Source organism: Oratosquilla oratoria, chromosome 8 (assembly GCF_046742065.1).
Source record: "Oratosquilla oratoria isolate Oo_2021 chromosome 8, ASM4674206v1, whole genome shotgun sequence".
NCBI classification, from domain to species: domain Eukaryota; kingdom Metazoa; phylum Arthropoda; class Malacostraca; order Stomatopoda; family Squillidae; genus Oratosquilla; species Oratosquilla oratoria.
In genome coordinates this window covers 52,542,599-52,791,901 of record NC_134784.1, presented here as the reverse complement: position 1 = coordinate 52,791,901, position 249,303 = coordinate 52,542,599, and the positions used below count along the sequence as shown (strand labels likewise).

The window sequence follows — 249,303 nt, the reverse complement described above, 5'->3', positions numbered from 1 at the left end:
AAAGTTAATGTCATATCTCCTCGCAAATTTCGTTCTTCAAGTGTGGTGAGTCTCACTCTAGCTAATCTCTCCTCATATGATTTTTTTTTCAGTTCCGGGACTAGTTTAGTAGCCATTCTTTGTACCTGATCCAGGTTCTTTATGTCACCTCTCATATATGGAGATGCTTGTACATAATACTCAAAACACGACCTTATGTAGAGACATCATCATATACACATCAAGACTTGTCAGTTTTTTTTATTATTATTATTTATGAACCCCAGCATTGAATTAGCCTTTTCTGCAGCCGCTTCCTGCCCCGAAGGCTAGAGATCACTAGTAATGATGTCTCCAAGTTTTTTTCCTCTTGTAGTACCTCCAATAATTTTTGTCCTAAATGGTATCCGCATCCTGTGTTATTTAACCTAATATGGATAACTTTACATTTTTCTTCATTAATTAAACTGGAGCAACCACTTTTGGCTCAATTTCTTTATGCATTCAAATCTTGTAGGGTCATGTCATTTTCTGTCCTTGTCCGTTAAATTTTTGCATCATCAGGAAAGAGTTTTGCTGATGATACTTCGGTAATGTCTACAGGATCCTTCGTATTGATCAACGGAATAAAATTATGAGGTTTACGATGAGGCTTACGATGACGTTCGTATTAAATTAAAAAGCTGACATTTTACATTGTTACTCTCGACTTTACATTAGTTTATATATATCAGATATTGCAAGCCCAATTAATTTAATATTGTTCTGATAAATCTGATATTTAAATTATATGTTACTGTTTTCATATCCTATTTTCAATCTTATTGTAAGTACATTACATTTTATATATCAAATGTCGTTATTTTATGACACCCAAGCGTATCTCTGCTCATGCGTTGTAGGCCTGTGGTGAAGGAGAAGAAATAGGATTGAAAAGTAAGTATAAAGTGTAATTGAACCAGAAGGATCCTTATAGATAATTCAGCCTTATCACATTAAATATTTGTAATGTATGAATGTATTTGATGATATAGAATTGCTCCTGACTACTGTAGATAACAAGTTAGTGGCATGGTAAATAAGCTCAGCTGTACCGGTAGCCTCTAAAATGTAGTGATCATATGTCTTGCCGATAATTTGCAAGTTATCTGAAATTCATTGCTGCAATAGTGTTGTTAGTAGTACATATTACGTGATGTTAAGTAGCTTTTCGTATATACAACTTATTTCATAATATTGGTGTGTGCCGGTAAGATGAATGGCGGGTGTGCATCATCCAAAGACTAAACCTTACATAACGCAAATTCGGCTTTTTACAATTATTTATTGGCTTGGCCTGCATAGATTATCGTGCACAGGAAGTAAATATTATAGGCAATGGGAAAATAATTTTATAATGAAACTTGGTTATTTCATAGCTTTAGACGTATTGTAATGTTGCTGATACCATCTTTTACAAACCAATTGTGTTTTTAAACTATAATAAACCCAATAGACTAGTCTTGGGGACATGTTGGAAAAGTGGTGTGTTTTGGGTATACTTTCTTACTTTTTTTATTTGCATAGTGTGGCTGTGGCTAACGTAGCCAATAATGGCAAACCTAATAATTCTTATAATTTGATGTTATAATAATTATAATTGACACATTAATACCCTTATAGCACAGTAGTAGATTTGGCCAGTTTCTTTTGGTTAATCAGTTAGCCAAAGCAGACTAACTTTTCCAGCCTTTTTCTTTTTTAAGGTGATCAGTGGGTACAATTCCAGAACCATGCAAAATCTGATAAAATTTACAGTCCTATAGCTCCTAACCTAATATAAGCAAACTTACAATTCCATGGAAAGGTAAATTTTTAGAAGTGCACACTTATGCTATATAGTAATAGAAAATTAAATAACTTTGTAAATATTATAATACATCAACGTACTATATGTTATTCTTGGCGGAAATTGAGGAACTTTCCTGTTATTGCCCCACCCCTAATTTTTTTTTTTCTGTTGCCTTTGATTTTGTTTATCTTAGGTTAACGTAACCTAACCTAAACAAAATCAAAGACAACAGAAAAAAAAATAGTGGTGGGGCAATAACAGGAAAGATCTGAAATTGATAATGGGAACCTGGAGTTGGAGAACAACTGGTGCATAACATGATATTGTCTGACAGTAATAGGACTGGACAGACAACAATGTGGCACCTCAATCCTATGCTAGCGGCTTCGTTCGTTTGTGTATTAGCTTGTAGCAAGTTATTTTAATTTTGCAAAGGTTACGTAAATCTTTAGTTTCGACCATGGGAGGAATATAGTAATAGAAAATTGAATATTAATTTTGTCAATTAAAATGTATCAACGTAATATGCAATTTTGTGTGCGTAAGTGAAAATAAAAATACCTTGCTACAAGCTAAATATGCTAATGAACGAAGTCGGTAGCATAGGATCGGGACGCCATGTTTGTTATGGTAGATGCCGACGTCGAAGAAATGAAAGGATGATAAATTCGTCTAAGGTAAACTAAACTAACCTAACCTAACCGGTAAATCTTTAGTTTCGACCATGGGAGGAATATAGCAATAGAAAATTAAATATTAATTTTTATACTCCGCAAGCTGAGAGAGTGGTTGTAAAGCCCGCCAACGTCTCTCACGACGACGACAACAAGGTCGAGCCGGATGACATTTAATTTGCAGGTAATGATTTATTAAACACAGGTTAGGTTAGGTTAGTTTCTACTTAGACGAATTTATCATCCTTTCATTTCTTCGACGTCGGCATATACCATAACAAACATGGCGTACCATTCGTCGTACACGACTTCGTTACTTAAGAAATCTGTTTTAGCACCTTTTTGTTTTTCATTTCCGCACACAAAATTACATATTACGCTGATACATTTTAATTTACAAAATTAATATTTAATTTTCTATTGCTATATTCCTCCCATGGTCGAAACTAAAGATTTACCTTGCAAAGAAAATTGCATATTACGTTGATGTATTAGAATTTACAAAATTTATATTTAATTTTCTAATGCAACATTGCATAGGTGTACATTTATATAAAAAAAAAAATTATGAAAAGTTTTTGCGTGATACTGGAATAGAACTGAATATTTTTTGTAAGAGTGCCATAGGACTGGGTTTTCAGGAATGTTAGTACTGTTATGAGAGTAGAGCTTGTGTTAGAATCAGAAATGGAGATGCTGGTTTGAGGTAAAGGTGGAACTTCGCCAGAGATATGTTATGTCACCTTGGCTGTTCAATTTATTACTGGATTGGGTGGTGCAAGAGGTAAATGCGGACAATTTATAGTTGCACCCAACCATAGAATTTGATATGTGGCTTATGTGTTTCTGGTGAGAAATGTTGTGTATGAACAATGGTGTACATAATTTCCGTCGCAAATGCGTACTTTTGAAGTTAAGTATTGAAGTTATGCACTTATGCCTACATCTCCCGAACGATCTGGGGGGACGTGTGGGAAATCGGTTTTTTTTTTGGGTGGGGAAGACTAATAAATGGAGTAATGTGCATTCCAAAACAGGTATAACATGAGCAAAAACACTTCACAAATATTAAAAAAAAAAAAAATTAAAAATCACATTTTAGTGCCGGAGTCCAACGGTAGCCATCTTTGTTTTTACCAACGATTTGAAAAATGTCTCACTAGATCTGTCACACTTAGCGAAATCCACTCCAGCCACGCAAGACTTCCTAACCGGAAACTAACGTTGCCTCCGTTAGGTTAGGTTAGTTTAGTTTACTTTACGGTTACCAAGTCTTGCGCGAGCGGCTAATCTAGTGCTTCTGCTCACAAATATTTACAATCGTTAGTAAACAAACATGGCGCCGTGCGCGGTACCCGTCAATATGGGAAATTTTTTGTTTTTTTATGGGTTTCTTTAGTCTTCTTCATTTTACACCTGTTTGGCAACGTGCATTACTCCATTTATTAGTATTCCCCACCCAAAAACCCCAATTTCCCACACGTCCCCCCCAGATCGTTCGGGAGATGTAGGCATAATTGCATAACTTTGATACTTACTGTATATTTCCACATATAAGACGACCCTAAAATAAAAAAAATTCAACCCTTAAAATTGGGGGTCGTCTTATACTACCATTATAAAAATCAGACCTTGAATTGTACGTGAGATGACTTGGTAGGCTAGCCTGCCGATAACCACCGATACACAGGAAATGATTCACATTATGATAAGAACTGGTAATAAAGGTAATTAAACCATATTTACCTTATATATTATTGGCATATCTTTATAGTAAATGGCAATTGTTAATAAATTCGAGGAATAATTCTATATTAATGAAATTACGGTACTTTTAACTACTCTATATAAACATATTTAACACAGCTGAAAAAAAATGTAAACATCAAGCACTGGTTGCGTTCATAGCAACCTTTTTCTTTCGCTAACTTTTCAGTAATTTTTAAGACTGAAAATAACCATTTTGGATTACAGTACATAAAACGTTTATTTATCAATAAAAAAATATATATTACAGTAGTTGCATTTAAAACATAGAAAATTTAAAAATTATAAAATTATAAAACTTAATTTCTAATCATCATCAATATTACACATCAAACCTATTTCTAAAACCTTTATTTTCAATAAAATTACATTACATTTACAACTTAAAGCATTGTAAAACTTTATTTCTTTATTTATTTATATAAAACCATTGTGTGCGGTGGAGTGAGCTACGTCGAACCAGGAACGTAAATAAATAATTTTTGTTAGTTGACATGTGTTCTCAGAAAAGGATACAGTTAAGTAATGAGAAAGAAAAGAGAAAAAGCGGAAAAAACATCTGATAAACGTAATCAAAACAATTCTTTTTGTATGGTAGGTTTGATACACTGGTGCATTTGTAATTTAGCCGTCGTCTTATACTACCGATATGAGATAAATTCATAAGAATTTGCTCTAATTTTGTACCTCATCTTATACATGGAAATATACGGTAATTACTTCAAAAGTACGTATTTGCGACGGAAATGATGTACACCATCATTCATATCACAACATTTCTCACCTAAAACACATAGCCACATTTCTCACCAAAAACACATAAGCCACATATCAAATTCTATGGTTGGGTGAAACTAAATTGACAGTAAATGCTAAGGTAGTGGGTCGGGGGATTGGATGGTTAAAGAAAATGGAGAAAAGTGGGAGATAAGCCAGTTTGCTGATGACACTGTGCTTGTAGGAGGATCAGAGGAGGGATTGACTACAGTTGACGTTTTACTGGAAGAGGCCTTATGTGGCCTGTGACTCCAGTGTGGCAGCCTGATTTCTAGTATGATGTTGGTGCTGGCCGCGTGCAGTGTTAATTTGTGCTCTATAATTATATATTTGCTCTTGTCCCTCCCAGAATTTGTCTAGCCTTGCCTCAAAACTTTTGACTGTGTCTGCATTTACCACCCATTCTGGCAGCTCGTTCCAATTATTAATGACTGTTGTTAAAGGAGTACTTTCTCAGGTCCAATCTTGCTCTTGGCTTAAATATTTTCCGACTATTTCCCCTTGTACTGGACCCCTCTCTAAATTCAAAGAGACCCTCAATGCAGTTTCTGTCATTTACACCAGTGACGATTTTGTGTGTCAATTTGGTCCCCCCGGGATCTCCTGTACGCCAAGGTGGGCAAATTCAACTTCCTCAGTCTCACTTCGTACGATAACTCGTTGAGGGATGGCAATAATTTAGTTGCTCTCCACTGTACATTCTCCACAACCTCCAAATCCTTCAACAGATGGGGACACCACACCAGGTTGGCATACTCCAAGTGTGGCCTTACAAGAGCCGTGTACAGAGGCTTAAGAATGTTTGGTTCTTAATGTTGAAAGGTCCTTCTGATCAGCCCTACTAACATATTGGCTTTATTGATTTTTTCTCCCAAGTGGCTGGAGAAATTTAGTTTGTCATCTATGATCACCCCTATGTCTTTTTCATTTCCTGTCTTACTGATGTTGCCGTACAAACTTTAACCCTTCTCTTCCATTGTGGTCCTCCCTATCCTCATATACTTGCTCTTCTCTGGATGAAAACTTAGGAGCCACCTCTCTGTCCATTCTTTGAGTTCGTCCAGGTCCCATTGTAACCTATCACAGTCTTCATTGCTTTGTATTGTCCTGTATATCTTAGTGTCATCTGCATATAGATACACTTTACTTCCATTCACTGCTGCTTCTGGCAGGTCATTTATGAATATTACAAAAAGCATGGGGCCAAGAACAGAGCCCTGCAGGACTCCGCTTGTTATTTCCTTCCATCTAGAAGCCTCTCCATTTATCAACACCCTCAGTTTTCTCCCTGTTAGAAAGTTCTGAATCCATCTTAATGTTTTACCTTCTATCCTGTAGCTTGATATTTTTTCCATCAGACGTTTATGTGGTACTCGGTCGAAGGCTTTCATAAAGTCCAAATACACCACATCCACAGCCAACCCTTCATCCATTGCCTCAGTCCAGTCATCTAGTGCCTTTATTAATTGTAGTGTAGTTGATCTCCCAGAAATGAAGCCAAACTGTTTCTCACTAAATAACTTATTCTCCTTCATATGCCTAATTACCTCCTCCCGCAACAGTGACTCCATAACCTTGCATAGGACACTTGTTAGGCTGACAGGTCTGTAGTTTCCTGGATCACATTTGTTGCCTTTCTTGTAGATGGCCGTGACATGGGCAATACGCCAGTCCTCGGGTACCACTCCGTCCTGCAATGAGGTGTTATATATAATTCTCAGTGGTTCCAGTAAGTCCTCCATCAGTTCCTTAATTACCCTTGGATGTATCCCATCAGGTCTGGGTGATTTGTTCCTCTTGAGCTTTTGCAGGGCATTCCTTATTTTGTCTACAGTGATTACCATACTATCCAGTGAGAAAGTTAGTGACAGAGTTTGGGAAGGTGTGCGAAAGAAGGAAGTCGAAGATAAATGTGGGTAAAAGTAAGGTGATGAGATGTACAAGGGGAGAAAGTGGCGGCCGACTGGAAGTTACAGGCATGATATTCTTCAGATTTAAATCTGAATTCTGATTTTTTTCTTTTCCTGACAATGATCTTGATTTTTTGTCATTAAATCCCAGTTGTAATAAATGATCCTATTAAAAAAAATATGTGCTCGAATAGTATTAGTTTGATGTGAAGTTTTGGGCAATTCATATGTCGGCTTCACCTGTGTGTTAGCAGTTTATTTTGTGCTGGCCAACAAGCGATTCATTTTGTGTAGCATTGCGTGGTGTGGTGCGCACGTGTACGTATAGTAAGGTGATGACTGGGGTAGGTTTTATTTTGGCCAAATTGTATTGATAGCAGCATCAACGGAACAGCTTGCATGTGTTTGTTTACTACCAATTCAGCCTAGGGCTGCAGCCCCTGATCCCCTACCAGGGGGCGCTGCCCCTAGACTCCCGGCCAATGTATTATTATTATTTTATTTATTTATTTATTTATTTATTTTATATTTTATTTATTTATTATTATTTTTTTGTTTTCCACTATCATGCCTGAAGTTAGTATTAAGGGAGAGAGACTGGAGGAAGTGGATAGTTTTAGATACTTGGGTGTAAATGTGGTGGAAAAGGGAGGAGTGGAGGTAGAATGTAGATTGAGAGAAGCAAGTAAATGCCTTGGGGGGGATTAAATAGTGTAATGAGAAATAGACATTTTGAGAATGGAACATAAGAGAGAAGTTTGAAAAGAGGTGCCTGAGAAGTATGATAGGGGTTACCAGGCTGGATAGAGTGAGAAACAAGGAGGTGAGGAGGAGAATGGGGGTGGAAAGGGAGTTGGGAGATAGGGTTGATGAATGAGTATTCAGATGGAAAGTGAGTGAAGAAAGATTAAAATAGGTGTGGAAAGCAGAGGTAGAAGAAGAGAATGTTAGGGGGCAACCAAGGATGGGATGGATGGATGGAGTAAAAGGGGCATTGGGAAGAGGAAGGATGGGAGAGGACATAAGATAAGGGTGAATGGAGAATGGCTGTGTATGGATGATGCTGTGATGCATAAAGGGGAGTGGATGGGGGTGAGGGAGTATGTGTGAAAAATAAATTGACACAGCCTGAGGGGGATTTCACCCCCCATCTTCCTTTCTGCATGAGGGTACGGAGAGAGTGGGGGTCGCCGATATGATGAAGCGGCCTTGCAGTGGATGGACTGTGTCTTTCGACACTGCTTCTGACCCTGGGCAGTGGGTGAGATGCAGGGCTGTCATCCAGGAGGAGCCAAGATAAGAGGGAGGGAGGGAGGGGGGTGGATGGGAATGGAATGAGTGGGAGTGGATTTAGTGCCTTTATTTTTTGGCCACCTCCCGTGTAAGGATGTATGTATGTGTGTGTGTGTATATATATATATATATATATATATATATATATATATATAGAGAGAGAGAGAGAGAGAGAGATAGAGAGACCTGTCCAGTGTTTGGATCTTTAATGTGAGAAATAGTCAACTGGGAATGGATGCAAAGAGGAAATTGTATGAAGGGGTGATTATGCCCACAGCTTTGTATGGGGCAGAGACTTGGAATTCAAGAGAAGCCAAGATGAAAAATCAGAATGTGATTGAGAGGAAAAGTTTGAGCAGTATGATGGGGGTTACTAGGTTGGATAGAGTGGGAGTAGAAAAAGAGGTGACAGGGCTGATGAAAGAGTATTGTGATGGTTTGGATACATGGAAAGAGTGAGTGAAAAAAAGATTAGTAAAGAGGTGTGGAAGGCAGAGGTTTTGAGGGATGACCGAGGATGAGATGGATAGATGGGATGAAAGGGGATGTTCAGCAAAAAGGTAATGTCTGTTGAGCAAGGAAGGGAGAAGGCAGGAGATATGAATGAGTGGAGAGTGGCCATTTATAGATGATTCTGTTATGCAAGGAAGGGATAGGGGGACAGGGGGTGCTTGTGTAATGATAGTTTGACACAGCCTAAATGGATTTCTCCCATTCTTTCCTTTTTCTGCTTGAGGGGTTGAAGAGTTGGGGGTCACTGATTGAATGAAGCAGCATTGATGTGAATGTACTGTGTCTGGCTGCATTGCTTTTGATCCAAGGCAGTGGGTGGGATAAAGGGATGACCAATCATCTGTGAGGATCTAAGAATAGAGGGAGGAAAGGGTGGAGGGGTGACATGGGTGGGAGTTTATACATACCTTTGACATGACTACCTCCATTACAAAGGGAAAAGGCTTTTGGTATATAGATAGATTTTGATTTATTGATTAAAATTGTCTATTTGTTCCTTTTTGCAGTCTCACCAAAAGATTTTATATATGTTAGACTAAGTAAAAAATTATGGCTCCTTGTGCCTTGTTTGATGGTGCTTTTATCATTTCTGTATTTTCCATTTTCAGATTTTATAATGTCGGAGAACATCAAATCTTTTCTCTATTCATGGCTTGGGAAACGTAAACTTGTACCACAATATGAATCACGAAACTCAGGTAAGTCTACCATTAAAGGTGCCATACTCATGGCATGATAAGTGTCAAAGCATAAAAAGGAAATGGAAGCTGTGTGTTCGCAACCTTGTCCTGTAGTCAGGATCTAGTGTACTTAAATTTTCCTTTTTCAATATATGAATACAAGAAACGTCCAATAATAAAATTCAATAGACAAATTCTATTGTTCTGCCACCAAGATCCACCTGATGGATTCCCCTCTCCATATATGAATGCAAGAAACATGCAACAATAAAATTCATCTGACAACTTCCATTGCTCTTCCATAGTTATTTCCTCTGTTCTGTTCATAATCATTTATGTCAATATCTTCTACACACCAATTGTCTCCACCATATAATGACAAGGGAAGGGTAAACCAGTTGTGGATGTCTGGCTCAGCTACGGGAGGGTAGTGTCATGCTATGTTACCCTGAATAATTTATGTCAATATCTTCTACACACCAATTATCTTCACCATATAATGACAAGGGAAGGGTAAACCAGTTTTGGATGTCTGGCTCAGCTATGGGAGGGTAGTGTCTTGCTATGTTACCCTGAACAGGAGCTTGTGGCAGAGGCCAGTGAGGACCCTTTGTCCTGAAAATGCTGAGATTGGATATATAGGATTTATTGTGTATGAAGTGGGTGTTTACTTTCATTTCCCTTGTAAGGGAGTAAGGGCATTTGGTAAATAAAGTATGTATTCATACATTATTATTATTGGATGGGGGATGTGATAGTGGATTGATTGATTAGAAGAGAAGTAAAGCACAAGGTAAAGGAGGCAAAGAGGAGAGCAGATGTGAAATGGGGTTAGAGTATGACAGAAATTTTTGAAAGTAATAAAAAGATGTTTTGGAAAGAAATTAAGAGGAAGAGGAGGCAAATCAAGTAGAGAAGAAAAGGTAAAAGGTGCAGATGGAGAGATGATAATGGAAGAGAAGGCAGTAAGGGGAAGATGGGCAGAGTATTTTAGGGAGTTGCTAAATGTGAAGGAGGATAGGGAGGGAAAGATAGTTGCAGTGGGAAGTGCTAAGAAAATAACTGTGATGAGTGAGGAAAATGGAGAAATAAGGAAGGATGAAGTGAAGGCAGTTGTTATGATGAGAGCAGGTAAGGCACCTGGTCTGGATGGATGCCATGCAGAATGTCTAACAAAAAGAGGTACAGTGATGGTGGACTGGCTGGTGAGGTTATTTACTGTTTGCTGGAGAGAGTACTGGAGGAGTGCCTGTATAGTTCCACTTTAAAAGGGAAAAGGGGACAACTGAGTGTAGTAGTTTTAGAGGGATTAGCTTGTTAAGTGTAGTTGGGAAGGCTTATGAGAGGGTCTTGATTGAGAGGATTAGGAGAGGAACAGAGGGAGTAATTGGTGAGGAACAGTGTGGATTTAGGACAGGTAGAGGTTGTGTAGATCAGATTTTTGTGGTAAGACAGATATGTGAGAAAGCTATAGGAAAAGGCAAGTATGTTTTTTGGGCTTTTATGGATTTGGAAAAGGCTTATGACAGGGTAGACAGGCAGGCACTGTGGGAGGTTTTGCAGATATATGGGATATGAGGAAAGCTTCTAGGAGCTGTTAAGAGTTTTTATGAGAGTAGTAGAGGGTGTGTTAGGATTAGAAATGGAGAGAGTGAGTGGTTTGAGGTAAAGGTAGGACTTTGTCAGGGATGTGTTATGTCGCCCTGGCTGTTCAACTTATACATGGATGGGGTGGTGCGAGTGGTAAATGCAAGGGTGGTGGGTCAGGGGTTGGAGATGGTTAAAGAAAATGGAGAAAAGTGGGAGGTGAGCTAGCTGTTGTTTGCGAACGACACTGCGCTTGTGGCAGGATCGGAGGAGTGATTGAGGAAGTTAGTGACAGTTTGGGAGAGTGTATGAAAGAAGAAAGTTGAAGATAAATATGGTTAAAAGTAAGGTGATGAGATGTACAAGGGGTGAAAGTGGCAGTAGACTGGAAGTGAGCATTAAGGGAGAGCGACTGGAGGAAGTGGATAGTTTTAGGTACTTAGGTGCAAATGTGGCAGGAGAGGGAATAAACATTTGGGAATGGAGGCTAAGAGGAGATTGTATAAAGGAGTGATTGTGCCAACAGCACTGTATGGGGCAGAAACATGGAACATAAGAGAGGAAGAGAGAAGGAGTTTGAATGTGTTTGAGATGAAATGTCTGAGAAGTATGATGGGGGCTACTAGGCTGGACAGAGTGAGAAATGAGGTGAGGAGGAGAACAGGGGTGGTAAGGGAGTTGGGAGATAAGGTGGATGAAAGAGTGTTGAGTTGGTTTGAACACATGGAAAGAGTGAGTGAAGAATAGTAATAGAGGTATGGAAGGCAGATGTGAAGGGAGTGAACATGAGGGGGCAACCTAGGATGAAATGGATGTATGGGGTGAAAGGGGCTTTGGAGAAGAGGGGAATGTCTGTTGAGGAAGGACGGGAGAGGACAGAAGACAGGGGTGAATGGAGAATGGTTGTATATGGATGATGATGTGATGCATGAGGTGGAATGGATGGGGTGATAGGGAGTGAGGTAGTATGCGTGAGAAAAATTTGACACAGCCCTAAGGAATTTCTCCCCGTCCTCTCCTTTTCTGCATGAGGAGACGGAGAGGGGGGTCGCCGATTTAATGAAGCGGCCTTGCTGTGGATGTGCTGTGTCTTGCAACACTGCCTCTGACCTAGGGCAGTGGACAAGATGCAGGGAAGATCCGTCATCCAGGAGGTGCCAAGATAAGAGGGAGGGGAATGGAGTGTATTTAGGGATGGAATGGGTGAGAATGGATTTTGTGCCTTTTTCTTTCTGGCTACCTTTCTTGTAAGGGGGAAAAAGCCTTTGGTATATGTATGTATGTAAGTTTTCTTTCTTGTGTAATATATTCAGGTCCGAGGCATCGGCAGCGGTTCTTGTGTGAAGTTCGAGTTGATGGATACAATTATGTTGGTGTCGGGAACTCGACCAGTAAGAAGGACGCTCAAGCCAATGCAGCCAAAGATTTTGTGCTCTTTCTTGTAAGGCAGGGAGAAGTTGGTTCGGATGAAGTGCCAGACTTAGGGGTAAGGAGCATTCCTCTTCTAAGCTCAAATTATTTTTATTTCATTTATTTATTTTTTCCCATGATTGTAGATGTTCAAATTATAAGCTTTATTGTATAATTAAATCTTGTTATATTGCATGTTTTTGAATCAGAAGGGTGACTAAACTATCCACCCTTGCACCGCTACAAGAGGTCTCTCCCCATCATTTCATAAATCAATATTTTGAAAATGTTATTGAAAATTACTTTTTCCTCCTCAGTTTACAACTACACTGGCCCCTGGCATATACCAAAAAAAAAATATATATATATATATATATATATATAAGTAAATCAGGTGTTACGAGGGGTGGTTCAATTGATTTTGTACATGTTGGTGAATTCAATATCTCATCCCCACCCACTTCTATGGGGGGAAGGGGTTGATATGTGTATTTACCTAGTTCTAATATATAAGACAAAAGCTATGCACCATGTTTATATGGTCTGTTACCAAATTTATTTCTCCTGGTCTTCTCTTTTTCTGCATGAGGGGACTGAGGAGGGTTCACCAATTAGATTAAGTGGCCTTGCTATGGAAGTGTTGTGTCGTGCTGCATTGCTTCTGACCCAGGGCTGGGCAGGATGCAGGGATGACCTGTCATCCAGGAGGAGCCATGAAAAGAGGGAGGGAGGAGTGGTGAAAGGGAAATGTGTGGGGATGTAATGGGTGGGAGTGGATGACATTTTGACTTTGTTTACCTCCATTGTAAAGGAGAAAAAGTCCTTGGTAAATGTATGTTTATATATATATATATATATATATATATATTTGTGTATTAATTTAATTTAATTTTTTTTTTTTTTTTTTTTTTAACTGGATGACAACAGTATTTTATTTGTTCATTAGCCTGTAGAAACTCACCAAAGACCACCCTTGTCATGGTGTGAATGAGAGCTTCTTGGGCCAGATTAAGATTGAGTTAGTATAGCTCATCTTTCCAGCTCAGGTGTGTCATGGCATAAGCGTGTCATGGCATGTATGGCATGGTAAACAAAATTGACTTGTATGGCAATATGTGATAACTTAGTGTATGTAGTTACTAAAAGACCAGTCAATGAAACATCTGACTGCAATTATATATATTGAATACTTTATAAGAGTTGCATTTTTCAAGAAACATGGAACATGATTTTTCTGAAACATTGAATATAAGAAAGGAGGAGTTTGAATATGTTTGAGATGAGGTGCCTGAGAAGTATGATAGGGGATACTAGGTTGGATAGAGTGAGAAATAAGGAGGTGAAGAGTTGGGAGAAAGAGTTAATGAAATATTATTGGGATGGTTTGGACACAAGGAAAGAATGAGTGAAGAAAGATTAGTGAAAGAGGTGTGGAAGGCAGAGGTGGAAGAAGTGAACATGATTGGGCAACCAAGGATGAGATGGATAGATGGGGGTAAAAGGGACATTGGGAAAGAGGGGAATGTCTGTTGAGGAAGGATGGGAGAGGACAGAAGATAGGGGTGAATGGAGGATGATTGTGTGTAGATGATACCATGATGCATAAAGGGGAACGGGTGGAGCTGGGGGAGTGTGTGTGAAAAATATATTGATGCAGCCTGAAGGGATTTCTCCCCATCTCCACTTCTACAGAAAGGGACAGAGAGGGGGATCGCTGATTTAATGAAGCAACCTTGCTGTGGATGTGCTGTATCTTGTTGCTCCTGACCCTGGGCAGTGGGTGAGATGCAGGGATGACCTGTCATCCAGGAGGAGCCAAGATAGACAGGGAGGGGGGTGGATGAGAGTGGAATATGTGGGGATGGAATGAGTGTGAGTGGTTTTTATGCCTTTGTTTTTTGGCTACCTTTCTTGTAAGGGGGGAAAAGCCTTTGGTATATGTGTTGTGCTCCTTGATTAAGTATAAATAGGTGGTAGCTGTGGCCAAAATGGTTAGATCAAGGAAACACGAACAAGTGTGTCTCATATCACAAAAATGGTTGTGTTGAATGAGACTAATTTTCCTATAATGACTTTTATTTATGTTATTATTGGCATTTTAATGAACAAGTGTAAATTGAGTTTGTGGGTGAGGGAGGTTGGACTAATAAAGTGATACTGACCTTCTCTGATTTGTGAGGATGCTTCAAGGTTCACGATGCACGAACTCTAGACAAGACTAGACTTTATCTTCTCGAGAACTTTGACACCAAAATCCTTCTACTTAACTTTAAACTACTCCAAGACAAGACTGATTTTTTACTCTGTTGCTGGCCAGGAGGAAACCTCTGGACGAGATAGGCTCCTACAACTAATTATGATTCCCTCTGTATACTACTATTGGCCAATGGGACACATGCCTTTTCGTAAACATCCTTGCCTTTCTCAGACAGGGCTCAATTCATTAAGGGTCAGTGGAGGTCATGTGTCCATTACAGAAAGGCAACCTCAGCAAAACAGAAATGGAGTTTATAGCTTGAGAAGGGGCCCCGTGCATGATGCGATGATAAAAACTAGTATCAACCAGTGGTGATGGTGTCATCGTCAAACCAATTGCCACATATGTATATATTTTTCAAGCATTTGTTTTCATATCCAGGTAAAGTATTGTGATGGGTATTGTCTTCTTCCTTGAAGGTTGTTGCAGAAAGTGATGGACCTCCTGGTGGATCAAATTCTGTGCCCTATAGTGGGCCTGCTGCCTCACCCATGGCTCCTGTACCAGGGTTGCGTGATGAGGGTAATGTGTATAGACCATTACAAGGAGAAGGACGTGGGATGACTTACATGGAAAGAGTTGAACAGAGGAAGGCCATGGAAGATGCAAGTTTTTGTGCCTTTTTATAATGCAGTGCAATATGGCATCACATGTGAAGACAATTGTAATCATTTGTTGTTAATAAGTAGAAGGATAATTAATCTTGTTTGGTTGCATGTACAGGCAGAAGATGTTGATTTAACAGCAAATATCCATGGTAATTGGACCATTGAGAATTCCAAATCACGGTTGCATATGTTCCTTCAAATCAAGAAAATAAATGCTGATTACAAATACAGCACAGTTGGACCTGATCACAACAGGTATAGTACTGCTATATTATAAGTAAATGCATCTTTTAGTCATAATCCCTAGATTTGTAAGTAGCTCATTCATATATTTGAGGATTTGCCCATGAATTATTGTTGCCTCAAGTATCACTGATTGGAAAATCAAACCTTCACATTGGCTGGCAATGGTTTTTGGGTCTCACAGATCTTTGGAAAAAAGTGAACTTGTTTGTGTGGAACTATAAATGATACTATCAGAAAATATTGGAAGGAGAGGAGCAGTTATCCACTTTTCTTGTGTGGAAAGGTGAAGTAAATGTAGAGGTTAATTGGGAGAGATCTGAGACCCAGTCCAGAAACCAAATTTAAGCCCCTTGAGGTGTAGGGATTGTTGGGTTTTGACAAATAAACTGTTGAGAAATAATTTTCTCAGCTATCCAACTTGTAAGACCACCAGTAGCGGGCACTAGATGTTTCTTAAACTTGTAATATACCTACATCATTTAAATTATAGATAATGGAGTTCACCAGTATCATCATGTGTGTTCTATTGCCAAACATAGTAGTAAACAAATGTTGTCTATTGTAAGATTATCACAAATTGCAGAATGGATTGTTAGAATAAAATGTGTTGATTGGATTGCAGTGCAGGTATTAGGTTATGCATGACTTCATTTTCCTTCTGCCCCCCCCCTCCTCCTCCTCCTCCTCTTCCTCCTCATTGTCCTCTAGGTAGACCATCCCTTTTCTTTCTTAATGTATAGCATGTACTTATTTGAAAAAACATACCTATCTTGTGTTTGGCATAGTCCTGATTCTTGACCCTAACTCAGTCATGCTAGTGTAGTTTTGTGATCTTGGGACATATTTTTCAATAGGGATTGATGTCTGGAAGGGGTTGATATGTAGTGGTCACCAAACTTTGTAAGCTATGGGCCACATCCCTTGTAAAAACAATGACACCCCCTCCCCCCAAATGCAGATGGGTATTTCCAGAAACACAAGTTGATGTTATAAAAAATCTTTGGCGCCATGATAGAGTTTTGAGGGTGCCTATGAGCAGTTTGGGGACCACTGGTGTAGGGTGTTTCATAGTTGGTCTGGAGTGTTTGTTTTGTGATCTTAGTGGGAGAGTGGTTTTGAATGGAAGTGTTTTGTTAATCAGGTGAGCAGTTTGCTGGTGATATATTATAATTTTCTCTGGCCCTGTCTGAGGACCAGGTACTGTGTTAAGGCCATCCTAGAGAAGATGGGATTGTTTTGTCCATTTGGTGTCTGTGGCAGAGCATGGACAACTGCCATTTGTCTTCTTGGGGCAGTGCCCTCATCTCTTCACTGGACACTTGGAGCTGCTTGAAAGCTGGACAATGCAGTACCTTACATAGTTTAGTGGTTTTTATGAATGATCTGGTAGAAAAGTGAAGAGGAAAGGGAATTTTTTTTTATTGGTTTAAATGAGCGTAAAATGTTGGGAAAAAAAAATGTAAATGTAATGGTGTTGGAGGATCTCTATGTTAGAGTAAATCAGCCAATGGATAAAGTATCAGGGAGGTATGGGATGGTAGGAACGAACTTTAGTAGATTGTTATTGGAAAAGGAGGCTTGTATTAGAGTCCTTGTCACATTAGTTGTCTAGCACAGCATGTAATTGAATTAATTTTGGATTGGAAGTTAGTTTTCAAGAGGAGGACTGAGAATGAGGTGGATGGACAGTGTTAAAGAGGCAGGGAGAAAGACTGAATTGATAGTAAATGGATACCACCTGGAGGCAATTTGTTCTTGTCTGCTCTGTAACTTCTCAACCTTGATGGTGGGGGGTTGCCATTTAGTGATTTAAGAAGCAGTGAGGTTAAACCAGTTTCTGATGTGAGGGTGTTGTGACTTGCTGCATTGCCTCTGAACAAAACAATGGGCTGGGGACAAGTATGATCCTTCATCCAGAAGTTGCGAAGATAGATGACATATCAAATGGGTGTGGGAAGGGTGAAGGGTTGGTATATAACTTGGAGCTCGTCAGTCTCGGACCCAACACCTCTGTATCATCATGAGTCATAGTCGGTAAAGGAAGATTACTTGGTAAAAAAAAAGAGGAATATCCTTGCCCTTTTCATGTGTTGCTGCATAAACTTTGAAAATCTCCCTTGAATTGTCACATGTGTATTTACATGCTTAAGTGGTATATCTGACTGCTAGTATGATATTAAGACATGGTTTGATTAACTATTTGCAAATATTGCCCAACTTTGCACCTTGTTCTCAGGTTGCAGTATGTAATGGTCTATTCTTTTCTACTTCATTCTCTATTTTCATTGCAATTTGAGTGTTTATGGCACAGGTCATTCATGGTGCAGCAAGGGAATTTATTATTATTGAATTTATAGATATAATCTGACAAGAAACACAAGGGAGGTACAGACTTTATTCAGTCATGACATTCTCATGCATTAAGATTTATATGCTCATGTCCATCTGACCCCAGTCAACATGCATTGTTGATCTTTGTGTAATAGTTAAAAGAATTGTTAAATGCATTATAAGTCATATGTTATGGATTCAGAAATTGTAAGAATACTCTGTATAAGTGTGCTCTTACAAATCACATGAAACTATTATGTAAAGTAAGCTTTGCTCATATTGAAGTAGAAGTCTGCCATGGACTGCATAATTTATGATGGGACCTTGAAGAAAAGATCCCATTATAAAGCTGCTATACAAATGACTAAGTAAAGGTAGAAAGAAAATGATGATATTTTCAATCTACCTTTTTTGTTGTAAGTAATGCCAGGTGGAAATAACAAATTATACAATACTGTACTCCAATGTTACATTGCCTGCCTTTAGAATGATGCTAAAGGAATGTAATGTATTTTTATAGAAAATATTCTAGCCAGTTTAACTTATGTTTCATTGTGTTGTACATTCTGATATATACACCTGTTTGAAGGGTGTGTTCTATGTAATTTTTGTCAAATTTTGCCTGTGTGTGTGTGTGTGTTTGTATGTTTGACCAATGATGTGTGTATGTTGTGGTGAATCTGTAAAATGAAGATTAGAGAAAATTATTTGTAAAGTCTGTCAGTAGTGCCTTCCTATCTACGGTCTTAAGCCTTTTCCAAATCCATAAAGGCCCAGAGGACATCCTTACCTTTTCTTAAAGCTTTCTGACATAGCCTTGCCACAAAAATCTGATCTATGCAACTCCTACCTGTCCTAAACACACACTGTTCCTCTCCAAATCCTCTCAACCAAAAACCCCCTCATAAGCCCTCCTACACTCAACAAACTGATCCCTCTGAAACTATTACTCACATCCTCATTCCCTTTGTAGAGCAAAACTATACCGCCACTCCTCCAATCCTCCAGCACTCTATCCTCTTGTAGACAAACATTAAACAACCTCATCAGCCAGTGCACCATCGCTGTACCCCCCCTTTTTGGACACTCCATATGACACCCATCTAAGCTAGGTGCCTCACCTGTTCTCATTTTAATAACTGCTTTCACCTCATCTTTTCTTATTCCTCCATTTTCCTCATCACTGTCATTTTCTTAGCATTTCCCACTACAACTATCAATCCCTTCCAATCTTCCTTCACATGTAGCAACTCTCTAAAAGTCTGCCCATCCTTCTCTTACTACCATCTCTTCCATTATCATCTCTCCATCTGCACCTCTTACCTTTCTTAATTTCCTTCCAAAACATCTTTTCATTCCTTTCAAATTTTTCTGTCATACTCGTATCTCATTTCACATCTGCTCTCTTTTTCTTTACATCTCTTCTTTGTTTGTATCTCGATGATTTTATCATCCTGTTTGATAACCAGTCTGTGAATGCTAGTTTCTTCTCTTCTGCAACCTTCTTTGCTTCATCATCTCACCACCCACTACCCTTCCTTCTATTTCCCCCATCTTCCTTGTTCCACACCATCTTTGCACACTTGTGACTCCTTCCTTGAACCGTCCCCATTCTTCCTTCACTCGCTCCCACTCTTCCTACAGCTTTGTACTTCACATTTTCTTTCTCATTTAAGCAGTTTACTTTAAGCACCTCCCTACCTTCTGTCCTTTTCCCCTTTCTCCATCTATTCTCCACTCTCAACTTACCTTCCACCAAAAGATGGTCTGATATTCCCCCATTCTCTTCCATTAGAATATGTATATCCAAAACTCATCCTCTTTTTCTGCTTACCACTATATAGTTCATTAAAGCCCAGTCTACCACCCTTCCATCCACCACCCTTTTTCATGTGTACTTATGCTTGACTTTCTCCCTAAACACTTTATTTGCTGTCATCAATTCTTTAGACACATCACCATCATCTCACCACTACAATTTTTTCCTGGAACTCCACATTTACAAACCACTCCATCTATTGGTTTGTCTCATACCCTAGCATTGAGATCTCCCAATACCACTACATTGACATTTCTCCCTAAACCCTCTATGCAATCGCTTAAATCCAAAAAAAAAAAAAAAAAAACTTTCCTACTTTCATAGAATGTACCTGGGATATTTATAGAACAGGAAAGAGAGAGTGCAAACAACGGGAACAAACTGATGAAAGACAGAAAGAATGGCCTAGCCTAAAGGAATGTTTTCATATGCTAATTATTGTTAGTGAATGAGAAGGTTGTCATATGCATACATACATATACCAAAGGCTTTTTCCCCCTTATAAGGGAGGTAGCCAAAAAACAAAGGCATAAAGACCACTCCCACCCATTCTATCCCTATTACACTCCACTCCCCCCACCCTCCTCCCTCCCTCTTATCTGGGCACCTCCTGGATGACGGGTCATCCCTGCATCTTGTCCACTGCCCTAGGTCAGAAGCAGTGTTACAAGACACAGCACATCCACAGCAAGGCCACTTCATTAAATCTTTGACCCCCCCCCCTCTCCGTCTTGGGTATTGGCTGCATGTTATTGTGGCAAAGTAGCATCCAGTTGATACTTTAAAGTCTATATGGGGTCCTGGAAGATTTCTCTGAATATTCATTTCCTTTTTTCTTTCTACCCTGTGGTGGAGGATAGAATGCTGCCACCAAGTATTCCAACTTAAATCGTAAGAGGTTAGAAAAATGGGATGGGGATTAGGACTAGGCATCCTTCTCCCTGTAGCCTCACAGGGGACATTCTAAAAAGTAAAGGCATAAGATGTCATATGATGCAGTGGGGGTAAATCAGGTAGGATGTTGGGCTTTGCTGTGTAGGTGTTGTCTCACTGTATTGCCCTTGACCCAAACAGTCGGGCAGAACACAGATGACCTGTCATCCACAAGGTGTTGAAAGGGTAATTACTGCACTTTGTGTGTGAAGTGAACAAGTGTGTGTGTGTGTGTATGCAATTTTAGTCTAGCAATAGGGTGAAGTCTGTGTCAGCTATGGGGACATGGTATATAGATTTTACTTTGTTAAGACCATTTTATTCAGCTATGGGAACATTCCAAACAAAGGAGTGCATCAAAAGATCACTGTGCAACAGGAATTCAACGAAGAGGATATGAAGATATATGCTATATAATTTATTTTGTTGATGCTAGATGATTTAAGTGCACGGGACATAAACATGGTTGCTCAATATTTACTGTACAGATTTTATTCTGCCTGACACTGTTTAGTTTTAACCATTTAACAGCATTTTACAAAAATGCAGATGGGCAAGGAGATGGCAGATAGGGGTGATGAAAAAGTACTGGGATGGTTTGGACACATGAAAAGAATGAGTGAAGAAAGATAAAGATTAGTAAAAGAAGTGTGGAAGACAGGGGTGGGGGAGTGACCTTGAGGGGACAACTAAGGAGATGGAATGATGGGGTGTAAAGGGTTTTGAGCAAAAGAGGAATGTCTGTTGAGCAAGGAGAGGAAAAGGCTGGAGATTGGGGTGAATGGAGAATGGCTGTGTATAGATGATGCTATGATGCAAGGAAAGGAAGAGTAGGGGGTGGGAGTAAGAGTGATTGTGTGAATGATATTTGGCGCAGCCCGAGGGGAATTCTCCTTGTCTTTTTTTTTTTTTTTTTTTTTTTTTTTTTATGTGGTGATGGAGAGTGGGTGGGAGGGGTCACCAATTAAGTGAAGTGACCTTACTGTGGATGTGCTGTGTCCTGCTACACTGCTTCAGACCCAGGGCATTGAGCAGGGTATGGGGATCGCCTATCATAAGGGGCTAAGATGAAAGGGTGGATGAGAGAGTGGGTGTGCATAGGTTTATGTCTTGACTTGGCTACCTCTCTGGTAAGGGGAAGAAGCCCTTGTTTTATATATATATATATATATACTGCATTTTATGGAATTGTATATTCTACTAGCTACTTGGCCATTTTACTTAACTGAGGGAAAATTGGAACATAATGATTTAAGAAAGCAAATGTGCTGGTTTTTTATGGGTCTGGAGAAGACATGTCAAGAAGTAGATGGGGAAGAGGTACAGGAGATGAGAATGTGTGCGAATTGGTGAAATAGTGTAGGTGGTGAAGAAGTTTTAACTTTTTTGTATCAGCTGATTATAATTGTATGTATGTATTTGTTTAATGTATATATGTTTGCATATGTGTGTGTGTGTGTGTGTATATATATATATATATGTATATTATACACAAAAAGTCAATCAGTGTATTTGAATTCATGTCATCATCATGAATTGTTTTTGTATATATATTTACGGGATCCGGGCCGGATAGCGACTGTCAAAACAGCGACAGTCATAATAGCGGCTTCATAAGGGCGATGTAATCAGGTGAGCGACTTTCAAAACGGCAACTGTCATAATGGCGACCGCATTATAACAGCGACTGTAACAATAGCGACTTTGTTTTAAATAACCCACTGTCGGAGAAACAGCAAAAGAAACAGACGATCTGTATATTTCGACCACTACTCTGGGCCGAAATCGCCGATGATTTCGGCCCAGAGAAAATAACCTTTTAAGCTTGAAGGCTTGGTGCACTGTATAATTTCAATTTAGATAATTTGTTTCATAAGTTTAATTTAATTTTCACACAGTATGTGCAAAAACGGTGCACGACACAATGTCGAAAGACAGAATGTCGACTGTGACAAAATGTCGAAACTTCAGATATCGATGTGATTATGTACATAAAATGACCAAAAAGGCAAACCTGTGTTCACGCTCAACAACTATACTGAAATCCTAATCAACTTTCTTGACTATACATAAAGTGAATATTCTAATTTCAAAATAAATTCTTGAACTACATTCATTCGAATACAATACATAGAAAACATGGCAAAAGTCTTTGTTGCTCAAAAAGGAGGAAATTTTTTTTTCACTGTACATTAAGTAAATATTCTAATTTCAAAATAAATTCTTGAACTACATTTATTCGAATACAATACAAAGAAAAATTGTATAAGTGACTGTTGTTTAAGTTGTTTTATCTTATTGTTATGTTAAAGAAGAAAATCATGCCTGGCGGTCATAACGGGTCGAGTGATTTGAGAAATTCGATCTTTAATGCTGAGTTAGATTTTCTTTATAACAATATCCATCTTCAAACAACCTCTTTTAGTCATGATTGGTCAAGTGCCACTAATATAAAAGGCACACATGACTGAATAGTCAGTGAAATGCATATTCCGACATGTCGCATTCGACCCTCTGTCGTGTCGACATTTTGACCATTTGACATTGTCTTTCGACGTTCTGTTGTAGACCCGTGCAAAAAATATTGTCACTTGAAATGATATAAGTATTTTTTTCATTCTTTTGATAATATATTTTCTTTCAATAAAGTAAATAATAATAGCAACATTTGGAGGACTGGCCGAAACGTCCTACCCTGCAGAGTTCTGGCTGAAACGTCTGTGGCCGAAACATCCTACATTCGATGCGCTCCCCTCCTTCATGCTCATAATGATGTTGAACTTCTGGACTGGGTTGTTCAAAATAAATTTTTGCACTATCTTGGCGTTAAATCTATCTTGACATTAAACATCATGGTAACACAGAGAGTTACCATGACTTTTAACATCAAGATAAACTAACGCCAGAATTAGTTTTTGAACAACCCAACCCTAGACTCCTTGTTATAATATGTTTTCAATGTTAGGCAACTTTTTGTGCAACAATAACACCATTTACCTTAGTCCACACATGAAAGTTATATAATTTCAATTTAGATAATTTGGTGCACTGTATAATTTCAATTTAGATAATTTGTTTCATAAATTTAATTTCGTTTTCACACAGTATGTGCAAAAATATTGTCACTTGAAATGATGTATTTTTTTCATTCTTTTAATAATATATTTTCTTTCAATAATAAGTAAATAATAATAGCAACATTTGGAGGACTGGCCAAAACGTCCTACCCTGCAGAGTTTTGGCCGAAACATCCTACATTCAATGCTCATAATGATGTTGAACTTCTGGACTGGGTTGTTCAAAACAAACTTTTGCAATATCTTGGCGTTAAATCTATCTTGACATTAAACATCATGGACATCAAGATAAACTAATGCCAAAATTAGTTTTTGAACAACCCAACCCTAGACTCCTTGTTATAATATGTTATCAATGTTAGGCAACTTTTTGTGCAACAATAACACCATTTACCTTAGTCCACACATGAAAGTTGTATAATTTCAATTTAGATAATTTGTTTCATAAATTTAATTTCGTTTTCACACAGTATGTGCAAAAGATATTGTTACTTGAAATGATATATAAGTAATTTTTTAAAATTCTTTTAATGATATATTTTCTTTCAATGATAAATAATGATAGCAACATTTGGAGGATGGCTATTATTACTTATTTATTATTGAAAGAAAATATATTATTAACCCCTTCCATACGGTGCCGCCTACGTAGGCGTCATGAGGAGCAAGTGGATTCGCGACACTGCCATATCGGCGTCTTGATTATATTTATTGTAGTCGCCCCTGTGTTTTTACATTCTCTCAAATGTGCCCTGAATCCCATTCTCTGTGGTTTTCAAAATTCGCGGGTGAAAGAGAGAACGATCAATATAAGCTGTGACTATATTTTATGATGCGAGTATTATTACAACACGTCGTACGGCTGGCATTGGCTGCTGCCCGCGAGATTTAAGTCCCGTACTGAAGTGGTTAAAAGAATAATATATCACTGGCGATTTTGGCTCAGAAAAACCCTGGGCCGAAATCACCGGGCAGAAATCACCTTGGGCCGAAATCACCTTGGGGCGAAATCACCCGAAGCCCCCTTTACCCACCCTACCCCTCCCTTGCTTGAGACCTTCCCCCGTGGTCCCTCAGGCTGACTATATGTACTCCGAATGTTCGCCCTAATGTCCGTGTGCTTGATAAAGCTCTAATGAGCAAAACGTTTTTGTTCTTCACATTGTTAAGACTTGGACAACTTGCCCACAACGGAGTGTATAAAGTCAAGAAAAGGAAGTGACATGATAAGGACAAAACAAAGTTAAAAACCATCAACTGGAGGTGCGCAAAGGCAGGTTGTAAAGGTCGCCTAACAACAAGCCTTCAGTATCGAGAGCAACAACAGCCCCCAGTGAGCAGTGGTGTTCACACACATCCACCAAACCCTTCGGAAGTGGCAGTCCGGAGAGTGGAAAACACTGTAAAAACAACTGCAGTAACAACATGGGATCCACCACGAAGAATCGTGCAGGATGCAATGGCCGAAGTTCATGTAGAAAGTTGCAGCAACTGTTGGCTCTTCCACAAATCTGCGTCAAACCACCAGGCGGAAAAGGAAAGCAACAGGCAACAACCCCCAGCTCCTGCTAATGTCGGAGAACTGTTCATACCTGATAAGTTGAGGCAAACAACAGACCAGCGTAGCTTCCTGCTCTGTGCCAGTGGGGGTGGAGATGTTCATCGGATGCTTATTTTCAGCACAGATCAGTTTCTTCAGACCTCACAGACTCTGAACACTGGATGTGTGATGGTACATTCAATGTGTCACCATCCCTTTTCTATCAAGTGTACACTGTGCATGCTTTGATACGAAACAATGTGCTTCCCTGCATTTTTGTTCTACTCCCAAATAAGCAACAAGTCACATTCTCTCAAATGTGGACTGAGATCAAATCACTGAAACCTGGACTCGCTCCAAGAAGTGTACAGATCGACTTTGAACTAGCTTCCAAAGCTGCACTCATTGAAGCATTTCCTCAAACGCACATTTATGGCTGTTACTTTCACCTGGGACAGTCGCTCTGGAGAAAGATTCAGGAAAACGGACTGCAACGGTTATATTTGAAAGACGAAAATGTTCGGGTGGCACTGAAAATGCTCCTTGCTCTTGCCTTTCTACCTATGGATGAAGTGAGCGATGCCTTTGATGAATTGGTGGCAGACTACCCAGCAGAAGTAATGCCTCGTGAATTATGTACTTCGAAGACAACTACGTGGGGCAGAGGAACAGATGGGGAGACAGACGACAGCCATTGTTTCCTGTACATACGTGGAGTGTGAAAGCCAGACAAGATGCAGGGCTGCCACGAACCAACAACCAGCTGGAGAGTTGACATAATGCTTTTCAGGGATCATTGGAAACCCATCATCCTACCATCTTTCAATTCATCGAAGCCTTAACCCCTTCCATACGGTGCTGCACACGTAGGCGTCATGAGGAGCAAGTGGATTCGCGACGCTGCCATATCGGTGTCTTGATTATATTTATTGTAGTCGCCCCTGTGTTTTTACATTCTCCCAAATGCGCCCTGAATCCCATTCTCTGTGGTTTTCAAAATTCGCGGGTGAAAGAGAGAACGATCGATATAAGCCGTGACTATATTTTATGATGCGATTATTATTACGACACGTCATACGGCTGGCATTGGCAGCTGCCCGCGAGATTTAAGTCCCGTACCGAAGTGGTTAAGATGGGAGGAAGCCCTTCAACGGACGAACCGAACCCAGCTCCTGCAAGACAGATACCAGATTCAGTGAATGAAAAGATACGTGACAATGAACACACGAATCACTGCTGTACAGCAAAATCGAGATCAGTATGATCTTCTGCAATTCTTTCGAGCCCTCACTCACAATTTAGAAATAAACGTGGCTTGCTCACTTGATGACTGATTTTTATTGCAAGGCTTGATGACTTTCTGTTGTTTGGTTTGACTAGCATTTTTCTTTTTAAATCGTGTGACTTCTAATAGTTAGTCCAAATAAAATGTTGTTTTAGATTCCCTTTAGGTTTAAGTTTATTACTGAACAGTTTCATGCAGTTGATGCGATGATGTCGCTGTTATGACAATCGCTATCATGTGGTCGCTGTTTTAAAAGAATCGCGATTGTGAAGTCGCTCTATTGACAGTCGCTATTCGGAACCTGAGCCATATTTACACCAAATTTTATTAATTCAATTATGGCTAGAATCATTTTCTATGTTCAGGAGCTATTTCCACCTAGCATTACAAGCAAGATGACCCCAGCTTGCTGTTATGTACACCAAATAAGAAAGGTAGGCTCAATAACTTTTAGTTATGATAACTAAAAAGATAAATTCATGTTTATTCAGTTGTTTATGTTAAAAAGAATAAAAACTAACAACTCGTTGAAATATGATTTTCCAAAACCAATAGTAATTTGTATGTGGTCATTTACAGTATTGTAAGAATACTGTATGTGTTCAGTATTGCAGACTTTTCTTCTTGAACTGGGTTTACCAAAACTATATTTTGTTATGCAAATTTTATTGTATTTTCTGATGGTTTCCCTTTTCATTCTGTAGGAGTTTTGTTGCGGAGATGAAGTTTTATGTGAATCAACTTCAGAGAAGTAAGTCAGATTTATGAATAAACATTGTAATTTTGTTAGAGATATATTAAAGTTTGTCTTGTGTAGTAGAGGAAGGAGTTTTATAAAAGTGTTTTATTTTCAGCAATCTATGGGAGAGAGACTGGTTCCAACAAACAAGCAGCATCCAAAAGTTGTGCTTTGTCCCTGGTGCGGCAGCTGTATCATTTGGGTGTTATTGAAGCATTTGCTGGTACTCTTAAGAAGAAGGTAAATTATTATTATTGAAAACTATATACTTGTATTTATTTTGCACTTATTTGTAGTAGCAATGTTTCTTTTTTAGTAGAAATGAATCATATTTTTGGGTATAAAAAATGTTTAATTTTATGTGTTTCCAAAGGAAAGTGAAAAGATCCCATCCTATGAAGTCAGTCTTACTCCAGAGGTAGACGCTAAAGTGAATGATGCTTTGGAGGCTACTGGAATCCGTCCAGTAGGGATGGTAAGTACCATCATTATTGCTTTAAGTTTTTTGTCATCATTTTCTCCTTCACATTTCCTTCTCTATACTTCAGCTTAATATTCTCAAATCTGAAGAATACCTTAGGCTGATGCATATGTTTGTCAACTGTATTCTTCTCAAAGTTGTTGTTATCTTCATTTATTCCCCACCTCTCCCATGTCTTGCCTATTGTTTTGAAGTGCACATCTTTTATTGATTGAGGGAGGGAATGGAGTGGGTGGGGATGAAATGGTCGAGAGTGGAATTATGAATTATGTTTTTTGACTAGCTGCCTCCCTTATAAGGAGGAAAAAGCCCTTGGTATATGTATGTATGCTGTACTCCCTGCTCATTTTTGGGAGTGCTTGCTTGTATTTACCTAGTTGTATCTTACAGGAAGGAGGGCTACACTTGTGGTGTCCTGTCTCTGTATCTTGCCATATTTAATTTGCTCTTAAATTCGTGTATTTTTTTGCACACACTTGTTTCGTCTAGTATATTCCATACATCTACCACTCTGTGCAGAAAGTGGTTCTTTTTCACATCTCTTCTATAACTGTCCTTTCTGAGCTTTCTTCCATGTCCTCTTGTGTTTCTCTTATCCCAATTTAGTAAGTCTTCTCTATCAAGGACTTCCATACCTCTCATATTTCTGTAGATGGTCAGCAAGTTACCTCTTTCTCTTTGTTCCAGAGTCAGTAATTCTAGTTTTGACAGTCTTCATATGACAGTTTTTATAGTGTTTGGGGCCATCTTTGGGGTTGCTCTCTGGATTCTCTCAATTTTCCTTGTATTCTTTTTAGTACTGGGTGATCATAGTGTCACTTTGTACTCCAATTTTGGCCTTATCACTGTGAGTATCCTTACCAATTCTTCCAAGTAAAAGCCACTTTTATTGATCTTAGCAAGTGATAGGTTTCGCCGACAGTTTTGTTAATCTGTTTGTCAGGGAACATACCCTTTGTGATGATTACTCTTTCCCCCCCCCCCTCTAGATCCCACATTTGTTACTTCCTTTGCACCAATTTTATATTGTCCTGATATATATATATATATATATATATATATATATTTTTTTTTTTTTTCTCTCTCTCCAAAATCCATTATGTTACATTTCTTCATATTGAAGTTGACTTCCCACCTCTGACTCTATTCCCAAACTCTGTTCAGATCTCCTTGCAATGAGTCACAGTCCATTTCAGTACGTACTTTCTTTTACAGTTTTGCATCATCTGCAAAAAAGCTCATGTAACATTCCACACCCTCATCCATGTCATTCACAATATCAAACATTATTGGTGCCAATACTAATCCTTGTGGAACTTCACTAGTCACCCCTTCCCAAGTAGAACTGTTATCTCTTGAGTACTACCCTCATTTTTTTTCCATGCAAAAAGTCCTCTATCCATTTCAGTAGTTTACCTTGTATTTCTCCTATGGTTTCCAGTTTTCATAATAGTGTTTTGTGTGGGACTTAAACAAAAGCTTTTTGTAGGTCTAGGAAAGCACAATCAGCCCATCCATCCCTTTCCTGTATTATATCTAGTAGTCTTGAGTAAAAACGGATCAATTTTGTGGTACATGATCTTCCCTGTCTAAATCTGAATTGTCTCTGATTTAGTATATTGTTCTCCTCCAGATGTTTTATCCATCTGCTTTTTATAACTTTCACAAATTTTGGGTACCGCGCTTGTGAGGGAAACTGGTCTTCAATTTGTTGGGTCTTCCTTATTTTCTCTATAAATTGTGTGTGCATATATGTGTTTTAAGCATATATTTTAAAAACATGCTTATTTTATTTAATTTATTTATTTTTTATTTTCATTTTATCTTTATTTATTTATTTATTTATTTATTTATTTTTTTTTTTTTTTCAGGGTGCTTCAGGGGAGCAAGGCGAGTCCCTGATTATAGAAACCAAACTCGCTGAACCTCAGACTGATGGGCCAAAGTTCAAATGTGGCATTGTGTCATGGTCTCCACCACAGCAAAATTGGAATCCATGGACAAACTGTAACATTGATGAAGGACCTCTTGCTCATGTAAGTGACTTAGTGTTCCACTTATAGTTCAAGCAATACTCTCATGCTGCTGTTTAGCAATAGAGAGATAGTTGCCAGAATATTTGAGAATGTACTTCATAGTGGAAGTATTTGATTAGAATTGGTTGTAATCCTTCCCTACCAAAGGGGAGAGAGTTGAATTATGAAGCCATGTGATAGCTTGAATGAAGGTGAAAATACTCATCAGTAGATAGTGTTCAGGACTCGCTTCAAACTTTAATGAAAATAATATTCTTTGCAGATTTCCTTAGATCAGTTCAGTACAAACATTCAGGAAGAGCATCAGCGCAAGCTTCAAACTGATGCTACCCTACAGAAAATGTTGCAGTCGCGCTCAGAGTTGCCAGTCTTCACCAAGAGGAATGACATTCTGGCTGCTATATGTGACAATCCAGTAGTTCTGATTAGAGGCAATACTGGGTGTGGAAAGACTACCCAGGTGAGTCTGTGTAGTAAGGATGAAGAGAACTGACAAATAGGATTGATCAAAGAATACTGAAATGGTTTGGGCATATGGGAAGAATGGTTGAGGTGAGGGGAGGGTGAAGGGGCTTTGAAAACAAGTGGCTCTAGTGTTCATCATAGGTAACCACCACAAACTAGTACCTGTTATTGGTTCCTCCTCTACAACTGTGAGTTGAAACACCCATTGGTCAAAATGAATGGCCAGGCCTGTTCACAATGCAAAAAGTCCCGACGTACTCATCTTTGCTCTCAATACACAACCATATCTAATACAGAGGACCTTACAGGAAAAGCAAGTAAGAAAGTGAGTGTGCTCAGAACAGTTGTAGACACAGGTTTTGAATTACAGTAAGAACCATTATACATTTGTCCATAATATCAATATTAACCTCTTCAATATGAATCGAATTCTCATGGGCAGCATCAACTGTCTGATGTACAATTATGCATCACAGTACTTGCATTATAAAGTATAAAGTTACAGCTGTATTACTCATGCTCTTTCACTCTGAATGTTAATAAACACAGAAAATATGAAAAGGCCAATTCACAGAATATGGGGTCACACCTACAACTACAAATAAATATAATAAAGACGGTGATGCTGGCATCCTCACGTACCCACTCATTCCTTGTGATGCTTATGTAGGCATCATTGTATGGAAGGGGTTTTAACTGTTATAATAGCATGGTACCCCCAGCAATTAGGAAAACATGGAAAACCTATTAGATAACACAGGACCTAGAAATACTGCTTCTCTTCATCCTCTCTCCACATCTGACACACTACCCACCATGCACCCAAACACAAACTTGCCCTTCCCTTTCAGTTATTGTTTACTCTGTGCTAATACATGCATCTTTCATCTGAAATATACTGCCAGTCTTTTACGTTTTACTTTTTTCTGTACCATATCCATGCACATTTAATTACCCAATGGATAGAGATCTGGTTGGAGTCCTAGACTTAGATATACGTACGTACTTTATTATTTTTCACAGATTTGTCAATATATCCTGGATGACCACATTCAGTCTAGCTCAGGAGCTTACTGTAATATTGTTGTGACTCAACCAAGGCGGATATCTGCTGTGTCTGTTGCAGATCGTGTCGCAAGTGAACGGGGTGAGGAACTAGGAAAAAGTATAGGGTATGTATATTTCTTCAGAGTTTTTGACATGTAATCTTTTCAAGTGTTGGTATAGTGAAATGTTCCTCTGATCTATCTATATACTAAGGGCACTTTCCCCATTTCAAGGGAAATAGCCAAGTCAGAAGATAACTACCCACTCCTGATAATTGAGAGTAATTTTGTTCCAAATGTTCAGAAAGATTTCTAATGTTCTTACCTGCAGTTGGTGATTGAATCGTGTTTCAAGTTAAGTATTCATAAAGTTTTAAAATAATTTTGTTTCAGATATTCTGTGAGATTTGAATCTGTGCTTCCAAGACCTTATGGAGGTGTTTTGTTCTGCACTGTGGGTGTACTGCTGAGGAAATTAGAAGGCGGACTCCGCGGTGTTTCTCATGTTATTGTTGATGAAATCCATGAGAGAGACATTAATAGTGACTTCATCCTTATTGTTCTAAGGGATATGGTAAGTATTTTTCATGATGTTTAGTATCAAGTGGAACTTTCATATTTGAAATTTCCATGAAGTTGTTTGAATATTGGGTAATTTTTTTTTTCCATTAGAATTAATGTACATGCATGCATATACTAAAAGGCCTTTTCCCCATAATAAAGTAGGTGGGCTAATCAAGTCATACACCCATCTTTCATCCCACACTTATCCAACACCCATTTATGTTTTTTTTTTTTTTTTTTTTTTTTTTTTCCTTTTACAACTCAAGTGGGAAGACTTGGTGGTAGCATTCTTTTCCCCCACCACAGGGTAGACAAAAAAAGGAAATGAAATTCAGAGAAATGGTACAGGACAGTAACAAGGGGTTGGGGGACAGCATAACAGAGGGACAGTCATAATTTCTCAATGAACAGAGTTTTCCTCTATCACAGACAAAATTATGTGTGGCTCTGGTCCATAGGGGCACCCCATATAGACCCTAAAGTATCAACTGCATGCTACTTTGCCACAATAACATGCAGCCAATACCCCTTGTAAAGGGGGAAAATCCTTTGGTATATGTATGTTTATTTGTGAGTGGTTTTGATGGGAAAATGTGTTTCAGGTTCGAGCATATCCCGATCTGCGTGTCATCCTCATGTCAGCAACAATTGATGTGTCCCTCTTTGTGGATTACTTTGGTAATCCAGCTGTTATTGAAGTTCCTGGAAGGGCACATCCAGTTCAGGAGTATTTCCTTGAAGATTGTATTCAGTTGACTAACTTCGTTCCTCCACCCGACACAAGGAAGAGGAACAAAAAGGTAAGTTGAAAATATCTCACTTTCTCTGCCTGTCTCATATGGTGACAGTATTTCCAGTTTTATTTAAAATAAAAATTGTGTATATATAAATCTTGTGTTTAGGATAAAGATGAAGAACTCCCTGGTGACGAGCCTGAAGAAAATCTGAATACATGTTCACCGGAGAATTATTCAGCATCAACACAAAGAGCCTTAGCTCAGTTAAATGAAAGAGACCTGAGCTTTGAACTTATAGAATCACTTCTGAAATACATTAGAGGATTAAATACCCCTGGAGCCATCTTAGTTTTTCTTCCTGGGTGGAATATTATCTTTGCACTAATGAGGCATCTTACTCAGCATCCACAATTTGGTGAGTAGATGTATTTTCATTTAGTGTCGCCAAAGAAACCACTTTGTGGAAATTTACTAATATTGATAGATTCTGACATTTTTTCTAGTTTCTGGATGGCCCTCTCCCCAATAGATTTGTTTAAAATGACTTTACAAGTGATAGGAAACACAACTTACTAAATTATCCTCAATTCAGGCCAGGGTGATTACGTTGTCATGCCTCTTCATTCCCAATTGCCGAGAGAAGACCAGCGACGGGTGTTTGAACCTGTTGCAAATAACAAAACCAAGGTATTTCAAGGTTGTGTATATTATGAAGATTATTCTACTTGAATTATTTTATTCTGGCACTTGAAAATATCTTGCTAACTCCTTTGTTTTACAGATCATTTTGGCAACAAACATTGCAGAAACATCCATTACAATCAATGATGTAGTATTTGTGATTGATAGCTGCAAGGCCAAGATGAAGCTGTTCACTTCGCACAACAACATGACAAACTATGCCACAGTTTGGGCTTCGAAGACCAACCTTGAGCAGCGCAAGGGTCGAGCAGGACGAGTGAGACCAGGAATATGCTTCCATTTTTGCACTAGGGTAAGGAGAGAGAGGCATTTAGATTTCTTGTAAGTGGTCAACATTGAAAGATAAGATAATGGAACTACTTGTTCTCATTTTTATGGTGAAGGTGCCAGGGTTGCCTTGGGGTTGATCTTCAACTTCACTGTAGAACAATTTTATTATTATTATTATTATTTTTTTTTTTTTTTTTTTTTTTTTTTTTTTCTTTTCTTTTCTCAGGCTCGATATGACAGACTCGACGAACACATGACACCAGAGATGTTCCGTACACCACTGCACGAGATTGCACTTTCAATCAAGCTGTTGCGTCTAGGACCCATTGGAGAGTTCCTATCCAAAGCTATACAGCCTCCTCCAATTGATGCTGTTATTGAGGCAGAAGTAACCCTAAAAAGTGAGTTAACATTGACTTTGGTATTTTGAAGTTAACTGCAAAAAAGGATACTGATCACTTGAAACCTCTTTAGTGCAATATGGCCTTTGATTATTGAGGCAGAAGCAAGGAATTTAGATACGACTGGAAAGAATAATACCAGCCACTTTTAACTTCACACCAATGTGACTTCATCCCCTCTATGAGATATTGTTCTACATACATATACCAAAGGCTTTTTCCCCCTTACAAGGAGGTAGCCAAAAAACAAAGCCATAAAAATCATTCCCACCCATTCCATCCCCAATACACTCCACTCCCCTCCACCTTCTACCCTCCACCTCATGCATCACAAAATCATCCCTATACAACCATTTTCCATTCACCCTCGTCTTCTGTCCTTCCTCAATAGACATTCCCCTCTTCCCCAAAGCCCCCTTCACCCCATCCATCATCTCATCCTGGGTTGCCCCCTCATGTTCACTCCCTCCACATCTGCCTTCCATACCTCTTCACTCATTCTTTCCATGTGTCCAAACCATCCCAATACTCTTCATCCACCCTGTCTCCCAACTCCCTTACCACCCCTGTTCTCCTCACCTCCTCATTTCTCACTCTATCCAGCCTAGTAACCCCCATCATACTTTTCAGACACCTCATCTCAAACACATTCAAACTCCTCTCTTCCTCTCTTATGTTCCATGTTTCTGCCCCCATACAGTGCTGTTAGCACAATCACTTCTTCATACAATCTCTTCTTAGCATCCATTCCCAAATGTCTATTTCTCATAACACTTTAATCCACCAAGGCATTTATTCACTTCTGTCAATCTACATTCTACCTCCACCTCCACTCCTCCACATTTGTACCCAAGTATCTGAAACTATCCACTTCTTCCAGTTGCTCTCCCTTAATGCTCACTTCCAGTCTGCTGCCACTTTCACCCCTTGTACATCTCATCACCTTACTTTTACCCACATTTATCTTCAACTTTCTTATTTCACACACTCTCCCAAACTCTGTCACCAACTTCCTCAGTCCCTCCTCTGATCCTACTACAAGCACAGTGTCGTCCACAAACAATAGCTGGCTCACCTCTCACTTTTCTCCATTTTCTTCAAACATCTCCAATCCCTGACCCACCACCCTTGCATTTACCTCTTGCACCACCCCATCCATGTACAAGTTCAACAGCCAGGGTGATATAACATCCCTGACGAAGTCCCACTTTTACCTCAAACCACTCACTCTATCCATTTCTAATCCTGACACATGCACTACTACTCTTGTAAAAACTTCTGACAGCTCCTAGAAGCTTTCCTCCTATCCCATATATCTGCAAATCCTCCCAAAGTGCTTTCCAGTGTACCCTGTCATAAGCCTTTACCAGATCCATAAAAGCCCAAAAAACATCTTGCCTTTTCCTATAGCTTTCTCACATATCTGTCTTACCACAAAAATCTGATCTACGCAACCTCTACCTGTCCTAAATCCACACTGTTCCTCTCCAATTACTCCCTCTGTTCCTCTCCTAATTCTCTCAATCAAGATCCTCCCATAAGCCTTCCCAACTACACTCAACAAGCTAATCCCTCTAAAACTATTACACTCACACTTGTCCCCTTTTCCCTTGTAAAATGAAACTATACAGGCACTCCTCCAGTCCTCCAGCACTCTATCCTCTCTTAAACAAACATTAAATAACCTCACCAGACGGTCCACCATCACTGTACCATCACTTTTTTTTTTTTTTTTTAGACATTCTGCATGGCATACATCCAGACCAGGTGCCTTACCTGCTCTCATCATCTTAACAACTGCCTTCACTTCATTCTTCCTTATTTCTCCATTTTCATCACGCATTACTCTCATTTTCTTAGCACTTCCCACTGCAACTATCCCTCCCTATCCTCCTTCACATTCAGTAACTCCCTAAAATACTCTGCCCACCCTCTTACTGCCTTTTCTTCCATTATTATCTCACCATCTGCACCTTTTACCTTTTCTTCTCTACTTGATTCACCTCCTCTTCCTCTTTTAATTTCTCTCCAAAACATCTTTTTATTACTTGCAAAATTATCTGTCATACTCTAACTGTCTAACCCCATTTCACATCTGCTCTTCTCTTTGCCTCCTTTACATTTTGCATTACTTCTCTTCTCATTTCTTTGTACCTCCCATATGACTCCCTCGTCCTATTTTGTAACCAGTCTGTGAAAGCTTGCTTCTCTTCTACAACCTTCTTCGTTTCCTCATCCCACCACTCACTACCCTTCCTTCTATTTACTCCCATCCTTCTTGTTCCACACACCATCTTTGCACACTTTGTGACTCCCTCCTTGAACCATCCCCATTCCTCCTCCACTCCTAGCTGTACTCTATCCTTCACTCCCTCCCACTCCTCTCGCAGTTTCTTCTTGTACTCCCTCTCCTTTTCCTTTTCCTTCTCATTTAAAGAGTTCACTCTAAGCACCTCCCTACCTTTTGTCCTTTTCCTCTTTCTCCATCTATCCTCCACTCTCAATTTATCTTCCAAAGAATTATCTGAAAATCCCCCACTCTCTCCCCTTAGAACATGTACATCCTTAGCTCTTCCTATTATACTCCTATCTACCACTACCTAGTCTATTAATGCTCTATCTACCACCCATCCACCACCCTCTCCCATGTGTACTCTTGCTGTACGTTCTTCCAAAACACTGTATTTGCTATCATCAATTCTCCAGATGCATCTCCCATCAACTCTCCACTACAATTCTTTCCTGGAACTCCACGTTTACCCCCCGTGTAAGGGGGAAAAAGCCTTTGGTATATGTACGTATGTATGTAATACTACTACATTGATATTCCTCCCTAATCCCTCTATACACTTGTTTAAATCTATCCAAAAAGCCTCCCTTTCCTCTACACTCTTCTGACTACCAGGCCCATATGCACTCGCAAAAACCCACATCTCCTTTCCCAGTTTCACCTTCATCCACATTAACCTTGAAGAAACCTCCTTCCACTCCACTACACGCTTACTAGTATAGCCACCCCTTCTCTCCCTCGCCCTCTCCTCACTCCTGAGAACCTCCCAGCTCCACTCCCAAACTCACACTTGCCCTTCCCTCTCAACTTAATTTCACTCAAAGCCAACACATCCATCTGTCTTCTTGCAAACATACTACCTATCTCTTCCCTTTTACTCTCATCTGTAACACATCCACACTCATTAAAAGACCCAGACCTTAGGGTGATGGTTGGAAAACTTGTAGATCCTCTTATGCCTTTACTTTTTTTAGGAATGTCCCCTGTGGGGCTACAGGGAGAAGGATGCCTGGTCCCAATCCCCATCCCATTTTTCTCGCCTCTTACTATCCAAGTGGGAACATTTGGTGGCAGCATTCTTTTCCCCCCACCAGTGTATGCTAAACAAGGAAATGAAATTCAGAGAAATGGTACAGGACAGCAACAAGGGGTTTGAGGGGGCAGCATAACGGAGGGACAGTAGCAGTATAATAAAAGTTTCATCATTTCTCTGTGAGCAGAGTCCTCCTCTATCACAGATAAAATGATGTGTGACTCTGGTCAGTAGGGGCACCCCATATAGACCCTAAAGTATCAACTGCATGCTACTTTGCCATAACAACATGAAGCCAATACCCTAGACAGGAAGATATTGTTCTAAAGGATGGAAATGCAGGTGATTGGCAACAAAATTACAATACTTAAGGTTAATTGAAAAGCAAAAGTAAAAATGTTAGGGAAAGAAAGGTGTATGTGTAAATTAAAGTAGAGGAGAGTAGGAGAAATGTCCCTCTCAGTGCTTGAATTGACCTTCCTGCATTGCAGTAATTTTATTTAGAAAAATAAATTGGTATAGGTGGATGGTTATAGTCATGACTTTTTTTTTCAGCAATGAGATGCTTGGACAGAGATGATGAGTTGACTCCTCTGGGTCGTATACTTGCCCGCTTACCCCTGGAACCTCATTTAGGCAAGATGGTAGTCTTGGGTTGCATCTTTTCTTGTGGAGATGCTATGTGCACAGTTGCGGCCCACACAGCTACTTCCCCGGAAATATTCGTCATTCGTAAGTGTCACAAGTGCAATGGTTATTGGAATTGTGCTCTATAGCAGTGTTGTCCAAATGTTTTCGCCTATTGCACCCTTTATTACCTTCTACTGTTTTGTAACCCCTGCCCACCATGGCTGAACAAACTCAATTTTAAGATAATGCAAATGATATGTGTGTGTGTGGTCCTTGTTTGTTCACGTACCCATCCCCCCACTTCTGTTGCGTGTTCCTTGTTTGTTCATGTATCCATATTATCTATGTTGTGTACCCCCAGGGGTATGCAAACCCCAGTTTGGACAACACTGTTCTATAGTACCAGTATTATATGGGTTCATAGGTTTTTGGATGGGTGTACTTTGACCTGGCCTCCCTGATGATTTTGTGCCTTTTCCTTTTTGTCTACCTCCCTTGTAAGGGGGAAAAAGCCTTGGTATATGTATGTATGTACTAGTATTAAAGATATTCTGCTTTTTTCAGCCCCAGAGTATAGACGATTGGGCCCACATCAGAAAAAGTTTGCTGGAAGTAGATTCAGTGATCACATTGCAATGTTGAATGCCTTCAATGCATGGGAAGAAGCACGAACTGGAGGAGAATATGCAGAAGTGAATTTTTGTGATTACAAAGGCTTATCAATGCCCACCCTCAGGGTTACATGGGAAGCTAAGGTTTGTGAATTTTATACATTATTCCATTTGTTCTTGGTCTGTACAATTTTCTCCATTTCTCCCTCGCTCACATTTGTCTTGGTACCTGACTACACTTTTAGGGCTTCATTTACTCCATGCTCCCATTTTCATTGGTGTTCCTCTGTTTCACTCCAAAATCCAGTGGTTTATGTGTTTTGCAAGTACTTATTGGTCCCTGACATGATAATTCTGAATACAGACCATATTTAATTTGTCTATTCCTGTTGTTGTGTAGCAGTTGTATATGACATTAGTTACATACATTTTTATCTTTGCAGAACCAGTTGAAGGATCTCTTGATATCATCTGGTTTTCCAGAGGATTGTCTTGTTCCTCAAGTATACAACTTCTATGGTCAAGATACAAAATTAGATGTAGTTATTGCCCTTCTTGTAATGGGACATTACCCAAATGTATGTTACCACAAGGAAAAGAGGAAGGTAAGTACTAGGTACTGTTAGCACATGGTTTTAAATCTGGGTGTTTGCATAATATGTAGTGGTAGATAGGAGTACAGGAGTATAATAGGACGAGTTAAGGATGTACATGTGCTAAGGGGAGAGAATGGGGTGGAATAGCAGATAATTTTTTGGTGGATGGTAAGTTGAGAGTGGAGAATAGATGGAGAAAGAGGAAAAAGACAAAAGGTAGGGAGGTGCTTAGAGTGAACTCTTTAAATGAAAAGGAGGAGTACAAGAATCAGAGAGAGGAGTGGGAGGGAGTGAAGGATAGAGTAGAGCTAGGAGTGAAGGAGGAATGGGGATGGTTCAAGGAGGGAGTCACAAAGTGTGCAAAGATGGTGTGTGGAACAAGAAGGACGGGAGGAAATAGAAGAAAGGGTAGTGAATGGTGGGATGAGGAAACAAAGAAGGTTGTAGAAGAGAAGAAGCGAGCTTTCACGGATTGGTTACAAAATAGGACGAGGGATATGAGAGGTACAAAGAAAAGAGAAGAGAAGTAAAGCACAAGGTAAAGGAAGCAAAGAGGAGAGCAGATGTGAAATGGGATAAGAGTATGACAAAATTTTGAAAGTAATAAAAAAATGTTTTGGAAAGGAATTGAGAGGAAGAGGAGGTGAATCAAGCAGAGAAGAAAAGGTAAAAAGTGCAGATGAAGAGATGATAATGTAAGAGAAGTCCGTTGGGGGAAGATGGGCAGAGTATTTTAGGGAGTTGGTAAATGTGAAGGAGGATAGGGAGGGAAAGATAGTTGCATTGGGAAGTGCTAAGAAAATGAGTGATGAGTGAGGAAAATGGAGGAGAAATAAGGAAGGATGAAGTGAAGGCAGTTATTAAGATGATGAGAGCAGGTAAGGCACCTAGTCTGGATGGATGCAAATGCAGAATGTCTAAAAAAAAAGGACATACAGTAATGGTGGACTGGCTGGTGAGGTTATTTAATGTTTGCTGGAGAGAGGGTAGAGTGCTGGAGGACTGGAGGAGTGCTTGTATAGTTCCACTTTACAAGAGAAAAGGGGACAAGTGTGAGTGTAGTAGTTTCAGAGGGATTTGTTTGTTAAGTGTGGTTGGGAAGGCTTATGGGAGGATCTTGATTGAGAGGATTAGGAGAGGAAGAGAGGGAGTAATTGGCGAGGAACAGTGTGGATTTAGGACAGGTAGAGATTGCGTAGATCAGATTTTTGTGGTAAGACATATGTGAGAACGGGTGGTAAGGGAGTTGGGAGATAGGATTGATGAATGAGTATTAGGATGGTTTGGACACATGGAAAGAATGAGTGAAGAAAGACTAGTAAAAGAGGTATGGAAGACAGATGTGGAGTGAACATGAGGGGGTGTCCTAGGATGGGATGAAGAGGGGTTTGGGAAAGAGGGGAATGTCTGTTGAGGAAGGACGGGAGAGGACAGAAGACGGGTGAATGGAGAATGGTTGTATATGGATGATGTGATGCATGAGGTGGAATGGGTGGGGGGATGTGTGAGAAAAATTTGATGCAGCCCGAAGGGATTTCTCCCCATCTTCTCCTTTTCTGCATGGGGGTGCTGGAGAAGGGGGTTGCCGATTTAATGAAGCGGCCTTGCTGTGGATGTGCTGTGTCTTGCAACACTGTCTCTGACCCAGGGCAGTGGAGAAGGTGCAGGGATAACCCGTCATCCAAGAGGTGCCAAGATGGGAGGGAGGGTGGTGGGTGGAAAGGAGTGGAGTGTATTTAGGGATGGAATGGGTGGGAATGGCTTTTATGCCTTTTTCTTTTTGGCTACCTCCCTTGTAAGGGGGAAAAAGCCTTGGTATATGTATGTATTTATGAATTTGGTGTGGAAGAGGGAGGAGGATTACCATTAACCACTTCAGTACGGGACTTAAATCTCGCGGGCAGCAGCCAATGCCAGCTGTATGACGTAACGTAATAATATTCGCATCATAAAATATAGTCACCGCTTATATCGATCGTTCTCTCTTTCACCCGCGAATTTTGAAAACCACAGAGAATGGGATTCAGGGCGCATTTGGGAGAATGTAAAAACACAGGGGCGACTACAATAAATATAATCAAGACGCCAATATGGCAGCGTCGCGAATCCACTTGCTCCTCATGACGCCTACGTGTGCGGCACCGTATGGAAAGGGTTAAAGAAGTGGTGGTGGTAATTGAGAGTCAGTTGTCAGGCCATGGTGTGGAGGTGCCATGACTGTAGCTTGCTGCATTACTGCAGACCTAAGCAGTGGGTAGTGGATAAACAACCCTTCATCCAGAAGGAGCTAAAAAAAAAAAGGGACAACAGATGTGTGTGGGATGGGTGAAGGGTAGTTTGCCATGGCTAGGCCACCCTATTTATTAGGGGGAAAGGGCCTATTTTATACGAGTTGTTAGTATTATTTGGCCACCCCTTTGCAAAGGGAAAGGGCCATTTGGTATATATATATTATAATAATACATAAATTATCTCCCCCTACAGGTGCTTACAGCTGAATCCAAAGCTGCTCTTATCCATAAGTCGTCAGTTAACTGCAACAACAAAGAACAAACATTCCCAACACCTTTCTTTGTGTTTGGAGAAAAGGTAAATATACTATGACATGCATATGTTTAGTAAGAGTAATAGTGCCTGCTGGATATTTTGTGGATGTATGCTTAAACTTAGCCACTTCTGTTATAAGGGGAAGGCATTTTGGGAAGTACAGCCATCCCCTGTTGGAGTGAGGAAAAGACCTTTACTACTAGTTCGTGAAGGAAGTGCCATAAACATGTTTTTCATATTGCCTTTGAATGACTAAGAAATCATTGTAAATACTTTTATCAACGAACTCTTTTTATCCCTACAATAGATCCGAACCAGAGCTGTGTCTTGTAAGCAGATGACAATGGTAACCCCACTTCATCTTCTGCTGTTTGGTGCAAGTCGTGTTGATGCAGTTGACGGTGTTGTGAGTATTTCTTAGTAAAATTCTACTAACGTATAAGGGATAGGAGTAGTGAATGCTAATCTTGCCTCTGATGGTACAGGTGTGAGCTGGCCAATATCACCCTTCCCCCTCCTCTATCTAAGAGGGTTGACCAGGATATGTCGAAGGGGGAAAGGCCTTTTGGTGTGTGCACATGCTTACATATATTTTACATGTCAGTATATGAGTATGTATGGTTTATTGCTTTAGGAATTCTGTATATGTAATATTAATTATCCAAAATTGTGTGAAGGTCCGTTTAGATGGATGGATCAACCTAACCATGAGTGTAGACCAAGCGGCCAGAGTGGTAGCACTCCGCCCTGCACTGGAAGCTATTGTGACTGAGTCTGCTGCCAATCCTGAAGGAATACAAGAACGGTCCCCAGCAAATGAAAAGGTAAGAAGTCATCAGAAATGTTGAATAAGAGAAGCTTGTATATTCCTACACCCAAAGTTATACCCACTTGCCCACAAAGAGAGATTGTTAGGCCAAGTTGGGGATAGGGGATCTTACTTCCTTTCTTCCTTCCCTCCTCATATCCATGCATTCACTCCCATCTTCTGTAATCTCCTTTAGTCAACAGACATTCAACATGTATCCCAGCCATCCTTTTCATTCTTGGTCTTCCCCATGTACTTTTCCTTTCACGTTCTGTTATTTGTACCTTATTTATTCATAACATATACTCAAATCATATCATTAATATAACTTAAACTTCCCCCAAGGTGATTGATTGTGTCCGGCACCTTTGCCGTTTGAACTCTGGGCGAAATGGTATGGAACCTCTTGGAATGGGAGGATATAACACTCCAAGACCACCCAGAGAATTTGGGGGCAGATCTGGGGATGAACCTCCTTTCAAGAGAATGAGGGATGATAATGGAACAGGTAAGTTTGAAAAGATATATTTCTGAAGTTAAATTGTCTTCTCCAACTAAATTGTATTTCTTCTCATAGAAGGTAGCAGGCAAGTGATAATGTAACTGTTATTTTTTCTGCAAAGCTGAAGAGGATCACAGATAGTGATTGTAAATTATGATGCATATATTAGCACAGCATTCTTTATTTTCTCCAGTGTGGGATGTACAGTACATCTTACTAATGTATTAAAACATTTGACTCTCCTGTGGATATATTTACTTAAAATTGTAGCTGAGTAATCCTAACCCTATAAGGGTTAAGGGATGCCTAGGGAGCTGGTGTAATGATAAATCCCACTCAATATGAAAAGATTTAGGATGGATTTAATCCCATGGCTATAGAAGGGGTGTCACACAGCTGAATGGAATGACCTGGTAGTATACTCCCTTACAATGGAGGTAGCTAAAATCAAAAGGCATAATTCCATTCCCACCCTGGCCTGGCAGTAGTTGAATTAAAAGGATAATTGTCTCCTCATTAAGAAAATGTACACTTTAAAAAACATACAAAATAAACCCATGAGAATAATAACATGATCCACCAAAACCAACCCAATAGAACACCTGCTTACCATTATATATATATATATATATTTGGAAAGAAATTAAAAGAGGAGGCAAATCAAGTAGAGAAGAAAAGGTAAAAGGTGCAGATGGAGAGATGATAAAGGAAGAGAAGGCAGTGAGAGGAAGGTGGGCAGAGAGGGAGTTGCTAAATGTGAAGGAGGATAGGGAGGGAAAGGTAGTTGCAGTGGGAAGTGCTAAGAAAATGAGAGTGAGGAGTGAGGAAAATGGAGGAGAAATAGGGAAAGATAAAGTGAAAACAGCTTTTTAGATGATGGGAGCAGGTAAGGCACCTGGGTTGGATGGATGCCATGCAGAATGTCTGAAGAAAGGAGGTACAGTTATGGTGGACTGGCCGGTGAGGTTATTTAATGTTTGTTTAAGAGAGGGTAGAGGACTGGAGGAGTGCCAGAGGACTGAAGGAGTGCCTGTGTAGTTCCACTTTACAAGGGAAAGGGGACAAGTGTGAGTGTAGTAGTTTCAGAGGGATCAACTTGTTGAGTATAGTTGGGAAGGCTTATGGGAGGATCTTGATTGAGAGGATTAGGAGAGGAACAGAGGGAGTAATTGGTGAGGAACATTGTGGTTTTAGGATAGGTAGGGGCTTGTAGATCAGATTTTTGTGGTAAGACAGATATGTGAGAAAGCTTTAGGAAAAGGTAAGAATGTTTTTGGGGCTTTTATGGATTTAGAAAAGGCTTACGACAGGGTAGACAGGAAGGCACTGGGAGGTACTACAGATATATGGGATAGGAGGAAAGCTGTTAAGAGGAGTCAAGAGTCATTACGAGAGTAGTAGAGTTTGTGTTAGGATTAGAAATGGAGAGAGTGAATGGTTTGAGGTGAAGGTGGGATTTCATCAGGGATGTGTTATGTCACCCTGGCTGTTCAGTCTATACATGGATGGGGTGGTGTGAAAGGTGAATGCAAGGGTAGTGGGCCAGGGGTTGGAGATGGTTAAAGAAAATGGAGAAAAGTGGGAAATAAGCCAGTTGTTGTATGCTGACAACACTGCACTTGTAGCAGTATCAGAGGAGGGATTGAGGAAGTTGGTGACAGAGTTTGAGAAGGTGTGTGAAAGAAGGAAGCTGAAGATAAATGTGGGTAAAAGTAAGGAGGAGGTGAGGAGGAGAACAGGGGTGGAAAGGGATTTGGGAGATAGGGTTGATGAAAGAATATTAGGATGGTTTGGACACATGGAAAGAATGAGTGAAGAAAGACTAGTAAAAGAGGTATGGAAGGCAGATGTGGAGGGAGTGAACATGAGGGGATGTCCTAGGATGAGGTGGATGGATGGGGTGAAGGGGGCTTTGGGGAAGAGGGGAATGTCTGTTGAGGAAGGAAGGGAGAGGACGGAAGACAGAGGTGAGTGGAGAATGGTTGTATATGGATGATGTTGTGATTGCATGAGGAGGAATGGGCGGGGGGGTGGTAGTATGTGTGAGTAAATTTTGACGCAGCCTGAAGGGATTTCTCCCCGTCCTCTCCTTATATGCAAGCGGGGACGGAGAGGGGGGGTCGCCGATTAAATGAAGCGGCCTTGCTGTGGATGTGCTGTGTCTTGCGACACTGCTTCTGACCCAGGGCGGTGGGCAGGGTGCAGGGATGACCCGTCATCCAGGAGGTGCTCAGATGAGTGGGAGGGGTGTGGAGTGTATTTAGTGATGAAATGGGTGGGAGTGTTTTTATGCCTTTCCCTTTTTGGCTACCTCCCTTGGAAGGGGGAAAAAGCCTTGGTATATGTATGTATGTAAAAGTAAGGTGATGAGATGTACAAGAGGAGAGTGTGGCAGCAGGCTGGAAGTGAGCATTAAGGGTGAGATACTGGAGGAAGTGGATAGTTTTAGATACTTGGGTGTGAATGTGGCAGGAAAGGGAGTGGAGGTGGAGATAGAATGTAGATTGAGAGAAGCGAGTAAATGCCATGGTGGATTAAAAAGTGTTGGAATAGACATCTGGGAATGGATGCTAAGAGGAGGTTATATGATGGAGTGATTGTGCCGGCAGCACTGTACGGGGCAGAAACATGGAAGAGGAAGAGAGAAGGATTTTGAATGTATTTGAGATGAAATGTATGAGAAGTATGATAGGGGTTACTAGGCTAGATAGAGTGAGAAATGAGGTGAGGAGGAGAACGGGTGGAAAGGGAGCTGGGAGATAGGGTTGATGAAAGAGTATTAAGATGGTTTGGACACATGGAAAGAATGAGTGAAGAAAGATTGGTAAAAGAGGTGTGGAAGGAAGGAATATGAGGAGGCTTCCTAGGATGAGATGGATGGATGGATGGGGTGAAAGGGGCATTACAAAAGAGAGGAGTGTCTGTTGAGGAAGGATGGGAGAGGACAGAAGATAGGGGTGATTGGAGAAGGGTTGTTTTTTAGATGATGTGATGCATGAGGGGGAGTGGGTGGGGGATGGGGCGTGAGGAAGTGTGTACGAGAAAAAAATTGATGCAGCCCAAAGGGATTCCTCCCCATCTTCTTCTTTTCTGGATGAGGAGATGGAGAGGGAGGGTCGCAGAATTTATGAAGCGGCCTTGCTGTGGATGTGCTGTGTCCTGCGACACTGCTTCTGGCCGATGGCAGTGGACAGGATGCAGGGATGACCTGTCATCCAGGAGGTGCCCAGATAAGAGGGAGGGTGGAGGGGAGTGGGATATGTAGGGAATGGAATGGGTGGGAGTGGTTTCTATGCCTTTTTGGCTACCCCCCCATGTGAGGGGGAAAAAGCCTTTATATCTAGAAAGATTACAAAGAGCAATGACAAAGATGGCACCAACACTCCAAATTGGAACTACCGACCCTGGAACAAGAAGAGAAAGAAGAGATCTACTGACCATTTACAGAATTATGAAAGGGATGGAAGTTCTAGACATAGATGATTTATTAAAGTGGGATAAGAGAAAAATGAGGCCATTAAAAAAAACTCAATAAGGATAGTTATAGAATAGATCTAAAAAAGAATAGCTTCCCACAGTGTTGGATATCAGGAATAAATGGGATGAGGCAACAGTACTTGCAAATACTATACAAGAATTTAAGAAACTTGAGGACAGGTCATCCCTGCTTCTTGCCTACTGCTCTGTGTCAGAAGCAGTTTTGCAAGACACAGCAAAGCCGCTTCATTAAATCAGCGACACCCCCCACCCCTCTTCATCCCCTCAGGAAGAAATGGAGAAGATGGGGGAAAAATCCCTTCAGGCTACATCAATTTATTTTTCACATGTACTCCCTCACCACCCACTTCCCCTCATACAACACAGCATCATCCATACATAACCATTCTCCATTCACCCCTATCTTCTGTCCTCCCCCAACAGACATTCCCCTCTTTCCCAATGCCCCTTTTATCCCATCCATCCATCTCATCCCTTATGTTCACTCCTTCCACACCTCTTTTACTAATCTTACCTCTTACCCTGTGTCCAAACCATCCCAATACTCTTTCATCAATCCATCTCCCAACTCCTTTTCTACTCCCATTCTCCACCTCACCTCATTTCTCACTATCCAGCCTAGTAACCCCAGTCATTCTTCTCAGGCTCCTCATCTCAAACCTATTCAAACTCCTCTCTTCCACTCTTATGTTCATGTTTCTGCCCCCATACAATGCTGTTGGCACAATCACTCCTTCATACAATTTCCTCTTAGCATCCATTCCCAAATGTCTATTTCTCATTACACTTTTTAATCACCCAAGGCATTTACTCACTTGACACCCATCCCAGGTATTTTACCTGCTCTCATCATCTTAACAACCGTGTTCACCCCATCTTTCTTTATTTCTCCATTTCCTCACTCATTATGGTCATTTTCTTAGTGCTTCCCACTGCAACTACCTTTCCCTCTAAGATACTCTGCCCATCTTCCTCTTACTGCCTTTTCTTCCATTATCATCTTCCCATCTGCACCTTTTACCTTTTCTTTTCTACTTGATTCACCTCCCCTTCCTATCGTAATTTCTTTCCAATCACAAATAACTAACCATGTACCAGTTGTTTTGTCTCCATATATATTACAGATGCATTTTATGGGCTAGTATATTAAACAGTTTAGCAAGTTTACATAAACTGTCAAAATAAAAAATAAGAATTTCAGAAAGAATATGTTTGTGAAGATCTTGACATGTTTGTGAATAACTATTTGCTAAGGAAATTAATTGTTTCTCTCATTAGGTGGATATGGAGGTGGCGGATACGGGGGAGGCTATGGTGGTCGAGGAGGTCGTGGCTACAGAGGTGGTGGACGAGGTTACTTCGGAGGCAGTGGTGGTGGTGGACGAGGTTACTTCGGAGGTAGTGGGGGAAGCAGAGGACCAAGAGGCCATTTTGGTTCAGGAATTTATTGAAAATGTATACTACATGATTCTAGTATCAAGCTGAGCAGACAGTCTGGAAAACTAACAGACGGATATGTGTACCGTCGGTCATGAAGACTCATGACCGATGGAGGCTGATGATAATGATTTTTATGAAAAGTTATTTTCGTGGCCATGGTATAGTTGCTGAGAGATATTGTAAAAGAAAAGTCCTGGTGTTTTGATTATCTATGTAGGAAAAGTCTTCATTCCTTATTGTAAGTTGGGCATTGTATTTATAGAACTACTTTGCCAAAGAATATGTTTAAAAAATGTGTACTTTAAGATAGTATAACATTAATGTATAATTTATTAGCAGTACTAGGCATATGTATTTGAGTATATCAAAAAAAATTAAGAGTGGATATGCTGTGTCTTGCTACATTGCTTCTGGCCCAGGGTGGTGGGCGGGATGCAGAAGTGATCCATCATCTCAGAGCCAATAAAAGAAAGGGGGAGGGAGGGGTGGTGAATGGGAGTGGAATTATGCCTTTTGAATTTGGTTACCTCCCTTGAAAGCGGGAAGAAGTCCTTGATATATGTATGTATGCAAGATTAGAATAGGCAGTTTATGTATTGTATTCATGTGCTTGAAATAAACTTCTTTTTGTCATGTATGGCTGTTTATATTGTGCCCAAAGAGAAGAAGAAATTTTGGGATCGGGTGGTGTGAAATCACCTGCGAGAGTTGTGCTCCCTATGAAAGTCTGTTGCACAGTCTTTTATGCAAACCCAAAAGTGCTGAAAGATTTCCCTTTCCCTTTTAGTTTCTATAGTATTCATAAATCCTGAGTTTGGTTAAAAAATTGTCTCAAACTTAAAAAATTTGTCTACCCAAGAGTAAGTCTGCCTTGCCTGCATGAATTGTTCCACAGCTGCATTTCCTCGCTTTCCAACTATGAACATTGATTAGCATAATGACAGTACTAACAATAGAGAATGTCATGACTTGTGTTGTACATCTGAATCTTCATAAATGAGCCACCTCATGCTCAAATTATAAAGGTGAAATGATTCATGGGTGAGGTGAAGGGGGTTTTGAGCAAGGAAGGGAGAAGGCAGGAGACAGGGATGAGTGTAGAATGAGTGTATGGATGATACTGTGTGTAAATGGTATTTTAACGCAGCTAGAAGGGATTTCTCCCCATCTTTTTTTTTGTACAAGGGGTGGTCGCTAATTAAGTGAAGTAGTCTTGCTATGATTGCACTGTCTTGCTATATTGCTTCTGACCCAGGGATGTGGGTGGGATACAGCAATGACCCATCATCCATGAGTAGCCAAGATGAGAAGGAGGAATGGGTGGTGGATGTGAGTGGAATATGGGAGTAGGTACATGCCTTTGACTTGACTTCCTCCTTTATAAGGCAGAAAAAGCTCTTGGTATATAGATGTATAGAAATCTATACATAGATACATATACCAAGGGCTTTTTCCCCCATTTAAGGAAGGTAGCCAAAGTCAAAAGGCATAAATCCACTCCCACCCATTTCACCCCCACCCACTCCACTCCCATTCACCACCCCTCCCTCCCTTTTTTCTTGGCTCCTGGATGACTGGTCATCCTTGCATCTTGCCCATGGCCCTGGGTCAGAAGCAGTGCAGCAAGACATAGCACATCCACAGCAGGGCTGCTTCATTTAATTGGCGACCCTGCCTCTGTCCCCTTGTACAGAAAAAGAAAAGACAGAAATCCTTTCAGCCTGTGTCAAAATATACACACATACTCCCTAACCCCCCATTCCCTTCCATTCATCATAGCATCATCCATATACAACCATTCTCCATTCACCTTTATGTCTTCTCCCTTTCTTCCTCAACAGACATCCTCTTTCCCAAGGCCCCTGTTACTCCATCCATCCATGGTTGCCCCCACATGTTCACTCCTACCACCTCGGCCTTCCACACTTCTTTTACTAATCTTTCCTCACTCTATCCATGTGTTCAAAACATCCCAATACTCTTTCGTCAACCCTATCTCACAACAACTTTTCTACACCAGTTCTCCTCCTCACCTTATTTCTCAATCCAGCCTAGTAACCCCTACCATACTTCAGACATTTTATATCAGACACATTTAAACTTTTTCTCTTCCTTATGTTCTATGCTTGTGCCCCATTGAGAGCTATTGGCACAATCACCCCTTCATACAACCTCCTCTTTGTATCCATTCCCAAATGTCAATTTCTCATTACACTTCTTAATCCCCCAAACCATTTACTTGCTTTTCTCAATCTACATTCTACCTCCACTCCTTTTCTCACCACATTTGGCCCCAAGTACCTGAAGCTATCCTTTTCCCCCAGCCATGGTGACATGACACATCCCTGGCAAAGTCCCACATTTACCTCGAACCACCCACTCTCCATTTCAAATTCTGACACAGGCTCCTACTCCTGTAAAAATTCTTGACTGCTCTTAACAGTTTTCCTCCAATCCCACATATCTGCAGAGGTGGGTGCGCGAAGCTTTTTTTGGGTTCCGAATCCGAACCCGAATCTTTGCCGGTTTTGGGTTCCGAACCTCCAAATAGCAAACCCGATTTTCAAAATTTCAGTGCGAACCTCCGAATCTTTAGAAATTAGCAAAGCGAACCTTAATTCCGATACCTTCCGAACATTTCCAAACCTAAATTTTACTCATTCCGAATCTCCGAATCTAAATTTAAAGCTTTCCGATTAAAAGTGTTTTTTAAGATATCTACATTATTAAACAAATTATTACTAGAAAAACAAATTATTAATACAAGACAGTAAAAAGTAAAAACAAAAGTTCACAAAACAAAACCGTAAAAACATTTAAAACAAAAATTCACAACACTTCAGTCTTCACTCTTCACTCTTCACAGATTCACTCTAACTTATAGGCCCTCTCTCTCTCTCCCTCTTAACCAACTCCAAGTTTCCCTTCATGAAGGTCAGGTTCTCAAAGTTCAGATTGGTCAGAGAGGCTCGCTTTGGCCTCAAAATGTCCAAGCCGAAGCTGAAGAGTCGTTCAGCTGAGGCAGACAAGGGCAGGGAGTGTTATACTTGATGAAACAGTTCACCCAGTACTGCCTGTGCTCCTTGGGGAAGTTTGCCGGGGAAATCTTCATGATGCTTGTGCCGAGAATGGCACCCCAAGTGTCTACTTCCTTGCCGACCTCCTCCTCCAGGTTGGCCACCATCACAGGCTCCTCCTCGTCCTCAAGAAGGAAGGCAAACTCGTCGTGCTCGCTGATGTGGCTGGCCACAGACTGTGGGCTGGCTGGAGGCGGAGGCCACATCCCCCTCCTTGGACCTGATTTGGGCCACAAGGTCTGACACCATCTTGTCCCTCACCAGGTTGTACAAGTCAGGATTTGTCCTGCATATGTACTTGACCATCTTTAGACGGAACCTGGGGTGGAAGGCAGTCGCAAGGAGCTTCTCCTGGTCCTCAAACATGTGTTGAAACCTGAAAAGATTAAGATATGAGTTAATTTAATTATTGATTGATTATTATTATTATTTTTTTTTTTTCATTTCAATTACTATAAAATATTATATTATTTTATTATTTATATAATTATATCATATTATTATTATTATATTATATTAAAATATTAAAAATATCTACCTTTCAGTGAAGCCCTTTTTGTCTCTGCCATGGTGCTCCTGTGTCCCCAGGAGGTAGGTGACGAGGGGCTTGGCATGCTTGATGCTGTTGTCGTCCCTAAGCAGGTTCAAGTCCCTCTGGAGCACCATCAAGTTGGGAAGGAAGTTCCCCATGTAGGCATGCTGGTCTGACTGCATTTTGTCCAAAGCATTGGCAACTGGGGCCATAACTTTGACGTACTCGGCGCTGACCTCATTGTACTCGTCAACAAAGGCGGGGATCGGGTTGGGGCGCATGCTGATACAGAGATCATTGATCTTTTTACGGGTGTCCAGGTCCTGTAGCAGGCCAGAAAGCTTCTTATAGCTGTCATAGCTGGAGTTCCACCTCGTTGCACCAGGGACTTTAAGTTTTTTGCCGATAGCATCCTTTATCTCATTGGCTGCGACAGTTCGGTGGCCCTGAGCATTCCACAAAGACTGTGCCTTGGCAGCCGACCTGAAGATATTCCTGCCACCATGGTTCCATTGTGGGACCTGAAAAAAGAATATTTATTATTTAATATTCTATTACAATTCACAAATTAAAAAATAATAAATAATGATTTACATCTTTTTAGTTTTTACCAAAAGAACAATAAATTATTTAATATTTTTAAATTATTAATTTATTAAATTCAAAAAAATAAAATTATTATACTCACTTTGGAAACATCCTCAGACACCAGGAGGTTCAGAGTGTGTGCACCACACCTCTGGTGTTTAGGCAGGCTAACCTCGGCTTCGTCAGCCTGGTCCAGGGCCTCCTCCATAGATATGACCTGAGGCTCGTCAGCCAGCTCTTCGTCAGGCTTGTCCTCGCCAGGTTGTATGACAACGTCCTCTTGTGCAAAGTTGACAAATGCACTTACATAGTTTGGGCCATTGTCTGTGGTCGTGCAGAGAATCTTGCTGCTGATGCTGAAGTCTTCATGCAGCTTGCTCAAGCACCTCGCCAAGTACTCGGCTGTCTGGCTCTCCTTCACCTCCTTCATGCCCAAGACTGCAGTCGTCCTCTCCAGGGTGGCCTTGTCCAACCACGAGACTGTGGAGCCAATGAAGGCCCGGTTGTGGCTTGACCAGCTGTCGGCAGTGGTGGCCAGGTAGTCCTGCTTGGACATAATCTGGGTGAGCTCATTTTTGGCCCTGGTGCTCATATGCTTGATGTCGTCACCAAGCTTTTTCCTGGACGGCAGCTTGAACTGAGGGTTCAGGTAGTTAAGGAAGGCCCTGAGTGCCTCTGACTCTGTTGTTATGGTGGGCAGCATGTCACGGATAATCCACTGAAACATAAACAAGATGTGTGAGTATTTGAAGTTAAATTTTTGTTATAATGTAAAGACAGGAATTTTGAAGGGATATTATTTTTGGAATTTCGTTTTATTTATCTATTTATTTATTTGAGAGACTGGGTATTATGGACGTCGTGACGGTTTTACTCAACCAAGAAGCAAAGTAGAAAATAGAGCCTTAATAGACCATGAATTTATTCTATTCTATGTCTGCCTATCAAGATGTGTTGGCAAAGAGCCTTACTATAATCACTGAAGAAAAACATACAATAGGAGATAGCTACAAATATATTTCAGCTGATTTTGGTTCAACTAAAGCTTCGAGACGACATTAGAATGTTCTCGAACATAGCGGGCGCACCGTAGCTCCGCCCACCCGTGACGTCACAAAACACGTTCGGACAGAGGCGTAAACTAAGGCCATTAATTTTAAGAGTAATAGGAAAAATTCCCAACTTTCAGTTCAGGATTCCACTAGAGAAATAGTTTAGGGAGAGATTGTAGCAGCTAGGGGCTGTGTTGAGAAGCGAAATGAAGTTTTACGAAATAATACAACAGGGAGGTTAGTAGTTTACCCATAGATACGAACACATAGCCGTCTCGTTCTTTTTGTGCGCAGCTAAAATTTTAATCTGATGCCAAAAATGATTCCGATAACAGATATGGAAAAAGGGGTTTAAGGGAGTGTACTTCACAAACACTTTGCGTATATACATTAGCTATGAGGGTGTAATCCTTAGAGTACAATTCTGTCTGTGATCGTTCTCTAATAAGAGTACGGGGTTGAAGGTAGACACAGTGCTGGAAGTAGACACAATATTGTAAGTAGACTTATACAGTGACCGGAAGGTTGGAGCGTAAATAACTACGTTTTTCCACGTGCCTGTGACCTTACTTATGATGCCCATAATATATTTTTCATATTGTAAGGATCAATAGATTGTCTAGTTGGAGAAAACCACAATATACTTTTGTATTTCCTTACTATATTTTTGCTTCAGTGTAATAATTAACATATAGCAGACCTTCACTTATATTCTTTTACTACCCCACATTATTGGTGGCCCCACATTATTGGTGGCAGCGGTGGGATTTACGCTATTAACCAACCTGAAGCTCACTTATCTGTGTGTCGACTTAGACAAAGCTTGTGTACCCTGTGGATTGGCAGTACAGTCATCAGAGACAGAATAGATCCTCGGCAGTCACTAAGAGTATAGAAATAGCGGATGAGATTGTGTGGGGAAGTGACGTGTTAAGGTGGAACTACACATAATTAAAGGCAGTCAGGTAAAAATGAACAATAAAACGGAATGGGAATCCAATTCGGGAGAGGAAGAAGAGACGAGAGCGAGGATGGAAGATAGACATGAATGGGAATCTAACCCAGGAGGAGCTGTTCTATTGGCCAAATTTAAAGGTAGATGTATGTAATTTTGTAAAGAAATGCATTACTTGTCAGAGGTTCAAGGGTACACAAGGGTTGTCACAGCAATACAAAGAGGTTCCCCCTGCTACAAAGGCAATGGAGAGAATAGGCATAGACCTAACAGATATGGTGTCCGGGACGCAGAGGTATAGGTATATTATGACAATAATCGATCACTACAGTAGGTTCGTTAGGTTCTTCCCATTGAAAACAAAACACCACCAACACATACTACACTCCCTAACCCAGTTCTTCGCAGACTACGGCACCCCAGAGAGCATCATAACAGATAATGGAGCAGAATTCACCAACACGGCTTACAAGAAGTTGTGTGGAGAAAAGCAAATCACCCTGCTCTACACTACCCCAGACCATCCCCAAGCGAATGGAATGGTGGAGCGGATGCATCGAACATTGAAGAACATTGAAGACGGCTCATCGAAGAATACTGAAGAGAATCAATTGGAACAATCCGCCCAGTTGGCGCCATATCTAGTGATTTAAGGTGCTAAGATGACAGTAGTTAACTGCAATAGGAAATGTAGGGATCATATCGTGCCAGTATATGTCCAAAGAAAAACAAATGCTCGTGCAAATTAATGCAAAGGTGCCCTCAATGTTCCTGTATATTGGACCATAAGGCTTAAATGTAACCCACCTATACTTTTATACATGTGTAAGGTTGAGATGTCCTAGGATTAAGGATGCATATATTTCATATGTTGTAAAAGGAAATTTCAGCAACAGCCAGGTGAAGGAACTAAATGTCAACTTAGGGGGGGGGATAAAGAAGTCAATATTAGCCTAGGAGAGGGACTACAAACGATGGTTAGCGAGCACTTTCATTCGGAGTAGTATTGGAAAATGGGGAAATTCTTTAGCTCGAGTTGGGGTCATGAACCCAACTCAAATTCACAATTGCCCGCTTGACAGGGGTGTAGGACTTCAGGACCTGGTGGTCAATCGCCGATTGCCCAGAAGTGAGCCCACAGTAGGGGGAGAAGTGTGCCACCCATGGGGCGAATCCACAAGAGAGAGTCGTGACTTAGCTCGGTCGTAGCGGCTATGCATGTCCAGTCAAGTATTAGGTAAGAGGTTAATTGGGGAATCCAGCCAATACGAAGGCTGATGGAAAAGTCCACGGAGACATCCACAGTAAATTGGTGTACCCCCGGGTCACCTGAGATTCGTACACCTACGAGTGTGCTGAGGGGAGAGTGCCTCGTCAAGCTATCAAAAGGATAATCGCTCTCTTTTGCAGGATGGATTTTTTTTTTCTTTTGCAGGGGGATTTGGACCACACCAAATAGAATCCTTCACGTGATGTTGCGGAATTTTTCTTACGGGGGGGCGTAGGGCCATGTAAAGACAGGAATTTTGAAGGGATATTATTTTTGGAATTTCGTTTTATTTATCTATTTATTTATTTGAGAGACTGGGTATTATGGACGTCGTGACGGTTTTACTCAACCAAGAAGCAAAGTAGAAAATAGAGCCTTAATAGACCATGAATTTATTCTATTCTATGTCTGCCTATCAAGATGTGTTGGCAAAGAGCCTTACTATAATCACTGAAGAAAAACATACAATAGGAGATAGCTACAAATATATTTCAGCTGATTTTGGTTCAACTAAAGCTTCGAGACGACATTAGAATGTTCTCGAACATAGCGGGCGCACCGTAGCTCCGCCCACCCGTGACGTCACAAAACACGTTCGGACAGAGGCGTAAACTAAGGCCATTAATTTTAAGAGTAATAGGAAAAATTCCCAACTTTCAGTTCAGGATTCCACTAGAGAAATAGTTTAGGGAGAGATTGTAGCAGCTAGGGGCTGTGTTGAGAAGCGAAATGAAGTTTTACGAAATAATACAACAGGGAGGTTAGTAGTTTACCCATAGATACGAACACATAGCCGTCTCGTTCTTTTTGTGCGCAGCTAAAATTTTAATCTGATGCCAAAAATGATTCCGATAACAGATATGGAAAAAGGGGTTTAAGGGAGTGTACTTCACAAACACTTTGCGTATATACATTAGCTATGAGGGTGTAATCCTTAGAGTACAATTCTGTCTGTGATCGTTCTCTAATAAGAGTACGGGGTTGAAGGTAGACACAGTGCTGGAAGTAGACACAATATTGTAAGTAGACTTATACAGTGACCGGAAGGTTGGAGCGTAAATAACTACGTTTTTCCACGTGCCTGTGACCTTACTTATGATGCCCATAATATATTTTTCATATTGTAAGGATCAATAGATTGTCTAGTTGGAGAAAACCACAATATACTTTTGTATTTCCTTACTATATTTTTGCTTCAGTGTAATAATTAACATATAGCAGACCTTCACTTATATTCTTTTACTACCCCCACTTGGGCATAGGCCTTTTCGCTACCCAGAACCAACCCCGAACGACCTGAGGAAAGGGGACGGAGTCAGACGTGAATAACAAGGAGCAGTTTCCATTTATGGTCAGATATATCCATATAGACGATTGGGTGGTGGCAGCGTATACCTTGATTTTTTTATTTCCCAAATCGTTCTTATGTGGGTATCTCTGATCACTCCTATTGGAGGTGCTCTTGGTTAAACACTAAATCAATCGACGGCACCACAATAAATTATTTTTATTTATTAAAGTTAATTAATTTATTAAATTATTTTCATACTAAAACAGTAGAACTTTTAAAAGTAAAACTTATCTCATAAAACAGGTCAAGGGCCTTCTGCTGGTCAAACCTCTCAGCCATAACCTCCTCAATACAGCCCTGCCTGAGGCTTTTGGCATCCCGACCACCACCAGAAGCAGAGCGGCCACGTTTGCTGCTGCCATCTAAGGCTGCTTTTAAGGCAGGACTATCTAAAGGGTGCTTGGTGGCATAATGCTTCTTTAAGTTGCTGTTGGTGTCATTCTGAAGCTTCAGCCTTGCAGTGCAATTTTTCTTGGCGCAGAGGGCAAACCCGGCATCCCTGCCGACACCACACTTGAAGAAGGGCTTGAGAATGTCCCAGTTTCTGTAGAGGTCCCTTTCCCTCCTGGAACCGTGACCTCCCTCGGCTTGCTCGGCCTCTGTGTCGGCAATGTCCATGTCCTCGGCTCGACTTGTGCCAGGCATCAGCTCCGGACTCGAAAACTCTGGCAGTTGGATATCGCTGGCGTCAGATTCACTCAGCGAGGCCGCTTGGGTTCGTGGACCTTGGTGTGTCAGACTGAGCACTTGGGTTTCTCGACCTCAGTGTGGATGTCACGTACTTATCCATTGTCAGCAGTGAGTGTGATGTGAGTAGAGTAGTCTAGCCTCCTTGGGTGTCCTCTCCAGAGTGTTGTCAATGCAATGGTTGAAGAATGTCTGACTATTGTAGCACTGTTTAACTAAATCGTAACTTACGGGATGCGGTGACAAGAAAGTCTGCAGACTGTGCAGATTTGTAAACACTAAACAAGCTCTCTGATTGGCTGCTGCAGTCACCGGCGCATGCGCGGTGGCTGCGCGTCACTAACAAGCGTTCTGATTGGCTGGCAGCCAGCTGCGGTCACAACATGACGAGTCTGTGTGGTACAGATAAAGCAACGAGTTAAACACCACGAGTATATTTCCAAGTTCAAAGAAGGGCAGTCCAGGCAGTACTACTAGTCTTTGTTTCGCATTACTACACACTGTCACACAGGCTTGCATATCGAGCACATTTCGAGCAGTGGTCATTTGAGACACACACACACACACACACACACACACAAACACACACACACACACACACCCATACTGAAATAGAAGTAGAGAGAAGCGATAAAGTAAAACACAATGCTAATGGTCAAAGGCGTCTCTAGTTGTTACAGAAACATAGGCGTCACCACATCTGAATGCCACGGAAAAGTTGAAAACCAATGTTTGGTTGTTTTCGTTTTTTCGATTTTTTCCCAGGATACGGAGGTTCGGATTTGTGAAAAAAAGACGTTCCGAACCCGTAAGTCCAAATCTTTTTTGACGTCGGTCCGAATCCGAACCTCCAAACCCAAATCCAGGATTTTGCCGCTCCGAACAAATCTGCTGATAAAGGTTCGTGAACATTTGTTCGGAACGCCCACCTCTGCATATCTGTAATACCTCCCACAGTACCTTCCTGTCTACCATGTCATAAACCTTTTCCAAATCCATTAAGGTCCAAAAAACATCCTTACCTTTTCCTAAAGCTTTCTCACATAGCCTTAAATAGCCTTAACATAAAAAATGTAATTTTCGCAGGAAAATTAATTTTTCCCTGATACAAACCTGAGGTACTTCTTACCCAAGGATTACTTCGCGTAAGCCAAAGTTTCTACCGCTAACACTGTGTGTTGTTTGAAAAACACCTCACTCCGTGGGTCTGGGCAACCATTATCCTCGGTAAGGGGCCCTCCTGGGGCAAGGGGACCCCCCCCTTCCCCCACAAGCATAGGCCGCTAAACACCATTGTCTGAGCCAGGTATGAAATTAATCACGAGGTTTGACAGGCCAGGTAGAAGGAACTATTAGAGGGGTGGCTGAGGAGGGCCATTAGAGGTAAGGAGTACCTCAGGTTTGTATCAGGGAAAAATTAATTTTCCTGCGAAAATTACATTTGTTCCGAAGAATACAAACTCTTCGGTACTCCTTACCCAAGGAGACTCGGACTTAGGAGGGAAGGAAGTAGTTATCTAGCCTGGGAAACCTCCGTAAGGAAAAAATTTGTGTGCTAAGACCTACGTTGACCAGACCCTTATACATTTCCCTAAACTGTGAAGGGCACCTAGTTCTGTTCCCAGGAATGGAGACAGACAGGGTATACTCACTTTGTACCACTTGCAGGGCTTGAATTGATTCCCTTGGAATGCTTGAGAGCCCTCGGTGCGGTAAGGGAATGTAGGAGTATGAGAAGGACTTTGGATAGGTATCACGGTGGTTGCCGAACCAGAACCTAGATGAGGTTTCAGGGTTGGCTGTGTGCCATTGGTAAGGGGTATGTCATCTCAGGACTTCCTGGGCGGCCACTATGGGACCCAGAGAGAAGGTCCCTAAGGATTCCCACATGACTTCTTTGAGGTAAAAGGAAGTGAACGTAGTCTGGGACTTCCATATACCTGCTTGAAGGACCTGGTTGACCGACAGGTTCTTTCGGAAGGCTAGGGAGGTCCCTATTGCCCTGAGGTCATGAGCTTTTGCTCTAGGGCAATCCGTGGGGCTCATGGTGTAGGCCCTGCGGATGACTTCCTTGATCCAGTAAGAAATGGAAGTCTTAGTGACGGGCTTGGGCTTACCCCTGGAAGAGACGAACAATCTTGGCAAGTCTGGTCTAAGATGCTTAGTCCTCCTGAGGTAGGTACGGATAGCACGTACCGGGCATAGTACCATTTCTGCATGTTCGCCCCCTACAAAGTCGTATAAGGAAGGGATACTAAAGGACCAGAATCTGGGGTCGGCTTTGGCCGGATCCTGGTTTTTGGCAATGAATTGGGGCAGAAAAGTGAAGGAGACCTCTTGCCATCCTTTCGAGTGGGCGACTCGATAAGAGATGGCATGTAACTCCCCGACCCTCTTGGAAGACGCAAGGGCCAAGAGAAAAACTGTCTTCAAGGTGAGGTCCTTCAAATGAGCATCTCGGAGGGGCTCGTAAGGGGGACCCCGCAGAGAGTTCAGGACTAATGCCACATCCCACGGAGGAGAAGTGATCTCCCTGGGGGGGGGGGGGGGGGGGGGGGGCATGGTTTTCTGAAATGTCTGAAGATCGTGGAAATCTCTGGGGACAGGGCCAGATCCATGTCCTTCAGAGAAAACACCTGATTAAGAGCTGCCCTATAGCCCTGCACTGCCGAGAGGGAGATCTTCTTGGACTTCCGGAGGAAGTGGAAGAAGGAGGCAATCTGAGGAATGGTGGCTTGATCTGGGATTATTGCCCGGGAGTGGCACCATTCTGCAAAGGCATTCCATTTCCCTTGATAAAGGGTAGCTGAGGAAGAGTGAATAGGGGAGGACATGTCTTCCGCCACTTCTTTGGGGAAACCCTTCTCTAGGAGGATCCGGACCATAGTCTGAACGCGTGAAGCGCCAGAGCTGACGGGTTCTTGTGCCAGGCCCCGTTGACTGGTTGATGTAGAAGGTCGGATCTTCCCTGAAGGGCCAGGGGCTCCTCCACCGCTAGCTCGAGGGCGTCTGGAAACCATGGGGCTTCCGGCCACCAGGGAGCGATCAAAGTCATCCGAAGGTTGGATGCATTTCGTACTCTCTGGAGCACCTTCTGGAGCAAGGGAAACGGTGGGAAAGCGTAGGTGTCGAGGTTGTCCCAACTTTGCAGAAGAGCATCCTCTCCTGCTGCCAGCGGATCTAGGAGAGGGCTGAAATATACTGGGAGCTGCTGATTCCATCTGGTGGCGAAAAGGTCTACCAGAGGGGAGCCCCATTTGTTGATGAGGAAGGTCGCCACTTCCGGATAGAGGGACCACTCCGTGCTGAGTACCTGATTCCTTCTGCTGTGGTGGTCCGCCCAGACATTCTTCTTCCCTGGGATGTAGCGAGCTCTGAGTGCCACTTGGAGATTCTCGGCTAAATGGAGGATGTCCATAGTGAGATGGCAGAGGTCCTGGGAGACTGTGCCACCCTGCTTGTTCAGGTAGGCTACTACCGAGGAATTGTCCGACATGATGCCCACAACTTTCCCCGAGATCTGATCCGAAAAGTGACGGAGAGCCAGCAGTACCGCTTTCAACTCTAGCCAGTTGATATGGGCCGTCCGCTCGACTGTGGACCAGGAACCGCTGACGTGATCGTCGTTGAGGTGGGCCCCCCAGCCCTCCTTGGAGGCGTCGGAGAAGAGGAGGACTTCGGGGGGAGATGGGCCGAGGGGCATCCCCCCGAGCAGGTTGCACGGGTCCTTCCACCAGAGAAGAGAGTCCTTGACTGCTCTGGTAAGGGTGATGTGTTGGCGGGTTTGACCCCTTAGCGGGGACCACTGGGACTTGAGGAGCCACTGTAGAGGTCGCATTCGTAGTCTGCTCCTGGGAATTAACCTCTCGACGGAGGCCATATGGCCCAGGAGGACTTGGCACTGTTTCGCCGTCAGGAACCCGGTCGATAGTGCTTGTACGACAAGAGAAGTGAGATTCCGGATTCTCTTCTCTGCTGGGAAGGCCTTCATGAGGGAGGAGTCCAGAACCATACCCAGGTACGTGACTCTCTGTCGTGGGATGAAATCCGACTTCGTCTGGTTGACTATAGAGCCCAATTTGCGGATGAAGGCTAGGACCGTTCCCAGGTGGTCGCGGCATAGCTGGGCGGACTGTTCCAGGATCAGCCCATCGTCCAGGTAACGGAGTAGGCGAATTCCTCTGGAGTGGGACCACGCTGAGACGAGTTTGAACACTCTGGTGAAGACTTGGGGTGCTGTGGAGAGGCCGAAGCATAGGCAGGTGAATTGAAAGGTGGTGCCCTTGTGGACGAAGCGGAGGAATTTTCTGGATGAGGGATGCACAGGTATTTGGAAATAGGCGTCCTGGAGGTCCAGCGACACCATGAAGTCCCCTTCCCTGATAGACGCCCTTACAGCCTCTGGGGTGTCCATCCGGAATTTCGTCAGGGAAAGGAACTTGTTGAGAGGAGACAGATCGATGACTGGTCTCCACCCCCCTGTTGCCTTTGCTACGAGGAATAGCCTTGAGTAGAAGCCCGGGTCCGGAGTCGAGACTTCCTCGAGAGCTCCTTTCTGGAGCAGAGCGGAGATTTCCTCCGCTAGGGCCCGCCCGCGATCCGAGTCCGGATGGTAGTTGCTGACTTGGATGGGATAGGGGGAGAGGCTGGGGAAGGTGTGAAAAGGAAGGCGATAACCTGCCTTGATGACCTGGATGGTCCAGTCCTCCGCCCCGGCAACCTCCCATTCTCTCCAGTAGAGAGAGAGGCAACCTCCTATCCTGTGCGGGAGGGCAGGCGAGTTCCTAGAATTTCCTGCGTTGGGGTCCGGAGCCTCTATGGTGTTTGCGCCCCTGTTCTCTATTGGGAAAGGGGCGGGGCTTTCCTGTCTGGGCTTTCGACTTCGAATGGGGGTGGGGCCTGTCTTCCCGCTTAGGAAAATGAAAAGGCTGCCTCTGCGTCTGAGAGGACCGAGGTGTCGATGGGGGGGGTGGTTCTTGGCCTCGAGCTAGGGACGGCTGTTCTCTCGATGGCTCTGTTGTGCAGCAACTGGTTTGCGCTAGTGATTGCCGAGTCCACCATATCCGGGGGAATCAGCGTGTGGGTGAGAAGGGGGGCCTTCCTCAAAGGAGCAAAAATCTCCCTGAGGAGGGGATCACTGGGGTCCCCGAGGATGGTGTCTCTCCTGCGGGACTCGAAGTTGGCCCAGGACGTTGAGAGACAAGAGGCCTGATGCTTCAGGGCTCTGCTCGCGCTTGCCAATAGAGCCTGGAGGTCGCATTCTTCCTGGGGTTGGAGTTCGGGTAAGAACTCCCTTGCCGAGGCAAGGAGGCGTTCTAGCCAGGAGTTCACCGCCAGGGACAGCGCCAGTGATTGAATGTGGTCGCTGACTTCCCTGCCGGAGAGGAGGACGCTTCTTCTGCGCAGCGATTCCACGTCCGCTTTAACCAGCTCTGGTAACCTCGCCGGGATCGAGGCTTCTTTGAGGGTTGACCCCGATGGGGTGTAGAAGCGCTTCTGGTGTTCCACTGGAACCGAAAGCCAGCGCGCCTTCTCGGTTGTCCTTTTTGCGAGAGCGTCGGAGGCCTGGGCCATGGCTCTCGCTGTCTGCGTACTCCATGGAAGGTGGAGTGGAGGAGGCTGTGCTTTCTGAGAGTTGGCCGTCATAAAGATCTCAGACTCGAATGTGGCTTCCTCTTCTTTCGGGGGGCCCAGTCGATTCGCCCTCCGAACTCTCGCGAGGATGTCCGAGAAGGAAGGTTGGACCACCATCGGGGATTCCGACTGGGAAACGGGAGGGGAAAGGGAGCGTGTCCCCCCCCCCCTACGGCGCTGTGGACATCGTCGTCGTCGTAGGAGGGGTCTGCACGGTCAGAGAGGAACCTCGCGCTTCCATCATCGTCACTGATGGGTTCAGATCAAGTGGAAGATGGTCGAGGGGGGCCCTTGGGGGCGGTGACTCCTGACGAGCTTCCGAGCGGTGTACGCACCGCGCTTGAGAAGCGCGGAAAAATTCCCGTTGTTCCTCCATCTGTTCCTTCAGCGTAGTGAAGAGTGAACAGAGAGTGGGGAGGAGGTCCGGGGAATGCCCGTTTGGCGAGTCCCGCCTGGGGGCGGATGGTCCGGGAGACACAAAGGGGAGACTGCCTTCTCTGGACGAGGAGGGGTCACCCGCGACTAACGCGCGCGTGGGTACACCTCGGGCCTCCTGCCCCCCGGGCATAGAAAGGGTTCCGTGGATGACCCGGCTCGTCTTACGATGGGAGGAAGGTGGACTGCGGGACTCCCGAGGAGGAGGAGAGGCCGAAGCGCTCGTCGGCTCCAAAATCGGGTCCTTTGTCCGTGGGGGGGGTGAGCTGCCGGGCCGCGTCGCGGGGGGGCCGCCTGCGGACGCATCCGGGAAAAACTTCGTACTCGGGGGATAGTTCGCGGGGGCCAGAGGCGCATGCCCGTCGAAGCTAACCGCCTTGGGTGATGGAATAGGAGGTAATTTGGCTTGAGGCTGACTCGAGTTAGCCGTTGTACAACCTTTCCGTCTACTACGTTTTGGAGGAGGGGGAGAACCGCCCTTGTCCTCCGCCAGCGCAGCATGCCTTCTCTTTGTTTCGGGTGAGCGGGGAAGGGATCTTCCCTGCGCGCGTACTTCGTTCTTTGCCTGCACTTTCTTGTGAGCATGAAAATACGCGGACCACTGCTTATCGTCCCAATGAGCGCACGTAGTACATGGGGATGAAGGGGAACACTCCATCTTCCTACAGTGGATACACCAAATGTGTGGATCTACAGGTGCTGGCGGGAGAGCAGCCCGGCAGAGAAAGTCGCCGTGGGCGAAGGCACACATCCTATTGCGAACAACACTATGACCAGATTCCATACTTACAGAGAAGCGTAGAATACTCGGTGGAGGTTAAGGAGAGGAACGGGTATAGGAAGAGGGTGCTCAAGTACTTCCAGGCGGCGGGATGGCGTCGATGCAGGACGCTCAAACACAAAGGAAGCCGTTGGAAGGTTGGAGATGGCCGAAGCAGGGTGCCCTAATGTCGTCACAATCTCAAGAGGCCGGGAATTGGGCCGATTGGGAAACGTGGAATACGCAAGGGCAAGCACCGCACTATAACTGGAGGGAATACCGTTCCCCGACCGCACTTCGAAATTGTTAGCTGGTAATGTGAGAGATGTTGACTCTATCCGTACCGCGAAGACAATGGTGCTTAGCGACCTATGCTTGTGGGGGAAGGGGGGGCCCCCTTGCCCCAGGAGGGCCCCTTACCGAGGATAATGGTTGCCCAGACCCATGGAGTGAGGTGTTTTTTCAAACAACACACAGTGTTAGCGGTAGAAACTTTGGCTTCGCGAAGTAATCCTTGGGTAAGGAGTACTGAAGAGTTTGTATTCTTCAGAACAAACTCTAATTGGGATGAAGTGATAAGTGGAGTTCCACAAGGAACAGTTCTGGCCCCAATAATGTTTGCTATATATATTAATGATATGGATAAAGGAATTGAAAGTTATATGAGCTTCTTTGCAGATGATGCAAAATTGTTGAAAATGAACACTGAAGAAAATTGTGATTCACTACAGAATGATCTCAGTAAAGTATGGGAATGGAGTAGGAAGTGGGAGATGGAATTCAATATTAAGAAGTGTAGTATAATGGAATTTGGAAGAAGCAAAAAAAGTATAGTGGGATCATATAAATTGGGAAAGAAATTAAAAAAGTAGAAAATGAGAAGGACCTGGGAGTCATTATTATGAATAATATGTCCCCTGAGAAACATATAAACTAAATTTTTGGAGAAACTTATAATTTAATAAGAACAGTCAAAGTGGCATTTACATACCTGGATGAAGAAATGGTGAAGAAAATACTAGTCACTTTGATAAGACCAAGATTGGAGTATGCAGCAACGACGTGGTCACCAAGTACAAAATAATGTATAACAAAACTTGAAAGAATACAAAGAGCAATTACAAAATTAGCACCAACACTCTCAGAACTATCATATGAAGAGAGACTAGCAAAACTTGAGCTACAGACATTAGAGCAAAGAAGAGAGAGAGGAGACTTGATAACTATTTATGGAATCATGAAAGGCATAGACACTATTGATAAAGAGGATCTAATAAAATGGGATAGTAGAAATACAAGAGGGCACGGAAAGAAAATCAAGAAAGACAGTTATAGAGGAGACCTGAAAAAGAACAACTTTCCCCACAGGGTAATAGAAGTTTGGAACAAGTTAGATGAGAAAGTGGTGTGTGCAAAAACAATACACGAATTAAAAACAGTCTAGTTAAAACGAGATATGAAGACAGGACACCACGAGCATAGCTCCCCTTCCAGTAAAATACAGCTAGGTAAATACACACCAAGAGGCTTCCTTTCCTTTATAACAGAGGTAGCCAGCTAAGCATACATGCACACACTCATCCTACTCCTCTCACTATAATTAGTGTAAATAATCAGGTTTCTTCATGCAGTTAAAACTTGTCTTGCTCTCAGAAGTATTAGAATAAATACCATGAGTGGTAAATTACTGATCCATGAAATAGGGCATTGTTGTGATAACTGGTTTTCATTTGGTAGCATTATTGTTTGTTTCAAAACCTGGTCTGTACTAAGTAGTGAAAATTTCATTAAAGACAGAAAGAAAACATCTCCACAAAACTTTATATAATTGTTTAATTATATATCAGTTTACAACAATAAATCAGTTTATGAACTATTTTATCAATAACATTTCTGGTAGACTGTTGATTCAATACAAAAAATGTCGAGATAAATGCATCATTCTTATTACCAAATACTCTGGACATATAACAAAGGCCCCATTCCCTTTATGAAGGATGTGACTGGTACAAACACATTAAAACCTATTTAACACCCCTTCCATCTCAGCATTTCATGGATGAAGGATCATCCATCCCCCACCACACCACTCTGCTAAAAATATATTAAAAATGCTCATAAATGAAATTATATCTACCAAATCTTTATGTCCTTCAGAGTAGCTTATTACCACATGTTCCTGCCTACATAATAAAGTATATTTTTTCTTAAAAAAATTAAATTAAACCTGATTAGTTCAAATGCTCACTGGCTGAGGATGTTAAAGCAATACTATTTGTGACGGAGGTCAAGGTGACAGCAGTTTTAACCCTTCTGTGAGCAAGTTGGACCAAGGGCATGGTTCATTAAATTCCACAGTACACAGTCCTCTGTAAAGGGCACTGTCCAAGCCTCCTGATAGGTGGAGTTTGTAATATTAAACAGAATCATCACAAATGTACTCTTCTCATGGAATCTTTCTTTAAAAATACCATGGCTCATTTTCCAATATCCATCTGACTAGGGGAAAGCAAATTATGGATGTATAAAAAAATAAAATATAAATCACATAAATAAAAGGTTGGACATGTCATTATCATACATACATATACCAAAGGCTTTTCTCCCCCTTACAAGGGAGGTAGCCAAAAAACAAAGGCATAAATTCCACTCCCACGTATTCCATCCTCACATACTCCACTCCCATCCACCCACCTCTCTCCCTCTTATCTTGGCTCCTCCTGGACGACGGGTCATCCCTGCATTTTACCCAATGTCCTGGGTCAGAAACAGTGTAGCAAGACACTCCCTTCCATGCATCACAGCATCATCCATTCACAACCATTCTCCATTCACCCCTATCTTTTATCTTCTCCTGTCCTTCCTCAACAGACATTCCCCTCTTTCCCATTGCCCCTTTTACCTCATCCTTGGTCGCCCCCTCATGTTCACTTCTTCCACCTCTGGCTTCCACACCTCTTCTACTAATCTTTCTTCATTCATTCTTTCCATATGTCCAAACCATCCCAATACTCTTATCAACCCTATCTCCCAACTCTCTCTCTATCCCCATTCTCCTTCTCATTTCTCACTATCCAGCCTAGTAACCCCTATCATAGTTCTCAGGCACCTCATCTCAAACACATTCAAACTCCTCCTCTCTTCGTCTCTTATGTTCCATGTTTCTGCCCTGTACAGTGCTGTCGGCACAATCACTCCTTCATACAATCTCCTCTTAGCATCCATTACCAAATGTCGATTTCTCATTACACTTTTTAATCCCCCAAGGTATTTATTTGCTTCTCTCAATCTACATTCTATCTCCACTTCCACTCCTCCCTTTCCCCCCCCCAAAAAAAAGATTAGTTGTATTAAGAGATACCATTAGTTATGTTAATAGATACCTTGTAAGGGTGAAAAAGCTTTCAGTATATGTATGTATAAAAAAGATTAGTTGCAGTATATAGAATATCACTCTGTTTAAAAAATTAGGCACTATCTGTGGTATATCTGGAATCATATTTCAACAGTAACAAGAATTTTCACTGGAGTTGAGAGAAACACCATTCCGTTCCCTCCCGACTGATAAAACTTCTGCACGGTGCATGTCTTCTGGTAGAAACTCCACAGGGTTGACAGGCATCATGGGTTTGGCAGCTTTCAGTTTGTGTGCCAGTGTCATAAATATGGCTTCGACATGGTCACATTCTGTATCATCCTTGGCAGACGTTTCAAAGAGCTTGTGGAGAAGGCAAAGATAAAGAAAAACAAGAATTAACATTTGTATAAATTCATGATACAATTTAATATTAATAACATCATTATCAAATTTCACATGCTTCTAGAACAGTGGTTCTTAACCTGTGGGGAATGGCGGAGTTGGCAAGTGGGGAATGACCGGTCGGACAGAAGAACCACTGTCTTTCTTTTTTTTTTTAATTGATGTGTTTTTGTTTCTTTTTGTTTGTTTCTGGTGTCTTCTTCTTGTCACATTTCATGAATTTGTAAATATACAAATTCGATTTTAACCCATGCAGTGTTTAGTAACTAAACACTGCATGGGTTAAAATCGAATTTGCCAAAGACCGATGCTGTGGTGGGAAATGGAGAGTTGGCTCACTAAAAAGTGGGGCATTGGAGAAAAAAGGTTAAGAACCCCTGTTCTAGAATGTTCATATTTCATTATGTACACAAATACATTGAACCACAATTTCCATGTACTACTATCTAAATCCCTTTGCATAAGCTTCCTTGATTAACTGTGCTTTATGGGATACCTGTTCTATGTAACATTTATGGTAACTCATAAAATGTACAAGAGAGATGAACCTTTTGTGTGCATAACACAAGACCAATCACTATGTCCTCACCATAATAATATAAACTATTCCCTGGAATTGCAATCACTGAAAACCCATAACTCTACGGTAAGTACCTTTGGGTGCTCTTGCAGTGTTATTCATGGACAATTTATCATTCAAGAAACACAAGATGCAGTAAGAAATACACTCCTAACAAATGTAAGAGTGGTTTTTCCCTAATCAGATGGAGAGATGATAAAAAATCAGAGAACCCAATTTGCCATAGATTTGAATATGCAGTGATAGTGTGGTCTCCACATGAAATGATATAGATCAAGAGACCAGAAATAGCAACAACCAAATTTATCCCCAACCTAGCAGTTGAATCAAATAAGGAGATTAATTAGAAGTATTAGACCTGCTATCATCGAAAGGGAGAAGTGACATGACTGCAGTGTTTTACTCAAAGACAGGAAAGGGTAAAACTGACAGAAAAGATCTCTAGGTTTGGGATGGAAAGATGTTATAAAAATCTGGGAATGAACTGAGAAAAGCATATTTGAAGGATAACAAGAAATGCAGTTTTCTGTACAGATGCATCAACTCTTGGAATGGCCTAAAAAAAAGACAGACCAATCTAAAAGTACAAACAAATTTAAAGGTAAGCTTATCAGTGGAGAGATAGAAAAAAGAATGGAACCCTACAACAACAGCTCTATTCCTGTGTATTGCATTAGAGTAAATCAATCAATTACCCCAGCTTTCTCTTGTAGACCCATGACTCCCAATTAACCAACAACTGCCACTAGACTGGCACACAAGTCCTGAAGGAAGAAATGTTATTGTCTGCATAGGGCAAGAGTGGGACAATGTAAGATAATGTGTTCTGTTTTCAATGTGTGGAGTGCATTTAAAGCAATTAAATCTGTGTCCAGGTAGGTTCTGTTTTACCACTGGTTTAATGCTGGGTGGTAGCCTGAACACAGTTATGTCAATCTGGTTCTTGTTTATTGTGGTAAGGATTTCTTGGGCTAATCTCTGGGGGAGTCAGGTGAACTATGGAGTTTGGGGAACAGTCTTGGAGTGCTTGTTTTGTAATCTAAGCATGTGCACACTTTTTGTAAGAACAAGTGTAGCACAGGTGGAAGGATGTTTTAGATGTTTGAGTAGTATGATGGTGGTTTTTTTTTTTTTGTTGCCTTCAGGGGGCTTTGGGGAAGAGGGGAATGTCGGTTGAGGAAGGACGGGAGAGGACAGAAGATAGGGGTGAATGGAGAATGGTTGTATATGGAAAATGTTGTGATGCATGAGGTGGATTGGACGGGGGAATGGGGGTGAGGTAGTGTGTGTGAGCAAAAATTTTTGACGCAGCCCGAAGGGATTTCTCCCCGTCCTCTCCTTTATATGGGGGGACGGAGAGGGGGGGTCGCCGATTTAATGAAGCGGCCTTGCTGTGGATGTGCTGTGTCCTGCGACACTGCTTCTGACCCAGGGCGGTGGACAGGGTGCAGGGATGACCCATCATCTAGGAGGTGCTAAGATGGGAGGGAGGGTGGAGGGGTGTGGAGTGTTTTCGGGGATGAAATGGGTGGGAATGTTTTTGTGCCTTGTCCTTTTTGGCTACCCCCCTGGTAAGGGGGAAAAAAGCCTTGGTATATGTATGTATGTATGTATGCCTTCAGATGGCTATCCTTGAGTAATGTAGTAAGAAGGAGTTCTGGATTTACAAAGGCGGAGCATGCCGACAGGAGACCTTTTGGTCCATATCTATATTGGAAGCGAAAAAAATGATAAAAATGATAAATAAATGAATAAATAAAAACTACAATAAATTGACATATAACTAATAATAAATGAGAATCAAGCAAATAATAAACAGAGAAATGATAACAAAACAATATAAAATAAATGATAGTTATTACAATATCTTGCTTAGGTGCTTATCTAAATGATTCTTAAAGCTTCAAACTGAACTACATTGCACTGCCTCTGCAGGAAGTCTACCGTATTTTCCGGCTTAAAATGCACATCGGGTTATAATGCACACCCATGCACTTCGTTATCTCAGTACACAGATAGCACGCACCGACGTATAACACGCATACCCGATCGCATTTGTCTATAACGCAGTTTTACCTCGGTATTTATATCATGTGAACGAAGTTACATGGAGAAGTATTTTTCATTGGCTAGAGCCACCGCTGGGAAATCTGTTGATTTGTCACTAAATTAAGTGTCAGTTTAGGCATCAATCAGGACACAACTAAGAAAAAGTCGGAACTACATGTACTGGTATATGACTCATGTTGTGCGTTGGTCCCTTATTACTTTGTAGCTTAAATAGTTTGTAGGAAATATGATCTAAAAAAAGTTTATTGAAAGTAAAATATACAGAAAAATTTTGGGATTTTTACAGAAAATTTTCATTTTATATCTTGAGGAAATAATTCGTCTTTACCATTTTTTATTTAATATTGAAACAAACTACAGACTATTTCGTTTTAGCTTTGAACCTGCAATGACAGTGGTGAAATAGGACAGTCTCTCATCGAGGTGATGTTTAGTTAATATAACTCCCGAAAGAGGGTGTTGTAGTCAGGTGTTTGACACGAGTTTATAAACGGCCGCAACGGAATTTGTACCATACCTAAAGTGAAACAACAAAGCCAACATAAAAATTCAAACTAGGATGCTGTGAACATGGGCAAATATCATGAATATTGATCATGTTTCATGGTGTTTAGGCCTATTTAAACATGAAATATAAGATTCGATAGATACCTACCTATACCAAATATTTATATACGGTAGCCCATGCTGGCGTATTCTTTCATGTCACCATGGCTGTTCTTCTTGTTCTCACGGAACGTCACGGAGAAGTGTGCCTCCCGACTTTGTGACGGCCAACACCGTCACGTTGTGAAAAAAATTACACACACAGCCGCAGAATTTTTTTATCGTAGGCCGTAGATAATGCGCACCACTGGATAACGCGCACCCCCCATTTTTAGGCCCTTCGAACGGAAAAAAGTCACGCACTATATGCCGGAAAATACGGTATTTCATTCATTAACCACATGGTTGGTGAAGTTGTTTCTACCCACTTCCAAATTAAATATATTTCCAGACAGTTTGAGATCATTGTTTCTTCTCTGATTCTCATTCAGTGTGAAAATTTTGTCACTTTTGATGTCAATTCCCTTTAGAATCTTAAAGACTATCAAGTCACCTCTGAGTCTACGCTTTTTTAAGGAAAACAGATTTATATCTTTTAGTTGATTTTTGTATGATTTTTTTTTATATTTGGAATCAGTTTTGTGGCTTGTCGTTGTACTTTTTCCAATCTGTCAATGTCTTTAATGAGATTCGGTGACCATACGGAAACAGCATATTCCAAATGTGGATGAACTAACAATTTATACAGCTTGTTAATGAGTGATGGACTTTTGAAGTCAATAGATCATGCACTCAGTCCTAGAATCTTATTTGCTTTCTCAGAGGCTGAAATACACTGCTTAGATGATTTGAGATTGTTACTGATAATTATGCCAAGATCCTTTTCACTATCCACTTTTGTTAACGAATTTCTAAATAACTTGTAATCATACTTACTGTTATTTTAACCTATGTGCATTACCTTGCATTTACTTGTGTTTCATTTCATTTGCCACTTTTCAGACCACTGCTGTAATTTATCTAAATCTTCTTGAATATCTAATTGGTTTAAGTGATCATTTGCCATTCCATACAGTTTTGTATCATCAGCAAATTTGGAAACAATAGATTTTAGTCCGTGGTCTATATCATTTATATATATTATGAATAGAAGTGGCCCAAGAACGGAACCCTGAGGAACTCCACTAGTAACATTTTTCCATCCAGAAGTTTTTCCATCTAATACAACTCTGTTTTTGACCATTCAACCAATTACTAGTCCAACTTAATAGGCTACCACTTATTCTGTGTGAAGCTAATTTAGTAAGTAGTCTTTCATGGGGGATGGTATCAAAAGCTTTTGCAAAGTGAGATCTGAGGTAATGGATTGATTCATATAAATGAAAATACATGTATCACTGTATAAGGGTACTCTCATGAACTGCACTCTAAGAAGATATAAATGCAGTAATGACAGAGAGACATCTAATATCAAACTTTAGATTTTCTTAGCTGATGTTCATTTCCATCTATACAAGTCCTACACACCATTCACTCATCCACTCACACTCTTACTGGCATGTTATTGACATCTGCAAAACGTTGAGCTCTGTTTGTGGGGACTTCAAGTTTATTTTTGCAGTCACACTTGTTCCCAACCATGATCCTCGGCAAATTGTAGGTCAAATTATGTCTGTTGCATTCATCAAGCCACTGGGGTAAAGACTGAAAATGGAAAAGGACTTATCAGCAGCAGCTAAACTTTGATATCAGATATTTAGCATCACAGATATAACATTAATTCATAATTGAACAAAATAAATCAATTACAAAAATACCTCAAAGGAGGAAAGACGTGTTACGTCATATACAAAAACAACAGCATGAACATTTCTATAGTAGTGCTGGACCATTGAACGGCGAAACCTTTCTTGCCCTGCAGTGTCCCACAGCTGTAACTATAGATAAGTGCAACAGATGTGATAAAATTATAATATGCTCCATTATTTCTTTTTTAAGGAAATGCAGTCATTGGTTATAAAAGACTGAATTAGGAACATAAAAGTACGAGGTATTGTGAATGTATTTGAATGAAGTTATTTCTTCAATAACTACACAATTGCACTTGGTGTGAATGGCTGACATGAATTCTTTGATCAATCAGTCATACCTCTGAATACAGGGCAATGGCAGTAAGAACAGCACTCCCAGATTTTTTTTTTCTTTCTTTTAGCCATGCATAAACCTACTGTACATATAGGAAAGAGGAGAGAAGTGGTTCGGTGAGGGTTAGTCAAAATCACCTGTCATTTATAGTACAAGGTCTAACAGAAAAAACCTAGGTAGGATGATACTCTACTAAAAAAAAATGTGTGCACCAACAAGCACTTTTATTTACATTGTTGGTAGACAAAATGAAGAATTTTTAGAGCTCTTCTTGTGAAGAAGGGACATAAATATGGTGCACTGTAAATGTATGTGTGTTTAGTTATTTTCTTCCATAACCACATTTCTGCACCTGGTGTGCATGGTTTACTGAATTCTTTAATCAACCAGACATACCTCTGACAAGAGGGCAGTAGCAGCAGCAGCCATCATGGGATGCACAAACCTACTGTGCATACAGGAAAGGAGTAGTTAGGAGGGGGCTAGTTAAAATCACCTATTATGACTTAATATTTATGGTAGGCAAAATCTAGGGAGGGTGGTACTTAAAAATCCCCCCAATATATATATATATATATATATATATATGTACTAACAAGCACTTTTGTTTACACTGAACATAAGAATAAGGGAGACTGTAAGAGACCATAAGGTCTACAATAGGCAGTTCCATGTCCATTTCCACCTGTCATCCCCATCCATAAGGTTGTCTAACCATTTCTTAAAACAACTGATAGTTCCACTGCTCACTACATGGTTACTAAGTCTATTCTATTCGTTGACCACCCTATTAGTAAATCAATTCTTGCCTATTTCCTTCTTAAATCTAAATTTGTCCCATTTAAATCCATTACTGCAAGTCCTGCCCTGTTGCCTTAATATGATGACCTTGTTTGCATCACCCTTGTTAAAGCCTTTGATCCACTTAAGCACCTCTATTAGATCACCCTGCACTCTGTGTCTTTCAAGAGATGGAGAACAAAGAATTTTGAGAGCTCTCCTTGTGAAGAAGAAAAGGGAAAGAAATGTCATTCTGAAGGAATCAGAATTGAGAAAAATAATGGGAAACCCTCCCAGAGTACAAGGATTTACTGAAAGATATGTTCTGAAATCTATATGTACTGAAATCCAAACCTACTCGTACTTCATGTTCATTTAATCCCCCTGCCATATCTACACCTCATGGATGAATCATCATTCCTCTCCCCTGCCACAATGCTCAGGTTGAGGGTAATGCAGTGAGACACACCACTTCCACACCAGGATGCCAACAGTTGGTGCTGGTTTCTCCCCATTTTTCATATAGTGACCAACCCCTTCCTCGTCCACTTAAATTTTTTTATTCATGAAGCAGATGAGAACATTTTGTCAGGCAATGTTATGCATTCATCTGTTCACAATCTCCCTCCATTCACTCCTATCTTTTCTACTCTCCCCTTCTCAACTGTAATTCCACATGCACCCAAGGTCTCCTTTCACCTCATCCATCCACCTCATACTTGGCTTTCCTCTTAAGTTGACTTTTTCCATTTCTACTTTCCATATTCTTTTTGTTAGTCAGAGGCCAATTCAGTTGAAAAATGATCAGAAAATAATAATAAAGCAATGATAGAGATACAGGGACTATAACTCAGGAAATGTTAAAAGAAACCACAAAACAGCATAAAAAGGAAGAACAATATAAATGGAAGAAAATGTGATTAAAAAAAAAAGAGAAAATCATTTGTCAGGGGCTTGGTAAATAAAAATAAATGTACCATTGTTATAGGGTGGAAGGACTAAAGCACAAATTTAAAAAAGCTGGAGAAATTAAACCCACAATCATGAGAATTGACATATCGGCCAGATCAAACTAAAGTGTTTAGATAAGATCAATAGAAATAATAATAACATAAATAAACAAATGGTGCACATCCATTTCATGTGGCTCTGCTATCCCTCATGTATGGGAGAAAAAAAAGTGCTATGTACATGTATTTAACTGTTCATCTCATATAATGTTTCTGTTCAATAATTTTATCATATATATATATATATATATATATATATATATATATATATATATATATATATGTGTGTGTGTGTGTGTGTGTGTTCATACACACACACACACACACACACACTTCAGCGAATGGACGGCTTGGATGACGTTCTGAAGAAAACTGAAGTCTGTGGATCCCAACGCAAAGAGAAGTGCCTAGTGTTTTTGCAGGGTGGGGGGGGAAATTGCTCGTGGAGTAGTGGGAAAGTAGGGAAAGAGGAAAAGGGGAGGGATTACTGAGGGAAATGGAAGGAAATGAGGAGGGAGTAGACTTGGCCCAGCCAGACAAGCGGAAGGTAAACAAAAGACTGAGTGAGGATGACATGTCTAATAAAAATGTAAAGATTAGAAGTATAGAGAGGAGCAATACAGAAGAAAGTGACGAGAATATGTTCCAGGGATTTAAAGAGGGTGGGGGGGACACAACCCCCCCCCCCCGACTGATAAGACTAGAGGAGAGAGTTGATAAGGTGATCGAGGACTTGGAGCGTAAGTTAGGTAACGTAGACTCCATTTTCCAGAGAATTGAAAGGTTGGAACAACTAGAGAAGGCTAACAGAAACTTAACTGAAGAAATAGAGGACCTAAAAAGACAGTTAGGAAATGTAAAGGAGGAGAATGAGAAATTGAAGAAGAATAGTAATGAAAACAGAGAGAAAATAGCTACAGAAGCTAAAAATTGGAGAATAACTCAAGAAGGAAATAAGGTTTCATTCACTGACATAGTCAAACAGCAATTGAAAGAACATAATGAAGACTCAGTTATTAAAGTGATGAGACAGAAGGAGAATATAGTAAGAGAATTAGCTGACAAAAAGAAATGTATAATTATATTAGGAATGGAAGAGAAACATAACCCAGATAGAACCGCAAGAATCAAGGAGGAAAATGAAAGAGTAAGCAGTTTATTAAAATTAGTCCAGGAAGATGAACCAGAAATTATAAAGGAAATTGAGGAAAAATTCAGACTCGGAAAATATAGTACAGATAAGAACAGACCAATTAAGATTAAATTCAGGTCACAAACAACGGCAGAGAAAATTCTATCCAAGACAGGGAAACTAGCAACAAATGATCAATATAAAAAGGTATGGATAAAAAGAGAAATGAATAAGGAGGAAAGAGAGGCAGAAAAGCAGAAAAGACTTGAAGCTAAGGCAAAAAACGAGGAAAGAACGGAGTCAGAGAAAGAGAGATTCTATTGGAGAGTAGTGAACATGAAAATAAAGCAGTTCGACATACTAAAGAAAAACATAAGGGAAACAGAGAATACAATGGAAGTGGCAGAAAACTAAGAGTGTCTTACACAAATATAGATGGATTGATAACAGGATTGAATGAACTGAATGATTATTTGAAAGAAAAAGAACCGGACATAATGGGAATTGTAGAAACAAAATTAAAAGGCCCACTACCACCCAACAGTGTAGGACATGATACATACAATTATTGGATTAGAAACAGAGAGAAAAAACAAGGGGGTGGAGTTATGTTCCTGACTAAGAAGGATATAAACGTGAAAGGTGTCATATATGGAAAGAATACAGTAGAGATGATTATGATAGAAGTGGAAGACCGAGATAAGAAGAGCAGAAAATTTGTGATCAATTATGTGCCTCCGAAAACAGCCTCATGGGAGGAGAGTGAACATAAAAGTATGTTAGAGGACACAAAGATAGCATTAACTAAATTAATGGAAGACGGAGGAAGAATAGTTATGATGGGCGACTTTAATTGCAAAGAAATCTGCTGGGAAGAAATGACAGTCAAGAGTGGTGATGACTCATGGGGAAATGCTCTACTTGAGATGATTACTGACCATTCAATGACACAATGGATACAGGAGAACACTAGGTATAGAAATGAAGAAGAACCATCGAGGCTAGACTTAATAATTACATCTGAACCTAGAATAGTGGACAAGATTGAATATAAAACACCAATAGGTAAAAGTGACCACATATTGATTGAACTGGAACTTAATGAAGAAAAATATATGAAAAGAAATGAACAATATAGAAAAGGAAGAATGATGTATGAAAAAACAAACTTTGATAAAATAAGAGAATTCTTCCAACAAGAAAACTGGGAAGAAATATACAAAGAAGAAACAACAGTGGAAGAGAAATGGAATATTTTGACAAAAATTTACAAAAAAGGAGTGGAAAAGTATGTCCCAAGACAAAAACAAGAAAAAGAATATGTAAAATGCTGGTACAACAAAAGTTGTAGGGAGTTAAAGGACAAAAGAGACAAAGCCTGGACCAGATGGAAAAAAGACAGAAGACCTGAAAAATGGAAAATATATACTGGTTATAGAAATGAATATGTACAAAAGTGCAGAGAGGAAAAAAGAAAATATGAAAAAGATGTTATAGAAAAGTGTAAAGATCAACCAAAACTATTCTACAGATTTGTAAACAATAAACTGAAAAACAAACAAGACTTAGAGAAATTAAGACAAGGAGGAGTTGAATACACTGAGGAAATGGAAATGGCAGAAATTATGAACAAACATTTTAAATCAGTGTTTACAAGGGAAAATATACAACCTGAAGAGATTGAGTGGAAGAAAAAGTCCCCCCTATGGAAGAAATAGAAGTAACAAAGAATGAAATATTGACACACTTGGGTAATTTTGATGTCAGAAAATCGCATGGGCCAGATGAAATAGCAAACTGGATTCTGAAAGAATGCAGGAATGAACTGGCAGACAAAATACATAGCATAATAAGCAGTTCCTTAAAAGAAGGAAAAGTTCCAGAAGATTGGAAAAAAGCAAATATAGTACCTATATATAAAGGAGGAAATAAAGAAGAACCTACCAACTATAGACCAGTCTCTCTAACAAGTACAATAGCAAAAATATGTGAAAGAATTATCAAAAGTAGATGGGTAAAATACTTGGAAAAAAACAACGTACTAAATCCAAGGCAATTTGGATTCAGACAAGGACGATCATGCGTCACCAATTTAATATGTTTCTATTCAAGGCTAATAGATATAATACAAGAAAGAGATGGATGGGCTGATTGTGCATTTCTAGACCTAAAAAAAGCTTTTGACAAAGTACCACATAAGAAGTTGCTTAAGAAATTAGAATATGAAGGAGGAATACAAGGTAAATTGCTAAATTGGATGGAAGACTTTTTGCAAGAAAGAAAAATGAGAGTAGTGATAAGAGATCAGCACTCAAAATGGAATGAAGTAATAAGCGGTGTCCCGCAGGGAACAGTTCTGGCCCCAATAATGTTTGCTATATATATTAATGATATGGATGAAGGAATTGAAAGCTATATGAGCTTCTTTGCAGATGATGCAAAATTACTGAAAAGAGTGAAAACTGAAGAAGATTGTGAATCACTACAGAGAGATCTAAATAAAGTACAAGAATGGAGTAGGAAGTGGGAGATGGAGTTCAATACAAAAAAGTGTAGTATAATGGAATTTGGAAAAAGCAAAAACAGAATAACAGGATCATATAATTTGGGAGAAGAAGGAATAAAAAAAGTAGAAAATGAGAAGGACCTGGGAGTCATTGTTATGAATAATATGTCACCTGAGAAACATATAAATAAGATTTTTGGAGAAACTTATAATTTAATAAGAACAATCAAAGTGGCATTTACATACCTGGATGAAGAAATGGTGAGGAAAATCCTAATCACCCTGATAAGACCAAGATTGGAATATGCAGCAACGATATGGTCACCAAGTACAAAAAAATGTATAAAAAAACTTGAAAGAATACAAAGAGCAATCACAAAACTGGCACCAACACTCTCAAAACTATCATATGAAGAGAGACTACAAAAACTTAAACTACAGACACTAGAGCAAAGAAGAGAGAGAGGAGATTTGATAGCTATTTACAGAATCATGAAAGGCATAGAAATTACTGATAGAGAGAATCTGATAAAATGGGATGACAGAAATACAAGAGGACACGGAAAGAAAATAAAAAAAGACAGCTATAGAAGAGATTTGAAAAAGAACAGCTTTCCTCACAGAGCAATAGACAGTTGGAACAAGTTAGATGAGAAAGTGGTGTGTGCAAAAACAATACATGAATTTAAAAATAGTTTAGATAAAATGAGATATGAAGACGGGACCCCACGAGCATAGCTCCCCTTCCCGTAAAATACAACTAGGTAAATACAACTAGGTAAATACACACACTTCAGCGAATGGACGGCTTGGATGACGTTCTGAAGAAAACTGAAGTCTGTGGATCCCAACGCAAAGAGAAGTGCCTAGTGTTTTTGCAGGGTGGGGGGGAAATTGCTCGTGGAGTAGTGGGAAAGTAGGGAAAGAGGAAAAGGGGAGGGATTACTGAGGGAAATGGAAGGAAATGAGGAGGGAGTAGACTTGGCCCAGCCAGACAAGCGGAAGGTAAACAAAAGACTGAGTGAGGATGACATGTCTAATAAAAATGTAAAGATTAGAAGTATAGAGAGGAGCAATACAGAAGAAAGTGACGAGAATATGTTCCAGGGATTTAAAGAGGGTGGGGGGGACACAAACCCCCCCCCCCCCCCCCCCCGACTGATAAGACTAGAGGAGAGAGTTGATAAGGTGATCGAGGACTTGGAGCGTAAGTTAGGTAACGTAGACTCCATTTTCCAGAGAATTGAAAGGTTGGAACAACTAGAGAAGGCTAACAGAAACTTAACTGAAGAAATAGAGGACCTAAAAAGACAGTTAGGAAATGTAAAGGAGGAGAATGAGAAATTGAAGAAGAATAGTAATGAAAACAGAGAGAAAATAGCTACAGAAGCTAAAAATTGGAGAATAACTCAAGAAGGGAATAAGGTTTCATTCACTGACATAGTCAAACAGCAATTGAAAGAACATAATGAAGACTCAGTTATTAAAGTGATGAGACAGAAGGAGAATATAGTAAGAGAATTAGCTGACAAAAAGAAATGTATAATTATATTAGGAATGGAAGAGAAACATAACCCAGATAGAACCGCAAGAATCAAGGAGGAAAATGAAAGAGTAAGCAGTTTATTAAAATTAGTCCAGGAAGATGAACCAGAAATTATAAAGGAAATTGAGGAAAAATTCAGACTCGGAAAATATAGTACAGATAAGAACAGACCAATTAAGATTAAATTCAGGTCACAAACAACGGCAGAGAAAATTCTATCCAAGACAGGGAAACTAGCAACAAATGATCAATAAAAAGGTATGGATAAAAAGAGAAATGAATAAGGAGGAAAGAGAGGCAGAAAAGCAGAAAAGACTTGAAGCTAAGGCAAAAAACGAGGAAAGAACGGAGTCAGAGAAAGAGAGATTCTATTGGAGAGTAGTGAACATGAAAATAAAGCAGTTCGACATACTAAAGAAAAACATAAGGGAAACAGAGAATACAATGGAAGTGGCAGAAAACTAAGAGTGTCTTACACAAATATAGATGGATTGATAACAGGATTGAATGAACTGAATGATTATTTGAAAGAAAAAGAACCGGACATAATGGGAATTGTAGAAACAAAATTAAAAGGCCCACTACCACCCAACAGTGTAGGACATGATACATACAATTATTGGATTAGAAACAGAGAGAAAAAACAAGGGGGTGGAGTTATGTTCCTGACTAAGAAGGATATAAACGTGAAAGGTGTCATATATGGAAAGAATACAGTAGAGATGATTATGATAGAAGTGGAAGACCGAGATAAGAAGAGCAGAAAATTTGTGATCAATTATGTGCCTCCGAAAACAGCCTCATGGGAGGAGAGTGAACATAAAAGTATGTTAGAGGACACAAAGATAGCATTAACTAAATTAATGGAAGACGGAGGAAGAATAGTTATGATGGGCGACTTTAATTGCAAAGAAATCTGCTGGGAAGAAATGACAGTAAAGAGTGGTGATGACTCATGGGGAAATGCTCTACTTGAGATGATTACTGACCATTCAATGACACAATGGATACAAGAGAACACTAGGTATAGAAATGAAGAAGAACCATCGAGGCTAGACTTAATAATTACATCTGAACCTAGAATAGTGGACAAGATTGAATATAAAACACCAATAGGTAAAAGTGACCACATATTGATTGAACTGGAACTTAATGAAGAAAAATATATGAAAAGAAATGAACAATATAGAAAAGGAAGAATGATGTATGAAAAAACAAACTTTGATAAAATAAGAGAATTCTTCCAACAAGAAAACTGGGAAGAAATATACAAAGAAGAAACAACAGTGGAAGAGAAATGGAATATTTTGACAAAAATTTACAAAAAAGGAGTGGAAAAGTATGTCCCAAGACAAAAACAAGAAAAAGAATATGTAAAATGCTGGTACAACAAAAGTTGTAGGGAGTTAAAGGACAAAAGAGACAAAGCCTGGACCAGATGGAAAAAAGACAGAAGACCTGAAAAATGGAAAATATATACTGGTTATAGAAATGAATATGTACAAAAGTGCAGAGAGGAAAAAAGAAAATATGAAAAAGATGTTATAGAAAAGTGTAAAGATCAACCAAAACTATTCTACAGATTTGTAAACAATAAACTGAAAAACAAACAAGACTTAGAGAAATTAAGACAAGGAGGAGTTGAATACACTGAGGAAATGGAAATGGCAGAAATTATGAACAAACATTTTAAATCAGTGTTTACAAGGGAAAATATACAACCTGAAGAGATTGAGTGGAAGGAAAAAGTCCCCCCTATGGAAGAAATAGAAGTAACAAAGAATGAAATATTGACACACTTGGGTAATTTTGATGTCAGAAAATCGCATGGGCCAGATGAAATAGCAAACTGGATTCTGAAAGAATGCAGGAATGAACTGGCAGACAAAATACATAGCATAATAAGCAGTTCCTTAAAAGAAGGAAAAGTTCCAGAAGATTGGAAAAAAGCAAATATAGTACCTATATATAAAGGAGGAAATAAAGAAGAACCTACCAACTATAGACCAGTCTCTCTAACAAGTACAATAGCAAAAATATGTGAAAGAATTATCAAAAGTAGATGGGTAAAATACTTGGAAAAAAACAACGTACTAAATCCAAGGCAATTTGGATTCAGACAAGGACGATCATGCGTCACCAATTTAATATGTTTCTATTCAAGGCTAATAGATATAATACAAGAAAGAGATGGATGGGCTGATTGTGCATTTCTAGACCTAAAAAAAGCTTTTGACAAAGTACCACATAAGAAGTTGCTTAAGAAATTAGAATATGAAGGAGGAATACAAGGTAAATTGCTAAATTGGATGGAAGACTTTTTGCAAGAAAGAAAAATGAGAGTAGTGATAAGAGATCAGCACTCAAAATGGAATGAAGTAATAAGCGGTGTCCCACAGGGAACAGTTCTGGCCCCAATAATGTTTGCTATATATATTAATGATATGGATGAAGGAATTGAAAGCTATATGAGCTTCTTTGCAGATGATGCAAAATTACTGAAAAGAGTGAAAACTGAAGAAGATTGTGAATCACTACAGAGAGATCTAAATAAAGTACAAGAATGGAGTAGGAAGTGGGAGATGGAGTTCAATACAAAAAAGTGTAGTATAATGGAATTTGGAAAAAGCAAAAACAGAATAACAGGATCATATAATTTGGGAGAAGAAGGAATAAAAAAAGTAGAAAATGAGAAGGACCTGGGAGTCATTGTTATGAATAATATGTCACCTGAGAAACATATAAATAAGATTTTTGGAGAAACTTATAATTTAATAAGAACAATCAAAGTGGCATTTACATACCTGGATGAAGAAATGGTGAGGAAAATCCTAATCACCCTGATAAGACCAAGATTGGAATATGCAGCAACGATATGGTCACCAAGTACAAAAAAATGTATAAAAAAACTTGAAAGAATACAAAGAGCAATTACAAAACTGGCACCAACACTCTCAAAACTATCATATGAAGAGAGACTACAAAAACTTAAACTACAGACACTAGAGCAAAGAAGAGAGAGAGGAGATTTGATAGCTATTTACAGAATCATGAAAGGCATAGAAATTACTGATAGAGAGAATCTGATAAAATGGGATGACAGAAATACAAGAGGACACGGAAAGAAAATAAAAAAAGACAGCTATAGAAGAGATTTTAAAAAGAACAGCTTTCCTCACAGAGCAATAGACAGTTGGAACAAGTTAGATGAGAAAGTGGTGTGTGCAAAAACAATACATGAATTTAAAAATAGTTTAGATAAAATGAGATATGAAGACGGGACCCCACGAGCATAGCTCCCCTTCCCGTAAAAAACAACTAGGTAAATACAACTAGGTAAATACACACACACACACACACACTTTCAACGAACGGACGGCTTGACGAACGCTCTGAAGAAAAGTGCAGATTGAGGATACCAACGCAAAGAGAAGTGCCTTTTTGTATTTGCAGGGGGGGAATTGCTCGTGAGGTAGTGGGAAAGTAAGGAAAGAGGAGAGGGGAGGGATTACTGGGGAATTGGAAGATACTGAGGATGTGTAGGACTTGGCCCAGGCAGACGGGCGGAAGGTCAACATGAAACGACCACCGGATGACGAAATGGCAAATAAAAATGTAAAGATTAGAAGTATAGAGAGGAGAAATACAGTAGAAAGTGACGAGAATATGTTCCAGGGATTTAAAGAGGGTGGGGGGGACACAACCCCCCCCAGACTGATAAGACTAGAGGAGAGAGTTGATAAGGTGATCGAGGACTTGGAACGTAAGTTAGGTAATGTAGGCTCCATTCTCCAAAGAATTGAAAGATTGGAACAACTAGAGAAGGCTAACAGAAACTTAACTGAAGAAGTAGAGGACCTAAAAAGACAGTTAGGAAATGTAAAGGAGGAGAATGAGAAATTGAAGAAGAATAGTAATGAAAACAGTGAGAAAATAGCTACAGAAGCTAAAAATTGGAGAATAACTCAAGAAGGGAATAAGGTTTCATTCACTGACATAGTCAAACAGCAATTGAAAGAACATAATGAAGACTCAGTTATTAAAGTGATGAGACAGAAGGAGAATATAGTAAGAGAATTAGCTGACAAAAAGAAATGTATAATTATATTAGGAATGGAAGAGAAACATAACCCAGATAGAACCGCAAGAATCAAGGAGGAAAATGAAAGGGTAAGCAGTTTATTAAAATTAGTCCAGGAAGATGAACCAGAAATTATAAAGGAAATTGAGGAAAAATTCAGACTCGGAAAATATAGTACAGATAAGACCAGACCAATTAAGATTAAATTCAGGTCACAAACAACGGCAGAGAAAATTCTATCCAAGACAGGGAAACTAGCAACAAATGATCAATATAAAAAGGTATGGATAAAAAGAGAAATGAATAAGGAGGAAAGAGAGGCAGAAAAGCAGAAAAGAATTGAAGCTAAGGCAAAAAACGAGGAAAGAACGGAGTCAGAGAAAGAGAGATTCTATTGGAGAGTAGTGAACATGAAAATAAAGCAGTTCGACATACTAAAGAAAAACATAAGGGAAACAGAGAACACAATGGAAGTGGCAGAAAACTAAGAGTGTCTTACACAAATATAGATGGATTGATAACAGGATTGAATGAACTGAATGATTATTTGAAAGAAAAAGAACCGGACATAATGGGAATTGTAGAAACAAAATTAAAAGGCCCACTACCACCCAACAGTGTAGGACATGATACATACAATTATTGGATTAGAAACAGAGAGAAAAAACAAGGGGGTGGAGTTATGTTCCTGACAAAGAAGGATATAAACGTGAAAGGTGTCATATATGGAAAGAATACAGTAGAGATGATTATGATAGAAGTGGAAGACCGAGATAAGAAGAGCAGAAAATTTGTGATCAACTATGTGCCTCCGAAAACAGCCTCATGGGAGGAGAATGAACATAAAAGTATGTTAGAGGACACAAAGATAGCATTAACTAAAATAATGGAAGACGGAGGAAGAATAGTTATGATGGGCGACTTTAATTGCAAAGAAATCTGCTGGGAAGAAATGACAGTAAAGAGTGGTGATGACTCATGGGGAAATGCTCTACTTGAGATGATTACTGACCATTCAATGACACAATGGATACAAGAGAACACTAGGTATAGAAATGAAGAAGAACCATCGAGGCTAGACTTAATAATTACATCTGAACCTAGAATAGTGGACAAGATTGAATATAAAACACCAATAGGTAAAAGTGACCACATATTGATTGAACTGGAACTTAATGAAGAAAAATATATGAAAAGAAATGAACAATATAGAAAAGGAAGAATGATGTATGAAAAAACAAACTTTGATAAAATAAGAGAATTCTTCCAACAAGAAAACTGGGAAGAAATATACAAAGAAGAAACATCAGTGGAAGAGAAATGGAATATTTTGACAAAAATTTACAAAGAAGGAGTGGAAAAGTATGTCCCAAGACAAAAACAAGAAAAAGAATATGTAAAATGCTGGTACAACAAAAGTTGTAGGGAGTTAAAAGACAAAAGAGACAAAGCCTGGACCGGATGGAAAAAAGACAGAAGACCTGAAAAATGGAAAATATATACTGGTTATAGAAATGAATATGTACAAAAGTGCAGAGAGGAAAAAAGAAAATATGAAAAAGATGTTATAGAAAAGTGTAAAGATCAACCAAAACTATTCTACAGATTTGTAAACAATAAACTGAAAAACAAACAAGACTTGGAGAAATTAAGACAAGGGGGAGTTGAATACACTGAGGAAATGGAAATGGCAGAAATTATGAACAAACATTTTAAATCAGTGTTTACAAGGGAAAATATACAACCTGAAGAGATTGAGTGGAAGGAAAAAGTCCCCCCTATGGAAGAAATAGAAGTAACGAAGAATGAAATATTGACACACTTGGGTAATTTTGATGTCAGAAAATCGCATGGGCCAGATGAAATAGCAAACTGGATTCTGAAAGAATGTAGGAATGAACTGGCAGACAAAATACATAGCATAATAAGCAGTTCCTTAAAAGAAGGAAAAGTTCCAGAAGATTGGAAAAAAGCAAATATAGTACCTATATATAAAGGAGGAAATAAAGAAGAACCTACCAACTATAGACCAGTCTCTCTAACAAGTACAATAGCAAAAATATGTGAAAGAATTATCAAAAGTAGATGGGTAAAATACTTGGAAAAACAACAACATACTAAATCCAAGGCAATTTGGATTCAGACAAGGACGATCATGCGTCACCAATTTAATATGTTTCTATTCAAGGCTAATAGATATAATACAAGAAAGAGATGGATGGGCTGATTGTGCATTTCTAGACCTAAAAAAAGCTTTTGACAAAGTACCACATAAGAAGTTGCTTAAGAAATTAGAATATGAAGGAGGAATACAAGGTAAATTGCTAAATTGGATGGAAGACTTTTTGCAAGAAAGAAAAATGCGAGTAGTGATAAGAGATCAGCACTCAAAATGGAATGAAGTAATAAGCGGTGTCCCGCAGGGAACAGTTCTGGCCCCAATAATGTTTGCTATATATATTAATGATATGGATGAAGGAATTGAAAGCTATATGAGCTTCTTTGCAGATGATGCAAAATTACTGAAAAGAGTGAAAACTGAAGAAGATTGTGAATCACTACAGAGAGATCTAAATAAAGTACAAGAATGGAGTAGGAAGTGGGAGATGGAGTTCAATACAAAAAAGTGTAGTATAATGGAATTTGGAAAAAGCAAAAACAGAATAACAGGATCATATAATTTGGGAGAAGAAGGAAAAAAAAGAGTAGAAAATGAGAGGGACCTGGGAGTCATTGTTATGAATAATATGTCACCTGAGAAACATATAAATAAGATTTTTGGAGAAACTTATAATTTAATAAGAACAATCAAAGTGGCATTTACATACCTGGATGAAGAAATGGTGAGGAAAATCCTAGTCACCCTGATAAGACCAAGATTGGAATATGCAGCAACGATATGGTCACCAAGTACAAAAAAATGTATAAAAAAACTTGAAAGAATACAAAGAGCAATTACTAAACTGGCACCAACACTCTCAAAACTATCATATGAAGAGAGACTACAAAAACTTAAACTACAGACACTAGAGCAAAGAAGAGAGAGAGGAGATTTGATAGCTATTTACAGAATCATGAAAGGCATAGAAATTACTGATAGAGAGAATCTGATAAAATGGGATGACAGAAATACAAGAGGACACGGAAAGAAAATAAAAAAAGACAACTATAGAAGAGATTTGAAAAAGAACAGCTTTCCTCACAGAGCAATAGACAGTTGGAACAAGTTAGATGAGAAAGTGGTGTGTGCAAAATCAATACATGAATTTAAAAATAGTTTTGATAAAATGAGATATGAAGACGGGACCTCACGAGCATAGCTCCCCTTCCCGTAAAATACAACTAGGTAAATACACGAGAAAAAAAAAATGCAATTTTCATGGATTTCAATGAAGGAGTACCTGTGTTGTATTAGTAGGGAAGGGGAAAGCTCATGGTGTGGTGGGCAGGTGAAGAAAAAGAATGGGGAGGGATTATTGAGGAAATTGGAAGAAAATGAGGAAGGGGACGAACAGACCCTGGATGTCAAAAGGAATGTAAACAAGGGATGTGCAGATGACACAGCTGAAGTTGAAGAAATAAGTAAAGGCATTAAAATTAGAAATATAGATAAGAGTAGCACAATAGAAAGTAGAGATAAATATTTCTATGGATCTAATGAGGGAGGAGATGACAACCTCCCCCGATTAGCAAGTCTAGAGGAAAAACTAATAAAAATGAACGAACCACGAGAGGTTAGGTTTAGCCAACTTGCACTAATTACAAAAAGAGTTGATAAATTGGAAGAACTAAAGAAGAACCAAAACCTAAAGAAATAGAAGAATTAAAAAGACAGATAAAAGAAGTAAAGGATGAGAATGGGGAATTAAAGAATAATAATAAAGAGAATAAAGAATCCATAGCAAAAGAGGTAAGTGGTTGGAAAAAGGTTCAGGAGGATAGTAAAACTTAATTTAGAGATATAGTGAAACAACAGATGAAGGAACACACTAAGGACACAGTTATTAAAGGGATCAGAGAGAAGGAGAATATAGTAAGAGACTAAGCAGATAAAAATGTATAATTATATTAAGAATGGAAGAGAAGCTTAATCCAAATATGACTACAAGAGTAAGAGATGAGAAAGAAACAGTGAACAAGGTATTAAAGTAGTTCAAGAAGGTGAACAGGAAATAGGGAAAGAAAATGAAGAAATATATAGGCTGGGGAAATACAGTATAGACAAGACCAGACCAATTATGGTTAAATTCAGGTCACAAATGACAGCAGAGAATGTCTTATCAAAAACAGGAAAACTAGCAGAAGGTGATCATTACAAACAGGTATGGATAAAATGAGAGATGAATAAAAAGAGAGGAAGAGAAAACAAAAAGAATCAAAGCTAAGGAAAAAAATGAGAACAGAACAGAGTCAGAGAGAAATTCTATTGGATAGTGGATATGAAAGTGAGGAAATGGTTCATAGGAGAGAAAAACAGAAGGGAAACAGAAAACAGGACAGAGGTAACAGAAAATTAAAAGTGTCTTTCACAAATATAGATGGATTAATAACAGGCTTGAATGAACTGAATGATTACATGAAGGAAAAAGAACCTGACATAATGGGAATTGTGGAGACAAAATTGAAAGGTCCATTACCACCCAACAGTTTAGGATATGGTACATATGATTATTGGATTAAAAACAGAGAGGTAAAACAAGGGGGTGGTGTTATGTTCCTAAGGATATAAATGTGAGGAATGTTACATATGGAAAGAATAAAGTGGAAATGATTATGATGGAAATAGAGAACAGGTACAAGAAGAGCAGGAAGATTGTGGTAAATTATGTGCCTCCTAAGATGGCTTTGAGGGAAAAGAGAACACAAGAATATGTTAGAAGACACAAGGATGACAATAATATAATGGAAGATGGAAGAAGAATGGTTATAATGGGTGACTTAAAATGTAAAGAAATCTGCTGGGAAGAGATGATAGTGAAGGGTGGAGACGACCTATGGGGAAATGTACTACTGCACATGATTATAGAACATACAATGACACAATGATACAAGAGAATACTAGGTATACAAATGAGGAAGAGCCATTGAGACTAGCCATAATAATCACAACAGAACCTGAAATAGTGGACAAGATTGAATATAAGACATCAGTATGTAAAAGTGACCACATATTGTTGATACAACAAAAGATGTAGCAAGTTAAAAGACAAAAGGGATATATATATATACATATACCAAAGGCTTTTTCCCCCAAACACGGGGGGGTAGCCAAAAAGAAAAAGGCATAGAAACCACTCCCACCCATTCCATCACCTACATATTCCACTCCCCTCTACCCTCCTCCCTCCCTCTCATCTTGGCACCTCCTGGATGACAGGTCATCCCTGCATCCTGTCCACTGCCCTGGGTCAGAAGCAAGGCCGCTTCATTAATTCGGCGACACCCCTTCTTCGTCCCCTCATGCAGAAAAGAAGATGGGGAGAAATCCCTTTGGGCTGCATCAAATTTCTCATACATACTTCCTCACCCCCCATCCCCCACCCACTCCCCCTCATGCATCACAGCATCATCTATACACAACCCTTCTCCATTCACCCCTATCTTCTGTCCTTCCTCAACAGACATTCCTCTCTTTTGTAATGCCCCTTTTACCCCATCCATCCATCTCATCCTAGGACACCCCCTCATATTTACTCCTTCCACCTCTGCCTTCCACACCTCTTTTACTAATCTTTCTTCACTCATTCTTTCCATATGTCCAAACCATCCTAATACTCTTTCTTCAACCCTATCTCCCAACTCCCTTTCCACCCCTGTTCTCCTCACCTCCTCATTTCTCACTCTATCTAGCCTAGTAACCCCTATCATACTTCTCAGATATTTCATCTCAAACACATTCAAACTCCTTCTCTCTTCCTCTCTTATGTTCCATATTTCTGCCCCATACAGTGCTGTTGGCACAATCACTCCTTCATATAACCTCCTCTTAGCATCCATTCCCAGATGTCTATTTCTCATTACACATTTTAATCCACCAAGGCATTTACTCGCTTCTCTCAATCTCCATTCTACCTCCACCCCACTCCTCCCTTTCCTGCCACATTCGCACCCAAGTACCTAAAACTATCCACTTCCTCCAGTCTCTCTCCCTTAATGCTCACTTCCAGCTTGCTGTCACTCTCTCCCCTTGTACATCTCATCACCTTACTTTTACCCACATTTATCTTCATCTTCCTTCTTTCACACACCTCAAACTCTGCCACTAGCTTCCTCAATCCCTCCTCTGATAATGCTACAACTGTAGTGTCGTCAGGAAACAACAACTGGCTTATTTCCCACTTTTCTCCATTTTCTTTAAACATCTCCAACCCCCTACCCACTACCCTTGCATTCACCTCTCCACCACCCCATCCATGTATAGATTGAATAGCCAGGGCGACATAACACATCCCTGATAAAGTCCCACCTTTACCTCAAACCATTCACTCTCCATTTCTAATCCTAACACAAGCTTTACTACTCCCATAAAAATTCTTGACTGCTCTTAACAGCTTTCCTCCTATCCCATATATCTGCAGTACCTCCCACAGGGCCTTCCTGTCTACCCTCTCGTAAGCCTTTTCCAGATCCATAAAAGCCCAAAAAACATCCTTACCTTTTCCTATAGCTTTCTCACATATCTGTCTTACCACAAAAATCTGATCTACACATCCCCTACCTGTCCTAAAACCACACTGTTCCTCACCAATTACTCCCTCCGTTCCTTTCCTGATCCTCTCAATCAAGACTCTCCCATAAGCCTTCCCAACTACATTCAACAAGCTGATCCCTCTGTAACTACTACACTCACACTTGTCCCCCTTTCCCTTGTAAAGTGGAACTATACAGACACTCCTCCAGTCCTACGGCACTCTGCCCTCTCTTAAACACACATCAAACAACCTCACCAGCCAGTCCATCATAACTGTACCTCCTTTCTTCAGACATTCTGCATGGCATCCATCCAACCCAGGTGTCTTACCTGCTCTCATCATTTTAACAGCTGCTTTCACTTCATCTTTCCCTATTTCTCCTCCATTTTCCTCACTCATTACTCTCATTTTCTTAACGCTTCCCACTGCAACTACCTTTCCCTCCCTATCCTCCTTCACATTTAGCAACTCCCTAAAATAATCTGCCCACCTTCCTCTTACTGCCTTCTCTTCTATTATAATCTCTCCATCTGCACCTTTTACTTTTTCTTTTCTGCTTGATTCACCTCCTCTTCCTCTTTTAATTTCTTTCCAAAACATCTTTTTACTACTTTCAATTTTTTTTGTCATACTCTTACCCTATTTCACATCTGCTCTCGTCTTTGCTTCCTTTATGCTTAACTTCCTTTCTCTTTACTTTGTACCTATTATCTATATTTCTACTTTTGAGACTTCTGCTTCCTTGTTCTTCCTCGTCTGTGTGTTCTGCACTTCTTTTGTTTACACCCCTTCTAACATCCGGGGCCCGTTCATCCCCTTCCTCATTTCCTTCCATTTTCCTCAGTAATCCCCCTCTCCTTTTTCTTCATCTTCCCAATACACCACGAGTTTTCCCCTTCCCTGCTAATACAACAGAGGTACTCCCTTGTTGAGATTGATGAAACTTGAAGTTTTCCTGGAGTTCCAAACTTCGCTGTCACTTCGACTGATGTGTATTCACCTAGTTGTATTTTACAGGAAGGGGAGCTATGCTCATGGTGTCCCATCTTCATCTCATTTTCCCTAAACTGTTTTTACATTCGTGTATCATTTTTGCACACACCACATTCTCATCTAACTTGTTCCAAATGTCTATTACCCTGTGGGGAAAGCTGTTCTTTTTTTAGGTCTCTTCTATAACTGTCTTGATTTTCTTTCCATGTCCTCTTGTATCTCTACTATCCCATTTTATTGGATCCTCGTAAACACCAATTTAAAATGCTTGTTCATAATTTCTGCCGTTTCTATTTCCTCTGTGTATTCAACTCCTTGTCATAGTTTCTCTAATTCTTGTTTGTTTTTCAGTTTGTTTACAAATCTGTAAAATAGTTTTGGTTGATCTTTACATTTTTCTATGACATCTTTTTCGTATTTTCTTTTTTCTCCTCTGCACACTTGTACATATTCATTTCTATAACCAGTATATATATTTTTCAGGTCTTTTGTATTTTTTCCATTTTATCCAAGCTTTATCCCTTCTGTCTTTTAGCTCCCTACATCTTTTGCTGTACTAACACTACATAATCTTTTTCTTGCTTTTGTCTTGGAACATACTTTTCCACTCCTTTATAAATTTTTGTCAAAATATTGCATTTCTCTTCTACTGTTGTTTCCTACTTATGTATTCTTTCCCAGTCTGCTTTTAGAAAGAATTCTCTTTTTATAAAAAAAAAAATTCATACATCAATCTTCTCTTTCTATATTGTTCGTTTTTTCATGTATTTTTCTTCATTTAGTTCCAGTTCAACCAATATGTGGTCACTTTTACTTATTGGTGTCTTGTATTCAATCTTGTCCACTATTTTGGGTTCTGATGTGATTATTAGGTCCAGTCTTGATGGTTCTTCCTCATTTCTATACCTAGTATTCTCTTGTATCCATTGCATCATTGTATGTTCTATAAATATATCAAGTAGTACATTTTCCTATAGGTCGTCTCCACCCTTCACTGTCATCTCTTCCCAGTAGATTTCTTTACAATTAAAGTCACCCATTATGACTATTCTTCCTCCATCTTCCATTATCTTATTTAGTGTTATCCTTGTGTCTTCTAACATATTTTTGTGTTCTTTCTCTTCCCACAAAGCCGTTTTAGGAGGCACATAATTTACTACAAACTTCCTGCTCTTCCCATCCTTATCCTCCACTTTCATCATAATCATCTCCACTCTATTCTTTTCATATGTGAAATTGCTCACATTTATATCCTTCTTAGTCAGGAACATAACTCCACCCCATTTCTTTACCTCTCTGTTTCTAGTCCAATGATTATATGCACCATGTCCTACACTGTTGGGTGGTAGTGGACCTTTCAATTTTGTCTCTACTATTCCCATTATGTCTGGTTATTTTTCCTTCAGATAATCATTCAGTTCGTTCAAGCCTGTTATTAAGCCATCTATATTTGTGTAGGACACTTTTAATTTTCTGCTACTTCCATCGCTTTTTCCGTTTCCCTTCTGTTTTTCTCTGCTTTGCACCATTTCCTCACTTTCATATCCACAATTCTCCAATAGGATTTCTCTTTTTCTGACTCTGTTCTGTTCTAATTTTTTTCCTTAGCTTCTAGTCTTTTTGTTTTCTCATCCTCTCTTTCCTCTTTATTAATTTCTCTTTTTATCCATTCCTGTTTATATTGATCACTGTCTGCTAGTTTCCCCTGTTTTTGCTAAGATATTCTCTGCTGTCATTTGTGACCTGAATTTAACCTTAATTGGTCTGGTCTTATCTGTATTGTATTTCTGTAGTCTATATATTTCTTCTATTTCTTTCCCTGTTTCTGGTTCATCTTCTTGAACTACTTCTAATATCTTATTTAATTTTTCCTTTTCCTCCTTTACTCTTCTAGTCCTATTTGGATTATACTTCTCTTCCATACCTAATATAATTATAAATTTCTTTATATCTGCTAAGTCTCTTACTATATCATCCTTTTCCCTCATCACTTTAATAACTGTGTCCTTAGTTTCTTTCATCTTCTGTTCCACTATATCTCTAAATTCAATTTTATTGTTCTCTTGTACCTTTTTTCAACAACTTACCTCTTTTGCTATGGACTCTTTATTCTATTTATTCCTCTTTAACCCCTTCCCCGGCAGAAACGAGTAGACTCGTTTTCACCTAATGTTTTTTTTTTAGTCGTCGACGAGAATACTCGTCTAAAACTAATCTTCAAAAACCAGCTACAGACGTATTTACTCGTCGATTCTGAGCCTTTCTAAGCCATTCTACGTGTGAAACGAGTACTCTCGTCATATCGTGCGTTTGGCAGAGACGATAGGGTAGCACAGGCAGTTCAAGGCCATTCTAGTTAGACTTGCTACGGCAGCCACTGTTGGCAGGTGCAGTCTTCATCCACATTACCACTCGTTTTTTGTGGCTTTTTCAAATAAATTACACCCCAAATGTCTAATTCTGAGGAAGATAGTGAATATGAACCTTCCCTCAGGAGCTTGAATACTTCTGATGACAGTGCCAGTTCATCAGACAATGACTATTTCTCCACAAGTGATGATGGAGCAGAGGAGGAAGGTGATGCAAGAGCTTGGAGAAGCCTAGATTTATCAGAGGACAGCATGATTCAGCACCAGCACGTTTCCCATTCACAGGAAATCCTGGAATTACGACTGATGAAGACCCAACAAAAATGAGTCCTTTTGAATTCTTCAGTCTTTTTATCGATAACAGGATTATTGACTGTGTACTGGTAGAGACTAATCGTTTTGCTGAACAAACTGTACAATGCAATTCTTTGTGGCGCCCTGTAACAAAGGCAGAAATTTTTGTATTTTTTGCCATGAAAATGCTACAGGGTATTGTGAAAATGCCAGAAGAAGAAATGAACTGGTCACAAGATGAACTGCTTGAAAGACCAATTTTTCGGAAGCTAATGACTCTGAAACGGTACAGTAAGATAAAACAGTATCTTCATTTTGTAAATAATGAAACTCATGATGCACAAACCCACCCCAACCCAAAATTGTATAAGATTTATGATGTATTTATGAGATTGCGTGAGAACTTTGCGAAGTGTTACACCCCTAGGCAAGATGTATGTATAGATGAAAGCCTTATGTTGTTCAAGGGAAGGTTAGGATGGGTACAGTATATTCCACTGAAAAGGAGGAGGTTTGGAGTGAAATATTTTTTGTTGTGTGAGTCAAAGACTGGATATGTGTACAAAATGACCATTTATGTTGGGAAAGGAACACAGTTTGATCCAGAGTATGATGAATATCCTGTGAGTTCACGTGTTGTTTTATCTTTGATGAAGCCCTTATTTGGGAAAGGTTATTGTGTTACTGTGGATAACTATTACACTAGCCCGCAATTAGCTGATGCTCTAGTTAGGAACCAGATTGATACTTATGGAACTCTATGTTTGAATCGAAAAGAAGTGCCAGAACAGCTGAAAAGCAAAAAACTGAAGAAAGGAGAAGTTGTAGCATTTCAGAGAGGCAAGGTAATGACTCTTCGTTGGAAAGACAAAAAGGACGTTGCAATGCTGTCAACCATTCACAACCCAGCTATGCATGACATTGAGACAAGACAAGGGCCTGTGAAGAAACCCAAAGTTGTATATGAATACAATTATACAATGGGAGGAGTTGATAAGGTGGACCAGCAACTTGTAGATTATCCCATTACAAGGAAACGGGGTAAGAAATATTACAAGACAGTCTTCTTCCATTTGATGGATATTGCAGTATGGAATGCTTTCATCCTGCATCAAGAAGCGTTCAGTATGCAAGGACAAAAACCCCTGACACACCTGAAATTTCGTATGCAAATTATACGAGATATATTTGACAAGTATGAGCCAGCTTTACCACCAAAAAGATCACCAGGTAGACCCTCGACATCACCAGGAAGTTCACGGTATACGCCAGGAGGACATTTTCCAATGGAAATTCCACCAACAGAAAAAAAGACAAATCCAACAAGAAAATGTGTTGCATGCAGTCTTAAGCATGACCATAGAGGGAAACCAGTCAGGAAAGAGTCACGATATATGTGTACAGTATGCCAAGTAGCTCTATGTGTTGTGCCATGTTTTGAAAAGTACCATTCAAAATAATTTCATTTATAAATTTGCTGAAGGAATACTATTCTTTTATATGTGCAAAAGGTCATTTGTTTTATTTTTTGCTAACAACTAACAGTATTTCAAATTATTTCATTCATGATCAAATGCCAGAAAAAGTAATTTCATTCATTCATATTTGCATATTATTATAATATGCTATGTTTTTGGTAGCAAATGTAATAAAAATTAAAAACAAAATATGTTTTTCATTCCCCTATACTTTGGTAAACTTATACGAGAAAAATTAAGAAAATATGGTGAAAATATATGTTTTATAGGAAGATGAGTTAACTCGTTTTTTGCCTACAAAGGTATTTTCAAAGTAAAAAGTTGACTACAAAAATGGGAAAAAATTAAATACGAATTGTTTTTCATAATCAGCATGAAAAATACTATATAAAACCAAAATAAAAAAATTCGTCTGAAAATGAAACTTTTTAACTAAGAAATTGTTGGGGAAAGGGTTAATTCCTCATTTTCATCAATATTTCTCTTACCTGTCTTTTAAATTTTCTATTTCTTTTGTTAGTTTTTGATTCTCCTTCTTTAGTTCTTCCAGTTTATCAACTTTTTGGGTAACTAGCGTTAATTGGTTAAACCTAACCTCCCATGCTTCATTCATTTTTTTTAGTTTCTCCTCTAGATTTACTAGTCGGGGGAGATTGTCACCTCCTCCCTCCTTAAATCCATAAAAGCAGTTGTTATCCTCTCTTTCCATTGATCTACTATTATCTATATTTCTGCTTTTGACACTTCTGCTTCCTTGTTCTTCCTCGTCTTTGTGTTCTGCACCTCTCTTTTTTACACCTCTTCTAACCCGGGGCCCGTTTGTCCCCTTTCTCATTTCCTTCCATTTTCCTCAGTAATCCCTCTCTTTCTCCTTTTTCTTCACCTTCCCACTACACCACGAGCTATCCCCTTATTAATACAACAAAGGTACTTCCTTGTTGAGATCGATGAAACTTGAAGTTTTCCTGGAGTTCCAAACTTCATTGTCACTTTGACCGACACATGTGTGTGTGTGTATTTACCTAGTTGTATTTTACGGGAAGTGGAGCTATGCTCTTGGTGTCCTGTCTTCATACCTCATTTTATCTAAACTGTTTTTAAATTCATGTATTGTTTTTGCATACACCCATTCTCATCTAACTTGTTCCAAATGTCTATTACTCTTTGGGGAAAGCTGTTCTTTTTCAGGTCTCTTCTATAACTGTCTTTCTTCATTTTCTTTCCGTGTCCTCTTGTATTTCTATTCCATTTTATTAGATCCTCTCTATCAAAAGTTTCTTCTTCCAGGTATGTAAATGCCACTTTGATTGTTCTTATTAAATTATAAGTTTCTCCAAAAATTTTGTTTATATGTTTCTCAGGGTACATATTATTTATAATAATGACTCTCCCAGATCCTTCTCATTTTCTACTTTTTTTATTTCTTCCTCTCCCAATTTATATGATCCCACTATTCTTTTTTTGCTTCTTCCAAATTCCATTATACTAGACTTCTTAATATTGGATTCCATCTCCCACTTCCTACTCCATTCCCATACTTTATTGAAATCACTCTGTAGCGACTCACAATCTCCTTCAATGTTCACTTTTTTAAACAATTTTGCATCATCAGCAAAGAAGCTCATATAACTGTCAATTCCTTTATCCATATCATTAATATATATAGCAAACATTATTGGGGCCAGAGCTGTTCCTTGTGGAGCTCCACTTATCATTTCATCCCAATTAGTGTTTGTCTCTTATCACCACTCATTTTTTTTTTTTTTCATGCAAGAAGTCTTCCATCCATTTCAACAGTTTGCCCTGTATTCCTCATGCAGTTTCTAATTTCTTTAGCAATTTCTTATGTGGCACCTTATCAAAATCTTTTTTCAGGTCTAGAAATGTACAATCAGCTCATCCATCTCTTTCCTGTATTACATCTATTAGCCTTGAATACAAACACATTAAGTTTGTGATGCATGATTGTTCTTGTCTAAATCCAAATTGCCTTGGATTTAGTATGCTGTTTTTTTCCATATGCCTTACCCATCTCATTTTGATCATTCTTTCACAAATTTTAGCTATTGTACTTGTAAGAGAGACCGATCTATAGTTAGTAGGGTTTTCCTTGTTTCCCCCTTTATATATTGGTACTATATTTGCTCTTTTCCAATCTTCTGGAACTTTTCCTTCTTTCAATGAACTGTTTATTAGACTATGTATTTTGTCTGTTAGTTCATTCCTGCATTCTCTCAAAATCCAGTTTGCCATTTCATCTGGTCCATGCGATTTTCTGACATCGAGATTACTCAAGTGATTCATTATTTCATTCCTTGATACTTTTATCTCTTTCATAGAGGGGACTCTCTCCTCCCATTCGATATCTCTAGGTTGTATATTCTCCCTGGTAAACACAGATTTAAAATGCTTGTTCATAATTTCTGCCATTTCTATTTCCTCTGTGTATTCAACTCCTTGTCGTAGTTTCTCTAATTCTTGTTTGTTTTTCAGTTTGTTGTTTACAAATCTGTAAAATAGTTTTGGTTGATCTTTACATTTTTCTATGACATCTTTTTTGTATTTTCTCTTTTCTTCTCTGCACACTTGTACATATTCATTTCTATAACCAGTACATATTTTCCATTTTTCAGGTCTTTTGTCTTTTTTCCATTTTATCCAAGCTTTATCCCTTATGTCTTTTAACTCCCTACATCTTTTGTTGTACCAGCACTTTACATATTTTTTTCTTGCTTTGTCTTGGAACATACTTTTCCACTCCTTTATAAATTTGTCAAAATATTGCATTTCTCTTCTACTGTTGTTTCCTCCTTGTGTATTAAATCAAATAAATCAGTATACCCCTAACTTAAGGTTTTCTATGGTGTTAGGGCACTTCCATTTTCTGTGGTTTCATGTTTTGATGTGTTTTATTTATCTTACAATGTACAGTTGTCCCACTTAGTTTTGGCACAGTTTTAAAAATGTTTCGGACAAGACTAGCAACTCGCTCAGTATTCTTTTTCATTACATTTTCTTGTCTGTTCATTTACATGCTTTTTTTTTTTTTTTTTTTTTGCTAAATAGTAACTACCTTAAAAAATGTGACAAACAGAGAAATACTCAAAATGGTGTAGCAGACGACACATTATTCTTGACTTACTAATGACATCTATCACTCTTATTTGACAAGTAATATGATTAATATATATTGCAGAGGAGAGAGAATGCAGGAATTCATTCACACAGTGGTCGATGGTAGACTAACAAACCCTCTGCTGAATAAATAAATGAAAATAATTGATTTAATAATAGGGTTATAACATAACTTATAAGTATACGAGTTAGTTTTGGTTAGTTTGTCACTGCACTCAACACCACTCACAGCTTGAAGCTGGTTGTTAGTTTACCATCGACCACTACGTGAACGGATTCCTGCGTTCTCTCTCTCCTCTGCAACGTATATTAATCATATTACTAGTCAAATAAGAGTGATAGATGTCATTAGTAAGTCAAGAAAAATGTGTCGTCTGCTACACCATTTTGAGTATTTCGCTGTTTGTCACATTTTTTAAAGGTAGTTATTATTTAGCAAAAAAAACATGTAAATGAACAGACATGAAAATGTAATGAAAATGTAATAAAAAAGAATACTGGGCAAGTTGCTATTCTTGTCCAAAACATTTTTAAAACTGTGCCAAAACTAAGTGGGGCAACTGTACATTGTAAAATAAATAAAAAACCTCAAAACATGAAACCACAGAAAATGGAAGTGTCCTAACACCATAGAAAACCTGCAGTGAGGGGTATACTGATTTATTTGATATTCTAACATCGAAAAATTATTGTAATATGGTTCTTTTCCTTGCTGAGTTATAAAAAAAAAAAAAAAAGATCCATGTTTTTTTGGTCAAGGTTAATTTTTTTTTTTTTTTTTTTAGTTGCATCTCTAGTCTGGCTTCCTGGACCCAATCTTCCCCTTCCTCATTTCCTTCAATTTTCCTCAGTAATCCCTCCACCTTCCCCTTTTTCTTCACCTTCCCACACCAAGAACTTTCCCTTTCCCTATTAATACAACACAGGTACTTCCTTGTCATTGTTATCCTTGAAATTTGTAGATATCACTGCCACCCTGACTGACATGTGTTTGTATTTTTTCCTTCTTTTCTTTTCTCCTTTTTCTTATTCTTCTTTTGCCCAAGTAGAATAAGTTATTCATGTGCCATACTGTTGTTTCTATGATTATGGATAAGTATGACAAGTTTGACATTGGTCTATACTAGTTCAAGTCTATTCTGTTTCCTTTTCCTTTATATGTAGGTCAGGCACTTGTTAGTTATCTAATTTGAGGAAGTTTTGAAGATACTATACTCATATGCAATTGATACATCTTTTTACTCTATCGAATTAGTCATATAATCCATACTTCCTCTACCCCTTCTAAATGCACAAAATTCTGCCCAGATATTCTGTTACTGGTTGTAATCTGCCAAAACTCTTATTCATACTACTCCTTTTGTAATATTCTAATAACAATATATATTCATGAGGTTAGATGCAACTCTACATTCCACAAAGAATAAATAACCTAAAATAAAAATAAAATAAAATGGTAAAACCTACAAGATATGCATTCTGTAAAGCAAATGGAGAAAAGAAAAAAAATCTACAGAAATTTAAAATCTTTCAGTCTTACCATAATTTCTTCATTATCTATAACAACTCTTCTTTCTCTAAAATCAACACCAATGGTTGCTTCTGTTCTCTCAGGAAATCTTCCACTACAAAACCTAACAGGGAGAAACTGTTATTAGTAAGCATCCTGCAAACATGTAACAATGTACATCAAAGAAGCACAACTAACACATATTAAAAGAAATCCAACAAAACTATATTTTACTTACAAAGGTGATGAGTTAATTTTTTTTTAAATAGTCCTACAAAAATATAATGATAACAATAATAATACTAATAATAATAATGATGATGATGATGATGATGATGATGATGATGATGATGATGATGATGATGAAATTAATCAAAGGGATCTAATGAATAAAGAAATTTGAAGGTATCCAGTCTTGAGCAGTAAAAGTGATGTATTATGATGTCAAAGATTGAATACAAAGGACAATACAGGATGAATCTGTGACACATGCATAGCAAAAACAAAATTACATGAGAATATACACACCCTTTTCACCCACTATATACAAATTAAAACCCATGTATTTTTCTGCCATCACAGTTCTTCATAGTCATCCCAGCCTCCTTCCACACTGCTCAGACTGAAGGCGATGCAGCAAGAAGGTGAGATAGTATTTTGGTGCTGGTATAGTATGTGGTCTACCTCTTTGAAACTAGTATAGTATGCATTTACCTAGCTGTATTTTACTGGAAGGGGAGCTATGCTTGTGGTGTCCCGTCTTGATATCTCATTTTATCTAGACTGTTTTTAAATTCATGTATCGTTTTTGCACACACCACATTCTCATCTTACTTGTTCCAAACATCTATTACCCTGTGGGGAAAGCAGTTCTTTTTTAGGTCTCTTCTATAACTGTCTTTCTTGATTTTCTTTCTGTGTCCTCTTGTATCTCTATTATCCCATTTTATTAGATCCTCTCTTTCAATAGTTTCTATGCCTTTAATGATTCTATAAATAGTTAACAAGTCTCCTCTCTCTCTTCTTTGCTCTAATGTCTAGCTCAAGTTTTGCTAGTTTCTCTTCATATGATAGTTCTGAGAGTGCTGGTGCCAATTTTGTAATTGCTCTTTGTATTCTTTCAAGTTTTGTTATACATTTTTTGTACTTGGTGACCACATCATCGCTGCATACTCCAATCTTGGTCTTATCAAAGTGACTAGTATTTTCTTCACCATTTCTTTGTCCAGGTATATAAATGCCACTTTAATTGTTCTTATTAAATTATGAGTTTCTCCAAAAATTTTGCTTATATGTTTCTCAGGGGACATATTATTCATAATAATGACTCCCAGGTCCTTCTCATTTTCTACTTTTTTTTTAATTTCTTCTCCCAATTTATATGATCACACTATTCTTTTTTTGTTTCTTCCAAATTCCATTATACTACACTTCTTAATATTGAATTCCATCTCCCCACTTCCTACTTCATTCCCATACTTTACTGAGATCACTCTCTAGCGACTCACTGTCTTCTACAGTGTTCACTTTTTTCGAAAATTTTGCATTGTCTGCAGAGAAGCTCATATAACTGTCAATTCCTTTATCCATATCATTAATATATATAGCAAACATTATTGGGGCCAGAGCTGTTCCTTGTGGAACTCCACTTATCACTTTATCCCAATTAGAGTGTTTGTCTCTTATCACCACTCATTTTTCTTTCATGCAAGAAGTCTTCCATCCATTTCAGCAGTTTGCCCTGTATTCCTCATGCAGTTTCTAATTTCTTTAGCAATTTCTTATGTGGCACCTTATCAAAAGCTTTTTTCAGGTCTAGAAATGTACAATCAGCTCATCCATCTCTTTCTTGTATTACATCTATTAGCCTTGAATAGAAACATATTAAGTTTGTGATGCATGATCGTCCTTTTCTAAATCCATATTACCTTGGATTAATATGCTGTTTATTTCCAAATGCCTTACCCATCTAATTTTGATCATTCTTTCACAAATTTTAGCTATTGTACTTGTAAGAGAGACCAATCTATAGTTAGTAGGGTCTTCCTTGTTTCCCCCTTTATATATTGGTACTATATTTGTTCTTTTCCAATCTTCTGGAACTTTTCTTTCTTTCAATGAACTGTTTATTAGACTATGTATTTTGTCTGTTCATTCCTGCATTCTCTCAAAATCCAGTTTGCCATTTCATCTGGTCCATGCGATTTTCTGACATCGAGATTACTCAAGTGATTCATTATTCCATTCCTTGATACTTCTCTTTCATAGAGGGGACTTTCTCCCCCCATTCGACATCTCTAGTTTGTATGTTCTCCCTCGTAAGCACTGATTTAAAATGTTTGTTCGTAATTTCTGCCATTTCTATTTCCTCTGTGTATTCAACTCCTCCTAGTTGTAGTTTCTTTAATTCTTGTATGTTTTTCAGTTTGTTGTTTACAAATCTGTAAAATAGTTTTGGTTGATCTTTACATTTTTCAATGATATCTTTTTCGTATTTCCTCTTTTCTGCTCTGCATACTTGTACATATTGATTTCTATAACTAGTATATATTATCCATTTTTCAGGTATTTTGTCTTTTTTCCATTTTATCCAAGCTTTATCCCTTTTGTCTTTTCTTTTAGCTCCCTACATCTTTTGTGTACCAGCACTTTACATATCCTTTTTCTTGTTTTTGTCTTGGAACATACTTTTCCACTCCTTTATAAATTTTTTGTCAAAATGTTCCATTTCTCTTCTGTTGTTTCCTCCTTGTGTATCCTTTCCCAGTCTGCTTTTTGAAAGCATTCTCATATTTTATCAAAATTTGTTTTTTCATACATCAATCTTCCCTTTCTATATTGTTCTTTTTCCCCATGTATTTTTCTTCATTTAGTTCAAGTTCAACCAATATGTGGTCACTTTTACTTATTGGGGTCTTATATTCAATCTTGTCCACTATTTCGGGTTCTGATGTGATTATTAGGTCCAGTCTCGATGGTTCTTCCTCATTTCTATAACTAGTATTCTCTTGTATCCATTGCATCATTGTATGTTCTATAATCATATCAAGTAGTACATTTCCCCATAGGTCGTCTCCACCCTTCACTGTCATCTCTTCCCAGCAGATTTCTTTACAATTAAAATCACCAATTATAACTATTCTTCCTCTATCTTCCATTATCTTAATCTAGTGTTATCCTGGTGTCTTCTAACATATTTTTGTGTTCTCTCTCTTCCCACGAAGCCGTTTTAGGAGGCACATAATTTACTACAAACTTCCTGCTCTTCCCATCACTGTCCTCCACTTCCATCATAATCATCTCTACTCTATTTTTTCCATATGTGACATTCCTCACATATGTGACATTCCTCATATATGTGACATTCCTCACATTTATATTCTTCTTGTTTTACCTCTCTGTTTCTAATCCAATAATTATATGCACCATGTCCTACACTGTTGGGTGGTAGTGGACCTTTCAATTTTGCCTCTATTATTCCCATTGTGTCCAGTTCTTTTTCCTTCAGGTAATTCATTCAGTTCGTTCAAGCCTGTTATTAAGCCATTTATATTTGTGTAATACACTTTTAATTTTCTGCTACTTCCATCGTGTTTTCTGTTTCCTTTCCGGGTTTTTTTCTTCTTCTTCTATGAACCATCTCCTCACTTTCATACCCACTAGTCTCCAAAAGAATTTCTCTTTGTCTGACTTTATTCTTTTCTCGTTTTTTTCCCTTAGCTTCTAGTCTTTTTGTTTTCTCATCCTCTTTCCTCTTTATTATTTTTTTTTTATCCATACCTGTTTATATTGACCACTGTCTGCTAGTTTCCCTGTTTTTGCTAAGATATTGTCTGCTATCGTTTGTGATCTAAATTTGATCTTAATTGGTCTGGTCTTATCTGTATTGTATTTCCCTAGTCTATATATTTCTTCAATGTTTTCCCTGTGTCTTGCCTATCCTCTTGAACTACTTCCAATATATTGTTTACCTTTTCCTTCTCCTTTACTCTTGTGGTCATATTTGGATTATGCTTCTCTTCCATCCCTAATATAATTATATATTTCTTTTTGTCCGCTCTCGTACTATATTCTCCTTCTCTCTCATCACTTTAATAACCGTGTCCTTAGTTTGTTCTTTCATCTGTTGTCACTATATCTCTAAATGCAATTTTGTTGTTCTCTTGGAGTTTTCTCCAACCCTGTGCTTCTTTTGCCATGAACCCTTAATTATCTTTATTCTTTTTTAATTCCTCATTCTCATATTTTACTTCTTTTAACTGTCTTTTCAATTCATCTATTTCTTTAGTTAGGTTTTGATTCTCCTTCTTTAGTTCTTCCAGTTTATCAAATCTTTGGGTAACTAGTGTTAATTGGTTAAACCTAACCTCCCATGCTTCTTTCGTTTTTTTTTTTCTCTAGATTTACTAGTCGGGAGAGGTTGTCACCTCCTCCCTCATTAAATCCACCACAAAAGCAGTTATATTCTCTTTCCATTGAGCTGTTATTACCTATATTTCTGCTTTTGACACATCTGATTCCTTGTTCTTCCTCGTCTGTGTCACTGTGTGTTCTGCACCCCTTTTGTTTACACCCCTTCTAACGTCTGGGGCCCGTTCGTCCCCTTCCTCATTTCCTTCCATTTTTCTTAGTAATCCCTCTCTTTCTCCTTTTTCTTCATCTTCCCACTACACCACAAGCTTTCCCCTTCCCTACTAATAAAACAAAGGTACTCCCTCGTTGCTGAGATCGATGAAACTTAATTTTTTCCTAAAGTTCCAAACTTCGTTGTCACTTCGACCGACGTGTGTGTGTGTCCGTGTGTCGCATTGCCGATGCATAAGACGTACATACATATAAAACGCACCTCTGTACAAGATCCTTAATTTACAAAAATTTGGGAGAAAACATAATATTTTATAGAAATCATTGTTAAATAACAATTTTATTGAAATTATTTTGTAGGGGGGAACAATAATTTTGCGCAATGCGGTATTGGCGGCAGCAGCGTCGGAGTTTACCTTGCGTTCGCGGCAGTACCCAGGGCGGTACTGATCGAGCGCATTTTGTTTATAAAACAACAATTCGTTTGTCTAAAACTACATGGCTTCGTTGGTTTTTTCGGGGTCATAATGAAAGTTAAGCTGGAAAGTGTAATGCACAAACACGTTAAATACATGAGATGGGGATAATGCAGTGGGTTCTACAGGAGCGAGGCAGAGAGGTGGTATAATTAATACCGAACGACGAGCACTGGAGCGAGGCAGAAAGGTGGTAATTGATACGGAACGACGAGCTAGGTTGTGCGAGGTGACCGAATGAGAAGGAATCCTGTTTACGAAAACACGCTAATATTTTACAATATTCGCCATCTTATCAGCGAATTTTCATATTATTTTCGGATAATCGAAGTTCCACTGTGTGTGTGTATGTGTTTTGACTCAAGACACAAAATTTGAATCATAATATAAGTAGCTTACCTAAATGTCAGGCATGTCTTGCCAACATTGCTATCACCTATAACTATAATTTTGAATGTTCTTCTTTTCCGATCTCGAAGAAGAACTCCGCTTTGAACAAAATTCTCAACGCTTCCTGGAGTACCGCTCATTTCTGAAAAAGAAAACAAACATGTTATAACTATGGAACACAAAATGTAGATAAAACTGTTACTTTTACTTGTTTTGCATAGAAAATAAAGTTCAATACAGCTTTTAGAAACATATTTTCTTCCTCTCAACCTATTTTTCAGCACATGATAATATATTTTAGTATCCTATTAGCACACACACACACAAAGAAGTAAAAAAGTCGATTCAGAAAGGGACCTGGGAGTAATCATCTCAGGTGACTTGACACCTGATAAACATGTCAAATTACATAAGAACATAAGAAATAAAGGAGACTGCAAAAGGCCATAAGGCCTACACTAGGGAGATACTTATAACTTATTGAGGTCAATGAAAGTGGCCTTCGACTACATAGATGAGGAGATGGTTAAAAGAATAGTTGTTACACTGATAAGACCTAAACTAGAATATGCTGCAACACTATGGGCACCTAGCACAAAGAAGAACATAAGAAAGTTAGAAAGAATAAAAAGAGCAACGACAAAGATGGCGCCTACACTGACAAACCTGATATACGAACAAAGATTGGAAAAATTACACCTGTCATCACTGGAACAGAGGCGATTTGTTGACCATTTTCAGAATTATAAAAGGGATGGAAATTCTCGACAGAGACGACTTATTAAAGTGGGACAGAAGAGAAACAAGAGGACACGAAAAGAAACTAAAGAAAGACAGCTACAGAAGAGATCTGAAAAAGAATAGGTTCCCACGTAGAGTGATTGGTGTGTGAGACAAACTGAACGGAGAAACAGTGAATGCCAAAACTGTACACGATTTTAAGAGTAAACTGGATGTGGAGAGATACGAAAACGGGTACTACGAGCATAGCTCTCGTCCCGTAAAATACAACTAGGTAAACACACACACACACACACACTTCAACGAACGGACGGCTTAGAAGACGTTCTGAAGAAAAAGTGAAAAATAGAGGATTCCAAAGCAAAGGAAGTACCTATTGTATTTGCAGGGTGGGGGGGAAATTGCTCGTGGGGTAGTGGGAAAGTAGGGAAAGAGAAGGGGAGGGATTGCTGAGGGAAATGGAAGGAAATGAGGAAGGAGAAGACTTGGCCCAGGCAGACAGACGAAATGTAAACATAAAAAAACGGCCCCCCGACCAACTGAGTGACGACGAAATGTCTAATAAAAATGTAAAGATCAGAAACATAGATAAGAGCAGTACAATGGAAGGTGAGGATGATAATTTCAAAGGATTTAATGAAAGGGCGGCGGATACCAACCTCCCCCGACTGACAAAACTGGAGGAAAAACTTCAACAAATGTCTGACAACTGGGAAGTTAGGTTTGGCAAGATGACAAAAATCGCCGAGAGGTTTGAAAAATTGGAAAAACTAGAGAAGGCGAACAAAAACTTAACTGATGAAATAGAAGACCTAAAAAGACAGTTAAGAGAAGTAAAGGTGGAGAATGAGGAATTGAAGAGGAATAGTAAAGAAAACAGAGAGGCCATAACTAAAGAAGCTAAGAATTGGAAAGCAACCCAAGAAGACAATAAAGTTTCATTCACTGACATAGTCAAACAGCAATTGAAAGAACATACTGAAGACTCGGTTATTAAAGTGATGAGACAGAAGGAGAATATAGTAAGAGATTTAGCAGACAAGAAGAAATGTATAATTATATTAGGAATGGAAGAAAAACACAACCCAGATAGAACCACAAGAATCAAAGAGGAAAATGAAAAAGTAAGCCAATTACTAGAATCAGTTCAGGAAGATGAACCAGAAATTATGAAGCAAATCGAAGAGAAATTTAGACTCGGAAAGTATAGCACAGATAAGACCAGACCAATTAAGATTAAATTCAAGTCACAAACGACGGCAGATAATATCTTATCCAAAACAGGGAAACTAGCAACAAGTGAACAATATAAAAAGGTATGGATAAAAAGGGAAATGAATAAAGAGGAAAGAGAGGAAGAAAAACAGAAAAGACTTGAAGCTAAGGAAAAAAACGAGAAAAGAACGGAGTCAGAAAAAGAGAGATTCTATTGGAGAGTAGTGAATATGAAACTAAAGAAAGTCGACATACAAGAGAAAAACAAAAGGGAAACAGAGAACACAATGGAAGTGGCAGAAAACTAAGAGTGTCTTACACAAATATAGATGGATTAATTACAGGATTGAATGAGCTGAATGATTATTTGAAGGAAAAAGAACCAGACATAATGGGAATTGTAGAAACAAAATTAAAAGGTCCACTACCACCCAACAGTGTAGGACATGATGCATATAATTATTGGATTAGAAACAGTGTGAAAAAGGAAGGGGGTGAAGTTATGTTCCTGACTAAGAAGGATATAAACGTGAAGTGTGTCACATATGGAAAGAATACAGTAGAGATGATAATGATGGAAGTAGAAGACAGAGATAAGAAGAGCAGAAAGTTTGTGATAAATTATGTGCCCCCGAAAACAGCCTCATGGGAAGAGAGTGAACATAAAAGTATGTTAGAGGACACAAAGATAACATTAAACAAGATAATGGAAGAGGGAGGAAGAATAGTTATGATGGGCGACTTTAATTGCAAAGAAATCTGCTGGGAAGAAATGACAGTAAAGGGTGGAGACGGCTCATGGGGAAACGCTCTACTTGAGATGGTTACTGACCATACAATGACACAATGGATACAGGAGAACACTAGGTATAGAAATGAAGAAGAGCCATCGAGACTAGACCTAATAATTACATCTGAACCTAGAATAGTGGACAAAATTGAATATAAAACACCAATAAGTAAAAGTGACCACATATTGATTGAACTGGAACTTAATAAAGAAAAATATATGAAAAGAAATGAACAATATAGAAAAGGAAGAATGACATATGAAAAAACAAACTTTGATAAAATAAGAGAATTCTTTCAACAAGAAAACTGGGAAGAAATATACAAAGAAGAAACAACAGTAGAAGAGAAATGGAATATTTTGACAAAAATTTACAAAAAAGGAGTGGAAAAGTATGTCCCAAGACAAAAACAAAGAAAAGAATATGTAAAATGCTGGTACAACAAAAGTTGTAGGGAGTTAAAAGACAAAAGAGACAAAGCCTGGACCAGATGGAAAAAAGACAGACCTGAAAAATGGAAAATATATACCTGTTATAGAAATGAATATGTACAAACGTGCAGAAAGGAAAAGAGAAAATATGAAAAAGATGTCATAGAAAAGTGTAAAGATCAACCAAAACTATTCTACAGATTTGTAAACAATAAACTGAAAAACAAACAAGACTTGGAGAAATTAAGACAAGAGGGAGTTGAATACACTGAGGAAATGGAAATGGCGGAAATTATGAACAAACATTTTAAATCAGTGTTTACAAGGGAGAACATACAACCTGAACAGAATGAATGGAAAGAGAAAGTCCCCCTATGGAAGAAATAGAAGTAACAAAGAATGAAATATTAACACACTTGAGTAATCTTGATGTCAGAAAATCGCATGGACCAGATGAAATAGCAAACTGGATACTGAAAGAATGCAGGAATGAACTGGCAGACAAAATACATAGCATACTAAACAGTTCCTTGAAAGAAGGAAAAGTTCCAGAAGATTGGAAAAAAGCAAATATAGTACCTAAATATAAAGGAGGAAATAAAGAAGAACCTACCAACTATAGACCAGTCTCTCTAACAAGTACAATAGCAAAAATTTGTGAAAGAATTATCAAAAGTAGATGGGTAAAATATTTAGAAAAAAAACAAAGTGTTAAATCCAAGGCAATTTGGATTCAGACAAGGACGATCATGCGTCACCAATTTAATATGTTTCTATTCAAGGCTAATATATATAATACAAGAAAGAGATGGATGGGCTGATTGTGCATTTCTAGACCTAAAGAAAGCTTTTGACAAAGTACCACATAAGAAGTTGCTTAAGAAATTAGAAACTGAAGGAGGAATACAGGGCAAACTACTAAATTGGATGAAAGACTTTTTGCAAGAAAGAAAAATGAGAGTAGTGATAAGAGACCAGCACTCAAAATGGGATGAAGTAATAAGCAGTGTTCCGCAGGGAACAGTTCTGGCCCCAATAATGTTTGCTATATATATTAATGATATGGATGAAGGAATTGAAAGCTATATGAGCTTCTTTGCAGATGATGCAAAACTACTGAAAAGAGTGAAAACTGAAGAAGATTGTGAATCACTACAGAGAGATCTAAATAAAGTACAGGAATGGAGTAGGAAGTGGGAGATGGAGTTCAATACAAAAAAGTGTAGTATAATGGAATTTGGAAAAAGCAAAAACAGAATAACAGGAGCATATAAATTGGGAGAAGAAGGAATAAAAAAAGTATAAAATGAGAAGGACCTGGGAGTCATTGTTATGAATAATATGTCACCTGAGAAACATATAAATAAGATTTTTGGAGAAACTTATAATTTAATAAGAACAATCAAAGTGGCATTTACATACCTGGATGAAGAAATGGTGAAGAAAATCCTAATCACCCTGATAAGACCGAGATTGGTATATGCAGCAACGATATGGTCACCAAGTACAAAAAAATGTATAAAAAAACTTGAAAGAATACAAAGAGCAATTACAAAATTGGCACCAACACTCTCAAAACTATCATATGAAGAGAGACTAGAAAAACTTGAACTACAGACACTAGAGCAAAGAAGAGAGAGAGGAGATTTGATAGCTATTTACAGAATCATGAAAGGCATAGAAATTACTGATAGAGAGAATCTGATAAAATGGGATGACAGAAATACAAGAGGACACGGAAAGAAAATAAAAAAAGACAGCTATAGAAGAGATTTGAAAAAGAACAGCTTTCCTCACAGAGTAATAGACAGTTGGAACAAGTTAGATGAGAAAGTGGTGTGTGCAAAAACAATACATGAATTTAAAAATAGTTTAGATAAAATGAGATATGAAGACGGGACCCTACGAGCATAGCTCCCCTTCCCGTAAAATACAACTAGGTAAATACTAGGTAAATACACACACACACACACAGAGCTCTGAGCTCTCTTCCAGGAGGGAAATAGCTGTCGATCACGAGTCCAACACGTGATCCAAAGACCAAGTGAAAAAAAATACACACACACACACACACCACAGTCGAAGTGACAGCGAAGATTGGACTCCAGAAAAAACTAACATTTTACGTGGATATCAACGACGAGGGAGTACATGTGTTGTATTAGTAGGGAAGGGGAAAAGCTCGTGGTGTAGTAGGAAGGTGAAGAAAATGAAGGGGAGGGATTACTGAAGAAAATGGAAGGAAATGAGGAAGGGGACGAACGGGCCCCGGAAATCAGGAGGAATGTCAACAACAGATGCGCAGACGACAGAGGCGAAGTGGAAGAGATTAGTAAAAATGTAAAAATTAGAAATATAGATAAGACCAGCGCAATGGAAGGTGAAGATAGTTATTTCCATGGATTTAGTGAGAGAGATGACAACCTCCCCCGATTAGCAAGTCTAGAGGAAAAATTAGCGAAAATGAACGATCAGTGGGACGTAGGTTCTGTCAACTTACATTGATTACACAAAGAGTTGATAAACTGGAAGAACTAAAGAAGGAGAACCAAAACCTAAATAAATAGATGAATTAAAAAGACAGTTAAAAGAAGTAAAGGATGAGAATGAGGAATTAAAGAATAATAATGAGAATAAAGAGTCCATAGCAAAAGAAGCACAGGGTTGGAGAAAACTCCAAGAGAACAACAAAATTGTATTTAGAGATATAGTGACACAACAGATGAAAGAACAAACTAAGGACACATTTATTAAAGTGATGAGAGAGAAGAATATAGTAAGAGACTTAGCGGAAAAAAGAAATGTACAACTATAATAGGGATGGAGGAGAAGCATAATCCAAATAGGACTACTAGAGTAAAAGAAAAGGAAAAAGTAAACAAAATATTAGAAGTAGTTCAAGAAGATGAACAAGAAACAGGGAAAGAAATTGAAGAAATATATACACTAGGGAAATACAATATAGATAAGACCAGACCAATTAAGGTCAAATTCAGATCACAAAAGACAGCAGAGAATGTCTTATCAAAAACAGGGAAACTAGCAAAAAGTGATCTATATAAACAGGTATGGATAAAAAGAGATGAATAAAGAGAAAAGAGAGAAAGAGAAAACAAGAAGAATCGAAGCTAAGGGAAAAAACGAGAAAAGAATAGAGTCAGACAAAGAGAAATTCTTTTGGAGACTAGTGGATATGAAAGTGAGGAAATGGTTCTTAGCAGAGAAAAATGGAAGGGAAACAGAAAACACTATTGAGGTAGCAGAAAATTAAGTGTCTTTCACAAATATAGATGTATTAATAACAGGCCTGAATGAATTGAATGATTACCTGAAGGAAAAAGAACCGGACATAATGGGAATTGTAGAGACAAAATTGAAAGTTCCATTAACACCCAACAGTGTAGGACATGGTGTATATAATTATTTGATTAGAAACAGAAGTAAGACAAAGGGGTGGAATTATATTCCTGACTAATAAGGATATAAATGTGAGGAGTGTCATATATGGAAAGAATAGAAAAAGTTATTATGGAAGTGGAGGACAGGGACAAGAAGAGCAGGAAGTTTGTAGTAAATTATGTGCCTCCTAAAACGGCTTCGTGGGAAGAGAGCGAACACAAGAATATGTTACAAGAAACAAGGATAACACTAAATAAGATAATGGAAGATGGAGGAAGAATAGTTATAATGGGTGACTTTAATTGTAAAGAAATCTGCTGGGAAGAGATGACAGTGAAGGGTGGAGACGACCTATGGGGAAATGTACTACTTGATATGATTATAAAATATACAATGACGCAATGGATACAAGAGAATACTAGTTATAGAAATGAGGAAGAACCATCGAGACTGGACCCATCAGAACCTGAAATAGCGGACAAGATTGAATATAAGACACCAATAAGTAAAAGTGACCACATATTGGTTGAACTGGAACTAAATCAGGAAAATACATGGGAAAAAACGAACAATATAGAAAGGGAAGATTGATGTATGGGAAAAGAAAATTTGATAAAATCAGATAATTCTTTCAAAAAGCAGACTGGGAAAGGATACACAAGGGGGAAACAACAGTAGAGGAGAAATGGAACATTTTGACCAAAAAAAAATATAAAGGAGTGGAAAAGTATGTTCCAAGACAAAAACAAGAAAAAGGATATGTAAAGTGTTGGTACAACAAAAGATGTAGGGAGTTAAAAGACAAAAGGGATAAAGCTTGGATAAAATGGAAAAAATACAAAATACCTGAAAAATGGATAATATATACTAGTTATAGAAATTAATATGTACAAATGTGCAGAGAAGAAAAGAATACGAAAAAGATGTCATAGCAAATGTAAAGATCAACCAAAATTATTTCATAGATTTGTAAACAACTGAAAAACAAACAATAATTGGAGAAACTACAAGTAATTTAGTTGAATACACAGAGGAAATAGAAATGGCAGAAATTATGCACAAGCATTAAATGTGTGTTTACGAGGGAGAACATACAACTTTGAGATGTCGAGTGGTTATTTGATGTTTTAGAACGGAATATTGATGTTGTAGTTTAGGTATTATCTTATTGAGAATATTCGTAAGAACTAAATACTTCTCATTTTATCATTATTTTTTTTATATCAAAATCATTGTAAAGGGAATTAAAATCGGTAACGCATTGAGGGTAATGTATGCACGGTAACGCGTTGACGGTAATGACCTGTCCGGAGGTAACGCGACCAACTCTGCTAACCAGTGCCTAGCATGTCAGATAAATAATGCGAAATAAAATAACTGTGAAAGACAGGTGGGTTAAATGAATTGAAAACATGAATATTCTGACAATAAATTAATTCAAACTGGAAGCCCATTTGTATAGAATGTGTATTCTTATTCGAGAGAGGTTTGTGTTCCAACACAAGAAGGGGTGGATTGCGTCTGCTCGTACTTATATCTGGAGATAACTTTCGATTAGGTATCTAAACAATCGACTACCATGAAAACTATACCATGCTGGGGGGAAGGAAACCTACTGGGAGTGGTGAGATATTTAGTCCGATACACAAAGAGAATTGTGGAGGATAAAATGTCAGGATGGAGGGTAGTAACCGGGGCCCCCGCAAAGGTCAACATGGGTTCCCGCCATTATTTTCATTTACGTAAACGACATGATATATGTAATAAGCTACACTGACATGTCTGCAGACGAAGCAATAGTAAAAAGAATAATGCATAAACCAAAGAGCCACAAACGCAAAGGAAGGAGAATTGATGTATTCCTAGAATACGACACAATTAAACCACCGATTGAAAGCTTGGTACCCAAGACCATATTATCATATACGAAATATAAATATACGGCAAAGAGCATGAAGTAGTACTGAACAAGCTAGCTAATATGACAAAGGAGGAATGTGAACTAGGTTTATATCAATAAGATAAGTAACTGATGGCGATATCAAGCTAATATGACAAAGGAGGAATGTGAACTAGGTTTATATCAACAAGATAAGTAATTGATGGCGATATCACTGTCGAAATGTAAACACACTTACTGTATCGCCGATTCGCCGTTGAAATGTACCCTAAAGTACATGCTCATAGCAGTGTCGTCGTCAGTAAAGCGGTTGAGTACTTTTTTTTTTTTTTTTAATTCAAACTTAGACAATTCTAATCAACATTTGGCTATTACGTGCTATTCTAATTTCACTAAACCATACCGATTCTCTGGTTATTGATACTAGATACATGATGTCTGCAGGTTTTCACGCATGAGGAGGAAGGGCAGTTACACAATTTACATGTTGCCGTTACAGTCTAGTTTTATCACAAATTTCTGTAGATTTCAACACACTACACATATATAAATCTCTCGCACAGTAAAACGCGTGAATTACTCAAATAGACGTTTGAATAACCATTAACACTAACGCATGCTGTGTAAGAAATGTAATATGTGCAATTGAATAACATCACCAATGAGAAATTTACTGAATTTTAGCTGGAGTTTGGGTGTACCCTACCCTGTCAAGATTTCCACACTTAAAAATTTTGCATATATTACCTTCACAGCTTCTTGTGTATTCAAGAATTCCCAATGATCAACAGCTTCATACACAACTAAGGAATGCGACTGACAAGAACAAGTTAGAACTGTGTGTTGCCTGTATACTGAATGCTAGAGAGATGGTAGGTTATTTATGGTGTCACTTATTGCAATACCCAAAATTTGTGCAACATCACTCCTAGGGTTGTGGAGATTGGTGGACCGTTTCCGGTCACGAGGTGGCCATGCGAGAGGCAGGAATGTCCTGTTCTTGGCCGCGCTACTGTTCTTTCAAATCGTCGGTTATGCTGATGTTAAGACAGCTATGGGTGTATGTAACCCTTGATTGTTCTTATGGTTTGCTGTTATTCTTAATTTTTTTTAACATCTTTAGCATTTCAGATGGAAGGACTGGAAAATAGAGTATTGCTGGTAGTGAAATGGCATGGATGGCCTCCGAAGGAGGTATATGCTGCATTGTCAGCAGCCTTCAGGCATTACCACGGCTATTTTTGCTCCGACTGTTGGAGCACATTAGCAGCTCACAGCTCTCGGGAAGGAATCTGGTAATACTAGAAAAAATCCTCCTGTATATCAAATGACATTCTTTGTATTTTCGTTGGGAAAACAAACTATTTTGATATAGTTATTTTACATACATATACCTAGTTTTTTTTTCCTTACAAGGGAGGTAGCCAAAAAGGAAAAGGCATAAAATCATTCCCACCCATTCCATCCCTGAATACACTCCACACACCTCCACCCTCTCTCTCATCTTAGCACCGGGATGACGGGTCATCCCTGCACTTTGTCCACTGTCCTGGGTCAGAAGCAGTGTCGCATAGTTATTTTACGCCGGAAAAAGTTCTGGAGGTGGGCGGTACCGCTGATTAATAAGAGGTTGGAGGAAAATAGCCCCGTGGGGACCCCTTTATATAGTTTGTTCGTTACCGGGGATGACATCATGAGATAGTATCCAGCAGTAGGATGCAATTTTGAAACGAGTGAAGCTACGAGTATGGTTGAGCCACGAATGGATTTTATGGACCAGTGGGTCGCGTGACTTGAGAGGGGAAATTGCTTGTAAGGGAAGAGGAGCTGTGGATAATATATATGTTGGCGAGGGTAGCGAATAGTTCACCGGCTAAAACTGAAACAGTGGGGGAGGGACCCTGATCTTGTTTCAGTTGGGGACATTGCTGTGTAACCTACACTGTTGTTGGGGCTGAAGCCGTTGGTGTATTTACCCATTTGTTGTATTCAGAAAAGGAGCAGTATTCACGGGGTTCTGCCTTTTATTCTCCAATTTATCATAACTAGCATGTGTGCATTTACCTAATTGTGAGAAAGGTGTTATGCTCATGATGTCCGGTTTCTTATACTCAAATTATCATATAATTTTTTTTATGTCAACAGCTGCTGAATTGGTGAATAGGTGGGAGAGAGCTTGTGATTAAAGTGAGCCAGTGGTATAATGAAAGAATTATTCATTAATTTCAACATCAGCTCAAGGACTATACAATTACTCTCACATATTGGGCACTAACCTAAGGTTTAATCTGCCTCAGATTCTTTAAGATAAAATCCAATTTTGCTGGTGTATCTTCACTATACATCTTGATTCCTTTAGTGATTGGATCATTATTATTCACTGCTATGTTTAATATAATATGCCACGATTTCACATTTTTACTGTATCCCATTTAACCTCCCCACAATGAAAATCACCCATCAGGCCATTCTCACTTTTCTAATGGTCCTTTTCAAGTGCTCAGCTGTAGTTCTCATTCATTTTTTGTATTTTGCTTCCTCCCTTTTTACTCTATACTTATGTGCTTCATCATTTCTTTGCAATCAATCCCACATATGCTCATCTCATTTCTACACCACTGTCCTCACCTCTCCATCCCACTATTTACTACCTTTCTTTTTACTCCCTCCCATCCTTCTTGGCCCACACACCATAGGAAAAGTGGAAGTAGAGGAAGAGTGGTTGTCTTAGAGTGTGTTAAGCTGCACAAAGAGTTTGTGGCTATTACAAATTATGTTCCTCTTGTGGAATACATATTCATAATAGTTATAATTTCATTATAATGTGAATCCGAGTTGGTAAAATGATAATTTTTAGTGATTGTAGAGCCCTAACAGACTAGAACTCCTTAAAGGCATTCAGCTGACTTAGTCTTTTTTGTGTTTTGTACTTTTTTAAATGATAAGGATTACATGTTTCCCTGTAGATTGAAAGAAACAAGTAACTTTCTTGGGTGATTAAAGTTTTATGAGAAATAGGCATCTGGGAATGGATGCTAAGAGAACATTGTATGAAGGGGTGATTGTGCCTATGACACTATTGAGTGGAGACTTGGAATTTAATAGAGGCAGAAAGATTAAATGTATTTTACCGGGTTGTATTTACCTAGTTGTATTTTACAGGACGAGAGCTATGCTCGTAGTGACCCATTTTCGCATCCCTCCACATCTAGTTTATTCTTAAAATCATGTATAGTTTTGGTACTCACTGTTTCTCTGTTTAGTTTGTTCCAGACATCAATCACTCTGTGTGGAAAGCTATTCTTTTTCAAATTGCTTCTGTAACTGTCATTCTTTAGCTTCTTTTCGTGTCCTCGTTTCTCTTCTGTCCCATTTTAATAAGTCGTCTCTATCAAGAATTCAAGAATTTCCATCCCTTTCATAATTCTGTAAATGGTCAACAAATCACCTTTCTCTTCTCTGTTCCAGTGTTGATAGATGTAATTTCTCCAATCTTTGTTCGTATGTCAAATTTGATAGTGCAGGTGCCATTTTTGTTGCTGCTCTTTGAATTCTTTCTATTTTTTTTCTTTTTCTTTTTTGTGCTAGGTGCCCAGTGTTGCAGCATACTCTAGTTTAGTTCTTATTAGTGCAACCACTATTTTCTTTACCCTTCATCCATGTACTCGAAGGCCACTTTCATTGATCTTATTAAGTTAAAAGTATCTCCAAATAATTTATTGACATGTTTATCCACTTGAGATAATCACTCCAAGGTCCCTTTCTGAATCGACTTTTTTGACTTCCTTGTTACCAATCTTATATTAACCCAATATTCTATTTTTGCTTTTTCTAAATTCCATTATACTACATTTCTTAATGTTAAAGTTCATTTCACACACCTGACTCCATTCCCATATTTTGTCCAGGTTTTCTTGTAGCGATCTGCAATCTTCTGTGCCTACTCTCTTGAGTAATTTGGCATCATCAGCAAAGGAGTTCATGTAACACTTCATTCCCTCATCCATATCATTTATATATATGGCAACCATTAAAGGAGCCAATACAGAGCCTTGCAGGATGCCACTTATCACATCTTCCCAGTTTGAATTTTTGTCTCTAAGTACCACTCATTTTTCTCCCACTTCAGAAATCCTTCATCCATTCTAGTAGCTTACCTTGTATTCCTATTATTTCAATTTTTCTTATTAACTTTTTATATGGTACTTTGTCAAAAGCCTTCTGCAAGTCCAAGAAGGTGCAATCTGCCCAGCCATCTCTTTCTTGTATTATCTCAATTAATCTCAAGTAAAAGCATATTAAGTTCATGGTACACAATCTTCAACTTCTAAAGCCAAATTGTTTAGGGTTTAATATTTTATTCTCTTCCAAGTGTTTGATCCATTTGTTTCTAATAACTTTTTCGCATATTTTTGCTACTGTGCTTGTAAGGGATACCGGTCTGAAGTTTGTAGGATCTTCTTTGTTTCCTCCTTTATATATTGGTACTATGTTTGCATCTTTCCAATCTTGCAGTACCTTTCCTTCTTTGAGTGAGAAGTCTATTATCTTGTATAATTTGTCCGTCAGTTCGTCTATACACTCTTTCAGTATCCAATTCAATTTGCAATTCCATCAAGTCCATGCGATTTCCTAACATCTAGGTTTTTTATTTGGTCTCTTATTTCTTTCTGTGTTGCCTTTATTTCTTTCATTTTAGGGGGTCTTTCTTGTTGTCCATCTTCCCAAATTTGTGAGCTCTCAATTGTAAAAACATACCTGAAATGTCTGATCATAACTTCTGCCATTTCCATGTCATCTATATATTCTTTATCTCCTTCACGCAATTTTACAATTTCATGTTTGTCTTTTAATTTATCATTTACATATCTGTAAAAGAGTTTAGGTTAATCCTTACATTTGTCAATAATATCTTTTTCATAGTTTCTTTTTTCTTTCCTGTGTATGTTTTTTTCTCTTTTTCCATTTTTTCCAGGCTTTGTCTCTTCTGTCTTTAGCCTCACTGCACCTTTTGTTATACCAACATTTTATATAAATCTCTTTTCTTCTTCTTTGGTACATTTTTATCAATTCCTTCCTTGTACTTTTCTTTGAATATGTTCCATTTGTCTTCCATCTTTGTTTCTTCTTTGAAGAATTTATCCCAGTTAGTGTTTTGGAAATTTTGTCTTAGTTTTACAAAATCCATTTTGTTGTACATTAATCTTCCTTCTCTATGTTTATCATTCCTTCCTACATTGTTTTGTTCTTTTAATTCAAACTCTATTAGTATATGGTCACTCTTTCCAATTGGTGTTTTATACTCAGTTTTGTTCACGATATCTGGTTCAGAAGTTAATATAAAGTCAACTTTCAATAGTTCCTCATTGTTTCTATATATAGTATTTTCCTTAACCCATTGTGTTAAGGTGTATTCAATGGTCACATCCAGCAGAATGTTACTCCAAAGTTCTTCTCCCCTTTCACTATCATTTCTTCCCAGATTATATTCTTTGCACTAAAATCACCCATGATTACTGTTACCACCCTCTTTCAGTAACTCATTTAGCACATTCATTGTATCTTCCAATAACTTAGAATGATCACTATCAGACCAAGCCTGTGTTTTTGGTGGCACATACACTGCTATGAATTTTCTGCTTTTCATATTTTTGTTTACAATTTTAATCATAATTAATTCCACATTATCTTTGCCTTCATTTATCTTTGTTACATTTAAACCCTTTCTGGTCAATATCATGACACCTCCTCCCTGCTTGTCTGTTCTATTTTTTGCCCAGTTGTTGTATAGACCTTGTCCCACTATACTTGTTGATAAAGGTCCTTTCAGTTTTGTCTCCACAATTCCCATAATGTCAGGTTTCTCTATTTCTAGATAGTCATTTAGTTAATTAATTCCAGAGATCATACCATCGATATTTGTGTATGCCACTTTCAGTTTCATATTTTCATCTCTTTTTGGTTTAAATTTCCATTTTTCTGATGTACCATTTTTTCAGTCTCAAGTCCAGTACTCTCCAAAAAACATGTCTTTTTCTGTCTGTTCTTTTCTTATTTCTATCATTGGCTTCAATTCTGAGAGCCATGTCTTTCTCTTTTTCTTCATCACTCATTTCCTTTTTTATCCATATATATTTGAATTTCTCGCAGTTTGCTAATTTAACTGCTTTTGATAATACCTCCTTAGCTATCATTTGAGTTCTAAGTTTCATTTTCAGAGGTCTATGTTGTTTTTCTTTTGAATATCTACCTATCCTCTTAATCTCATCAATTTCTTTGTCAAAATTTTGCCCTTGTCCTGTATTACTTTCAAAATTTCATTAGCTATTTCCTTTTCCTCTTTTTCTCTCTGGTATTTATACACATGTTTTTCTTGGATACCATGGACCACAATGCATTTAACTTTGTCAACTGTATCTCTCACCCAATTTTCCTTTTCGAGATGAAGTATCTGAGAATTAAGATAGCAATTACAACATTGGTTTGAGTGAGAAATTAGGTGAGGTGGAGAGCAGGGGTGGAAAGGGAGCTGGCAGATAAGGCTGATGAAAGAGTATTAGGATGGTTTTGATACATGGAAAGAATGAGTGAAGAAAGATTACTAAAAGAGATGTGAAAGGTAGAGGTTGATGCAGCAAACTTGAGGAGACAACTGAGGATGAGATGTATGGGGTGAAAGGGGCTTTGAGCAAAATGAGAATGCCTGTTGAGTAAGGAAGGGAGAGGGCAGGGGATATGGGGTGAGTGGAGAATGGTTATGTATGGATGATATTTTGACACTTTTTTGGGGGGGAGGTGGGGGCAGGGATCCTTGATCCACAAGGAGCTAGGATGAGAGGGAAACAAGGATGGTGGATGGGAGTGGAATGGGTGGGAATGGGTGCATGCCTTTCACTTGACTCCTTCCCTTATAAGGGGGAAGAGGCCCTTGGTATATAGTTAGATATATTTCCCACTGCAATAGATCTCACTAACACAATGGAAGTTTTTAATGAAAGAAAGACAATGACTAAGTGGAAACCAAACTGGACCAACAATGAGTCTCCTACTTGTGAAAATGGTTGGAGAAAAATAATCTAACTAAAAATTTCTGGAGCAAAAATATCAAACTACAAGACATGATGTGAAATAAGAGAATTAATTCTGCTTTCCCAATTATTCATAGAATCCTGCAAGATTGAACGGGTGTGTGTCATCCAACTGAAGGCTCAGATATGTTTTAACAAAGAATAACAAGTAAACAAAAATGACTAATCATATAAACTGGATGTGGGCCATAAAATTTCAGTGATGTTCATCCTCCAGTATAAGTTTTGATTTTTTTTTCTGCCCCTTTCTCTATGTTTTTATCACTCTTGAAAATGGTCATCACTGTGAGCATATCTATAGTTTGTGAAATAATATGGCTGATATTGGTAGGTGACATTTTAAAATCATCACTGCTGTTATGATTACCTTCATTTCTGGTATTGGGCTTTGTTTCATTCTGTTTGGCTGCGAATGTGGCCCTGAAAGATGTGCATCACCAAATAAGTCATATATATTTTTCTTTTCAGTCACTTCTCTAGACTGTATATCCACAGTTTCCTAGTTGTTGATCAACATTTCTTGGTAGCTTGGTATCAATGTATTATAAAATATCAGTTTCACTGACTTTTATAATAAATTATTTCCAATTTGGTCAATAGCAAGCCATCTATATTAGCATATGCCAATTAATTTCTTTACACTGTCTCCTGTATTTCTATGCTGTCCTCTTTTTTTATACAAATTTCTTAGTTTCTGGTGTAAAACCGTAAAAAAATAAATCTTGCTCTTTTTTTCTCATTCCTGTCCTTGAATTAATTTACAAATTACCTTTATTATTGCTCATGCTTCCTCAGTAACATCTTTCCTGATCCAAATATTCTTAAGCTTGTCTTTGTCTGCAATCCTTCATCTTTTGCCTCAACAGCTGGAAGGCCATAATTCCACATTTTAGTAAACATATGTTCTTTTTCATGAGCAGAATGCAAAAACATTTTGTCTGAAAATGTTACCAATGAGAACAGATCTGACACACTCTTACAAGTCTTCTCTTCACAAATCACAGTGACCTGGCAAATGCCTGCACTGAGGCTTTTATCTAATTTTGTGTGTTAAGTTGCTCAATGGTATATTGTCCATGTGGACATTTAGACTGAATGCCAAGGGCCTTCCTTCAAACATCCAAGTTTCTGGGGAGTGGTATATTTTGCACAGTAGTATCTGTGTCAAGCAACACTCCCAATACAGATACTTTTCACACTAGGGGCTACCATAGGTATCGTCTCCCTTTTGGTGTAACTCTTGGACTATGCAAATTGCAGTACTTGATACACTGTTCAACATTTCTGTTTATGTTGGGCACAAAATACACTTGTGTTAGTCTGTTGGTTTGCATTGCTTCTTTGGCAGAAGTTGAACTCTGTGTGTTCATCATTACAGCGGGTTCCATTTTCTGAAAAAAGAAAAAAAGAAAAGAAAGTCCTAAGTGTTTCTTAACATTCATTGCTATCTTTACCATCTGTGGTAACATACATACATACATACATATACCAAGGCTTTTTCCCCCTTACAAGGGAGGTAGCCAAAAAGGGAAAGGCATAAAATCATTTCCACCCATTCCATCCCTGAATACACTCCACACCCCTCCACCCTCCCTCTTATCTGAGCACCTCCTGGATGACGGGTCATCCCTGCACCTTGTCCACTGCCCTGGGTCAGAAGCAGTGTCGCAAGACACAGCACATCCACAGCAAGGCCGCTTCATTAAATCGGCGACCCCCCCTCTCTGTCCCCCCATTGCATAAAAGGAGAGGACGAAGAGAAATCCCTTTGGGCTGCATCAAATTTTGCTCACACATACTACCTCACCCCCCATCCCCCAGCCCATTCCACCTCATGCAATCACATCATCATCTATATACAACCATTCTCCATTCACCCCTGTCTTCTGTCCTCTCCCATCCTTCCTCAACAGACATTCCCCTCTTCCCCAAAGCCCCCTTCACCCCATCCATCCACCTCATCCTAGGACGTCCCCTCATGTTCACTCCCTCCACATCTGCCTTCCATACCTCTTTTACTAGTCTTTCTTCACTCATTCTTTCCATGTGTCCAAACCATCCTAATATTCTTTCATCAACCCTATCTCCCAGTTCCTTTTCCACCCCTGTTCTCCTCCTCACCTCCTCATTTCTCACTCTATCTAGCCTAGTAACCCCCATCATACTTCTCAGACACCTCATCTCAAACACATTCAAACTCCTACTCTCTTCTCTTATGTTCCATGTTTCTGCCCCATACAGTGCTGTTGGCACAATCACTCCTTCATACAGTCTCCTCTTAGCATCCATTCCCAAATGTCTATTCCTCATTACACTCTTTAATCCACCAAGGCATTTACTCGCTTCTCTCTACATTCTACCTCCACCTTCACTCCACCTTTTCCTGCCACATTTGCACCCAAGTATCTAAAACTATCCACTTCCTCCAGTCGCTCTCCCTTAATGCTCACTTCCAGTCTACTGCCACTGTGGTAACATATTTTGTTAAAACTGCTATTTTTGACAATCTAAAATGTCCTTGTGAAAATCTATTCTGGATAAAGAATTCATGAACAAAAATGTCAATTAATGAGTATGTTAAAAACAAAAACAAAAAAATCCTCTCCTGTTTCATGAACACTTTATATCCACTTAAAACATCCCAATCTAGGTCAAAGTTGTGTGGGGTTCATTTTCCTTGTTAATTATTTAGCAATGAAACAGAAATAAGAAAGATCATCAAGTAATATAAAAATTGCATACTAATGAAAACACCTGGCATGGTTTGAGCAAGGATTTTTTTCCTACACCAAGGATGTTGTCATAGCTACATTATCTATGTACAGGAGTCCCTCAAATAACGCGGGGGTTAGGTTCCTGAAATTACCGTGTATGACCAAATCCGCGTATGCTGACATTCCATATTAAATACCGGTATATACTGTACCCCAGGTAGTTTTTGCAGCTTGCAGGATGGTAATGTAGACCTAAGCTTCAGAACACTTTACCTCACAGCTAATATCCACTGTACAAGTTCATTTATAACATCATACAAATTAATTTTAAAAAAGAATAATGCAAATGCAATTGTACAAATATAATATTTACAGGTACGTCCTCGTTTAACGACCTACTCGGTTAGCGACGACGCGGAGTTACGACGGGCTTTATGACATTCGTTTAACGTAAATCTCCCGAAGTTACAACGTCATGTACGATAATTAAGTTGGCTGAGGCAAATTTGTATGATGTTATAAATGAACTTGTACGGTGGATATTACCTGTGAGGTAAAGTGTTCTGAAGCTTAGGTCTACATTACCATCCTGCAAGCTGCAAAAACTACCTGGGGTACAGTATATACCGGTAGTGGTAAATTTTTAGTTTCGACCATGGGCGCAATATAGCAATAGAAAATTAATTATTAATTTTGTAAATTATAATGTATCAAAGTAATATGCAATTTTTTGAGCGGAAATAAAAAAAAAAGGTGCTAAAACAAATTTCGTAAGTAACGAAGTCATGTCGGACGAATGGTACACCATGTTTGTTATGATAGATGCCGATGTCGAAGAAATAAAAGGATGTTGAATTCGTCTAACCTAAACTAAACTAACCTGACCTGTGTTTGATAAATCATTACCTGCAAATTAAATGTCATCCGGCTCGTCCTCGTTGTCGTCGTCGTGAGAGACGTTGGCAGACGACAAGATGGCGTCCCAATCCTATGTTACCGACTTCGTTCATTAGCATATTTTCTTGTAGCATGGTATTTTTTACTTTCATTTCTGCCCACAAAATTGCATATTACGTTGATACATTTTAATTTACAAAATTAATAATTAATTTTCTATTACTATACTGCACCCATGGTCGAAACTAAAAAAAATACCCCGGTATTCAATATGGAATGTCAGCATACGCAGATTTGGTCATATACGGTAATTTTAGGAACCTAACCACCGTAAATAAACAGTAAATAAAGCTTTAATGTACTGTATAAAAGAGGGAAAATACACGAAAATAAAGATACATGTATTGCTGGACATTGTACATACAGTACATGTACGTATATGTATACACTTTCGCTTAACGACCAATTCGGTTAACGACGGCGCATTGGTCCCAATTGTCGTCATTAAACGAGGAGTGGTTGTATTATGTATCCTATGTAATATACAAAACAATGTAAATATACTGTAGTCTGCACCTGAGAGGCACTGCCAGTTGATCAGCTACACCCCTGCCACCTCCTGGTCCCCTCCCGTCTTCCCTCCCTCGTCCCGTTGGCTGGCTTGTCCTGACGCCTGTTTGTGTCGCTGGCCACCATCACTCGAATTCTATGAAATATACACCCAAACAACTCTTAGAATTCAACACTCATGGGCTACTAAGCATAAATAAAAATAAAAATTACGTACGCGAATTTTGGATAACGCGGTAAAAATTTCAAGAAACATTAAACACATTAACGCGGTGCAAGTGGTGGAAGCAAAGCCCCTCAACAGGTTAGGGCGGTAAAATTTCACAATAGCACGGCGCGAGTGGTGGAAGCAACAAGCTAAAGCTTGTTGGTTATCCCCCTACTCCCCCCTCCTTCCTTCCAGCATCAGTACCCGGAGTTTGACACGTGACCGCAGGCAGCCACCCACAGCTATCCCCTCGCCCCACACCCTTGTTTGAGCAGTTCCCAGTACATAATGACTGCGTTATCTGAGGATCGACTGTACAGTATATGGTAAAATAAAAAGCAGTCACCACAAATGTTTGCGATGTTGCCGCGTGTGTGTGTATGCGTGTCCGACTCGGCGCAAATTCTAAAACGGTTCTCTACATTTGAGATGGTTTTGAAATAAAATCCGTGTGTGATTGTATCCATGTTATTTGAATCTGTGTTAATTGAGGGACTTCTGTACCAAGGCCTTTTCCCCCTTACCAGGGAGGTAGCCAAAGTCAAAAGGGATATACCCATCCCCACCCATTCCACTTCTATCCATCACCCTTTCCTTCCTCTCATCTTAGCTCCTCATGGATGACAAGTCATCCCTGCACCTTGCCCACTGCCCTGGGTCAGAAACAATGCAGAAAGACACAGCACATCCACAGCAAGGTCACTTCATTTAATCAGCAACACCCCCCCTCTCCACCTCTTCATGCAGAAAAATAGCAGAGAGGGAGAAATCCCTTCAGGGTGCATCAAAATATCTTTCACACATAACCACTCCCTAATCCTGCCCACCCCCCACCCACTTCCTTCCTTGCATCTCAGTATCATCCATACACAGCCATTCTCCACCTGCCCCTATCTTCCACCTTCTCAACAGTCATCCCTCTCCTGCTCAATGCCCTTTTCATCCCATCCATCTCATCCTCAGTTACTCCCTCATGTTCACTCCACCCACCTTTGCCTTCAACACCTCTTTTACAAATCTTTCTTTACTCGTTCTTTCCATGTGTCCAAACCATCCCAATACTCTTTCATCAACCCTATCTTCCATCTCCTTTTCCACCCCTGCTATCCTCCTCACCTCCTCATTTCTCACTCTATTCAACCCCTACCATGCTTCTCAGGCATTTCATCTCAAACACATTTAAACTTTTCCTCTTTGCCTCTTTTAAATTCCATAGTCACATTATGGGAAATGAAATAATCAATAAAACATGGGAGAAAATGGATCTGCAACTTTTGGTTATGGATTATTTGTTGCCTGAAAAACATTTATAGAATAACTGAAGAAACATAAGAGTAGCATTAACTATGCAAAAAAGCATATAGAAAAGTAAACAAAAATTATTTTTTATCTGCCCTGGATTGCAATATGCACTACATTGCTCAACAAAAGTACTGTCTGCCTAGGATGAGGTGGACAGTACTTTTGTGGAACCTGGAAAGACCCTTACAAGTGGCATGGTTTCATGCCAAAAATTCTGTCTGCCTACAGTGAATGGGGGAAGGGGCAGAGTTTATCAGTGAGCCAAGAGTTAATCACATCAGTCACTATCTTGTTAGTGAGGATGGTGTTATGTGTTGTGACCCCTCCATCCAGGGGCCCCTCTTGAACCCAACCACATCTTCTGAGCCACCTTCTGTTACTAATATGAATGCAGAAACCACTGTCCATATAGTTGCCCTCAAGAAATCTGGCCAACAAAGAAAATTGACTCTGCTTAAGGGTCAGAAGAGCTTTCTTTACTTAGCGGTGACTCATGTACCCCCAAGTCGGCAAATACAGAAGTTGACTGTTCTCAATGAACCCTATCCAAACAGTTTTTTTTTTTTTTCACTTGTCTGGCTTTTATATGTGGATTAGACTCTAGTTCACATTTCAAAATAGTTTTAGCATGATCCCCAATATTTTTAGGCCTCCTAAACCTCTTAACAACAGTAGGAGTCTGGCTGCCTCCCTAGCAGGTAAATCTGGCTACCCTGCAGTGGACAATACAAGTGCACATGCCAACCTGTTTGGCAATATCCTTCATTTGCCAGCCAAATTTCTTGAGGGCTACTATCTGGGCTATGTTTCTGCAATCAGATCCTTAGTACTGCTCATATTGTTAACACAGGGTGTCTCAGAAGATGTTGGGTTCAAGACAATGACTGATATAATTAATTCTTGGCTCACTGATAAGCTCTGCCCCTTCCCTTATTCTTGTAGGCAGAGAGAATTTTTGGTGTGAAACCATGCCACTTGTATGAGTCTCCAAATTCAACAAAAATACGGTCTGCCTCACCCCAGGTGGACAGTACTTTTGTCATGTGTCATGACTTCAGCATGCTTGCCTTTACTATAGGATTTCCTTACTTCAACAGGATGTAAATGAAATGATGAGGTGCAAACTAATTTAATTTACATAATATAAAAATATAAGGAATATCTTATTCTAGACAGAGGGGTATTTACGGGTCACGAGTGAGGGGAGTCTGAGAGAGATCGCTTACATCCCTCTAATCTTAAACAGAGGTGCACAACACTGGTGCCAATGTGTGCCTCTATAAGCCTTGTCTATCCCTACATACCTGGCTTCACACTACCCTTTCACTTCTTTACTTTTGTGTGAAGAAGGCTTCCAATACAACAAACATTTCCCATCTAGACTAATGGGAGAACATAAATATATATGTGAGGATGCTACTTCGTGTCAGTGTTTATGTGCCCTCTGACCTCTTGGGGAGAAGGCCTCAATTATGTGTTCTTCCTCCATCTGCACAGCAAAACTGTAACTAGTCATGCTCATATAAGAGAAAGCCTAATTTATGTTTAAATCTTATTATCTAATCTAAGATAAAATACTAATTTGTTGAATCTAACATCATAGTCATTTTCACTAAGGATGTCTGACCTGTCCAAACCAAAGTTCCCATCAGCTTGTCTTGTTTCGATTATACCAACTGCTTCCTCCTCCACAATCCCATCAAAGTTCTTTAGCAGGTTTATATGTGCTTGTTGCATGCCTGATCTCCTCATCGAGTTTTGGATCAGGTAGTTATTTCCATCCTTTCTCTCCAGCACCTTGAATGGTGCTTCATATGCCTTTAATATTTTACTCTTAACCTGATCATAATCATATATACCATCTCTATCAAAAACCATGTACCCACTTAAGGCTTTTGGGGTTAGGTTAGATCATATCATTGCTGACTAGAGGTCCTTTTTCCATCCTAATTGTTTGGCCATGGCTTTAAATATAGAAAAGAATAATTGATCCCTTTTGGCAAACTTGGGGACAAGATGATTCGCTTTTATGATACTATCCACTAACCTTCCCTCACTACTTACCTTAGTTGACTGTTACACAGGCTGTCCTGTTCCAACCCTATTTGTTTCTCTTCAAGACTCTGTCCTTTGTCAAGGATAGATCTCATTATGTGATTCAACTCTAGGTTCCCTATTTATTCTAATTTCCCTCATATTATAATTATCTACCATGTCATAATATCTACCTCTTCCCTGTGGAAGTCTTTCATTTTTTATTCTAACTTCCTCCATGTAATATCTCTCTTACTCTTGGTAATCCATCACCTATCCTAATTCCATTCCTATTATCCTCTGTATCATAATATGTCTCCTACCTGTGGGGGTTCCTTGAAGCTTTGAAGTTCTACTACCTGTGTTAGATTGACTTCATTATCTACTCTGTTCTCACTCCTATCATCTCTTACATTGTAATATCTCACACTCCTATTGTCTCTTACATCACAATATCTCTTTCCTTACTGTGAGAATCCTTTTAAGTCTGATTTATCATCAGTACTATTTCAACTGTTTGGCTGATACATTTTTCTTTCTTTGATTTGTATGCCTAATGTGTAAACAATAAATATGGTGGTCATGCTTCTGTTTCTATGATCGATCAGTTTGAATTAATTTGGCGATCTAACTTCTCTACTTTTTTCCTATTTCCTCTCAAGTATTGTGCACACACCAATTATTTCATCTAGTGAAGAAGAAAATTTATCCCAGACAAAAGGCCCCCATTTATATGTCAACTTTAGCATGCTTGCCTTTACTATAGGATTTCCTTACTTCAACAGGATGTAAATAAAATGATGAGGTGCAAACTAATTAATCTAATTTACATAATATAAAAATATAAGGAATATTTTACTCTAGACAGAGGGGTATTTAGAGGTCATGAGCAAGGGGAGTCAGAGAGATTGCTTGCATCCCTCTACTCTTAAACAGAGCTGAACAACACTGGTGCCAAAGGCAGGTGCCAATGTGTGCCTCTATAAGCCTAGTCTATCCCTATATACCTGGCTTCACACAGTCCTTCCACTTCTTTATTTTTGTGTGAAGAAGGCTTACAATACAACAAACATTTCCTATCTAGACTAATGGGAGAAGATAAATATATGTGAGGATGCTATTTCTTCATGTCATAATGTTTACATGCCCTCTGACCTCTTGGGGAGAAGGTCTCAATTATGTGTTTCTCTGCAGCAAAATTCCTGTAACAGGTCATGCTCATATGAAAGAAAGTCTAATTCATGTTTAAATCTTATTATCTAATTTAAGATAACCTACTAATTTGTTGAATCTAACATCATAGTCATTTCCACTAAGGATGGCAAGCACTATGGCCCTTGCTAGGATGTAGCTTATGGTGCAATATCTGCATCCCTTTGTGTTACTGATACGTCATGGAACATGACATCATGTACTGTAGCATTGTAATCTTCACCCAAAAAGAAAAAGAAGAATACTCAGAGAGGATACAAAAGGAAGTAATGAAAATAATTCCTAGTCTGGCTGAAAAAGGAAAGATTAGGTAAATTGGGATTGCCCACTTTGCAAGAAAGCAGAGAAAGAGGAGATATAACTGCTATTTTTAGAATCATGGTGTGGAAAAAATTGACAGAGAAGATCTCTTGTATGAGATGATAGAATAATGAGAGGACATAAAAAAAGGAATGTTTGAAATACTTGAAAATACAATTTCCTGTGCAGATGTTGCAATTTGTGGAATGAATTAGAAGAAACAATTCCAACAAATAATTTGGTAACATAGAATTTGGTAAATAAAGTTCTAACCCAGCCTATGATATTCCTTACAAAGAGAATTACAAATCCTTTGGAAGATTTCTAGATACATCAATCTTAATTCTGGAGTGGATAAAGAAATGGATACTTTCAAAAAACATGTATAACTCTTCACCAAGTGCACAAGTTCACCAATGAACACCTTACACAGCTTGCTGGTTCCTTTCCAGCCCAAAACATGCACATTGGACTCCTGGCCACTTTCCCTGCACAAGCTTGTCAGTATGCAGATGGATCTCAGACTACTTCATCCTGGGCATTTTCTTGCCCAAAACATGCATACATTATAAAATGTGCAAAATTTTTGCACATATCAAAAGACACCTTGGGCAATGGATTAACTGAAGTGATAATGAAATTTGTTTTCCACTCTTGGCTCAAGACACGTATATATCGTCTAAATATTTTTGTAACAGCCTATAGTCCTCTTACACTCTTCTTATACTGTCTGCAAACATATTAGAATAGTTTGTACCCTCAAGAGAGTGAAAACAGTGAATGCCAGATCTATACATGATTTCAAGAATAAACTGGACCTGGAGAGATACAAAAACGGGTCACAACAAGCATAGCTCCCGTCCCGTAAAATACAACTAGGTAAATACATACATACATGCATATACCAATGGCTTTTTCCCCCTTACAAGGGAGGTAGCCAAAATCAAAGGCATACATCAGGAATATTAAAAGAATTAGTACTGACCTTTCTAGACTCTGCTATTCACTGCCATCCATCCTAACATACATTTTACTACTGTCCTCATGTACCTACCCTTTCGGAAACCTCTCATCCATTGAAAAACTAGATTATGATTCTTGTTGCCAACTGATTCCTCTGTTCTTTAAATATCCAGTTTGAGATCACACTGGGCCCTGAGGTTTGCCTTACATCCCATGATTCCAAGACATCAATGATACCCTTCACCTGTATGCTTCCTCTAACAATATCAAATACTCACATCAGGCTATATGTGGTGTAAAGTTGGGGTTATATTTTTAATTTGTAACTTCTTGGGATACATTTTTTGCTGACTTTCTGAGTTTTTTTTTTCTTTTTTCTTATGTATTGATGAAAATTAAGTTAAAGGAAACATTTATTTTTTCTATCTATTCAGTATATCTTCCCTTTCTTATGAACACCTGATTTTTTTTTTTTAAGTTATATGGAGAAATAAGGAAACAAGGAAAGATGAGGTGAAAGCAATTATTAAAATGATAAAACCAGGTTGGGCACCTGGGTTAGATGGGTGTTATGCAGTGTGTCTAAATAAGGGAGGTACAGTGATGGTGGACTGGCTGGTGAGGTTCTTTAATGTTTGCATAAAAGAGAGTAGAGGGCCAGAGGACTGGAGGAGTGCCTGTATAGTTCCAGTTTCCAAGGGAAAAGGGGACAAGAGTGAGTGTAGTAGTTTCAGAGGGATTATTTTGTTGAATGTAACTGGGAAGGCTTATTTCTTAGTTTGGCCCCAATACACTTTAGAGCAGTCTCGGCATGGAATTTTACTTATAAGCACTGAGAATTTGTAGCCCCCATTACTTATACAAACTAACACCATAACATCACAACTACAAAATTTAGGCTACCCACCTTGGTTTCTAACTAAAGTTTTCAGGCAAGCTAAATCAAGCTTCTAAAATTGTCTCCCCAAAACCAATTTAACTTGAACAAAAAACTCTGATAATTCCATATAATGCCTCAGTGCACACCCCCGATTCTCTTCTCCCAGTCAACACCAAAATTATATATCATTACCCTAACAGCATAAAAAAAAAAAAAAAAAGCAAATGCCCACCAGAGGTCTTAGGAAATAGCAGTCCAGGTGTCTACAAAATTCCATGCTGAGACTGCTCTAAAGTGTATTGGAGCCAAATGGAAAGGGATCTTCCAACTAAGATCAGGGAGCATAAAAATTCAATTAAGTACACCCAGGAAAATTCGCCAGTATTTCTCCATACTGCTGAATTAAATCACTGTATGGACTGGGACAAGGCTGATTTAATTTACAAATCACATTGTAACTACAGAAGAAAAAGTGTTGAGTCATCCCTGATCAAACAACTACCTAATTTTAATACTTCCAAAGGTCAATGGCCTCCAACATGATTACCAGTTTGGCCATCAACAATATTATACATTAAGTTCTCTGCCTAGACCTGAACCTACTCTCTGTCATGCAAACATTTGACCCGGGGTCAGTTTGACCTTGGGGTCATCAAATGGACCACCAAACCATCAGTAATGAGTGAAGGTCGTCCACTTCGTTCCTCATCATGCACGTTTGTACGGCCATCTTTAAAAGCTCTCACCCATTTTCACACCATCCCATCACTTATAATGTTTTCTCCATACACTTCACTGATCTGGCAATGAATTTCAGCCACTTTCACACCTTTAACAGTAAGAAAATGAATCACAGCACGTATTTCACAGTTGGCGGCATTCTCAATCGGAGGAGGCATTTCAAATACTGACAAACAAACTTAAACACAGTGAGAGGATTCTGTAATTATGTTGAAAAGTAGATTATAGTACAGACTTTCATGTAAAGATAAAATTGTTATGAAAAGTCTACTTGTTTAATTTTTATTTCAAAATGGTACTTAAAAAACACACCTCATACATTCACCCATCCTTTGTAAAACCACACTGAAGAGTATCACAATGATTGCAATATACATATCTTCAAATATCTTTCTTTTCTCTGACAGTGGGACATTCATTAAAAAAAAATATATATATATATATATATATACATATTTTTAAAATATACACACACACACATATATATATATATATATATGTATATATATATATATATATATATATATATATATATACATATATATGTATATACGAGCAACATGTTGCGCCTGTCCCTGCTATGTGCAGGCTCAGCCCTTTGGGCGAGCTCGCTTCGCTCACTGGCGCCTTGATGGATTACCGGTTTCCGGTTCAATTCAGATTGATATTAACAGGTATTCTTTTATTATATAGAAATCACGTGTTGTCATTTTTCATTTCATCAAAATACGTCTTGACAAATTTCATTTTGTTAAATTTTTTTTTGCCCCATTTCATTTCCCCCAAATCATGTTTTCTTAAATAATGTTTTGCCAAAATTAATTTTGCCAAATCACGTTTTCCCAAATTTAATTTTGCAAAATCACTTTTTGCCAAATTTGATTTTGCCAAATTACATTTTGTCCCATTTCATTTTGCCATATCACAATTTGGCCAATTTAATTTTGCTTTTGCCATATTACGTTTTGTCCAATTTCATTTTGCTAAATCATGTTCTGCCCAATTTTATTTTACCAAATAACATTTTGCCCAATCAGTAAAACCATTGCCGTGAGGTCCCCGCTCTTGGCCAACCTGTCATCTCTGTTGTCGTGATGTCACCACTCTCTCAGCCAATCAAGGGCCGGAGGGGACACAACCCCTTGATTTACTTCCAATGGAAACAGGTATATAATGTATATATATATGTATATATATATGCATGTATATATATGTGTATATATATATATATATACATATATATATATATATACACATATATACAGTAAGTCCTCGTTATATGGTACATATGCGTTCCTGAAAATCTTACCGCAAATTGAAATTACCGTATACCGAACCCTTTATAACATGTAATAATAGGATATGGCAGACATACCTTCTCCCTGCTTTTTCCTCTCCAAAATATCTTACCATAAATAGAATCAAGGGTAGTAATTACCAAATACTGTAACTGTGAATTTACCGGATAAAGAATTACCGTATAAGGAGGACTCACTGTGTGTGTGTCTATATATATATATTATATATATATATATACATATATATATATATATACATATATATATATACACACACACACACACTTTTGTCGGATGGACGACGAGGATTAGAGTTCTGAAGAAAAAGTGAAATTTTCGTGGACCTCAACGCAAAGGAAGTACCTATTGTATTTACAGGGAAGGGGATAACTTGTGGTGTCGTGGGAAAGTGAGGAAAAAGGAGAAGGGGAGGGATTACTGAGGGAAATGGAAGGAAATGAGGAAGGGGAAGACTTGGTCCAAGAGGCCAGACGTCTTGTAAACAAACGGAGGACCGATGATTCTGGTGATGGGATTAACAAAAATGTAAAGATTAGAAATATAGATAAGAGCAGCACAATGGAAGGTGAGGATAATAATTTCCAGGGATTTAATGAGGGTGGGGGGGATACCAACCTCCCCCGATTGACAAGACTAGAGGAGAAAATTGATAAGATGATCGAACATTGGGAAGACAGGTTCGGTAACGTAACCAACATTGCGCAGAGAGTTGAAAAGTTGGAAGAACTAGAGAAGGCGAACAAAAATTTAACTAATGAAATAGAAGAATTAAAAAGACAGTTAAAAGAAGTAAAAGAGGAGAATGAAGAATTAAAGAGGAATAATAAAGACAATAAAGATGCCATAGCAAAAGAAGCACAGGGTTGGAAAAAAATCCAAAACAGTAAAGTTGCATTTAGTGACATAATTAAACAGCAAATGAAAGAACAAACTGAAGACTCAGTTATTAAAGTGATGAGACAGAAGGAGAATATAGTAAGAGACTTAGCAGATAAAAAAAAAAGTATAATTATATTGGGAATGGAAGAGAAACATAACCTAGATAGGACTTCAAGAATCAGTGAGGAAAAAGAAAAAGTAAGCAGTTTACTAGAATTAGTTCAGGAAGATGAACCTGAAATAATGAAACAAATTGAAGAGATGTTTAGGCTCGGAAAATATAGTACAGATAAGACCAGACCAATTAAGATTAAATTTAGGTCACAAACAACAGCAAAGAATATCTTAGCAAAAACAGGGAAGCTAGCAGCATGTGAATATAAAAAGGTATGGATAAAAAGAGAAATGAATAAAGAGGAAAGAGAGGAAGAAAAAATGAAAAGGAAAGAAGCTAAAGAAAAAAACGAGACCAGAATGGAGTCAGAAAAAGAAGAATTCTACTGGAGAGTAGTGAATATGAAATTGAGGAAATGGACCATAACAGAGAGAAACAAAAAAGAAACAGAGAATACAATGGAAATAACAGAAAGTTAAGAGTGTCCTACACAAATATAGATGGATTAATAACAGGACTGAATGAACTGAACGAGTATCTGAAGGAAAAAGAATCGGACATAATGGGAATTGTAGAGACAAAATTAAAAGGTCCACTACCACCCAACAGCATAGGACACAATGCATATAATTATTGGATTAGAAACAGAGAGATAAAACAAGGGGGTGGAGATGTTCCTGACTAAGAAGGATATAAACGTGAGGTGTGTCACATATGGAAAGAATACAGTAGAGATGATTATGATAGAAGTAGAAGACAGAGATAAGAAGAGCAGAAAGTTTGTAATAAACTATGTGCCCCCAAAAACAGCCTCATGGGAAGAGAGTGAACATAAAAGTATGTTAGAAGACACAAGAATAACATTAAACAAGATAATGGAAGATGGAGGAAGAATAGTTATGATGGGCGACTTTAATTGCAAAGAAGTCTGCTGGGAAGAGATGACCATAAAGGGTGGAGAACACTCATGGGGAAATGTTCTACTTGAGATGATTATTGACCACACAATGACACAATGGATTCAGGAGAACATTAGGTATAAAAATGAAGAACCATCGAGACTAGACCTAATAATCACATCAGAACCTGAAATAGTGGAAAAGATAGAATACCAGGCACCAATAGGTAAAAGTGACCACATATTGATAGAACTAGAACTAAATGAGAAAATATACATGAAAAGAAATGAACAATATAGAAAAGGAAGATTGATGTATGAAAAAACAAATTTTGATAAAATAAGAGAATTCTTTCAAAATGAAAACTGGGAAAGAATACACAAAGAAGATACAACAGTAGAAGAGAAATGGAATATTTTGACAAAATTTATAAAAAAGGAGTGGAAAAGTATGTCCCAAGACAAAAACAAGAAAAAGAATATGTAAAGTGCTGGTACAACAAAAGTTGTAGGGAGTTAAAAGACAAAAGAGACAAAGCTTGGACCAAATAGAAGAAATACAAAAGACCTGAAAAATGGAAAATATATACTTGTTATAGAAATGAATATGTACAAGCGTGCAGAGAGGAAAAGAGAAAATATGAAAAAGATGTCATAGAAAAATGTAAAGATCAACCAAAACTATTTTACAGATTTGTAAACAACAAACTGAAAAACAAACAAGACTTGGAGAAATTAAGACAAGGAGGAGTTGAACACACAGAGGGAATAGAAATGGCAGAAATTATGAACAGGCATTTTAAATCAGTGTTTACAAGGGAGAATATACAACCGGAAGAGATCGAATGGAAGGAGAAAGTCCCCCCTATGAAAGAAATAGAAGTAACAAAGAATGAAATAATGAAACACTTGAGTAATCTTGATGTTAGAAAATCGCAGGGACCAGATGAAATAGCAAACTGGATTTTGAAAGAATGCAGAAATGAACTGGCAGACAAAATACATAGCATAATAAATAGTTCCTTGAAAGAAGGAAAAGTTCCAGAAGATTGGAAAAAAGCAAATATAGTACCTATATATAAAGGAGGAAATAAAGAAGACCCTACCAACTATATACCAGTCTCTCTAACAAGTACAATAGCAAAAATTTGTGAAAGAATTATCAAAAGTAAATGGGTAAAATATTTAGAAAAGAAAAACAGTGTGCTAAATCCAAGGCAATTTGGATTTAGACAAGGACAATCATGCGTCACTAATTTAATAAGTTTCTATTCAAGGCTAATAGATATAATACAAGAAAGAGATGGATGGGCTGACTGTGCATTTCTAGACCTAAAAAAAGCTTTTGACAAAGTACCACATAAGAAGTTGCTTAAGAAATTAGAAACTGAAGGAGGAATACAGGGCAAACTGCTTAAATGGATGGAAGACTTTTTGCAAGAAAGAAAAATGAGATTAGTGATAAGAGACAAACACTCAAAATGGGATGACGTAATAAGCGGTGTTCCACAAGGAACAGTTCTGGCCCCAATAATGTTTGCTATATATATTAATGATATGGATGAAGAAATTGAAAGTTATACAAGCTTCTTTGCAGATGATGCAAAACTATTCAAAAAAGTGAACACAGAAGAAGATTGTGAGTCACTACAGAGTGATCTAAATAAAGTATGGGAATGGAGTAGGAAGTGGGAGATGGAATTCAACACTAAAAAGTGTAGTATAATGGAATTTGGAAAAAGCAAAAACAGAATAACAGGATCATATAAATTGGGAGAAGAAGGAATAAAAAAAGTAGAAAATGAGAAGGACCTGGGAGTCATTGTTATGAATAATATGTCACCTGAGAAACATATAAATAAGATTTTTGGAGAAACTTATAATTTAATAAGAACAATCAAAGTGGCATTTACATACCTGGATGAAGAAATGGTGAAGAAAATTCTAATCACTCTGATAAGACCAAGTACAAAAAAATGTATAAAAAAAACTTGAAAGAATACAAAGAGCAATTACAAAATTGGCACCAACACTCTCAAAACTATCATATGAAGAGAGACTAGCAAAACTTGAACTACAGACACTAGAGCAAAGAAGAGAGGAAATTTGATAGCTATTTACAGAATCATGAAAGGCATAGAAATTATTGATAGAGAGAATCTGATAAAATGGGATGACAGAAATACAAGAGGGCACGGAAAGAAAATCAAGAAAGACAGCTATAGAAGAGATCTGAAAAAGAACAGCTTTCCTCACAGAGTAATAGACAGTTGGAACAAGTTAGATGAGAAAGTGGTGTGTGCAAAAACAATACATGAATTTAAAAATAGTTGAGATAAAATGAGATATGAAGATGGGACACCACGAGCATAGCTCCCCTTCCCGTAAAATACAACTAGGTAAATACACACACACACACGTCGGTCAAAGTGACAACAAAGTTTGGAACTCCAATAAAAGTTTAAGTTTCATCGATCTCAATGAGGGAGTACCTTTGTTGTATTAATAAATGAGGGGAAAGCTTGTGGTGTAGTGGGAAGGTGAAGAAAAAGGAGAAAGGGAGGGATTATTGAGGGAAGTGGAAGGAAATGAGGAAGGTGACGAATGGGTTCCCCCGGACATCAGGAGAAATGTCAACAAGAGGGCTGCAGACAATGCAGGCGAAGTTGAAAATATCAGTAAAAGCATTAAGTTTAGAAATATAGATAATAACAGCACAATAGAAAGTGGAGATAATAATTTCCATGGATTTAATGAGGGGAGGATGCCAACCTCCCCCGATTAGCAAGTCTAGAGGAAAAACTAGAGAAAATGACCAAACATTGGGAGACTAGGTTCAGCCAACTTACACGGCTTACGGAAAGAGTTGGTATATTTGAAGAACTAAAGAGGGAGAACCAAAACCTAACTAAAGAAACAGAAGAATTAAAAAGACAGTTAAAAGAAGAAAAGATGAGAATGAGGAATTAAAGAAGAAGAATAAAGAGAATAAAGAGTCTATAGCACACAAAGCACAGGGTTGGAGAAAAGTCCAAAAGAACAATAAAGTTGTATTTACAGATATAGTGAAACAGATGAAAGAACAAACTAAGGACACAATTATTACAGTAATGAGAGAAAAGGAGAATATAGTAAGAGATGCGGACAAAAAGAAATGTATGATTATATTAGGGGTGGAAGAGAAGTATAATCTAAATAGGACCACAAGAGTAAAAGGGGAATAGGTAAAGGTAAACAACATATTAGAAGTAGTTCAAGAGGATGAACAAGAAACGGAGAAAGAAATTGAAGAAATATATAGACTAGGGAAATATAATACAGATAAGACCAGACCAATTAAGGTCAATTTCAGGTCACAAACGACAGTAGAGAATATCTTTGCAAAAACAGGGAAACTAGCAGACAGTGAACAATATAAACATGTATGGATAAAAAGAGAAATTAATAAAGAGGAAAGAGAGGAGAAAACAAAAATACTAGAAGCTAAGGAAAAAAACGAGAAAAGAACAGAGTCAGAAAAAGAGAAATTCTATTGGAGAGTAGTGAATATGAAAGTGAAGAAATGGTTCATAGAAGAGAAAAACAGAAGAGAAACAGAAAACACAATGGATGTAGCAGAAAATTAAAAGTGTCTTATACAAATATAGATGGATCAATAACAGGCCTGAACAAACTGAATGATTACCTGAAGGAAAAAGAACCGGACATAATGGGAATTGTAGAGACAAAATAGAAATGTCCACTACCACATAACAGTGTAGGACATGGTGCATATAATTATTGGATTAGAAACAGAGAGGTAAAACAAGGGGGTGGAGTTATGTTCCTGACTATGAAGGATATAAATGTGAGGAATGTCACATATAGAAAGAATAGAGTAGAGATGATTATGATGGAAGTGGAGGACAAGGATGGGAAGAGCAGGAAGTTTGTAGTAAATTATGTGCCTCCTAAAACAGCTTCGTGGGAAGAGAAAGAACACAAAAATATGTCAGAAGACACAAAGATAACACTAAATAAGATAATGGAAGCTGGAGGAAGAATAGTCATATTGGGTGACTTTAATTGTAAAGAAATCTGCTGGGAAGAGATGACAGTGAAGGGTGGAGACGACCTATGGGGAAATGTACTACTTGATGTAGTAGTATCGTATGGCTTTCTTACACCTCCAACTTTGTATTTGTTAGCCAGTCTATGAATGTTTGATTTGCTTCATAGATAGTCTGGTAACCCCCTGGCACTGCTGTGATTGGGCAGTGCAGTACGAGATGGTCTGTATCTTGGGGCGAATTATGACAAGATGGGCACATTGGGGAGTCTTTGTAGCCCCAGCGATGCAGGTTAACGGCTGTTTTGCCTTGTTGTGATATCAGCCTGTTGGCTTGTGTCCATTCTCTTCTGGTTAGGTTGGAAAATCCAGGTAGTATTTCGGTTGGGTCTGTTACTAAGTTTCCCCCATTGGGTAGTTTCCTTGTCCATTCTTCTTGCCAGGCTTCTTTTAGGTTGAAATTTTTGTTTTTTGTTTTAAAGAAAGGTTTTCTTGATTTTAGCCTCGTTATTAGTGGGGCCTCCTCCATTATTTGTTTGAGGGGTATATCTGCTGGAAGGTTGTCTATGCGTTGGTGTTGTTTTTGTATGGCATCCTCACGTCGTATATTTGGTGGTGCTATGCCACTCATCGTTGGCAGCCAAATGAGTGGTGTTGGTTTAATGGCCCCTGATATTATCCGCATGGTTGCGTGGAGTTTATTGTCAATTTTATTTGTGTGTGCACTCTGAGCCCACACTGGTGCCCCATATTCTGCTACACTGTAGCACAGGGCAAGTGCTGCGGTTTTAAGCACTGTTTGTTTTGCTCCCCAGGTGGTTCCAGCTAGTTTTCTGATCAAGCAGTTTCTTTTGTTCAATTTGTGCGCTGTGTTTTCTATATGCTTTTTATATGTTAGAGTCCTGTCTAGGGTTATACCAAGGTACTTGGGGGTTTTGTCGGCTGGGAGGGTTTGGTTGTTTATTTTAATATCCAGAGTTTTGTCAGTTTGTTTATTGTTTAGGTGAAACAGTGTTGACACAGTTTTGTTTGTGTTCATTTGCAGATACCATTTCTCAAAGTATTTTTGTATTGTTTGCAGGTCCTCTGATATTGTATTTTCTAGCTGTTCAATCTTGTTTGATTGGTAGGCCATTGCAAAATCGTCTGCATATCCAAACTTTCTGGAGGTTGTGGTGGACATATCACTCATATAGATGTTGAAAAGTGTTGGAGCCAAGACTGATCCTTGTGGAACTCCATTTTTTATTTTCCTGCTCTTGCTGGTGTCGTTACCCAAGCAAACAAAAAAGGTTCTTTTTCCAGACATTTTGTTTAAAAGCTTTAGGGTTTTCTTGCAGGGTACTACTTGATATGATTATAGAACATACAATGATGCAATGGATACAAGAGAATACTAGGTATAGAAATGAGGAAGACCCATCAAGACTGGACCTAATAATCACATCAGAACCCGAAATAGTGGACAAGATTGAATATAAGACACCAATAAGTAAAAGTGACATCATACTGGTTGAACTGGAACTAAAAGAGGAAAAATACATGAAAAAATTAACAATATTAAAAGGGAAGATTGATGTATGAAACTTTTTTTTTTTTTTTTAAACAAGAGAATTCTTTCAAAAAGCTGACTGGGAAAGAATACACAAGGAGGAAACAACAGTAGAAGAGAAATGGAATATTTTGACAAAATTTATAAAGGAGTGGAAAAGTATGTTCCAAGACAAAAGCAAGAAAATGATTATGTAAAGTGCTGGTACAACAAAAGATGTAGGGAGTTAAAAGACAGAAGGGATAAAGCTTGGATAAAATGGAAAAAAGACAAAAGACCTGAAAAATGGAAAATATATACTAGTTATAGAAATGAATATGTACAAGTGTGCAGAGAAGAAAAGAGAAAATACGAAAAAGATGTCATAGAAAAATGTAAAGATCAACCAAAACTATTTTAAAGATTTGTGTAAAACAAACTGAAAAACAAACAAGAATTAGAGAAACTATGACAAGGAGTTGAATACACAGAAGAAATAGAAATGGCAGAAATTATGAACAAGCATTTTAAATCGGTGTTTACACGGGAGAACATGCAACCTAGAGATATCGAATGGGAGGAGAAAGTCCCCCCTATGAAAGAGATAATAGTATCAAGGAATGAAATATTGAAACATTTGAGTAAACTTGATGTTAGAAAATTGCATGGACCAGATGAAATAGCAAACTGGATTTTGAGTGAATGCAGGAATGAACTAACAGACAAAATACATAGTCTAATAAACAGTTCATTGAAAGAAGGAAAAGTTCCAGAAGATTGGAAAAGAGCATATATAGTACCAATATATAAAGGGGGAAACAAGGAAGACCCTACTAACTATAGATCAGTCTCTCTAACAAGTATAATAGCAAAAATTGGTATATGTATGTATCACAAACTTAATGTGTTTCTAGTCAAGGCTAATAGATGTAATACAAGAGATGATAAGGTGCCACATAAGAAGTTGCTTAAGAAATTAGAAACTACATGAGGAATACATGATAAACTGCTGAAGTGAATGGAAGACTTCCTGCATGAAAGAAAAATGAGAGTAGTGATAAGAGACAAACACTCTAATTGGGATGAAGTGATAAGTGGTGTTCCACAAGGAACAGTTCTGGCCCCAATAATGTTTGCTATATATATTAATGATATGGATAAAGGAATTGAAAGTTATATGAGCTTCTTTGTGGATGATGCAAAATTGTTGAAAAAAGTGAACACTGAAGAAGATTGTGAGTTACTACAGAGTGATCTCAATAAAGTATGGGAATGGAATAGGTTGTGGGACATGGAATTCAATATTAAGAAGTGTAGTATAATGGAATTTGGAAGAAGCAAAAAAAGAATAGTGTGATCATATAAATTGGGAGAAGAAGAAATTAAAAGAAAATAGAAAATGAGGACCTGGGAGCCATTATGAATAATATATCCCCCGAGAAACATAAAAACGATTTTTGGAGAAACCTATAATTTAATAAGAACAATCACAGTGGCATTTATATACCTGGATGAAGAAATGGTGAAGAAAATACTAGTCACTTTGATAAGACCAAGATTGGAATATGCAGCAACGACGTGGTCGCCAAGTACAAAAAATTGTATAACAAATCTCGAAAGAATACAAAGAGCAATTACAAAATTGGCACCAACACCCTCAGAACTATCATATGAAGAGAGACTAGCAAAACTTGAGCTACAGACATTAAAGCAAAGAAGAGAGAGAGGAGACTTGATAACTATTTATAGAATCATGAAAGGCATAGAAACTATTGATAGAGAGGATCTAATGAAATGGGATAGTAGAAATTTAAGAGGACACGGAAAGAGAATCAAGAAAGACAGTTATAGAGGAGATCTGAAAAAGAACAGCTTTCTCCACAGAGTAATAGACATTTGGAGCAAGTTAGATGAGAAAGTGGTGTGCGCAAAAATACACAAATTTAAAAACAGTCTAGATAAAATGAGATATGAAGACGGGACACCACAAGCATAGCTCCCCTTCCTGTAAAATACAAATAGGTAAATATATATATATATATATATATATATATATATATATATATATATGTATATATATATATATATATATATATATATATATATGTATATATGTATATGAGTGGCAGGGTGGTAAGAGAAACACCAAGAATCGATGAAGTTTTAATTACTGACGTTTTGCTCTTAACAGAGCTCTGTTAAGAGGGAAACGTCAGTAATTACAACTTCAATGACTCTCGGTTTTTATCTCACCACCCTACCACTCATTTCATCATCCATTCTTCAACATACTGTATATAATATATATATATATACATACATATACATATGCAGTCCGACAACATATCAGTTTCCAAATATGCTTCCACTGAGCTCAATGTCAGTCTCAATCATGTTTGCAAAGAATTGAATTTGAGAAAGTTGATATGGTTGATAAGAAGAAAACATTATATATATATATATATATATCTATATATATATATATATCTATATCTATATATACTGTATATATATATATATATATATATATATATTAACACTGACCATATCTATCTGTATATAACTTCATCTCTTCAATATGGGTCAATTTCTTGCAGGCAGCATCAGTCTGATGTATGATGATCTGATGATGCATCACAATGCTCATGGTATAAAATATAAAGTTGGAGCTGTATTACTAATCCTCTTCCACTTTGAATATTATTAACCACAGAAAATATGATCAAGCCAGTTCACAGAATATGTGGGTGACTCAGTTACAACTACAAAATAAATATAATGATGATGCCTCCTGTACCCACTTGCACCTCATGATGCCTACATAGGCATTATCATATGGAAAGGGTTAAGTAAATTCCATTTCATATGAAACTTGGCTGTGTGTTATGTATGACACTGGAATCCTGGAGTATAGTGCTCTTGTCTTTAAACACAATTTGCTGTTTCCTCCCTCCCATTCTAAATGGTTTCTCAGGATCAGAAATTAATCATTTGTAATGAAATTAGAACAGAGAAGAACCCCTTATATAATCTGGACAAGTTTAAGAAAATATATCTAAATTAAAGAATAATATGTTTCAATACTAATAATTATTGGGAAATGATAATGATCAAATGTATCTCCTACAACTATTCAATTTCATGCATTCATTAAGATTTGCAATCAGGTATCCCAATTGTAAAAATATTCCTTTATATGTAGAATGGTTGAGACTTTGACCACAAAGAAAATTTTATAGCTAGATCTACTGTATTACTCAGCCTCCCCCACAATCACTTCTATTATAGTAATTCATGAAAATTTTATCAAAATAATGATTAATATGTATTCCTCAAAATTAACTCCTTCCCTTAAATCCTTTATATCCCATCAATCTCAGAAGCTTCAGTCATACCAGACCAACTCAGCATTGATGGCCTTGAGGTGACTGGTTAAGGATTGGGGCAGCAGGGTTATAACAAAAAAATATATATTTTCAGTGGTATCCTATACCTAATCAGTATTGAGTATACCTAACTCATTTGACAACATATCCTTATACCCTCCATCCCAGTACAACTCCTTCTCTTACAACCTGTCATTATATTGCCCCTCAGTCTTGGGTACTACAACCACTGTTACATATGATTATGATAAACATGATAACTTTAACTTATGCCCACTATTTTGGGGGAGGCCTTGATACTTGTGACGTGAAAAAACAAATGTATTTCATGTTTCAAGTGGTGGGACCATTATACTTTAAGAGTGCTAGTATGTATGTGTGTGGTAATATATTACATGTGAGGGAAAATAAACATGTTACCTTTGTCTGCTACCTCAATTGAATATGAGTTCGTGTTACTATATTGAATCACAACCTGTCAAACTGTGCAGCTGGTAGAGTAATTCAACGAAATAGTAATTACATTATCTGTCTTATTATTATTTTCCAAATGACAGAAATGAGTAAATGCAAATAATCATTGTATAAGTATATATAGAAATTTTTAAATATCAGTGTAGGTTTCTATATCTGTATATAAATGAGATACAAATGGTAATTGAGTTGAATACCTCTCTTGTTATTTGTTATTACCAAGTAACCTCCATGAAAACCCTTGTATATGTATAAATATAATGATATATTTCATTAGAATATATTAGTTGTTCTTATTTTATTTTATGGCACTTTGTATTGCCAATTTCATTATAATTTGCCTAGTTGGTAATTATTTTGAGCTCTCCAGTTTTGACGCCATTGTTGTTTACATGACGTCATATCCTGTACGTCACCTCCGAAAGCCGCCATCTTGGCCGGTACCACGCGGGTTTTTGGACAAATTAAGCTTAATATTACTTGTTAAGACAATTTAAATCGTAGCACAATAAAGTGTCTGTAAGACAGATATGGACCCATCTAAACAACAACTTCCTCCGAAGGAGAATGCTTTGTTTAAGCGGATTCTGGTAAGGTTTTTAAGTGCATGGTTTGTTCGTCTTCACTCTCGTAAGAAAACAAAACATAGTAGTACTCAAAATTGGGCTTAGACTCGGCCTTTCTTTTAAAGTAGAAATTATTTTGTTATCAAGCACTTATTTTTGTTACATTATAAATCGTTTTCAATGGTGTTTAGGGGGCGTCATCGCCAATGATTGCAATAAAGTAAACATGGGGTTGATGAGCTTCATGAGGGCCACATTTGGCTTTTTATTCATTGTAGTTCCTTGACAATCTTGAAATCCCTGACAGCTTGAGTTATAGTTAACACGCATTTCAATGTTCTATGTTATGTGGTATATAGAATTATTGGCAAATGAGGAGATGGAATTCATAGCTAATCTTATATTGAGAGCCTACAGTACTGCATAATATGATTTAGTGTTGATACTGGCAAGAGCTGGAGATGAGGGTATGAAAATTTGAAATCAGTTAAAGTTTAACTGGCCTAAGTAAAGCACAGTAGTAGCTATGACAAGATCAGTGGTTTGCAGAACAAGAAAAATAAAAATTGAAAGGTATTTTTTCTCACCAATATCCAACATGTAGCACAGAATGCAGACTTATGATTCAAATACAGAGGTCCACCTTTCTAGATCATATTGCCTACTCTCCTTTCTATATAATAGGTCACCTGTTACTGAAAAGTACTGACCATGTTTACATGATGCAAAATATCTCTTGGAGTCAGGTTTTAGTTGAGTTTCGGGTTGCACTACCAGTGCCATATGATGAATATGTTTATATAACATTAAATATTTCCTGGTAATACCGTAATTGTTTTTTTTGGAGTGCACATAGTTCTGTAGATAAAGAAAATCATGAAAGTGTCTTTTCACTGAGAAATTTTTGTAATTCAGAATCTAGTATAATTTTTCATATTGTAATTTAGTGGTGTAAGCACATAATCATAGTAATTGATACATAGAATAAATATATAATTAGATAGATATACTCTTGAGTTCTGTGTGTAATATGGGAGGCACTCCAGTTACACTATTAGGACTAAAGCAGTTTTTTGACTCATTACATTGCAATAAAAGAAGTTAGGTTTTGAAATTTATGTAAACTAGTAATAAGAAATTTGGTGGGGTGGCATAGGGGATAATGAATAATAAACAGTAATATAGTTATATATACTGAAAGGCATTTTTGCTATAATATAAAAGGAGTGTCCAAATCACAGTATACAACCAGTCTTCACTCATCCCATACAAATTCAAAAACTCATTCATTGTCTCTCTTATCCAAATTAGCACCTCAGGGGATAAAGTGTCATCCCTGATCCCTACTCAATGCTTAGGTCAAAGGTAAAGTAACAACATATAGCATCTCCACAGTAGTCAGCAGTGCCCAACTGTTGAAGCTGGTTTTCCCCAACTGCATCATTAAATGGCAGTCTTACCCCCCCCCCAACCCAATCAAGAAAATGTAGAACAGAAAAGTAGAAAATCCATTGGGCTGCATCATTTCCTCATCCATTCACAGGTACACTCTACTCACACCTATCTCTTTTCCCCTCCCTCTCTGTTTGACAGACAGTCCTCATGCATTGAGTACCCCATTCACCTTGTCCATCTATTCTCTATCTTCCCATAAGTTTACTCCATTCGCCTTCATCTTCCACACTTTTTGCATCTTCACTCATTTTTTCCATTTCATTTAATTTTCACTCGGTAAATAATGATGATGATGGTGGTAATAATGATTATGGTAATAATTTGTTGCTTTGATACCTAAAGATTTCTCTGGAAATCAGTCGGCCTGTTCTCCCAGGAGGCCATGGCCTCATGTTCAGCCCCAAGATCACTCAATGAAGAGATATTATGTTGCTATATTGCCGTCTGATGGGGAACAAGTGAATGATAATGTATTATGGGCTTGTGTGTCTTAATGTGATGATTGCATTTTGGGCATTTGGTGCTTGTTGTCAAGCCAAGTATGTTTTAGAACTTTAGAATGTTGGTGACCCAAAAATAAGTGTGCCAGTGCAACTCATCATGTGAAAGAATTGTCTGTAGTTTTGATTTTTGGGGAAATTTGGCAGTGTGTTAAGGAGTTCTTGTTTTGTAATCTGTGTGTGTGTACGTGTTTTTATGGATACTTTGTGGAGTGGTGGGGGTAGGTAATAGATATTTGTGTAGAATACTGCTAGGAATAAACATTAAACTTCTGTTTGTGTCATGTTGGTGCTGGACATTCTGTCGTTGGCTTACAGTAGTAGGAAGAAAATATTTAATATTTGTCATCTCTCCCTACATGAAATGGTGGAAATACAGTCAAAGTTGCTTGATGTTTTGGTGTATGCATTGTGGGGCTGCACCCTTGGGTGAATTCAAGCATTTTTATGGGCTATCACTCATAAGTACCCATTTTTGGTGTGATAATGAATTAAAAATATTTAAGTTATTGCTGCAGCAAGAGTTGAGGAACTGAATTATAGCATATTTACAATATGTAGTATCTACACTACCATAATGTAAACAATTTTACTTCCCTTCTGTCTGGTCATTACAATTTTTTTTCCATATTGTTTGTCTATGAATGGGAATTGATCTGTATCAAAGGTCCCAAACTTCTTTTCAATTATTTTTTGTATTGTCACTACTTTTTAGTAGTGTACAAATGTTTACATGTATGTAGCTAGGCTGTATTTTTCCTTCTATGATATTTATTGGGAGGTGGTCAAAGGGGAAGTCTTGTATGGTTTCACATATTTGGGTTTAGAGGGAGGGTGAATAGATTGCTATATCTAGGGCAGTTGTTTATGTTGAGAAGGTTATTTGGAGATGTGATTGCTAGAATTTATTATGTTTTGGTTGGTGAATTGTTCAAGTATTTTGTTCCCTCTTTGGTTTGCTGTTTGCATGTTTACCCAAAGTGGGTTGTGTGTATTCATGTCACCTGCCATTATGTGGTTTGTTAGTGTCTTGAAAAATTGGAATTAGGTTTACAGTATGTTTATATTGGGGTGTGTATGTAGGAATGGAAGCCTTTCAATGTGTTCATGATAATGTTGATATTTATTTGTAAACAAATTGTTTTTGTGCTAGGGTATTTTTAGGAGTTCCAGCTATTTGTGTATTGGTGTATATTGGTGGGTGTGATGCATGGGAGGTGGGTCCATGTGTAGCATATGTTGCACCATATAGATCTGTGGGAAATTTGTGGATTTTATGTTCACAAGACAAGTTTCGCTTATTATCTGCATCTCTAGGTAGGTGTGGGAGAGCAGGTGCTGGAATACTGACCTTACATAAAAACAAATAAAATGAAATATATAAAATAAAAGGGAAGATATGTAGGTAGAAAGTGAGAGAGAAAAATATAGTTTTGTCATGGCCAGATTCAGAAATTAAGTACTGGCCCAATGGGGAGGTGGGTCTATGTGTAGCATATGTTGCACTGGATAGATCTATGTGAGAAATTTGCAGGTTTTATGTTCACAGGACATGTTTATTTTATTTTCTGTATTTTTAGGTAGGTGTGGGAGGGCAGGTGCTGGAATACTCTCTTTACATGAAAAAATAAAATGTATAAAATACAAGAGAAGATAGATCGTTAGAAAGTAGAAAGAAAGAAAAAATTGTCTTGGCCAGATTCAGAGATCAAGCACTGACCCAATGGGTTGCACCTTTTTGTGAAGGTTGGGGTATGTCAGTGTCTTGCAACTAGGTAATGTCCGGGTCTTTGTTGAGGGGGTTTGTTTCCTTCAGTAGATCTTAGTCCTTTCCTGGATAGTGGTACTGCCTCTTGCAGACATATTACAGTAGCAGCAAGGTCATTTAAGATGAGGAAAATAATTTATTTAAAAAGCATTCGAAGGTCAGTTATTATTAATGTTGGAAATTAATGTACTAAAAGTCTTAAGTTTGCAGAAATAAGTACTTTTGTGCATAAATATGTATTTTATAGATTTTGTGTTTGTTTAACATGTGTAGGGGACTGAGATGGTTATAATGTTACAGGCTTTTTACATCTCCATTTTATTTTATTGATTTATCTCTGTTTAATATAAGGTCAGTACTATGGTATTTGCCAACCCAGCATACCTAGCCTGTGATAGTGAAACTAATTCAGGCCACTACATATATCAAACATGTACAAAATCAATGAATTAATTGTATCTTCCCATGCAAAACTTGAGTCCATATCATGTACACATATTTATTTATTCATTTATTTATTTATTTTTGGATGACCTCTGTATTTTTTGTCAAACGCTCCCAAGGCTTAACTTTGCACTTTATAAAAAAAAAAAGCAAAGCTACACGATGTACACACCCAGATTGTATAACTATGAGAATTTTCAAGAAGCTCTAAATGTTTCTATTTTTTTGTGTGAATTTTTAAAAGTATATTTTTCTCATTTTGAGAAAAAGGGATTTAAAAGTTTCAGTCATGTATCTTGGGTAATTATCATACAATTTGTATTATTTTCACACACATGATTGTTTACTACATAGTGAATAAAATTAGCAAAAATCAACTTATTACTACTAGAAAGTGTTGTAATAGTAGGGTCACGATGGATCATTTCACCACATGTTGACGGCAGTGAGGTCAGTTAAATGCTCCCGAGGCTTAACTTTGCACTTTATAAAAAAAAAGCAAAACTACATGATGTACACACACCCAAATTGTATAACTATGAGAATTTTCAAGAAGCTCTAAATGTTTCTCTTTTTTTGGTGAATTTTTAAAAGCGTATTTTTCTCATTTTGAGAAAAAGGGATTTAAAAGTTTCAGTGTCATGTATCTTGGGTAATTATCATACGATTTGTATTATTTTCACACACATGATTGTATAATACATAGTGAATACAATTAGCAAAAATCAAGTGTCGTAAAAGTAGGGTCACGATGGATCATTTCACCAGATGTTGATGGCAGTGAGGTCTCCTCCAGTTCATGTTACCTCCCAATGTCCATTTTTTCTAATATCTTTTTCTATGTACCTCAATCATTTTTTTTATTTCCTGCTTTGCAGTAAGTTTTTTGCTGTTTGATCTATCCATTATGACACAATTTCCTCGTGAAAACTTTGCACAAGAGAATATGAACGAATATGGTGTGAGAAAAAAAGTAATGCACTTCATACGTTCACACAATTAGGGTAACTGATGATTGTATGCTTCATAAATAAGTCAATAACCAATTCATCATACAGTTGTACGCCTGGCAGCCTTGTAGTCCAGTATTTTTTTTTATTTCCTGCTTTGCAGTAAGTTTTTTGCTGTTTGATCTATCCATTATGACACAACTTCTTCGTAAAAACTTTGCGCGAGAGAATATGAACGAATATGGTGTGAGAGAAAAAGTAATGCACTTCACACGTTCACACAATTACGGTAACTGATGATTGTAAGCTTCATAAATAAGTCAATAACCAATTCAGCATACAATTGTACGCCTGGCAGCCTTGTAGTCCAGTATAAAGAGTTAAATCCCCATGCACCATCTTTAAATGGATACGCCCTTATGCCCTTTAAACCGTTGTACATGTCTGCTGTGGTAAGAATTTTCTACCCAATAGGTTCGTATTACTTTAAGGTGCATAAATCACGCAAAAAATAAAATTACATTTTTTGACAATATTTTGCTTATTTCACTGTTGAGTATCCCCTTAAGTACAGAAAAAATGCAAAGTACTAGAAATGGGCAATAGCGGCAAAAGGCCATCCTTAAACTATTCCTTGGGAAGCAAACCCATTACAAAAGCAAAAGAGGAGAAAGACTTGGGAGTGTTGATAAAAGACAACCTGTCACCTGACAGACATATCAGCAGGATTGTGGGAGAGACATATGTATTACTGTAGAAGATTAAAGTGGTGTTATATGTGGATGAAGAGATGACGAAAAAAAAACAACCTGATATGTCAAAAACTGGAATATGTGTCAGTAGTATGGTCCCCACATATAATGAAGGATATAAGTAAGATTGAAAGAATACAAAGGGCAACAACCAAACTGTTCTCCAGCCTGGCAGATAATATAAAGACCAAAAGAACTGGGTCTACCAACTTTGAAAGATCAAAGGTGACATGATTAGTGTTCAGGTCACTAAAGGGGATAGATTGCTCTGATAGAAGAGCTCTAATTAAAGATGGGGCCTTTAAGAGGTCATGGAAGTAAATTAAGAAAGACCACATGTTGAAAGGATGTGAAGAAATACAGTTTTCCATATAGATGTATGAATTGGAATAGCTTAGAAGGTGATATAGCCCAAGGTCAAACAGTACATGAGCTCAAATCTAGATATGATAATTGGAAATGAATGATATAGGTTAAATTGGAACAGTACATGAATTTGACTCTAGGTATGTTAGAAAATTAGAGAATAGGAGACTGGGACCCAGTGAGCATTGCTCCTTTCATGTATACTCCAAATAGGCAAATACCTGTATACACTCAGATCACAAAATAAGCATTCCAAGACAATTTACCAAAATCCCTGTTCCACTGAATACCCACAGACATAAACCCTACTGAATAATCCCTCCCATTACAAGCAAGAAAAACACTACAATAAATTGTAATAATTTCTATGTTGTATGAAAATGTGAATTGAATATTCAATACAAATTCATATAAAGAATGCATCCCTTGCATATATGGAGGGATCAGTGTACATTTATACTTTTAGGACTATAGTCCAGTTCACTTTAATTTAATTTGTATGCATATTACTTTAGGGATTCATTTTATATACATATGTTATTTTCTTTAATTTCAGAAATGCTATGAACAGAAGCAATACAAAAATGGGTTGAAATTTGCAAAGCAGATTCTTGCAAATTATCCAGATCATGGAGGTGAGTCTTGCAGTTAAATTATTTGTCTCGTTTATCTGTATTAGTTGATATATTCTACAGATATATATTAAACATGTATTATTTGAGTATTAGTCCTTTGAACTACAGCATATTTTATTGTGTTTTGTTCTGGATAATGCTAGAGAATTCAGCAGAGGTAGGGACTCTGGTCTGAATGTTATGGTCTAATTGAGTTCAGAGATTCTTATATCATCTCAATAAAATAAGTTATTATTTCATAATGCTAATGGTGTAATAGGAGCCTTGTTGATTATACTGTTTGCAAAGGAAATCTAGTCAAAAGGTTAAGTTTAAATGAATCTGTTGTAAAATGCATTTCCAGGGTATATCATAGTTGGACTGACCACCATTTCTTTTCAGAAACCCTTGCAATGAAAGGACTAACTTTAAATTGCCTAGGACGAAAGGAGGAAGCATACAACTTTGTTCGTCAGGGTCTTCGCAATAATCTTAGGTCCCATGTGTGTTGGCATGTCTTTGGATTGTTGCAGCGCTCAGACAAAAAATACGATGAAGCTATTAAATGCTACCGTAATGCTCTGAAATGGGACAAAGATAATTTGCAGATTCTCAGGGATTTGTCACTCCTTCAAATTCAGATGAGGGATTTAGAGGGGTACAAGGTGAGTGATCATTTGTTAAAATAATTACATTAGCTTATTATTTTGTCCACAGTTGAAATAAAACAAAATATATCCATGGTATTTCATGCACTAAGAGCTGGAAAATGGCCTCAACTAGTGGATAGCTTTCTACTTCAATGAAGCACATGTGCACACACATACACGGCTCAATGGTGCACTGGTAGAGTTTGCAACCGCTACACTAGTGGTCCAAGTCCAAATCCTGTCCAGGGCTGAAATAATTTTAGTAATGCTGCAGTGCAAGTCGTTACTCCAACTCTAGTGGGTGGGGAGTTGGGTGTGTGTGTGCATGTAAGGTCACAACATTATTCATAGATCAGTCATATATGAGCTCTGAGCTCTCATTTGGGAGGGTAAAAACTGTCATTCACAAAGTCCTATTTGTATCTTATGGGAAGGGGTGTCCCATTTTTGTATCTCAATGTCTAGTTTGCTCTTAAATTCATGTTTGGTTTTTGCACACACTATTGTTTCATCCAGTTTTTTCCAGACATCCACTGCTCTGTGTGAAAAGCTCTTTTTTCATGTTTCTTGTATAACTGCCCTTTTTGAGTTTTTTCCATGTCCCCTTGTATTTCCCAACTTACTAAATTGGGGACATGGAAAAAACTCAAAAAGGACAGTTATAGAAGAAACCTGAAAAAAACAGCTTTCCACACAGAGTGGTGGATGTCTGGAACAAACTGGACAAAACAATAGTGTGTGCAAAAACCATACACAAATTTAAGAGCAAACTAGACACTGAGATACAACTAGGTAAGTACTTATAAGAATGAATAAGTCCTTTCATACATACATGTGTTTTAATTTATTTTAATTTTTTCCTTATTTTTCTTCTCAGGAAACCAGATATCGACTCTTTGAACTTCGGCCTACACAGAGAGCATCTTGGATTGGTTATGCAATGTCCTTTCACTTGCTCAAGGATTATGAAATGGCACTTCGGATTTTAGAAGAATTTAGGAAAACAATACAGGTAAATGCTCCAGTAGATTGAGCTCTCACAAAAAGTGGAAAGGGAATTGAGAGATAGGGTTGATGAAAGAATATTGGGATGGTTTGGACACATGGAAAGAATGAGTGAAGAAAGACTAGTAAAAGAGGTGTGGAAGGCAGAGGTGGAAGGAGTAAACATGAGGGGTTGACCTAGGACGAGATGGATGGATTGGGTGAAAGGGTCTTTGGGGAAGAGGGGAATGTCTGTTGAGGAAGGAAGGTAGAAGACAGAAGATAGGGGTGAATGGAGAAGGGTTGTATGTGGATGATCCTGTGATGCATGAAGGGGAGTGGATAGGGGATGGGGGGTGAGGGAGTATGTGTGAGAAATAAATTGATGTAGCCCAAAGGGATTTCTCCCTGTCTTCTCCTTTTCTGCATGAGGGGACGAAGAGGGGGGGTTGCCAATTTAATGAAGTAGCCTCGCTGTGGATGTGCTGTGTCTTGTCATGCTGCCTCTGACCCAGGGCAGTGGACAAGATGCAGGGATGACCCATCATCCAGGAAGTGCCAAGATAAGAGGGTGGAGGGGAGTGGAGTATGTCAGGGATGGAATGGGTGGGAGTGGTTTTTATGTCTTCGTTTTTTTTTGCTATCTCCCTTGTAAGGGGCCTTTGGTATATTTATGTATTATTATTATTATTATGTGTAATAATAGTAGTGGACAGGAGACAAAGATGACCTTTCATTCATATTATGTTGTTATTATTCCCTGTGGTGGGGGAAAAGAATACTGCCAGCAAGTATTTCCACTTGGATCGTAAGAGGCGAGAAGAAAGGGACGGGGATTGGGACCAGGCATCCTTCTCCTTGTAGCCCCACAGGGGACATTCCTAAAAGAAAAAGTAAAGGCATAAGAGGTCTGGGAGTTTTCCAACCGGCTCCCTAAGGTTTGGGTCTTTTAATGTGCGTGGATGTGGTACAGATGAGAGTAAAAAGGAAGAGATAAATAGTATGTGAGAAGAAAGATGGATGTTTTGGCTTTGAGTGAAACTAAGTTGAAAGGGAAGGGTGAGTGTAAGTTTGGGAGTGTAAGTGGGAGGTTATCAGGAGTGAAGAGAGGGAAGGGGTGGCTATTCTAGTAAGTGGAGAGATAGGTAAACATGTAGTGGAGTGGAAGGAGGTTTCCTCAAGGATAATGTGGATGAAGGTGAAACTGGGAAAGGAGATGTGGGTTTTTGTAAGTGCATATGGGCCTGGCAGTGAGAAGAGTGTAGAAGAAAGGGAGGCCTTTTGGATATATTTAAATGAGTGCATAGAGGATTTAGGGAGAAATGTCAATGTAATAGTACTGGGAGACCTTAATGCTAGGGTAGGAAATGGTCCAATTGATGGAGTGGTTGGGAAATGTGGAGTTCCAGGAAAGAATCGTAGTGGAGAGTTGATGGTGGAAATGTGTCTAGAAAGAGAGTTGATGATAGCAAATACAGTGTTTCGGAAGAAAGTCAAGCATAAGTACACATGGGAGAGGGTGGTAGATAGAGCGTTAATGGATTATGATAGGAAGAGTTAAGGATGTACATGTGCTAAGGGGAGAGGGTGGGGGAATATCAGATCATTTTTTGGTGGAAGGTAAGTTGAGAGTGGAGGATAGATGGAGAAAGAGGAAAGGGACAAAAGTTAGGGAGGTGCTTAGAGTGAACTCTTTAAATGAAAAGGAAAAGGAGAAGGAGTACAAGAAGAAGCTGAAGGAGGAGTGGGAGGGAGTGAAGGATAGAGTAAAGCTAGGTGTGGAGGAGGAATGGGGATGGTTCAAGGAGGGAGTCACAAAGTGTGCAAAGATGGTGTGTGGAACAAGAAGGACAGGAGGAATTAGAAAGAAGGGTAGTGAATGGTGGGATGAGGAAACAAAGAAGGTTGTAGAAGAGAAGAAGCGAGCTTTCACAGATTGGTTAAAAAATAGGATGAGGGAGTCATATGAGAGGTACAAAGAAAAGAAAAGAGAAGTAAAGGTAAAGGAGGCAAAGAGGAGAGCAGATGTGAAATGGGGTAAGAGTATGACAGAAAATTTTGAAAGTAATAAAAAGATGTTTTGGAAAGAAATTGAGAGAGGAAGAGGAGGCGAATCAAGTAGAGAAGAAAAGGTAAAAAGTGCAGATGGAGAGATGATAATGTAGGAGAAGGCAGTAAGGGGAAGATAGGCAGAATATTTTAGGGAGTTGCTAAATGGAAAGGGAGCTGGGAGATAGGGTTGATGAAAGAGTATTAGGATGGTTTGGACACATGGAAAGAATGAGTGAAGACTAGTAAAGGAGGTATGGAAGGCAGATGTGGAGGGAATGAACATGAGGGGACATCCTAGGATGATATGGATGGATGGGGTGAAGGGGGCTTTGGGGAAGAGGGGAATGTCTGTTGAGGAAGGACGGGAGAGGACAGAAGACAGGGGTGAATGAAGAATGGTTGTATATGGAAGATGTGATGCATGAGGTAGTGTGTGTGAGCAAAATTTTGACGCAGCCCGAAGGGATTTCTCCCCGTCCTCTCCTTTATATGGGGGGACGGAGAGGGGGGGTCACCGATTTAATGAAGTGGCCTTGCTGTGGATGTGCTGTGTCTTGCGACACTGCTTCTGACCCAGGGCAGTGGACAGGGTGCAGGGATGACCCGTCATCTAGGAGGTGCTAAGATGGGAGGGAGGGTGGAGGGGTGTGGAGTGTTTTCGGGGATGGAACGGGTGGGAATGATTTTATGCCTTTTCCTTTTTGGCTACTTCCCTAGTAAGGGGGAAAAAGCCTTGGTATATGTATGTATGCTAAATGTGAAGGAGGATAGGGAGGGAAAGATAGTTGCAGTGGGAAATGCTAAGAAAATGACCGTGATGAGTGAGGAAAATGGAGGAGAAATAGGGAAGGATGAAGTGAAGGCAGTTGTTAAGATGATGAAAGCAGGTAAGGCACCTGGTCTGGATGGATGCCATGCAGAATGTCTAAAAAAAGGAGGTACAGTGATGGTGGACTGGCTGGTGAGGTTATTCAATGTTTGCTGGAGAGAGGGTAGAGTGCCGGAGGACTGGAGGAGTGCCTGTATAGTTCCACTTTACAAGGGAAAAGGGGACAAGTGTGAATGTAGTAGTTTCAGAGGGATTAGCTTGTTAAGTGTAGTTGGGAAGGCTTATGGGAGGATCTTGATTGAGAGGATTAGGAGAGGAACAGAGGGAGTAATTGGTGAGGAACAGTGTGGATTTAGGATGGGTAGAGGTTGTGTAGATCAGATTTTTGTGGTAAGACAGATATGTGAGAAAGCTATAGGAAAGGAGAAGGATTTTTTTTGGCTGTTATGGATCTGGAAAAAGCTTACGATAGGGTAGACAGAAAGGCACTGTGGGAGGTTATGCAGCTATACAGGATAGGAGGAAAGCTTCTAGGAACTGTCAAGAGCTATTATGAGAGTAGTAGAGCTTGTGTCAGGATTAGCAATGGAGAGAGTGAGTGGTTCGAGGTAAAGGTGGGACTTCGTCAATGATGCGTTATGCCGCCCTGGCTGTTCAACTTATACATGGATGGGGTAGTGCGAGAGGTAAATGCAAGGGTAGTGGGTCAGGGATTGGAGATGGTTAAAGAAAATGGAGAAAAGTGGGAGGTGAGCCAGCTGTTGTTTGCGGATGACACTGCGCTTGTGGCAGGATCGGAGTAGGGATTGAGGAAGTTGGTGATAGAGTTTGGGAGAGTATGTGATAGAAGAAAGCTAAAGATAAATGTGGGTAAAAGTAAGGTGATGAGATGTACAAGGGGTGAAAGTGGCAGTAGACTGGAAGTGAGCATTAAGGGAGAGCGACTGGAGGAATTGGATAGTTTTAGATATTTGGGTGCAAATGTGACAGGAAAAGGTGGAGTGAAGGTGGAGGTAGAATGTAGTTTGAGAGAAGCGAGTAAATGCCTTGGTGGATTGAAGAGTGTAATGAGGAATAGACATTTGGGAATAGATACTAAGAGGAGACTGTATGAAGGAGTGATTGTGCCAACAGCACTGTATGGGGCAGAAACATAGAACATGAGAGAGGAAGAGAGAAGGAGTTTGAATGTTTTTGAGATGAGGTGTCTGAGAAGTATGATGGGGGTTACTAGGCTGGATAGAGTCAGAAATGAGGTGGTGAGGAGGAGAACAGGGGTGGAAAGGGAGTTGGGAGATAGGATTGATGAAAGAATATTAGGATGGTTTGGACACATGGAAAGAATGAGTGAAGAAAGACTAGTATAAGAGGTATGGAAGGCAGATGTGGAGGGATTGAATATGAGGAGACGTCCTAGGATGAGGTGGAATGGGCGGGGGGATGGGGGATGAGGTATGTGTGAGCAAAATTTGACACAGCCCGAAGGGATTTCTCCCCGTCTTCTTCTTTTATGCATGGGGGGACGGAGAGGGGGGGGGAGTCGCCAATTTAATGAAGCAGCCTTACAAGGGAGGTAGCCAAAAAGGAAAAGGCATAAAATCATTCCCACCCATTCCATCCCTGAATACACTCCACACCCCTCCACCCTCCCTCTTATCTTAGCACCTCCTGGATGACGGGTCATCCTTGCACCTTGTTCACTGCCCTGGGTCAGAAGCAGTGTCGCAAGACACAGCACATCCACAGCAAGGCTGCTTCATTAAATCGACGACCCCCCCTCTCTGTCCCCCCATGCATAAAGGAGAAGACGGGGAGAAATCCCTTCGGGCTGCGTCAAAATTTGCTCACACATGCTACCTCACCCCCTATCCCCCTGCCCATTCCACCTCATGCATCACAACATCATCCATATACAACCATTCGCCATTCACCCCTGTCTTGTGTCCTCTCCCGTCCTTCCTCAACAGACATTCCCCTCTTCCCTAAAGCCCCCTTCACCCCATCCATCCACCTCATCCTAGGACGTCCCTTCATGTTCACTCCCTCCACATCTGCCTTCCATACCTCTTTTACTAGTCTTTCTTCACTCATTCTTTCCATTTGTCCAAACCATCCTAAAACTCTTTCATCAACCCTATCTCCCAACCTCCTTTCCACCCCTGTTCTCCTCCTCACCTCATTTCTCACTCTATCCAGCCTAGTAACCCCCATCATACTTCTCAGACACCTCATCTCAAACACATTCAAACTCCTTCTCTCTTCCTCTCTTATGTTCCATGTTTCTGCCCCATACAGTGCTGTTGGCACAATCACACCTTCATATAGTCTCCTCTTAGCATCCATTCCCAAATGTCTATTCCTCAATACACTTTTTAGTCCATCAAGGCATAGTTAACCTCTTCACTCCGGGGCACATCGCACGTCTGGCAGCATTAGCTGCCCGACGTGCAATGTTGCGTCATAATAATCGCATTATAAAAAATAAAGTCAGTGCTCAATCATTCGTTCTCTTTCACCCGTGTATTTTGATAACCATAGAAAATTGATGAAGCCAATTTAGAGAGAATGGAAATTGTGTAGGTACGACTACAGTAAATATAATCAAGATGCCGACGTCGGCATCATCTAGTACCCACTTGCTCCTCATGCCGCCTACGGAGGCGTCACCGTATGGAAGTGGTTAATTAAATTCCAGGCTACAAAGTCCTCTGTAAGGGGCACTGTCGTAACCTCCTGATAGGGGTAGTTTGCAATGTTAAACCAAATCAGTCAATCAGTGTATGAATGTATGCATCATTATCATTATTATTATTGTGTGTGGAACAAGGAGGACGGGAGAAAATAAAAGGAAGGGTAGTGAGTGGTGGGATGATGAAGCAAAGAAGGTTGTAGAAGAGAAGTGAACTTTCACAGATTAGTTACAAAATAGGATGAGGAATCACATGACAGGCACAAAGAAAAGAGAAGTAAAGCATAAGATAAAGGAGGCAAAGAGGAGAACAGATGTGAAATGGGGTAAGAGTATGACAGAAAATTTTGAAAGTAATAAAAAGATGTTTGGGAAAGAAATTAAGAGAGTAAGAGGAGGCAAATCAAGTAGAGAAGAAAAGGTAAAAGGTGCAGATTATGAGATGATAATGGAAGAGAAGACAGTAAGAGGAAGATGAGCAGAGTATTTTGGGGAGTTGCTAAATGTGAAGGAGGATAGGGAGGGAAAGATAGTTGCAGTGGGAAGTGCTAAGAAAATGAGAGTGATGAGTGAGGAAAATGGAGGAGAAATAAGGAAGGATGAAGTGAAGGTAATTGTTAAGATGATGAAAGCAGGTAAGGCACCTGGTCTGGATGGATGTCATGCAGAATGTTTGAAAAAAGGAGGTACAGTGATGGTGGACTGGTTGGTGAGGTTATTTAATGTTTGTTTAAGAGAGGGTAGAGTGCTGGAGGACTAGAGGAGTGCCTGCATAGTTCCACTTTACAAGGGAAAAGGGGACAAGTGTGAGTGTAGTAGTTTCAGAGGGATCAGCTTGTTAATTGTAGTTGGGAAGGCTTATGAGAGGGTCTTGATTGAGAAGATAAGGAGGGGAACAGAGGGAGTAATTGGTGAGGAACAGTGTGGGTTTAGGACAGGTAGAGGTTGCGTATATCAGATTTTTGTGGTAAGACAGATATGTGACAAAGCTACAGGAAAGGGTAAGGATGTTTTTTTGGGATTTTATGGATTTGGAAAAGGCTTATGACAGGGTAGACAGGAAGGCACTGTGAGAGGTATTGCAGATATATGGGATAGGAGAAAAGCTGCTAAGAGCAGTCAAGAGTTTTTATGAGAGTAGTAGAGGGTGTGTTAGGATTAGAAGTGGAGAGAATGAGTGGTTTGAGGTAAAGGTGGGACTTTGTCAGGGATGTGTTATGTCACTGGCTGTTCAACTTATACATGGATGGGGTAGTGCGAGAGGTAAATGCAAAGGTTGTGGGTCAGGGATTGGAGATGGTTAAAGAAAATGAAGAAAAATGGGAGATAAGCCAGCTGTTTGCTGATGACACTGCACTTGTGGCAGGATCAGAGGAGGGACTGAGGAACTTAGGAACAGAGTTTGGGAAGGTGTGTGAAAGAAGGAAGTTGATGATAAATGTGGGTAAAAATATAGTGATATGTACAAGGGGAGAGTGTGGCAGCAGACTGGAAGTGAGTATTAAGGGAGGGAGACTGGAGGAAGTGGATAGTTTTAGATACTTGGGTGCAAATGTGACAGGAAAGGGAGGAGTGAAGGTGGAGGTAGAATGTAGATTGGGAGAAGCGAGTAAATGCCTTGGGGGATTAAAAAGTGTAATAAGAAATAGATGTTTGGGAATGGATGCTAAGAGGAGATTGTATGAAAGAGTGATTTTGCCAACAGCACTGTATGGAGCAGAAACATGGATCATAAGAGAGGAGGAGTTTGAATGTGTTTGAGATGAGGTGGCTGAGAAGTATGATAGGGTTACTAGGCTAGATAGAGTGAGAAATGAGGAGGAAAACAGAGGTGGAATGTGAGTTGGGAGATTGGGTTGATGAAAGAGTATTGGGATAGTTTGGACACATGGAAAGAATGAATGAAGAAAGACTAGTAAAAGAGATGTGGAAGGAGTGAACATGAGGGGTTGACCTAGGATGAGATGGATGGATTGTGTAAAAGGGGCATTGGGAAAGAGGGGAATGTCAGTTGAGGAAGGATGGGAGAGGACAGAAGATAGGGGTGAATGGAGAAGGGTTGTATATGGATGATGCTATGATGCATGAGGGGGAGTGGGTGGGGGATGGGGGGTGAGGGAGTATGTGTTAGAAGTAAATTGATGAAGCCCAAAGGGATTTCTCCCCATCTCCTTTTCTGCCTGAGGGAACACAGAGGGGGGGTTGCCGATTTAATTAATAGGCTTTGCTGTGGATGTGTTGTGTCTTGCGACACTGCTTCTGACCCAGGGCAGTAGGCAAGATACAGGGATGACTTGTCATCCAGGAGGTGCTAAGATAAGAGGGAGGGAAGAGGGTGGAGGGGAGTGGAGTATGTTAGGGATGGAATGGGTGGAAATGGTTTTTATGCCTTTTCCTTTTTGGCTACCTCGCTTATAAGGGGGAAAAAGCCTTTGGTACATGTATGTATGTATATATTAATATGTGCTAAATTTGTTTTAAATGTGCATTAATGTATATGCATGCTTTGACACACTTGAGGTAGAGGGCCTTAAGTGTATATATTTGCCTATATAAATGTATATATATTTTTTATTTTTCAGAAAACAACATATGACTTTGAATACAGTGAATTACTGTTATATCAGAATATGGTATTGAGAGAGAGTGGTAAGATAGATGAAGCTATGAAGCACCTGGGCACTTATGAAAACAATATATGTGATAAAGTAACACTTCAAGAAATCAAGGGTGAGTAGTTACAGGGATTTTCCTGCATTTTATTTGATGTAAGGTTTATGTTGAACAGTACATTAGATGTAGTAGTAATTGTGGGTAATAAAACACCAGTACATATGTCATCTCTCCATATCTTGCTACACAAATCAGGATTCCTTTACCAAACTATCAGCATCCTTGACTCACTAGACTAGTATATGAAATATAGAATGATGTTCAACAATGGTGCAAGATTGTCCACAATGATAGAAGCACTGGTAAATCAGATCAGAGACCATAACAGCAGCACACATTACTTAAACACTGCTTTCAAGATAATTAAATTCAGTACTAAATCAGGTACTCTCTAATATAAACCAAGGAGAGAAAATGCTTTGAGACAGAAATTATACAGATCCACCGACACTCAGGTAATCCCCTAGATCTACATACCAGGTCAGCATTGTCCTGGATATAGACACAGTTTGCCTCAGGAACTGTCACCACACAGAAAACAGGACACATTATCTTACACTACCCTACACTCACTGAATTCAGATATTATTACAAAGATTCTTTCCATAGTGACCCATTAGCTAATCTAGTATTCATGGCCAGGTTATTCAGAACTACAAGTCAGCAAGAAAGATACAAGCTGATGGGTTGATTGTCTTTTTTATAGTTTAATATATTTGCAAAGAAATCTTATGCTTGTCCACAATTTTCAGGTGAAATATACATGAGTATTGGAAGAAAAGAGGAAGCCTGTGAAGTTTATAGAAAACTTGTTACTAGGAACCCAGAAAACAGAAATTATTATTTAAAATTAGAAGAAGCACTTGGCCTACAGACTGAGGAGGAGAGGTTAGCACTGTATGAAGAACTTAGGCAAAAGTGAGTACCTTGTTGGCTTAGTTTATAGCATTAGCCCCCATGTGGTGGTTGGGATGAGAAGAATGCTGTCAACCTGATCCCATATATGTAATGTCATAGAAGGCAACCGCTTAGAGCAGAGTGAGTGGACTAGAGACCCCTCACTTTATTTTTCTCCCACAAAATGTTGAAACATAAAAAGGTGTGGCAGGACTTCAATCAGAATTCAAGTAACTGGGCCATTAACTGTGTGTGAATGTGGTACAGATGAGAGTAAAAGGCAAGAGGTTGGTAATATGTTTGTTAGAAGAAAGATGGATGTGTTAGCATTGAATGAGTCTAAGTTTTAAACTTAGACTCATTCAATGCTAACACATCCATCAAGTTGGGGTTTGGAAACATGGTGGGTAGGGTGTCAGGAGTGATACGGGGCCAAGAGAAGGAAGGAGTGGCACTGCTGGTAAATGGTGAGATAGGTAAGTGTATAGTGGAGTAGAGGGAAGCATCTTCAAGGATAATGTGGATGAAGGTGAAACTGGGATGGGAAATGTGGGCTTTTGTGAGTGCATATGGCCCTGGTAATGAAGAAAGTGAAGAGGAAAGGAAGACTTTAGAGTGATTTATTTGAGTGTCTCGTTTGTACATCCACCCTATGGTCTAGTTGTAGTGTTCTCAACTCAAGATGGTATAGTGTCACATTACTGAGAGTTTGAATTCCATAGGCAGGACTATTTCATCAAACTGTCAATACAAGTATATATATATTGAGTGTGTACGGTAGGGAATTTTGGGAGGAATGTACAAATAGTGGTGTTGGAGGCTCCCAGTGCTAGACTAGGAGATAAACTGATGGATGGAGTAGTAGGAAGGTACAGGGTTTCTCATACAAACTATATTAGAGGTATGTGTTTATAGAGTTGATGATAGCAAACATATTTTAAAATGAGAGACAGATGTAAGTATATGTGGAGGGTGGTCAGGGGGGTATTAATGGGCTATGTAGTGATATCCAAAGGAGGATTGGAAGAATTCTAGGCAAATATATCCAAGGGAAAGAGCAGGGGATTGTCAGATCAATATATGCTAGAAGGGGACTTGAGAGTGGAAAAGGAGGAAAAGGGAAGGAGGCAGAAAAGTACTAAAGGTGAGCAAATTAAATGAAAAGAGGAAGGAGAAACTGAGAGTATGGGAGATACATACATACATATACCAAGGCTTTTTCCCCCTTACCAGGGAGGTAGCCAAAAAGGACAAGGCATAAAATCATTCCCACCCATTCCATCCCCGAAAACACTCCACACCCCTCCACCCTCCCTCCCATCTTAGCACCTCCTAGATGACAGGTCATCCCTGCACCCTGTCCACTGCCCTGGGTCAGAAGCAGTGTCGCAGGACACAGCACATCCACAGCAAGGCCGCTTCATTAAATCGGCGTCCCCCCATATAAAGGAGAGGACGGGAAGAAAACCCTTCAGGCTGCGTCAAAAATTTTGCTCACACACACTACCTCACCCCCTATTCCCCCGTCCATTCCACCTCATGCATCACAACATTTTCCATATACAACCATTCTCCATTCACCCCTATCTTCTGTCCTCTCCCGTCCTTCCTCAACAGACATTCCCCTCTTCCCCAAAGCCCCCTTCACCCCATCCATCCATCTCATCCTAGGACGTCCCCTCATGTTCACTCCCTCCACATCTGCCTTTCATACCTCCTTTACTAGTCTTTCTTCACTCATTCTTTCCATGTGTCCAAACCATCCCAATACTCTTTCATCAACCCTATCTCCCAGCTCCCTTTCCACCCCTGTTCTCCTCCTCACCTCCTCATTTCTCACTCTATCAAGCCTAGTAACCCCCATCATACTTCTCAGACACTTCATCTCAAACACATTCAAGTTCCTTCTCTCTTCCTCTCTTATGTTCCATATTTCTGCTCCATACAGTGCTGTTGGCACAATCACTCCTTCATACAGTCTCCTCTTAGCATCCATTCCCAAATGTCTATTCCTCATTACACTTTTTAAACCACCAAGGCATTTACTCGCTTCTCAATCATTCTACCTCCACCTTCACTCCACCTTTTCCTGCCACATTTGCACCCAAATATCTAAAACTATCCACTTCCTCCAGTTGCTCTCCCTTAATGCTCACTTCCAGATTACTGCCACTTTCACCCCTTGTACATCTCATCACCTTACTTTTACCCACATTTATCTTCAGAGTAGTGAATGGTGGGATGAGGAAACAAAGAAGGTTGTAGAAGAGAAGAAGCGAGCATTCACAGATTGGTTACAAAAGAGGACGGGGGAGTCATATGTGACGTACAAAGAAAAGAAAAGAGAAGTAAAGCAAAAGGTAAAGGAGGCAAAGAGGAGAGCAGATGTGAAATGGGGTAAGAGTATGACAGAAAATTTTGAAAGTAATAAAAAGATGTTTTGGAAAGAAATTAAGAGAGGAAGAGGAGGCGAATCAAGTAGGGAAGAAAAGGTAAAAGGTACAGATGGAGAGATGATAATGGAAGAGATGGCAGTAAGGGGAAGATGGGCAGAATATTTTAGGGAGTTGCTAAATGTGAAGGAGGATAGGGAAGGAAAGATAGCTGCAGTGGGAAATGCGAAGAAAATGAGAGTGATGAGTGAGGAGAATGGAGGAGAAATAGGGAAGGATGAGGTGAAGGCAGTTGTAAAGATAATGAAAGCAGGTAAGGCACCTGGTCTGGATGGATGCCATGCAGAATGTCTGAAAAAGGGAGGTTCAGTGATGGTGGACTGGTTGGTGAGGTTATTTAATGTTTGCTGGAGAGAGGGTAGAGTACCGGAGGACTGGAGAAGTGCCTGTATAGTTCCTCTTTACAAGGGAAAAGGGGACAAGTGTGAATGTAGTAGTTTCAGAGGGATTAGCCTGTTAAGCGTAGTAGGGAAGGCTTATGGGAGGATCTTAATTGAGAGGATTAGGAGAGGAACAGAAGGAGTAATTAGTGAGGAACAGTGGGGTTTTAGGACAGGTAGAGGTTGTGTAGATCAGATCTTTGTGGTAAGACAGATATGTGAGAAAGCTATAGGAAAGGGGAAGGATGTTTTTTGGGCTTTTATGGATCTGGAAAAGGCTTATGATAGGGTAGACAGAAAGGCACTGTGGGAGGTTATGCAGATTTATGGGATAGGAGGAAAGCTTTTGGGAGCTGTCAAGAGTTTTTATGAGAGTAGTAGAGCTTGTGTCAGGATTAGAAATGGAGAGAGTGAGTGGTTTGAAGTAAAGGTGGGACTTCGTCAAGGATGCGTTATGTCGCCCTGGCTGTTCAACTTATACATGGATGGGGTGGTGCGAGAGGTGAATACTAGGGTAGTGGGTCAGGGATTGGAGATGGTTAAAGAAAATGGAGAAAAGTGGGAGGTGAGCCAGCTGTTGTTTGCGGACGACACTGCGCTTGTGGCAGGGTCAGAGGAGGGATTGAGGAAGCTGGTGGCAGAGTTTGGGAGAGTATGTGATAGAAGAAAGCTAAAGATAAATGTGGGTAAAAGTAAGGTGATGAGATGTACAAGGGGTGAAAGTGGCAGTAGACTGGAAGTGAACATTAAGGGAGAGCGACTGGAGGAAGTGGATAGTTTTAGATACTTGGGTGCAAGTGTTGCAGGAAAAGGTGGAGTGAAGGTGGAGGTAGAATGTAGATTGAGAGAAGCTAGTAAATGCCTTGGTGGATTAAAGAGTGTAATGAGGAATAGACATTTGGGAATGGATGCGAAGAGGAGACTGTATGAAGGAGTGATTGTGCCAACAGCACTGTATGGGGCAGAAACGTGGAACATAAGAGAAGAAGAGAAGGAGTTTGAATGTGTTTGAGATGAGGTGTCTGAGAAGTATGATGGGGGTTACTAGGCTGGATAGAGTGAGAAATGAGGAGGTGAGGAGGAGAACAGGGGTGAAAAAGGATTTGGGAGATAGGGTTGATGAAAGAATATTAGGATGGTTTGGACACATGGAAAGAATGAGTGAAGAAAGACTAGTAAAAGAGGTATGGAAGGCAGATGTGGAGGGAGTGAACATGAGGGGACGTCCTAGGATGAGATGGATGGATGGGGTGAAGGGGGCTTTGGGGAAGAGGGGAATGTCTGTTGAGGAAGGAAGGGAGAGGACGGAAGACAGAGGTGAGTGGAGAATGGTTGTATATGGATGATGTTGTGATTGCATGAGGAGGAATGGGCAGGGGGGGTGGGGGTGGGGTAGTATGTGTGAGTAAATTTTGACGCAGCCCAAAGGGATTTCTCCCCGTCCTCTCCTTATATGCAAGGGGGGACGGAGAGGGGGGGTCGCCGATTAAATGAAGCGGCCTTGCTGTGGATGTGCTGTGTCTTGCGACACTGCTTCTGACCCAGGGCGGTGGGCAGGGTGCAGGGATGACCCGTCATCCAGGAGGTGCTCAGATGAGAGGGAGGTTGGGAGGGGTGTGGAGTGTATTTAGGGATGAAATGGGTGGGAGTGTTTTTATGCCTTTCCCTTTTTGGCTACCTCCCTTGTAAGGGGGAAAAAGCCTTGGTATATGTATGTATGTATCTTTAGAGTATAGGAGATAGTGAAGTATAAAGGAGAAATGGGAATAGAGGAAGAATAAATATATTTCAAGGAGGAATTGCTGACCACTGTTGGGTTTTGTTGTGGAAGTTCTGTGTTTTGCTAAATTGCCTATGACCTGAGAAGAATGACTGGGGACCAGAATTATTTCATTAAGTGCTGAGATGGGAGAAATGTTAAATGGGTTTCACTGTGCATGTAGTTGGTGTGTCCTTTGACCTGGTCATCCTTCTTGTAAAAAAGCAAAGGGCCTTTGGTACATATGTATCTGTAATATTTAATGTCTTCGGTTCAATGACGCCTGTGTAGGTGTCCTGAGGCACGAGTGGGTATGTAAAGGCGTTGGAGTCTTGTTTATATGTTATTTTGTAGTTGTAGCAGAGTGACCTGAATTGTGTGAACTGGTTTGATCACGTTTTCTGTGTTAATTATTACTCAGAGGGAAAGGGAATAAGTAATACAGCAGTGACTTTATATTTTATAATGTGAATAATGTGAGGCATCATACAATAGGCATCCGATCCTGCACATGAAAATTTGACTTGTATTGAAGAGGTTAATTTTCAATGTTTACTCATAAGACAGAATTAATACATACATACATACATATACCAAAGGTTTTTTCCCCCTTACAAGGGAGGTAGCCAAAAAGAAAAAGGCATAAAAACCATTCCCACCCATTCCATCCCTACACTCCACTCCCTTCCACCCTCTACCCTCCCTCTTATCTTGGCACCTCCTGGATGACAGGTCATCCCTGCATCTTGTCCACTGCCCTGGGTCAGAGGCAGTGTCGCAAGACACAGCACATCCACAGCAAGGCCGCTTCATTAAATCAGTGACCCCCCCCCCCTCTCTCCGTCCCCTCATGCAGAAAAGGAGAAGACAGAGAAATCCCTTTGGGCTACATCAAATTTTTCTCACACATACTACCTCACCCCCTATCCCTCCATCCATTCCACCTCATGCATCACATCATCCATATACAACCATTCTCCATTCACCCCCTGTCCTCTGTCCTCTCCTGTCCTCCCTCAACAGACATTTCCCTTTTCCCCAAAGCCCCTTTCACCCCATCCATCCATCTCATCCTAGGTCGCCCCCTCATGTTCAGGCCCTCCACATCTGCCTTCCATACCTCTTTTACTAGTCTTTCTTCACTTATTCTTTGCATGTGTCCAAACCATCCCAATACTCTTTCATCCACCCTATATCCCAACTCACTTACCACCCAGTTCTCCTCACCTCCTCATTTCTCACTCTATCCAGCCTAGTAACCCCTATCATACTTCTCAGACACCTCATCTCATACACATTCAAACTCCTTCTCTCTTCTCTTATGTTCCATGTTTCTGCCCCATACAGTGCTGTTGGCACAGTCAGAATTAATACAAACAGGTAATATTTGATCATCTTCCACAGATATCCAAAAGCACATGTTCCAAAACGGTTGCCACTGAATTACGCTCGGAATGAAAATTTGGAACTGATGTTGGACCCATACCTACGAGCAGCCTTACAGAAAGGGGTTCCGCCACTGTTTACAGATTTGCTATGTTTATATAAAGATCCAGAACGTGTACAAGTTATAGAGAAGTTAATGACTAGGTATCTGCGAAACTTGGAGGAAACTGGGCATTTATGTGAAACAGGTAAGAAAAATGTAGCATAGTTCATCTACATGTGTTTGTTATACTAGATGTATGCATGCTTATAATCACTGTGTGTGAATTTACATATTAACACAGTTTTTATCAGTTGGGTTTATCAAAATAGATGATAGGCAGGTGGATGGTTCCTCTTTTGTCTTGTGGCTTTGGTGAACCTTCCTTTTCCATTGTATTGGTGTTGTCACTTGAAAACAGCATCACATCACACAAAGACAGCCCACCAAACACAGCATGAAGACCCCAGTAGCATTTTATTTGCACAACTACATCAACCTACCTGGTGGCCAAACCAAAGTACATACCTGGGTCAGATAAGATTAGGATGGGTGGGGATGGGTGCATGCCTTGGCTGGCTATCACCTGTATAAAGGGGATGAAGCTTTTGATTTATAGATGAGACACCAAACTAAACTTATCCCAGAAGAACATCAACACAAACCAGAATTATCCCCATAAAACAGTACATGAAAGTTGACCAGTAAACAGTTTTATACAAGAACCCTGAAGTCCACCCATCCATCCCATCCTATATCACATGCATAATCATCACAATGTAACAAAAATATAATACTCCAGCATCATACTTCTCAAATATGTACAAGAGCCTACCACCTGCACCACATAACCCAACCATAAAAAAACACAGACATCCACAGGTTACAAAATAAACACTCCAAGACCAAACACTGAACTGCATTCTCCACCAAACTTCCTCAGACATCAATTCTACAGGAAAATTCCTCCCACAACAAGCAAGAACCATGCAGGCATGACTTTGTTTAGGCCACCATCCAGCTTTAAATCAACACCAACACACAATAGGCCTGGCCACATTCAAATTGTCCCAGATGCAGTCACCACACAGAAAACACCAAATATCTCATCCTTCATTGGCCTATTACAACCTTACCCACACAATAACATAATATCTCCTCCTTGGGTGATTTGTGGGCCAGTCTGATGCCTGTTGCCACATTCCTGGGAGGCGTAGGAGATCTAGGGCAACAGATTGATTGATCAGCCACCCTTAGATTTTTTTTATTTTAAGTACTCTGTTTTGTCAGCACAGGAGCTTCTTGAGAATATAGTTTGAGTGCCATTGAGTCACCTTTAACATATTCACTTTTGTTGAAATTTTGTACAGCTTTCAAATTTGGTGCCATTCTGTATTCTGAATAGGCTACTTGTAGTTTGAGTTACTGATATATATGTAGTTTGAGTGTTATTATTTATTGTTTCATATACACATAACCTGTGGCTTTTTCCCCTGTACAAAGAAAAAAAAAAAAAAAAAAAAGAGGCACAAAATCCACTCCAACCCATTCTATCCCCACATACTCCACTCCCATTCACCCCCCTCCCTCTTTATCTTGGCTCCTCCTGGACGACGGGTCATCCCTGCATCGTGCTCACTACCTTGGGTTGGAAGCAGTGTAGCAAGACACAGCACATCCACAGCAAGGCTGCTTTATGCAGAAAAAGAGGAGGCAAGGAGAAATCCCTTTGGGCTATGTCAAAATATCATTCACACTTGCTCCCTCACACACACACACACACACACACATGAGGGAGTAAATTGTTACATGAACCTCTTTGCTGACGATGCCAAATTACTCAAGAGAGTATGAACAGAAGAAGGTTGTAGATCGCTACAAGAAGACCTAGACAAAATATAGGAATGGAGTCAGAGATGTGAAATGAACTTCAACATTAAGAAATGTAGCATAATGGAATTTGGAAAAAGCAAAAATAGAGTATCAGGTCAATATAGAATTGGAAACAAGGAAGTCAAAAAAGTCGACTCAGAAAGGGACCTGGGAGTAATCAATTCAAGTGACTTGTCACCTGATAAACATGTCAATAAATTATTTGGAGAGACTTTTAACTTATTAAGATAAATGAAAATGGCCTTTGACCACATGGATGAGGAGATGGTTAAAAAAAATAGTGGTTACACTTATAAGACCTAAACTAGAATATGCTGCAACACTGTGGGCACCTAGCATAAAAAAGAACATAAGAAAATTATAAAGAATCCAAAGAGCAGCGACAAAAATGGCACCAACACTGTCAAATCTGACATACAAACAAAGATCGGAGAAATTACATCAATCAACACTGGAACAGAGAAGAGAAAGAGGTGATTTGTTGACCATTTACAGAATTATGAAAGGGATGGAAATTCTCGATAGAGACGACTTTAAGTTGGACAGAAGAGAAACAAGAGGACACAAAAAGAAGCTAAAGAAGAACAGTTACAGAAGAGACCTGAAAAAGAATAGCCTCACACATAGAGTGATTGATGTCAGGAACAAACTAAGCAGAGAAACAGTGAGTGCCAAAACTATACACGATTTTAAGAATATACTGGATGCGGAGAGATACGAAAACAGGTCACTATGAGTATAGCTCTCGTCCCGTAAAATACAACTAGGTAAATAAATACACACACACACACACACACATCCCACACCCACACCCACAACCATTTTCTACTCATCTCTATCTTCTGTATTCTCCCCTCCTTTCACCACAGACATTCCCCTCATTCCCAATGCCCCTTTTACACTATCCATCCATCCCATCCTTGGTCGCCCCCTCATGTTCACTCTTTCCACCTTTGCCTTCCACACCTCTTTTACTATTCTTTCTCCACTCAATCTTTCCATGTGTCCAAACCATCCCAATACTCTTTCATCAACCTTATCTCCCAACTCCCTTTCTAACCTCTCTATCCTCCTCACTTTTTTTTTTTTTTTTTTTTTTTTTTCATCATCATCATCACCACCACTATCATCATCGTTGTCATCATCATCAGAAGCTCGCTGGCTGAGCGGGTTAGGGCGTCGTTACTTGTAGCGAAGGTCGAGGGGATGGCAGTTCGAATCCTGCCACCAGCGAAGTTGAACCAAGGGCATGGTTCATTAAATTCCACGCTACAAAGCCCTCTGTGAGGGGCACCGTCCTAGCCTTCCGATAGGGGGGAGTTTGTGACGTTAAACCATATCATCATCATATAATTCTAATATATTTATGTCTTCTTTTGTTTCATATGATTACAGATAACGAGTTTAAAGAACCTGCATCTGTATTATATGTGCAAATGTTCCTAGCACAGCATTACAGTTATCTTGGAAATACAGAAAAGGGTTTAGAACTTATCAACAAGGCACTAGAGCACACGCCAACTTTAATAGAATTGTACATCATTAAAGGAAAATTATTAAAGGTAATTTTTCTTTTAGGGGATATTGAATATGTGTAATACTTTATTTCATGTTTATTTATTATTATTAGTATTATTTTATTTTTTTCTCTCAAAACAAGTTCTAGTTTTGGGGCACAGTTGTGATACATTGAAGAGATGTCTATATTAAATTGGTTACAGACATTTTTTGACTCCTGACATTAAAACTGTCAAGTAGAATTGATATTTTGTTAAGTCTTAACTTTTAGGAAACTAATCACACGTATTTGATATTTAGCATGCAGGCGATACTATAGGTGCATATGAAGCACTACAGGAGGCTCAGGAGCTCGACACTGCGGATCGCTATGTTAACTCCAAAGCGGCATCATATCTCCTTAAAGCCAATCTCGTTAAGGAGGCTGAAGAAATGTGCTCTAAATTCACAAGGGTATGTATGCATCTTACAGTAGAGGACTTGCTAATATACTTTTACTTTGGTTCTGCTTATGTGGGACCAATAATGGGTGCCTGGATTTGGTGGTCCTACAAGAGCTGCCCATCTCCAAAACATATCAGCCTCCTGTCTTCCATCAGGAGGTGCAGCCCTAATAGGTTGACATTTGGTCTCTGGACTGGGGTCAATATCTCTTTCTGTCAACTGCAGATACATTTCTTACATCACTTCACACATGGAGACCTGGCAACTGCTCCTCTCCTAATACTTTCAGTCAGTTACATAGAAATAGTCATACACCAATACGACACAGAGAACAATCCAGAGTTTCTTTCCAGAGAAATATAAATCAGACAACACATTCCAATGATTTAACACAAAAATACCCACAAGCAGAATAGTATTATGTGTACCAAAGGCCCTCCCCTGTCTTTATAAGGAGGATAGTAGTCAAAGGATCTACCCTCAACATACATATATATATATATATATATATATATATATACCAAGGGCTTTTTCCCCCTTACTAGGAGGTAGCCAATGTCAAAGGCAAATCCACTCTCACCCATTTCATCCCCACATACTCTAATCCCATTCACCATCCCTCCCTCCCTCCCTCTTTTCTTGATTCCTCCTGGATGATGGGTTATCCCTGCATCTTGCCCACTGCCCTGGGTCAGAAGAAATGTAGCAAGGCACAGCACATCCACAGCAAGGCCACTACATTTAATTGGTGACCCCCCCCCCCTCCTTCCCCTCATGCAGAAAAAGAGAGGATAGGGAGAAATTCCTTTGGGCAGTGTCAAAATATTCACTCATACTCCCTCACCCCCCCCCCATCCTTCATCCACTCCCTTCCATGCACCACAGCTTGATCCATACACAACCATTTTCCACTCACCCCTATCTTATGTCTTCTCCGTTCCTTACTCAACAGACATCCCCCTCTTTCCCAATGCTCCTTTTATCCCATCCATCAATTTCATCCCTTGGTTGCCCCCTCATGTTCACTCCTTCCACCTCTGCTTTCCACACCTCCTTTACTAGTCTTTCTTCACTCATTCTTTCCATGTGTCCAAACCATCCCAATACCCTTTCATCAACTCCATCTCCCAACTCCCTTTCCACCCCCACTCTCTTCCTCATCTCCTCATTTCTCACTCTATCCAACCTAGTAACCCCTACCATACTTCTCAGGTATTTCATCCCAAACACATATAAACTCTTCCTTTCTTCCTCTCTTATGTTCCATGTTTCTGCCCCATACAGTGCTGTTGGCACAATCACACCTTCATACAATCTCCTCTTAGCATCCATTCCCAAATATATATTTCTCATTACACTTTTTAATCCCCCAAGGCATTAATAGCTTCTAAGGGGAGAGAGTGGAGGAATATCAGATAATTTTTTGGTGGAAGGTAAGTTGAGAGTGGAGGATAGTGTAGAAAGAGAAGGACAGAAGGTAGGGAGGTGCTTAGAGTGAAATGCTTAAGTGAGAAAGAAAAGGAGTACAACAAGCTGTAGGAAGAGTGGGAGGGAGTGAAGGATAGAGTCGAACTAAGAGTGGAGGAAGAATAGGGATGTTTCAAGGAGGGAGTCACAAGGTGTGCAAAGATGGTGTGGGGAACAAGGAGAACAGGAGGAAATAAAAGGAAGGGTAGTGAGCGGTTGGATGATGAAGCAAAGAAGTTTGTAGAAGAGAAGAAATGAGCATTCACTAATTGGTTACAAAATAGGACGAGAGAATCAAATGAGAGGTACAAAGAAAAGAGAAGTAAAGTGTAATATAAAACAGAGCAAATGTGACTTGGGGTAAGAGTATGACAAATTTTTGAAAATAATAAAAAGATGTTTTGGAAGGAAATTAACAGAGGTTGAAGAGGTGAATCAAATAGAGAAGAAAAGCTAAAAGGTGGAGAAGGAGAGATGATAATGGAAGAAATGGCAGTAGGAGGAAGATGGGCAAAGTATTTAGAGAGTTGCTAAATGTGAAGGAGGATAGGGAGGGAAAGGTAGTTGCAGTGTGAAGCACTAAGAAAATGACAGTGATGAAAAACTGTATTCATCCTGTTTCATCTTGACTTTAAACCCATTTCCCCATGTTTTATCAAATTGAATTCATTTTGCCTTCTTCTATGCATCAACTGATGATATTTAGATTTAGTGGAGCAGCCAGGAACCATTGTGAATTACCATGAATGACATGTTCCAGATGAAAAAAATCCAAGACTTCAGCACTTCACTTTAGCACTATTATTATTCTTGGTTTCAGGAAGGTGTTTCGGCAATGGAAAATCTAAATGAAATGCAATGTATGTGGTTTCAAACAGAGTGTGCTAGGGCATACTTCAGACTGGGCCAGTATGGGGAAGCTCTCAAAAAATGTCACGAAGTAGATAGGGTAAGTCAAACCTTGATTTTTTGTTTTCTTTTATTTATTTATTTTATGACTGGTTTGGCCATGCTTGTGATGAATTCTCATGTTTAGACATGTTTTTTTTATATTAATGCTACAAAATAGGTTTTACTTTTTAATTAACTAATAATTTATAACAATAATAACCTATTAGCATATTTTGAATTTCTAAATATGTGAATAGAACAAAGGCACTGGCATTCTTTGCTTGCTGTGTAGAAACCCACCTGCTGTGAATGAGTACTCTTTTCTGTCTCGTAGGGTGTTAAGATTGTAACATTTTCTTCCTCAGCATTTTACAGAAATCATAGAGGACCAATTTGACTTCCATACTTACTGCATGAGAAAAATGACCCTGAGGTCCTATGTAGAGTTACTTCGTCTAGAAGATGTGCTTAGGAATAACAGGTTCTATTGGGCCGCTGCAAAAACAGCAATCACCATCTACCTCAAGTAAGTTGATGTAGCTCTCTGAGGATCCAGTATAGTTGTACAAGATTTCCATGATGATCACATTTGATGAAATTGGTAGCATTGAAAATATGTTGCAGGTAGATGACATTTTTTTATTAAGATAAATTTTAGGAGAATTATATTCTCAAGTTACCTTTTTTGTTTATGCAGGTTATATGATGAACCCCTATCAGACAACACAGGGGATGACAATCTCAACACAGGTAAGTACCAAAGTGCCAGCCATTAGTTGTTTAAGGAGAATCAATTTTTAGTGCATTAGGGGATGGAGAGAGTTGTTGCTGATTAAATGAAGCAGCTTTGCTGTGGATGTGCTGTGTTTTTCTGCATTGCTTCTGACCCAGGGCAGTGGGCAAGATGCAGGGATGGCCTGTCATCCAGGAGGAGCCAAGAAAGGAGAGAGTGAGGGGTGGAGGATGGTAGTGAAGTGTGTGGGGTTGGGGTGAATGGGATTGGATATGCCTTTGACTTTGGCTACCTCCCTTGTAAGGGGGGGGAAAAACCCTTGGTATTTGTATGTATGTATATAATTTCTAGTGAAAAGATATATATATATATATATATATTTATTGATCATAATTAATAAGTTTGATTGCATAATTTATAAGATTGGTTGCATAATGGGACAGGAGAATCATGTGAGAGGTGCAAGGAAAAGAGAAGAAAAGTCAATCATAAAATTGGGGAGACAGGCAGGGAGGAGAGCAAATGTGAAGTAGGGCGAGTGTGATAAAATTTTGAAAATGATGAAGGAATGTTTTGGAAAGAAATTGGAGAGGAGGAGACTGGTTGGGTAAGGAAGGGAAGGTGAGGAGTGTGGATGGAGAGATGATAATCGGGGAGACAAAAGTGGGAGGGAGATGGGTGGAGTGTTTAGGAGGGTTGGTGGGTGTGGGGGAGGATGGGGAGGGAGGAGTTGTTGTGGTGGTATGGTGATGAAGGAGGGTGGGGAAGGATGAGGTGAGGGCAATTATTGAAATGATGAGAGCAGGTAGGGCACCCGGATTGGATGGGTGTCATGTGGGGTGTCGAAGGGGGGGAGGTGCAGTGGGGATGGGCTGGCTGGTGAGGTTGTTTGATGATTGTCTAGGGGAGGGTGGAGTGCCAAGGACTGGAGGAGTGCCTGTGTAGTTTGGCTTTGCAGGGGAGGGGTGTGAGGGTACTGATTTCGGAGGGATCAGTTTGTAGAGTGTGGTTGTGGGAGGGTTTTGATTAGGAGGGTTGGGAGAGGAGTGGAGGGAGTGGTGTGGGTTTGGGGTGGGTGGTGGTTGCATGGATCAGATTTTTGTGGTGGGGCTGATGTGTGAGAGGGCTTTGGGAAGGGGTGGGGTTGTGTTTTGTTTTGGGCTTTTGTGGATTTGGAAGGGACTTGTTGCAGGGGGGATGCTGTGGGAGATATTGCAGATATATGGGATGGGAGGAGGGCTGTTGGGGGCAGTTGGGATTTTTATGCAAGTAGTGGACCCTGTATTGAAGTTGGAGGTGGAGAGGATGAGTGGTTTGTGGTGGGGGTGGGATTTTGCCGGAGATGTGCTATGTTGCCTTGGCTGTTCAATTTGTACATGGATGGGATGGTGCAAGAGGTGAACAAAAGGGGGGTGGGCTGGGGATTGAAGATGGAGAAAAATGGAAGATAAACCAGTTGTTGTTTGCTGGCAACGCTATGCTTGTGATGGGATCAGGGAGGGGGTTGGGGAGGGTGTGTAAGAGGAGGTTGAAAATGAATGTGGGTGGGAGGGTGATGGGGTGTGCAGGGGGAGAATGTGGCAGTGGGTTGGAGATGGGTGTTGGGGGAGAGAGACTGGAAGTGGATGGCTTTGGGTGCTTGGGTGCGAATGTGGCGGGAGGGGAGAGAGTGGAGGTGGAGTGTGGATTGGGAGGGGCAGGTTGCCTTAGGAGGTTGGAAAGTGTAATGAGAGGTGGACATTTGGGAGTGGATGCTGGGGGAGATTGCGCCAACAGCACTGTATGGGGCAGAAGCATGGAGCATAGGATGGGAGGGGTTGGTTTGAATGTGTTTGAGGTGACGTGCCTGGGGGTTGCTGGGCTGGGTGGGGTGGGGGTTAGGGGAGTTGGGGGATTTTTTTTTTTTTTTTTTTTTTTTTTTTTTTTTTTCTCTCTCTCTCTCCAAAGAGTGTTGGCGTGGTTTGGACGTATGGAAGGAGTGGGTGAAGAGGGAATGGTGGGAAGGGTCTGGAAGGCAGAGATGGAGAGTGAACATGAGTGGCCAGGGGTGGGATGGATGGGTGGGGTGGGGGCTGTTGGGAGGGAAGGGAGTGTTGGAGAGAGGTGGAGGAGGATGGGGGTGGGGGTGGGTGGGGAGTGGTTGTGTATGGATGATGCCGTGATACATGGAGGGGGTTAGGGGAGTGTGTGTGAATGATATTTTGACACAGCCCTAAGGGATTTCTCTGTATTCACTTTTTATTCTTGGGAGGGGCAGAGAGGGGGGGGGGGTTGCTGATTGGGTGAGGTGAGGTGCCCATGCTGTTGAGGTGCTGTGTCTTGCTGCATTGCTTTTGACCCAGGGTGGTGGGTGAAGTTCAGGGATGACCAGTCATCCAGGAAGAGCCAGGATGGGAGGGGAGTAAATGGGAGTGGAGTGTGTGAGGATGGAATGGGTGGGAGTGGATTTTATGCCATTGTTTTTGGCTACCTCCCTTGTAAGGGGGGAAAAAGCCATTGGTATGTGTATGTATGATTTATAAGGGACCATCGGTGGGTATCTGTACTGGTGGCTCTGCTAAGGGAGTGTTAGAAAGAATCATATTTCTGCTGTTCCTTAAATTCCACCAGCACCCTTACCACTATATGGAAATGGAGCTTAAAGAGGCTGGCACACACACTCTGAAGAAACCTTAATATATATCATATCACTTTTGACTATCTTTCCTCTGTTAACATGGACAATTGACAACTGGCAGCTGCTTCTCATCACCTCTTACTAGCTGGTGACGTAGAAACTGCAGGTAGAAACTTACCTACATTAATACATTGCAGACAACAGTCAAGTGTTCTTTCCTGGAGAGATCTATGGGAGAATGCAAAGCTCTGTGTGGATAACCTAGGAATAGTAGTGAAGCACTGCAACTATGAAATAGTAACCAGAAGCAGAAATCTACCTCAAGCCCCAGTGCCCCAGATAATAAAAAAATATATAAACATAGATCACAAAAAAGCAGTCAACAATAGACCTCCAAATTCTATACTCTACCCAACTTTCCCAAATAACTACCCAAATGAGAAATCTTCCCAAGACAGACATATAAGGCACAAAAGCATATAAAGACCCCAATTTTGGCAGGCTAATGTGGGATCCCGGAACATCAGTGTTGTCTGTGTTATAGGTACACTTATCATTATATAGCAAAAAAATACTGCTAAATATTTGTAGTAAGAACTGGTAGACAGAAGGATTATAACTTGTTATAATGAACTGTGGTAGAGAGGAAAGAAGACTGTCACTGAGTGTTCCCTCTTGATTTATATAAGGCAACAAAAATGGGACGGGGATAGGACTAGGCATTTTATTTTCTGTAGCCGCAAAGGGGACATTCCTAAAAAAGCAAAGGCATAAGAGTGTCTGGGAGTTTTCCAATCAGAACCCTAAGGTTTGGATCTTTTAATGCATGTGGATGTGGTACAGATGAGAGAAAGGGAAGAGATGGGCAGTATGTTTGTGAGAAGAAAGATGGATGTGTTGGCATTGAATGAAACTAAGTTGAAAGGGATGAGTTTGAGTTTGGGAATGTAGTTGAGAGGGTGTCAGGAGTGAAGAGAGGATGAGAGAGAGAAGGGGTGGCTATACTAGTAAGTGAAGAGATAGGTAAAAGTGTGGTGGAGTGGAAAGAGGTTTCTTCAAGGTTAATGTGGATGAAGGTGAAACTGGGAAGGGAGATATGGGTCTTTGTAAGTTCCTGTGGGCCTAGTAGTGAGAAGAGTGTAGGGGAAAGAGAGACTTTTTTGATAGATTTAAATAGTGCATAGAGGGTTTAGAGAAATGTTAATGTAGTGGTATTGGGAGATCTCACTGCTAGGGTAGGAGATGAACCAATAGAAGAAGTGGTTTGGAAGTGTGGAGTTCCAGGAAAAAAAATCATATCGGAGAGATGATGGTGGAGGTGTGTAGAGAGTTGATGATAATAAATACAATGTTTAAGAAAGTCCATAATAAGTACACATGGGAGAGGGTGGTGGATGGGAGGGTGGTAGATAGGGCTTTAACGGACTATAAAGTGGTAACCAGGAGAAGAGTAGGAATAGTTTTGGATGTACATGTTCTAAGGGGAGAAAGTGTGAGAATATCAGATCATTTTTTGGTTGAAGGTAAGTTGAGAATGGAGAAAGAGGAAAAGAACAGAAGGTAGAGAGGTGCATAGAGTAAATTCCTTATGTCAGAAAGAAAAGTAGTACAAGAACAAGCTGACAGAAGAGTGGGAGGGAGTGAAGGATAGAGTAGAACTAGGAGTGGAGGAGGAATGGGGATGTTTCAAGGAGGGAGTTGCAAGGTGTGCAAAGATGGCATGTGGAACAAGGAGAATGGGAGGAAATGAAAGGGTAGTGAGTTGTGGGATGATGAAGCAAAGAAGGTTGTAGAAGAGAAGAAATAAGCATTCACAGATTGGTTATGAAATAGGATGAGAGAATTATAAGAGAGGTACAAAGAAAAAAAAAGAGAAATAAAGCATAAGATAAAGGAGGCAAAGAGGAGAGCAGATGTGAAATGGGATAAGTGTATGACAGAAAATTTTGAAAGTAAGAAAAAGCTGTTTTGAAAGGAAATTAACAGGAAGAGGAGGCAAATCAAGTAGAAAAGAAAAAATAAAAGGTGCAGATGGAGAGATGATAATGGAAGAGACAGCAGGAAGAGGAAGATGGGCAGAGTATTTAGGGAGTTGGTGAATGTGAAGGAGGATAGGGAAAGAAAGGTAGTTGCAGTGGGAAATGCTAAAAAAAATACTGTGATGAGTGAGGAAAATGGAGAACTTAGATATGAGGAGAAAGCAGTTATTAAAATGATGAAAGCAGGTAAGGCACCTGGGTCAGATGGATGTCATGTGGAGTGTAGAAAAAAAGGGAGGTACAGTTATGGTTGACTGGCTGGTGAGGTTGTTTAATGTTTGTCTAAAAGAGAACAGAATGCTGAAGGACTGGAGGAATGCCTGTATAGTTCCACTTTACAAGGGAAAAGGGGACAAGTGTGAATATAGTAGTTTCAGAAGGATCAGTTTATTGAGTGTAGTTGGGAACATTTATGGGAGGGTTTTGATTGAGAGGATTAGGAGAGGAACAGAGGAAGTAATTGGTGAACAGTGTGGGTTTAAGATAGGGGTTGCCTGGATAAGATTTTTGTGGTAAGGGGGATATGCAAGAATGCTTTAGGAAAGGGTAAGGATGTTTTTTTTGGGCCTTTATGGATTTGGAGAATGCTTATGACAGGGTAGATAGGAAGGCACTGTAGTAGGTATTGCAGATATATGGGATAGGAGGAAAGCTGTGAAGAGTAGTCATTTTTACAAGATTAATAGAGCCTGTGTCAGAATTAAAAATGGAGAGAGTAAGTGGTTTGAGGTAAAGATAGGACTTCACCAGAGATGTGTTATGTCACTGTGGTCATTCAATTTAGACATGGATGAGGTGGTGTGAGAGGTAAACAATAGGATAATGGGCTGGGGATTGGATATGTTTAAAGAAAATGGAGAAAAATGGGAGATGAGCCAGTTGTTGTTTTCTGATGACACTACAGGATCAGAGGAGGGATTATGGATGTTAGTGACAGAGTTTAGGAAGGTGTGCAAAAGAAGGAAGTTGAAGATAAATGTGGGTTAAGGTAAGGTGATGAAATGTACAAGGGGAGAGGATGGCAGCAAATTGGAAGTTAGTATTAAGGGAGAGAGACTGGAGGAAGGGGATAGCTTTAGATACTTGGTTGCAAGTTTGGTGGGAAAGGGAGGAGTGGAGGTAGAATGTAGATTGAGAGAAGTAAATGCCTTGGGGGATTAAAAAGTGTAATGAAAAATAGACATTTGGGAATGGATGCTAAAAGGAGGTTATATGAAGGGGTGAATGTACCAACAGCACTTATGGGACAGAAACATGAAATAGAAGAGAGAAAGAGTTTAAATTTGTTTGAGATGAAATGCTTGAAAAGTATGGTAGGGGTTACTAGGCTGGATAGAGTGAGAAACGAGATGAGAAAGAGAGTGGGGATGGAAAGGGAGTTGGGGGATAGAGCTGATGAAATGGTATTGGGATAGTTGGGACACATGGAAAGAATGAGTGAAGAAAGGTTAGTAAAAGATATGTGGAAAATAGAGGGGGAGGGAGTGAACATGAGGAGGTGACCAAGGATGAGATGGATGGATAGGGTAAAAGGGCCATTGGGAAAGAGGGCAATGTCTGTTGAGGAAGGAAGGGAGAAGACAGATGATAAGGGTGAGTGGAGAATGGTTGTGTATGGATGATGCTGTGATGCAAGGAAGGGAGGGGATGGGGATGGGGGTTGTGAGGGAGTAAGTGTGAATGATATTTTGACACAGCCCGAAGGGATCTCTCCCTGTCTTCATTTTTTCTGCATGAGGTGGCAGAGTTGGGGGAGTGCCAATTAAATGAAGTGGCCTTACTGTGGATGTGCTTTGTCTTGCTACATTGCTTTTGACCTAGGACAGTGAGCAAGATGCAGGAAGAACCAAGAAATGAGGGAGGGAGAGACGATGAATGGGAATGAAGTATGTGGAGATAAAATGGGTGGGAGTGGATTTATGTCTTTGATGTTGGCTACCTCCCTTGTAAGGGTGAAAAAATGTTGGAATATGCATGTATAATGAACTGACTGTTCATTTATAATCATAAATATAGGCAACACTACATATATTGCACCTAAACTTTCTGGATTTGTTTATTTATTTTTGTGCTCTGTGAAAATTAAACTTCAAGAAAAAAATACATAATAAAAAACTAATAATACTAATAAGTGGAGTCTGTTAGCAGAATGCTTACCACTAACATAAACATACACAAGTACCACACAGAAAATTACTATATAAACTGGAAACAATAGGAGGCATACATGGTAAACTATTGAATTGGATGGAGGACTTCCTACATGAAAGAAAAATGAGAGTGGTGCTCAGAGACAAATATTAAAAATGGGAAGAAATGAGTAGTGGCATCCCACATGGATTAGTACTAGCATTGAAAGTTACATGAACTGCTTTGCAGATCTGAACAAAGTCTCAGAGTGGAGCAAGAGATGGGAGGTAGAATTCAACATCAAGAAGTGCGGTATAATTGAATTTGGAAAAAGCAAGAATAGAATATCAGGACAGTATAAAATTGATGGAAAAGCAGTAAAGAAAGTAAATTTTGAAAGGGACCTAGGAGTAATCATCACCTAAGACATTTCGCTGGATAAACATATAAATAAAGTAGTCGGAGAAACGTATAATTTGTTGAGATCAATAAAGGTGGCCTTTAAATACCTGGATAAGGAAATTATCAAGAAAATATTACAAACACTGATAAGTTCAAAACTGGAATATGCAGCGCTGATATGGTCACCCAGTACAAAAAAGAATATAAGAAAATTAGAAAGAATACAAAGAGCAGACAAAGATGGTCCCAACACTTTCAAACCTGACATATGAACAAAGACTGGCCGAACTGGAATTGTCAACCCTGGAACAAAGAAGAGAACGAGGGGACCTACTAACCATCTACAGAATTATGAAAGGAAAAGAATGCCTTGATAGAGAGGACTTATTAAAGTGGGACAGAGGAAAAACAAGAGGACATGCAATGAAACTCAAAAAGGATAACTACAGAAGAGACCTGAAAAAGAACAGCTTCCCACACAGTGATAGATTATGAAATAAATTGGATGAAGAAATAGTGTGCAAACACAATACAAGAATTTAAGAATAAACTTGATCTTGCGAGATACAAAAATGGGTCACCATAAGCATAGCTCCCCTTCCCGTGTAATACAACTAGGTAAATACAACCATAACGTGTGGCTAGTGACAGAGCATACTTGTTGTGTGTATTTGCAGTGGTCTTTTATGGCAACATAATTTGGACCTTTACCCCCACCCCCCCTCTGCTGAACACAGGCAAATGAATCATTAACAATCTCTTATTCAAACAAATGTATTTTAAGCATTTATTTTGCCATGTTGAGCATGGGAGGAAATGGGGGAGTAAATCATGTTGCTGGATGAGACCTCTGTGCATCCACATCCATACTACAGGATGACAAATTCACCTAATTGTAGTACACAGTAAAGGAACATCACTTATGGAGTCCAGCCTACTACTCTATATTATAACTATCTTAAAATTCATATATAGTTCGAACTTGGGCAATATTACTTTATTCTCCAGTTGTTGTATGGTTCCAGCTTGGGCTGTATTACCTAGGCTTCCAAGTATTTATGCACCTATATGAAGAACTGTATCTTTTCACACCACTTATTCATTTAATCTTTTTCAATTTGTTCTATTGACCTCATGAAACTCCCATCCCCATTCAAGAGATCTCTAAATGTCAATGTAATTCATCCCCCTTCCTGACATTGTAATTGAGTCTTCTCTTAGATCCTTCAATGTTGGCAGATCTAATGCTTTTCGTCTCTCATTTGCTTATCTACCAGATTAGGAACCAGTGTGCTTGTTGCCCCTTGTATCCAATTGATCTTGCTTGTATCTTTCTCTCAGTGTAGGGACCATACTACTGATGCATATTTCTAGTCTTGGATGAACTACGGTATTTATGTATATTTTCATTTCTCTTTATCCGCATAATGAAAATACATCTTAATGTTCTACAGCAATCCAGACATCTCTACCACAATCTTATTGATATGTCTGCCAGATGACAGGTTGTTCCCTATAGTCTTTAAGTGTCCAGTTTGAGATCCCATCAAGCCCTGAAACTTTCCTTGCATCCAGTTATCCTAGGAAATTGAGCACTTCATTCTTCCATGTGTATATTTTCTAATCCTAAGTTACCCCTTCTTCCTCTAGAAAACTGCTAATTTTTGTCAAAATGGATTGAAAACCCATTCATTACTTCTGCCTGAACTGAAGGCTCCTCAAAAATCTCACTGTCCACAATTAGCTTAGTAATTCCTTCTTTGCATATCAGTTTCTCATTGAACCTACAAAACAGTTTTAGTTAATTTTTGCATTTATATGTAATACCCCTGTCAAAATTTCTTTCCTTGTCTTGCCAGATTCATCTGTAGCCATTTCAAGTTCTTTTGTAAATGTTGATATATTGTATGTTCTCACAACTTTTATTGAACCAGTGTTGTTTGCACTTCTTCCTTCTATTGATCCGTAGCACCTATTTCCATGTTATAAATGTAAAGATTTCTGCATTCCTATTAGTTCCAGTGGTACTTGTGAATTTCTTCTAGTACAGCCGCATACCTACTGGAAACACAGGTTTGCTTATGTGCTGGTTAAATGCAAATTACAATTATACCAATGTAGTGGGCTTAGTTCTCCGTAGCTTAAATTCAGTGCGATATGCAGAATTCTCCAAAGCCAAAATGTGTGCCTGATGCTCATGATTTTCCAAGCATTTGCTGCACATTATTTTACGTTAGCAGCCATCAACGTGATGTCACATTTGACAATGCTAGGTTGATATGGCTTGTGCTTGGAATTGGTAGTCAATGACGAGCCTTTAATTGATATGTTTAGCTAATAAGTTATACAAAAAGCAAAAACCTCATCCATAATGTTTTTCCACTAACATTTACAAATACAAGACTATAGATAAAGAATTTACCATAGATTTCTTGTTGCTCAAATTTGCATGTTCTTGTTCAAACACTTGTTTACAGCACTGTATGGGGTAGAAAAATGAAACATAAAAGAGGAAGAGTTTAAATGTGTTTGAGAAAGTCTGAGAAGGATGGTAGGGGTTACTAGGCTGAATAGAGTAAGAAATGAAGAGGAGAGCAGGGGTGGAAAAGGAGTTGGGAGATGGGTTGATGAAAGAGTATTGGGATGATCTGGACACATGGAAAGAATGAGTGAAGAAAGATTAGTAAAAGAAGTGGAAAGCGGAGGTGGATGGAGTGAATAGGAGGGGCAGCTGAGGATGTGATGGATGGATGGGGTAAAAGATGAGTTGAAAAAGAGAGGAATGTCTGTTGAGGAAGGTAGGAAGAAGACAAGATAGGGTGAGTGGAGAATTGTTGTATATAGATGATGCTGTGATGTGTGGAAGGGAGTGGGTGGGGGAAGGGGGGTTAAGGAGTGGTTACCTGTGAATGATATTTTGACACAGCCTGAAGGGATTTCTTCCCATCTTCTCTTTTTCTGCGTGAGGGGACGGAGAAGGGGAGTCACCAATTAAGTGAAGTGGCCATGCTGTGGATGTGCTGTCTTGATACATTGCTTCTTATCCAGGGCAATGAGCAAGGTGCAGGGAGTACCCATCATCCAGGAGGAGCCAAGAAAGGAGGGAGGGATGGAGGGGTGGTTAATGGGAGTAGAATATGTGGGGAGGAAATGGGTGGGAGTGGAATTATGCTTTTTGACTTTGGGTAACTCCCGTGTAAAAGGGAAAAAGCCCTTGGTATATGTATGTATGTATATATATATATATATATATATATATATATTATATATATATATATATATATATATATATATATATGCATTGTGAGAGAGAGGTAGAGAGGAAAAGTTTTAATGTGTTAAGATGAAATGTCTGAGAAGTATGCAAAGGGTTACAATGTTGGATAGTGAGAAATGAGGAGGAGAGTGTGGGGTAGGAAAGGAGATGACAGATAGTGCAGGTGAAAGAGTAATGGATAGTTAGAACACAAAATGAGTGAAGAAATATTAGTAAAAGAGGTGTGGGAGGTAGAGATTGAGGGAGAACTTAAGGGACAACTGAGGATGAGATGGATGGATGGGGTAAAGGGGACATTAAGCAAGATGGGAATGACTGTTGAAAAGGAGAAGGCAGGAGATAGGGGTGAATGGAGAATGGATATATATAATTGATACTGGTGCAAGGAAGGACGGGAAGGGGTTTAGGGAGTGGTTATGTATGTATGATATTTTGATACAACCGAATGGAATTTCTCTGTCTTCTCTTTTTCTGCAGGAAATAAAAAACTTAGTGCAAACTTTTTTGTCTATTTAAGACATCATCAGGGAATACAGAGTGACAGAGACATGCATGTATTTACGTATACATAATGGATGAGCCAAGGTAGGGAATATGGTAGGTCACACAAGGTACTCCATTATACAGGTCAAGAAAAGAATTCCATTTGATCACATAAGATGCTACCACCACTCAGGCCTGGTAACACCTTAGGGCTGTAGAATATTCTACAATTTTCTTAGTGATAAAGTCACAAGTAATTTTTCCTTATAGCAAAAAATTTGTTGGACTGCCTAATATACTCAAACCATTTAATATCAACTGGTATTTAAAAACAGTTCCATAAAAAACATACTAATTAAAAATTCACCTGATGAAAATGAGGGTTGTGTCCAGTGTAATAGATTTTATATTGGTCAAACTTGCAAAGACGTAAAGACAAGGATCAATCAACACAAGTATATTGTAAGAAGTGGCCAAATATTCAGTGGCATTTTTGTACATGTATGGGACAATAACCATCCTACTGTCTGTTTTAAATCAAAGAAAATTATTTCATGTAAGTTTTTATTAGAAAGAAATATTATTAAATCCAGTCATATAGAACATACTTTTGATCGATTTAAGTTTAGGCTTGTAGAAACTTGATGACTTTATCACTGAGAAATTTGTAGAATATTCTACAGCTCCGAGTGTTACCAGGTCTGTGGTAGCATCTTATGTGATCAAATGTCCATAGGTGGAATTCTTTTCTAGACCTGTATAATGGAGTATACTGTGTGACCTACCCATGTTCCCTACCTTGTCTCATCCATTATGTATGTATCTATGTCTTTGTCACTGTATTCCCTGATGATGTCTTAAATAGATGAAAATGTTAAGACTAAGTTTCTTATTTCCTAGTGGTTTTTCTGCATGTTATTTTCATGTGTGTTTGTGAATTACTGCAGTACATATATGTATATATAGTAACTGGTGCACTGGTTGGAAGTGTGTACTAAACTTGCGTCTCATAAAACAACCCAAAGTTCAATGTGTGCAGAAAGGCTGATATGATAGAACCTTTGGATATACTGTATTGAACTTTCAGCTGTAACGACCAAGCTTCCCCCCCCCCATTAGTTTGATCATTCAAGTGTTTACTGTATATACATGTATACATTACACACACATTTCAGCAAATATTAACTACTATTACTATTATTACTTAACACTAAATAAAGCTACTAGAATTAAGAATTATTTATTTCACCCTATGCATACATTTATTTAAGAATATGCAACTGAAAGGAAGAAAACAATACCAGTAAAAATGCAAATAATATAGTGAATAGAAATAAGTTAAATAAAAAATGGCTGAAATATATATGTTTACCACATGTGTCAGGCCAAAGGGGCATTTGCAAGCTGTGTCAGTGTGTAAACAAAGAAGTTTGAGAGGAAAATTTTGAAAATTTTATTTGTATAACATTCTTAGATTTTAAGCAATATACATAGCGGATGAGGTTTTGCTTTTGAAGTAACAACAGAATCACATTGAACTGGAGGACTTTAATGCTGTGTAATTGTTAGCCAATAGTATTATAAATATATATAGGCCTACCAGATGGGATGTAATAAAAATACATCAATTTTGAGTCCTCCTAAATTTACCTGTATATAGTGTGATCTCATATCTTATGCATAACAGTTCAATTTTAAAAACTTGAATTGTACAATACTGCACATCAGCTGCTCCCAAATGAAAGCTTAGTAGGTTGGTTACACAAGACTCCCTTTCTGAATCCAAATAGATTGTCAACAGATATTGTTGTTGAAGGACACTGGTCTATGTAGTTCAGTAAAACCTTCATGTTTTCTCTGTTGAATATTAGTACTACATTTGCAGATTTCCAGTCTAGTGGCACTTTGCCCTCTTCCAGAGAACATGCATTCATTTTATCTGTTTTATCCACTAGTTAATGTTCTCTACGTTGTTACTCTATGCAATTAGATATCCCATCTGGTCCTGAGGCCTTTCTCATTTCCAGGTTGTCAAGTAGTTGATTCACTTCACATACATCCACTCTTGTTTATAACGTTTTCCTTATCTTCATCTTTTTCTCTCTCCAATTCCTCTTCCTTGTTGAGTATTGGAAGCATTTATTCATTATTTCAGTTTGTTTATACTACCCAACTTTTAACTTGGATATTCTAGTTCTGTGCTTCAGCTTACCACTCGCAAACTGTGGAATAATTTTGGTTGATCCCTATTCTTATCAACAAAATTTTCAGCATTCATTTCCTCCTATTCTTTTACATTAATTTTTTATTCTTTTATATTTTGTCTTCTATGTTCATTTTTGCCACATCTCCCATGCCTTGTCTCTGTTTTGTTTTGCCATTCCACTTCTTGTATTGAACCAATCATTTGTTCTTTGCTCCCACTCTTCATTGGCATGTACTTTTCTATTCCTGTGTTGTAAGTTTTCAGGAAGACTTTCCATTTCTTTATTTCTTTTGTGTCATTGAGCTCCCTCCAATACACTTCAAAGTGTCTGTATATTTTGTCTCTCACTTCTGTCTTCCCCAAATTTTAATATTAATTTAAGGACCTTATGGTCACTCTTACCTAGCATGGTTAACTCAGTGTCAGTCACCTCAGGTTCTTATGTTATCATCAAGTCTAGTCTATATATTGTTGGTTCCTACACCCATTGGGTCATTAAATCATTCATTACTGTATTTAACAAAGTATTGCAGAATTCCTCATTTCTGATTAACTCCCATTTCACCTCTCCACAATGAAAGTCATCCATCATTGTTATATTCTCACATTCATGGGTGATTTTGACCAATTGCTTAGCTGTGTTTCTCATTCATTATTTGTATTCAGCCTCATTCTGTGCTTTTGTTTTCTGGATGAGGGGACAGGGAGGGGGTTGCCAATTAAGTGAAGCAGCCTTGATATGGATGTACTGTCTTGCTACATTGCTTGACCCAGGGCAGTGGGTGGGATATAGAGATGACCCATCATCCAAAAGGAGCTAAGGTGAGAGGGAGGAAAGGGTGGTGGAGAGGAGTTTGAATAGGTGGGAGTAGGTACATGCCTTTGACTTGGCTACCTTCCTCATAAGGGGGGAAAAGCTCTTGATATATAGGTAGGTTCATTCCATGCTTTTGTTTTTAGAAGGGTATAATGATAATGATAATTGTTGCCTCAAGTTTTACTAAAAGGAAAATCCACAGCCCCACAGCAGCTGGTAGTAGTCCTCAGGCCATCCCACAGATTTCTCTGGAAAGAAACTTTGGACTGTTGTCTGTGTTGTGTGAGTGTGAGACTTTTTATATCATCATTGGAAAAAAGCAGGAGGGTTGCCAGTTCTCAGATCTCTTTATCTGTGAAAAGGTGTGAGAATACAGTTGAAGCTGACAAAGAGAGATTATTGGTCCAGTCTGGAGACCATGTGTCTGCTCCTTAGGGTGCAAGCTGACAGGTATTGATGGAAGTGAAGGCAGTAAGGGGAAAATGGGTAAAATATTTCAGGGATTTGTTAAATGTGGAGATGGTTAGTGAGGGATCATTTATGGCAGTGGGGGATGCTAGGAAAATGACTTTGATGGGAAAAGAAAATTATAGGACTATAGGAGAAGATGGATACAAAGGACATAGAAAGTGATGAAGGTTGGGGAGGCACCTGAGTTGGATGAGTGTCATATGGAATCTCTTGGCGATGGAAAAAGGCACCCTGTTTCATATACTCAATTAGTATCACTAACACCCCTCCCATCTTCAAACCTTAAGAATGAAGAGAAACCTGAGGCATTGGGGTTGATTGATGGATGTATAAATGGTCATTCCAGTTCCCAGCCACACTACTGTTGCTTCAAGTTTGTTTTGAGTAGATACTTGCAACTTCTCTGCAGCTTTTATTGGTCCTTTTGCCCTCCCGTGAGTCAGTCTGAAGAAATGTACAACTGTTGTGGTGTATTAGCATGGATCTTGTTTCTTTGATGGCTTACAGTATTGAGAGGATGGGAATTGTCATCACTTGTCAGGTCAGTTTATGTGATAAGGTAGAGGAAATACAGTAAAGTAAACTAATAGAGATATCTTGGGCCAGGTAATAAGGACATCTAGCAGTTGGTAAAATATGCAAGACAATGCTATCCATGAACATTGGGGTAGATGGACCAGTTTTTATTATGTTGCTCATTTTTAAAGGATCAGGCAAATTCATTTGGAATTTAATTTTATTCATGAAAGAAATCCTTTTTGTTATGACTCCTTACTTATAATGGGGAAGAAGTCATTGGTATATGTATAAATTCTTGTTATGGACCAAAAGGTCTCATGTTAGTATGTAAACAGGGTTTGTGAAGCCAGAGGCCAGGCTACATGCTAATTAGTTGGACCTCTGTTCTCATCCTGACATATCCTCCATGATGTTGCGTGATTGTTTTAAGGTAACAAGATGGAATAGTTTTGTGTAACCTCAGTCATATTATAATCAATTCAATTGGAATGTCTTTGTCTTGCTTTTTCCAGCTTTCTATGGAGTAGGTGTTGTGTGTAAATATAAATGTGAGTAGGGCAGAACAATGGTATATACCTTGTTTCAATACTGTGCAGGATTAGGCATGATTTTGTGTGGGTGATAGTAAAGATTGTTATGGGAACCTGTTGAACACCATTTCATCTCTCCCCAGACCTCCCTGTTTTCTATAATTCACACTCACATAGTTTATTTTAAACCCTATTAAGTACTTAGGGTGTTGTTTCCCTTCCATATGGTTTTATGATTGTATGAGTATAATATTCTGAAATCATTACACCTCTGAGCAGGTGGGCTTTAATCACAATACCCTGAGGGGAGTAGAGTTTGGGCATCCCCACCTACTATATACAACAATATAGGTAGGCTTATATGTTCAATGCCAGATGCATCCTTCCAGGGGAGCCTGCCAGCTAAATTCTTCTTTTAATTTTTCGTTAGCATTCTGGAAAGATAAAGACTATGCCTTTTGGATGATGTACCTGCTGCAGAACCAGGATGCAAGTGAGAGAAGATGGAATGCTTGGGATAATGCAGAATTAGGTTATACCCACTGAGCTGGTTCATGACTCACCACTGTTTAGTGAGGTATATGGATGAGTGGGCAACTGAGGAGGTAACACATTGGGCACTGACTCTGAACCTGGGGCTTCATGGATGTACACTGATGAGTTCAGCATCAGGATTGATGTTTGGTAGTGGGTCCAGGTAGTTGACATCTGTGTCTCCTACTAATGTCACAGGCAGTTGTTTAGGTATTTGTCTTATGTGTGCTGGTGCCTGCCTGATAGGTGCAGACATTGGCCTAATGGGTGCTGGTCCATGCTTCACAAGTGTTCTCCATTTGCATAAGTTGAGGAATGTCATAGGAATGCTATGGGTTGGTGTATATTTGACAAGACTAACCCATTGCAGTTGGGGAGTGATATTTGTAGGTTGATATTTTAGATGTGATCGTGTGGGGATCATGGACATGTAAGACCTGTACACTGGGCTAGATGTGGAAGGCAAAACTCTGAAGGTTGTTGTGCTTGCTGGCTGGAAGACTGAGAGGTTTCTGTCTTTTGGTGGTGGAGGGATGATGGTAGGGATATTGCCATTATACTCATCATTATAGTTTGGTGGAAGTTTGATCTCAGGGCTCTGCTTATCTGGAGTCAGTTTGGTGGAGACATCTTTCTGAGCATCCTCTGCAGTTAGTGAACTTTGCTTCAGACTTGGCTGGGGCTCTGCAAATGAATCTGAGTTGAAGAAGCCTCCCTTGATTATGACGAGGTCATCATCAGCATAAAAGATTTCACGGGGATCAAGACCACCAAGGTCATCAGTGAAAATGTTGCCGGAGGTATAACGGCCTCGCTCCTGAAAGAGCTTATCCAATGTTGTGTATTTTTCATCTTTCTCGATATCAAGTGGCCCTTCATTATAGAGATTGTCAACAACTGTACGGCTCTTGGTGGTACCATCACCTCTTCGCAGGGACGGGGCATGCACAGCTGAGCGTAATGTTGAAAAGGCACCAACTGGGCCATGGTTTGGGTAAAAGGTCAACCGTTTCTTATTTCTGGTTTGGTGTACTGGGGAGTTGACTTTTGGTGTGTGTGTTTGACCCTGAGGTAGATGGTATGTAATTGGCCATGGAGCTTTTGTGGGAGGATGTAAGGTTTCACGAGATAGTGTGGGACTTTGTGGGGAGTCTAGGAGTTGCTGGTACAAGGGATCCTGGTGATGTGGTTTGATTTGTCCATGGATGTGAGCCAGGGCCTCATTGTGGAGGTGGCTTATATCAGTGATATTAGCTGGTGAGGAAGCAGCATTCCCTTTTGAAGACTGGCTCCATATCCACTGGTCTTCCTTCTTTTCACCAAAGATGGGCTTTGCAACAACCAGTACAACCACCTTCAGCATACACTCTGCCCACATTTCCTGAAACAAAAACATGAGGATGGGTTCCATGAGCAGAAACATCATTATGATATTTTTATGAGTTGGGAAAGTAAGAATATTATTAAAAGCAATCTTAGAACCAGCAGATCATAGGGCATTTAGTATGGAGAGAAGGGAGATCAACATCCTAGCTACTTCTTGAAAAGGAGACGTCCTGTGATAGCCCCTGGTCTTTTGGTGTATCTTTCAGCTTTTTGGTTCTTTTTGATGATGGCATTGAAAGTGTCTTAGAGCCGCAGTGCTGTGGATGGTAGACAGAAGTGATATGTTTGGTCTCTCCCCATCATGGTGTGGGGATGATGCCACAACTTGGATATTTCCATGATAGCACCCAAGCCAGTTAAAAGTAGTAGGAGAGTAGAGTGGATACATAATATTGAAAAGGAAGATACTGTAGTAAAGTTGAATAATGGAAAATTGGTGAGACTAAAAGAGGTCTGAGTGGAAATTATTGAAAACAGGGTACAAGTCAATCATTCTGTTGTCCCTGGTTCTTGTGCAAGAGATCAGGGCTCCCAGGTGACTGGCAGCAGCCACTGGATTGGCCCACAAGCCACTTGAGGAATAGATATTATGTTTATGACAATTGGTCAGTTGTCAGTCCATTGTCCTAAGTCTCTTGCTGGAGACCCACAGCTCCCAGGTAACTGGGAACACCTGGATTGATCCATAAATTACTTGAGGAAGAAATAGTATGTTGTTTGGGTTCTGGGTATAGCTAGGGTGGAGTACTGTAAGATGATGTGTGTGGTGTCTTCTTTGTGGTAGTTATATCTGGGTCACTTTTTTTCTGTAGCCAGGCCTATTCTATGCTGGTATGGTCTTATTGCTGGATGGTGCCCTGAACACAAGCATGCTAATGTGGTTCTTGATTCTCATGGGAAGGATTTTTCTATGGGGCAGATGTCCAGGGGGTTTTGATGGAGTAGGAAGTTTGGTGGTCATCCCACAAGAGATTGTTTTATGAACTGAGTGTGATTGTGTTTTTGTGTGGATGTATTTGTAGTTGCTGTTGTCGTTCCCTAGACTGTCTGTCCAAGCAGTCCCGTCTCCCCAAGGAATGCCACAGCCGAAACTGGGTTTTCCCACAAATCCTTTATAGAGTGTATGTTGTGTTTTTTGTGTGCATGATTGTGTATAATGCAGTCTTCCATTATGTGTTATATGGTATGGGGAGTTTGAGTATGAGGGAGTTTCTTAAGGACGTCAGTACGCTAAAAATGTAATTTTTTGACAATGTTGCAAAAGCTTTTGAAAAAATATTTTTAAAATATGCACAACATACTGGTGGAGTATGAGTGTTGTACGATATCATTTAGTGTTCTAAGAAAAAGTATCTCGAGTGGGCAATGGGCTTATTTAGGGACATCATATAAGACTAGCTTTCTGTGTGACATTCACATTTTATGTTTTTCATATATATAAAATTTTAGAAGGGTATATCACCTGTCTGTCAACATATACTAATAGGGAAATGTGAAGGCAAGAAATGTGAAGTAATGATTCACTTTTTGGGGGGGAAGGTCATTATGTAACTATGGACTATGTTGAATGTTGACAAGTGACTCATCCCAAAACCCCAACAAGAATCACTGTTTCTGTAATACCCCAGAGTTAATGACCTGGTAAAAGCCAATAAGAATTTTGGGATAAGTAATGTAAATGTGGAAAATATCAATTACTAAACACTGCACTTCATTTACAATATCTGATTTATCAGTATCTATGCATTTTTATACATATTACTAATAATTTTTTTCATACAGAGGGTGATTTTTTTTTCTCCAGCTCTGTATCTTGGTGTTATTATAATTGTCACAGTTATGGTTATAACTCAAAAAAAATTCCCTATATAAATTATTTTTTGTTTATACAATACCTATCCTTTTTTCTAAATCATCTTGTTGAATTATATCTCTAAGACAACTATAGATTTTAGCAATACAGTCAAACTTTATTATGAAATTTGGGTATTCACAAAGAAAAATCCAGTATGGTTTACCTTTTAGACATAAGGGATAATCTTTATCAAAGCTTTTAGTTTCCTAAATAGAATCAACAGATTACAGTTTCTATTAGTTACTAAGATATAAGAAAATAAAAGACTATTTTTCCCAATGGATTTCCATAAAAGTTGGCACAGATAATTTTTACATTGTCATCATTTACAGAAAAAAAAAATAGTCAAGCATAATATACATGTACTGATGTCCTTAAGAACTTTGTAGACTGAGGTTGGTTTCCTTCTGCTGCCCAAAACGTGTGTTTGTGATTTATTTTTTATATTCTTTGTTGATTTTTCTTCTTCTTCTTCTTCTACATGGTTGTCTGGAAGGAGCAGTGTCACTGATGATTTCTGGGATGAAGCTTCCATTCTTTTATTCAAGTCATTGTTCTAAATTGTCTAAATTTGGGTGTTTTTTAGCTATTATTTTGTAGTTGTTGCACTGGACTGTTAGTGTCAGGTCATCTGAACAAAGTGAAGGATTTAAACAAGGTAGACAAAAAGCAACAGCCAGATTAATTTCCAATCTTGCAGGTAAACTGTACAAAAAGAAACAAATAGCAGTGGACTGGCCATCAATAAAAGAACATACATATACCAAGGCTTTTTCCCCCTTACAAGGGGGGTAGCCAAAAAGAAAAAGGCATAAAATAATTCCCACCCATTCCATCCCTGAATACACTCCACACCCCTCCACCCTCCCTCTTATCTTAGCACCTCCTGAATGACGGGTCATCCCTGCACCTTGTCCACTGCCCTGGGTCAGAAGCAGTGTCGCAAGACACAGCACATCCACAGCAAGGCCGCTTCATTAAATCGGCGACCCCCCCACCCCGTCCCCCCATTGCATAAAATGAGAGGACGGGGAGAAATCCCTTCGGGCTGCTTCAAATTTTGCTCACACATACTACCTCACCCCCCATCCACCCGCCCATTCCACCTCATGCAATCACAACATCATCCATATACAACCATTCTCCATTCACCCCTGTCTTCTGTCCTCTCCTGTCCTTCCTCAACAGACATTCCCCTCTTCCCCAAAGCCCCCTTCACCCCATCCATCCACCTCATCCTAGGACGTCCCCTCATGTTCACTCCCTCCACATCTGCCTTCCACACCTCTTCTACTAGTCTTTCTTCATTCAGAAAGAAAATAAAAAGGTGATGATTGCAGTTTTCAGATCATTGATGAGAGTGGACAAAACTAAGAGGCAGTCTCTTGGTGTGGGTCAAAAGGATATCACAAGGTCATGGGAACAGATTGAAAACCACAAGACCAAAGGATGTCAAGAAATAGTTTTCACCATAGATGTGAGAACTCCTTGAATAGTCTAGATGATATGTCACAAACATATATATGATGATATATCCATAAAGAATTTAAAAACTAAGTATAATTGTTGGAAAAAGAAAAGAAGAGAATAGGAAGCGAGATGGGAACCCACAAGTGTAGCTCATTTCTTGTATGCTTTAATTAGGTAAATGCATACCATTCTCACATACAACTCAGCTAGACTGGAGTCTAACTGAATTTTTGGCTGTTCCCCACCACCAGTACACAAATCTATATTGAAGATAAACGGACCAAAACTGAGTTCATTTAGTAAACTGCTACAACTGCCACACAGCACATTAGACATTCCAGCAATATTGATAATTGCTGCCTTTTGTTTTAGTGACTGGAACCCATGGCACCATAGTGGCTGGGAATGATCCCAGGGCTCTCTTCCCTCTGGGAAGAAAATTTGGATCATTATCTGTGTTGTAGTCATGTGGGACAGTTTCTTTGTCTTTGGTGTAATTGACAAAACACATGAAATACTAAAGATACTGGGATAACCAACAGAAAGAAGAAAAAGAGATGATATAGTAGTGCTCAGAATAATGAAAAGAGGAGACATAATTGACAAGACATTGTTATGTGGGATGGAAGAAATACCAGAGGACATGAAAAGTACTTGAAACATTAAGATGCAGACACATGCAACAATTTGGAAGGAGAAATAGTGCAATCAGACAACATAAGTAAATTGAAAGATGCATTTGGCAAATGACAGATATGTGACACCACAAATGTAAATTTTTGTATATTACCATTAGATTAGGTAGATGCACACAGACAGGTTCAGGGAAGACAGGGTAGAGTGTGTACAGTACTTAGATCAGGAGAATGCATTTGACAGGGTACTTCCTGAATGATTAATTTTGAAATTTGATCATATTGGAGCACTGCATTTTAAGGTAATTTTGAATGAAGGGTTTCCTGAGAGACCAGTACATGAGAATTGTAGTAAAGGACAAGATGTCAGGAAGGAGGGCACTAACAGTCACATAGGGCTTAGTATTGGTTCCTGGAATGTTTTTGAGCTATGTAAATGATATGGATGCAACAAAAGAAACAAATGTGTTTGTAGAAGATGCAAAGATTGTGTGAAGAATGAAAGGTGCAGACTGTAAGTTATTACAAAAAGATCAAGACAGCATGTACAACTTCAGCCAAGAGTAAATCAAGTGCCAAAAATGCATGCAAAGTATTAGAAATGGAAACAAATTAAGAAATATCATCAATGAATAAATCAGTAAGGAGTGGATTTATTACAAAAATAAGAGAAGAATCTGAGAGTGTCTGTCATGATATTTTGTAACCCAATAGACATACTAGCTAGATTGTGGGTGAGACAGAATGTTGGTGAACATACTCCTAAGTGGCTCATGACTGGGGATGGATAACAGTTCAATGACTGGAAATCCACAGTCCCTCTGTGTCTGGCAGTGGCCTGCACCCTCCCATTGATCTTTCTGGGAGGGTGGGTAGAAACAACTTCGCCAACCGTGTAGTTAATGAATGGAATAAACTTCCAGCAGAGGCAGTGATGTAGTTCAGTTTGAAGCTTTTAAGATTTGTTTAGGTAAACACCTAAGCAAGATGCTATAATGGCTGCCATATATTTTATATTATTTGTTTGTTATTGTCTATTTGTTTATTATTATTTGCTTAATTATTATTTACTATTTACCTTTTTGTGTATTATTTAAATTCACCTATTTATTTGTTTTTTATTTATTATTATTTATCTTATAATTTTTTTATTTATTATATTTTTTCGCATCGGACCTAGTTATGGACCAAAAGGTCTGTCGGCATGCTCCTCCTTTGTAATTCTTTGTAAAAACTTTGGATGGCTGTATTAGTGTAGGACGACTTCTGTCACCAGCTAGAAATATTAGAGTGGACAGTAACTACTCGTCAGCTTGGTGTAAAAAGGTGGGAGAAATACAGCGTTGATGCATTGGATCGATCCGATGATCGAGTGCCAACCCCTCACGGTTGCACCTCCAGATGGAGATGAGGGATTGACAAGTCTTGAAAATGGGTAGAAGGGAGATGATTCTCTGTCGTTCGTCTTGTAAGACCACCTGTCATTGGTCGAGTATAATCTGACCTTGATTAGAATATGTAGCGGTAGTTGTCTTCACAATACGATGCAAAGATCGGCAATCATATTGGTTCTCAGCCTTGCAGATACACCACATAGAGACTAAAAACATTGTGCTTCCCATCATTTTAAGAAAGAAGAGAAAGAGGTGATGTGATAACGATGTTTAGGTCAGCGAAGGGAGTGGATCAAACTGACATTCTTTTGGGTTTAGGACGGGGCGTCACAAGGCCACGGGAGCAAATTGGAAGAAGAAAAAAAAGATGCCCGAAGGATATCAGGAAACAGTTTACTGTACAGTTGTATAAACTCGTGGTATAACCTAGAATATGATAGAATTTAAGTTAAAACCATAAACACAATTAAAGATAGTAATGATAGATAAAGACTGTACCTTACGATCGTAATTTCCCGTACAATTAGGTAGACAAAATACGGCTGGAAGCAGATAAGACCACCTAGAATATTGTACTGGAAAAATAATGAAGATGATGTTTGAATTAGATTTAAGAAGGTAAACCGACGCGGCAAATTATCGTAAGATTCACGTAGCGGAGGAAAAAAAGTTGTGCAAATACGACGGGATGAACAAAGGCTCCCGCGCGTGCATAGACACGCGCGCATTTGTTCACATAGGCAGCCATGATGAGCCAATCCACAAGGCAAGCGCAGGCGTTACAACGGTTGGTGACGTCACGACACGCACGTACCGTGATGCAACGAGGAATAATTGTGACATAGTTACCCATTTCCATGGAAATGTAGTTAATCATACAAGTATAATATGATGGAATTTGGAATGGAAACCAGTCTTGCCATCGTTTATGAAATATGTGTACGCTTTATTCGTAACAGGGTTATAATTAAATTGTTTTATATAATTTTGTGCGATAGGTGCATTGTTTTAATGTTCAGCCGATTGTAATATGCGTGATGTCAGTGGGTAAGTACACACCTTGTCGTTGGCATTTTCTGCTTATAGGTCAACTCACGTGGAGTTATTGTGTGCATGATTGGTTGAATTGTGCTTTGCTTGAATTACACTTCTTACTTTATGGGATATTATTAGTCACCAAATTATTATTGTTTATTTATTTTTGTGGAACCATAGAAATTGTTTACCTTAAAATCGTAGGGCCAGTACTGCATGCAGTCCCAGTCCACGTGGTCAAGTTAATTATTTCACTTGTCGGCACAAATGGGGGGCAGTCGATTTTCCCCCGCATATGACAGGGTCCTTTGGAGTTGAAAATGAAACGTCTCGCTCCTACACAATTTTGGTTCAAACTGTTGTGACTGCGCGACTTGCTGCATGACCCTGAGACCCCCTCCACTCGTGAGGTACGCACCCTCTCTTACTCACCCACCTTCGTCGTGCCCCCCTCACCTCCCCCCACTCCCCATAGCCCGTGTGCACCACTTACCTCCACCCACCCCCCATCTCCCATCTCAAGGTCATATTATAATTAACTCCCGGCCATCCTACACCGTATTGTTACCACCTTCCTTAGAACGAAGTTGCGTGTCTTTAATGACCTGATGCCCCAACTCCTTTTCACTACCTCTCGCTTCCCACTACCCCTCCTCCAGCTATTTCAACCCCACTGCATTTCCGCCTCGTTTATTTATTTATTTTTATTTTTTTCTTCTTCTTCTGGATTGAAAACAGCATCCCCACAGCTGTTGGCAACAGTTTTTGGGTTCTACCATAGATCCTTCTGGGAAGAAACTTGGGACTTGTCAATGTGTTGTGTAGGACTGTTTCTTTATAACCTGCTTATAACGAGTGTAGGGAAACAGGCACAGTTTGTCAATTCTCGTAATGTAGAAAAAATGGAGGGCATTGTTGAAGTTGATGAAAGATATAAAGAGTGTAGGGGTCGACTGTCAGCTCCTCAGGGCTGCATTAATTGGAGGTGATGGTTGACAGGGAAATTCTCCTAGACATTATGTAGGGCCGCTTGCATGTACTCCTTGTTGGTCCCACTAAGTTGTGATGTACAGATTCATATGGAATGATAGATGACGTAATCAGATGTATTCTCAAAGAACAGTGTTGTGCCGAAAAATTGTGGCGTAATAGAGGTGACAAAGGAGATGCTAGAAATGAGGAACCGTAAAAGTTGACCACTTCGGTACGATGACGCTTCGTAGGCGACAAGAGGCGCGAGTGAACACGAGGATGCCGGCGTCGGCGCCTTTATATATATATATATATATATATATATATATATATATATATATATATATATATATATATATATATATATATATATATATATATTATTGTAGTTGTACATGAGGTACCCCTGGATTCTGTGAACTGGTTTTATCAAGTTTTCTGTTTATTATTACTCGAAGTAAAAGAGAACGAGTAATACAGCAGTGACTTTATTAATGCGAGTAGTGTGATGCATCGTTCATATGGCAGCCGATGCTGTGCGCGAGAATTTGACTCGTACTGAAGCGGTTAAAGAATATTGGCATTCATATTTGCAAGGTGCTTAGTCTCCAGTCGTAAAAAATGCTACATAAATCTTGTCCAAAGGGGTGGCACCAAATACCCAAAAATATTGATAGTGCATGTATTGGGGTGATGTTTTGTGCTAGTCAGATCAGTGTGAAAAAAGCGAAGATAAAATAGTCAAGTGGACAGAGATTGTGGGTCTGGAAAGTGAGTGCCATGAATCTGTAGGTGTAAAGGTGTTAGTAGGTGTGGAAGACAGGCAATGGGAAAATGATTCTCCTTTACATCCATTTCAAATAATAGTTATAGTGCAATATATAGTTTATGATTACATAGATTTAGTACACCAGTTCATGCTGTGACCACTCAGTGATGGAGCTTCAACTTTTTTTTTTTTTTTTTTCCATGTCTACAGCCAATATGGACCCTGCTGAATTGAAAAAGCTTAGGTCAAAGCAAAGAAAAGCGGCTAAGAAGGCAGAACAAAACAAAGCAGAAGAGAAGAAGAAGGAGGAGAAAAAGGCTGAACACCAGAAATCTAAGTCAGGAGGCAATCAAGTGAGTTCTAATTAAGTTTGTAGATGGAAATTGTAGAACAGTATATATGGTCATGAGAATCAGAATGTTTGGTTTTCCAGTACCAATGGTACTGAATTTTATCCATTTCTGGTTCCAGTTACAAACCTTATCTACCAAGTCTTCCGGTAGGAATTTATAATCCTTTTCACCTTTCACTTTCTTCATGGTCTTGATATTATCTGCAAACAATTACTTAGCTGCATCATAGCATTTGTGTACATTAAGAATATTACAGGTGCTAGAACTGAGCCCTGTGGTACCTCACTAGTCATGTCTCACTGCTACAAACATCTGTTATTTAGAAAATCTTTTTCCCATGCCTGTGTACTCCCCTTAAGACATATTTTCCAATTTATATATTAAACTTGTGAGGCACCTTGCCGTATGCTTTTCCCATATCTAGTGTGCGTGTGTGTTATATCTTGTTCAATAGTTACATAGATATTTTTGTGGTACTGTGTTTATAAACATTTTTATTCCCCCAAGAGACATTGATCAAGCTATCCAATTATTTTCCAGGGTGATGACATCGATAATTCGCCACAAGATGATTTGGTACCACACAAGTTGGAACGTCCATCCGATCCATTAGCTGAAGCCATCAAGTTCCTTCACCCATTGCAATCCTTGGCACCAAATAATATTGAAACTCATCTAATGGCCTTTCAAATTTATATAAGGAAGGGAAAACCACTTTTGATGCTTCAGGTACTGTATTTTGTTAGTGATGGTTATTTATATGTATATCAAAAGGTTTCTTCCTCCTTATAAGGGAGGTAGCTAAGTTTTATGATATTAATAATTTGGCTGGCCCACCAAGTGCCTCAGTGCCCCCTGAAGAAGTCAGCCAGGTGTTGCCTGGCAGCATGCTATCATATATATATATATATATATATATATATATGTATGTATGTATATATTAAGATCAAATTGTGTGCATTACAGTTTTCTGTAAGGATATTTGCCATTGAAGTTGAATAGAATAACGTGTTAAAAAGTTGGCAATTTTGAGTAATTAGTATTTTTCGTGTTTCATTCCTGACAATATTTATAGTGACATAGGTCTCCCACAATATACACTGCATTAGTACACAATACTTTACATATACAAATGCCCTTTATTGATAACCTTATATTGTTATGTGATTGGCCAGTTTCATATTTATAATCAAGAGGCCAGTGATACCTGGTGGTCTGGCAAAAGGAACAGCCGAGCTGCACATTTTCAAAGCCCATTAACCCCTTCACCTCCATCAGGAGGACTGAGCCCAAGATCTCTTTCGAACAACTTCAACTGTATTTCTTACAACTTGTCAGGCATAGCTGACAACTAGCAACTACTCCCCTCCTGCTACTACTTTCATCTTATGACAGAAACAATCACACAGCAATACAATATAGAAAACAGTCCAAAGTCCCCCCACCCCACCCCGGGGCCCAGTACTTTGATGTAGTGGGGGGAGGGCTTGCGTGTAGCAAGGATGAACTGAGCTGTGCCAGCCAGGTGCAACCATACTGGAGAGGTCAGCCCTAAGCTGCCAGACAAAATCTGAGCCAATGGACTTTTGTTGACAACCTCAGCTTATTTTTGACTATGGACTGGAATGCTCATAGGATTTGCCGCCCTCACCCTATGACAGTTGTTTTAGGATGAGGTTCTTGGGGTAGTGAATAGATAGGGGATCCCCCACCCTTTTCCTTTGTGAATTCCTCTATCCCTATCCTTCATATTTGCTACCCTGCTCTCCTTTTTTCACCATCTTTCTCTAATATTTATTAAGGAAGGTTCTGGTATCTTGGTGCCTTCCAAGCTACATGTCTGAACCCAGTCAAGTGGGGATGTATACCGCAAGGTCACTACTCCCTGTGAGGGCCAAAAGCTCACCGACTGGGGTATGAATGTTTGCAAGGTAGGTACTGGGCTGCCAACTTCCTTTCTATCCAGTGCACATACAGTGACTACGCTGGCCCCATTCTTAATGGGACAAAACTAAAGAGGACAAATTTCTGGGTTGACAAAGTCTCTAACAACTCTGAGGCCCTGCAGGTGTAAATAGTCATTTCTGGAACTTCCCAACTCTGCAGAGACTTCTTTTATTGCTTGAGGCATCAGGCAACTGCAGTATCTTCTATGTATTGATCTCTCTTGATATATGGTTTGGCCCTATAAATATACAAGATCATGGTGGCTAAAACTCCACCACTACCTGATCCTCCTCCTAAACCTCCCGATGCCTCTCCTAATACTGCTGATTCTAATGTCGATGATGTTGGCTCAGTAAAAGTTAAACTCCCAGTTGTTGACTCTGGCTTGAAAAAGGATTTCGGTAATGATACTGTGACTTCATTGACAGATAATTCTGTTGTCCAGAAACCTACAATTGGAATGGCTTCTGGAGTGACAAAATCATCTTTAGATACTCTGAAGCCTATAAATAGATCAAGTATTGCTCCTAATGGTCATAGAATCTTATATTTAAAATATGTCTCTCTTGATAAGAGTTATGTTAACTAGCATGAAGAGTTCTGTAAGTTTGGATCAATTAAAGAGATCAAGGTTAAATTGACTGACAACTTAGGCTTGGCTTGTCTGGATTTCATTTCTTTCTAATCAGGATGCAGCTGCTGCCTGCTTGGATTATAATAATTCCAAAGGAAATGAATCTTCAGCCCAACTTGTTGCTAGAGCGCCATCTAACCTGGATGTCTTTTATCCAGAAAACTCAGTAGAGGATAGGAAGGAAAGTGTGCAGAGGCCTCTCAATCCACCTAAGTGGCTTATTATCACTTTTGCAATGGAGCGTGCTAACTTGTTTGAGTTTAGAAGATTCTTGAAGAGTCACCATGGCTCTGGTAATTTGATTAACTTGCAGGTATCACAATTTGGAAGAAATTCCTTTTTAATTCATGTAAAGTCTTATGAGCAAGCTGCCATGGTGCTTAATTTGAGTCAGAAATCAGACATTAAGGAAATTAAACCCCACTACACCTTTAGTTATGCCAAAGGGGTAATTTTTAATAGAGATCTCTATGACTTTGAGGAGGATGAAATTTTAGAAATGTGCCCAACTAATGTTTGGAAGGTTTTTAAAATCCCTCGTTCTTCTATGATTATCCTAACTTTTTCTGGTAAAGATCTGCCTCATTATGTAGAGATAGAGAAAGAGATTGTTTATGTGAAGCAGTTAAGCCTCCCAAATTCCCTCCTTGGAACCGATCTCCCTCTGTAATTTGTCCTTTTAAAAACAAGAAAAATAGAACTGCTGTAGAGTTAAGGAGTGAATTTTTAGAACACTTATCAGTACATGCTGATTCGGTTTTTATTTTACTGATGGATCAAAATCCCAAGATGTTGTTGGTTGTGCTGTTGTGTCTGATAGCATGGTTTTAAAGAGGAAGTTGCCTAATTTTAGCTCAGTTTTTACTGCTGAACTGCTGGCAGTCTACAATGCCCTGAAATTTGTTTTTAATTCTGTTTCATCTAATAAGAGCATTGTTATTTTTACAGACTCTATGAGCATTCTATCCTCTCTAAGTAAATTATTGCCTCTTCACTATTTAGTCCAAGAAATACAGGACTGGTTGATTCTTATTAACAGCCAGAAGAAAATAAAAGTAAACTTTTGCTGGGTGCTGTCCTATGTGGGTATCACTGGAAATGAGCAGGCCAATGTTGCAGCCAAAGCTGCTACTAGGCTCAGTCACATAACAGATACTAAAATCCTACATACAGACTTCAAGCAAGCAATTCATTGTTATGCAATGGAGAAGTGGCAGGAACAATGGGCAAGGCTGGATGGTAGTTACAAGTTAAAAGAGATTCACCCCTCAGTGAGCCCTTAGAAGTCTCATTCTTAGGACAGGAGATCAAGTATTGTTTTAACAAGGTTAGGAATTGGCCATTCCTACATTACCCATAATTTTTTTATGGCAAGTGGAGCAGAAAGGCTAGTCCCCCAAAGCCCCACTTGCCAAGTTGTTTTTACAATTAAACATGTTTTAATTCAGTGCCATGCATACTCAAGTGTAGGTGCAAACTTTTTAATAAATTTATCTCTTGAAGTTTTAGGGGAGGATGCTCATATGGAGAATGTTTTAAACTTTTTAAAAGACATCAATTTGTTTTATGAAATTTAAAATTGTGTATATGATTGCTTGTGTGTGTATCTTGTTTTGATGTGTTGTCGTTCCCTAGACTGTCTGTCCGAGCAGTCCCGTCTCCCCAAGGAATGCCACAGCTGAAACTGGGTTTTCCCACAAATCCTTTATAGAGTGTATGTTGTGTTGTTTGCGTGCATGATTGTGTATAATGCAGTCTTCCATTATGTGCTGTATGGTATGGGGTGAAGTGTTACATCCTGGGCAGCTGTTCACAATGCGGTCATCCAGCCTCTTCTGGTAGCTTGGAAGTGCTGGGTGGTGGCCGCACCGCAGTCTGGCCAGGTGGACTCTGTCCTTTCGTGAGAGTGCTTATTGCTTTTACTATTTTACTTGATTTATTTATTTATTTGTATATGATAGATATGCGCTGAATGGCCTACCAGCTATGGCGCTTGGCCTTCAAGCCAAATTTTTTTTAAATCAATCAATCAACCAAAGTCTCCCCAGAGAGATCTGTTGGTTTTTCACTGAGGGAAAATCAAGGCAACAGTGATTATTATTATTATTTATTTATCTTTTTTTTTATGATTGCATGCATGCTATTTTTCATTATCATCATCAATATTGATATTAAGGTGATCACTGCCCCTATTTTTCTCATGAGATTATAAGTTTCCTATATGATCAATGGCCATACAAGTGACTTTTCAGGAACATAACCCAGTCACATAATGAAGGAGACCTGGACTTAAGTCAATTGATTGTCCCTGGTCTCTCTTATAGAAAACACATGGCCTTTAAGTAACTGACAACAGCTTGTCTGTAAATGTTTGTATACAATATTATATTTATGAAATTAACAAATAAAAAAATATTATTATTGAGACCATAAAGACAATGTAAAGAATGCAAGATGTGTGAGTCTCGTTTCATCACACAAGCACAACTAACTGCCTCAACTTTTCAAGGGAGTTAGTTGCACTTGTGTCATATAATGAGACATTGCAACTGAATACAACAAAAAACTTCACCAGCAGGATACTACCCAAACATCTACAACAACCTTGCATGTATACCATACAACACATCTATACAAAGATCACAAAACAGGCATTCTAAGACTGATGACCCAGTTCCCTCCTCCAACAAACCCCTCCAGACATTAGCTCTGCAGAAAAATCACTCCCAAGAAAAGCAAAAACCATACTTCCACAGCTGTGCTCAGGTCACCATCCAAATACTAAAACTGTACCAGCACATGATAAGCTTGGTCAAAGAAACAAACTGTCCCAGATGTAACCTTCACACAGAGGACGTAGAACACCTCATGTTATGCTGCCGGTCATACCTGTTTCTTCCTTGAGTGATTTATGGGCCAACCAGGTGGCTGTTACTGGTTACTTGGTAGCCATGGGTCTACTGCAGGAGAGACCTGGGGTGACAGATTGATTAATTAAATGAAAAAAGAATTCTTGAACCACTGTATGAAATGAGAAAAACGTTTGCAATATTAATGTAATTTTACAGGCCCTAAAACGTGCAATGAAGGTTGATGCAGAGAATCCTGAACTCCACACGTGTACAGTCCAGTTCCTTCAATATCGACGCCAAAAGCTTTCAGGGTTAGTTAGCAATGACCCAGTAATTGAAGTTATCAACCAAGAAGTAGAAAGGCTTTTGCCAACCACAGACCCAACTCAATTGAATGAAGACTTCATCAACCGGCACAAGGAGTGGTTACCACATAGGCTTCAAGGTGAGAGAAATTGGGTGTTGATGATTTAGCATTAAAAGTAATGACAGTAATACAAGAAGCAGCTGCAGCTATAGTTTTTAGTTTCCAAGGAATAGTACACATGTATACTAAAAAGATCTTTCCCCCTTATAAATGATGATTGAATCAAGCACATACTCATCCTTCACCCCACCCTCACTCATCCAAAAACCCATTTATTGTTCTTTCCATCTTAGCTCCTTGCAAATGTGAAGTGTCATCCCTGTTTCCTACCCACTGCACAGGTCAAGGGCAATGCAGCAAGTCACAGCACTTCTACAGCAAGACATAATAATGAGAGCTGGTTTACTCCCACAGCTTCGTTACATGGCATCTCCCCCTACCCTCATCTTCTTCAGAAATTACAGAACAGACAAGAAATCTACTCAGGTTACATTAAATCCTCACCCAGACAATTGTTAGTGGGGAGTGGTTATATCAATAACCACACTCCACTAATAATTGTCTTTTACTTTCTCCCCTGTTCAATAGACATTCCTCTTTTACTCAGTGCCCATCACCTTGTCCATCTACTTCATTTTCAGTTTTTTCCTCAAGTTTACTCCATGCACCTTCAGTGCTCTTTATTGCTACCTTTTCTTCACTTATTCTTTCCATATGCCCAAACTGTTTTCATTCCTCCCGGACATATAATTGGTTCCTTTAACCACTTCCATATGGTGACGCCTACGTAGGCGTCATGAGGAGCAAGTGGGTACGTGATGATGCCGACGTCGGTGTCTTGATTATATTTATTGTAGTCGTACCTACGTAACCTCCATTCTCTCTAAACTGGCTTCATCATATTTTCTATGGTTATCAAAATTCATGGGTGAAAGAGAACAAACGATTGAGCACTGACTTTATTTTTTATAATGCGATTATTATGATGCAACATCGCACGTCGGACAGCTAATGCTGCCAGACGTGCAATGTGCCCCGGAGTGAAGAGGTTAATCTGTAATTTGCCTCCACCCCCACTCTTCCATTCCCCACTCTTCCATTCCCTACTACATAAATAGCTCTTCACTTCCTCCAACCTTTCTCCTTTCAAACTCACTTTCAACACGCTGCCAAACTTTCCATCTCATTACCTTACTTTTGCCCATATTTATTTTCAGATTTCTCCTCTCACATATGCTCCCAAACTCTTCCACAAACTGTTTTAGTCCATCCTCTAACTCAGTTCAGTATTATCCACAAACAACAGCTGGCTCAGCTATCTGTATACCAAGGGCCTCTTCCCCCTAATAAGGGAGGTAACTTATGTCAAAGTATGCACCATCTCCCACCCATTCCACTCCCATCCACCGCCCTTACTGCTCCTCATGGATGAATGGTCATCTATCCCTGTCTCCTGCCCAGTGCCTAGGTCATATACATATGTGGCCCAGAATCTCTTGCATCTTCAGTTGTATTTCTCTACCTAATTGCATAAGGAGAACTGAAAGCTGGCAAAGTCTCCCCTTCTACTATCATAAGCCAGGAACAGGAACTAACCCACAGTGATGCAACACTTAGTCCAAAGTATGTTATTGGAGAGATACATGGGAGGGCCTGAGGACTGTTACCAGCTACTATGGGGCTGCAGGCTTCCATTTAGGGAAACTTGAGGCAACAATTATTAATATCAGTTAACTTTGTAGCCTAATTATTATAATTACACCAGGCTTAGTATGGGAGGTGGCCCAAGACACTTTATTTATGTTTATGATGTCCTCTAATCAAGGTGTGTATTTAAATTTGTTATTAACTTTTCAGCTGCAAAGTCAATGGTTCTTCTAGACAGTGTGCAGAGAGATCGGTCGCTCACCATTGCAACCTCACTTGATGACCAGCTTCAAGGAAGGACACTAAAGGTAAGCAATTAGTACTACTAATCAAGGTGTCTGGGAGAGGAAAATGATAAACTTATTGCAAAAGAGATGATAGAATTGTCTGAAAGAAATGAAAGCTGGAAAGGCACCTAGGTTAGTTGGTTATTGGGTGGAATGTCTGATAAAGGTAAAGAAATTATTGTGGAGTGGCTGGTGATATTGTTTAATGTGTGTCTAAAGGAAGGATGTGTACCAGTGGATTGTATAGTTCCACTGAACAAGGGGAAGGAGGATAAGTATAAGGGGGATCAGTTTGCTGAATTTACATACATATACCAAGGCTTTTTCCCCCTTACAAGGGAGGTAGCCAAAAAGGAAAAGGCATAAAAACACTCCCACCCATTCCATCCCTGAATACACTCCACACCCCTCCACCCTCCCTCTCATCTTAGCACCTCCCGGATGACGGGTCATCCCTACACCTTGTCCACTGCCCTGGGTCAGAAGCAGTGTCACAAGACACAGCACATCCACAGCAAGGCCGCTTCATTAAATCGGTGACCCCCCCTTCTCCGTCCCCCCATGCATTAACCCCTTCCATACGGTGCCGCACACGTAGGCGTCATGAGGAGCAAGTGGATTCGCGACGCTGCCATATCGGCGTCTTGATTATATTTATTGTAGTCGCCCCTGTGTTTTTACATTCTCCCAAATGCGGCCTTAATCCCATTCTCTGTGGTTTTTCAAAATTCGCGGGTGAAAGAGAGAACGATCGATATAAGCGGCGACTATATTTTATGATGCGAATATTATTTCGTTACGTCGTACGGCTGGCATTGGCTGCTGCCCGCGAGATTTAAGTCCCGTATTGAAGTGGTTAAGGAGAAGACGGGGAGAAATCCCTTCGGGCTGCGTCAAAAATTTGCTCACACATACTACCTCACCCCCCATCCCCCCGCCCATTCCACCTCATGCATCACAACATCATCCATATACAACCATTCTCCATTCATCCCTATCTTCTGTCCTCTCCCGTCCTTCCTCAACAGACATTCCCCTCTTCCCCAAAGCCCCCTTCACCCCATCCATCCACCTCATCCTAGGATGTCCCCTCATGTTCACTCCCTCCACATCTGCCTTCCATACCTCTTTTACTAGTCTTTCTTCACTCATTCTTTCCATGTGTCCAAACCATCCTAATACTCTTTCATCAACCCTATCTCCCAACCCCCTTTCCACCCCTGTTCTCCTCCTCACCTCCTCATTTCTCACTCTATCCAGCCTAGTAACCCCCATCATACTTCTCAGACACCTCATCTCAAACACATTCAAACTCCTTCTCTCTTCCTCTCTTATGTTCCATGTTTCTGCCCCATACAGTGCTGTTGGCACAATCTCTCCTTCATATAGTCTCCTCTTAGCATCCATTCCCAAATGTCTATTCCTCATTACATTTTTTAATCTAAGGCATTTACTTGCTTCTCTCAATCTACATTCTACCTCCACCTTTTCCTGCCACATTTGCACCCAAGTATCTAAAACTACCCACTTCCTCCAGTCGCTCTCCCTTAATGCTCACTTCCAGACTACTGCCACTTTCACCCCTTGTACATCTCATCACCTTACTTTTACCCACATTTATCTTCAGTTTTCTTCTATCACACACTCTCCCAAACTCTGTCACCAACTTCCTCAATCCCTCCTCCGATTCTGCCACATGCTCAGTTGAATTTAATTGGTAAAATTAATGGGTGTGTGGTAATTGAGAAGATTAGGAGATGAACAGAGGAAGAATGGAGTAATTGGAGGAAAGCAGTGTGGTTAACAAAGGAAGAGGGTATATAGGTCATGTGTTTGTGGTGAGACAGGTATGCAAGAAGTTTTACCTTTTTTTTTTTTTTTTTTTCTCTCTCTCTCTTTCATAGACTTGAAGCAGGCATATGAAATGGGTAAATTGGAGGCATTGTTGTTGTATGGGATAAAGTCAATTGAAAGTGGTAAATTCTTACACAAATGAAATATGCATGAGGGTCAGGAGATTCAATAATTTTGAGGTGAATGTGGAGCAATGTCAATATTGTGGAATGATGTAAGGGTTATTCTAGATAAGTAGATTAAATTACTCAGTTTGTAATTAATATGTAAGTTGTAACTACAATTAATATGGGCCTGGTAGTGAGAAGAGTGTTGAGGAGTGGGAGGCTATTTGGATAGCTTTAAATGAGTGTATACAGGGTTTAGGGAGAAATGTCACACTAGACTATAGTGGTATTGGGAAATCTCAATGCTAGGGTAGGAGATGAACCAATAGACAAAGTGGTTGGGAAGTGTTGAGTTTCAGGAAAAAGTCACAATGGAGAGATGATGGTGGAGATGTGTCTAGAGTTGATGATAGCAAATACAATATTGAGAAAGAAAGTCAAGTATAAGTACACATGGGAGAGGGTGGGAAGGGTGGTAGATAGAGCTTTAATGGACTATATAGTGGTAACCAGAAGAAGAATAGGAAGAGTTTTGGATGTACATGTTCTAAGGGGAGAGAGTGGGGGAGTCTAAGTTCATATTTTGGTGGAAGGTAAGTTGAGAGTGGGGGATAGATGAAGAAAGAGGAAAAGGACAAAAGGTAAGGAGGTACTTAGAGTAAACTGCTTAAATGAGAAAGAAAAGAAGTACAAGAAGAAGCTGAGAGAAGAGTGGGAGGGAGGAGTGGAAGATGAATGAGGATGTTTCAAGGAGGGAGTCACAAGGTGTGCAAAAGTGGTGTGTGGAACAAGGAGGATGGGTGGAAATAGAAGGAAGGGTAGTGAGTGGTGGGATGAAGCACAGAAGGTTGTAGAAGAGAAGAAACAAGCATTCACAGATTGTTTACAAAATAGGACAAAAAAATCATATGAGGTACAAAGAAAAAATGAAGCATAAGATAAAGGAGGCAAAGAGGAGAGCAGATGTGAAATGGGTAAGAGTATGACAGAAAATTTTGAAAGTAATTAAAAAGCTATTTTGGAAGGAAATTAAGAAAAGAAGAGGAGGCGAATCAAGTAGAGAAGAAAAGGTGAAAAGTGCAGATGGAGAGATGATAATGGAGGAAGAGGAAGATGGTCAATTTTAGGGAGTTGCTAAATGTAAAGAAGGATAGGGAGGAAAAGGTAGTTGTAGTGGGAAGCGCTAAGAAAATGACAGTGATGAATGAGGAAAATGGAGGAGAAATAAGGAAAGATGAGGTGAAAGCAGTTATTAATATGATGAAAGCAGGTAAGGCACCTAGGTTGGATGGGTCTTATGTGGAGTGTCTAAAAAAGGGAGGTACAGTGATGGTGGACTGGCTGGTGAGGTTGTTTAATGTTTGTCTAAAAGAGGGTAGAGGGCCAGAGGAATGGAGGAGTCCCTGTATAATTCTACTTTATAAGGGAAAAGGGGACAAATGTGAGTGTAGTAGTTTCAGAGGGATCAGTTTGTTGAGTGTAGTTGGGAAGGTTTATGGGAGGGTTTTGATTGAGAGGATTAGGAGAGAAACGGAGTAATTGGTGAGGAACAGTGGGTTTAGGACAGGTAGGGGTTGCATAGATCAAATTTTTGTGGTAAGACAGATATGTGAGAAAGCTTTAGGAAAAGGTAAGGATGTTTTTTGGGCCTTTATGGATTTGGAAAAGGCTTATGACAGGGTAGACAGGAAGGCACTGTGGGAGGTATTGCAGATATATAGGATAGGAGGAAAGCTGTTAAGAGCAGTCAAGAGTTTTTACCATATTAATAGAGCCTGTGTTAGAATAAAAAATGGAAAGAGTGAATGGTTTGATGTAAAGATGGAACTTCACCAGGTATGTGTTATGTCACTGTGACTGTTCAATGTAGACATAGATGGGGTGGTGTGAGAGGTAAACACAAGAGTAATGGGCCGGGGATCGATGGTTAAAAGAAATGGAGAAAAATGGGAGATAAGCCAGTTGTTGTTTTCTGATGACACTGCAAGATCAGAGAAGGGATTAAGAAAGTTAGTGACAGAGTTTGGGAAGGTGTGTGAAAGAAGGAGGTTGAAGATAAATGTGGGTAAAGGTAAGGTGATGAGATGTACAAGGGGAGATATGGCAGCAAATTGGAAGTGAGTATTAAGGGAGAGAGACTGGAGGAAGTGGATAGCTTTAGGTACTTAGTTGCAAATGTGGCAGGAAAGGGAGGAGTGGAGGTGGAGGTACAATGTAGATTGAGAGAAGCGAGTAAATGCCTTGGGGGATTAAAAAGTGTAATGAGAAATAGACATTTGGGAATGGATGCTAAGAAGAGATTATATGAAGGAATGATTGTGCCAACAGCACTATATGGTGCATAAACATAGAACATAGAAAGGAAGAGTTTGAATGTGTTTGAGATGAAATTGAGAAGTGGTAGGGGTTACCAGGCTGGAGAGTGAGAAATGAGGTGAGGAGGAGAGTGGAGGTGGAAAGGGAGTTGGGAGATAGGGTTGATGAAATAGTATTGGGATGGTTTGGACACAAGGAAAGAATGAGTGAAGAAAGATTATTAAAGGAGGTGTGGAAGGCAGAGGTGGAGGGAGTGAACATGAGGGGCAACCAAGGATGAGATGGATGGACAGGGCAAAAGGGGCACTGGGAAAGAGGGGGATGTCTGTTGAGGAAGGAAGGGAGAAGACAGAAGCTAGGGGTGAGTGGAGAATGGTTGTGTATGGATGATGTGATGGATGGAAGGGAGTTGGGGGAGGTGAGGGAGTATGTGTGAATGATAGTTTGATGTAGCCCTAAGTGATTTCTCCCCATCTTCTCTTTTTCTGCATGAGGAGATGGAGAGGGGAGTCCCTGATTAAATGAAGCGGCTGCTGTGGATGTGCTGTTGTCTGGCTACATTGCATCTGACCCAGGACAGTGGGTGAGATACAGAGGTGACCCATCATCCAGGAGGAGCCAAGAAAAGAGGGAGGGAGAGGTGGTGAATGGGGCTGGAGTATGTGGGGATGAAATGGGTGGGATTTATGCCTTTTGACTTTGGCTATCTCTCATGTAAGGGGGAAAAAGCCCTTGGCATATGTATGTATGTAATTAGAATTCTTAACCCCTTCAAGGGTGGAATTGAAGCACCACACATAGGAAGTAAGTCATGTGACCCTTGACCAGACTTAATTTATTGGATATAACCCTATTTAATAGTGTTAAATGCAATAAACTGTCTGGCCAAGAGTGTCGTATGGCTCCCTTTTTATGTGTGGGACTTCAAATGATGTTTGAACAAGACATTCACATTTCTGAAATGTTTGCTTTTTTTACATTACAGGTTTGTGAGCAGGTGTTAGAATGGTTAGAATCTCGTGCCTTCAATGCTACAGCAGAAGAAGTGTCTCGTTTTAAGGCACACTCTCTTGCCATCTACCCACGGGCAAGAGTCTTCATGCCCCCACAGGCTGCTTCATCGTCATCTTCCATCAGCGCTAGTACGCCTAATCACAATCACACAGACTCACCTGCCAGCTGAGAATGGCAGGTGATACAGTGGCCAAGTGGTGTATGCATTTGGGGTAGTGACATCTGGATAAGCCTGTGTCTAGGGTTTATTGTATATTACAATATAACTGGAATATATTGAATTTTTCTTCTGTTGTTTGCCTCCTTTCATGTGGAGAGTAACACTTGTGTGGAAAAACTAGTGATTGGCTCAATTATGATAATAACAATAAAAGGAGAAAGATATATCATATGATTTCTGCCTTTGCCAAGGAAATGAAGTAAGCCATTGATGCACAGATGATTGAAGATGAGGCTGAAGTGGTACAAGAGATGAACATAGCAGCAGTGTAAGTCAGCATCTGTCCTCTCATGCTTGTTATGCATTCACTGTCTCAGTAGACCCGCATGACTCCATTTTTCCTGGATACACTATTCGCTAATTAGGGCAACATATTTATCGTTTGCAATAGGAATTCATTTGTATGTACTGAACCACATCAAATTGAAGACCTGTTGTGTGTATGATGTACATATTGCATTACATAAACACACACACACACACACATATACATGTACATACTTGTACCAAAAGGCCATATACCAGTTATAAGGGAAGTGCTCAGCCAAGGCATCCACCCATCTCGCACTCATCCAATATCCTTGCGACCCTGATATCTAATCTTGCAGGTGAAGGGCCATATCTGTTCCCACCCACTGCCTAGGTCAGAAACAATGCAGCAAGACACAGCACTTCCACAGCAGGTTCCTATAGCCAAAGCTGGTTTACCCCCACTGCTTCATTATATGATGACCCTCCCTATCATCAACATATGAAATTACAGAAGAAACAAGAAGAAATCACTTTATTGACACTAACTCTCCACTGACACCTATCTTTTGCTCTCTCCCTACCTAGCTGAACAGACATTTCCTTTATTTGCTACCTGTGGTTCCTTTCACCCCATCCATCCACCCATCCCATTCATGATCTTCCCTTCTGCCTTCTACACTCTTTTTACTAGTCTTTCTTCACTCATTCTTTCCATATGCCCAAACTATCCACATAATATTTGATCAACCTTATTTGCCAGTACTCTGCCTCACCTCTTGATTTCTCACTTTGCCCATCCTCATAACCCCCACCATATATATTTCACGTATATAGATATACATCATACATACTAAAAGGCTCTTTCCTCCAGATAAAGTGGCAAGTGAAGGCATGCACCCACTCTTAACCCATCACACATTTACCAAACGCCCATGCATTTTCCCTTTTATTTTAGCTCACTGAAGATCCATCCCTGTCCTGTGCCCTCTGCCCAGGTCAGAAGCCATGCAACAAGACACAGCACTTCAACAGCAATGCCTGACAGCTAAATCTAATTATATATAGGGTGGATATATGCTTTGACTAGGCCACCCCTTTTAAGAAGGAATGGGCTTTTTGGTGTGTGTGTGTGTGTATGTATACATATATATATATACATATATATATATTTATATTTATATATATATATATATATTACATATGCATCAGATTTCATGCCAGACCTTTGCACTAAGTACCTTTGTATCCTCAGTAAAGATTAGAGAACTAAATAAATAAAACAAATGGGAATTGAAATGTGGAGGGTAAGGTTACTCAGTTGGATTCAGGTAACAACCATGCATACTGTGTAATGCAGTACAGTCCTGCAGGCATCTAGAAAAGTTAAAGTGAAGGCCTTCAGATGCAAGACAACAATTCTGCAGTACAGTAGATCAGTCCTATGGTAGGAAGGTATACAGCTTTCAGTGATGCCCTTGTGCACAGCCTTCAACCATAATGACGACAGTGCACATTATCCATCCATATCGATACCTTCAGCCACAGTGATGTATTGGTGCACTGAATTTAGCCAAAGTGTCAGGAAGACAATGAAATTGCCTACAGCTTAGCACACACAATACCAGACAAGAGATGTGCATCTAAATATCTAATAGTCTCGATGGTTTTTTACTGCCTCCTGATGTGATATATCATACTTGTCACACTGTGACCCACACAGCACTCATTATTACAGTTCTTTTTTTATTTTATTTTTTTATTTAAGTGAATCCCTGTGGGCTTCATTTGAATGCTGTTATGGTCAAGGCTTTGTGACTCCTTTGCTCACATCCTATTTTAACATCATTATATACCAACAGTAAAAGGTGCAGCAGATACGTGTCCCACACAGGGTCCTGCCTAAAATCCTATGTTAACCTAGTATATTTGCATTGAAGCTATAGTGTTGCATTTTGACTTTGTATAACATCACCCAAATCAAATAGAGGAGCTATTGCAGTATATATAGCATTTTATATACTGAAGAATTAGGTCTGTTATGATTTAAAGAGAGATGGTATTAAAATAGATTGTTGTACAGTGTGCCTCAGAATATATGAAATGAATGACTCTCCACTTGCATTGCAGCCTTACCAAACAAGGATTGTTTCCTTCTGGATGCCATCAGAAGTATTTTAATTGATGTGATGATGTAATGTTAAAATTACAAGACTTGTACTTTCTACCCATAGTATAATTGTTTTTTGTAATCAAAAAGAGCGAGAGAGAGGGAGAAAGAGAGAGAGAGAGAGAGTGCCAAAGATGCTTTGGCTTCATATTACCAAGAACTGGTGTTGTCAGTTGAACAAGAAAGTACTAGTGTAGTGTGTGATTGCAGATTACTAAAGAATATTGTGAGTAATTGTCTCAAGAGTATTTATCATGAGATTCATCATTGCATTTTTTTTTTATGTAAATTTGGCTAATAGATATTTATTATAAAGATTCACCTAGTCACAAATGGAATATTTTTCATTATTGTTATTATCATCATTACTCTTATAATTGTTATCATTATTATTATTATTAATATTTATGATTTTATTATTTTTACTATCAATCATTATTATTATTCTTATTATCATTATCAATATTTATAATTTGAAATTGTGAGGGGAGACCTCTAACTTCAATGAGACTTTCCTTGCCAATTGTAGTATTCCCTAAATTTGTAAGGTCCCCCATTGATCATTGTTAGCAAGTAAATAGTTACTGATAATTGTTAAGTTTCATTAACTTTTTTATCTTTACTGTAGGAAATTCCTCAGAGAAAAGAGTAAAGGAGTTGCCTGAAGCCATTCAAAATATATGTACAGACAGTTGTGTATGAGTAGTTTGTTAATTGATTGTACTATGTATACTTGTAATTTTCCACACCATTTCCATTTTCTCATTGTCACACTGCTGGAGCCTCAGGCCAAGCAGCAGCTGTGCTTTTGTATATACATTTCCATATGCCAGTTAATCTTGGTCTTGATAACAGTGTGGAAGGTTACGGGTATGCTGTGGACTGTTGTGTGACAGCTGCCTTCCTGGGTTATGCCCTATTTTGATACTTTTTTTCAGTGTTGCTATATGTAGGCTGAAAAAGCCCTCATGAATGGGCTGAGAATAAAATGGAAAGTCAAATTAATTTGTGTTCTACCGTTCTACCAACCAAAGTGTTGAAGCTCAAGAATAACATTATATTGAATAAACATAAGGTTAGTATGTCTACAATAATCCCATTAATACGAGGGATATGTTTTTGGGATGCTACTTTTGGCAGAGGTTAGGAGTGGAGACAGTTTGAATCCTTCCAAGCAAGTGAGTTCATGGGAAGAGCATACTACATGAAATTCCCTGCTTCAAAAAGTCCTCCATAAGGAAGCACTATCTTAGCTTCCTCAGTGTAGGAGCTCATGACATTGAACCGAATCATCACATATTTCTGGAATCCTCACATAAGGCCAGACTAAGATTACTCACTCAGGAATATATAACCATATGTAGTCGTACAGTGCATAACATACATTGTCAACCTCTGACTATATATATCTAGGTAAGAGAACAGGAGGTAGCAGACATAACCAGATGCAAGTGCAACAGCTGCTTGCATGCAATGTGACTTACTAAATTATTTTATTAACCAGTGCATAATGACACACAAGAAGGGTTAGCAAGATTCTTTGCAGACCTAAAGACCTCGCAAGATACATTAGCTGAAATACAGTACTGTACAAGTATCTTGGTTATTTAGTCAACACACAGGTACACTCCATTAGCATAGTTCTTTTTTCTTATAGCCCCCAGGATGATCATTGGTTCAGTCTGTAAGTTACTCTGTGAAGAGATTTTGTGTTGTTGTACTGAGTTAATATAGAATACAGAAGAGGTACCAGATGGTAGGATGAGATGAAGGTGGTAGTGGAAGAGAAATGAGCATGTGAGGATTGGTTGTAAGGTAGAACAAGGAAAGTACATGAGATACAAGAAGTCAGGTAGAATGCATGGTGAGGGAGGCAAAGATGAAGGCAGACATAAAATGGGTCAGGAGAGTGACAGAATTTTGAAAAGGAATAAAAGAAAGGTGTTTTGAAAGGAAGTGAAGAGTCTTGCAGAGAGAAAAAGGTAAGGATGCAGATTGGCAGATGTTATTTTAAGTAAAGGCTGTAAGGTGGAGATGGGAAGAGAATCTCAGAGAATTGCTGAACGTAGAGGAGATAAGGGAGAGATCGTTTGTGGTAGTGGGAGATACCAAGAAAATGACTGTGATGAAAGAAAATGACAAGTGTCACAAGAAAAATATGTGATACAGTCATGAAACTGGGTTGGATGGGTGTTGTATGGAGTGCTTGACAAAGGGAGGAACTGTTACAGTGGATTGACTAGTGAAGTTGTTTAATGCTTGTCCAAGAAAGGGGAATATGCCAGAGGACTGGAGTAATGCATATATAGTTTCACTTTACAAAAGAAAAATGGACAAATGCAAGGGAGCAGTGATGCCGGAATGATGCTCCGGCACCTCCGCAAGTGGATGGCTGTTTTTCTGTTATTTGCTTGATAATTATATTTATTTCATAATGATTAGTGAGTGCAAACATGAAATACTTAATCATCATGTGATTATATATAGAAACATGATAGTGATGGCAGGGTTTTGTCAGGCCCTTTAGAGCTCTGGCACCTATGAAATTGACATTACAACCATGGACAAATGTGATTGCAGTTGTTTTAGAGGGATCAGTCAATTGAGTGTAGTTGGAAAGGACTGTGGGAAATTGTTAAGTGAATTGGGAAGGAAATGGATTTAGGAAAAGTACAGGGTGCATAGATCAAATTTTTGTAGTAAAGCTGACAACTGGCATTTGCTTCTCTCCTCTCCTGAATACCACTAGTGAACCATCATTTTGAAGAGATTTTTCTGTGAGGCTAATGTCTGGAGGGCTTCAATGGAGAAGGGTATTTGGTGGTCTGTCTTGAAGTGGTTGTTTTACGATCAGTGTAAATGTTCCCAATATAACTGCAGAAAAGATCTGTTGCTGAACTTTTAAAAGAACTTGATTAAAAAAAATAGTAATGATATTCTGTGTTGGTATTGTTCTAAAACTGTGTGGTGGCCCAAATGTAGATAATGGTGTACTTCTTGCTTGTGGGAGGTTATTTCTCAGTAGGGTTGATGTCCAAGGGAGTTTGGTGGAGTACAGAATTTGATGGTTGGTCTTGGAGTGCTTGCTTTGTGATCTGAGTGTTTATGTGGGTTTTATATTGATATGTTGGAAGGTTGTATATTACTGAGGAGTAAAATACTAGTGTTTTTTTTTTTTTTTTAGCAAATAAAATGCGATGAATGTGAGGTTGAGAATTCTTGGATAGAACTGTGTAACTATTATTTTCAAATGCTTTTCTATGGAGAGAATTTTGGTTTCACCATGTAGAGGATCTGTAGGGATGGTTTTAGTATATCCTGTTATTACTTTAAATTCTTTGTTTTGTGTAATTTGTAAAGTGCTGTTTGTTTACTTGATTGTAGTGTAGAGAACCAGGACATGGAGGCTTGGATAAATGCAATTCATATATGTAGATTGTGATTATTTCTATCTGACCAAAACCTGTGCTAGCTACTGATCTTGGTATGCTTATTTTCCTATTGATTTTAATTTTTATATCCTTGCTGTGTTGGCTGAAGGATATGTTTATATAAAAAGTGAGTTCCAGAATTTTAGGGTTTTGTTCCATTGGAAGAAGTTGGTAATCTTATTTATTGTTGGAGGGGGATCACCGATTTAATGAAGTGGCCTTGCTGTGGATGTGCTGTGTCTTGCAACACTGCTTCAGACCCAGGGCAGTGGGCAAGATACAGGGATGACCCGTCATCCAGGAGGAGCCAAGAGGGAGGGGGGGGTGGATGGGAGTGGAGTATGTGGGGATGGAATGGGTGAGAGTGGAGTATGTGGGGATGGAATGGGTGGGAGTGGATTTTATGCCTTTGTTTTTTGGCTACCTCTCTTGTAAGGAGGAAAAAGCCTTTGGTATATATATGTATGTTTCTTTGATTCATGGTTGTTTAGGGTGAGTAGCCACTATAAATTTTTAAGGGGAGGTCTCATCTGTTTTGTCAGCCACAGTTCTAGTCTGTTTAAATATGCTTGGGTGTTCTTGGCATCTGTTCTGTTTTTGCTGTTCTGAGGTATTACCATTAGATCATCAATAAAAGTGAACACCTTGGTGTGATGTTCTGGATATCATGTAAGGAGATAACTTGTGAAGAGGTTGAATAGTGCAGGAGAGAGTATTGCTCCTTGAGGGACTCCATTATACAATCTTTTGATCCTAGATTGTCAGTCATTTTGATACATTCTGTACACACTTTCACCAAAGAGGTGTATCAGCCATACTTGTTGTTCTAAATGCCCATCTCAATATATATATATATATGTATATATATATATATATATATATTTTTTTTTCTTTTTCTTTTTTTACAGCATTTGTCTGGGAAAGGGGTAAAGTTTTCTCTAGCTTTTATGAATAATGTTTCAGGGTCTTGCAGCCCTTTTCACCTTATCTCCTGCATATGTAAAGGCAAGAGATGGGATCTCTGCATACCCTTTGTCATAAACTACATTGCAGGAAGTGTACACCCAGTGGTGACATTTGGGAGCAAAACAGCATGGCAGCAGCATACCCAACTGAGCAGCCCTATTCAGGATCTGCTTTGCTAACCTACATGGGGAAGGGGCTAGAAAATTTTCCCCAAAAACTTAACCTGGCTGGGGAGCTGCTCCCAGCAAAACCACCCAAATGCAGCATGAATGGTAACAGTATCCAAACAACAACAGAAAGGAAGCAATAACCCAACTTGACAACACTTTCCTATGAATGAACCAAAGACTAACAACAACCTCCAAACTAAAAGAAGAGAGAAAAAAAAAATACAATGGTACCACTATAGCAATTGCCCCCCCCCTCCCCCCTCCCACTAAGGGTCACTGTTGTCAACATTATCAACAGACCTAAGCACCACAATGACTGTAACCCCAATCCCACAAAGGGACACTGCATTCCTGAATCTACACAGTTATCAGAATAGTAAGAAAGGTATCAAGAGAATGTAAGAAAACCATATATGGTACAAAGATCACTCTCCCTACATTAATAGTGACCTGTCATCCACAACTTCCAACCTAACTGTAAGTTACCTAAAATATGAAGTAAAAACACCCTCCACACCCATGCTGATGGTGCAATGGCCAGTAGTTTGGACACACTAGACATTTTGGCACCTAGATGTATATGCACATTGGTTAGACCCTGCACATGGTATTTCATGCTTATATCCTGCTTAAAGTTTGGAAGATGAAGAAGAAGGAAACAAAAATCTTCAGTATCAGATTTAGAACACATCAGCTACTGAGAATCCTAAACTATTTTTATTCCCCTAGTCATACATATATACTGACCCCCTGCCACCTTATAAAAGTGTGGTGTGGGGTTTGAAATCAAAATATACCCTTCACATTCATTCAAAATCCATTCATTGCCCATCCTATCTTCATGCACTTAACACACTACTTGGACCAAAGGCAAGACAGCACTTCCTCAGTAGGGCCAAACAACCAGAGTTGGGTTACTTCAATCAATTCATTGTATGGTGAAGCTCTCCCCCTCATAAACTAATATATGTATATATATATATATATATATATATATATATATATATTTATATGGAGCAGACAAGAAAATCTGTTTAGGATGCATCATTTCTCATCCATTTATAACCAGTCTCCATTCACTTCTGTGTTCTGCACTCTTCCTAGCTTGACTAACATCCCCCTTGCATCCAGTGCCCTTTTTACCCCATCCATCTCATTCTTGTTTTCCTGCTTTCCACACTCTTCCTGCTAGTCTTTCCTTGTTCATTCTTTCCATATGCCCAAATCAACCCAGCACTCATTTATCTACCTATTTAACAGTGTAATGCCAAGATTTTCGTATATATATTGTATGGTTCATAATGATATTTATGTAAGATATCCAGAGATAAGTTCAGTAGATTAATTCCAAATGACCATAAATCATATAGTATCCACCCATTTCTTTCTTCAATCCTGTGATAAAAAAGTAGTTTGCAGTCAGCAACAAGTAACACCACCCACACAGTATATATATATATATATATATATATATATATATATATATATATATATATATATATATATATATGCAATAAAAACACTAGGAACGTGTGTTCAAAAATGCATAAGTAACCACTAGGAAAAGTAAACTAACGAAGCAGAGCGCTTTCGAATAATTACATCTTCAGTGCAGATACAAAGAAGGAATTATCCTTCTTTGTATCTGCACTGAAGATGTAATTATACGAAAGAGCTCTGCTTCTTTAGTTTACTTTTCCTAGTGGTTACTTACGCATATATATATATATATATATATATATATATATATACACATACACACACATACGCACACACACTTCAACGAATGGACGGCTTAGAAGACGTTCTGAAGAAAATTGAAGTTTTGTGGATCCCAACGCAAAGAGAAGTGCCTATTGTATTTACAGGGTGGGGGGGAAATTGCTCGTGGGGTAGTAGGAAAGTAGGGAAAGAGGAAAAGGGGAGGGATTACTGAGGGAAATGGAAGGAAATGAAGAAGGAGTAGACTTGGCCCAGGCAGACAGGCGAAAGGTAAACAAACGGCCCCCCGACGACGATGAAATGTCTAATAAAAATGTAAAGATTAGAAGTATAGATAAGAGCAATACAGTAGAAAGTGATGAGAATATTTTCCAGGGATTTAAAGAGGGTGGGGGGGACACAAACCCCCCCCGACTGACAAGACTAGAAGAGAAGGTCGATAAGATGATCGAGGACTTGGAGCGTAGGTTCGGTCATGTTAACAATATTATACGGAGAGTTGAAAAATTGGAAGAACTAGAGAAGGCGAACAAAAACTTAACTAAGGAAATTGAAGAATTAAAAAAAACAGTTAAAAGAAGTAAAAGATGAGAATAAAGTCTTAAAGGAGAATAATAAGGAGAACAAGGAGGGTTGGAAAAAAATTCAAGAAAATAGCAAAGTTCCATTCACTGACATAATCAGACAGCAAATGAATGAACAAACTGAAAACTCAGTTATTAAAGTGATGAGACAGAAGGAGAATATAGTAAGAGACTTAGCAGACAAAAAGAAATGTATAATTATATTAGGAATGGAAGAGAAACATAACCCAGATAGAACCACAAGAATCAAAGAGGAAAATGAAAAAGTAAGAAATTTACTAGAATTAGTTCAGGAAGATGAACCAGAAATAATGAAACAAATCGAAGAGAAATTCAGGCTTGGGAAATATAGTACAGACAAGACCAGACCAATTAAGATTAAATTCAGGTCACAAACTACGGCTGAGAATATCTTATCCAAAACAGGGAAACTAGCAACAAGTGAACAATATAAAAAGGTATGGATAAAAAGGGAAATGAATAAAGAGGAAAGAGAGGAAGAAAAACAGAAAAGACTTGTAGCTAAGGAAAAAAACGAGATAAGAACGGAGTCAGAAAAAGAGAGATTCTATTGCAGAGTAGTGAATATGAAACTAAAGAAAGTCGACATACAAGAGAAAAACAAAAGGGAAACAGAGAACACAATGGAAGTGGCAGAAAACTAAGAGTGTCTTACACAAATATAGATGGATTAATAACAGGATTGAATGAGCTGAATGATTATTTGAAAGAAAAAGAACCAGACATAATGGGAATTGTAGAAACAAAATTAAAAGGTCCACTACCACCCAACAGTGTAGGACATGATGCATATAATTATTGGATTAGAAACAGAGTGAAAAAGGAAGGGGGTGGAGTTATGTTCCTGACTAAGAAGGATATAAACGTGAAGTGTGTCACATATGGAAAGAATACAGTAGAGATGATAATGATGGAAGTAGAAGACAGAGATAAGAAGAGCAGAAAGTTTGTGATAAATTATGTGCCCCCGAAAACAGCCTCATGGGAAGAGAGTGAACATAAAAGTATGTTAGAGGACACAAAGATAACATTAAACAAGATAATGGAAGAGGGAGGAAAAATAGTTATGATGGGCGACTTTAATTGCAAAGAAATCTGCTGGGAAGAAATGACAGTAAAGGGTGGAGACGGCTCATGGGGAAACGCTCTACTTGAGATGGTTACTGACTATACAATGACACAATGGATACAGGAGAACACTAGGTATAGAAATGAAGAAGAGCCATCGAGACTAGACCTAATAATTACATCTGAACCTAGAATAGTGGACAAAATTGAATATAAAACACCAATAAGTAAAAGTGACCACATATTGATTGAACCAGAACTTAATGAAGAAAAATATATGAAAAGAAATGAACGATATAGAAAAGGAAGAATGATGTATGAAAAAACAAACTTTGATAAAATAATAGAATTCTTTCAAAAGGAAAAATGGGAAGAAATATACAAAGAAGAAACAACAGGAGTGGAAAAGTATGTCCCAAGACAAAAACAAGAAAAAGAATATGTAAAATGCTGGTACAACAAAAGCTGTAGGGAGTTAAAAGACAAAAGAGACAAAGCCTGGACCAGATGGAAAAAAGACAGAAGACCTGAAAAATGGAAAATATATACCTGTTATAGAAATGAATATGTACAAACGTGCAGAGAGGAAAAGAGAAAATATGAAAAAGATATAGAAAAGTGTAAAGATCAACCAAAAATATTCTACAGATTTGTAAACAATAAACTGAAAAACAAACAAGATTTGGATAAATTAAGACAGGAGGGAGTTGAATACACTGAGGAAATGGAAATGGCGGAAATTATGAACAAACATTTTAAATCAGTCTTTACAAGGGAGAACATACAACCTGAAGAGAATGAACGGAAAGAGAAAGTCCCCCCTATGGAAGAAATAGAAGTAACAAAGAATGAAATATTAACACACTTGAGTAATCTTGATGTCAGAAAATCGCATGGACCAGATGAAATAGCAAACTGGATACTGAAAGAATGCAGGAATGAACTGGCAGACAAAATACATAGCATACTAAATAGTTCCTTGAAAGAAGGAAAAGTTCCAGAAGATTGGAAAAAAGCAAATATAGTACCTATATATAAAAGAGGAAATAAAGAAGAACCTACCAACTATAGACCAGTCTCTCTAACAAGTACAATAGCAAAAATTTGTGAAAGAATTATCAAAAGTAGATGGGTAAAATATTTAGAAAAAAACAAAGTGTTAAATCCAAGGCAATTTGGATTCAGACAAGGACGATCATGCGTCACCAATTTAATATGTTTCTATTCAAGGCTAATAGATATAATACAAGAAAGAGATGGATGGGCGGACTGTGCATTTCTAGGCCTAAAGAAAGCTTCTGACAAAGTACCACATAAGAAGTTGCTTAAGAAATTAGAAACTGAAGGAGGAATACAGGGCAAACTACTAAATTGGATGGAAGACTTTTTGCAAGAAAGAAAAATGAGAGTAGTGAAAAGAAACCAGCACTCAAAATGGGATGAAGTAATAAGCGGTGTTCTGCAGGGAACAGTTCTGGCCCCAATAATGTTTGCTATATATATTAATGATATGGATGAAGGAATTGAAAGCTATATGAGCTTCTTTGCAGATGATGCAAAACTACTGAAAAGAGTGAAAACTGAAGAAGATTGTGAATCACTACAGAGAGATCTAAATAAAGTACAGGAATGGAGTAGGAAGTGGGAGATGGAGTTCAATACAAAAAAGTGTAGTATAATGGAATTTGGAAAAAGCAAAAACAGAATAACAGGATCATATAAATTGGGAGAAGAAGGAATAAAAAAAATAGAAAATGAGAAGGACCTGGGAGTCATTGTTATGAATAATATGTCACCTGAGAAACATATAAATAAGATTTTTGGAGAAACTTATAATCTAATAAGAACAATCAAAGTTGCATTTACATACTTGGATGAAGAAATGGTGAAGAAAATCCTAATCACCCTGATAAGACCAAGATTGGAATATGCAGCAACGATATGGTCACCAAGTACAAAAAAATGTATAAAAAAACTTGAAAGAATACAAAGAGCAATTACAAAATTGGCACCAACACTCTCAAAACTATCATATGAAGAGAGACTAGAAAAACTTGAACTACAGACACTAGAGCAAAGAAGAGAGAGAGGAGATTTGATAGCTATTTACAGAATCATGAAAGGCATAGAAATTACTGATAGAGAGAATCTGATAAAATGGGATGACAGAAATACAAGAGGACACGGAAAGAAAATAAAAAAAGACAGCTATAGAAGAGATTTGAAAAAGAACAGCTTTCCTCACAGAGTAATAGACAGTTGGAACAAGTTAGATGAGAAAGTGGTGTGTGCAAAAACAATACATGAATTTAAAAATAGTTTAGATAAAATGAGATATGAAGACGGGACCCTACGAGCATAGCTCCCCTTCCCGTGAAATACAACTAGGTAAATACACACACACACACACAAAATGTTTACCGAGTACTAGGAAATATGGGCCTATCCATCTGTACCCTTTTTGATAACTGTTTCTGTAGTGTCTACCTATAAACCAATGGGCCTAAGGAGGATACGGGAGAGTTAGCGAAAGGAAATTAAGCCTGGGTTATCTCATTGGGTTAACTAACATCTTTTGTATTAAGATACTTGTCTTTGTATTCTAACCCCTGGTAGGCTTCTATCGTTGTGGGATCCCGTCCCAGCGGACTTTGGAAACGGGAAAGGTGCTACAAGCTTTTTTGGTGAATATTGAGCTGTTCTTCATACGCATGAAGGTCCTCTGTCGTCGGGATTCAAACTTGCCTGAGGGATGTATTAAATTTATGCTCGACTGTCATGCATACCTCGCAGAGTGTATAATGGGTGAAAAACTATGAAAAATTATTTGTATTCTATGACACTCACAGATTTCTTAAATAATGGATGCTAGAAAATAGAATAAAAACAACAACAAAAATATAATCTCTGACATTCACCACGTAATTGAGAAAAAAAAGTTTGACACCAGGTTCGACTCCAGTCATATGCAAACTATATAAAGAAATTCGCCCATAAACACACACAATAAGTATTAGAACACATTCAACAAATTCCGCTTGAATTAGCTAAAGAATTCAATTAATAAAAGAAAAATTGCACATAAGCAAAAGATCTAACCCAGAATTTTGCTTATTAGTGCCCCATAAGCCGAGTAGTTCCTCTCACTATTGGCCGAAGTTTTGGCGGGTTAATTTCTGGCTCCTCCCATAATACACACTGGGTGCACTCATTAGATGGCATTGTTGTACATTTAAACACCAACGCAAGGATCTTTCCAAAATTTGGATATTGGCCGAAGTTTTGGCGGGCTTTTGCTAAGATCCTCCCACAATACACTGGGTGCACTCAATACATTGTTTATTACGCAAGGAATCTTTCCAAAATTTGGGTATTGCTTATCAATAGCACCCCATCAGTCGGGTGGATCCTTTCGCTATTTGCCAAGTTTTGGCGGGCTTTTGCTAAGCTCCTCCCACAATACACTGGGTGCACTCAATAGATGGCATTGTTGTTTATATTTAAACACCAACGCAAGGGTGATCTTTCCAAAATTTGGATATTGCTTATCAATAGCACCCCATAAGTCGGGTGGATCCTTTCACTATTGGCCAAGTTTTGGCGGGCATTTGCTAAGCTCCTCCCACACACTGATGCATCATCATTATTGGGTTGATGTTTCCAAAATTTAGATTTTGCTTATCAATAGCACCCCATAAGTCGGTAGCTTATTTCACTGTTGGCCGAATATTTGGCGGGCTTTTGCTAAGCTCCTCCCACAATACACTGGGTGAACTCAATAGATGGTATTGTTGCAAGGATGATCTTTCCAATATTTGGATATTGCTTATCAATAGCACCCCATCAGTCGGGTGGTTCATTTCATTATTGGCCAAGTTTTGGCGGGCTTTTGCGAAGCTCCTCCCGCAATACACTGGGTACACTCAATGCACTGTTGTTTATATTTTTAAACACCAACGCGAGGATGATTTTTCCAAAATTTGGAATTTGCTTATCAATGGCGTACCATAAGTTGGGTAGCTCTTTACACTTGGTCAAAGTTTTGGCGGGCTTTTGCTAAGCTCCTCCCACGATACACTTAGTGCACTCAATAGATGGCATTATTGTGTATACTTAAACACAAGCGAGGATGATTTTTTCCAAAATTTGGGTTTTGTCGATCAATAGCGCCCCATAAGTCGGGTAGCTCCTCTCACTATTGGTCGAAGTTTTGGCGGGCTTTTGCTAAGCTCCTCCCACAAAACACAGGGTGCACTCACTAGATGGCATTATTATTTATAAAACACCAACGCGAGGATTATGATTCTATGGATTTTGAGAGGGTAGCTCCTCTCACTTTTGGCTGAAGAACAGCAATGAGTCTTTCCAAATTTTAGATTTTACTTATTAATAGCACCTCAAAAGTCGGGTAGCTCCTCTCACTATTGGACGAAGTTTTGGCAGGCTTTTACTAAGCTCCTCCCACAGTGTTTCCAGGTGCTGTAAAAAGATAGCAATACCTCTTCCTAACTAACCTTACGACAATCTTTGATCTTCAATAGCAACTCATATGTTCTTAGCTTCATCTGTTTCCAACCAAAGTTTCAGTGTTCATAGTGGGTCTTCTTAAAATGGGTGAATAGATACGAACAATTGCCAAAGGTCGCATTTCACTCATCAATAGTGCCACTAAGTTTGGTCGTGTCTCTCCATTGCAGCCCATGTTTAACCGAGGTTTTTGCCAACTCCTCTCACACAGTGACCTGAGGCCGGTGGAGTCTTGGAATACAGTACAAATTCAGTAAAAATGCACAAGGTTATTAATTTTTCTCTCTCTATTTTATTTATTTTAATTAATTATCTATTTGTTTATTTTTTCACCCAATATTGGCGTCCTCGTGCTAGGTCCATCCTCCCATAGACAGACCAGGACCTGGGGCACTCAGTAGGATTGGTGAATTGATGAATTTTTTCAAATCAACAGAGCTGCATAAATTGGGATTTTCTTTTCATTTACGGTCCAAGGTTTGAAAATTGGTTGGGTTCTTCTGATCAGTTTAGCCTAAGTAGTATAGGCAGGCTCTGTAAAATATTCTTTAGTAATCAAGATATATAAAACTAGAAAAGGACAAGTAAATAGCAAGAATAAATAAATTTTTATTTCATAAATATTCTAATGTTGCTGCATAAAATATGGCAAGCCGAACATCGACAGGGATTCCGTAGATCTGAAATATATAGTAATATTGATAAAAAGTAGCAGACCTTTTTCTATCTTTATATACAAATATCCAGAAATCTTATTTGCCTTTTATAACTGCATATCCTCTCAGGTAACATAACAAAATTGAAAACGCAGCCACTTTCTGCTAATTATAGTGGTGTATGAACTTCGTCATAACATTGCTCGCTCATACAGAAAGATTAATGAAGACGTGCCACGACAAAAATAATGACCTGTGGGAAGCCAGAAAGAAGGAAAAGTGCTAGGCTTATCACGTACGGAAGTGGTTAAAAGACAATTTATATACAAATAGGCTTTTTTTTTCCATATAAGACAGGTAGCCAACGAAGGCATGCACAGTCCTCCACCCATAAACCATTTCCTTATTACCTTAGCTCCTTGTGGATGAAGGGTCATCCCTGTCCATTGCCCAGGTCAGAAGCAATGCAGCAGGACACAGCTAAAAGATAGCTGCACAAAAGCGTGTTAGCCTTACCACAGCACATTGATAAACAACTCATTTTATCTCTCAAACATGACACAACAGAGAAGTAAAAAACCATGTAGGACTCGCTCGTTTTGCGTTTATCCATTCTCCCTCGATATTTATGAAATAGTCTCGCAAGAGAAAGAATGAAAGGAAAAACACCAACGGTGGTAGAGGAGAGCTAAGATTGTTGAGATTTATACTGAATTAATTGCATTTGCACCTCTGACATAGGTAAAGAAGGAACATTTTGAAAGAGCGTCGTGGATTCACTTTTGCTCTTGTGCAATAGAGATGAAATCATAAATATGTATATATGCAAATGACATTATGACACCACTGGGATACAGGGAATGTAGATTTTAGACAACTCTTACTTGTGTGTGTGTGTGTGCGATTTTTCTCTTTTCTTTTTGTGAACTACGTAGGTTGAAGTGGTCGGCTAGAAAATGTAGCGCCAGACTATCATAGAGATAAGAGGACTGCACATGTTTCAAGATATACAAAAATATTTTCCCTGGTTGACAAACTTTGGTGTTGTAGTGACGTGATGCATCCTACGACCCGTCACACACTAATCAAAGAAATCTTCGGAGCTAGCCTTTCCAAGTTCCTGTAGTTGGCAAGCGTAGTTCGCAAGGGTGTCCCTGCCAGCCAGCGGTCAGCCAATCAGGAACTTGGAAAGCTCCTCACGTTCCCGCCAGCCTCCTTTAAAAGGTCGGCGTTTCGCGAGGCTTGAAGACTCCTCTTCTGATGAGGAGGAAAAGGCGTCCACTGTTCTAAAGTCGCAACCCATCTTGTCGTCTGACCGGGGACAACAAGATGAGACCTTCATGGAAACTGACAGGGAAGAACATCGCCCTGTTCAATAATCACTTGAGGTTGCTACAGTGGAACTTTAACGGGTTCCGCAGTAAAAGTTCGTATCTCCTTGCGCTTGCGCAAGAGCATGCTTACGATATCATGCTTCTCCAAGAGACATTGGTGAGCGACGAGGTGCGAATTCCGGGATATCGCATCTTTTCCCTCCCTCGTTCACTCACTGCTAGGGGGTGCATGATCTTAGTCAAATCATCCATCCCCTGCAGTGAAATCACGGACCCTGTATCATGTGGGGATGGTGTAGAAGTTCTTGCGGTTCGACTTCATCGGGCCCACGAAACGTACACCATCTACAACATATACAGGGGCCTGAGAGCGGAACTGGACCTTGGAGAAGTATGTACTCTTGCTGCGGACAGGCTCCTCATCATAGGAGGGGACTTCAACGCCCACCATGATATTTTGATGTCGACCCATGGGCCCAATGTCGCTGGGCACCACTTAAGTTCAGTATTAGATGAATGCCCTGACATTGCGTTGTTGAATGATGGAAATCCGACGCACGTGCAAGGTGGACGACTTGATCTGACCTTGGCGACGGCCACTCTCCTCCCTAGGGTAACCTGGGAGGTGCATCCTATTGTCACTAGCGATCACTTCGGTGTCTCTGTGCACATACGGGATTCACCACCCATACCAGCTGTATTACCTGTTCCCAGGTGGAAGACAGCTTTGGCAAACTGGCCAGTGTTTGAGAAGTCTGTTGAAGAATGGGCAGCGTCCTACGTCCCACCACAGGACGTGGAAACGTTGGAAACGTTGGAAGCTGACCTTTCTGCAGCCATTCAGGTGGCTGCCAACAGAGCCATCCCAAAGACTCGCCAGTCCCCCAGAGAACATAAAAACAGCTGGTATTATACCCCCGAGGTGAGAGAGGCCAACCATCGGGTGAACATGCTTAGGCGTGTTTTCCGACGGCACCGAACTCAGACCAATTTGGCCAACTTGCGCGCTGCAGTACATGACGCTCACGTCATAGCTGCAGATGCCAGAAGAGCTAAATTTCTTGAATGGTGTGAGGGCTTTACTGCTCACACCTCCCTAGCAGAGCTGTGGACTAAGCTCCGTAGGGCTACTGGCAGGACTCAACCACGACGCACTCATCATGCCCCTGATGCTGAGGCGAAGCGGCTGGTGCAGGAGTTTGTCTCTCGCTCCAGCAGCACCTCACTCCCGCAGTGTGTTCAAGACACATTGCAGGACCTCCAAGGAGTGAGGCGCCATGGTGTTGAGGACATGGTGAGTCGGACGGATGATACTGACGCTAGCTTTACGCTTCAGGAGCTACGGGTCACGCACAAGACCAGCTCAGACACGGCACCTGGAGAGGACCTCATCACCTATTCCATGCTGGCCCACCTTGGGCCAGCGGGTGACGAGGCACTTCTAAGGGTGATAAACGCGTCTTGGAGGACTGGCAAGCTACCAACAGCCTGGAAGACGGCAATCATAACGCCAATTCCAAAGCCAAAGGAACCTAGTGCTTACCGCCCCATCAGCCTGACAAGCTGCATGGGAAAGACAGCGGAGAGGATGGTGCTAAACAGGCTGCTGTGGAAACTGGGCCCATTGCATGAGCATATCCATGCTTACTGCAAGGGCACTGGCACAGCAAACAGTATAGCAACACTCCTCAATGCTGTCAGTGGAACACCGTCCATTGTGGTCTTTTTGGATTTGGAAAAGGCGTTTGAGCTGGCCAGTCCACTTGTGATATTAGACACCCTTGCTCGCAAGGGCGTAAAAGGCAAGCTGCTTTCTTGGATTGCTGACTATCTCAGTCACCGGTCTGCGAAAGTACGCTTTCAAGGTCACATATCAGAGGCCAAAATGTTGGAGAATGGCACTCCACAGGGGGGGGGGGGTTCTCAGCCCCACTCTGTTCAATGTGCTCGTCTCCAACATTCTGGAACTACCTCTACCACAGGGGTGCAAGGTCATCTGCTATGCAGATGACATTGCGCTCTTAATTACTGGGAAACGGCAGTGCTTCAACAGGGCTCAGCGCTGTTTAAGCACTGTGGCGACGGAATGTAGCAGGTTAGGGTTAAAGATCTCCCCTACAAAGTCGAAAGCTATGGCACTGAGACTCAGGACAGAAGGGAAGCACCTCACCATCCAGGACCTTAGGCTGGACTGGGTTCACCAGTATCAGTACCTGGGGGTCTGGATTGATGAGAGGCTCACCTGTCAGAGGGAACTTACCTATCTCAAGGAGAGACTGAAGGCAAGAACCACAGTTATGAGAGCAATGACGGGGAAGGCACTCGGTGCCACGCATCGGGTCCTTCGCACATTCTATGTGCACGCAGTCCGCAGTCTGGTGGACTACGCTGCCCCAGCTCTCATAAATGTGGCGACTGCCAAGCTTGAAGACCTGGAGCCTTGCCAAAATGCCGCAGCAAGGATTATCCTAGGAGCTCAACCTTGGACTAAGATCGTTAACCTCCGAATGGAGGCTTCGTTGCCTTCATTAACATCACGGGTCAGAATGCTGGAGGTCGACTTTCTTGCCAAGTTGGTCCAGAGCCCCAGGATAACTGAGCTGAGTCAGAGCCTTGTGACAGCTCTGGGACGGGTGGGTACTTTTATCCACTCCGATACCTGGCTGGCACAGGCGGCAGGGATCCTGGACTCCTTCAGGCTCACCAGCACTCTCCTTGAGAAGGGCAGGGACTCTCCACATCCAGAGTTCAAGCCCCCACCACCATGGCTGTCGATACCTGCAACTTTCGTTGTCACAAAGCTTCCCAGTAAGAAGAAGTTATGTGACCAGGAAAGAGTACGAGCGCAGGCCCTACAAGGCGTCCGCGCACTGTCGAGACCTGGAACGGCGGTCTATTACACGGATGGCTCCGTAGACCCCAACAGGCCTCGCAGTGCGGGGGCTGCTTTTGTGACGGATGGTTTGACCTACGGCAGGAGAGTATTTGATCATGCGTCCACTCTCCAAGCTGAGGCCATAGCGGTCCAAGGAGCGTTAGAGCATGCTCTAATATCTCGAGCTGGTCCTGTGGTGATCCACACGGATTCACAGTCTTTGCTAGGCAGTTTAGAATCGATACAGCCCAGCGACAATGTACGCCTACTGACCTCCATCCTAGCACTCCTGCTGAAGCTGCATCAGCAAGGCAGGAGTGTTACGCTCAACTGGGTGCCAAGCCACGTAGGCGTCCCAGGTAATGAGATAGCCGACGCCGCGGCTGAAGCGGCGCGCAAAAGACCCGAAGTCGATGTTGTCGTCCCTCTCAGCAGAAATCAGTTGCGCCTACGCACCAGGGCTCTGAATCAGGTACAACGGTTCCTTCAGCACAGACTGGAGGCAGAGGTGTCAGAGAGGGCGAGGTGGTACAGGGCAGTCACAGACTATGAGCCCCTTGTACTTCCTCGCTCCACACCAAGAAAAGTGGAAACTCTGCTCTTCCGTCTGCGACTGGAGGACCGTTGTTTCTGGGAAATAAAGACTAACTCCACTCCTGAAGAAAGAAGATGCAGCCACCCCGAAGCCACCCTGAACCACTACCTCAAGCATTGCCCCGCAACTGCTTTTCTGAGGAGAGGGCCTCCGACAACATCTGAGGGTCTTGTGCGTCGCCTATGCCGCCACCTTAGCGATTACGAACTGCGTCGGCTGGTGGAGTGTCAGCCCCCCCTCTAGATTTATAAATTGTATTATACATGTCATGAAGGGTGACTGGATGTGCATACATATTTCATATAGGTATGCACATCCAACAAATGTGTGAGTGGGCGTGGCCAAAACCACGCACACACACACATTTAATCACCCCCCCCTTCTCTCTTTAAATTACTCATTGATTAACTCACTATTCTTTGTAAAAACCGTTACATCATGTAGGGTGCGTTCACTGAGATGTGCATACGTACTTCATGTACGTATGCACATCTTGTGAATGTATGAGTGTGTGTGGTTGGGCCCACACACACTCATAAGTCAAATCACCCACCAAACGGGCTCAAACCAAAGCCCGTGGGAGCTTCACTCCCAAATTATACACACACACGCCGAGATGGGCAGAACAGTACCGACCAGCGCACAAACTACATCTCCTCGTCCAGTCTTCTAGCTGTCCCATCGAGCCTCGCCGTCATCATCTGCTACCGCCTCGCTGACGTTAGGCTTCACGTCCAGCTACAACCATAAGCTCCACTAAGCTGTGGCCTTAGTCCGAGCTTCACCTATATTTCTCATGTGACACTTCTAGTGTCGCACCTTGTGGCTAATTACCAAAAGAAAGAGATTAGATATTTTGTGTTGATTTTCATTTGTTCTGCCGTTGTTCCGAACTAAAACAACCAGTGTCATAAATATGACGCACAGTGAGAATAGCGTTAATTTTTATTTCACCACCACAATTCATCCTGAAACCCCTGATATGATCATCCAATTCTATATCTTGTATACAATTGAATGTTGGGCACGTTTGACGTAATACCTTTACGTTATGAGGAAGACAAAAAAGAACAGATGGAGGGAAGGGGCAGATCAAAGGAACGTTACTATACATCAGGAATCAACATGAGAATATTCTATTCCGGTTTCCTGAAACTTTGAGAAATTCGGAATAGGCTACTGGTATTAGTAATGTAAGGAATTTTCTGAACACATCTGCATGAATACATTTTTATTAATTTTGTTTCGTTTCATAGGGAGATGTATAAATTCTTCAGGACCGAAAACTGGGTTTGCATATTTCTGTTAAGATGGTTATATGTACTCAGCTTGGTCTTTGGATCACGTGTTGGACTCGTGATCGACAGCTATTTCCCTCCCGGAAGAGAGCTCAGAGCTCGTATGACCGATCTATGGGTAATGCTACGACCTTTCATACACACACACACCCAACTCCCCGCCCACGAGTCAGAGTAACGACCCGAAGCACAGCGTGTGTGTGTGTATATATATATATATATATATATATGATTTGGATGATGGAGAACATAAACACGGCAAGAACTTCAGAGAGTGTACTACATTCTGAAGAAGTTCTACGCGAACGAAACATTAGTGTTAAGGGTTCCGTGCCTTCCCCTGTGTTTATGTTCTCCATCCAAATCATTTGGATGTGTGTGTAGTATATGTGTATGTGTGTGTATTTACTCAATGGTATTTGCCTAATTATAGTGTACAGGAAAGGAGTAGCGCTCGTTGGGTCCAGTCTCATATTCTTTAATTTTCTAACATACTTAAATCTAAATTCATGTACGGTTCCATTTTAATGTATAACTTTGATTTCCAATGATCATATTTAGATTTGAACTCTGGTATTGTTTGAGGTTGGGGTATCACTGTTAGGCTGGTGGTTAATGTCCCACGTTGGGCCGTCAAATGTTAGGCTGGTAATCTGCCCCACGTTGGACAGCCAGTTCGGCTAGTTGAAGGCAAACTCTGGTGGGAGATAGAGTTGGTTATATTTAATAATGAAATTTTGGGTGCCAGTGGGGAGAGGGGAGGAGGAACGAGACGGCGACTGTGTTTCAAGCAGTGTCTCCGGGCGATGTACTTGCGAGGGAGCAAAAGGGGGGGTGGGCGAGAAAGCAAGAAGCAGCGAGCTATGCTCACATATGCTTCTCCGAGGCTATCTGCATCTTCGGCGTCCGTTCAGCTCCTTATATACACGGGCAGGTCATGACCCGTGCTCCTAATTGCCGTGAGGTCACGTGTGCTGCGTGGGAAGTCGGAGGCAAAACGTTCTGACGCCGGTAACTCACGAAGACAGTTCCTCAATGAATCCAGTGTTGCCACTGCACGTGTGCTTCCTGAAGGAGGCTTTGTGTGATGGCCATACGGCAGACCCTAGTGCTGGTTAGTCATCCTGGGGCCCCCACGAATGATTCCCTCAAGGCTTTGTCTCACCCGTGGGCCTCAAGGAAGCTCTGGGTCGCATTGCAGCTGGGCAGACGCGTGTCCCATGGGGCCACTTGGGGGTCAGTAGGTCGTGAGACGCCGAGAAGAGGCGAGTCGAAGGACCGGTGAGTGAGGAGGTGAAGACCGGTCGTGAGGAATATTCTTAACAATCACCTTTTGAGCTATTCCACATATTTATACATCTATAAGGAAAACTGTATTTCTTCACATCCTTTCAACATGTGGTCTTTCTTAATTTACTTCCATGACCTCTTAAAGCCCCCCATCTTTAATCAGAGTTCTTCTATCAGTGCAATCTATCCCCTTTAGTGACCTAAACACTGTATTCATGTCACCTCTTTCTCTTAGATCTTTTAAAGTTGGCAGATCCACTGCTTTTAGTTTTTCCTTATATGGTTTATCTGCCAGGTTGGGGACCAGTTTAGTTGCTGCCTTTCATATTCTCTCAATCTTGCTTATATCCTTCTCTCTGTGTGGGGACCATACTTCTGGTGTATATTCCAGTCTTGGATGTATCAGGGTTGCAATTAGTTTTTTCATCATTTCTTTATCAATATAATGGAACACCACTTTAATCTCCTGCAGTAATCACTGTCTCTCCCCCAATCCTGCTGATATGTCCGTCAGGTGACAGGTTGTCTTTTATCAACACTCCCAAGTCTTCTTCTTCTTTTGCTTTTGTAATGCGTTTGCTTCCCAAGGAATAGTTTAAGAATGATATTTTGCTGCTATTGCCCATTTCCAGTATTTTGCCTATTTTGGTATTGAACTTCATTTCCTACTCTTGGCTCCATGCAAAAACAGTATCTAGATATTTTTGCAATATTTTACTGTCCCCTCATTTTTCACTCTTCTCATAATTTTTGTATCATCTGCAAACACATTGGCATAGCTTGTTGTTCCTCCCATCATGTCTTTAACATAGACAACATTATTGGTGCAAGTACTGAACCTTGTGGTACTCCACTTGTTATTGCTCCCCAGCTTGACATCTTGTCCTTTACTACTGTCCTCATGTATCTTTCCTTCAAAAAGTCTAATCCATTCTAATAGTTTGCCACTCAGTCCTCCAACATGCTCCAATTTCCACATGGTTTGACTGTGAGGTACTTTATCAAATGCCTTCTCTAGGTCCTAGTGCACAGTCCACTCACCCCTCTCTTGCAGCACATCAAACACTCTCCAGTAAAAGCTCAAAAGGTTTGACACACATAACCTTCCAGATCTGAAGTCCAACTGATTGTCTGTCAGAATGTTAATTTTTTCAAGATATTTGGTTGGTGGTGTTTCCTTGTTTCTATCTTTGTGAATTGGCACTACATTTGCCCTTTTCCAATCGAATGGCAGAATGCCTACTTTCAATGAACATGTAATAAGACTGGATCTTGTCTGCTAGTGTGTATATGTATTTACCTAGTTGTGTGTGTGACTGTTTAGCACGATAGGGTTTCAAAATGAAATAGTATGCTTAGTCTGGCCTATTTCGACTTACTTTCTATCAATAATGGCACAGATATATTTGGAGGCTGTGAGAATACTGAAGAGATTGAAAGGCATGTTCACTCAGCCAATGCCTTGGTGTACTTTATAAGTTATATGAATACAAACACCTAATTATTTTATTTTACTGGGGTTTTCAATCAGTTGTGGCCAAAATCATTCTAAAAAAATTAATTACAGAAAATCAGCTGATGCTGGCCATTACCTAATCTACAACAAGAGATTTCACATTAAGGGAGGAGTATACACACAAACACTCAGAGTGGTCCCCACACAGAGTGAAGGATATAAGCAAGATTGAGAGAATACAAAGGGCAGCAACCAAACTGGTCCCCAGCCTGGCAGATAAACCATATGAGGAAAGACTAAAAGTACTGGGTCTACCAACTTTGAAAGATTGAAGAGAAAGAGGTGACATGATTACAGTGTTCAGGTCACTAAAGGGGATAGATTGCACTTACAAAAGAGATCTGATTAAAGATGGGAGGGTTTTAAGAGGCTAGGGAAGTAAATTAAGAGAGACCACATGTTGAAAGGATGTGAAATAGTTTTCCATATAGATGTATAAATATGTGGAATAGCTTAGGTGATATACCTCAAGCTTAAATAATACATGAGTTCAAATCTATACAGTATATGATAATTGGAAATCAAAGATATAGATTAAGTTGGAACTGTACATGAACTTGAGTCTAGGTATGTTAGAAAATTATAGAATAGGAGATGGGACCCAATGAGCATTGCTCCTTTCCTGTATACTGCAATTAGGTAAATACAATTAGGTTAATACACACACGTGTTCATTGAAAGAAGGCACTGTGCCACTTGATTGGAAAAGGGCAAATGTGGTGCCAATTCACAAAGGTAATAAGGAGACACCACTAAATTATAGGCCAGTATCACTGACCAACACAATAGTGAAATTATGTGAAAAGATTGTGAAATATTGATGAACCAAATATCTTGAAAAGATGAACATTCTGACAGTTCAGCTTCAGATCTGGAAGGTTGTGTGTATTGAACCTTTTAAGCTTTTACTTGAGAGTGATTGATGTGCTGCAAGAGAGAGAGGGGTGGGTGGACTGTGTATTTACCTGGTTGTATTTTGCAGGGAGCTACGCTCATGGTGTCCCTCCTTTGTATCTCGCAGTGTCTAGTTTGCTCTTAAACTCATGAATGGTGTTTGTGCACACAATTTCTTTGTCCAGTTTGTTCCAAGTGTCCACCACTCTATGTGGAAAACTGTTTTTCTTCAGATCTCTTCTGTAGCTGTTTTTTTATTTTCTTTCCGTGTCCTCTTGTGCTTCTCTTGTCTCAGTTTAACAAGTCCTCTCTATCGAGTATTTCTGTGGCCTTCATGATTCTGTAGATGGTCAGGTCACCTCTCTTCTTTGCTCCAGAATTGGTAACTCCAGTTTAGCCAATCTCTCCTCATATGACAAGTTTGCAAGTGCAGGAGCCATTTTTGTGGCTACTCTCTGGATTCTTTCTATTTTCTTTATATTCTTTTTGGTACTGCGAACCTCAATGTCGCCATATATTCTAGTCTAGGCCTTTCCAGTGTGACCAATATTTTTTTAATAATTTCTTCGTCCAAATATGTAAATGCCACTTTTATTGATCTTAGCAAGTTGTAGGATTCTCCGACAATTTTGTTTATCTATTTATCATAGGACAAATTGTTTGAAATAATTACACCCAAATCTTTTTCGGATCTCTCCTTCTTTACCTCTTTGGTTCCAATTTTATATTGTCCTGATATTCTATTTTTGCTTTTTCCAAACTTCATTGAGCTACACTTGTTAATATTGAAGTCCACTTCCCATTTCTGACTCCAGTTCCATACCTTATTCAGGTCTTCCTGCAGCAATTCGCAATCCTTTTCAGTTTTTACTTTCCTTAACAGTTTAATGTCGTCTGCAAAGAAGCTCATGTAACATTTCACATCACCATCCATGTCATTCACATAAATAGCAAACATTATTGGAGGATGCTAATCTAACTTTGGGATAGATGTTCTGTTAATGTTCTGTTTCTTTTGCCTTAATAAATGTACAGAAATGGCTTTCCTACTGTTTTAAGATTCAAGTGAACAAAAGAATTGTGGCTGATATTGCAATTTCCTATAATAACGAAAATTTAAAAAATAAAAAAAAATGTCAAATTGCATAAAATCTGTAGCTTGCAGACAAAACCCGACTTCAGATTTGAAATCAGCACACTCAAGTTGACTATAGAAAAGTCTTTTTTTTAAATGCAACAAAATGAGTGTTCCCCAGTGTTATTGGAGCCAATACAGATCCTTGCGGTACTTCACTGATCACCTCTTTCCAATCTGAATAGTTTTCTCTGAGCACTACTCTCATCTTTCTACCAATCAGGAAGTCCTCCATCCATTTTAGTATGTTCCCTTGTATCCCTCATGTTCCAGTTTTTTTTAACATAATCTTCCTTGTCTGAACCCAAATTGTCTTGGGTTTATTATATAATTGTCTTCCAGGTGTTTTACCCATCTATTCTCAATCCAGAAAAGGCACTTGATAAAGTACCTCACAGACTTATATGGAAATTGACGCATATTGGAGGACTGAGAGGCAAACTACTAGAATGGGTGAAAGATTTTTTGAAGGAAAGATACATGAGGAGAGTAGTAAATGATAAGATGTCAAGCTGGACAGCAATAACAAGCATAGTTCCACAAAGTTCAGTGCTTGTACAAATGTTTCTTGTCTATGTCAATAACATGATGGAAAAAACAAGCTATGCCAATATGTTCGTAGATGATGAAAAAATCACGAGAAGAGTGACAAATGAGGAGGATGGTAGATATTGCAAAAAGATCTAGACACTATCTTTGCATGGAGCGAATGAGAAATGAAGTTCAATACCAAAAAATGCAAAGTACTGGAAATGAGCAATAGTGGCAAAAGAGCATCCTTAAACTATTCCTTGGGAACTGAACCCATTACAAAAGCAAAAGAGGAGAAAGATTTGGGAGTGTTGGTAAAAGACAACATGTCATCTGACATGCATATCAGCAGGATTGTGAGAGATATATGGAGTACTGTAGAAGATTAAAGTGGTGTTTCACTATATGGATGAAGAGATGAAAAAACTGATAGGAACCCTGATATGTCCAAGACTGGAATCATCGGTAGTATGGTCCCCATACAGAGAGAAGGATATAAGCAAGATCGAGAGAATACAATAAACTGGTCCCCTACCTGGCAGATAAACCATATAAGGAAAAACTAAGAGCACTGGGTATGCCAACTTTGAAAGATTGAAAAGAAAGAGTTGGTGTGCTTAAATATTCAGGTCACTAAATGGGACAGATTGCATTGACAGAAGAGATCTGATAAAAGATGGGAAGCCTTTAAGAGGTCATGGAAGCGAAGTAAGAAAGACCAATGCCTAAGGATGTGAAGAGAGTTTTCCATATAGGTACATAAATACTTGGAATAGCTTAGGAAGCGATATAGTCCAAACTTAAACAATACATGAGTTCAAATCAAGGATAAAGATTAAATTGGAACTGTACATAATTTTGAAGCTAGGTATGATAAAAAAATAGAGAATAGGAGATGGGCTCCAATGAGAATTGTTCCTTTCCTGTATACTACTGTTAAGTAAATACACATATTGTAAATAATATAAACAGTATAGTTTCAGCCTATGGCTGCACTGTTTGAATAAATTACGAATAATTAATTTTATTATTATTCTACAGGTCTATAAGCTGTCAGAGAGTACAGAAGTCCCCCAAATAACGCAGATTCGAATAACACGGATTTTATTTCAAAACCATCTCAAATGTAGAGAACCATTTTAAAATTCGCGCTGAGTTGGGCATGCATACGCACACACGCGGCAACATCGCAAACATTTGTGGTGACTGCTTTCTATTTTACCATATACAGTCGATCCTCATATAACGTGGTCATTATGTACACTGGGAACTGCTCAAACAAGGGTGTGGGGCGAAGGGATAGCCGTGGGTGGCTGCCTACAGTCACGTGTCAACCTCCGGGTACTGATGCAGGGGTGGCCAACAAGCTTTAGCTTGTCGCTTCCACCACCTGCGCCGTGCTATCGTGAAATTTTACCGCCCTAACCTGTTGAAGTGTAATGTTTCTTTCGTTTGGAACACAACTAATAAGTCTGATAATGATTGCGATTGTCATGTCTTAATTTCTCTTACGAAGTTCTTGTTGTTACTGGCAGTGGTGGTTTGGGAGATCAAAAACAGACATATACACGCTTACACACGTGTAGACATGCACACGCAGACATGTGTTAGACAACCAGTGTATGTTGTGAATGTGAGTACGTGTACACACAAATACGAACACAGACACACGCACGTACATGCTTACTTGTACATGTGAACACAGACACATACACACATGCACACACACACACATACACAACACATACACACACATATACATATGCCACATACACACACACACGTGTATACGCCACATACACACACATATGTATATACGCCACATACACACACATATGCATATACGCCATATACACACATGCATATACGCCACATACACACACATATGTATAAACACCACATACACACATGCATATACGCCACATACACACACATGTATATACGCACAAACACATACACACACACACACGTACACATACATACAGTTCTCGCTATTTTTTATGGAATGTCAGCATATGCGGATTTAGTCATACATGGTAATTTCAGGAACCTAACTCCCGCATTATTTGAGGGACTCCTGTACTGGGCACTGCTGTCTTCAAGGTACAGGGGAAAACAAAGGTGACCTCCCCACTTCACAAAAGGCTGTGGTGGATCCGATGGAAGCAGGTAACTTCTTTGATCAGGGGTACATCACGTATATCAGCAACTGATATACCTCCCCTGCCTTATTCCACTGCCTGTGGGCCTGAAGGACTGGTGCTGTCAGAACTGCCAGAACCAACAGGCAGTTCATCCCTACAGACCTCAGGGTGGAGAGGAAAGGGGATGTAGACAATAGGAGTTCTGCCATTAGAATGTTGTGCTTGGCATGGAAGGACAAGAGGGGAGTCTCCATGCTATGCACAACCCATACATACAGCATGGTAAATGTAGAAAAGCATGGCAAGGAGCTCCAGAAACCACAATGTGTTGCCAACTACATTCAGTATATGAAGGGTGTTGATCTTGGTGACCAGCTGACCAGATTGTATCCTTCCATCAGGCAATGGGAGAAGTGGTACAAAAAGCTGTTCTTTTTTATGTACAACATGGTAACAGTGAATAGCCTTGCCATATATAAAACACTGGGCCACACAGTGGAACAGTACTACTTCCACCTGAACCTGCCAAATGATATATTGAATGAGTATGTCAAGCTTCTGGAGCCCTACAGCTAGTGAGGCCACCCATCTACCCTGCCCTATCATTCAATTGCTGAAGAAAGCACTCCATGCAGTGACACAGATAGAGGGGGGCAAATGCCAGTGGTGTTTTTTTTATGTCACTGCAATTGTATGAGAAAAATGACCCACACAACGTGCAGGGTGTGGAACAAGGTGCTCTACATGTATGTGTGCTTTCAATAGTACCATGAGGAAAAAATATTGTAAATATGTGTATCGGGTCATCCCTCTACTCTGCCTGCTGCCCTGGGTTAGATGCAAAGCAACAAGACACAGCACACCCCATTTCCAATTTTCTGTATTTATATATATAATTTTTTGTATTAATGTGTTTGTATAATGAATATAAATATATATAAAAATATGTATATAAAGGTGTGTGTTATGATATTGCCTTTTGTTACTTTTCCATAAACTTACATACATACATACATATACTAAGGGCTTTTTCTCTGTTACATGGAAGGTAGCCAAAGTCCAAAGGCATAAACCCACTCCCACCCATTTCATCCCCACATACTCCAATCCCATTCATCACCCCTCCCTCCCACTTTTTTTTGGCTCTTCTTGGATGATGGGTCATCCCTACATCTTGCCCACTGCCCTGGGTCAGAAGCAACGCAGCAAGATACAGCACATCCACAGCAAGGCCACTTCATTTCATTGGCAAACCTCCCTCTCTGTCCCCTCAAGAAAAAAAAGAGAAGACAGGGAGAAATACCTTCGAGCTGCATCAAAATATCATTCACACATACTCCCTCACCCCTCCCCACCCCCATCCACTCCCTTCCATGCATCACAGCATCATCCAAACACAACCATTCTCCACTCACCCCTATCTTTTGTCTTCTCCCTTCATTCCTCAACAGACATTACCCTCTTTCTCAATGCCCCTTTTACCCCATCCATCCATCTCATCCTAAGTCACCCCCTCATGTTCACTCCCTCTACCTTCCACACTTCTTTTACTAATCTTTCCTCACTCATTCTTTCCATGTGTCCAAACCATCCCAATACTTTTTCATTAATCCTATCGCCCAACTCCCTTTCCACTCTCACTCTCCTCCTCGTTTCTCACTCTTTCCAGCTTAGTAACCCCTACCATACTTCTCTGGCATTTCATCTCTAACACATTTAAACTGTTCCTCTCTTATATTCCATGTTTCTGCTCCATACGGTGCTGCCAGCACTGTATACAATCTCCTCTTAGCATTCATAACCAAATGTCTATTTCTATATATAATAATTCTGAGCTTCATATAGTTGTTACTGTATCATATATTCTTATCTTTCCAAGTTTTGGTGGAAAAGAAAAAAATTAAGAAAGTGCATACTTTGACCTCTCAGAGAAAAACAACATTCATTTTCAGTATCTAATGGTTTATAGCAAGGGCTAATATGGAGAACATGTATGGATTCCAGCATCTTTCTTGACTAGAGGCAAAACTAAAAAAAATATACATATATATAAAATAAATCAGTAAAATGCCATTAGAAATTCTTACCTGTGATCAGATTCCTACAAAATTGGAGTGTCTCTCCATGCACAGGCATGCCACATCTGAAAATAATCAGTTGTGAGGGCCAACGCTAGGCCTAACATATCCCGCTAGGGTGGCTGTCAATGAGCAGAAAAGGGTTGATGTGAATGGGTTAAAATGTAATACTTTGAAGTGGAAGACTTTCCTAAAAGAAATTAAAATTATAAAATGTACTTCAAACCAAAGGTTCACCAACAAAATCTATACACCCAGAATGGTTGAGATTCTTATTTTTCTTTAGGAATGAAAATCTTCCAAGTGTCATAGTATGAACCAGCCTTTTGTATCCACCCCCTCCATTTTTTTTTTTTTTTTTTTACTCTGCAAGAGCATATATGCATTTAAGTTCATAATGTAAAATGCGAAAGATAATAAGTGAAAAAATACAAATTACTGTTGCTTGACTGACTTTCATTATACTAGTAAGTCATAGAAACATCTGATAATTATAGAAAATATAACATAGTGTACTTAGAAAGGGCTTAAGCTGTTTAGTATATCTCTGTGATAAAGCCAAGATTTTCAGATGAGATTCTCAGGCAATGGTTATTATCTTAGGGGTAACAGAGTCCTCTAATTTTCTTGTTAGCATGACTGATCTCTCAATCTAATATTGTTACTTGACATGCTACAAAAGTTATCACAGATTACAGGAATGAGAAAAATAATGAGTACTTTTACCATAATGGGGTTCAAGTGACCCCACTGACAACATAGCATCCCTTGGCAACATCACCAGTATGACTTGATTCTACACATTAAGTACAAAATGTGGCATCATACACACTTTATACATTTATACATCATATTTATTCAGACACTGGTATTTTACCATTAATTTGAAAGTGGCAAGCTATACAACATAGAAAGCACTATACAGTATAACTATCATATATTCGCGAGGCAATTCTTATCATTATCTCCTGATAGGATTTGCAACAATTGTGATAGTAACAGATGATATATTATACCTCATTATTTAGACACAGCACCAAAGGCTGTTATATTCTTTAAACAAGTGATAATAATAATAATGAAAATGATAATGATATTAATATTAATGTCAACAACTGCTGCTTCAAGTTTCAATGACTGGAAACCCACAGCCTCATGGTGGCTGGCAACAGTCCTTGGGCCTTCCCATAGATCTCTCTAAGAAAGAAAGAACGGAAAAAAAAAGAAAAAAAAACTGTGATCTGTAATGTATTAGCATGTAGCTGTACCTATGTTACTGGTTTATAATATTAATATATAGTTGTTTTTTTTCTGTGAAAACATGTAGTAAATACAATTAAAACTGAAAGCTATCTTGGGCTTGGTCCAAAGACTGAGTGCCAGCCCCTCC

The 249,303-nt window shown here is 39.4% G+C and overlaps 6 protein-coding genes across 15 annotated transcripts in view; 2 read left to right on the top strand and 4 right to left on the bottom strand.

Moving 5' to 3' along the window:
* Positions 1-805: 805 nt before the first annotated feature.
* On the top strand, positions 806-48,548 carry mle (dosage compensation regulator mle). 2 transcript variants are annotated; one of them, XM_076189212.1, is made up of 25 exons: positions 806-915; positions 9,353-9,442; positions 12,325-12,497; positions 15,098-15,287; positions 15,406-15,541; positions 27,222-27,268; positions 27,372-27,496; positions 27,630-27,731; positions 29,609-29,773; positions 30,036-30,233; positions 31,262-31,410; positions 31,678-31,858; positions 32,451-32,648; positions 32,751-33,000; positions 33,178-33,272; positions 33,367-33,579; positions 33,784-33,958; positions 37,837-38,013; positions 38,476-38,666; positions 38,966-39,127; positions 41,603-41,707; positions 41,973-42,071; positions 42,343-42,489; positions 42,819-42,981; positions 47,752-48,548. In XM_076189212.1, exons 2-25 carry the CDS (start codon positions 9,361-9,363, stop codon positions 47,922-47,924), a joined length of 3,696 nt encoding a protein of 1,231 aa, XP_076045327.1. In that variant the 5' UTR covers positions 806-915; positions 9,353-9,360; the 3' UTR covers positions 47,925-48,548. The 2 variants fall into 2 exon arrangements, with proteins under 2 accessions (XP_076045327.1, XP_076045328.1); XM_076189213.1 differs by lacking the exons at positions 806-915; positions 9,353-9,442; positions 12,325-12,497; positions 15,098-15,287 and adding an exon at positions 26,883-26,951 and having other exon boundaries at positions 15,498-15,541.
* Positions 48,549-48,688: 140 nt separating this feature from the next.
* LOC143027727 (uncharacterized) lies at positions 48,689-52,039 on the bottom strand. Its single transcript, XM_076189214.1, has 2 exons — positions 51,529-52,039; positions 48,689-51,366 (listed from the first exon to the last, which is right to left on the bottom strand). The coding sequence occupies exons 1-2, from the start codon at positions 51,801-51,803 to the stop codon at positions 51,117-51,119; spliced, it is 525 nt and encodes a 174-aa protein (XP_076045329.1). The 5' UTR covers positions 51,804-52,039; the 3' UTR covers positions 48,689-51,116.
* Positions 52,040-66,069: 14,030 nt separating this feature from the next.
* LOC143027725 (putative Ras-related protein Rab-33) lies at positions 66,070-146,460 on the bottom strand. Of its 7 annotated transcripts, XM_076189206.1 has the most exons (7): positions 146,314-146,406; positions 122,666-123,287; positions 106,341-106,473; positions 100,912-101,005; positions 73,028-73,147; positions 72,765-72,914; positions 66,070-67,972 (listed from the first exon to the last, which is right to left on the bottom strand). In XM_076189206.1, exons 2-7 carry the CDS (start codon positions 122,679-122,681, stop codon positions 67,757-67,759), a joined length of 729 nt encoding a protein of 242 aa, XP_076045321.1. In that variant the 5' UTR covers positions 122,682-123,287; positions 146,314-146,406; the 3' UTR covers positions 66,070-67,756. The 7 variants fall into 7 exon arrangements, with proteins under 7 accessions (XP_076045321.1, XP_076045322.1, XP_076045326.1 ...); XM_076189207.1 differs by lacking the exon at positions 122,666-123,287 and having other exon boundaries at positions 146,314-146,460; XM_076189211.1 differs by lacking the exon at positions 122,666-123,287 and having other exon boundaries at positions 146,327-146,348.
* Positions 146,461-146,770: 310 nt separating this feature from the next.
* Positions 146,771-217,744, top strand: Naa15-16 (N-alpha-acetyltransferase 15/16). 2 transcript variants are annotated; one of them, XM_076189200.1, is made up of 17 exons: positions 146,771-146,957; positions 153,725-153,803; positions 154,185-154,447; positions 155,310-155,444; positions 163,569-163,716; positions 164,412-164,577; positions 170,553-170,782; positions 173,863-174,029; positions 174,286-174,438; positions 176,717-176,845; positions 177,153-177,313; positions 177,485-177,537; positions 203,272-203,414; positions 203,955-204,143; positions 209,064-209,292; positions 211,072-211,169; positions 216,411-217,744. In XM_076189200.1, exons 1-17 carry the CDS (start codon positions 146,898-146,900, stop codon positions 216,606-216,608), a joined length of 2,601 nt encoding a protein of 866 aa, XP_076045315.1. In that variant the 5' UTR covers positions 146,771-146,897; the 3' UTR covers positions 216,609-217,744. The 2 variants fall into 2 exon arrangements, with proteins under 2 accessions (XP_076045315.1, XP_076045316.1); XM_076189201.1 differs by lacking the exon at positions 146,771-146,957 and adding an exon at positions 148,245-148,298.
* On the bottom strand, positions 193,482-201,696 carry LOC143027723 (uncharacterized). Its single transcript, XM_076189202.1, has 2 exons — positions 201,512-201,696; positions 193,482-194,926 (listed from the first exon to the last, which is right to left on the bottom strand). The coding sequence occupies exons 1-2, from the start codon at positions 201,536-201,538 to the stop codon at positions 193,652-193,654; spliced, it is 1,302 nt and encodes a 433-aa protein (XP_076045317.1). The 5' UTR covers positions 201,539-201,696; the 3' UTR covers positions 193,482-193,651.
* A 31,001-nt stretch (positions 217,745-248,745) lies between the features above and the next one.
* LOC143027724 (rab-like protein 6) overlaps positions 248,746-249,303 on the bottom strand; it is a 25,319-nt gene continuing 24,761 nt past the window's right edge. For both annotated transcript variants that reach the window (XM_076189203.1, XM_076189204.1), the window contains exon 14: positions 248,746-249,303. This exon is cut by the window's right edge and continues 652 nt beyond it. The gene's annotated coding sequence lies outside the window, so the exon portion shown is untranslated.

What these genes read in the sequence shown, in the direction of transcription:
- mle (XM_076189212.1), top strand. Translation starts at nt 9,361, where the DNA reads ATGTCGGAGAACATCAAATCTTTTCTCTATTCATGGCTTGGGAAACGT. An exon ending in GAACTAGGAAAAAGTATAGG is followed by an intron (nt 31,411 to 31,677) that starts GTATGTATATTT and finishes ATTTTGTTTCAG; the next exon opens with ATATTCTGTGAGATTTGAAT. An exon ending in TTGATGCAGTTGACGGTGTT is followed by an intron (nt 42,072 to 42,342) that starts GTGAGTATTTCT and finishes AATTGTGTGAAG; the next exon opens with GTCCGTTTAGATGGATGGAT.
- LOC143027725 (XM_076189205.1), bottom strand. Translation starts at nt 145,154, where the DNA reads ATGAGCATTGTGATGCATCATCAGATCATCATACATCAGACTGATGCT. An exon ending in AAGACATGCCTGACATTTAG is followed by an intron (nt 101,006 to 106,340) that starts GTAAGCTACTTA and finishes TCTCCCTGTTAG; the next exon opens with GTTTTGTAGTGGAAGATTTC. An exon ending in CAGATGTCAATAACATGCCA is followed by an intron (nt 67,973 to 72,764) that starts GTAAGAGTGTGA and finishes CTTCTCCACAAG; the next exon opens with CTCTTTGAAACGTCTGCCAA.
- LOC143027727 (XM_076189214.1), bottom strand. Translation starts at nt 51,803, where the DNA reads ATGCGCCCCAACCCGATCCCCGCCTTTGTTGACGAGTACAATGAGGTC. An exon ending in AAAAAGGGCTTCACTGAAAG is followed by an intron (nt 51,367 to 51,528) that starts GTAGATATTTTT and finishes TAATCTTTTCAG; the next exon opens with GTTTCAACACATGTTTGAGG.
- Naa15-16 (XM_076189200.1), top strand. Translation starts at nt 146,898, where the DNA reads ATGGACCCATCTAAACAACAACTTCCTCCGAAGGAGAATGCTTTGTTT. An exon ending in GGGATTTAGAGGGGTACAAG is followed by an intron (nt 154,448 to 155,309) that starts GTGAGTGATCAT and finishes TTTTCTTCTCAG; the next exon opens with GAAACCAGATATCGACTCTT. An exon ending in AACACTTCAAGAAATCAAGG is followed by an intron (nt 163,717 to 164,411) that starts GTGAGTAGTTAC and finishes CACAATTTTCAG; the next exon opens with GTGAAATATACATGAGTATT.
- LOC143027723 (XM_076189202.1), bottom strand. Translation starts at nt 201,538, where the DNA reads ATGCAGTACTGGCCCTACGATTTTAAG. An exon ending in ACTGGCCCTACGATTTTAAG is followed by an intron (nt 194,927 to 201,511) that starts GTAAACAATTTC and finishes TTTTTGTTTCAG; the next exon opens with GAAATGTGGGCAGAGTGTAT.